General features: G+C 39.6%; 3 protein-coding genes across 5 annotated transcripts; 2 read left to right on the plus strand and 1 right to left on the minus strand.

Annotated features, from left to right (window-relative positions):
* The first annotated feature begins 33,644 nt into the window (after positions 1 to 33,644).
* Positions 33,645 to 143,292, plus strand: cfap36 (cilia and flagella associated protein 36). 2 transcript variants are annotated; one of them, XM_039738314.1, is made up of 11 exons: positions 33,645 to 33,868; positions 56,632 to 56,696; positions 74,488 to 74,589; positions 77,412 to 77,526; positions 80,633 to 80,720; positions 98,114 to 98,282; positions 114,865 to 114,967; positions 119,247 to 119,407; positions 128,648 to 128,788; positions 132,825 to 132,911; positions 142,363 to 143,292. In XM_039738314.1, exons 1-11 carry the CDS (start codon positions 33,766 to 33,768, stop codon positions 142,444 to 142,446), a joined length of 1,218 nt encoding a protein of 405 aa, XP_039594248.1. In that variant the 5' UTR covers positions 33,645 to 33,765; the 3' UTR covers positions 142,447 to 143,292. The 2 variants fall into 2 exon arrangements, with proteins under 2 accessions (XP_039594248.1, XP_039594249.1); XM_039738315.1 differs by lacking the exon at positions 132,825 to 132,911.
* Positions 143,293 to 155,098: 11,806 nt separating this feature from the next.
* zgc:64201 (prolyl-tRNA synthetase associated domain-containing protein 1) lies at positions 155,099 to 165,637 on the minus strand. Its single transcript, XM_039738840.1, has 2 exons — positions 165,449 to 165,637; positions 155,099 to 155,706 (listed from the first exon to the last, which is right to left on the minus strand). Exons 1-2 carry the CDS (start codon positions 165,530 to 165,532, stop codon positions 155,278 to 155,280), a joined length of 513 nt encoding a protein of 170 aa, XP_039594774.1. The 5' UTR covers positions 165,533 to 165,637; the 3' UTR covers positions 155,099 to 155,277.
* An 11,820-nt stretch (positions 165,638 to 177,457) lies between these two features.
* On the plus strand, positions 177,458 to 222,696 carry mtif2 (mitochondrial translational initiation factor 2). 2 transcript variants are annotated; one of them, XM_039739020.1, is made up of 14 exons: positions 177,459 to 177,590; positions 179,560 to 179,789; positions 184,109 to 184,223; positions 186,395 to 186,566; positions 200,755 to 200,915; positions 201,865 to 202,041; positions 202,462 to 202,601; positions 203,768 to 203,892; positions 204,223 to 204,427; positions 205,513 to 205,765; positions 207,590 to 207,730; positions 208,718 to 208,882; positions 215,231 to 215,371; positions 222,226 to 222,696. In XM_039739020.1, the coding sequence occupies exons 2-14, from the start codon at positions 179,565 to 179,567 to the stop codon at positions 222,393 to 222,395; spliced, it is 2,190 nt and encodes a 729-aa protein (XP_039594954.1). In that variant the 5' UTR covers positions 177,459 to 177,590; positions 179,560 to 179,564; the 3' UTR covers positions 222,396 to 222,696. The 2 variants fall into 2 exon arrangements, with proteins under 2 accessions (XP_039594955.1, XP_039594954.1); XM_039739021.1 differs by lacking the exon at positions 208,718 to 208,882 and having other exon boundaries at positions 177,458 to 177,590.
* The last annotated feature ends 3,136 nt before the right edge of the window (positions 222,697 to 225,832 follow it).

Consider the following 225,832-nt stretch of genomic DNA (forward strand, 5'->3'; position numbering starts at 1 on the left):
TGTAATACCTGCCATTCAATCCATAAACACAGGGGGCAGCATGGTACCTTGATCAGGTGGGGGTGGCACAGATCACCACCACAGAAGAACCAGTAAAGACTGCAGAGAATAGTACTGATTAGTAGGGATTTTGCAGAACCCAGAGGAAATGATGGTTCAATGCCCATATAGACTAAGAAGGATACATCTAAAATGTAGCTAAGAAAAAGCTATTTTAAAAAAATAGGTTTTTAGTAGTTTTTTTTAATTGTTGTACAGTATTAGCCTGACAAATTTCTGTTGGTAAAGTATTCCAAATTTTAGGTGCATAACAGCAAAAGGCTGCCTCTCCACTTCTTTTTAGATTGATTCCTGGAATTATAAGCAGAACTTCATTTGAAGATCTGTGGTTACAACTTGGAGTGTAAGGGGACAGGCAGTCCAAAATATAGGACAGGGCAAGATTATTTAAGGCTTTGTAAACCATTTGTAGTAGTTTAAAGTCAGTAATAAATGATACCAGTGTTTTAATTTGGGAAAATGGTTCAAGGGATTAAAGAGTAAGTAGGCAAGAATCAGAGAGAGAAGGTCCGATATTTTAGTAAAATTTACTTATTCAATTATAGCAACATTCAAGTACTTATTCAATTATAGCAACATTCAAATACATATAATGCAGTGACAATAGACATACAGAAACAAGATTATGCTTACAGTAATATCAAAAGACCCAGAGCCATCATCCTAGACCAGTAGACTGAGGGAGCCCACTTGTCAGTCTCGTCAAAGGATCAACTCATGAGCCTAGTCAAATACTGGGCGGTGTGCACTTTCCCCACGGTTGAGCTTCCAAAGAAACTGAGGGCGGAACCTTCCCTTATATACTAATTGAGTGTCCTTGCCCAAAAAGCGGCTTACGTGCAAGCAGTGTATACAGAAGTGATCAGTTTCAGTACACACCCTTCCACGGGACACGGTGTTGTTTTTCCTCTACTTGGCCTTGACCGAGACGGTGCCTAGTACCAGAAGACGCACAATAATAAGCGTTGCATGCAATGAGGCCCCTCGAAGTGAAAAACAACTCCTTACATAGCCTTGGCTGTATCTTTAGAACATTCGTGGCTGTTTTCGAAAAACAAATCCTTGCAGCTGGTTTTGCACTGAAGCGACCAACACCCATCTGCACTCTTTATTCCCCCCTTCCCGTCATAGAGAAAATTACCTTCCATTACAACCAGTGACCAATGAAACAACACTAAAACTAGCGAAATGTGCTTATATTATTATTTTTCTAATAAAGATTCTTGCTGCTGTGCTCTGCAGTAACTGTAACCAATTGATGTCTTCCTTAAGTAGTCCTGTAAGGACTGCATTACACTAATATAGTTGACTGAAACCAAAATCGTGAACTCATTTTTCAAGTTCTTATAAAATTATAAGAGAAGTAACATTAGCTATATTCCATGAGTGAAAAATGTAGTACTAGTAATCTGGTTAATGTGTTATTTAAAATTTAGGCCAGAGTCAATAGTTACCCTTAAATTCTTTACATCCAACTTGACATTTAAGCCTAAAGGATCAAGTTTATTTCTAATATCCTCACTATGTCCATTTTTGCCAATAAGATTTCTGTTTTCTCTTTATTTAATTTCAGAAAGTTACTACTCATCCATTCGGAAATAAAAGAAGGACACAGGATCAGACAGCAAAGAGCATCAGGGTCATCAGGTGCTATAGATAAATAAAGCTGCGTGTCATCTGCATAGCTATGGTAGCTCAGCTTGTGCTTTGAGATAATCTCACCTAATGCAAGCATATAGATCAAAAAGAGCAGTGGACCCAGAATAGATTATGGTACATCATGTAAAATATCATGGGTCTCCGAAGTAAAATCACCACAACTAAATGAATTTTCTACCCATTAAGTAAGACAAACCAATTTAAGACATTACAGGAGTGGCCCACCCATTGATTAAGGCGATTTACTGTGTATGAATAATGTGTGTGAAATGGTGCACTCAAGTTTAAAAGAACAAGAACAGATATAAGGCACCTGTCCACATTAACCCGCAAATCATTTACTGCTTTAACCGTGTGTAATTTTTGCACTGTGATTTGTTCTGAAACCTGACTAAAACTTGTCAAGAATAGAACGTTTATTCAAGTAATCATTTAGCTGCATAATGACTGCCTTTCCAAGAATTTAACTTTAGTACTATCAAGGATGACTACCAGACTCTTAACATGTGAGGAAGGGGAGACAGAGGAATTATCAATAACAAATGAAAAATGATCAGTTTTGGATAATGTTGATTTTGTACCAATGAGGAGAACCTCAGTTTTGTCACTATTTCATTTAAGAAAATCTGAAGAAAACCAAGATTTGATTTCTGCTATGCAATTAATAAGCAAGGAGGGTGGAAAGGAAAAAGTAGGTTTGCTAGTAAATAGAGCGGGGTGTCATCAGCATTAACAGTGGAAGGTTTTAGTTGAGAAATTATTCTACAGAGTTCGGATAGATCTATTCTTGTGAAATAATTTAACTAACTTAAAATGGAATACTGGAATTCAGTTGGATTAACTTTGGAGGAATGTACTATATTATTTCTAATGTCATTAATTTTGTGTTTTAAAAAAAAAAGCAAAAGCCTCAGAAATTTCACTAGTAGTTTTTAGAGGCAGTCCATTGAATGAGCTGGGTTTAGAAGACAATCTATAGATGAGAATAAAATTCTTGGATTGCCAGCATTTTTATTTATAATTTTAGAGAATTTTAATTTACTATAACATTTAATTTAATGAAAGAATAATTTATTTTTATTTCATTTATATTATATAAATGTATTATAATTTTGGAGAATTTTAGAGATTGATCAATCAAATAATCATTTTACTTATGAGTATTACTGTTTATTCTGCACCCTGTGCATTTGTTGAATAATTTCTTTTAATGTATCTGCTGCAAACCAGCCGACCCAATTTACAGTGGTGCTTGAACGTTTGTGAACCCTTTAGAATTTTCTATATTTCTGCATAAATATGAACTAAAACATCAATGGATTTTCACTCACGTCCTAAAAGTAGATAAAGAGAAACCAGTTAAACAAATGAGACAAAAATATTATACTTGGTCATTTATTTATTAAGGAAAATGATCGAATATTACATATTAGTGAGTGGCAAAAGTATGTGAACCTTTGCTTTCAGTATCTGGTGTAATCCCCCCCAATTAACGTTTCCGGTAACTTTTGCTCATTTCTGCACACCGACTTGGAGGACTTTTAGCCCATTCCTCCGTACAGAACAGCTTCAACTCTGGGATGTTGGCGGGTTTCCTCACATGAACTGCTCGCTTCAGGTCCTTCCACAACATTTCGATTGGATTAAGGTCAGGACTTTGACTTGGCCATTCCATAACATTCACTTTATTCTTCTTTAACCATTCTTTGGTAGAACGACTTGTGTGCTTAGGGTCGTTGTCTTGCTGCATGACCCACCTTCTCTTGAGATTCAGTTCATGGACAGATGTCCTGACAATATCCTTTAGAATTCTCTGATATAATTCAGAATTCATTGTTCCATCAATGATGGCAAGCCGTCCTGGCCCAGATGCAGCAAAACAGGCCCAAACCATGATACTACCACCACCATGTTTCACAGATGGGATAAGGTTCTTATACTGGAATGCAGTGTTTTCCTTTCTCCAAACATAACGCTTTTCATTTAAACCAAAAAGTTCTATTTTGGTCTCATCCATCCACAAAACATTCTTCCAATAGCCTTCTGGTTTGTCCACGTGATCTTTAGCAAACTGCAGACGAGCAGCAATGTTTTTGGAGAGCAGTGGCGTTCTCCTTGCAACCCTGCCATGCACACCATTGTTGTTCAGTGTTGTCCTGATGGTGGACTCATGAACATGAACATTAGCCAATGTGAGAGAGGCCTTCAGTTGCTTAGAAGTTACCCTGGGGTCCTTTGTGACCTCGCCGACTATTACACCCCTTGCTCTTGGAGTGATCTTTGTTGGTCGACCACTCCTGGGGAGGGTAACAATGGTCTTGAATTTCCTCCATTTGTACACAATCTGTCTGACTGTGGATTGGTGGAGTCCAAACTTTTTAGAGATGCTTTTGTATCCTTTTCCAGCCTGATGAGCATCAACAACTCTTTTTCTGAGGTCCACAGAAATCTCCTTTGTTTGTGCCATGATACACTTCCACAAACACGTGTTGTGAAGAGCAGACTTTGATAGATCCTGTTCTTTAAATAACACAGAGTGCCCACTCACACCTGATTGGCATCCCATTGATTGAAAACACCTGACATCTGACACCTCACCTTCAAACTAACTGATCAACCGTGAGGTTCACATACTTTTGCCACTCACAAATATGTAATATTCGATCATTTTCCTCAAAAAATAAATGACCAAGTATAATATTTTTGTCTCGTTTGCTTAACTGGTTTCTCTTTATCTACTTTTAGGACTTGAGTCAAAATCTGATGATGTTTTAGGTCATATTTATGCAGAAATATAGAAAATTCAAAAGGGTTCACAAACTTTCAAGCACCACTGTATGTATTTAAAACACACACATCTTCTCTCCTCTCTTACTTAACATTTGCCCAAGAGGAAAAGAATCAACTGATTTTTAGTCTTTGCCTGTATGTTATGGATAAATGTCCCACAGTAAGTAATGTATAGCAGCTCATCCTTGATATTTCTGTCAACCTTGTTATAGCACAGAGACAAGATGTGACCTCATCATATTATTGCATTATATATTTTAAGCAGGTTATTTTTCTTGACTTGACTCCCACGACACACAACATACCCCCACTAGCCTACTACTCCTGTTGATGTCTTCTGTTTAGTGGCATGCAGTGCACAATACATTTTCTACACTTCTAAGTTTATTACATTTCTGTTTCAAGCTTCAAAGTCTCTATTAATTAAATGCTGTATAACTAATGATATTTCATTGTTGTACTAGTGAGGCGTATGGCTGCAACAGTCTCACCAGGCCATACCAAACTTCACTATCTCTACCAGCAGTCATTTTAGAGGTTTCAAAGGTGCTAGCAGACTCACTAGGAGGTATTATTCCTCCATCATATCCATATTCTGTACAAAATGTCCTTCTAGTATGTTTTGCCATGTGTACCTGCAGAGGAAGGTGCTAAGGAGTGCCCTTATTAGGTGACCAAAGGACTTTACCTGGCTTCATTTAATCCAGAGCAGAAGAGTCCCTAATCTGAGGTCCTCCAAGAAGTGGCATAATTTAATTCTGGTTGCTTGTAGTCACAATCAAACTGTTTTGCTCACTAGCCACAATTTGGGATAATGACGTAGAGTAATAAGTGGACCTAATACAATCAGTTTGTCAGTATTATAATCCCTTTTACACTCATTCTTCGGTGAAACTTGTAAGTACTTAAACAACCTCATCCTCTTGCCTCAATATGACTTCAGAAGTGGGTGACATTTTGTCTAGCCTTCTTGGATTGTCAAATAGTTTGCCATGAACAAACTGCAGTCATCCCAAAGTTGTGTCTTGTATCATTTCAGACTTCACCTTGGCCATTACTATAGCTCTGAGTTACATCATCAACTTTAAAAAAAAAGGACAAGTGTGTGTGTGCATCTGTATATCTGTGCATCCATCTGGTTGCTAGGGTTAGGAACAAAAAAATTAAAATAAGCAAAATATGTAGATTTAGAATGATTAAAAAATGAAAAATATATAATAAAAATATCAAATAAGGGTCTAAAAATAAGAATATTGGCAATATACACTGGCAACGGTCGTCTAATAGTGAGTTTCCTGCACCTGCTTAGGCCATGTGAACAAAGTTTACAGCCATAATGCTAATATCTTGTAACTTTGTGTGGTGGGCAATGGATGAATGAAAATAATGACAAATTGACGCGTATGTCAGGAAACCAAAGACCCGACATGACTAGACTTGCATTGCTAAATCAGGACAATGAGGTAGCAACCACCACCATATTTTACCAGCAAAGCACTTCGACTATAACAGAGGTTAGTTCAATGAGCAATGCTAAGAGGAAGAGGAAAAGGAAAAGGCTGCAGTGAGGCAAAAGGGATTGAGTGTGTATTATTATACCAGACCAAATTCACAACCGATATGTCAAATGAAAAACATGAGGTCTGCATTGACTACTTAGATTTAAACCTGTCACTGACAGGCAGCACAGTTAGTGCTAAAATAAAACAGTAAGATATCAATAAGAAATAAGCAATACAACTGAATAAAAATGAGCAAAATCAGATCCAGGCTGCCAAAAACTAAGAATTATAAATCTTTTTTTTAATTGTGCTGTGGTTGTGAGCTATTATTCTTTCAGCTGATTAAGATAAGATGATATGCTATCAATAAAGTATAAGCTTTATAAAAGAATGCTCATTAAGCAGTAATGTTTTAACCCTAATAGAACTGCTAGGTGATTTGACATCATTGAGATTCCAAGACTGTCCAATAAAAAAAATCGAAATTTGTATTTCAAAATATTTACACCAATGAAAATGCATAACCCTATGAATCAAATGCCTGATAACACCACTCACAATTAGGGTTTTGATGGTCTGAAGGAAGATGTGCACAATGTACAATTCTGAATTGAATTAGGTCATCCTTCACATAAATTGAGGAAAAGCGTAACAGACTGATGGCTAATCTAAAAATGTAACTAGCAGTCCCATTCCCAGTGCTGTCATAGTTTATCTACAAATACACTTTTTTGAAAACACTGGCTTAGCTGGAGAATCTTGGTATATCTTTATCAAAGGTAGAAAGTGTAATTTTTACAGTAGATAAAGAGGAACAGTTAAATTGTTGGCTCGTTTTACTTAAGCATAGTTTCTAACTTGCATATAGTAAAAGAAACGTTTATGTGAAAAGTTACAAAATGTATGAGACAAAACGTAAAACATGCAAATACATTGTCAATATGCAGTACAAATCTTTATATTGTATAGTTTAGGGATAAAGGAAATATATAGTTGATTGTAAGTGTGAAATTTACAGTAACATCAAAGCCTTCAAGTTTTTTCTATATTGTTACCATATTACCGTATATACTCACTTATAAGTCGGGTCTTGAAACCCGAAAAATGAATCATAAAATCAGACATTGACTTGTACACCCATTCAAAAATACGAGTTCATTTTTTTCTTACATCTTCTTGCTTCCTCCAATCTCACACCAGTTTCTCAGACACATCGAATTTTGTTGCAGTAGAGCAGTTACCGATTTCTTTCGCCACTTCAATGACTTTTAATTTAAAACCAGCTTCATATTTTCTTCTTAATGAATACACCATCGTAGATAAGGGATGCTCTTATGATAAAGGTGTATGAGGGTATGAGATACAAAAAACACAAAACAGTGCAAACGAAGCTTCGGAATAGTTCAGGTATTACCATGTGGTCACGTAGGCACAATGCATAGAAAAAAAAGGCTTTTTGCTCCGTGTTACTCTCTCAGGTGGGCGTTAGCATATCATAATCTCTTGGACCAATAGTATGAGTTTTCCGCATTCGACTTATACGTCCGACATTATAAAATACTGGAAATTATATGGCAAAATCAAGCCCTGACTTATCCGCGGGAGAACTTAAACACAAGTATATATGGTATACAGTAAGGGGTGAATCTTTGTATTTCTGCATGAATAGTGGGAATTAATTGCAGACAGCAAAGAATACAATGAGGAATTAGTGTAGGATTTTCAATGTAATAGCTAGCTAAGTTTGATACAATTTTTTTCTGATACCTTCCATAATCAGACATACTGTATAAAAGCTGAATATTTGTTTGCTCTTTTTTCTGGTTTTCTGTGGTGGCGATCTGCTCTACCACCACCTGATCAAGGCACCATGGAGTCCCTACATTGATAGATTGAAGGCCAGAGGTCCACATGACCATTATTATCTAATTCCTCCGCCTGAAAACCATAAGGACTGATTGAGATTATTTATGTTAGGTAGAATACCTAGTGGAGGCTGGGCGGTCTTGTGGCTTTGGAACCCCTGCAGATTTTGTTTTTTTTTGTTTCTGTCCTCCTGGCCATCAGACCTTACTTTATTACTTAATATTGTCTAATCATATTTTTATATTTTTTTTCATCTTATAAAGCACTTTGAGCTACATGATTTGTATGAAAATGTCCTATATAAATAAAAGTTGTTGTTGTTTGTCTGATATGCTAATCCACACTGTTGCAAAGATTTCCCATTTGTACAGGGAAAGACAAGAAGGATAAGTTTTGTTCAAAAATTTGACCACACTTGCATTTTTATTAGAGAAGTGCCCCATGGAGACATTTTTGGGACTTGGCAGAGGTATGCAAAGATCCTCCTCACAGTGGGTTTAGTCAGTGAAAGTTCGGTTTGTGACCAAAACGTTCTATTGTCTTGGGAATTTGTTTAGTGATTGCACCTGCACTTTATTCCAACCAGGGCCTGCTAGTCTTGTAATGTTGTCGTGATCAAGCTAGAGATTCAGAGGGCCATGTGGCTAGACAGCTACTGAGCACTATGCTTTCAGAAGAAGCAGTGCGTTATGTGAATGAGACATCTCAACAAACTCAGGAGGGTGGAGAAGAGGAGGTCCCAGAGAAATGGCGGAAGGAGTGTGAGAGACAACACTGTAGAATGCTGACACCTTTATCTGTTAATGTTTATTTGATTAAGTATAAAATTGTAATTTCCATCGTCACAGACAAATATCTCCAAGTCTATCCTACACAAGTCCTTTAAAAATCTGACATCATATGTAATCCATATTCCCACCACTTACATGGCTAAAATAATTCACAGGTGGTCTTAAATGAGGTTTCTGGCAAATGTTTCAATGACCCAAAAGAGTGAGCCAAATGTGACCTAGTTATTCTCATGAAGAGAGAAAAAAATTTGGGCTATGAATGTACTGTAGGTACTGTGGAAATGTGGAAGAAACACTTTGAGAAGCTAAACAAGATGGACAACCCCTCACAGAAGGCAGAACAGGAAGCTAATTTCTAAATCTGAATTCTCAACAATAGTTAAAAAACTTTCTACTGAAAAGGCTGCAGAGATTAATGAGATTCACTTAGAAATGTTCAAAATATTGGACATTGTAGACTGTCAGCTAGAACATGCAGGAGACTGGAAGACTGAAACTGTTTTCCAATTTTCAAAATGTTTCAGTTATAATTGGATCATATCCCTCGTCTTCCCTGGAGAAGTCCTAAGCTGAGGTGCTGAAATCGAAGCCTCAAATCCAGGGTGTGGAAGAGGAATAGGAATTCATGTCCCACTCACGAAACAGTCAACCAGCTCTTCACTGGTCACGTCACGAATGTTTGAGGGGCTGCGGGATTTTTACCAATTTTGTCAAAATGTGTTTTGTAGAGGCAACAGAGGTTTATGACTGCATACCGTTATATCTTTGGAAGGTATTATAATAGTAGGAGTTCCAGGGGTTCTGCTGGAATTTTGTTTGTGTAATTCCATTCCATTCTTCTTGAATGAGGTTGCAATGCACAAATACAATTCTCCTTCTCTGCAATACAACAGAACCTGAGAGTAGAAAAGCTGCTTCTTCAAAATCCACATTTCTTATGCAAGGTAAATTGAGCAAAGCGTCAGGAACCTTGACCAAGTGGGCAGGGGAAGAACCGATCATGCCGGAGCAGCTGACTAGTGCTGTCTCCCGGAGCGATGCGGTTCTGAAGACGCCGCTTTTACAAATCGAAAGGGGTACAAACAGTAAAGGGTCTCTCTTTGACAAATAGAGAGACTCAGACTGTGGGAAAACCCCAGATTAAAAAGGTAATCTCAAATGAGAACTGGGGGCTAGCCGCTAGATGGAGCTTTTCCGGCTGCATGGAGGTGCCCCAAATTCCAGCAGGGCATCATGGACATTGAAATTTTCCTTCACAGCCCTGCTGGATACTGTGGGGGCCGCCAAGGGACGGTGCAGGGAGGCTCAGGGACGTATATTTTCCGTATTACCCAGAAGCACTTCCCAGTCACTAGGGCAAAGGGAACGATGTATTTTTGGGATGAAGAAAAGAAGAAGTTTTTACCTGACCCGGAAGTGTTATAAAGTCATATGGACTGAGAGACAGAAACACTTCCGGGTTCAAGACTTTAAAAGGACTCTGGGAGATCCCAGGAGTGAGCCGAGTTTGGAAGAAAGTGTGACTGAGCTGCTGGGAGGTGTGGAGGATTGTTTATTGTGATTAATTATTGTATGAGTATTGTGGAGTGGAGGGTGCTTTCTGCACATTATTATTGTCCGAAAATAAATTATTGGACTTTTATCTGGTGCGTGGCGTCTGTTTCCGAGGGTTCAAGGGTACGATAGCGCCCCTATCTGTCACACTGCTTACACATGTAAATACACAACACAATGAATATCTGTCACTACTCTTATTCAAAATCTGTGTCCTATAATTACATTTTTGGGGGCAACTTGGGTTATTGAATTCTTTGGGAATATAATTTCCAAAACATCTACACCTTCTCTGTTTGAAGATTGTGAAGGTAAATGGGATAACCAGACTTTCTTGTACCCAGCAACAGTCTGATGGTTTTCTCAGATGTTACAATAGGTGATTTTACAAAATTTCTTCTATGATTCCTGTTACTTAAATAGTTCTTTCTCATCTAGTATAGAGATTTCTAAGGAGTAGGATATGCTTCTGTTATTATTTAAAAGTATCAATTTTATTTTGAAGTAGTGAAAATTATTTCACATTATACTGCAATAAAGATGTCTTTAAGGTACGTTAATTCAGTGGATTGGATGGAGTAGATGTTTCCCTTTCAGGGGTTTCAGCCACACCAATTGTCAATAGGTCCTTAAAATCAAACACATAGCCATGTAATCCTCACTGACAAACACTGGCAGTAGAATGGGTCACAATGAAGGGCTCAGTAACTTTAAACATGCCAGAAGCTAATACATGAAATTGCTGCTCTGTTAGATCTGCTGCAGAGTGGAGCTGCTAAGTGCCGAAGTGCATAGTGCATAAAAATAGACTACAGTTCCAGAACAGAGTTCCAAAGCAGCATCAGCAAAAAAAATGTGCATTTGGAGTTTTATGAATTGTGTTTTCATGACCACACAAGCCTGAGATCACTATGTGCAATGCCAAGCATCGGCTAGACTGGTGTCAAACGTACTGCCAGAAGACTCTGGACCAGTGGGAACATGTTCTCTGCAGTGATGAATCACACTCCCCTATATGGCTGATGTCTAATGGAAGAATCTGGGTTTAGCAGATGTCAGGAGAATGTTACCTTCTATTACTACAAAATGTGGTGGAAGAGGGATACTGGACTGGGCAGTTATTTTAGGGTATTGGCTAGGCCATTTGGCTCCAGTGAAGGGAACTGTTAATTATTCAGCATACAATGACATTTTAGACAACTGTACACTTCCAAATATTTGGCTACAGTTTGGAGAAGGTCCTTTTCTGTTCCAACATGATTATACCCCTGTGTATGGAGCCAGGTTTATAAAAAAATATGGTCTGCCGAGTTTGGTGAGGAAGAAAGAACTCGAGTTGTCTGCACAGAGCCGTGACTTCAACCCTATTGAATACCTTTGGGATGAACTGGTACTCCGACTGTGAGCCAGATCTTCTCGTCCAACATCAGTAGTTTACCTCACAAATGCTGTTTTGGCTGAATTAGTTCAAATTCCCACAAACACACTCCAAAATCTTGTGGAAAGTCTTCCCTGAGAGTGCAGGTTGATATAGCCACAAAGGGGAGATGAATTCCATATTATCGCCCATGGTTTTGAAATGGGATGTCCAACAAGCAAGTTCATATAAGTGTGATGGTCAGGTCAGGTCAGATGGTGTGGCGGAAGTGCTGCCATTCAGGCTTCTCTAATTGTCCGGGCGCCCCCTGGCGGTGGCCACGTTCTCTCAAAATGAGTATTCCAGCTCCGTCCCTGTGGCCCCCAAATAGCCCCGGGTGGCTGCCCTCTCGTGGCCGAGGAGAAGTATTGTCCAACTCTGGGACTATCCAGGCGTCCCGGTCATCTGTGAACTATATATATATATATATATATATATATATATATATATATATATATATACTGTATACACAGTGATCCCTCGCTATATCACGCTTCGACTTTCGCGGCTTCACTCTATCGCGATTTTTTTCTCATACATGCTTACGTTACTATGCATGCGCTTTCTGAGAACTTTTATCTAAGCCCTACGATGGCTCCTAAACGTGCTGCTTTTTTTAAGCCTTCTGACAATAAAACTAAGCGCCGGAGGAAGATGCTTACTATCCAGGAGAAGGTGAAACTCTTGGATATGATTAAAGATGGCAATACCCTACAAAAGCCTCCTCACGCATATGAAAAGACAGCCAGCAACTGCCTATCAAGATGTTCTTCAGCCGCGCACCCAGACACCCACTGCCTACTCCTAGTACTTCTTCACTGTAGACAACAACACACCTGCTGAAGATACTGTACCACCTCTGAAGACTCTCCTACTGAGGTCGTGCCTTCATAGGTTAGTGGTTGTGTGCAATTAAATGTACAGTACAATAATCTACTATATAAAAGCGTTCGGGATTGTCCTTCCGTCCTGTGAGTGCCAAGCGTAGCGGTATTCCGCTTATTACAGACTTACTACTTGTGTCTTTAGGTACGAAGCAACGCGATGTGAGCAGAGTTCTGGTGCTGTCATCGTTCCCTTGCTTTTGTGCGTGATGTGCTGGAAAAATAGACAAAATTATGTCTCTGGAAATAATTCATGTTGATGGAGTACAAATGCCTCACCACATAGTAAATATCAGGGGAGATGGTGCTTGCTTATTCTCATCTATAGCTTATTTAGTGCATGAAACTCCGTCTTTAACGGTACAGATTCGGGCTGACATGTATGACTTTGGACAGGCACTTGAGGGGATAAAAAAAAACTTAGGTTTTCAGGAAATGTTATGAATGGGCACTTTAATGTTCTCATTCCCTACACTTGCATACCTGATGTACACATGGAGCGCACACAAATTGAGGATAAAAGTCGGTCGTCTTAAAAGGCGGGCGAGCCTAGTAATAATATGATATTTGTAACGTCTAATGTGTCTTATTTTCTCTTATTTTGTCTAATATATTGGGTAATACGAGTGTAATGGTGACTAAATGGTGTTATTTCATGTCTAGAGGGCTCTAATAATGTTAAAAAACGTATTTAGAAGGTCGTAAACAGGTTTTCTATACTCTAACTGCGAAAATATTCGATTTATAAATAAAGAATCCTACTTCGCGAAAATTCATTTATCACGGTAGAGTCTGGAACGGATTAACCGCGATAAACGAGGGTTCACTATATATACAGCATCGAAAACCATCCCACTGGTCCTTCCATGCCACCCTAACACTCTGACCATACAGTCTCTGTCCGTAGGCCATCCAACCAAATTTCCAAATTTCCTAATTTTGCTGGCTGATCCTACCATGACAGCCATTTTCCCTAACCCTGTCTTAATGCTATTCAAGCAACCATCTAACATGCACAAAATTACTATTCCACAGCTCATGTCACAGAGCAGAGCCACAGGCAATTTGAGCTGTACAGGGGCCACTGTGTCATTTGTGTATATATCACCAACAATATCTTTATATCTGGTCCTTCTAATAAATTCATTATTAAACAATAGACCTCTTATCAGTCCAAAAATCTAGTTACTGCATTTCTAGCAAGAAAGTGTCCATCCATATATATACTGTAGGTGAAACAGGGAGCACGTTTGAGCTGTTAAGATGAATGTCCTTACAAAGCCCACTATAAAACACTTCACAACCATTGATCACAGCCAAATTGATCTATTTATTTGTGTTCTTTCTGAAGACTTCAAAGACTCTATTCAAAGAAAACTATAAGCTAAGCTCATTTGCAACCTGGGATCACATATTTCTTCAGGTCTTAATAATCAACTACAGTGGTGTGAAAAACTATTTGCCCCCTTCCTGATTTCTTATTCTTTTGCATGTTTGTCACACAAAATGTTTCTGATCATCAAACACATTTAACCATTAGTCAAATATAACACAAGTAAACACAAAATGCAGTTTTTAAATGATGGTTTTATTATTTAGGGAGAAAAAATCCAAACCTTCATGGCCCTGTGTGAAAAAGTAATTGCCCCCTGAACCTAATAACTGGTTGGGCCACCCTTAGCAGAAATAACTGCAATCAAGCGTTTGCGATAACTTGCAATGAGTCTTTTACAGCGCTCTGGAGGAATTTTGGCCCACTCATCTTTGCAGAATTGTTGTAATTCAGCTTTATTTGAGGGTTTTCTAGCATGAACCGCGTTTTTAAGGTCATGCCATAGCATCTTAATTGGATTCAGGTCAGGACTTTGACTAGGCCACTCCAAAGTCTTCATTTTGTTTTTCTTCAGCCATTCAGAGGTGGATTTGCTGGTGTGTTTTGGGTCATTGTCCTGTTGCAGCACCCAAGATCACTTCAGCTTGAGTTGACGAACAGATGGCTGGACATTCTCCTTCAGGATTTTTTGGTAGACAGTAGAATTCATGGTTCCATCTATCACAGCAAGCCTTCCAGGTCCTGAAGCAGCAAAACAACCCCAGACCATCACACTACCACCACCATATTTTACTGTTGGTATGATGTTCTTTTTCTGAAATGCTGTGTTCCTTTTACGCCAGATGTAACGGACATTTGCCTTCCAAAAGTTCAACTTTTGTCTCATCAGTCCACAAGGTATTTTCCCAAAAGTCTTGGCAATCATTGAGATGTTTCTTAGCAAAACTGAGACGAGCCCTAATGTTCTTTTTGCTTAACAGTGGTTTGCGTCTTGGAAATCTGCCATGCAGGACGTTTTTGCCCAGTCTCTTTCTTATGGTGGAGTCGTGAACACTGACCTTAATTGAGGCAAGTGAGGCCTGCAGTTCTTTAGACGTTGTCCTGGGGTCTTTTGTGACCTCTTGGATGTGTCGTCTCTGAGCTCTTGGGGTAATTTTGGTTGGCCGGCCACTCCTGGGAAGGTTCACCACTGCTCCATGTTTTTGCCAATTGTGGATAATGGCTCTCACTGTGGTTCACTGGAGTCCCAAAGCTTTAGAAATGGCTTTATAACCTTTACCAGACTGATAGATCTCAATTACTTCTGTTCTCATTTGTTCCTGAATCTCTTTGGATCTTGGCATGATGTCTAGCTTTTGAGGTGCTTTTGGTCTACTTCTCTGTGTCAGGCAGCTCCTATTTAAGTGATTTCTTGATTGAAACCGGTGTGGCAGTAATCAGGCCTGGGGGTGGCTACGGAAATTGAACTCAGGTGTGATACACCACAGTTAGGTTATTTTTAACAAGGGGGCAATTACTTTTTCACACAGGGCCATGTAGGTTTGGATTTTTTTTCTCCCTAAATAATAAAAACCATCATTTAAATACTGCATTTTGTGTTTACTTGTGTTATATTTGACTAATGGTTAAATGTGTTTGATGATCAGAAACATTTTGTGTGACAAACATGCAAAAGAATAAGAAATCAGGAAGGGGGCAAATAGTTTTTCACACCACTGTAACTTTTAATGTTTCCCTTCATCTTTAATGGCAGCTTTTTTCTCACCTACTCTCCAATTTTCTCTTTTCATCTGCCCTGATTTTGTTTCCTCCTTCTCAGCCCTATATATATTAGCCGTTCTTTCCAATTAATTTGCACAGCTGATGATGGCTATATGGCAAAAACATTATTTCTTCTTTCTTCTTTCCTTTTCAGCGTGGAAATAATCTGTAACTGTTTCTACCTATATATAAACAGGTGCACAAATCTTCTGACTTAGTGCACCCACCTTGCAGTTTAAAAAGTGGTGTATTTCTAACACTCCCCATCTTGCACGGTGTGCAATGGCTTATATGCCAAATACCCATTTCTGTATCAATGTACAGAGTTTTACATATAATAAAGCAATGGGTGGACAGGATTTGAAGCTTAATTAGTTCTTGCAGGAAGGACAGGTAGATTAGCCAACTTCTTTGTCCAGGTAGCTTAGGATGGAAAAGTCTCTGAGCAGGCTGAGGATATATCCAACATTCTTTCTATTTCCAGCACAAGTCAGCTCCTTCTAAGCCAAAAAACATTCTTCATGCAGCACAAGAGGCTTCAAGTCTCCTGGTCTGCCTTGTGTATGAGTGCCTTGGAACAGCTCAGCAAGAAATGAGTGGCATGAAAGCCTATTACTCAGTATGTAGTTCTTGTTCCTGGGGGATCCAGGAGAGTCTGTTTTCCACTAGTGACCAAGCATAGATTACATATTTTGCAAATGTTTGGAACCAAGCCAGAAATATATTATCATGCTTGATTCCTCCTTCTTATATGGGACCTTAACTGGCAAAGTAACAACTCAACCAGGTTGTTGTGAAGTCGCAGTAACTGGTTACAGTTGGTGTTGCCTTGCAGAGCAAAGGTGTGTGCCATTTACAAACACTTTAACTGTCTGAATTTGTTTTGTATTGTAAAATAACAAACAACAATTGAACTAGATCAAAGAGAAAAATCGAAGCCTTAATAAAAGTGTTCAACACAACCAGCAAGCAAACACTGTGCATAAGCAAATATAAAAATATAATGTCAGAACCTGGCATGCTCTGCTGAGGCAAACCATGCAGAAAAAAGGAAACAGTTTAAATAAACAGTAAAAATGGAGTAATTAGCAACAACTATAAACCTATAAAACTATAAAATCACTTACTGTACATTTAAAGTGATATATACAAGTAAGAATGGATAAACGACTGGAACCAGGCTGCCAACCTGGTTACAGGTGTATGTGATTACTAGTGTTAATGAAAAAGTGAAGTAAAAAGCTTAATCCTGTTTGTTTACTTTGTGAATTAAATGTTAAGCACTGTAGGTTTAGCATACACTGTGCCTATAAAAAAGTCTTCACCCATTTGGATGTGTTCACGTTTTATTGCTATACAAAATTGAATCACTGTAAATTTAATGTGACTTTTAGACACTGATCTGCAAAAAAAACCCAAACACTCTAATGTCAAAGTGAAAATAAATCTCTGCAAAGTGATCTAAAATTAATTAGAATTATAATACAAAAATAATTGATCACATAGCTATTCACTCCTTCAGTATCACAAATCTAAATCATCACGGGTGAAGCCAGCTGGTTTTACAAGATACATAATTAGTTAAATTATGTAGTCAAGTGGACTCTATTGACTGAAGTATACATGTGCCTTATCTGAAAGGTGAAACTTGTATTCTGTCAGTATCGTAATCTAACTACACAATGAGGACAAAACAACAACCCAAGCAACTTTGTGAAAAGGTGATTGGAAACGCACAAGGCAGGGGAAGGAAATAAGAAAATATCTCTTGGAAAATAGTTAAAACAATGAATTAGAAAGAGTATGGCAAGGCTATAAATCTGCCGAGAACAGACCATCAACAAAAATTGAGACAAGTGAGGGAGGCCACCAAGTGACCCAGGAGATCTCTGAAGGAGTTACAAGCTACAGTCATTGAGATTGGAAAGACAACAACTGTTGCCCAATGTTTCACCAGTTGCAGCTTTATGGGAGAGTGACAAAGAGATAATATGTATGTAGCCGCCGATGTATAAGGTGAAGTCAGGCACAGGTAAGACGCGTGTCAAAGAAATCTCACAGTCCAAAAGTTCGTTTTAAAATATTTAGTGAAAGTTATAAGCAGGGCGGCACGGTGGCGCAGTGGTAGCGCTGCTGCCTCACAGTTAGGAGACCCGGGTTCGCTTCCTGGGTCCTCCCTGCATGGAGTTTGCATGTTCTCCCCGTGTCTGCGTGGGTTTCCTCCGGGCACTCCGGTTTCCTCCCACAGTCCAAAGACATGCAGGCTAGGTGGATTGGCGATTCTAAATTGGCCCTAGTGTGTTCTTGGTGTTTGTGTGTGTCCTGCGGTGGGTTGGCACCCTGCCCAGGATTGGTTCCTGCCTTGTGCCCTGTGTTGGCTGGGATTGGCTCCAGCAGACCCCCGTGACCCTGTATTTGGATTCAGCGGGTTAGAAAATGGATGGATGGAAGTTATAAGCAAATAATCCACACAAGAATAAAAAGAAAAATAGTTACACACATAGAATAAAGGCAAAAAAAAAGAAAAAATGTATCTTCTATAAACTTAGCTTTTCTTAAGAAGCTTTGGTTATTTCTATACGTAAAGATTATTTATTTCTTCTTCTGTATGCTTTAAACATACGGTTCAATTCTTAAATCTTTTATTTTACGTGTTACTTCACACTCAAAGGCCCGTAGGCCGTTGGCACATAGACATGCGCCCAGGCACATGAGCACAAACAAGGACATGGTTAAAAAACCGTATGCCTCTGTACCTTACACAAGGCAAGGCTGGACACTAACTGGAGAACATTGTTTACTCATAACTATTAAGAAATGACAGGAAAATACCAACTCAATTCTATTCACGGGGGTTATAGGAACCTCCCATATTTTATGCATTATCATCTAATAAATATTCATTCATTTTATAGAACTAGGAAAATACCTCTTACAATGTACATAACATCCCATCTACAGTTTGCCAGAAGGTACATGTGAGACACAGAAATGAGACCACAACTGACTTTTTCAGCCATAAGACTAATTGTCATGTTTGAAGGAAGACAGATGTTACACATTATCAACAACAAACCATGCACAGGGTGAATTAACCGCAGGAAAACACAGGAATATCTTCAGTCTTGCAGTCTGCAAGAAACCAGTGGCTTTATGAGAGGATTTGTTTTTTGACAAGACAACTACCACCAGGATAAAGCCAAAGGTACAAAGGAATGGTTTAAAAACAATAATTATAATGTCCCGGAGCAGCCACGTCTGAATCCAGTTCTCAATCCAACTGAGAACTTGTGGCTGGACTTGAAAAAGGCTGTTCACTTACGGTGCCCATGCAGCTTGACAGAGCTTGAACAGTTTTGCAAAGAAGAATGAAGACAAGTTACAGTGTCCAGATCTGCAAAGCTGATACAGACCTGCTCCAACATACGCAAGGCTGAGATCGCCACCAAAGTTATACCTACTGTGAAATAACAGACACCAAAAGGTCATAAAGGTTTGGGGCACCAAGGTAATCCCTATATATTATGATGTTGGAAAGAAGGTTTTGGACAAAAAATAAATCTCCTTCAGATGATCGTCAGTCTGACTTCTTCAAGACGGTGTTTTAAAGTAATGCAGAGAAAGAGGTGGGTTTGGTAGATGAGAGACTGGAAGTGATGTCATTAAGGGCCAGTCCTTCAATCATTCTTTCTGCAGTGAGAGGTAGAAGACAGGCATTACTGGTACTGTATATTTCGGACCCAGAAAATTCTGTGCCTGCAGTCTTAACAGCACTCACAGAATTTCAAAAGATCTCTGGTCTCAGAATTAATCTGAATAAAAGTGTACTCTTTCCAGTGAATTCTCAAGCATATAATATTAGATTAGACACCCTTCCTTTTATCATTGTAGAACAGTTCAAATACCTCGGGGTAAACATCACAAGTAAACATAAAGCTCTATATCAACAAAATTTTGCCGTCTGCATGGAAAAAATTAAACAAGACTTGCATAGATGGTCAACTCTTCATCTCACACTAGCTGGAAGAATTAACACTGTTAAGATGAATATTCTTCCTAAGCTCCTTTTTTTATTTCAAAACATCCCAATATACATTAATAAATCGTTCTTTAAGCAATTAGATTCAACAATAACCTCATTTATTTGGAATTCAAAACATCCACGCATCAAAAGAGCGACCCTACAAAGACAAAAGGCAGAAGGCGGCATGGCTCTACCTAACTTCCAGTTTTATTACTGGGCTGCAAATATACAGTCGATAAGAACCTGGACACAAATAGAAGAACATACACAGGCATGGACCGCAATAGAAGTAAAATCCTGCAGTACTTCTTTGTATTCCCTGCTCTGTGCTCCAATAAACACACGTTATCGGCAATACACTAATAACCCAATTGTGCTCCACTCACTTAGAATCTGGAACCAATGTAGAAAGCATTTTAAGATGGAGAAGCTTCTATCTGTGGCACCCCTGCAAGAGAACCACCTCTTTCAACCCTCACAAACATATGCAGTTTTTAATATCTGGAAAAAATTTGGAATTAACTTGCTTAGAGATCTTTATATAGACAACGTCTTTGCATCCTATGAACAATTACATTCCAAATTTAACATTCCAGCTACACATTTCTTTCACTATCTTCAAATCAGGAACTTTGTTAAACAGAACCTTCCAGATTTTCCTCATCTTGCACCCTCATCCATGCTGGAAAAAATATTTCTCAATCTCAAGGAATTAGACTCCATCTCTAATATATATAAAATCATTTTACAATCCCTTCCCTTTCAAAGATCCAAGAGGACACTGGGAAAATGACCTCTCAATTAATATATCAGAAAAGGAGTGGAAAGTAGCAATGCAGAGAATTCACTCAAGCTCCATATGTGCAAAGCATACAATTATACAACTCAAAATTATATATCGAGCACATCTGTCTCGACTAAAACTCTCCAAAATGTTTCCAGGGCATGATCCAACCTGTGAACGCTGCAAACTAGTTCCAGCCTCACTGGGTCACATGTTCTGGGCCTGCACCAAATTAACATTATTCTGGACAAAAATTTTTAATTACCTCTCAGACAGTCTTGGACTCACAATCCCTCCTAACCCATTAACAGCTGTGTTTGGGGTTCTTCCAGAGGGTCTTAAAGTGGAGAAGGACAAACAAATTGTGATTGCATTCACTACACTGTTGGCACGCAGACTTATTCTGATAAACTGGAAGAACCCAAACTCTCCTCTTTTAAGTCAGTGGGAAACCGATGTGTTATATTATTTAAAATTGGAAAAAATCAAATACTCAGTTAGAGGATCTGTACAGACTTTTTTCAAAACATGGCAGGATCTAATCAGTAATATTTTAAAATAAGGTCATGAAGCACAAAGAATTTATTAATTTAGGTATGTTTACAAGCCTTAAATTTTACACCGTTTGGCTTGCTGTCTCTCTCAGGGGTTCTTAACTCAATATTTCTTTTTGTAAAAACTTGATTGCTTTGTATGGATTGTAATAAAATTAATAAAAATAAAAATAAAAAAAAAGAAGATAGGCATTACATGACTGTGCTAACACTTGGTTGGGAGGGTAACTAATATCAAACGTGACATGGCCCCTCCCACAGCCCAGACTTGCTGTGTAGGGCAGCCCGAACCAAAAGGTCATAAACCCGAGATAGAACACTGGCATAGAGGGAGCCCTGGTGATATTGGACCATAAACTTGTATGGCTGGAGAGCCATAGTTACATGCAAATTTGACTCTGTGCAATGCAGTCCTTTGAAGGGATGCATAGTCAATAAAAAGAGTGAACTTGTGGCCTATGAGGTAGTATCTCAGCTGATGAATGGCTTATATGATTGCAAAGGGTTCCTGTTCATTTCTACATACCTTGTCTTGCAATCCAACAGTTTGTGGCTCATGAACAATGTGGTGTGTTAACACCATCAATGCTTTGGCTCAACACAGCACCAAGACATGTGTCTAAAGCACTGTCTGAAGAATGAAAAGTAGAGGGAACTCAGGAGCCATTCATATAGGTGACAAAGTCAGGGCATGCAACCCAACCATCACTTTCTCATCCAAAACCACTAAATTGGAAGCCTGCTTCTTTGTCAAATTAGTCAAGGGCATGGCTCTTTCTGAGATACAAGGCACAAACCAGCAGTAGTACCCCACTGACCCCCCAAAAAACTCTACCTGACGCTTAGTTCACGGACAGGGACAACGAAGTATGGCATGAAATTTGGTACACTGTGGACAGACAGAACACCTACCCACCATGTAAGCCTAAATACTTTGCCTCTGTCAACGCGGAATAAAATTTTCTTGAATTGATACATAGACAAGCTTCATATAATGCCAGAAGCACCATTCGAACATGCTGCACATGATCCACCCATATGTCGGAACCATTGATGACGTCATCAAATTACGCAGAACAGCGGGAACTGTGGGGCAGGAACACTCAGATGCTGGAAGGTGGAGAAGTCTGTCCTAGTTTCTCATTTACCACCTCTGGGGCAGACAGGATAACTTCTTTGCGCTCTTGTCATTGTCTGGCCATCAGATTATCACTGAAAATAAAGTTCAATCTGTGAGCAAAGAAAGAATGAGCTTGATCCAAGTAGGGATCAGGATCCCATTCCTTGAATTGTTTCAACAAGTTCACATGATAAACTCATTCAGCTGGATTTGTTTCACCAAATAAATGACCAGTCCTTTTCACTTCTTAATTTTGTGGGGCCCCTGCCAATGGGCCAACAGTTTAGAGTAAGAGGTGGGGATAAGGACCATGACTTGATCTTCAGGTTGGAATTCCCACAGGGTTGTGCCACGGTTATGCAGAAAGGCTTGTGCTAATTGCACTTGCTCTATATTTTTTTTAGAATAGGTCAAATGTTGCCAAATCTATTATATAATTGAGAAATATATTCCGCGATCGTGGCAGGAGGTGCCTCACCTTTCCATACTTCTTTAAGGATATGCAATAACCCACATGGATTTCATCATTACAGTGATCCAAAGCGGAGAAACCTGTTGAGGCTTGGGGGACTTTCTGGTACGGAAACAGGATGAAAGAGGGTAACTGATCCTAGTTCCTTCCATCCTCACTGACCACCTTGTGCAGCATTTGGAGGATCTGACTAAACCAGTCTACTAAACCGTCAGTATGAGGGTGGTCCACTGAGGTTTTTAAGTGATTAATTATGAGTAATTTGGCCACTACCCTGAACTTCTATGAGGTAAAAGGCATCCCCTGGTCAATAAGAACTTCCATATCGATAGCGACACACACAAAGACCCCTACATGTTCCAGTATGATATTTTTTGAAATGGCTTGTCTCATGGGAATAGCCTTAGGACATTGGGTAGTATATAATCCACAAGTACAAGGATGTATTTACCTGTATGCCTTCTGGCAGAGGGCTCGAAGGGGACCGACAATGTCAATGCCGATTCTCTCAAAGAGGACATCAATGAGTGTAATATAAATAATTTGTCATACTTTAACACTGGGTTGCAAAAATGGTGAACCTCCTCATTAATATCCCTGCCAATAAAAATGTAGCTTAATTTGCTCTAGCATTTTCAACCCCTAGGTGGTCGCCTAGGAGGTGGGCATTAGTGAGTTCACAAACATTTGGAACTAATAGCAACAAGCAGATCTGCCCCTTGTGTTTGGCTACTCAATATAACAAATTGCTTTTAAGCACAAACTGGAACCTTGATGGCATGGGTTCAGCCATGCATTTTCCATCTGTTGGGAAAGTGTAAGTGTTAGAATGAGAGAGGATCAGGGGTTACCTCTCTGGACAGAGTTTTGGACTGCACCGTCACATTTCATGCCGCAGTTGAAGTGTCAGACTGCAATGGATCACTCACATCGCATTGGGTAGCTACGTGATCCTTTTTTCAAGCAGGCATGGAACATGACATGGAGACAACCTAAAATGGGGTTTCCTCATCTATAGCTAGGTTCATCAATTTAGGGGTGATGGTTGTATATGTCCGCTGTTACTCTGGGACCAGTTCCTCCCAAGTTTGACCAGGAAGGGGGTAACTGTTTAAAACAGCCAACCTGATGGTGAATGTTTTCCCTAGGAAATTCATCACACGGGATGAGGATATGTACTATATAGTTTTCCTGGGAATACATGTTAGAATAGTGCTTTTGGTTTCCCACTGTGGCAGCAGCACATAACAGCTATCAACTATTGAAATATTACTCCCAGAATCAATAAGCACTGTTACTCTAAACCCATTTCATAAAGTTAAAACACAATATTTCTCTACACATGTCCAGTTGCAGTCCATTGGCTTGTTGAGGTGGGGACAATCTTTAGGGCAGGTTACCAGATCCATGGTGCAGCGGGCAGGTTTTGTTTTGGTGATGCATCCCATCTGGGCCTTGGGGCAATGAACGGGCCATTCTGAGTGCTCAGTTTGCAGAATCGACCACTGAAGTTTGAAGGCTTTAATGAGAATGTCCATGTATTCTCCAGGTCTGCCTCTGATCTTGCAAGGGTGAGTCTGTTGGGGGATTTCATTCACCAGGTATTCCCATGCAGCCATTGTGACTACCTTATTGACATCATTATGTTCTGGTGTCAACCAGCACCCTATTTTTGGTCACAACTTGTATCCTTGGAAGCATGCTAGCTGTGTTGGGTTGAAATGCCACTCCTGGTTTGGTAGACCGAAGACTGGAAGTGATGTCATTGGAGGTCAGTCCATCAATCATTCTTTTTTCAGTGGGAAGTAGAAGAGATGCATTAAATGACAGCTCGAACCCCTGGTATGGAGGGTAACTACTATCAAATGAGCCCTGAAGTTGTCTCCTAATGGCTCGCTTGTGACACTGATTAATTAATTAAATAATTAATTTAACCCTAACCCTAACCCTAATCTTTGCAGAGATCTGTTTTCACTTTGACACTAAAAATCCTTTTTTGATGATTAATGTCAACAAAGCCAAACTAAATCTGCTGTGATCTGATGTTATATAATAATATGAAAACTTTCAAAAGGTGACTTCTTTTTTATAGGTACTTGAGCATTTTAAACTGTAAAGATTTTCCGTTTATTCTGTGTACAAAGATCAAGGGTAAATTGTTGCTGCAAGTTTCTTTATGTCCACTAGCTGTTATCTACTTTACCAACCACTGTCTCCACGCTTCATTACATTATCTTGATTATAATATAGGAATCCTGTCCTACAGGTAATATGAGATGATCTGTCATATTATTGGAAAGTTGCTGCTACTACCACAAAGATTGTTTTGTTTGCATTGTTGACAAGGGAGATGTTGTACCATAGATATTGTGTTGGAGTATACACTATGCGCCAAGTGCCTCATAAAGCTGCCTTTCCAGTTTCTCTATACTACTGCCTTTGAATGCAAAAGCAAAATGTCTCATTGTCTGTGCATATCCACTCCAGTATACTGTATATTGCTTTCAATTATATTAGCAGGAGGAAAGAAAGCCTGATTGGGGGAAGATGATACATTACATATTTTGAACCTTTTGTTTCGAATGCTAATCACTCAGGTCCTTAAATTCATTATATATTTTCAAACATTAAATCCTGAACATCATACGTTTCAATGGAATTACTTACATAAGGAATGTATTATACTGTGTATAAAACTTATTGTTGTGTGTCCTGATGTGGGAGTAAAGTATGAATTGGTTGGATCACTATGTAGTGTTATCAGGGCATTTTCTTTGAAATGGTGTTATGATGTGAGATTTTGCATATAACTTGATAACTGTTTTGTATGTCTTTATTTATAATTTAGGCAAACCAACGTAATTTAGTGTTACTTTGGTGAGAGGTATTCGTGTTTGCCCCCTTCCCCACCCCCATTTTTACAACTGTCTCTTTGTAATTTTATGACAGGATTTGGGGGGATGTCTCTTAAACCAGTTTGATGAGTATTTCTCTGCTAAAGTCTTTCAACCCCCTGCAAGGAAGCCAGGATGTTTAACATATGGTTTTGGGGCAGGAGATGAGATGATCTATTCCACCCATTGGTCTGAGATATGGCTGTCAGGATTGGCTGGAGGGGTTGGACAGCAAACCTATAAATTTGCTGGCTCAACCCCATTCTCTCTCTAACCAACATATGATGAAGAAGCATCTCCCTTGCTAACCTGTGATGATGAAGACAACACAATGAAGAGCACAGCTCAGCAGCCATATTGAACAGACATGTGGCTGAAAGCTGAGCACCAACGATGCCTTAACTAGAGACATTTGAAGTAACTACAAGTCTGTGTGCCACCTGAGCTACACATCACCATTTTATCAGGTTGTATGGTTGCCAATATTCAAATGTACTTTGCATTTTGTTATTATTTATGAATATTATCACTAATACATTATTTAACTTAACTCCTGCTTGTCTTTTTACTACATCTAATTGCCTGAGGTAATAGATATAGAAGGGAAGGTGGGGATAAGTTATATACAGTGGTAAGTGAGATTAGGCATTCTAAGGCTAAATATTAATAATACAATAGGGGAAAATAGAGCAATTTATATATTACTCTACCAAGATAAAACAAATGGTATGTGTCATTCTCACTACCTCATGTGCTTTAGCCCTCCAGTGAATTGCAGAAAAGAGCGAAGAGTCTGCTGAGCTAAAGGTACATCCCAGTAGCCTGAAAGACCCCTCTCACTCTTCAGCATGGGAGTAGTAAAGTCAGTTACATTAATGCAAAGGCTCAACATTAAACATTATTACAGTAATGCAGGTCTCTGAGCATGCTTCTGGCTGAGAAAGGTGGAAAAAAAGAACAGTTTACCAATGGGCATTAGTGATGGTCAGCAGAAGACATCATATATGAGGTAGTTGGAATAATAATGTAGTCATGTATGTACAGAGTACAGTGAAATTCTTATTGCATATCTGACCAACATGCAACGTCATCACTTGCAAGCACCATAATAAACAAAAATGTATTAAAATAAATAACTTCATTTTATTTATCAGAATACAAAAATCATCTCACCTGATGTACTCCCTTACACCTGTTTCCAATCCCTTTTTGTTATACTCTTAGTTTATGAAACCTTTCATAAAGCGTTTTTTTCTTTAGCGGAGTCCGTTAAGGGAACATGCCAATACCCTTTTGTCATGTCAAGAGTAGTTAGGAATCGAGCGTTCCCTAACCGATCAAGTAAATCATCCACTCGCCGCATCGAACTTAGAGACCTGATTTAGCCACGAGCCATCAGGTTTAGAAACTAGGACAATTGGACTAGACCAAGGGCTATAACTTTCTTCAATAACCCCTAGTTCCAGCATTCGTCTAATTTCCAGCTCTACTTCCGCTTTCTTTGCCTCCGGGAGCCTATAAGGTCTCTCTCTGACAATCACTCCAGGATCCTTAATGATGTCATGAACAATCAACACAGTATGTCCGGGTGTCTCGTCCACAACTTTAGGGACAGACAAGATAGCCCGTTCGAGATCTTGTCGTTGTTCAGATGTCAAATCAGGACCAAAATTCATATGTGCACATGACATGAAAAGAGAACTAGGTTGTCCAGAGGAGGGATCAACGTCCCTGTCCTTCCACGGTTTTAGTAGATTTATATGATACACTCTTTCACTCGGTTGACGATTAGGTTGTTTAACCAAATAGTCGACGAATCTTTTTCGTTCCTTTATTTCATAAGGACCTTGCCAGTGTGCCAACAATTTTGAATGGGAGGTTGGGACGAGCACCATTACACGATCACCCAGGACAAACCCCCAAATGGTGGTGTTTCTATTATAATAACGAGACTGCGCTGCTTGTGCTTTTTCTAAGTTGTCTTTTAAAATAGGTCTAATTTTCTCAAGTCTATCGCATAATTGCGCGATATATTCGAGAATATTTGAAGTAGGGAGGACCTCCTCTTCCCATCCTTCTTTTAACATATCCAAAAGCCCTCGGGGTTGTCTTCCATCAATAACTGAGAGAAATAATTGAGAGAAACCTGTAGGGGTCTTTGGGACTTCCCGGTATGCAAACAAAACGAGGGGAAGCAACTGATCCCAGTTTCTTCCATCCTCGCTAACTACCTTACGTAACATCTGTTTTAATGTTTGATTAAAACGCTCCACCAACCCGTCAGTTTGGGGATGATAGACTGACGTTTTCAGATGTTTTCATCCATCCATCCATTGTCTAACCCGCTGAATCCGAACACAGGGTCACGGGGGTCTGCCGGAGCCAATCCCAGCCAACACAGGGCACAAGGCAGGAACCAATCCTGGGCAGAGTGCCAACCCACCGCAGGACACACACAAACACACCCACACACCAAGCACACACTAGGGCCAATTTAGAATCGCCAGTCCACCTAACCTGCATGTCTTTGGATTGTGGGAGGAAACCGAGCACCCGGAGGAAACCCACGCAGACACGGGAGAACATGCAAACTCCACGCAGGGAGGACCCAGGAAGCAAACCCGGGTCTCCTAACTGCGAGGCAGCAGCGCTACCACTGCGCCACCGTGCCGCCCCTCAGATGTTTTATACAGAGTAATTTAGCAATTTTCCTGAACGTCTCCGAAGTGAAAGGAGTCCCTTGGTCTGTTAAAACCTCTTTGGGGATCCCAACACGAGCGAATATCCCTACTAACTCCTGTGCGATGGTTTTTGTATTAGCTGAGCGCAAAGGAACAGCTTCTGGAAAGTGAGTGGCATAATCAACTAATAATAAAATATATTTAAATCCTTTTAACGAGGGTTCTAACGGTCCTACGAGGTCTATTCCGACTCTTTCAAATAGGATATCAATTAGGGGAAGGGGAACGAGAGAAGCTCGAGTCCGTCTGGGAGTCTGGCGAAGTTGACACTCCGGACAAGAAGTGCAAAATCGCCTGACCTCCTCATTAATTCCTGGCCAATAAAATCGGAGCTTTATCCTCTCTAAAGTTTTATCGAAGCCCAAATGGGCTCCCAGAAGGTGAGCATGTGCTAATTCACACACTTTTCGCCGAAAAGTGCGTGGGATTAACAATGATGCTCGCACTTCACCCCCGTGTTCTGCCACTCAGTATAACAAATAATTTTTAATAACAAAGAACGGCGTGGGTGGAATGGGATTCAGAGTTGTATAACCCTCGGTGGACACTATAGCATTCCTAGCAAACTTTAAGGAATCATCGTTCCACTGTTCTCTTTTAAAGGATGAGGGTGTTAGAAGGAATTGGGACGTTAACTCTTGCATTGGGTCTTGCGCAACCTCAATGGGAGGGGCTACTGCCTCCACGTCCTCCACGTTAACTGTATTAGCTCCCGCAGAGGACGATGGGACATCGATTTCTTCGCACTGGGTGCTAGTATCCACCCGTGCTACTGAGGGACATGACGTGGAAGCAGTCGGATCAGTTTGTTCCATCATTACGCCTAAATATTTCTTTGGTACAGTTACGTTTTTACTGCTAATAATTTCATTCCAGTCCCTACCAAGTATAACTGGAAACGGAGGATCCGGTAACACAGCCATGGCCATACTTGTTAGATTTCCATTTACTGTCACAATACATCTGGCTGTTTTATAATACCGGATATCTCTGTGAATACATTTTAGACTGGTTTTTATTTTAGTCCACTGTTGCGGTAAAATGAAACGGGTAGCAACAATAGAAATGTTACTCCCAGAATCAAACATTGCCCTTACCTTTCTGCCATTTATAATAACTGCACCTGTATAGGGGAGAGACAAAGGGTTACTCACGGTGGCACAGTACCTTTCTCCCCTTACCAACGAACAATCCATCGGTTCAAAGGAGCAGCTAGGAGACAGATGTACAACCTCCCCACACTTGTAACAGCGGGGAAGATTGGCTGGTCTGTCCCTTCTACGGACGGCAGGTTTGGGAGCTTGTCGGGGGGGCTCAGGAGCTGCCCTGCGTGCCTGTTGGGTTCGGCGAGAGAACCGTTCTGATCACCCAGATTTGCAAGCCGCCCAATGACACTCTGCGATTTTTATAAGAGAGTCCTCGTAAGTGTGTTTCCGGACTTGCTGGGCTATGTGTTCGGGGAGGGCATGAACAAAGGTCTCACACGCTAGTATTTCGGCCATCTTATGAGAGTCATTGACGTCAGGCCGTAGCCAACGACAGACCTTTTCCCAGGCTTCAAAGCCCTGGGTTCTCAATGGCTTCTCAGGGTCAAATCGCCACTCCCTCCACTCTCTTGCCTGCTGCTCCGGAGATACGCCGTAGCGTTTAAAGACCTCTAGTTTGAGAGCGTCATAATCAGCAGCCTGCTCCTCAGTTAAAGCATAATAGGCCCTCTGCGCCGTTCTCTTCAGGTAGGGAGCCAGTTGGTACGCCCAATCTGACCTCGGCCATGCGTTCCGCTTAGCAGTACACTCGAAGATCAAAAAATATGTTTCGAAGTCATCATATTCAGTGAGAGTTGTCAAAGCAATGGGTGGTGACCGAGCGACCTCCGTCCGTATCCTAGCTGCTGAACGAGCCTCCGATTCTGCCAACTGAGTCCTGGTCTCCCCCATCTGAATTCCGTCCCCATATATTGTCACGCAGACAATACTGAAAAAATGCAGTGATTCAAAGTCCTGAAAGTACAATGAACAATCTTACTGAAACAAAATGGCGGTTTTATAGAACAAAAAACAGGTGACAGGAAATGGTTGGCAAAATGGTGATGTGACAACAGGAACCGGAAGTGACGTCATTTTGAGGAGCCTGGAAGTGAGGTGGTTTGAGGGTGCCGGAAGTGACGTCATCAATATTGGCCGGAAGTGACGTCATTGCGGCCATTTTGAAAACCCAGAGGTTGCGTGATTATTTCTCTTCTTGTTTCCTGTTGGCAAAAGAGAGTTCAGGTAAGTACCACGTGACATCCCCTTATCTCGTGATCTTTTACTCACCTTTAGGCTCTTTGACGGCCTCCTAATCGTACATGTGTGACACAAGCCAACAAATGACCTGTTAATTCAGGGGTCTGAAACAGTCCTGTGGTCAGATTTTTATAACTTATATACGCATACAAAGAGCTCTGAAATGTGCATACCAAACTTTCCATGCAAAAGGTGGGATTTAAAAAATAAAACCTGAAGGCAGAACTTGTGTGTATCTACAGCAGCTTTAATTCATGCTTATGCAACATTTTTAAGAAACTGGAAAATGACAACACTGTTGATCAAGTATGGAAAGGCAGATAAACAAGCTAAATGATGACTCACATGTAAGATAATTCATATCACTGGACTGTTATTATGATGTGCATAGATGTGACAAATATATTAAACCTAAAAAGTGATGTATATGATGTAGAAACTGTATTTTAATTTCCATTTAAAAGGGCCAATGTTGCACTTCAGTTTGCACTGAAGAACTTTATTTGGTCTTTTGTTCGTTTATATAGCCTAATTGTTTGTCACTTCTCAGGGAAATGGTCAGGAGATTAGGAATAGCTAAACCAGGCTTCAGCTCCATCATGCTTGCTGGGATGGAAGCCATGACCCTATTGCCAAGGCACTGCATTCAATTACTGTATAGTGTGGGTGTACAGTACATAAAATGTAACATGTTTTTGCCAAAATAATATATGTAACTTGCAGAAGTGTCCAGTTTTCCAAACGTAATCAGAACAATTGACTGCATGTACAGTATATTGCAATAAGGGCACCTAACAAGAATAAAGCTGCTTTTGTTAACTGTAAGAAGCGACATGGTATTAATGAATAAGTCATCTGTGATGCCAAGATGACTTTGACAAACATTATGGCTTGTTGACCTGGGTCAACCCATGAGTCATTTATTTTGAGACAAAGTAGCTTTGGTAGATGACTTGCTGATGAAACTGTACATTATGGCTGGTATGTTGGTAAGGTAACTGGCTGAACCCTCAGTTTTTCATATGGTCTGTTCTATTAATTTTAATAGCATCATGTCATTACATGTGCCAGATATCTGGGGCTACCTGCTTAGCTGCAGGTTCCTTGTGCCTTTCCTAGAGCACAGCGGAGAGGCGCTATAATGCCATGCATGCTCTTTTGCACTCAGGTATGGAATGCAGCATAGGACTCCTCACAAGCCAATATGTTGTGCAGAATTGTGACTGCATATGTACTGAGTTGATTAGCCTAGTCCATATACTGTATGGTTTCAGGGTGGCAACCAGGTAGTGTTCAAGGTACTTTCACGTATGCACATTTACAAGACAATTGTGATTTATAAAGGGTAAATTCTGCAGAAATGGGCATATGCAATGTTTTATAAATCTGATTTATTTTTGGCATACATGTTTTCCTGTTTTTTTTGTGTATGCATATTTTCATACTTGCATTGATGCAAAGATATACAAATGAGACCAACGGAGGGCCAACACTTTTACTCCGACCAATATCCTACTTAGCTGAAAACTATTATTGTATGCCTTACTACCGTTCCCATTCTACCATATCAATCGTTTCCAAATCTGATGTTCTTTTTCCTGAGATCACCACCTAAATGAGAACATAGGAAGTCTGACACACAGACATTTTACTCCACATGTCCCTCATTTGTTTTCTCAGACGCCTTCATATCTCATCCAGACATTTTGAGATTGTCAAGATTTTTGCTTCAACTACATGACTTAGTATATTTTTCAGATTCCCACAACACTCTGTAGACAACATCACATTTTTTCTTTTCAAATGTTTTATTAAGACAAGTATTGTATAAAAGACAAAGGTGCAAATTGGATCTAAGTTAGTCTAGTCATCTGTTGGCCCACGTTGCATCTCCTTGCTGTTTGGCTCCATGTTAAAAAATAAGAATGTAACAATTAAAATGCAAATTACATAAAAGCAAGACAACATAGTCTCTTCCATTAGCAGTAGTAAATCATTTGCAATGGAGAAAATGGCTGAAATGAAAACCTGCAGCCACTGTGGCCCACTGGGAATCACATTTGACACCCTGCTTTAAAGGTTCAAAAAATGTATGGATGTTTCACACTGCAACTTCAAAATTTGGAGCAATGGAACTGGGAAGAGGTCTAGATTTGACTGGAGGTCTCATTGCTGCCTCGGTGGAATGAACACAACTTCACCCTATATTAGCTTTGTTTTGTGCTGTCCATTCCCCCATCCCTAAAAGACCATTCTGTTAGATTGAGAGTGAATTTAAATTGTGAGCTAGTGCTCCATGCTATGAATTAACTTGCCACTGAAAACCAATTTCTGTACTGGACAAACATCTGGGGTAACAGTGCCTTAGAGTGGAAAAAGTAGATTTAGGAAAGGATTAGGTTTTCAGATTCTCAAGGAAAAACATTATTTTGGAAATGCCAATTTAAAGCAAAAACTAAAGAAATGTCACCACATCGCACATTTAACAGGTTGGAATATTACTGTTATTTATAGTTTTAACTTGTACCCACAATGAGGAACTAACGGTCAAGGCTCTTCATACTTTAAGGGAGTGTGAAGCTAATACACATTACTGAATATTTGTTTTCAGGTCAACTAGAACAATATCTTCAGGGCAGATTACCTGCCAACAGGTAAACTTACCGACGTCAGCAGAAACCGCACGGTATACGTGGAAACCATTCAGTCCATGAGTAGCATGTTACAATTAATATAGCAGATCAAGGTAAACAACGGTACCCAGTTGCGGGATCGAAAAAAGTAAAACTTACCAATGGATATTCCAGAATGTCACGTTCTCGCTTAAAGAGAAGAGCAAAGTGTTTAACAGTAAATGTCCACAATATCAGCCCAGTACTTACTGGTCCTTTGTGTTTCAGCTGCTACAACTTAATGACTATACATAATTGCACAGTATGGATGAAAATTGATTGGCCAAACAAAAAAATATCTTAGTAAACCAAATTTAAATACACCTGGACACCTGCTGAAATACGCGCATGACGCCAACTGGCGCAAGCGCTCTCTTATTCTGACTCTCGGACATTTGATACGGCCTGATGACGTCAGTTGTCATGGGAGCAGATTAGGAGTCACTACATCCGGGTAGGTTGAAAAGTATTTGCGTTTTTTTTTCTCACCCGCGCGTGTCTCTTGCAGACGGCGAAAAGTGAACTGCCGAATACCAACAAATGAGCTGCTCCTCGGGACAGTGGCGCGGTGAGACGTAAGCTAAGCGATTAATACAGCAATCATGGCCGAGGATTCCGAGTGGATAGTGGAGAGCATCGCAGGATATCTCGGTAGCCCGGACTGGGTTATGCCCGTCAGCGAGTTTATTGAACATAACTGCTCAGGTATGAGATTATTGACTTTGACGATACTTCAGGAATCTGTTGTCTAATGTCTTACAATTAGCTGCCAAATGAAGAATCTAATCAAAGTTTTAATATCGGAACATTCTGTGACGTGATCCCCTATTCTCCTTATTAATATTTATGTTTTAAAGATAGCCATTGATGTTTTACGGATGTTTAAAGCGCCCTTGATAATATCACTGCCTTTAAAATGAAATAGTGCTGTTGCAAACAATGAAATAGTGCTGTTGCAAGCACTATCAAACGTAACGAATAAAGCAAACATAAACATCACTCAACGATCCATTGTGCTTGAGATGGTTTCAGTTGACTTGATTTTTATTTTTCGTTCGTAGGTTAATTTTTTTGGAAACTTTTTTGTTTCCCTGTTAAATTGATATATCGCAGGCTGGGCTTATACATTGCAGTTAAAGCAATGTATGTTTGGGGGCGTGGTGTTGTACTGTGCTTCCACTCTTTCTCTTATTCTGACGTCAAAATGCAGACGAGATGAATCTGTTCAAGTTTCCCGAGCTTTATTCAGCCTAGTTACTTCACGAAACAGTTTTTAAATCCTTTCTTTTACTGTATCACGGCTGCGGTCCTGATGGTCTTTTTTTAAAAAAGCGATTCTTGATTTTAGTTGGTGGGGCAGACAATGTTTAAAAGGGTTTCATTAAAAAAAGTACAATATAATAGGTGTTTCTATGTTTTTATTACCAGAACACGCAGATTTTGATTTACGATACGGTACGACTCAGTTACATTTTTCATCATATACCAGACGTTTTATCCAAAGCAACTTGCAATTTGGAATGGTATGAAGAAAAATACACAACAGCGATACAAGTTTTAGGTCTAGCATTAGTTAAATCTAAGCACAGTGAAACTGAAAGGTTTTACTTAAGGAATAAAGTAATGTTTTAACATCAGTAGTGCCGAATAGTAATACTAAGAAGAGGAAGAATGAGTAGTAAATGGGTGATTATATCTCACAATTTACAGGTTGATTTTACTTGGTGGTAAAATAAAGTTCGAAATGGCCGTTTTTTTCTCACTCTTTTTCAAAATTCAAGGACACTTGCTTTTGGATGAACGCAAACTGGGCAACTCAGTGGTACAGTGTTTAGCACAGGTGCCTTACACCTTAAGACTCCAGGATTAATTATGTCTTTGTCGATTTTTTTCACCACATTCTAAAGATGTGCTAGTCAGTTTGATTTTTTTAACTTATTTATTAAAGGTGCATCAACTTTGACAGTTCACTTACTCAATAGTGCAGGTGTGCTTTTAACAATGAACTTTATGTTCTGTCTAGGTTTGTGTACTGACTGTTTGTAGTAGCAGATCAAAACATGAATGGATGAATGAAAACCTCTTTTTCACTTCAACGATTATAAGATAAAGGGATGTGTTTCTGCAGCAAAACTCAAGAATCCTAACTGTCTTATTTAGAATATTGGACGTTATAAACTCATCTTATGAAGGGTGAAGAGCCTTGGTAGGGTACTTGAAGTGCGAGTTTTGAGTCTTACTATTGGGCTGTGTTAAGACCATTCTGCAGCATATATAACATCCAAAGAGTTTTTCCTCCTCTTTTTAGATACAGAAATTCTTTCTTATCAACCATTCTCTGTATTCATGCACAGTATCCTTCTATGGCCTTCCAATTCCAATTTTTGTCAGGATAAATATATTTTTATAATGCTGCCAAGATCACCTTGACCCAGAGTAATTACGGTATTTATATTGTATCTTAGCTACTTTAAAGCCGACTATACTTACTTAGAAGGTTGGCGTCCTTCAACATCTGCAATAAGAGGCTGCAGATGTTCGACCAGACGGTTGTGGCGAGTGCCCTCTTCTACGCGGTGGTGTGCTGGGGAGGCAGCATAAAGATGAAAGACGCCTCACACCTGGACAAACTTGTTAGGAAGGCAGGCTCTATTGTAGGAGTAAAGCTGGAGAGTTTAACATCTGTAGTAGAGCGACGGGCACTAAGCAAACTCCTGTCAATCATGGAGAATCCACTGAACAGGATCATCTCCAGACAGAGGAGTAGCTTCAGTGACAGACTTTTGTCACCATCCTGCTCCACTGACAGACTGAGGAGATCGTTCCTCCCCCACACTCTGCGACTCTTCAGTTCCACCCGGGGGAGTAAACGCTAACATTACTCAAAGTTATTGTCTGTTTTTACATGCATTTTTTAATAACTCTTTAATTTAATATTGTTTTTTGTATCAGTATACTGCTGCTGGATTATGTGAATTTCCCCTTGGGATTAATAAAGTATCTATCTATCTATCTATCTATCTATCTATCTATCGTGGGATGCAAAAGTTTGGGCAACCTTGTTAATAGTCATTATTTTCCTGTATAAATCGTTGGTTGTTACGATACAAAATGTCAGTTAAATATATCATATAGGAGACACACACAGTGATATTTGAGAAGTGAAATGAAGTTTATTGATTTACAGAAAGTGTGCAATAATTGTTCAAACAAAATCAGGCAGGTGCATAAATTTGGGCACCACAAAAAAGAAATGAAATCAATATTTAGTAGATCCGCCTTTTGCAGAAATTACAGCCTCTAAACGCTTCCTGTAGGTTCCAATGAGAGTCTGGATTGTGGTTGAAGGTATTTTGGACCATTCCTCTTACAAAACATCTCTAGTTCATTCAGGTTTGATGGCTTCCGAGCATGGACAGCTCTCTTTAACTCACACCACAGATTTTCAATTATATTCAGGTCTGGGGACTGAGATGGCCATTCCAGAACGTTGTACTTGTTCCTCTGCATGAATGCCTTAGTGGATTTTGAGCAGTGTTTCGGTCGTTGTCTTGTTGAAAGATCCAGCCCGGCGCAGCTTCAGCTTTGTCACTGATTCCTGGACATTGGTCTCCAGAATCTGCTGATACTGAGTGGAATCCATGCGTCCCTCAACTTTGACAAGATTCCCAGTCCCTGCACTGGCCACACAGCCCCACAGCATGATGGAACCACCACCATATTTTACTGTAGGTAGCAGGTGTTTTTCTTGGAATGCTGTGTTCTTTTTCCTCCATGCATAACGCCCTTGTTATGCCCAAATAACTCAATTTTAGTTTCATCAGTCCACAGCACCTTATTCCAAAATGAAGCTGGCTTGTCCAAATGTGCTTGAGCAGACCTCAAGCGGCTCTGTTTGTGCTTCCTCTGCATCACTCTCGCATACAGCATCTCCTTGTGTAAAGTGCGAATGGTTGAACGATGCACAGTGACTCCATCTGCTGCAAGATGATGTTGTAGGTCTTTGGTGCTGGTCTGTGGGTTGACTCTGACTGTTCTCACCATTCGTCGCTTCTGTCTATCCGAAATCTTTCTTGGTCTGCCACTTCGAGCCTTAACTTGAACTGAGCCTGTGGTCTTCCATTTCCTCAATATGTTCCTAACTGTGGAAACAGACAGCTTAAATCTCTGGGACAGCTTTCTGTATCCTTCCCCTAAACCATGATGGTGAACAATCTTTGTCTTCAGGTCATTTGAGAGTTGTTTTGTGACCCCCATGTTGCTACTCTTCAGAGAAAATTAAAGGAGGAGGGAGACTTACAATTGACCCCCTTAAATACTCTTTCTCATTATAGGATTCACCTGTGTATGTAGGTCAGGGGTCACTGAGCTTACCAAGCCAATTTGAGTTCCAATAATTAGTTCTAAAAGTTTTGGAATCAATAAAATGACAACGGTGCCCAAATTTATGCACCTGCCTGATTTTGTTTGAACAATTATTGCACACTTTCTGTAAATCCAATAAACTTCATTTCACTTCTCAAATATCACTGTGTGTGTCTCCTATATGATATATTTAACTGACATTTATTATCATAACAACCAACGATTTATACAGGAAAATAATGACTATTAACAAGGTTGCCCAAACTTTTGCATCCCACTCTATCTATCTATCTATCTATCTAATACACTGCCATGCTGTCAGAAGCAAAATCATAAGTAAAAATTGGTGATTAAATTACAAAACTGTCCGTAATAATGTCTCAGAATACCCATCACAGTGTTTAACTCATTTAAATCCATGGGACATCTACGATCTCTTGATTGTGGTCTTTTTGCTGTTCCAAAGTCTCAGTTTAAAATGCATAATGAATGTTCATTTAGCTTTAAGAATCTAGGAACTCTCCATCTGGTGTATTCAAGATGTTTAATCACTTACAGCATTTAAGTTTTATATACAATATATGTTTATTTTGGGTTGTCGGTTAATAAACCAAATACATTATGCCATTAAAGTGGTGCACAGTTTTATTTTATTCTTTTTGATATATTCATTCCTCTCATTGAATGATATGTCATCCATAGGAAAATCTGATACATTTGTGTGAATGATTCTAGTCGTGGAAAATTGAAGGGTTTGCTTTCTCAAGACATTGGATATTGTATTTATGCATATTGATAAACTGGTAAATACAAATGATAAACTAAAAGTGAAAAAGGTTATTAACTATTCTAGCAAATTGAATACAAGTAGTTGTCGACTTAAAACCACGTTTCTTTCCGGCACACCAGTTGTAAGTCGATCTGTATTCAAACCTGACCGTATGTATAGTACTGTATAATAAGTCCTATGAGTCATATTGCTTGTTTTATATAATTGTTATCATCATTCTTAGCACATTGTTTAGACTTTCAATTATTTTTTTGATTCAATTGTTTTGTTTCATTATTACTGTTGCTTGCATGGGTGCTAAGCCTTGGAACAGCTTCATGAATCCTTTCTTTGTCTGTGTGATGTTACATCATCAGTGTGAGCCTCTCTCAGTGTTCATTGAGTGTAATTGTGTGAGGAGGAATTGTACCGGCGGAGTTTGAGCACTCATATGTTTTCTGTTTTAGCATTTTGACCTGTTAATAATAAACATTAACAGGTAAAGGAGTTCAGTGTGATTTTATTCACCCTTGGTTTCATTGCCGCTTTGTGGGGGTTCGCACAGAGCAGCACTTTGTAAGTCAAAATGCAAAAGTTTCGTCGGTTAACCTGATTCAAAATCAGAGCACAGCAGTGCAACACATGCCTTGAATATCGGTTGCAATGGGATAACTTAAAGTCACATGTAGTCGCGTTCACTTTCTTTTCTCCCTCATACTGCTTGATCACCTTCATCTCTGTGTTGAGATCAATTGGTTTTTTTCCTGTAAATTGTAAGACAAATGTTAACTGAACGTAGTTGAAACCACAGCAGGTAATAAAGTGAGATCAAGATGAATGAGTCATGGCTTATTGAGCAGGCACAGCAAAAAATGGTTGTTTGCCTGTGAGACTGGTAGCAATTGTAAGTCGAAAGGTCATATGACAAATAGGTTGTAAATTGACATCCATCGATCCATTATCCAACCCGCTATATCCTAACTGCAGGGTCACAGGGGGTCTACTGGAGCCAATACCAGCCAACACAGGGCGCAAGGCAGGAAACAAACCCCGGGCAGGGCGCCAGCCCACCATGGCGTAAATTGACAATTACCTGTAATTGGATTACCTATGTTTTGAGCAAAAAAAAAAAAAAAAAGTAAATAATGCACAAGTTTTTAATTTGTGTCAAGCATTGCTTTTATGACCAGTAGAAGGTACCCTTGAGCTCCAGACCCAAAGCACAATCTCACACACGCAGTCCCAGGTTCGAACACAAATATTTATTTTTAACCACCTTTGACTGGTCTCTCTCTTTCTCTAAATATAATACAATACAAGAATGCATTTTCTCTCTTCTCTGCTTCTACCTGCTGAGTGTCATCCTAGTCTGACTCCAACTCCCCCAGCTGAAGCAGAAATGTTTCCTTTATCCAGGCCCCAGGAGTTCTTCCAATTCCATGACACTGCCTCCTCAGAGGCACTTCTGGGTTAGGCGAAAGTCCCATAAAGTAGGGACCATTCATTTTTTTAGTGCCCCCTGGCAACACTTACAGAACCCAGCACTGCTGCCCCACAGGACTACAGTTCCCAACATGCCCTGTTGGTATCTGTAGAGGTACCGTAACCCAGGAACACTGCCATCAAGCGTTTCAGGGGAATAAATAACCCTAGTAAGTTGCCTCCCCGTCCCTCTATTGTACTGGCTGGTTAAGAATCCTTTATCCGGTCCTTCCGGGATGACGGCATATTCATTCCTGTTCATCTCCTGGTTGTGGCAGGAAGCACACTGCTTATTTGGTTTGCTAGCCTCCCATCCAGGTAAGGAATTTTGAACCAGCCAGCCTGGGACACTAGCCCATGCCTGCCATCCATTACATTTTATTGTCAGGCTGCTCAGTTTGTTTGCTTACGTATGGCGCTTTTCCACTGCATAGTACGGCACAGCACGGTTCAGTACAGCTCCTCTTGGTTCGGCTCGGTTTGCGTTTCGACTGCAGTTTAGTACTGCTTTAGAGTGGGCGGGATTATTCACGTGTCGTTATAGTTGCGCCGACCTCCTGAAAAACTTTTTCATTCCGCGTCGCCCCATCCAGCTCTCGCTGGATCCGCTCCTCGGCTACCAACGAGAGGAACGTCTGTACTTCTTCAATAGACCACAAAACAGCCATTTTTGGTTAAAACAAAATGGTGCGTCCGAACCTTCGCTGGCTGTGCTAAAAATTTAGCGGGTCTGTTGTCTCGTGTCGCAAGTTCAGTGACGCAGTAATGACGATTTTCTCCGGCCAATCAGTGACCAGCAGAGTTTACGTGTCACGTTTTGGTAACGGTTCGGCGCGCTTGGAACCCTGGCTGAGGTGGTACTAAAAAAAGGACCAGGTACTGTTCCCAGTGGAAAACCCCCCAAAAGTGAGCTGAACTGAACTGTGTCGTGCCGTACTATGCAGTGGAAAAGCGGCATAACAGTTCTGACTGGACATGCGAATTTAGACAAACTAACTCCAGTTCTTAAATTTCTATATTGACTTTAATTTAATTTAATATTAGAACCATTTTTCAGTCCCCTTTTTAACATGTAGAGGCATCAGTGGCTTAGCTGCCCTTTACCTTACTGAACCTATTAATACCCATACTTCAAAGCATAAAGCTATAGGAGTAAGTTAAAATGTATTAAATCTGTGGTTAATACAGTGGGAAGGAGAACTGTTGAGACAAAGTTGAAGCTACAAGCCTGCTTTGACTGTACTGACTGGGGTGTCTTTGAAGATACTGCTGCTAACTTACATGAAGTGGCAGACACCGTAACATCTTATTTTAGCTTTTGCAAAGATATGTGTGCCTCTACCAAGACCTCAAAAGCTGGTCGTAAAACTGAGCATGTTGGGCCTGAACACCACCCTCTGTAATTGGATCCTGGACTTCTTGACAGAGAGGCCCCAGTCATTTCGGATGGGCTGCAACACTTCCAGCAACATCACACTGAGCACTGGAGTGCTGCAGTGCTGTGTGCTTAGTCCACTGCTCTTCGCCCTGCTGACTCACGACTGCACAGCCACACACAACACCAACCACATCATCAAGTTTGTGGATGATACAATGGTGCTGGGACTGATAAGCAGGGATGATGAAACAGCATACAGAGATGAGGTGGAATGACTGTCTGCATGGTGTGAAGACAATAATCTATCTCTCAATGTCTACAAGACAAAAGAGATAATCGTGGACTACAGAAAATCACATCCTGCCCACACCCCACTCATCATCAACGGTTTAGATGTGGAGACTGTTAGGAGTACCAAGTTCCTTGGTATGCACATAACTGAGGAAGTTACGTGAATGCATAACACCTCATCACTAATCTAGAAAGCCCAGCAGAGACTACACTTCCTGAGGCGGCTGAAGCGAGCACGTCTTCCCCCTTCCATCCTCACCATGTTCTACAGAAGCACCACTGAGAGTGTTCTGACCAGCTGCATCACTGTCTGGTACGGCAACTGTGACATATCCTACCATAAGCGCCTGCAAAGGATAGTAAACACAGCAGAGAACATTATTGGGGTGCCGCTCCCTTCACTACAGGACATATTTTACAAACGCAGTGTCTGCAAGGCCTACAGCATCGTGCAGGACCCCTTACACCCCTCACATGGACTCTTCACACTTCTGCCATCCAAGAGAAGATACTGCAGCATCAAAGCCAGATCTGCCAGGCTGCAGGATAGTTTTTACCCCCAAGCTGTCAGACTCCTTAACACCAAGCTGCCACCTGGGATCTTCTACACTGCCTTTACCACCTCTAAACACAGAACTTTTATACATGCAAGCCACTTTCCTGCAAAGATGAGTGTGCATGTAGAAAAGAACTGAACATCTCATACTGACCTTTAAGTATTTTGACACTCTTGACATCCTCCTGCTATGAAACATTCTGACCTGTCATTGCTTACACGTGTCTTTAAACAACTATTATGATCCGTCCATCCATCCATTATCCAACCTGCTATATCCTAACTACAGGGTCACGGGGGGGTCTGCTGGAGCCAATCTCAGCCAACACAGGGCGCAAGGCAGGAAACAAACCCCGGGCAGGGCACTATTATCAAACACTGATAATTTCTGTATTATCTATACGTATTATTATTATTATTATTATTAAATATATATTGACTATATTTATGTATCTAGATTGCAAATACCATACATTGCATCAATGTTCATATTGCTAACTACACGTCAATATTGCTGCTACTTCTTTGTCTTGTCTTGTTTGTGTTTTAATTTAAATTAAAAATAGAATTAAAATTAAAATTTTATTATTTGCACTTCATGTTGTTATTCTGTGGACCCTGAGCTTCGCAATTTCATCTATCTGTATACTTGCATATGGTTGAGATGGCAAAGTTCACTTTGACTTGACTTTGACTTGGTTCACTGCAAAATTCAAGTGGCTTTATCAAGCTTAGGTAACTGTCTACATAAGTGGGGATAGAACACTGTTTAAATGGGCAAGGAATACACTGACAAAAGAAATCAGTTTGGTTAAGAAGAGTTACGCTGAAAAGCTGAAAAATCAGTTTTTAGCCAATGAGCCTGCATCAGTGTGGAAAGGACTAGCATAATATTAAAAAATACAAGAAACCATCCTCCCACATTGCAGTGACCCAGATGGCTGACAATATGAATGCATTTTACTGCAGGTTTGATAAGCACCAGAATACAAATATTATCTCCAGCCCTCTCAGTGTACAGACTTATACAACTCTTCCCCCACACATTCTTCCATTCAACCTACATTAAATATCTCTGAAGAGGATGTGTGTCTGCTGTTCAAAGGATGCCACACTAGGAAAGCAACAGGTCCTGATTTGGTCTCACCCTTAAAAATCTTTGGTGATCAACTGGCCCCTGTATTTACTTATGCTTTCAACAAATCATTAGTGCTAGGAAAATGAGGCTGGACCTGGCCAGACTCCAAGATCAGGCTGTTTCTGATGAGTCTGAATGCAGTTTGTGTGAGGAACTTATTGAGTTGGGTGTGACTGCCAATCCTAATGTGATGTAGGAGACCTTCATGACCTTGAAGGTTGTGTTGGTGTTTACCAGTATTCTCAGAAGAAGGTGTTTCATCTCACAGGGCACTCTGGATATCATTCAGAGGAGTTACAGTGCACGGCTTGATGGCAACTCCGGTCTGTCCTGAGAACGGAGAAGGGCGCTCTGAGGGAAGATAAGGAGGCGTTTGTTAGAGGAATCTGTGAGCAAGTGACCCACCATCTATGGTCTAGTGAGCCACATCCTGCTTACAGGGGAATCAAAGCATTACATTTATTCAAATCTGTTCCACAGAGAGTCACATTCAGGGTGGCTGATAGAACGGTCCTTATGGGTGACACTGCAGTTGTGACCCGCTGAGATATCTGTGGGTTCACAGTTCTTAAGGCTGATCCTCCAATTAGCTGTGAACCACCCAGTCTCACTGAGATTGCACAGGTGGTGAACAAGCTGAGGGTAGGAAAGGCTGTAAGAATCTGTGGTATCTGGAGTGAACTTCTCCAGGCTGGTGGTAAGGCTGTCCTCCTGGCATTGCAAGCAATCTTTGCTTTCATTTGGGAGACTGGCATCATTCCAACTGACTGGAAAATGGGACTTGATGTCCCTATATGTAAAGGGAAAGGTGTTCGCCTGGATTGTGGCAACTACAGGGAGATAACACTGCTCTCAATGCCAGGTAAAAAGTCCTTGCTAGGGTTGTCCTCAATAGGATCCGTAAACACTTGCTCACCTACTAGTGACCAGAGCAATTTGGTTTTACGCCTAAGAAGTTTACCATCGACCGCACCCTGGCCTTGAGGGTTCTCATGGAGTGAATATGGGCAGAGTTTTTTTGTTGAGTTTCGTAAGGCGTTTGACTTGGTTGATTGAGCTGCCCTGTGGGACATCCTAAGACTTCACGGAATACCCTCAATGTTGCTAGATGTCATGGCTGGCCTGTGCACTGGTACTGTGAGTGCTGTTCAGAGTGGAGGCAAAACCTTTGCATTTTTCCCAGTTGATTCTGGGGTTCTTCAGGGGTGTGTTCTTGCTCCTACTCTGTTTATTGCTTGCATGGACTGGGTGTTGGACAAGGTTGTGGGGTCCAATGGCTATTGGGCATCTGTTGGCAAAGAAAGATTTCTTCGCTGAGTCAATGGAGGCTCTGTTTGGGGCTCTTGAGGGACTGAGTGAGGAGTCTACATGTCTGGGCTTGCAAGTGTCCTGATAAAAACCAAGATCCGGGCCTTTAATGGCCTTTTGGGCACAGCCATTAGCAGTGTGTCTGTTAGTGGAGAGTGTTTTACTTACCTCGGCAGTAACATTCATGTCTTTGGTGACTCTTCCTATGAAGTCAGTAGATGGATTGGGAGAGCAAGGGGGTCATGAGGTTGCTGGAAAGAGGTGCGTGGCACTCCCGATATCTATGCAAAAATACGAAGGTCCAAGTCTTTTGAGTCCTGGTGCTTCCTGTTTTTCTATATGGTTGCGAGACATGGACGCTATCCAATGACCTGAGACAATGACTGGACTCCTTTGGTACTTTGGAGAAACCTTGGGTACTGCAGGTTTTGATTTGTGTCGAATGAACAGTTGCTCATGGAGTCCCAAATGAGGCACATTACCTGCATTGTGAGGGAGCGTCAGTTATGCCACTATGGCCATGTGGCGTGATTCCTCGAGGGTGATCTGGCTTGTGGGATCCTGATTGTTGAGGTCCCGACTGGCTGGACCAGGCCAAGGGGATGCCCACATAACACCTGGCTACAGCAGATAGATGGTAATTTCTGGAGGGTGGGATTGGACCGTGTGTTTGCTGGGGTGTTGCCAACCAGGATCCCGAGATATTTCATTGAGTGGTGGGTGCGGTCCCCAACCTGACCTGAAGTTCCCTTATGATTCAAACAAGTCGCAATCATACCAATCCCCAAAAAATCTAGTATAACAGGACTGAACGACACAGGCGTGTTGCTTTGATATATGTGGTTATGAAGACCTTTGAGAGACTGGTGTTAGACCCCATGCAACTTGCTTATCGAGAGAACCAGTCAGTGGATGATGCAATCAACATCGGTCTGCACTACATCCTGCAGCACCTTGACAACTCAGGGGCATATGCAATGTTTCTGTTTGTCGACTTCAGCTCTTCATTCAGTACAATAGCCACTCAAAACTCACCCAACTTTCCCTCCCTGCCTCCACCTGTTGTCAGTGGATTACCAAAATTTCCTAACCAATGGGAAAACAACTCTTCCTCCTATTCACTAACAACTGCACCTCTAAGAACCCCTCTGTTAAATGTATCAAATATGAGAATGACACAACCATCATGTGCTCATCAGGAATGGTGAAAGGTCTGCAGATGAATGGGAGGTTGAGCAGCTAGCCCTTCAGTGTAGCTAGAACAATCTCAAGTTAAACACTCTCAAAAATGTGGAGATAGCAGTGGACTTTAGGAGAGGTCCCGCAAAACTATCCCCCCTCACCATACTTAATATTGCTGTGACAGTTGTGGAAACCTTCAGGTTACTGGGATTCATATTTACCCGGGACTTGGGAATGGGAGATGAATGCAGGGTCCATCATAAAAAAGCTGCAACAGTCAATGTACTTCCTGTGAGAACTGAGGAAGTTCAGCCTTCCACAGGAGGTGCTGATTGAATTGTACACAATTTTTTACACAATGAATTTTATCATTTAGTATGCTCTCAGGTCATCCATAACAGTGAAGTTCGGATCAGTAACTAATCATGACAAAAACGGGCTACAACGAAGAGTCAGGTCTGCCGAAAATATCATTGGTGCCAGTCTGCCTACCTTATAGGACCTGTACTATTCTAGAATCATGAAACGGGCAGGGAAAATCATTACTGACCCCTCACATCCAGGCCGCAACCTTTTTCATCCTCTTCCATTGGCCAGGCCTAATAGATTAATATACCACAAAACAAGCAGATATAAGAAAAGTTGTTTTTTTTTTTCCTCACAGGCTAACAAGCTCACAAATGGTTAATTCATCTTAATCGGTCCGGGCACCACACCTCCCAGGGTCTTGCAGTACTGTTTACATAATGTTAATGCTTATTTTTCAGTGTTTATTTCAGCATTTCTTGCACTGAGTTGCACTCTGCACTTTGTATGCCCATCTATATTTATAATTCACTAAGTCCATGGCCAACAAGACGCACGCAAGACAGGGCCGCGCCCGCCAAATCACAGAGCCCCGCCCACTAACAATTCACTAAGCGGCCGACCATGGCACGCAAGACAGACCATGGGATATGCACGACAGAGCCCCGTCCACCAACAATTCGAGCGAGAGCGAAAGCATTTGCCAAGAATGTTTTCATTAATCAAGACTCACACACACGCGAGAGACAGAGAGAGACACACACACACACACACACACACACACACACACACACACACACGAGAGACACACACACACGCGCGCACGAGACACACACACAGAGATAGACTTGATACGTTGATAATTTTGCGGTATATGCTACGCCGTGGGTTGGCTAGTATATATTAATAGTTTGTGTATATGTCGCTTATGTAACTTATGCTTGGAGAGTCACCAAAACCTGAGTCAAACTCCTTCTATGCGTGCATACTTGGCCAATAAATGTGATTCTGATTCTGATAAAGTTCATCACTTTTTTAAATTCATCCAAAAGTAAAGTTATGTACTTTCGGAAGTTTAGCCTGTGCTGCAGTGCATTGTTGGAATGACCAGGTAGAGTCTGGATAACTGAGGTCAGATTTTTGTTTGTCTTAGCGTAATGTTTTAATACATTTCAATTTAAAGAATGATATATATATATATATATATATATATATATATATATATATATATATATATATATATATATATATATATATATATATATATATATATATATATATATATATATATATATATATATATATATATATATATATATGTATATGTATATATATATATATATATATATATATATATTTTAAGAAAATTATTTATTCTGTAAATTATTTATAATGTGAAGTTAGGTGGAGAAGGGTGTGGGGTTGTTTTTCAGGATTTGGGGTAGGCCTTTTACGTCCAGTGAAGGGCAGTCTTAATGCTTCAGTATACCAAAACATTTTGGACACTATGCTTCCAACTTTTTGGAAACAATTTTAATATATATATATATATATATATATATATATATATATATATATATATATATATATATATATATATACTCTGATTGAATTGAAATATAGTTAAAAAATATATATATATATATTTTAGTTTCAGTGTATGCATTTGCTCCATCACCTATGTTTTTCGAATGCGACTCACATGTAAAGGGAAGCCATGTGTTCAGTGCTGGCTGTGGTACATTAAAACAAACCTCTTGTTATTATTAAGTAATGTACTTCCCTAAAATGACTTATAAAAGACAAAAACTTGATGTTCGCTCTTTTCAAGACCGTTGGACAAATTAATATGGATTTGTACAACAAAAGGATCGTGCTTTGTTTGTGTTATGCTGTGAAAATGTCCTGTGTAATACATAGAGTGTACAAAGACATTATCAAATTAAACAACAGTCCACATTTAAAAACTCTGATGACAAAAGTGAAGCCATAAAAAGGGCTGTTTCTGGCTTTAAGAAACAAACTACTTATTTTAGTCCAATAATTGAAACCAAAAATAAAGCTTTGCATTAATTGATTAATAGCTCTGATTAGTAATATAGAGGATTAATCATATTAGAATTTTTGATAATTTTTTCTTATTCAAACTATACATTTTGTATTGAAAAATACTTGCAATTTACAATTTGTAATGCAATTTTTAATGTGTTGAAAATTAAAATTTGACAAAACATTTTTTTCACATATGATCCTATGTATTTTAAAACATTGAATGGCCAATAATATAAGATCCAGTTATTATGGACTTCAAAAGTATGCCAATTTTGATAATACCGTATATACGCATGTATAAGTTGGGTCTTGAAACCTGAAAAATCGATCATAAAATCAGACCCCAACTTATACGCCCGTTCAAAAATGCTACACTTCTTCTTGCCTCCTCCAATCTTGCATCAGTTTCTCAGATGCTTCGAATTTTGTTGTAGCAGCCCAGTTACCAATTTCTTTCGCTACTACAACACTGTTTAATTTAAAACCAGCTTCATATTTTATTCTGATCAAATGCTCCATTCTAGATAAGGGATGCTCTTACGATAAAGGTGTATGAGGGTGTGAGATACAAAAAACACAAATCAGGGCAAATGTTACTTTGGAATAGTTCAGGTTTTGACGTGTGGTCATGTAGGCACAATACATAGGAAAAAAAAGGCAGTGTGCTCCATGGTTACTCTCTCACGTGGGTTTTAGCATATCATAATCTCTTGGACCAATAGTGTGGGTTTTCCACATTCGATTTATACAACCAACATTATAAAACACCAGATATTATCTGCGGGAGAACTTTTCCACGAGAATATATACGGCATATATAGCAGAATTAGTAGAATTATGTCAGCACACTGAATAACATTGCAACATAGGTTCGGCACGACACTGCTGAAAGGTTGCTGACCCCTGATATACAGTATATATGTGTGGAAGCGAAGGTCTTTGATACGATTTGCATATTTCTAGCTAGTAATCCACAAAGGGAGAAAATGAATCACATATCTTAAAATAGTTTTTTATTCCTAAGCTTTCGACAACCTAGCAGGTGTCATCATCGAAGGAAAATGATTAGATATACAGGAATCAAAGACAATATATAGCAAACGAGGGGGTGGGGGTGCAATGAGGGTGATCAATAAGGAGAGGTTCTGAGGGTGTTGGTCATAAAGTCTAAAGTGTTTGCAGGTTTATGGGCTACTTTTCGTTACACCACTGTAATAGGGAAGCATGTGCCAAGTAGAACATGAGATCAGGTCAGAGTCGATTGTTTGCTAAGGTGTATGGCACCTCTTATGCAAATACTGTTTGATAAACTTATTGGAGTAGCCATTTGATGTGAACAGATGGAAAAGATGATGTCATTCATTTTCTTTAGTGCTGTTTGTATTGCAGTGGGTGTGAATCCTTCTGAACAAAGTCTTAACACAGCTCCGTTTATGCGATGAGGGGTGATTGCTAGAAAATTTTTTTTTTTTGTCTGCATAACATTCCATGCGATAAACACTTCATCATTACCTCTTTCAATGGAGATACATACAGGAAAGTCCATCAGTATTTGGACAGTGACACAATTTTCATAATTTTGGCTCTGTACACAAACACAGTGGATTTGAAATAAAACGATCATTATGTGATTGAAGTGTAGACTTTCAACTTTAATTTTAGGGGTTTAACAAAGCCATTGTATGAGCTGTTTAGGAATGATAGCCATTTTTCTACATAGCTCCCCCCATTTTCAGGGGTTCAAAAGTATTTGGACATTTGGCTGACAAACTGTTCCATAGCCAGGGGAGAGCGGTTCCTCCATTATTTCATTAATTATTAAGCAGGTAAAAGGTCTGTAATTGATTCCAAGTGTCGAATTTGCATTTGGAAACTGTCACCATGAACTTTACAATATGAGGTACAAAGAGCTGTCCATACAAGTAAAAACTATATGCTGTATATAGTATCTAATAGGGGAACTACTGAGACCCCAAACTCTCAACACAGTCCTGGGTTCAAATAAAGGACTGTATCTTAGGCAATACAGTCAGCCAATAATTACACAGTCACAAGACAAGTTGAATCTTTTCTCTGCTTCTGCCCTCCTGGTGAATGTCACCCACTGCTTCCCAACTCTGACTCTTTGAGGTGAGGCAGCAGTCACCTTTTTACCCTGGGACCCCGACAGGGCTGCACTTCTGGACTCCAACTACCATGCCTCGAGAGGACCACCACCACCTGTTGTATGGAGAATGGAACTGTTTTTGTCCTCTGGCTTCTGTTAGTCTGCCTGTTCTATCCATTCAAGCAAGCAAAAAGTTTTTCTCTCGTCCATCCAGGGTGCCCGTCTGACCTCCATTGCACTTATATATACAGTGGTGCTTGAAAGTTAATGAACCCTTCAGAATTTTCCATATTCCTCCATAAATATGACTTAAAACATCATCCGATTTTCACACAACAGCCAAGAAATATTTTTGGAGATCCCAGCTAAATAAAATGAGACCCAGATATCATACAGTACTTGGTCATTTATTTATTGAGGAAAATCACCCAGTATTACTCATCTTTGAGTGGCAAAGGTATCTAAACACTAGCGTTGCGACTTTAGCTGCAGGTGGAAGTCCCATTTTACTTAAGGCGCCAAGCAGAGTTGCAGTGCGTTGCAGAAGTCTATTAGCCAGCAAAAGTGTTGTGACGAAGCTGTCTGTTGCTACGGTCCTGCCTTTGTCCAGTCTGATAGCGGTCACGGGACATCGTATCTTTGATTGCCAGTACAACAAACAGTTCTGAGCAGGCATCAGCCACAGTGCTGCTCTTCTTACAGTTCTTACCTCTACACCATTGAAGAATACGTTGTGGTTCCCGGCTGGGCTCCTCCAGACCGCGAGGGGGCGTCCGTCCTGGTTATGTTGGGGGCCTCGGGTACAGGGCTTGGAAGCCCAGCCCTGTAGGGACCCGTGGCCACCGCCAGGCGCGCCCGATGCCGGTTTATCCGTGTGGTCCTCGGCCGGGGCTGGAGCCCGGCCGGGACGCCTTGGAGGACCAGAGGAGGGCGTGTGCCTCCTCCAGACCGAGAGAGGGCGTCCGTCCTGGTTATGCAGGAGGCCTCGGGTAGGAGGCTTGGAAGCCCGGCCCTGTAGGGACCCGTGGCCACCGCCAGGCGGCGCCCCAGTGCCTTATCATCCCGGGAGCCCGGCACTTCCGCCACACCAGGAAGTGCCGGGGGGAAGACGACAGGGGACACCCGGACGGCTTCTGGGTGCGCAGCCGGCACTTCTGCCACACAGGGGTGTGGCCAAGACTAATTGCCAGGAAGCAGCTGGAGCCCATCCGGGTTCCTATAAGAGAGCCGCCTCCCTCAAGTCATTGGTGGATGTCGGGAGGAAGCAAGACAGAGCTGGGGAGAGGACTGGAGGCGGCCAGAAGAAAGGCACAGAACTGTGAGCCCTGGACTTTGGGGGAATTGGTGCAAGAGGCACTGGGGTTTTGAGAGCACGGCCATTGTATATAGTGTAAATAAACAGTGTGTTGGGTGAAACTATGTTGTCCGTCTGTCTGTGTCCGGGCCAGCGTTCACAACGTGTAAACTCCCTGTTGATTGACATTTGAGCTTGAGTTTTTAACTCATTGACAGCCACATGTAAATCAGATGCTTTTTTTTTTCTTTGGTTATATTTTTGAATAAAAGTGCACATGTTTATTTTATATTTGGACTAAAGTCTTCACACATTATACACTTCATGTCATTATTAGTATCACATGGAAAAAGTTTCTGCTTTAGGTATGTGTTCAGCATTTCTTGCATTTCTCGCATTTCCTTTCATCCTACACTTACCCAGATGTTTGTAGACATGAAACGCACATGAAATGCATGTATTCAAAATAACAATATACTGTATAATTTACCCTATACAGCTCCAGGCACCTCACATGCAGATAAGGAGCCTTGGCTTGAGCTGGGAGAAGTTTTTGCCCGAGATGAGCTCCGTCAAGGTGAAAGATGGGATAGCAGGCTGTTTGCTGCTTGTGCTGATCAACGCATTTACAAAAGAAAAGATGCTCATGGAGAGGTGTGAAGGGATTTAAGATGGATTGGAATTACAAGTATTTTTGTAGGCTTCAAGAATTATATTATTAAACTTTCTCCATTTCTACACAATCTGTCTGACTGTGAATTGGTGCAGTCCAAACTCTTTAGAGATGGTTTTGTAGCCTTTCCCAATATGATGAGCATCAACATATCTTTTTCTGAGGTCCTCTAAAATGTCCTTTATGCATAGCATGATACACTGATACTGCACAGACGTGATTGAAGATGAATCCATTAATAGAAAACATTGCCCATTCACACCTAATTGTCAACACATTGATTGACGACCATGATATTGATTGACAACACCTGACTCTAATCTCACCGTCAAATTATCTGCTAGGTTCACTTATTTTGCCGCTCACAGAGAATAGTGGTTCACTGGGTGATTTTTCTCAATAAATAAATGAACCAAGTATGATTTTTTTTGTCTCATTTGTTTAGTTCGGTTCTCCATATCTACTTTTAGGACTTGTGTGAAAATCTGATGATGTTTTAAGTCATATGCATGCAGTACTATGGAAGCTTCTGAAGGGGTTTGGTAACTTTCAAGCACTATTTATAATGAAGTATTGTATGTGCTCAACAGTATGTTTTATGACTTCTTATTTTATGGTTTTAACTAAATTTTATTCATTTTCAAACCTGCTTAATCCAGTTCAGAGTCACAGGGGGCCGCAGCAAATCCTGGCCGGAAATAGCCATAGGCAGGGAACCAGTCCATTGTAATTAATCTAACCTTTACTGTATGTCTTTATGTGGGAGGAAAAACAGAGTGCCTGGAGAAAACCACATACAAATGCTGTGATAATGCCTAATTTTTCACTATATTTCTAAATGTATGTAGTGCTTTGGGCTATTAATGTAGTTGCACAAAATAAGAACACACTGTCATTAAAATGAAACAACTTTTGAATATAGAGTTATTAAGTAGTGTGGCATCCAATTCATATTTTGCTTATAGTTTTCTCTGATCAGAATCATTCATTCGTAAGCCTTTCTGAATTGTGTTTTGCTGTGCTGCTATCCAATGATTTAGATAGAACATCCATGATTCTTGTATAAATGGCATATTTGCTTCTGATGCTATGCACTTGGTATAGTGTTTCAATATGAAGAAGAATTTTGATCTCCTTAAATATCATTGTTTCATTACTTTAATATTCTACAGGCATATATGTATTTTGACAGGTTGCTTGCTTGAAAAGGCAATGTCAGGGTTAAAAGGAGCAGAAAGAGGGAAAGAAATAGGTGGCAGAACTGGTATGGTGCAAACTTAGAGTATCTAGAGTACTGATTGTGCTGGTCGGTAGCTGCTACTAGTTTGTGTTAACTCTTGGGAAGTGGTGGGAGGAACTGACAAGTGTAAATGGAAACATTTCTTTAAACCATACAGTCATGCACAGTTCACCTGCTCTAATCTCTTATGGCCTCTGCCTGAAAGTGTTGAGTCAGGCCTACTTTAATCAGCCTGACAGAACTATCATTATATTAGTTGCGTTTAACCCAAAATATTTTGAGTGAAAAATAATTGAGAGTTTTCAATAAAAAAATATTGTGAAACCTCATACTTAAATCAACTGAAGGTAATCCAAAGAAACTTGACAATAGTATCGATCAGCAAATTTCGGCAAAGCATTATTCTTGGCGAATTTGCTGCGTCCTTGTTTGTCAAATTATTTCCCGACAATTCAGCCAATTTCTGAGAATTTTTTTCCTTGCTGCTTCATATTGCTTTGCAAGGCCAGCATGACATCCCCTGGTGCTGTAACAGCGAAAATTGGATGGGACCTCTCCCTGTGTATAACAATGCTGATCATTTGCATTACAGACTCTGTGGAACTTCGTGGTAGAACAGATAAGTAAATAATGCAGGTTCTCAGAATTTTATTTTTATGAAACGTATACAGCATAAATAAGGAGATAACTCTGTCACCAAATATGCAGGTCGATCTTTGAGTTCCACTTCAGTATAAGAGAAGGAGGCAAGTGCCCTATGCATGCATAATTATCCACTTGGAGATAAAAAACGAACCTTGAAGAAGCCTGCCAACCTCCCCCTGCCAAACACAAGAGACACTAAGAATAATAATAACAAAAGATTTATTACTATTTACAAGACGTTTCTATCGTTTTGATAGAAGAAAAAAACATCAGCATAGACAATTTGGAGAGCTTTCTGCCCGAAAAAAAAATAGAACGAGCCAGTGGTTTCAATCATGACACTCCACTTTGAATTTCCTGCCTTTAAAAGACCTACATATTTTTTTCGGATTTGTTGACTACGATTTCGGCATTTCTGCTTTGTTTTGATGAAATATATGATTGCCACAGCTCAGGTCACCTTTTTGGCCACAATTATTGGTCCAGTATTGTTGGCAGATGTTTCGATAGCCCTTAGGGACAGTTTAAAGATGATTGCACCATTATAATCCAGTCAAATCTAGTTTAGCTAGCCCTTCCCTACTGACTTCAATGCGTTTCACAAAGTTTGGAGATATTCGCGAGCACTTCTGTAATATTCAAGCTCATAGCAAAGCAAACACCATTTGCTCATCACTACTTGACAATAATGTATCCATCTGTCCATTTGCCACCATTTACATACCATTTGCACACTAACACAATAACTAACATGATGCCAAAATAGCATTACCAGTTTGCCTAATACACAGTTCTTTGAAAACTTAGGAAACAAATCTGCACAGACGCAGGGATAGCCAATGGAAGAAGTTCAAAAAGAATGTAATGTGACTAAAGTGGAAGATTATAAATCAGACAGGCTGCTTGATCCTGTAAGAGTGAAAGTGATGTAATGGCATCTTGTCATGAAAAAAGTAATTTATCAGAAATATGTGACTGGACCAAAATCTTTGCAGAGAATATGATATGGTCAGTTCTCCAAAAGTTGTAGAGGAGGAATCTGCAGAAGCAAGTAACTAAGGTGACGTACCAGGTGAAAAATGTGTTGTCCACAAAAAAAAAATCTAGATTTTTGACATTCTTAAAACTTCACATATTATTATTATTATTATTAGTCATTCAGTCAGTTAATCAGTCATTATACAACCCACTATATCCTAACACAGGGTCACGGGGGTCTGCTGGAGCCAGTTCCAGTCAGCAAAGGGTGCAAGGCAGAAACAAATCCCCGGGCAGGGCGCCAGCCCACCACAGTTGTTGTTGTTGTTGTTATTATTATTATATTATAATACTATGAAGTTACAGTTGGAAAAAAATATTTGACTTAAATGCTGAAAAGTGTTTAAAGCACATTGATCAAAGTGCATATTGGGTAACATCAGGCAAAATTTTAAGGGAATGTTACTGCCAAGATGGTTCACTCCTTATTTATGTTTATAAGATTTTCCCAGTTTACGGTGTAAAAGATAGCCCGGCCACAGACAGACACGACACCAGAATGTCCAAAACATACACACGTTTTATATTCCCTATTTACAATATTTACAGTGGTTGCTCAATCCTTGCTCCTATTTGGCCGCCTCTGCTCCTCTCTCGCAAGCTCCATCCTCTTCCACCCGACTCTGGCTCCCCGATTGAGGCGGCCCCATTTATCTTGCCCAGGATGTGCTCCAGGTGCACGATGACAACCTTCCGGCAGCACTCCCCAGTGTTGTGGAAGTGCTACCCTTGCACCCGGAAGCACTCTGGGCGTAGACACCATCCCTGGTCCGTCAGCACTTCCTGGTGTACTAGAAGCACTGTCCTACAGGGTTCAAGGACCATCTAGGCACCCAGGAAAGAATAGTGCCACTCTCCTGGTCCGTCCTTCCTCCAGGTGTCCCAGCGGGGTAGGCTTTCTGGCCGTCTATCACAAAGGAAGGTGTTAAAAAAGATATTCTTATTCAAAAGTATTAAGTTATTTTGGTTTAATTTGCTGTTCAGTACTGTGAGTTCAAGTCTCCAAGAACACCCCACTAGTACGTCCGCACAGGCGTCTATGTTCATGTATAAATGCCACAAATCCTTTGTGAGAACAACAAAGAGTTCCCTGGACTGCTTACTGTCTTATCTGCCAGATGTTGCTGCATTTTATTACTACAACTTGCTAAATCAGAAACGTATCATTGGTATACTATAGAAGGAAATCTGAATCCAACAAATAATAACCCATTTACAATAAAATTTGGGCTAAGTTACTCTTTTATTTTTGTTTAGTTAACACCTATTGATGAAAAGCTTTGTGATTTGTAGGACTTATTTTAGTTCTTCACTTTGGGTCTAGTTAGGCACGGTTATTCCTGCCTATTGAGGTTCGTTATAATGATCAGATATACTTAATTATCAGTATTGTAATCTTGTTAACCTTGTAGAACACCTTGCATTGATGCCTGCTATTCATGTTTCTGTATGAAACAGAGATTGACTACAGCATGTTTTATACAATTCCATTGTTTTGGGAATTGGATTTCTATTAGTTTTTTGATAATTGTCTACCTAAAATGATATTAAAATTATACATTTGATTTCACTTACTTATGTTATTTAACTTATTGTTCAGCGTCGTGTGAATATTCTAATTTATCTCAATATTTTTAATCTTAGTGTTTGATGACGAGGAAGAAAATAAACTTTCCTATACTGAAATCCATCAACAGTACAAAGAAATGGTAAGACTTGACAGAGTTTTTCATTCTGCTTTAAAAATTGTGTTTTTACTCAATGTGTTGAACAGCATGCAGTGGTAAACATCTAATGTAAAAGTAAAGTGAATATTAAACTGAAAAGACAATTAAGATATAATACATCATTTGAGAGTTTGCTGTGTTGGCATCCAGGTCTCTTTCTATAGTAGTTGGACATATTTGGTATACATAACAGAGGGCAGTCTTACCAAGATACTTCTCAATTCAAGGCAAACTTACTCCCTTAACAGTGCTCTTCTGTTTATGACCTACCTGCATAACTGGATAGGTGGCACAAGTGTGTGGTGGATAGCATTGCCACTTTTCCTGGGTATGATGCCATTTACGTATGTGGAATTTTCCTGTTCTACTGCACTTTATTTCCTTCCAGTGTTCTAAAGCTGTTTGGCAATTTGCAAACTGTAATTTTCCTGTGTGTAAATAAATGTTGATTTGTATATGTCCTTCAACCCATCCTAGGTTCGTTTTTGCCTTATGCCTTTGTTTGACTGGTTTAACTTCAGCTTACTACAGTCCTTTACATCTTGCCTGAAGAAGGGGCCTGAGTTGCCTCGAAAGCTTGCATATTGTAATCGTTTTAGTTAGCCAATAAAAGGTGTCATTTTGCTTGACTTCTCACTACATTCATAATGGCTAACACAGTACAACACCCTAGTACTACATTCCTTTAGAGGATGATGTTCATCTATCCATCAGTCTATTCAGTACCAGCAATATTTAGATCAGGATTGTGGTAGAGAGTTCCTGTTCTAGGCAGCAACATCATAGAGCACATGTGCAGAATCACTCATACATGTTCAGTTTAGAGACTTCACTCCAACTAACTAATAGGAACATGGGGACAACCTGCAAACTCCACAGAGAGCGTGACCTTGCCAGAGATTTGAACCCAACTACGGAACATGGATGCAGCAGTGCTAACCACAGCTCCACTATGCCAATGAGAACAATACTGCTCCATAATATGGAGGGATGCATAGATGGATAAACAATCAAATGTTTCAGAAAGAAATTCAGACTAATTACCCAATTAGTGACTAATCCCGATCTAGCACAATAAATGAGAGAGTTCATTTTGACCTTATTGTAGAAGTATTCTTCATAGCAAATGACATCGCTAAAAATGAAATGCTTGTTTTATGAGCAATATTTGGGTTAAATCAGCTCTGCAAAATGTTTTTGCTTCTTAGTTTCTAACTTAAAGCAAATAAATGGTCAAATCATCTGGTGGGGTTTCTGTTGTCATTACTAAATCCTGGCACATTACATTTATTTTTTTTTTTAACAACGAACAACAGACAATTCGAGACTTAGAATACCATGTAGAGTGTACTGACACTTTATAAATGATTGCAAAGAGCTTTGTGACATGTTTAAATACATTTGAAGAGGATTTTAATAATGTGATTTGGTTTGTCCTAGACACTGTTAGCTGCTGCTCATTAAATTCTCACTGCTTACTTACTGGTGCTGGCAAAATATTATATAGTCAAGAAATTTCCCTCATTTTAAAATGTTTTGTTACAATTCAGGTGGTGTGTTGAATATTGTTCTGATACATAGGGAACTGACAAAAGAAAACTTATGTACCTGAGTTCTACAAAACCAGATAATTAGCATAGTGCTATGCTGTAGAGCAGCTTGTAGTTGAAAATCAAGCCTTAGGTTCAATCTTTTTGTAGCACTATATATCTTCTTTTTTTCTCTTTTTTTTCTGTCAATGTGTTTAGTTCATATTTCTAAACCTAGTAAGGAATAGACTGAAGTATATACTGTCAATGTTGTGTTATCCTTGTAACGCTCCATTTTAATAACTAAACAGAAGGCAAAACAATTATATGATACCACCCTTAGACCACCAGCAATAATAACCAAAGAAGAGGTGATCAGTATTACTTCCCTACCGATGCTGCACCAGAATAAGGAAAAAAACACATAACAGTAAGTGAAAAAATATAACTGTAGTCTCTGATTTATGGCCAACCAACTTGAGACCATGCGCACTTCCGGCTGAAGGCCTTAGGAAAACAATAGAGTAATAATGTTCTAGGAATTGCCATAACCTTGAATTTATTGATCATGAATATTTGTCACACAGAGATAATATTTCAAACATATAAAATCACGCAGGAACTTGGAAATGATCACTTCAAGATATTATTGGAAAAGGTTTATGCGCAGGCAACTCGAATCATGGTTTGTATTTACTTTTTCACATGTGGCTTCTGTATGTTGACTTATTTTTTTGGTAAGTAAATGAGGATATCGTAAAGCCATTTCATCACCAAAGTCCAGTTTTAACTAGATTTTAAAGACAAGGTGGATATTAATTATGTCATGATATGTAAAACCATTTCATTCAAAGAGATTGCACTTACTTTTACACGAGTTTCATCAATTAAATGGTAGCCTTTATTCCTTCATAATGATGTTCTGATTGTTTTTTACAGAGCTTTTCTTATAAGCAAATTCACCCACGCTTAATACTTTTTTTGGCTGTGTGATGTACACAATAGGCAACTGCAGAAGCACTGCAGGCACTGCTGCAACTAAAAATAAAACTTCTCAGATGTAGATAATAAATATAATAAAACTAAGCAAACTCCTGTCAATCATGAAGAATCTACTGCATCCACTGAACAGTGTCATTTCCAGGCATAGGAGTAGCTTCAGTGACAGACTTTTGTCACCGTCTTGCTCCACTGACAGACTGAGGAGATCGTTCCTCCCCCACACTATGCGACTCTTCAATTCCATCCGGGGGAGTAAATGCTAACATTTTTAAGTTATTGTCTGCTTTTACATGCATTTTTATTACTTTTTAATTTAATATTGTTTTTTGTATCAGTATACTGCTGCTGGATTATGTGAATTTCCCCTTGGGATTAATAAAGTATCTTCTACCTTCCATCTTCCACCTTCCACCTTCCACCTTCTACCTTCCATCTTCCATCTTCCATCTTCCATCTTCCATCTTCCATCTTCCATCTTCCATCTTCCACCTTCCACCTTCCACCTTCCACCTTCCACCTTCCACCTTCCACCTTCCACCTTCCACATGTAGAATGTGAAGATGATATCCATTCAGTCTGTCAGCTAATTTTAAATGTACCTTGTTAGAAGTGTGTTAGATCTTCTCAACTATGACATTACAATGCCTGCTTTATATTGCTTTCTTCACACCCAGGACTAAATATACAGTAAGCGATCCAAAAAACTCTGAGGTAAATTCTCCTCTCTTGTAACTTTTCTGTGTCCACCATCTTCCTAAATGATAAAAGGTTTTATGAAACTGCTTCTCCGTATTACAACCCTTTTACATTTTAGAATCAGGATCCAGTGTTTTAAAAGCGAATCCACTCATGCAGCCATTTTTTTGGCTTAAGAAATGTTTAAAATTTCACTGAAATAAGTTTTTGGACAGTGACACAATTGTCTATCCAAGCATATTGGCACTGAAATGAAACAAAGGATATGAACTTTTATTGCAGACTTTTCTGCATCAAATGAAGGGTACTTGCACAAAAAATAAGTGAATATTATAGAAATTGTAGCACTTCATACATGTAGTCCCTGCATATTTTCAGAAATTAAAAATAATTGGACAAATTAATATATCTTAAGTAAAAAGGTCATATTTAGTACTTGGTTACAAATCTTTTGCAATCATTGACTGCCTGAAGTCTTTGGGATTCTTCCCTGGTGATCTTCTGCCAGGCACATTCTGTAGCCATTTTCATTTCCTGCTTATTTCACTTTCTTGTTGCCTTTAGTTTTGTTTTGAGGGTCCTCAGTTGCCTTGAAAGCTTGCACATTGTAATCACTTCAGTTAGCTTGACTTCTCATTGCATATACAGTACAGGCCAAAAGTTTGGACACATCTCCTCATTCAATGTGTTTTCTTTATTTTCATGACCATTTACATTGGTAGATTCTCACTGAAGGCATCAAAACTATGAATGAACACATGTGGAGTTATGTACTTAACAAAAATGGTTAAAACCATTTCAGGTGACTAACTGTTGAAGCTCATCGAGAGAATGCCAAGAGTGTGCAAAGCAGTAATCAGAGCAAAGGGTGGCTATTTTGAAGAAACTAGAATATAAAACATGTTTTCAGTTATTTCACTTTTTTTTGTTAAGTACATAACTCCACATGTGTTCATTCATAGTTTTGATGTAAATGGTCATGAAAATAAAGAAAACACATTGAATGAGGAGGTGTGTCCAAACTTTTGGCCTGTACTGTATATTGGCTAATACTGCACAACACTCTACTACTATTTTCAGCAAAGGAAATGCATACTAAATTGGATCTATGTCAGGTGATCAAGTCAGCTGTTCAGAAACATTCCACCTTTGGCCTTGAACTCTTTGCTTTGGGGCGTTGTCCTATTTAGGTATAAAGTGCTGTCCAGTGAGGTTTGATGCAATGTGTTGAATCTAATCAGATAAGGAGTCTCTGTAGATTTCAGAATCCAACCTGTTGCTTTAATTAGCAGTCACATCATTAATAAATACAAGAAAAACAGTTACAGTGGCAGCCATGCACACCCAATCCATAACATTACCTGCACCATTTTTACAGGGAAGGTGTTATTGTTAGGATCATGAGCTGTCTCTTTCACTACACCTTTTCTTTTCCATCTGTAGTACAGGTGATTCCTTGTCTCACCTGTCCAGAAGATATTGTTCCAAAACTATACATTTATTAATGTACTGCTTATAAATCTATAACCTGGCATTCTGTTCTTTAGGCTTACCAGTGGTTTGCATCTTGTGGCAAACCCTATTAATTTATCCTCATGTAGTCTTTTCCTGATTTTGGGCTCATCCACTCCAACATCCAGTGGAATGTTTTTAATCTGGCTGTCATTTGAATGTTTCTTAACAAGTATTCTTATGTCATCCATTGCAGTAGTCTTCCTTGGACTACCAGACTGTTTGGTATTCCTGAGCTAACCAGTACATTTTTTAACAATGTGATAAATGGTTGATTTAGTCAAAACTAGTGTTTCTGCTGTGTCTTTGATTTTTTTTCTGAATATTTTGTAGCCTTGTGATTACCTGTTTAACTGGTATTGACACCTCTTTGGTCCTAAAGTTGAATGACAAAAGCAACAGATCAGTGTCAATGCTTAGCAGATCTAAGCTCTCTGGATGGCTGGTGTATAACACACAGTACAGATAAATGGGCAGGAGCACACACATGTAGTGATTTTAAAAAACAGCAGCAAAATGTTAAAATGAATTCTATAGCTAACTGGCAGCCAGTGTAAAGAGGCTAAAATTGGAGATACAGAGGCAAACCTTTTTGCCCCAGCCAAAAAAAATGAGCAGCAGCATTCTGTACCAGCTACAACTTGTTTATCTGAGATTTACTGATCCTAGAATACAATGAGTTCTAGTAATCAAGCCAAGAAAAGGTAAAAGCATGAGTAACTTTTTCAAGATCACTATGAGATAAAAAAAATAAAAAGGCTTTACCTTGGCTAAATGACGAAGTTGGAAAAAGAATCTCTTGACCACAGAATTAATCTGTTTCTCAAAAGAGAGGTTACTGTCAAAAATAACCCAGGATTATGAATTTAAGGTTTGAAGGAGTCCATGAAAGAGCCAAGAAGTTCAAAACCAATTTGAGCTTTAGCCACAGGACCAACTATCAGCACTTCCATTTTATGTTGATTTAGATCAAGGAAATTGTCGCCATCCAGGATCTTAGTTCAACAAGTCATTCACAAATGAGAATACCACACCTAGAATCACTTGTAGACCATTTAAAAGGTTAATTGTACATGACTTAATGATGATGCAGTAACACACAACTAGCCAACAGCTAAGCTGTAAATTGTCTAATTACTTTTGGTTATTTAAAATGGGAAGGGGAGGCTACATATTACAAGTGCGGCGGTTCTTCTAACTTTCACTCACTTCTTTGTATTAATACCTTCAATTTAATTCTGAAACACTACACTAAAAACTCATATCCTTTGTTTCATAACAATAGCAGTATTATTGTGTAGAGAGCCACACTAAATACATTTTGTCATTGACCAGATACTTAGGGACTATGCTGTGTGATTATTCCAATTTATTGCTGTCTGGCATGCGTTTTCAAGTTGTTGACTGAACTGTTTAGCTCAGTTTTTCAAGTGAATATGCATGAAAATCTAAGCTGGCTATGCAAGCCAATTTGCAGCACCTTACATATGGCGCATTCTGAAGCAGCAGCAGGATACCATTACAAAAACCCATCTACTGAAATAGCCATGCGAGTCTGAAGATGCACACAGCATACAATACCCACATTGTTCACTGTAGCTATTACTGGCCCAGGCCTCTATTAAACACTGGACTAAATCTGGGTCACTCCTGGTCTTGGCTAAACTGCAAGTGTAAAATGAATCCTAGTCTTTTTGAAGATTTATTTATAATTCATGTGAAGCTGAACAAAAGAGCAGAATTGCAGAGAAAACAAATACTTGTACATACTTAAGGTACTTCGTACTTTACAAATTGCTATTGATGTCTGTTTAACGTCCACTCCTCTCCTGCAATGACATTTCAACCGAATTTAATAAATCAGTCTTCAGCTTTATATAGATAAATTAATCTAATAAAACCTTAAGCCCTTTTTTGTGTTAAACATTATACATGTGACCAGAAAGGGATACTGCAGTCTCCCAAACCTCTGACACAATAAAACCCAAACATACTTTTTGCTCAAATAAAGGGTTTTTATTGAACCCCAACACCTTCTTCTCAAGAATAACCAACAAAAAACACACCAAGCACAATTCTCCTTCTTCCTCCAAGAGCATAACCCACTGTCTCCAAAATCAAACTCCTCAAACTGAGACAGTGGGCTTTCTTTTAAGCACGACAAGAGAATTGCTTCCAGTCTGTTGTCCTTGTCATCTGGAGCACTTCCGGGTCATGTAGAAACCAGGGCAGTCCTTCCGCAGCAGTGCCCTTTAACGGTTCCCAAAGACCCAAACAAAGGTTACGTTGCCGGACTCCATTTCCCATGCAACCCAGCTGGTTTCCTAAACCTGTTTAGCCCTAAGACACACTGCCACCTGCTATATGGGGAAATGACCTGCTTCTGGTAAGCCCATTCTCCCGGTTCTTCTATTATGGCCTCCTGTTAGGGTATGAAACCTTCCATTTTCCCAGCCAGAATCCCTGCCAATCCTTCTGGACACACACACACGCACACACATTAAATACAAAGATTGTAACATTTGTTTAAAATACCCTTGGTTTTACTTCAGTGTTATAACAATCAGAAAGTGTTTTTAAATATGCTAAGAAAAGTTTATTGAAATTATTCTGCAAAATATATAATTAACTCTTTCAGGGCTGATGTCGACTTTTGTCAAAATTCAGGGGTAGAGGACGGTAATCATTTGTAAGCTGCGAACAAAACTCGCCCTTGTGTTTTAGTTTGACTCTCTTTGCTAGAAGGAACGTTACATAACTTTGTTGATTTGACCTCGATTCCCTACATGTGCATGAGTAGCGAAGACCAAACCCCCTCTAAAATGGCATTGACATCTGGCGAGAGACCAAAACGAATGCGCAAAGCAAAATACTCCATGGGCATTTTATGTAATTTCATTGATTAGGACTCTAACTTGTCAGACTCCGAGTTTGATACAAGTGATCTGGAGATGGATGAAAGTGAGGTACCAGCATCATCTGATCGGTCCCCTGCCGATTGTGGTGCTGAACACTTTCATGTAGATGATACGACTACAGCAGCATTCGCCTGGGAGGACCACCACATATTGCGTTACACTGCGACCACCACCAACCACCCACGTGCTGTGCGAAGACAGCCATGCATTCCTGCTGTGTCCCCATGCAGCCATTGCTGACAGAGATGCCGAAAATGTGCCAACAGCAGCCTTGGCACGTAGCAATAGATGTTGTATGTTGATTTATGTGTGAAACAATTGCTTTGCGTGCTTCTCAGAAAATTGGGATTTTTAGAAAAAATATTCAGCTGTCAAAGAGTTAATAAGCTGTATGTTAATGTGGATCCACTTTATATCGGATTACCAATGCTGGTGATTTTGGGTGCAAGGCAAAAAAAATTATTGACTGGAGTTTACCAAATAATCTTCTTTTACATGACTTTGATGTGTTGGGTATACCCTTGGCCTGTTCCAGCAGCTTGGGTCCTCAAAAATCGGGATGCTGCGGCCCAGATCACCCTCGGAGAATTGCGCCACATGGCCGTTGTGCCATAACTGACACTCCCTCACAATAAAGGTAATGTGCCTCATTTGGGACACCATGAGCAAACCACTCATTCGACACAAGGTCAAACCAGCGGTTCCCAAGGATTCTCTAAAGAGACACAATACCGAAGGAGTCCAGTCTTCATCTTGGGTCACTGGATAGCATCCATGTCTCACAACCATACTGTATAGCAAAAGAAGGAGCTCCAACACTCTAAAGACTTGGACCTTTGTCCTTTTGCAAAGATATTGGGAGCACCACACACCACTTTCCAGTAACCTCATGACCCCTCAATGCACTCCCAAACCATATACTGACTTCATAGGAAGAGTCACCAGAGACATGAATGTCGCTACCAAGGTAAGTAAGGGTGACACTCTCTCCACAGACAGACACACTGCTGATGGCTGTGCCCAAGAAGTCATTAAAGGCCTGGATCTTGGTTTTTATCCTAGACACTCACAAGCCCAGACATTCAGACTCTTTGCTCAGTCTCTAAAGAGCCCTGATTAAAGCCTCCATTGTCTCTGCGAACATCACAGCATCAACAGCAAAGTCAAGATCAATGAATCTCTCTTCACCAACAGATGGCCCACAGCCTCTAGTCCCAACGACTCTGCCCAACAACCCAGTCCATGCAAGCATTGAACAGAGTAGGAGCAAGAACACACCCCTGATGAACTCCAGAATTAACTGGGGAAAAACACAGACCTTCTGCCTCCACTATGCACAGCACTCACAGTACCACTGTACAGGCCAGCCATGATATCCAGCAACTTTGAGGGGATCCCGCAAAGTCTAAGGATGTCCCACAGGGCTCAATCAAAATGTGTTGAAACCTTATGAAAATCGACAAAGCCTGCAAAGAAAGTCTGCCAATATTCACATTTACGCTCCATGAGAACCCTTGGTGCCAGAATGTGGTAGATGGTAGACTTCTTAGGCATAAAACCAGACTGCTCTGGTCACTGGTAGGTGAGCAAGTGATCACAGATCCTATTGAGGATGATCCTAGTAAGTCCCCTGCAGTGAGAGCAGTGTTATCCCCATTTAGTCGCAGCAATCCAGGCAATCACCCTTCCCTTTCCAGATTGGGATGACAAGTTTCATTTTCTAGTCAGTTATGATGACGTCCATCTCCCAAATGGAAGAAAATACTGATCCCCAGCAGGCCTGACCCCATTGGATCTCCGGCGGTTTTGACTCTCCCAGGTATAAGGGTCCAGAGTGCTTTCCACCATTTCCTTCAAAACGAGAGCAACCTTTCTATGGATGGCTACAGCAGAGCTACTCCCATGTAGAGCAGGAAGGAGTCCTGTCTGTCGTCTCAGAGCAGAACTGCGTGAAGATGTTTTATGGTGGCTGGAGTTCCAATCCTGCCACCAACCCCCATGATTTCCCTGCAAGTTGGAGGACCACTTGCAAGGCCAGGTACAGTTTAACATCATATCCACCACAAAATACAGTACAGTATAGTGAACTAGCATGGTTTTTACAATATATTTGGTGATGCGTCAAATACAACTGAATCAGGCTGATATCAATCTGTACCTCCTATATGGCAGGAGCATTTCATTTTGACTACTTGTGGAGTCATATTTGGGTCAAGAACTACTTGTAAGATTGTTTAATTTTAGAAGTAAAATTGTAAAAACACCCTTTGTCCACCTTTTGGTGTGTCGGAACATCAGTGCTGCAAGCAAGTATTCTTTGTGCATTTTGATATTTGATCATCCAGTGACACACATCAGATGTGTAACAGTTATCACTATCATTGTGTTATTTTCAAAATTATGCAGTGCTCATGTTTGAAGTATGCTAATGATTAAAGGAACATATAGTTATAGAACTGTTTAATATATTCTGAAACTAGAAAACACTCAGACCTCTTATCCTCCCAAGATCAAGGTTCCAGTACCAGCAGGTCGCCACACAACGTGCTTTACTGGTGGTTGCTAACAGAGACAACATTCTTCTTCTTCCTATATCGTAATCGGCTACTGCAATTTACTTCATGCTCCGCAGATGTCACTGCTCTTCTAATTGTGACAGTGGCATGGCAGAAAGAAAAAGTTTGCCTATGCAGTCTGCCAGAAGAAAGATGCAAACCTGATAACTTCGCAGATATTGCCACTGGACACACATTTTACTTCCCCACAGCATATTACGGTATAAGCTTTCAATAAAGAAAAAGGTCAAAGCTGTAGCCCCAGTGGATGGATATATATGCTGATGGAATCCTGTTATACCAAATCTGATGGGACCATAAAAATATTTTGTTCTAACAGAAATTTCGTTATAATGAACAAAGGGAAAATATGTATACTACTGCGACCAGGGTCACCATCTTTAACAGCAGTGATGCAAACACAGCTCCGTAGCTGCTCTGCTGCGTCTGGTAAACCGTAAACCAAAGGCAAAGTAATTGGTTTACTCTGTAGGGTCAGGCTTACTGTGTAATGTGCTTGTCGCATGATTTTTACAACATTTAATATCAGGCTTTGAAATTCTTCATCATACTCAACTTATCTCTCTTCTCCAGATCGTGTCTACTACAGCGGTGATTCTGAGCCGCTGGTGTTCTTCTAATCTGAAGATGGAAGCTAAAATAGTACAATTGCCTGTGTCACGGCTCATAACAGCTCCTATTTTGAAAGTCTTGAGACTGTATCTGCCTTCTCTATACAGTAATGAAGTACCTGTATTATCCTTGAAAACCTCGACTCCCCTTCCTGTCTCTCATGCGCTTGACAATACCTGTATAACAAAAACAGTGCTTCTTAAACTGTACAAAATATTTTATTTGAAAATAAGACGTTAGATGAAAATGAAATGTTTAATATATCTTTTTAAAATAGAAATACAGTTATCAATACAGAATGTAAATGAAATGTTAGATGTATCTTCTTTTTATAAGAATAGAGGTATGAAAATAACAAATGAAAACGAGACGTTAGATGAAGGTGAAGGTGCGATTTTTGAATGCTTTCACCATGTAAATCTTCTTCATTCCAGAACCAACTTTTTCTAAGATTGTTAATTTTCCTTTCAGCATAAACTGATACAGTTTCTCAGTTTTTTGTTCATCTCAAAAAAGACTATGAGAAGCTCTATGAAACTCAAACAGTACAGTATCCACACATGACACAACCACCCATTGTGACAGATAGGGGGTGCTATCGCTCCCTTGAACCCTTGTCCAAGTCGCCAGACACCAAGTAAAAGTCCAAATGTTGACTTTATTAACACAGCGCAGTGCACAAAGCACCCTCTCCTCTACAATACTAATTAAACAAACCAATACAATACTCAATAAACAATCCTCCACTCCCAGACACGTTGCCACCCTTCCACCCAGCTCAGCTTGCCATCTGGGAGCTCCCACAGTCCTTTTATATTCCCTGACCCGGAAGTGTTCCAATCCCCAGTCCATGTGATCTCCTATCACTTCCGGGTCAGATAAAAAGTCCTTTTCTTCACCCCGGAAGCATGTAATTTCCCCTTGTCCATGTGATTCGAACGTACTTCCGGGGCATAAGGCAAATAACCATCGTTCCTCCCTGCAGTGTCTCCTAGTGGCCCCCATGGTATCCAGCAGGGCTGTGTATAAAAACTCTAATGTCCATTAAGCCCTGCTGGTCTTCGTGGGACCTCCATACTGCAGGGAGGGGTCCACCTGGCGGCTTGGGGATATTGGCCGGGATGAACGGCCGGCCATACACCACACCATATAGAACTTAGGTGGAGTACTGACTCTGAATTCGTCCATACCTGTGTGATGTTGTGCCTACACTCTCACCGAATCTCACCAAGACTGCTCGAGACCGGAAATTTCACAGCAGACTGTCTCTTTCTTTGTTGCAAAGTTCCCAAGACTCAGTGTGGAAAGTATAGGTGCAGCATTAAGTATTTTTTGCATTGCATTATTATCTTTGGTGGCCATTTTTGGTCAAAAAATATTTGTTATACTGAAATTTACATTTCATTAAAACAAAATTAGTTTGACTTAATGCTCTGTGAACGGTTGTCTTGGCCAACAAAAAGTATTCATTATATAATGGAATTTGAGCTGTGTATACAGTATGTATGTATGTATGTATGTATGTATGTATGTATGTATGTATGTATATATGACTATATATATATATATATATACTGCTCAAAAGAATTAAAGGAACACTTTTTAATCAGAGTATAGCATAAAGTCAATGAAACTTATGGGATATTAATCTGGTCAGTTAAGTAGCAGAGGGGGTTGTTAATCAGTTTCAGCTGCTGTGGTGTTAATGAAATTAACAACAGATGCACTAGAGGGGCAACAATGAGATGACCCCCAAAACAGGAATGGTTTAACAGGTGGAGGCCACTGACATTTTTCCCTCCTCATCTTTTCTGACTGTTTCTTCACTAGTTTCACATTTGGCTACGGTCAGTGTCACTACTGGTACCATGAGGTGATACCTGGACCCTACAGAGGTTGCACAGGTAGTCCAACTTCTCCATAATGGCACATCAATACGTGTCATTGCCAGAAGGTTTGCTGTGTCTCCCTGCACAATCTCAAAGGCATGGAGGAGATTCTAGGAGACAAGCAGTTACTCTAGGAGAGCTGGAGAGGGCCATAGAAGGTCCATAACCCATCAGCAGGACCAGTATCTGCTCCTTTGGGCAAGAAGGAACAGGATGAGCACTGCCAGAGCCCTACAAAATGACCTCCAGCAGGCCACTGGTGTGAATGTCTCTGACCAAACAACCAGAAAGACTTCATGAGGGTGACCCAAGGGCCCCATGTCCTCTAATGGGCCCTGAGCTCACTGCCCAGCAGCATGCAGCTCGATTGGCATTCGCCATAGAATACCAGAATTGGCAGATGCACAACTGGTGCCCTGTGCTTTTTACAGATGAGAGCAGGTTCACCCTGAGCACGTGACAGAAGTGAAAGGGTCTGGAGAAGCCATGGAGAACATTATGCTGCCTGTAACATCATTCAGCATGAGCAGTTTGGTGGTGGGTTAATGATTGTCTGGGGAGGCATATCCATGGAGGGTCACACAGACCGCTACAGGCTTGACAAAGGCACCTTGGCTGCCATTAGGTATCAGGATGAAATCCTTGGACCCATTGTCAGACCCTTTGCTGGTACAGTGGCTCCTGGTACACAACAATTCCTGGCCTCATGTGGTGAGAGTATGCAGGCAGTTCCTGCAGGATGAGGGAATTGATACCATTGACTGGCCACCACACTTTCCTGACCTAAATCCAATAGAACACCTCTGGGACATTATGTTTTGGTCCATCCAATGCCACCAGGTTGCACCTCAGACTGTCCAGGAGCTCAGTGAGGCCCTGGTTGAAATCTGGGAGGAGATCCCCCACAACACCATCTGTCATCTCATTAGAAGCATGCACCGATGTTGTCAGGCATGTATACAAGAACACAAGGGCCATACAAAGTGCTGCGTAAATTTTGAGTTGCTGCAATTAAATTTTGGCAAAATGGACTAGCCTGCCACATAATTTTTTCACTCTGATTTTTGGGGCGTCTTTGAATTCAGGGCTCTGTAGGTTGATCATTTTCATTTCCATCAAACGATGTGGCATCCTTTCGTTCCTAACACATTACCCAGTCTATATCAGTATAGATATCCAGGAGGATTTCTTTTTCCCATTGAGATCTGATGTGTTTTCAAAGTGTTCCTTTAATTTTTTTGAGCAGTTTATATACACACACACACACACATATATATATATATATACACACACTCAGACACAGCTAATGTTTCTTACAGTGCACATCCACAATCACATTTTCAGACTTTGAAGAGAACTCGCATTCACCTTCTGAGTTATTTTTCGATAGAACACGTTTCCTCACATGAAGTCATTGATGAAGGTGATAAGAAGCCAAGGAAACAGTATGGTTACTTGTTGCGCTTCTAACTCTGATGGTAAAGTAGTCCTGGATTAACCATTAAGCAAAATAAACACAATGCTCAGGTCACCAAGGAAGGGAAACTGGGCTGCACAGACTTAAAAAAAATAGAAGAAAACAAGTAGGAAAAAGTTAAACGTACATAACAATAAGCATTATTTTTACATCTTTTAATCCAAGTTTGTCAAAATGCTGTATAACCTCAAAGTTAGAAGCAGTGGAATGAGTTTTGTTTCATATAAATAATGATGATTGTTCATTAATATCTTTTTTTTATTCAATTTAATTTTTTAATTAATTTTTTTTAAATCTACATCAGTTTCTGTATAATGAGGATTTTGAATATCCATCGTGACAATTGTGAAATCTTTCCTTACTAGGCAGGGCTTGGTCTGACAGCATCTGCTAAGGCAGTATTCAGTCAATGTAAATATACATTTTCTTTGGTTTGTCTTTATGAACATGAAGAAAAATTATATAAAGATATTTTGAATTGCATTTGTATCACAAATTGTTATTTGTTATAAAGTTGTTGACTGCACTACTGACTACATCAACTTCTGTATGGACATTGTAGTTCCAGTAAGAACAGTACACTGCTATGTTAACAACAAGCAATGAATTACATGAATGACAAGTGACATCAAGGGCCTTTTGAACCAGAAGAAAAGGGCTTTTAAAGACGGTGATCAGCATGAGCTCAAGCGCGTGCAGAAGGAACTCCGAGTCCAGCTCAGGGCAGCAAAAGAGCAGTACAGGAGAAAACTGGAGCAAAAGTTGCAGAATAACAGCATGAAGGAAGTGTGGGATGGAATGAAGATCATCACTGGCTGCAGCTCGAAGCGGGGTGCCTCCATCGAGAGAGACAGGGAGAAAGCAAACCTGATGAACAACTTTTTTAGCAGGTTTGACCACCCTAACCCACTCTCACCTCAGAGTACTGCATCCTCCACCCATCCTTCTGCTGATACTAGCATAGGCAAGAGTTTCTCCCCACCCACAATTACAGCAGACCAGGCAAGCAGAGAGCTGAGGAGACTTCGTGCCAGCAAAGCAGGAGGTCCAGATGGAGTATCGCCACAACTGTTGAAGGCCTGTGCATTGGAGCTGGGGAGTCCTCTACAGTGCTGGAACAGGGGAGAGTCCTGAGACTTTGGAAGACATCTTGCATCACCCCAGTCCCAAAGGTATCACATCCTGGTGAGCTGAATGACTTCAGGCCTGCCTCCCTGACATCACATGTGATGAAGACCATGGAGCGGCTGCTGCTTCACCACCTGAGGCCACAAGTCCGCCACGCCCTCGACCCTCTGCAGTTCGCATACCAGGAGAAAGTGGGAGCGGAGGATGCTATCATCTACATGCTACACCGATCCCTCTCCCACTTGGACAGAGGCAGTGGTGTAGTAAGAATAATGTTTCTGGACTTCTCTAGCACCTTCAGCACCATCCAACCTCTGCTCCTTAGGGACAAGCTGACAGAGATGGGAGTAGATTCATACCTGGTGGCATGGATCGTGGACTATCTTACAGACAGACCTCGGTATGTGCGTCTTGGGAACTGCAGGTCTAACATTGTGGTCAGCAACACAGGTGCACCGCAAGGGACTGTACTTTCTCCGGTCCTGTTCAGCCTATAGACATCGGACTTCCAATACAACTCGGAGTCCTGCCACGTGCAAAAGTTCGCTGACGACACTGCTATTGTGGGCTTCATCAGGAGTGGGCAGGAGGAGGAGTATAGGAACCTAATCAAGGACCTTGTTAAATAGTGCGACTCAAACCACTTACACCTGAACACCAGCAAGACCAAGGAACTGGTGGTGGATTTTAGGAGACCCAGGCCCCTCCTGGACCCCGTGATTATCAGAGGTGACTGTGTGCACAGGGTACAGACCTATAAATACCTGGGAGTGCAGCTGGATGACAAATTGGACTGGACTGCCAATACTGTTGCTCTGTGTAAGAAAGGTCAGAGCCCACTATACTTCCTTAGAAGGCTGGCATCCTTCAACATCTGCAATAAGATGCTGCAGATGTTCTACCAGATGGTTGTGGCGAGTGCCGTCTTCTACGTGGTGGTGTGCTGGGGAGGCAGCATAAAGAAGAGGGATGCCTCATGCCTGGACAAACTGGTGAGGATGGCAGGCTCTATTGTAGACACAGAGCTGGACAGTTTGACATCTGTGGCAGAGCGACAGGCACTGAGCAGGCTCCTGTCAATCATGGAGAATCCACTGCATTTACTGAACAGGATCATCTCCAGACAGAGGAGCAGCATCAGCGACAAACTGCTGTCACCGTCCTGCTCCACTGACAGACTGAGGAGATCGTTCCTCCCCAACACAATGTGACTCTTCAATTCCACCTTTGTGTAAACATTAATATTATACAAATTTATTGTCTGTTATACCTGCCTTGAACTCTCCACCTTGCATTTTTAACTTGCACTGCATTGTTATCACTCTTTAATTTAATATTGTTTTTATCAGTATGCTGCTGCTGGAGTATGTGAATTTCCCCTTGGGGATTAATAAAGTGTATGCGTGTGTGCACGTATGGATCGGTAGTAATTGTATCTTTGTAGTTTATTTTGGTTTATTCTCTATTATATTTATTAAAAGCTTTGTGTTTCCTGTATTTGTCTTTATTTAGTGTTTTATGCTGATATTATTTTGTGTCTAATGTTGTGTACTTTTTCCTGCTTCTACCTTGTTATTGTTTCTAAAAATTTTGGTATGTGCTTTGATCATGGGAAAATTGCCATATAAATAAAATGTTTTATTTATTTATTTATTTATTTATTTATTTATTTATTACTTCAGTTGATTAAAATGTCCATATGAAAATAAATATAGTAAGCTACCCACTGTCAATCTATAAACTTGGGCCAACAGAAGCACCTAAACTGGATTCAATTTGAAAAGTAAAAGTATATGCACATAGTTTACCATGATATATATCGTAACCATGACAATTTTTAATTATATTGTGATATAATTTTTTTGGCCATATCTCCCACCCCTACTTTGAAAATCATAAATGCAAATTTTCTATGTTTCAAAATCACCTACAAAACCATGAAGAAAAATGTTTTGCAGAGATACAAATTTTAATTGTTCATATATCACAACAATTGGAATAATTGGCCAAGTATGTCAGTGGCTTTTGTAATGGAGAAGAGAGCAAAGTGCACTTGCACTTTATTCCCTGTCTGCTCCATAGGTGCCTAGAAACCACACATAACTTCCTGCATTGACTAAAACTTGCCTGCAGTGGGATTATAAGGGGAAAAAAACACAGTACAGGAAACGGCAGTACATTCTTATTTTATTATTATATAATTTTTGTATTGACCTAACTTACATTTTTAAAATTTCAGAAAACACCTGAACCCGCAAATAAAAGCAAGTCCTGAAATCAGCTGAAACTGCTTTTTTTTTTTTTGGGCAGGTAACCAAAGACTATACACAAGTGCCTATTTATGTTTTAAAGAGTATTTTTTTTTAGTTTTTTCACATTTTACTTATGTGTTGGTCTTACTCGAATGATGCTCCATTATTTTTCTTTCTTGTAGGTAGAAACACTACTGGATAATTACATGAAGGAAGTTGGCATAAGCGAAGAGCAATTTTTACAAGCATGTTCATCTCCGCTAGTGAGATCAAAGACCTTGCAGGTAAAAACATGGTTCTGACATTATGGAACAATTTGCAGCTGCCAGGATAAATATATTTTTATATTGGGCTCAAAATTTTAACAGAAGGTGCCACTTAAACCAGCTATTAATTGAACTGCATGCTTAGTTGAACAATTCATTTTCAACCAATAGATTCTGAATTGATGGCATTTGACACTTAAACGTTTCTATAACATCTGGCATATTTCTTTAATATATGGTCTATTAAGAACATATACTATCACACGGTGTTTTCTAGTACCAAATTCACAAACAGAATAAGGCAATAAATAGCAGGCATAAATAAAAATGGCAAACCTACAGTATATAGATTGATTCCAGAATGAGCTTAAAAATACTTTTGACCTTTTAGATTTACTGCTATGGCAGAAGCTTCAATAAATGAGAGTAACTGGGTTTTTATTAAGTGAATGGTGTTTGCTGCTCTGGACCGCCAGGACTGAGACTGAACTTGCCAGCTTTAGTCTGCCTAAATGGCCATGTCCTAAATCACGGGTGTCAAACTCCAGGCCTGGAGGGCCGCAGTGGGTGAAGGTTTTCTTTCTAACCCTTTTTCTAATCGGTGTCCAGTTTTCACTGCTAATTAACTTCTTTTCTCTCTATTTTAATAGCCCTGTTTTTAAGGATTACGTCTTCTGAATTGGTTCTTTTCTTCATTAAATGACAGCCAAACAGAAATGAGACATGAAGCGAGCCAACAGATGACCAGCTAAACGGGGGCTTCAAACTTCTACCAGTCCCTTAATGAGAAGCTGATTCTTGCTGTTAATTAAACCAGTTATTCAATTCCATGGCTTGTTGCTGCTCTCTTTTTGCCACAGCAGACATTTCCAAAACTGTTGATATTCTGTTTTTTTCTAAGAACTCCTAAAATGTTTTGGTAACCTGAGGGATCAACCTTACTGAGACCTTCATCTTTATTTTCATATTTTGTTTGATGGGTACTGGTGAGCTGGTCATGTCCTGCTTGTTTTATGTCTCATTACTGACTGGCTGCTCATTAAGGAAAAAACAACTAAGGGGCGTGAGTCAAGCTAATTAAAGCTAAGGCTAAAGAAGTTAATTAGCATCAAAAACTGGTCACTAATTAAGAAGATGGTTAGAATGAAAACCTGCAGCCACTGTGGCCCTCCAGGACTGGAGTTCGACTCCCCTGGCCTAAATTGAATAATCTTGGAATAAACAAATCTTGAAATGTAATTTTTAGACTTCAGCTGTTTTTACACTCTGCACTGAAGAAAAAAATGAAAATGCAAATCTTTGGTTAGAATTTTGAAGTACTTTTTTAAACCTTGTTTATCTTCCTTATAAAATCCAACCTTTTAATATCCATCCATCCATCCATCCATCCATCCTCTTCCGCTTATCCGAGGTCGGGTCACGGGGGCAGCAGCTTGAGCAGAGATGCCCAGACTTCCTCTCCTCGGCCACTTCTTCCAGCTCTTCCGGGAGAATCCCAAGGCGTTCCCAGGCCAGCCGGGAGACATAGTCCCTCCAGCATGTCCTGGGTCTTCCCCGGGGCCTCCTCCCGGTTGGACGTGCCCGGAACACCTCACCAGGGAGGCGTCCAGGAGGCATCCTGATCAGATGCCCGAGCCACCTCATCTGACTCCTCTCGATCCGGAGGAGCAGCGGCTCTACTCTGAGCCCCTCCCGGATGACTGAGCTTCTCACCCTATCTTTAAGGGAAAGCCCAGACACCCTGGGAGGAAACTCATTTCAGCCGCTTGTATTCGCGATCTCGTTCTTTCGGTCACTACCCATAGCTCATGACCATAGGTGAGGGTAGGAGCGTAGATCGACTGGTAAATTGAGAGCTTTGCCTTACGGCTCAGCTCCTTTTTCACCACGACAGACCGATGCAGAGCCTGTATCACTGCGGACGCCGCACCGATCCGCCTGTCGATCTCACGCTCCATTCTTCCCTCACTCGTGAACAAGACCCCGAGATACTTGAACTCTTCCACTTGGGGCAGGATCTCTCCCCCAACCCTGAGAGGGCACTCCACCCTTTTCCGGCTGAGGACCATGCTCTCGGATTTGGAGGTGCTGATTCTCATCCCAGCCGCTTCACACTCAGCTGCGAACCGATCCAGAGAGAGCTGAAAATCACGGCCTGATGAAGCAAACAGGACAACATCATCTTTTAATAGTCCCACATATTTTAAATAGCTGGCATTTTACTTTAGATAAGAAGAATGTAACTGTCTTAGAATTATATATTTTCAGTCCTGCTTACTTGAGCAATCACATCCTTCATCCATTTACTAGAAATCAAGATTGTGGGTATCTGGAGCTTCTTCCTGCAGCAGCACATCTTGACGTGATCCAAATATCAATTCACTGAAGGGTATATTCAGTACCTACCCACATATGTATACAGTACCAAATTCCTTACAAAGACCCAGGGAAAAAGTACCATATCCACACAGACATTTCAAATCTCCTCAAGTTGTTACGGAGCAGTTCTAAACACTGTACCACCATGACATCTATCTATTAATTTACCAAAGTAATTTAATACAGTTACAGGGCTACCCTGGGTGTAAGGCATTTACCAGCTCTGGATGGGACAGATATCAATTGCAGGGCAAACTCTAGTTAAACTAACACACATATTTCCTTAAGATGTTGTAAGAAAGCCGAGAACCTACAGATGAAACAGGAGGACAGTGTAAATCTGGCACAAAAATATTATAAAAATTTCCAGAGGGAATGAGCGAGCAGTGATGACCCACTGCCCCACCATGCTGCAACTACTACATAATGTATTTGTTATTTTTCTTTTATTTCTCTTATAGAACATGATTCAGCCGGTAATGGCTGCAGATGACTTTGACATATTTAAGTCCCTAATGATTCAGAAGAACATAGAGCTTCAGCTACAGGCACTCCGTGTAATCCAAGAGCGAAATGGTAAATATGTCAGAATTGGAAACAATAGACAATTAACAGATATGCTGAATTTTCAAACTTGAATCTAAGTTTAAGCCACAATAGTCAATTTGAAACTTGCTTTAATTATGTCTTGTGATAATATTACTGTTTAAGTTAGCAAACAGCTAAAAATGCAGGAAATAGGAAAATACTTTTTTTATTGTGGAAGTTTATATTTCCACATTTTATTTTGCTTTGTTGAAAGGAAGCAACAATACGCATGATGCAAACTCCTCAGGGAGTAAGCACTTCTGGGTTTACCTGTCCTTATTCATGTGAGCTAAAAATAAAACAAAGCTTCTTCTTAAACGTGTCATGTTAAGATTTAAGTACAGCTTGGTGGGGGGGAGCAGTGGTAGTTATTAATATCCGCCTGTTTATAACTGTTCAAACAATTTTTGTGGTTTGTCCTCTTCAAATTTGTTCCATCTAATTAACTGCCGTAATTAGATTTCACGTTTATGGTTGTGTTGTAAGGACTTTAAATAAAGTAGTCGCAGTTAAAGAGAGGAGATTATCATGGTGTAGATGAAACCAGTATTTATGCACTGGTGAATAAAATCTTTATTGGAAGGGCTGAACTTTCATGGGTGTTTTTAATATGATGGATCTTTATTATAAGATATGAGTTTTATTGATATTTAATTTTGTTTGCACTGAGAAAAAGCAAAACTATTACCTTTTGCTGATAATTGTGTAGATTCATCTGTTTTTCATGGGAAGCCTGAGCTTACGGTAGCAGCATCATGTGCAAAGCAGAATTCAACCTTTGATCACACTTGCTCTCCCACATTCAGTTTTTGGCAGAAATCATCCTTACCTGCATATAATTGAAGTGTGGGAGGAAACCCAAGTGCCATGAGAAAACCTGCAGTACACAAGTATCCAAACTCCACACTGACTTTAATCAAAGTATGACTTGGAGATTGAATCTGAGCCTGAAGAACTAAGGCAGCAAACTGACTGATCCCTGAAAATTCTTTGACTTGCTGTGCATAACATAGGGATGCAAAAGGTTGGGCAACCTTGTTAATAGTCATTATTTTCCTGTATAAATCGTTGGTTGTTACGATAAAAAATGTCAGTTAAATATATCATATAGGAGACACACACAGTGATATTTGAGAAGTGAAATGAAGTTTATTGGATTTACAGAAAGTGTGCAATAATTGTTCAAACAAAATCAGGCAGGTGCATAAATTTGGGCACCGTTGTCATTTTATTGATTCCAAAACTTTTAGAACTAATTATTGGAACTCAAATTGGCTTGGTAAGCTCAGTGACCCCTGACCTACATACACAGGTGAATCCGAGTATTTAAGGGGGTCAATTGTCAGTTTCCCTCCTCCTTTAATTTTCTCTGAAGAGTAGCAACATGGGGGTCACAAAACAACTCTCAAATGACCTGAAGACAAAGATTGTTCACCATTATGGTTTAGGGGAAGGATACAGAAAGCTGTCCCAGAGATTTAAGTTGTCTGTTTCCACAGTTAGGAACATATTGAGGAAATGGAAGACCACAGGCTCAGTTCAAGTTAAGGCTCAAGTGGCAGACCAAGAAAGATTTGGATAGACAGAAGCGGCGAATGGTGAGAACAGTCAGAGTCAACCCACAGACCAGCACCAAAGACCTACAACATCATCTTGCAGCAGATGGAGTCACTGTGCATCGTTCAACCATTCGGCGCACTTTACACAAGGAGATGCTGTATGCGAGAGTGATGCAGAGGAAGCACAAACAGAGCCGCTTGAGGTCTGCTCAAGCACATTTGGACAAGCCAGCTTCATTTTGGAATAAGGTGCTGTGGACTGATGAAACTAAAATTGAGTTATTTGGGCATAACAAGGGCGTTATGCATGGAGGAAAAAGAACACAGCATTCCAAGAAAAACACCTGCTACCTACAGTAAAATATGGTGGTGGTTCCATCATGCTGTGGGGCTGTGTGGCCAGTGCAGGGACTGGGAATCTTGTCAAAGTTGAGGGACGCATGGATTCCACTCAGTATCAGCAGATTCTGGAGACCAATGTCCAGGAATCAGTGACAAAGCTGAAGCTGCGCCGGGCTGGATCTTTCAACAAGACAACAACCCGAAACACTGCTCAAAATCCACTAAGGCATTCATGCAGAGGAACAAGTACAACGTTCTGGAATGGCCATCTCAGTCCCCAGACCTGAATATAATTGAAAATCTGTGGTGTGAGTTAAAGAGAGCTGTCCATGCTCAGAAGCCATCAAACCTGAATGAACTAGAGATGTTTTGTAAAGAGGAATGGTCCAAAATACCTTCAACCACAATCCAGACTCTCATTGGAACCTACAGGAAGCGTTTAGAGGCTGTAATTTCTACAAAAGGCGGATCTACTAAATATTGATTTCATTTCTTTTTTGTGGTGCCCAAATTTATGCACCTGCCTGATTTTGTTTGAACAATTATTGCACACTTTCTGTAAATCCAGTAAACTTCATTTCACTTCTCAAATATCACTGTGTGTGTCTCCTATATGATATATTTAACTGATATTTTTTATCGTAAGAACCAGCGATTTATACAGGAAAATAATGACTATTAACAAGGTTTCCCAAACTTTTGCATCCCACTGTATAACATATTTATGAAATATTAACAGATTCTTAGCCTCTCTATTAAATATATATTTAGGAGCTTTGAATTGCTAGTGATAAATCTCAAAAAATAAGTTTTTTCTGGCTTATTACAATTAGTCCATTACAGCTAATTTAGGAGATATTTTGTCAAACTGGAGTTTTGTGCTTTTTCATAATTACTAGTCCTGCAATGAACAATTGAGGGTTTTTTTCTAACTTGTATCAGACACATGAATGGATGTGCATAAATATCATTTATAATATCTAGTCTCTTATGTATATGTAAATGTCCTGTATAATAATATGAAGATTCAACCTGTGGATTGAAAGAAAAAGCCACTATACAGAATGTAAAGGGTTAAGATATTCATTAATGTTCCTTTCCTGTTTTTACAGTTAGAAATGATAAACGTTATTAAATGGTAATATAAATGATGAGTTCTACTATTTTCCTTTGAATTGTCTTTGTAATACTAGGTTCACTACCTGACTGTTTAACAGATGGTTTAGACATGATGTCTGAATTAGAGCAGCAAGAGCTAAGAATACTGAAAGAAGTGCTAAAGTAAGTCAAGAGTTTACTCTCTCTGTTGTATTTCTTATTTGAGTCTCCTGTCTGAAAGGAAGTTGTTCAGTATTTGTTAAACTGAATTCAGCAGTTTTAAGGAATCGGGCTACACTTTAAAAAAATGTTTAACTCTTTCAGCAGCTTAGCAGCAGAATCTGCTGGAAAATTGTGTGGGCTACAGTAAACACTTAGTTTTTACCTTACTTACTTAGTTTGTACATTTTATGTTTTTTTTTTTTTTTATCACAGTACTGCATGCTCTGCATTTTTCCATGTGATGCCATATTTTAATCTTACTAGATTGCCAACATTCCTTATAATGATATATGCTATTATTCTAAATAAAACAAAGATTAATGCTTTTGTTAAAGTATCACATGACTACTGAGCTTGATAAGTAGATGAAAGTCTGGGCATATGCTTGCTTAGTCTATATATGAGATTAAGGTATGCAGTATATCATTTGATACTGTCTAAAAACTTGCTGTTTAATTTTTTGTTTTATAAAAATATAGAATGCATCCACTTTCTGACACACTTATTCAGTTAATGGTGTTGGGAAATTAGGACCAATACTGGAAATAGTCAGTTACACCAATTAACTGTAGGACACACTACAGGGTGCACCTAAACTGTGCCAATTTACAGTTGCCAGTTATCATAGGATGCATGCCTCAATATGGGAGGAATACTGAAGTAATAGTGTATAATATTCAATATAATATTGCAAAATATATCAAGGCACCTTCCTTGTATTGTGTTTTTTTTTATGGTAAGGCCTTTTTTGGTTCATATAATATTTTATTGTTGTTGCTTTACAGGTGAGTATTTTTTAATAAAATATTATGCATATCTAATAATTAGAGACATTTTCCATTTTATATATATATATATATATATATATATATATATATATATATATATATATATATATATATATATCCATCCATCCATTTTCTAACCCGCTGAATCCGAACAGGGTCACGGGGGTCCGCTGGAGCCAATCCCAGCCAACACAGGGCACAAGGCAGGAACCAATCCTGGGCAGGGTGCCAACCCACCACAGGACACACACAAACACACCCACACACCAAGCACACACTAGGGCCAATTTAGAATCGCCAATCCACCTAACCTGCATGTCTTTGGATTGTGGGAGGAAACCGGCGCCGGAGGAAACCCACACAGACACGGGAGAACATGCAAACTCCACACAGGAGGACCCGGAAGCGAACCCGGGTCTCCTAACTGCGAGGCAGCAGCGCTACCACTGCGCCACCGTGCCGCCCCATATATATATATACTGTAAAAACAATTTCAGTGTCTAATTTTACATCTACAATATTTTAAAAGTTCAGCAAAAAGTGTTTAGAAAGACATTTATAGTCAAATGTAAATAGAACTACCTGTAATGCCAATGATGAGTATAGCATGTTATGGGCTGTTTTTTGTTACTGTTTGCAATTTTGGGCAGACATCATTGTGCATGGGTCATGTATCAATGAGTTTGGAATTTAAAAGAACCTCAGACTTTGTTTTTTTTAAAAAACTGAATAATAAAATGTTCTGACAAATCACAAAATGTACATTACACTCGCTATATACAAGACTAACATTGTACAACATTTAGGTTTAGTTTTAGACACAAATTAAACACAACCATCTGACTTCTATGCAAGTTCAGAATAATTTCAAAATTAGAAACAATTTAAGACCAAAATGTAACAATCCATCTTTGTATTGTAGTCTGTGTGAACAGAATAATGTGAATTTTTTTTGTCTGTACAGAAACAGTGAATCACAAGGTGAAAAAAATGGCCGCCTTGACTTTTATCTCCTAATATATGAAAATTAATTGTACTTATGAGATAAAACTTGTGTGAATTAATTTCCTATTTTTACTTTAAAAGATGTAGTGGTAGGGCGGCACGGCGGTGCAGTGGGTAGCACTGCTGCCTCGCAGTTAGGAGACCCGGGTTCGCTTCCTGGGTCCTCCCTGCGTGGAGTTTGCTTGTTCTCCCCGTGTCTGCGTGGGTTTCCTCCCACATTCCAAAGACATGCAGGTTAGGTGGATTGGCGATTCCAAATTGGCCTAGTGTGTGGGTGTGTTTGTGTGTGTCCTGCGGTGGGTTGGCACCCTGCCTGGGTTTGTTTCCTGCCTTGTGCCCTGTGTTGGCTGGGATTGGCTCCAGCAGACCCCCGTGACCCTGTGTTCGGATTCAGTGGGTTGGAAAATGGATGGATTGAAGATGTAGTGGTGAAAACAAAATGTACATTCTAAGGCATTATGTTTGGCCTGCCTTAATGTTCAGTTAGTTGTGCAACATGAACTGTGAGAAAAACAATGGAAAATAGACTAGAGAGCTGTTAGTTGTTTTTTTTTTTTTTCAGATGGACAGATAAAGTAATGAATGAAGGAGTAACAAAGAGAGTACCCTTGAAAATACATTTGATAAGTGAGATAAAGCCTAGACAAAATATTTTTGGAGACATCATCAGAGCTGAAGGCATTGAAAGTGTTGCATTTAGGCTAAAACCAATAGGAAAAGAGCAAGAGAAAGGCAGAGAAACACCATCTCTGGAAATACTGTGAGATGGTTCAGGAACAACATGAATTGCAATGAGTTTTTTCTTATGGCAAGGGAATGATACAGGTGGAAGACCACAATCACCAATGTCCGCATCAGAAATAGCACTTAGAGAGAGAGAGACTTAACATAATTTCTCAACATATAAGATAATATCTGTCATATGTAACATTATGCATCAGTTTAGTAGGCAATTTACTAAGTTTTTTTTTTGTGGCCGGGCAGGTACAGGATTTAAGAATGTTGGAATTGGCCAACTAGTTTAGAATTGTCATTGTTAATAACGCAGGCAAGTGTTTGTGTGTTGTCAGGAAATATCCTGGTAACATGTAACACAGCCAAAGTAACATTTTCGCCCAAGTGACAGAGACAGGCTTTTTAACAATATAAGTGCAACTATCCTGTCTGTCACCTGCTGCCTAAGTTCAAAAGTCACACTAATAGAAAAACATTTGGCTTTTTTTTTCACTATTTGTAATCGCTTCTTTACTTAGTTACACTTGCTCTCTAAGACGCTCTAGATCTGTTTTTCTCTTCCTACAATATACATTATGTATCTGACACGCACACCTCCTCATACATCTTGCTCTCAAGTTCTCTTATTAAACATCCCACCAGAAACCAAATGTTAGATGAACATTGTAGTAGCTTAACAGATATTTAAAGAAAAGAGATACCCAGACTATTCCACTCCAAGAACTGCATTACTCCTGGACAATAGATAGTCAATAGAATCTGTTCTTTTATCTTTGCTGTGCCAGATAATGCAGTACTGCTGTGTGATAAGCCATATTGCAGACATATTGTTGACCATGTAAGATCTGCATGTTGTTGGTAATAAATTTGTGTACTCCTGAAAAAGCTTTAATTGTGCATCGATCTATTCAAGCCTCAATTGCTTTACATTTCTGTTATCTTTGTGCTTTATTATCAGTGACTATCATCCTTTACGTGCTGCTGTTAATAAGAGCATTACAGAATTTTTATTACTGCCCAAATAATAAAATATTAATGAAAAGCCTTGTAGAGGTAGACTTAATGTCTGTGCAAGTCAGCTCCATTATTTTTTATTATTACTAGTAAAACTTGTGGACCCATGGTCCTCAAATAAAGGTGGCATGTATTTCTCTTTTGTTCTTTCGTGAATTCTGTATACTGGATTTTGGCTTACATGTAAGTGGGCCTTCATGTCAAATACTCATCTTAATCACCTTCTGTGATATGCTTAATACTCTCCAAATGTCACTGGTGTTCTTTTTCCTTCTTCCTGTTACAAAGTTTTTCATCACATTCAATGTTCAATAAACACAATACTTAACACTTGATTATGAATTCTGAACCTGTGTGTATCATGTCCCGGGGGAGTATCAATAAATGAGAATGCAGGGACCACACTTTAATTAATTGTAAGCTTTACTGCCCACTAGTCTGATGGCCACATCGTGAATTTTTTGGCATTTCCAGAGCATAGTAGGCTATATTCCTGCTTGACACTCATCATAAGATGGCACTCTTATTCTTCTTTCTATTATGGTGTTCTTCTTCATGTTGTAGTGATCGCAGGACACTCTGATTCATACTGGTGTACTAATGTACCTAGCTTAGACCTAGCTTGCACACTAACTAATAGGGACACGAAAAATCACTGCTCAGATAAGGAATATATTAAGGTTTTAAAAAAAAAAACAACAACAAACAATTCACATGAAAAGTCCCACCAACATTATCCTGACAGCAATAATTATTTAACTAACACAGAAACTAACAAAACTTGTCAAAACACTAGGCAGAAAACAATAAACAGTAAACACTTACGACACAGTCCACAAACAGTCCAGTTCCACAGATGCAAATGATGATGAAGAATGGAATGAAACCCCCTGTGAACAGACTCCTTCAAGTGGAATGCCAATTTATATGTTAAGCCTGGGAGTGCTCCACAGATGGAGATGTTTTTCAGCCTAGATAAAATCGCATGTATATGCAAACACAGGACAAGAACATAAATCCAAAAATACTGTAACCCAAAGGGTGATAGTGTTTTTAATCCAGTTGACGATTGCCTTTCTTTCTGGCATTTTAAGACCCAGTAGTACTGCTACAATGTAATTGACTTTTGCGATTTGCTTGATGCTCAGCAGATGTCAATGCTGTTCTTTTTCTTTCTGCTATGTCACTTTTCTGATCACCTTGTCTTAAGAAGAATACAACTTCAGGTCATCTCTCTGAGTTTGCCTCTACCTCAAATTTCTTGAATTTCCAGAAAGTATTAGGTCATGAGCTTTCTATTAAGTTCAAGATCAGGTTTCTTACTCCAGAAGTTTGTAAGTATTTGTGTGACCTTAGCAGCATTATATATATATGTATGTATATATGTATATATATGTATATGTATGTATGTATGTATATATATGTATGTATATATGTATATATGTATGTATATGTGTGTGTGTGTGTGTATATATATATATATATATATATATATATATATATATATATATATATATATATATATATATATAGATATATAGATATAGATATATGTATATAGATATATATATAAAATATAATTTGGCTGATGCATATATGCATAGTGTCCTGCTACAAAAGAACATGGTGTATATGTTTACATACATTATTTTCAATTGGAGCACAGGCAGGTTAAGTGACATACATGTGAAATAAGAATTTCCCTATTCTGTGTACTACTGCTTATCCTACTAAAGGGAACTGGCAACCATGTGTGGTTTAAAGTCCGTAGGGCCCTGCAAAGGACAGTTGTTTTGTCCAGGCCTGTATCCTGCTTACATTTGATTCTACCAGAATAGACTCTAGAGCCTCCAAAACCCCATTTTGGAAATAGTAGTTTCAGAAAATAAGTTATCATAATCTTTAATCTACAGGAAACTGGATGAAGCTCTCATATAGCTGATGCTTTATTTATTCTCTTCACTCACTTTGTTGAATACAATATTTACATACTGTAAATTTTTGTTGAATTGCTATGCTATGTAGCATACTTTCTCAGGCAAGTAGTACAAATTAACTTTATTCATTTTCCTTAGGTCTTTACCTTGGGAAATCTGTATAGTTGAGAAGGATCTTATAGTTTTCAGTCTAGTTGAATATAAAAATGTATTTAAATATTAAGTTAATTTAAAATATATTAAGGGTTCCTGACTCTCAACCAGTGCAATTTAAGGATATTTAAAATCACTGGAACGAAAAATTCTAAATTCTGTAGACCTTTAGGGCTAAATCATTCAGCAGTGTAAAATCATACATAGTTGTGCATATTCATAGTTACAAGGTATGCAATGTTATGTTCATTTTTTTAATCTCAAGGTTACATCATATTCAAACTTAAACAGTTCTTACATGTACAGTATTACATAATTTCTACCACACAATGGAGGACTGGTTCCAAGTGCATATTGAGCTCAGTAGTAACAGCAATTTTTATAAACAAGACAGCCTCTGATTATAATACTTTAGAAGAGTTTAAGCTAACATTTGCTTGAGCCAGTACATGCTAATGTGCGTCTCTCCAGTTGGATGCAGACAAATATATTGGAATAAACTGAATAAATATTTGCCCTAATGGCACATTATATGGTCAAGAAACATCTTCTTTATGCTCCATTACTGCAATTAAGTTCCTTAAAACAGACAAGAAATATTGGCAATGAAAAAACTGTCTTAATTAGTTTGCATTTGGTGATTGCAAAAAAAAAAAAAAAAAATTTTGGGCAATTTTTCAGGTACAACTAAAGTAAGTTGCTGTCTGTACACTGCACTCCTGTTTCCTTGCACTTGTGAATGCGAGCTCAAATTTGTTTAAACTCGCAAATTAAAGCCATTAGAGAAAACCTTATTGTGTGTATGTGTATATATATATATATATATATATATATATATATATATATATATATATATATATATATATATATATATATATATATATATATATATATATATTGCAGGCACACAAAGCTGGGAATTGTCATTCAAACAAATGTAAATAAAATAAAGGCGTAATGCTGACAATTAGTAACAACGACAACATTAATTTCTACAGCAGATTTTCATACACCGGATGTAGCTCAAAGTACTTTACAAGATGTCAAAGATGTAGTTATAAATAAAGAAATGGAAGTTAGCTAGTAAGCAAATTAAATAAGAATATAAAATAAATAACTTACAAGAACATAATACATACTTACATAAGACATAAAAAGTACTGTCCTTATATATAAAATTGTTTTTGAGTCTCTAAATATGACACCAATGATAAGGTCAAACCTTACTTCATATAGCATCTTTAACAGCATACACCCAATGAGAGCTTTGTTGTTTTTTGTCCATAAGACATGTACTCCCTTTTAGATATTATTAAATATTTACTATTTTCATGTATTTAACCAATGTTTAAATATCATAAGGTTGGAAAATGATGAAAATAGTTTTTTTTTTTTTTTTTATACTTAGTCAAGAATCTCAGCAGTGCTGTCTTTGAGGTGAAAATGACTTTGGTATAAATTTTCAGATGTGTACATATAATGTGTATACAGAAAATTAATACATTAGTAAGTGGTACAGAATCCGTTACCTAGATGATGATGTATCTCCTTAGTCTAGCAGAAAATCCTACTTATTATTGGATCTGACAATGGAAATTAACATGTTTAACTGTGGAAAGAGATTAAAGTTGTTTAGTTGATTCATGTTTTAATGAATTAAGAAGTCCTTACTGTCATCTCAGGAGCATATTGACCGCAATATGGAGCAACTCCTGTGATAAAGTAGCCTAGAAACTTTAGTGAAATTCAATTCTAATGCTAGCTAGTTTATATATATATATATAGGCCTTTAATCTTTTCAATGTCTGAAATGTGACCAGTATCCTTAATGCTATATCTGTACTATTTATGGAAATAAGAAACACAATTCAAATGGACTGGTGCTCCCAAGTTTATTCAGCCCAGCATTATAATGTTTGACTTCTAGACTTCAGATTTTTGCAGTTTTAAATTGAAATAACTAGGTTTAGAAAAATAAAAGATGACTGGTTAGTTAATTGTCTGGCTAATTTAATCTGTCAAGATATAAAAGAGGTATCATTGTTGTATGTACTGTATACTTACAGGCTAACAGATCCAGAGTATGGTGGCCAGATTGTGATGTGAAACCTACAAAAAGACATCATAATTTGGTTTTGGAATATACTTTCTGCAGTCTTTAAATAGACAAAAAGAAAAATAAGTTACACAAGAAAAAAAAATAGAGAAAATGGTAAATATACAAGAATAGGCTTCCCCAGTTTGATGTGCAACCTTGGAACCCTAAAAATGTATTTATATAAGGAGAGTTTAACTGTATAGTGCCTAATTTTTTTTCAATGTATTACTTTTAAAATTTAGTTTTTTGTTTGCTTTATTATGTGTACATGTTAAAAAGCTATGTCAATTTTAAATAGCCTGTCTTTATGGAAATAGCTAGTGTTGTGCCTGTTTGTGTGATTTATCTGCCTGTGCCATGGCTGTGTTCCACATCTCAGTGAGGAATTATATTAGTTTAACTATCAATGCAAAAATGGCTCAGTATCAGAGTTTATGTGCCTTTCAATTAACTGGTGTCCTGTCCTTTAATTCCTGCCCAATAATACAGACATAATCTTGGACTCCATATGGTCTTGTAACAGGAAAAGACTATTCAGAAAAGATGGGTGGCTGGATGAATTTGAAAAATAGTTTGTGGAGGAATTGAGCAAGAAATGTTTTAAAATTTTGCAGAAGCTACATGGCTCCTGTAATGAGATTGGTACTATTCCCGCTAAGCCAGGTCTTATGAGCTGTGTCTATGGTGAGCTAATCTACTTAAGGTTTTGTTAATATTGGTTTGTAGGCTTTGTTCAAACAGGCTACTGAGTAAATTGTATTTTTAGCTCTGGTTGTAATAGGAAAATGACATGGATCTTATTTATCTAATTGTAGAGTGTTTTTTTACCATGCTCTGCATTTAATCTTCATTGTCATGTTTAGTATTTAAAAATCATACATTTTTTCCTTTGGAGTATTTATTTGATATTTATGTTTTCTTCTGTTGCTGAAGTCTAAATCTTTACCAGCTTAGATTGACCATAATTAGCAGGTCAGAGTGACATGGGATTAATAATCCGTTAAAAGAAATGTGCTATGCGAGTTGTTTTAGGGCAACACTTTTTTTTTTTTTTCTTGTCAAGAATTACTTGTCACATTTTTTTCACCATTTTATTTAAAAACAAAATAATATTACATTTTTTTTGTCTATTGTTTTAATATAATTTATCCACTTATGCATGTTTAAACTTTTTGGTGCAGAAACAGAAATGTCTCTCTTAGCAGCAGCCAGATGTGAGAAAGCAGCGACCTCACTAAAGGGTGATCGTTCTCTTGCATTTCTGTCCCATTACCCAGTCAGAGAATTTCTGTCTCATTCTACACTCAAAGCACCACTATAACAGGGAGCAATCACTGCTTATTCTTAATGGGATTTTTTTCAACATTGTTACACATACTCCTAGCTTCTCGTATTTCTTTTGCCAGGTCTTTTTCGGCTATCTTGCCACCTTATCTACTTTTTCTAAAGTCGTTAACAATACCCAACCTTTAACAATACCCAACCTGTCTGACCAGTAGACAAATGTACTTTTTCTTTCTTATTTGCTAACTTTAAGCTAGTTGCCACAGCCACTGGACTTGCTGTCATATTTTGTGGGGAGGTTCAGCTGCAAAAGCTGATCATGCCATAAAACAAAACAACTTAGAAAATATTATTGATACAGGCTGGCATCTGCTGTCTGAGTTCCAGCCTGCAATCACAGCATTGTTGCCACCCGCGAACAACCCCTCCATGACATTAAAGTTATAAAATGTCCACAAAAACGGGCAAGATATGACTGATCTTAACCTACCCCAGAGTTAGTAGAGTCAAACCGTTATCACGTCCTTGGACTGTGTCTCTGATGATTCTGGCGTGGTAGGCAGGGATGAGGAGCCCCAATGGGCCACCCCAAAACCAGTTCTCAGAAAGAGAGAGGTAATGATAGTTGGGGACTCAATCATTAGGGGGATTGAAGCGCAGGTGTGCTCCAGAGACCGAGTCTCACACGGTGTGTTGCCTTCCGGGTGGATAGGCTCTTGGCCAGAGCAGGGGTGGATCCAGTTGTCATTGTGCATGTTGGAACAAATGACATACATAAGGGTTGTCTGTCAGTTCTGCAGTCCAAATTCAAAGAGTTTGGTGCCAAGCTAAAGAGCAGAACTGACAAGGTAGTCTTCTCTGAAGTTTTGCCTGTGCCGCGCCCCAGTCCAGGTAAGATTTAGAAGATTAGAAGGCTTAATGCATGGCTCAAGTCTTGGTGCAGGGTAGAAGGGTATAGGTTTATAGGGCATTGGGACTCCTTTTGGAACAGATGGGACCTGTTTTGCCGTGACGGGTTACATGTGAACTGGAGGGGCACCAATGTATTGGGGAGGCATATGAGTAGGCCAGTCGAGGATTGTTTAAATAAGGGAATGGGGGGGCAGGGAGTTTAGGACAGGCCAGGTTTAGATCTATACAGGGAGGAACAAATAATGCATAGTAATGTAAATTCTAAGCAAACATTTAAATGTAGAAGGAGTAACACATTCAAAATAGCCTGCCTTAATGCTGGAAGTATCAAAAATAATATAAGTGAGTTGGAGCTGTATGTGGTAGAGCATAATTTAGATATTACACCAATAACGGAAACCTGGATAAATAACAAATATGGGGATGAGTGTAACATAGAGGGATACACATTTTTTTATTAAGAATATACAGAACAGAAATGGAGGTGGGGTTGCTGTTTATGCCAAACAGAATTTAAATGTAAGTCCTCGTCAGTTGGAAGATGAGCCCCATCTTAGTGAGAACATGTGGTTTCGCCTGGAAAATATTAGGGAAAGAGGTCTTATTTTAGGAGTGTGTTATATACCACCCAATTCAGACAGTAATTTCAACACACATCTTGTTATTAATATCAACAAGGCAAGTTTACAGGGAGATAATATAGTCATGGGGGACTTGCATTATCCAAATATTGACTGGGATAACCTTATAGATGGAGGAGCACAAGAGTTTTTAGAAGTAATCAATGACTGTTTTTTAACACAGTATGTTAAAGCATCAACACGGGGTGAAGCTTGTCTAGATTTAGTATTTTGTAATAATCAGGATAGAATTGAAAGTGTAGAAGGGATTGAACCACTAGGTTTCAAATGGCCATAATATAATACAATTCTCAGTATTTTGTAAGAGTGCAGATGTAAAGATTAAAATTGTTAAGTTGATCTGTGGTCGGGCAAATTTTGACCAGATCCGACAATGTCTAAGTAGGATAGACTGGGATAAGCTTTCAAGTGTAGAGACATTCGAGGAGCAGTGGAACAGGTTTAAAAATGTTTAAATGTTTTGCATGACAGATATATTCCTAAAATTAGAATTAATTGGAACTTTTTAAAAACTCCACAGTAGATTAATAAAGATTTTAAAAAAGAAACTGCAAAGGAAAAAACTGCTTTAAGGCATATAAGACTAATGACTGCAAAGTGAATCATAAGAGTGTATGAGAACATGAGGGAAACCATTAAGGAGGATATCAGGAAGGCTAAAAGACAGTTGGAGAGGAATATTGCAGATAAAGCAAAAGAAGACCCTAAGGCAGGGGTGGTGAACTCCAGGCCTCGACTGCCACAGTGGCTGCAGGTTTTCATTCTTACCATCTTCTTTTAATTAACTTGACTCAGGCCCCATAGTTGTTTCTTTTTCTTTAATGAGCAGTCAAATAATAATGAGACACATAAGCCACCACATGACCTGCTCCCCTATGCCCATTACACAATATCTGAAATTAAAGAGAGATGATGGTCTTGGTAAGGTTGATCTCTCAGGTCACCAAAACATTTTGACGGTGCTCTTAGAAAGAACAGAAAAACAACAGTTTTTGAAATGTGTGCTGTGGCAGAATGAGAGCAGCAACAAGCCATGGAATTAAGTAACAGGTTTAAATAATAGCAAGAATTGGCTTCTCATTAAGAAAGTGATTGGAGTGAAATTTGTTGGAGTTTGAAGCCCCAGTTTAGCTGGTCATCTGTTAGCTTGTTTCACATCTCATTTTCGCTTGGCTGTCATTTAATGAAGAAATGAATCATTTCAGAGGGCTGAACTCTTCTTACAGGGCTATTAAAGTGATGGGGAAAAAGTTAATTAGCAGTGAAAACTGGTCACTGAATAGGAAAAGGGTTAGAATGAAAACCTGTAGCCACTGTGGCACTCCAGGCCTGGAGTTCGCCACCTCGCCCTAAGGGATTCTTTCAGTATTTTACTAGTAAAAGAACAGACAAGGAGGAGGTCAAGTGCTTCAGAAATAGTAAAGGGGAATTAAAAGATACAGACAATGAAATAGCGAATGCCCTGAACTTTAAATTTTCTAAGTTGTTCACAAGTTAGCAAGTGGATAACCTCCTAGAGGTGAATGGGACTACTAAGGAGGTACTGAGGGATTTGGAAATTGTAAAGGGAGAAGTACTGCTCAGATTAAATAAGCTGAAATCAAACAAATCACCAGGACCAGATAATATTTACCCTCGAGTTCTTGAGGAGGCTTGTAAGTACATATATAAACCCATGACACATATTTTTAGAACATTACTGTGCACTGGAGAGATTCCAAAGGACTGGAAAATGGCAAATATCATCCCATTATATAAAAAGGGTGACAGGGTAGATCCAAGCAACTATAGGCCAGTAAGCTTAACATGCATCACAGGAAAATTAATGGAAGGAATTATTAAGGATAAGATTGAGCAACACATGACAAGGACAGGAGTTATTCTGAACAATCAGCATGGGCTCAGAAGAGGGAGGTCGTGTTTTACTAACATGCTGGAATTCTATGAGGAGGCAACAAAAGGATACGATCAAAGTGGAGCTTATGATATTATTTATCTGGACTTTCAGAAAGCATTTGATAAGGTGCCACATGAGAGGTCTGGCAACAAACTAAAAGAAGTGGTAGTTCAGGGTGATGTTTTTAGATGCGTGCAGAATTGGCTCAGATACAGGAAGCAGAGGGTGATGGTACAAGGAACCTCATCAGAATTGGCCGATGTTAAGAGTGGTGTCCACAGGGGTCAGTGCTAGGGCTGTTGCTATTTTTAATACTGTATATATAAATGATTTAGATAGGTAATATAAGTAACAAGCTGGTTAAGTTTGCAGATGATACCAAGATAGGTGGATTAGCAGATAATTTGGAATCCGTTATATCATTACAGAAGGACTTGGATAGCATACAAAATTGGGCAAATTTGTGGCAGATGAAACTTAATGTCAGTAAATGTAAAGTATTACACATAGGAAGTAAAAATATTAGGTTTGAATACACAATGGGCATTCGGAAAAGCGCGAGTACATCTTATGAGAAGGATTCAGGAGTCATAGTGGTCTCTAAGCTATCGACTTCCAGACAGTGTTCAGAAGCCATTAAGAAGGCAAACAGAATGTTAGGTTATATAGCGCCTTGATGTGTGGAGTACAAGTCACAGGAGGTTCTGCTCAATCTTTATAATGCACTGGTGAGACCTCATCTGGAGTACTTTGTGCATTTTTGGTCACCAGGCTACAAAAAGGACATAGCAGCACTAGAAAAGGTCCAGAGAAGAGCGACTAGGCTGATTCCAGGTCTACAGGCGTTGAATTATGAGGAAAGATTAAAAGAGCTACGCCTTTACAGTTTAAGCAAAAGAAGATTAAGATATGACATGATTGAAGTGTTTAAAATTATGAAGGGAATTAGTACAGTGGATCGAGACTATTATATTAAAATGAGTTCATCAAGAACATGTGGATACTGTTGGAAACTTGTTAAGGGTAAATTTCGCACAAACATTAAGAAGTTTTTTGTTACACAAAGAACGATAGACACTTGGAATAAGCTACCAAGTATTGTGGTAGACAGTAAGACTTTAGAGACTTTCAAAATTTGACTTGATGTTTTTTTTGGAAGAAATAAGTAGAGACTTAATAGGAATGTTTACTCGGTTCATCTTTTCCCACCCTTGAAGATTACCACACTCAGATACTCCTACCCAGACAAAGTGTTGAGTGGCGCTCAATTGCTAGTTACTCTGCAGTATTCCACATAGAATTCTCTTCTCATACATACATATAGAAATCCAAACCAGACATTGTCTTGAGTGACGCCAATTATGCATTATTCTGCATAGGATTCTCCACATAGAGACTTACTATCACCCACACTAACAAACATGTGGATCTCCTTGCAACACATAAAAGCACAATTCTTGTGGTTATTTGCCAGTTACCAACCAAACAGTATCTCACTTTTACTGTGATTGTTCTAACTATTGAATCGCAACCTCAATAGCCTTAATAAACCCTGTGGGCAAGAAGGCATCAATCTTCCCAACACGCAAAAAGACAAAGTATACGAAATATACAAGCAATGTGATAATTATTAACGTATAACAATACCAAACAGAAGAAGATATAATAGAAAATAAAACAGATAGCAAAGTAACAGTCTTGGAACACCTTACTGAAAATCAGAAATGTCAAGGAGTGGATGTTATCCTCAGCAGCTTTTGATTTAATGATCAGTGTTACTCATAGATTACGTTCTCGGACATCCAGATGAAATGGTCACACTTGTCTTGATCTCTAATGTCGCTTCCTCTGTTACCCTTCTGTCATTGCTGTTTGGTCCGTCAGACACCATTAGAGAATTTAAGGTTATAACTTGCAATGGAGGAGGATAGGAACTCTAAAATACTGTATAGAAAGGAGCAAGATTATTTAAAGCTTTATATTATTAGTAGTAGAGTCAAACTTTTTTTTCCTTTTTTCTGAAAAAAATTAAATGTTATGTGTAACAGAAACATGTAAATATCAAAATGTCAACAGAAGAACAGCAGAAAAGGTATGTCCAGTGTCCACTACTGTACTGAGGCTGATTTTGTACACTTTTTCATGTGACCTGTTTTGAAACAGTCACCAATGCACAGCCCAACATCTCAAACAGGACTGTAGAAACATGTTTCTTTGCACACTTTTCTTATTTTTAGAGTGACAATGATCCATACTATAAGCATAGCTCCTTTTGCTATAGTAGGCTACAACAGCGCAAGCCTTAATGACTTTCATATCTCCCCTGACATAAACTACAGATGCTGCACTGTGAGCAAAGCTTAGGGGGCTCACGTTATTCTTGTCTTTGTACTTGATAGCAATCATTTTGTGAAGCTTCAGGTGACTGAATTCACCAGACATATCGCGGTGGTTCGGTTGAAAAGTGCCGCCTGCATCAATTTCCGTGTCAATGTGTTGTGACCAATTCCCATTGTCATCACTATTTCTTGATTCAACTAATAGCTCTGTTTTGCTTTGTTCTAAAACTGGCTGTATAGCTTCTTGTTTACACACCATTGTGTTATGGTTGAGGGGCTCCATCCCACTCCTAAATATTGCTGCGTTGCCTTAAAATGGCAAAACACATAGAAATATTCACCATAATGTTACTTTATCTATTAATTGGCAGCAGAATATTTTTCTGAGAGTTATTTGGTCATTACATTGTAAAGCTGGTAATTAAATGTCACCCACTGTTTGATTCAGGCTTAACCATAATTACATAGAATCCTGAGCTTCAGTCACACTTGGAGTTAATACCAAGGAGGTTAAAGTCAACTCTAAAGGACATGAGTAACCAGTGTAATGATGCTAAGAATGGTGAGATGTGCTCACATTTTCTTTTTCTGATTAGGATTCTTTCTGCTGCATTTTGAACTAACAGCAACCAATTGATATCTTTAGTAGGTAGTCCAGATATGAGTGCCATATAGTAATCTAGTCAACTAAAAGCAGAAGCGTGAATTAATTTCTCAGAATAATCAGTTGTTGTAAGAGGCCTTTTAATGTCCCCCAAATTAAAAAAATGCAGGCCTAGTGATATGGGTAATGTGTGATTAAAGTTTAGGTCAGAGTCAATGATTGTACCTAAATTCTTTATTCCACTTTGAATTTTAATGTCAAGGGGTCAAGTTTATTTCTAAGACCCTCATTATTTCAGTTTTTAACAACAACTAAGATTACAGCTTTAGTTCCTTATTTAGCTTGAGGAAATTACTACTCATACATTCAAAAATAAAAGTAAGACATTGGACCAGAGAGTCAGGGTCATCAGGTGTTATACGTAAGCAAAACTGCTTGTCATCTGCATAGCTGTGGTAGTTCAATATATTCTAGCCTAATGGGAGCATGTAGTTTGATTGAAGTAACCAATCATGAGACATGCAGACATAGTGAAGAATTTTAACTGTTATTCAACCAAACATTAAGATTTTGAAAAATATTAGTTCCAGATGGGGTGTTCCCAAAATTTCAGAAACAAAATTCCTGGTATTTTTGGGATTTTACACACACTAGAGTCTGTAAAGTTTACATTGAATAGTGCCAGCCAGCCAGCCATTTTCCAACCCACTGAATCCGAACACAGGGTCACGGGGGTCTGCTGGAGCCAATCCCAGCCAACACAGGGCACAAGGCAGGAACCTATCCCGGGCAGGGTGCCAACCCACCGAAGGACACACACAAACACACCCACACACCAAGCACACACTATTTAGAATCGCCAATCCACCTAACCGGCATGTCTTTGGACTGTGGGAGGAAGCCCACGCAGACACGGGGAGAACATGCAAACTCCACGCAGGGAGGACCCGGGAAGCGAACTGCGCCACCGTGCCGCCCATTGAATAGTGCAATAAACAAAAACAATATCTCACTGAGTGTCAGCTCTGCTAATGGTAGAGGTTGCAGGACTGCCATATATGTTTTCATTTACTTTTTTCCCCTGTCTTGTGTATTTTGTGACAGCTGTGCTTTCTAAAATGTGGAATCTGCTAATCTGGACTGTGCCAGCACAAAGTAACTAGATAGTGATCTCTTTTAAGCCAGTGAGGCATCTGTAGCTCCTGGAGGGCAATTAAATCATCTAGTTTAAATACTGGGAGAGTCCCTATCATTGACATTGATTAAAATAGCCATAGTTTATGGACAATGTTGTTAAAGGTAATGATGATTTAGTTTCTGAACAGATTTGTTTTATTGCTCCAACATGTGATTCCAGGGTTATTGTTTAAAAATTCTAGTGAACTTGTCAAAAAATTGTTACCTTTATTAATGGGACACTCGCTATGTCTTAAAACTTCTGTTTGCCAGCATGTTTAACTTGCAGTAAAAAACATTAACTATGTTTTTATATATTTATTTTTTAACATTGATGACTTTCTGTGGCAATGTGAGAAAAGTTTGTTCTTTTGTCAATATTGTTTTTTGTTATATGTGTGCTATTCTATGTGCTTGTAGATTTAAACTGTTTTAGGGGCTGGTTTTTTATACACACTTTTTTCTTTTGTTTCTGATTTTTATTACTGACTTGTTACCTCGCTTGATTAGTGTTTCTTAGAAGGGTACAACTGTTACTTAGACCAAGAGGACCATTAGTGTTGGTTATTAATTAAAGAAGACTATAAAAACAATTACACTTTGACCAGTTCACAAGACTTTGCAAGCAAATATCTAGAATAGTTTATTTTACTGAAGAAAGTAAATATTTGCTGGAGATACCGTTATTTTATAACTTATGTTTTATGTGATAATTTGCATACTCAGCACCTAAGCTTTTATATTAATATGCTTTTTCTTCTTTTTTGACAGGAGATCAAAAGAAGAATATGACCAGGAACTGGCTAAAAAAAACTGCTATGGAGAGGAAGCTGGGTCAGCTTCAAACAGTAGCAAAGGCAGGATGAGACCGGCTAGTGTCTGTCAGCAGGAAGTCAATCTTAAAAAACAGCTTGATAAAGAGACACAACCCACACAAAAGGTAATACTGCTAAGTCTAGTTATAATCAAAGTGTTAATTGCACCACTGAACAGATTTACATGTAGTTTTGCTATCTGTCATTAAATTAAATATATAATGAATTATTGTCTCTGTAATTCTGAATCTTTCCTTTCACATCCAAGTAACGCGGAAAATTTCACTTGCCATTATCAAAAATTCTATGGTAAACTCCTATAATTTCTGACCAAGTCCAGTTTCTGAGTAATAAATCAACAGATTTTTTGCCCAAACACTTTTCCAAGCTCTAGAAGTTATTAATTGATTTGTGCATGACTAAATGTTGCAAATACCTTTAATACCTTGATCGCCGTAATCTGAAATTTAAGCATTTGACAAAAATCAGCCAGGAGTTAGAAAATGTACAAAAACAAAAGTCAGTAGAGATCTTCACACTACAAAATTGAGTCTGGACTGAAGTGTAAATGCTGTTAAGGGCCAGTCTGATGTCTAATGTGCTTACATTTGATCTAATCTCAGAATACAATGGAACTATATCCACAATTATGTACTGTATCTGAAACAAATCTGTCCTGCATTAAAGTAAAAGTGCTACATATATCATGCAAGGAATACATTCATGTGTACATTGTATTGAAATATCCCTACATTACTCCTGTGTTGCCCCTAACATATACAGTACAGTGATCTTAGTTTTTTTCTTATAATCATACAACCCCAATTCCAATGAAGTTGGGACGTTGTGTAAAACATAAATAAAAACAGAATACAATGATTTGCAAATCCTTTTCAACCTACAGTAATCCTTCGCTGAATCACACTTTGACTTTCGCGGCTTCAATCTATCGCAGATTTTATATGTAAGCATCTAAATATATAATGCGGATTTTTCGCTGCTTCACGGGTTTCTGCGGACAATGGGTCTTTTTATTTCTGGTACGTGCTTCCTCAGTTGGTTTGCCCAGTTAATTTCATACAAGGAACGCTATTGGTGGATGGCTGAGAAGCTACCCAATCAGAGTGCGCAATTAAGTTCCTGTGTGCTGATTGGCTTAGCGATGGAGCGCCAAATTCGATTCCACTGCGTTAACCAGGAAGTCTCGTCTCGCTCATTCAGCATCAACGTGTTTCGTTGTGTAAAGAGTTAACTTTTGTGCTCTTTTGTGTTTATCTTTGTGCATAGTCAAGCCCTTCGTTAACGGCTCCAAAACGATCTGCTCTTGCTACTGCTTCTGCTTCAGGGGCCATGCCCAAGTGCCAACGGAAGATGCTAACGATTGCAGAAAAGGCAAAAGTTTTGGATATGTTGAAGGAAGGCAACAGCTACACCGCTGCAGGATGTCATTACGGCATCAATGAGTCCACGATTCTTTTTATTTAAAAAGGAGGAAAAGAATATTAGATATACGGGCCGCAATGTCCTTTTAACCAGGCCACAAAACGAGTTGTAAGTAGATGTAATAAGGAGGTAGTCTGCTTTAATTTCAATTTGGATTGAAGACTGCCGGAAGAAGAACAACGGCAGTGCTACACAATCGCCTGAAGAGGCTCCTTTAGAAGAACTGTAACGCTCTCCTTTGTTGTGCAGTAAAATTAAACTCATCGTTATCGGAGAAGTCACCGTGTCATTGTTGGTGAGTAACCATAATTAATTTTCTATGTACAGTACATGTACGTACGTTTAGTGTCACTGTACACATTTTACTGTATACAATTTTTCTTGCATTGTACGTATTTATTGCTGGTGGCTTGTCTGTAGTAATGGCTGTAACATGTGATATCGAAGATGCTTGATCTCTTTAGAATAATATTTAGGTTTTACTGTATATAAACAGTGTGTTTACATACATAATTTCAACGAATCTTACTTAATATCTAAGAGAATACAAAGGGTTTATGCTGTATAAATGTGCGGGAAATGTTTATAATAGTGTGGGAGGGTATATAAGGGCTTAAAATATATAAAAAATAACCATATGAACATATGGTTTTTACTTCGGATTTTCACCTTTCGTGGGGGGTTCTGGAATGCAACCCCCGCGATCAAGGAGGGATTACTGTATATTCAATTGAATACACTACAAAGACAAGATATCGAATGTTCACACTTATAAACTTTATTGTGGTTTTGCAAATCTTCACTCATTTTGAATTTGATGCCTGTAACACGTTCCAAAAAAGCTGGGACAGGGGCATGTTTACCACTCTGTTATATCACACTTTTCCACTTTGCATCAGTCCATCTCAGATGAGCTCGAGCCCAGAGAAGCCGGCGACGTTTCTGGGTGTTGTTGATATATGGCTTTCGCTTATATAAAAGCTATGGCTTTTAACTTGCACTTGTAGATGTAGCAACGAACTGTGTTAACTGACAATGGTTTTCTGAAGTATTCCTGAGCCCACGTGGTAATATCCTTTAGAGAATGATGTCGGTTTTTAATGCAGTGCCGCCTGAGGGATCGAAGGTTACGGGCATCCAGTGCTGGTATTCAGCCTTGCCGCTTACGTGCAGAGATTTCTCCGATTCCCTGAATCTTTTGATGATATTACGGACAGTAGATGATGAAATCCCAAGATTCCTTGCAATTGTACGTTGAGAAACGTTGTTCTTAAACTGCTGGACTATTTGCCCACGCAGTTGTTCACAAAGTGGTGAACCTCGCCCCATCCTTGCTTGTGAATGACTGAGCCTTCTGGAGATGCTCCTTTTATACCCAATCATGACAAACATCTGTTTCCAATTAACCTGTTCACCTGTGGAATGTTCAAAACAGGTGTTTTTTTTTTTAAACATTCCTCAACTTTCCCAGTCTTTTGCTGCCCCTGTTCCAGCTTTTTTGGAACGTGTTGCAGGCATCAAATTCAAAATGAGTGAAGATTTGCAGAACAACAATAAAGTTTCAGTTTGAACATTAGATATCTTGTCTTCATAGAGTATTCAATTGAATATAGGTTGAAAAGGATTTGCAAATCATTGTATTCTGTTGTTATTTACGTTTTACACAACGTCCCAATTTCATTGGAATTGGGGTTGTATAAGTGACCAGTGTTTATTTTTGTATACTAATTATGCATTATTATTCTTAACTACCGGTAATTTTAATTTGTTTTTCTGTGCATATAACTACTTCTTTGACATCTTGTAAAGCACATTCAGCAACATTGTTGGTAAGAAAATGTACTATAGAATTAAATGCTGTTGTTTTGGTTGCTGTATACATCAATTGCTTCAAATGCAAATGCATATCAGTAGCTTTAAATACCTGGCTATGCTATTATTTTCTAGTCAGCTCCACAAGCAAGGCTACAACAGTGGTAAACCATGCATCTTTAGTGAGTCTAGCTCAGCTTGCATTAGAAGACATAGTTGGCCGGTGAGTTCTACAAATGCGAAGATTCACATGGTTAGTGAGATTTAGCAAGAGTTTGGGAAGAGTGTATTTCACCTTCTCTGTCCATGAAGTGTATGGTTGCACAATACAGAGCAAGTGTAATGCATATACATTCATCTTGAATTGCCAGTGAGTGAGAGTATAAGAGGCATCTTGCTGTTTGTCACACATCAGTTTAAGAGGTCAAAATTACAGGATGTACATGATTAGCTCTTTCCTGTGTCACAATATAATACAGTGTATAAGGCATTGTGAGTTCATGAGAAGCCCCATAAAAGTAAACATGTGCCATACTCATTTTAATTTTTGCATTAATTTTTTTTTTATATTCCACTTTCTTTTTTCCTAAAGTAAAATATGAATAAGCTGAGGTTTTGGCATGTTTTTATATTGTGATGGGAAAGGCCAAAAATGATGTAATTATTAGGGAAGTTTCCAATGAATGTATGAAGGCATTGCTTGGTGGCGTGGCTAGACAAACATACAGAAACACTTTACTTTTCACTCTTTCACATTCTCTCTCTCACTCTCTTTTACACTTTCTCCTTTTGAAATGTGACCTCTCTTCTTTCTCCCAGTTTAGCCTTTTCCCCAGCTGATTTTCTGTCTCTAGAACCAGTTATAATTTGATCTGGTAATGTCAAACCACCTACTGGGCATAATCTGGCCAAGTCCCAGCACCACTTTAACCCCACACATGACTCGGGCTCAGAATTCTATACAGTAATCCCTCCTCGATCGCGGGGGTTGCGTTCCAGACCCCCCCGCGATAGGTGAAAATCCGCGAAGTAGAAACCATATGTTTGTATGGTTATTTTTATATATTTTAAGCCCTTATAAACTCTCCCACACTGTTAACATTATTAGAGCCCTCTAGACATGAAATAACACCCTTTAGTCAAACGTTTAAACTGTGCTCCATTACAAGACCGAGATGACAGTTCTTTCTCACAATTAAAAGAAAGCAAACATATCTTCTCTTTAATGGAGCGCCGTCAGGAGCAGAGAATGTCAGAGAGAGCGCTCGCAAAGAAAAGCAAACAATCAAAAAATCAATACGTGCTTTTAAGTATACAGAAGCACCGCGATAAAGCGGCATTTTGTAGAGGAGCGTCCGTGTCCTCTGTGCAAACAGCCCCTCTGCTCACACCCCCTCCGTCAGGCAGAGAGAGCGAGAAAGATAGAGGGAAGCAAACAAGCGCCACGCGGGAAGCATATCTTATAGCATTGAGGAGTTTTAGTTAATATGTAATACATGCTCTGATTGGGTAGCTTTTAAGCCAACCGCCAATAGCATCCCTTGTATGAAATCAACTGGGCAATCAAACGGAGGAAGCATGTAACCTAAATTAAAAGACCCATTGTCCGCAGAAAGCGGCTAACCAGTGAAAAATCCATGATATATATTTAGATATGCTTACATTTAAAATCCGCGATAGAGTGAAACCGCGAAAGTCAAAGCGCGATATAGCAAGGGATTACTGTATACCGTATTTACTTGTGTACCACACACCCTAATTTTTACAAAGAAAATCGCAAAAAAAGTTTTGCCCCATGTACGACGCGCGTTGTGATTGTATAGGAAGCGTTCAGAGAGAGAGAGAGAGAGCGCGCTGTTGAGCTAGAGGGAGCGTGAGTGAATGAGCGAGCGAGAGAGAGAGCGCGAGTGGGCAAGCAAGCAAGCGCGAGTGGACGAGCGAGAGAGAGATAGCGAGAGGGCGAGCAAGCGAGCGAGAGTGGGCGAGCAAGTGAGCGAGAGAGAGAGAGCGCGAGTGGGTGAGCAAGCGAGCGAGAGAGAGAGTGCGAGTGGGCGAGAGAGAGAGAGAGCGAGCAAGTGAGCCCAAGCAGAACAAGTAAACATTACATAATTGCATTTCCTCGTGTATGACGCACACCTGAATTTCTAATGCTAATTTTTGGAAAAAAATGTGCGCGTTTTACAAGTGTAAATACGGTAATAACTGTTAACCACGATTCACATTTAACTTGTAATGATAATTTTTAAGCCTAAGTAACACTTCGGTTAGTATTCTACTGCCATTCAGTTCCTGAAATAACATCATGCTACAAAAAACATGACTATTTATATGTGTTTTTCCACTTTAAGGTAACTCAACAATATTCATGAGTGGGGAGGGGCATCCGTAAAGGCAGTTTTAGGATGAACTGAAACAGAACCATTGCTCAAATTTAGCAACAGTGAAGATGATAATGATGTGAATTGGTCTTCAGATGTTGACATAGATAGTGAAACTGATGCATGATATGACACTGTACAACCAAATCACTGTGATATGACCAGTACGTTCAGTTGTGTGAAGCTTCAGTGTGATTCGACAGCAGCTACTTGACAAAAAAGCAAAATAATTGCAATCAAGCACAAGGACAAGAAATATAATTAGCCCCCTTAAGCACTGTTCACAATGCAGCAACTATCCATGTTCACGTCAGAAGAGATGTGGAAGTCAACAAGCCTTGTGCTGTAGTAGCACTCAATAACATAAAAGGTGCACTAATCGTGCAGGTCAGACACTGACATTCTACCCTTTCATGTGCAAGCAACAGAAAAAGTATAGGAAAAGTGCACAAAGAAACAGACTTATAATATCCTGACTGTAACATCAGGCTATGTGCTGGTGATGGTCTCAAAACATATGACACAAAGGATGTGTACTAAATCAGCATCAGTACAGCAGTAGACACTTGACATACCTTTTCTACTGCATGTATGTTGATATTTTGGTATTTGCATGTTTCATTTACACATTTTTTTCTTGTTGAAAAAAATTCAGCATTTTTGGTTCATTTTCCTTCTGTAAACTTAACACAGAAGATGCTATGGGTCAGAGCTGTCGATACTTTTGCTTGTGGTCCTGTGTGTCTCTGGTTAACCTTAATGGTCTGGGTCTCTGAGGGCATCCTGTAAACATCCTGTTCCTTGTTAGGAGCAATGATTTGCTAACTGCCTCAAACTACTCAAGTTCTACATTGTTTCAAGAGTGCAACAAGTAGGCTTTCAAAATTTAAAGAATATTTTTAGAGTTACTTATAAAACAAGCTAAGGAAGCAAGCTTAAGTTCCCTGTCATTTTTTCTTTTTGTTCAGACTCTGGTCCTTTTTAGACTTTGCTGAAATATTGGAATTGTCATATGCTAGTATGCCCATTAGGTATATCTTTTAAAAATTATTTGCGCATGTTTAAGATTTATAGTCAATTGTACCTCTACCATTGTTTTAATACTTTCCACATTTAAACAAAAAATGTTGTAGAAAGAAGTAAACAGACACTTGAGAAAAAAAGAAACAGTGAAAAAAATCTTTGGAGTTTTTAAAAATACTTTGCAAAAGTAACAGTCTCTGTGCCTACTGTAGAAGAGCAGAAATGACTGGATGTGGTGAACTGATGATTCACGTAATTGCCCTATTTGTGCTCTGGTTACCATGTGCCACAATCATTCTATATGAGTGAAGCTGGGAAACATTGCTGTGTGATAACATTGTGTTATAAGTATAAATTAAATTTTACTTACTCTTTCTACAATCTTAATGAACTACTACTATTTCTGTTTTTACGTTCGCTAATTAAATATTGCCTTTCAGCCCTATGAAGGCATTGAAGTGAAGGCTTCTGTTTACTAGCTTGCATTTTTATTTTTTAAAAGTTATAAAATTCTGAGGCAATGAGTAACATTCTTCTGCAATAAATGCTTAGGAGGAAACTGGAAAACCAAGACATTGGAATTCTGTAAGCTGCTCAAACAAGATTCAAGATGTAACGCATAGAATTGCTGTGGCAATGGCAATGCATTGCATACTTAACACTAGAATTCCTGAAGCCTATGAAAAAACGTTTAATCCTGGCCCACCTTAAACCCCTTCACACCTCTCCATCAGCGTCTTTTGTTTTGTAAATGTGCCGATCAGCACAAACAGCAAACAACCTGCTACCCCATGCGTGTAAGGTTCTGGAGTTGTATAGGGTAAATCATACAGTATATCGTTATTTGGAATACATGCATTTCATTTGTGTTCTGTGTCTACAAAGATATGGGTAAGTGTAGGATGCAAGAAATGCAGAGGACATACTTAAACAGAAACTTTTTCCTTGTTATACTAATAATGACGAGATGTGTATAATGTGTGAAGACTTTAGCTCAAATAACAAATAAACACATACACTTTTAATCAAGAATATAACCAAAGAAAATGAAAAAGCAATTGATTTACATGTGTAAACACCTGTAAATGTTGGCTACTTGTTAAAGTTAGCGCTTGTTTTTTTATTATTCAGGTTTATTCTCTCAGTGATGTTCACGTGGTATAACGAACTTGCCTCTCCCTCTATGAGTTGATGCCGTTTGGTTCCATTCTTTTCACAAGAGCAGCACTGTGGCTGATGCCTGCTCAGAACTGTTTGTTGTACTGGCGATCAAAGATACGATGTCCCATGACCTCTATCAGACTGGACAAAGGCAGGACCGTAGCAACAGACAGCTTCTTCACAGCACTTTTGCTGGCTAATAGACTGCTGCACCGCAACTCTTCTTGGCACCATAAGTAAAATGGGACTTCCACCTGCAGCTAAAGATAGATAGATAGATAGATACCACCAGCTCCTTGGTCTTGCTGGTGTTAAGGTGTAAGTGGTTTGAGTCGCACCATTTAACAAAGTCTTTGATTAACTTTCTGTACTCCTCCTCCTGCCCACTCCTGATGCTGCCCACAATAGTAGTGTCATCAGCGAACTTTTGCACGTGGCAGGACTCCGAGTCATATTGGAAGTCTGATGTATATAGACTGAACAGGACCGGAGAAAGTACAGTCCCCTGCGGCGCCCTGTATTGCTGCACACGATGTCAGACCTGCAGTTCCCAAGACGCACATATTGAGGTCTGTCTGTAAGATAGTCCACAATCCATGCCACAAGGTGTGAATCTACTCCCATCTCAGTCAGCTTATCCCTAAGGAGCAGAGGTTGGATGGTGTTGAAGGCGCTAGAGAAGTCCAAAAACATAATTCTTACAGCACCACTGCCTCTGCCCAGGTGGGAGAGGGATCGATGAAGCATATAGATGATGGCATCCTCCGCTCCCACCTTCTCCTCGTATGCGAACTGCAGAGGGTCTAGGGCGTGACGGACCTGTGGCCTCAGGTGGTGAAGCAGCAGCCGCTCCATGGTCTTCATCAGATGTGACGTCAGAGCAACAGGCCGGAAGTCATTCAGCTCACTAGGACGTGATACCTTTGGGACAGGAGTGATACAAGATGTTTTTCAAAGCCTCGGGACTCTCCCCTGTTCCAGGCTCAGGTTGAAGATGCGCTGTAGAGGTTCACTTCAGTACGCGAGCAATTCGCCATGCTAGTGTTTAGATCTGACAGCGCCGTGCTGACAGTGTTTGCACCCCAAAAGAAGAAGCCTTTGATTTCAGTCTATAACGGCCATTGCAAAGTTTGGGCACATACACCATCAGCACCTTGCTACAATAATTTCTCGCAAGTGTAGCAATGGGTTCTGAAAAATGTATGATGCAATAATGTGATTTTCTTACTGTTTTGATATTTTAGGCTTCCGTTGGGTTAATAAGGAGGTTACAGAAGAACTAAGTAACACTGGATTTTGCACCTTAGATAATTTATCGTTAAAACATCTGCAAGCAGTCAATATCTATTGATGCTTAAGATAAGAACTGTTTAAATATCTTGACGCAAGGTCACTAAAGGGACAAGTGGGAAGGATGAACTGATTAAACAGCAGGTCTTTTTGGCCAAGAAAAGAAACATTTTGGCCAATCTGTGATGTCTTGATAGTTTTTATTAATGGTGGACCTTTTTTTTTTTTGCAATTAATTTCAAGCAGCAAAAGGGTATGATCAAAGTGGATCATAGATAGATACTTTATTAATCCCAAGGGGAAATTCACATAATCCAGCAGCAGTATATTGATACAAAGAAACAATATTAAATTAAATAGTAATAAAAATAAAAATAAAAAAAAATTTAAAAAAAATGAAAATAAAATTAATGTTTGCATTTACTCCCCCGGGTGGAATTGAAGAGTCGCATAGTGTGGGGGAGGAACGATCTCCTCAGTCTGTCAGTGGAGCAGGACAGTGACAAAAGTCTGTCACTGAAGCTACTCCTCTGTCTGGAGATGATCCTGTTCAGTGGATGCAGTGGATTCTCCATGATTGACAGGAGTTTGCTTAGTGCCCGTCGCTCTGCCACAGATGTTAAACTGTCCAGCTTTACTCCTACAATAGAGCCTGCCTTCTTAACAAGTTTGTCCAGGCGTGAGGCGTCTTTCATCTGTATGCTGTCACCCCAGCACACCACCGCATAGAAGAGGGCACTCGCCACAACCGTCTGGTAGAACATCTGCAGGATCTTATTGCAGATGTTGAAGGATGCCAACCTTCTCAGAAAGTATAGTCTGCTCTGACCTTTCTTATCATATGATATTGGCGCAGTGGTAGTGTAGTAAGGAGACTGTGAAAGATTGTGGGTTCGCTTCTCGGTTCCTCCCTGTGTGGTTAGCGCTTTGAGTACTGAGAAAAGCGCTATATAAATGTAATGAATTATTATTAATTATTTATCTTTACTTTCAAAAAGCATTTGATAAGGTGTGCCACATGAAAGGTTGGGCATTACACTAAAAGAAGTGGGAGTTAAGGGTGATGTTTGTAGATGGGTGCAAAATTGGCTCAGACATAGGAAGAAGAGGGGTATGGTGTGAGAAACCCTGTCATAATTGACTGAGGTTAAAAGTAGAGTTCCACAGGGAAAAGTGCTAGGGCCGCTGCTATTTTTAATATATATAAATGATTGGGATAGGAATATAAGTAAGCAGCTGGTTAAGTTTGCAGATGATACCAAGATAGGTGGATTGGCAGATAATCTGGAATCCGTTGAATCATTACTGAGGGACTTGGACACGGCATACAGGCTTGGGCAAATTTGTGGCAGAGTAAAAATGTTAAGCTTGATTACACAATGAGAAGTCTGAAAATCGAAAGTACATTTAAAGAATGATTTAGGAGTCATAGTGAACTCGACATTATCAACTGCCAGACAGTGTTCGGAGGCCATTGAGAAGGCTAACAGAATCTTAAATTATAAAGTACAATGTGTAGCTTACAAGTCCATGGAGGTTATGCTCAAGCTTTATAACACACTGGTGAGGTCTCATCTGGAGTACCAGGCTACAAACAGGACATAGCAACACTAGAAAAAGTCCAGAGAAGAGCATCCAGGCTCATTCCAGGACTACAGGGGATGAGTATTGAGGGAAGATTAAAAGAGCTGAGTCTTCTAAGCTTAAGTGAAAGGAGATTAAGAGGAGACATGATTGAAGCATTTAAAATTATGAACGGAATTAGTACAATGGATCGATACTTTTATTTTGGAATAGTTCATCAAGAACGCTGGGACACATTTGGAAACTTGTTAAGGATAAATTTCGCAGAAACATTAGGAAGTGTTTTTTTAAACAGAGACCCACAGACACTTGGAATAACTTGCTAAGTAATGTGGTTAAAAAGTAGGACTTTAGGGACTTCCAAAACTAGACTTGATGTTATTTTAGAAGAATTAAGTGGATAGGACTGGCAAGCTTTATTGGGCAATCTAGATTGTTCTAATAAATAGTCATTATCTATAATAAATTATATACCACAAATAATACCACATACTGTAAAGTATAATGGAAACAGGCAACCTTTTTACAATATTACATTTTATTCAAACCTGTCCAGAAAGAATTCAGTAAAGAGTAGATCAAAATCAAACAAACAGAAATATTCAGTAAAAAAAAAAAAAAATCTTTTGTTGTCATATTGATTCCTAGTGGTAAAGATTTTTCTCTCCAAGAACATAAAGTAAAATGTATGTTCAGAGAGCCATCTACAGAAACAAATGTGCAATAGATACCTTTAAGGCAGAAGTACTGGTCAGAGCATTTAGCAGTGTCACAAAATAACATGCTTTGCATCCATGATTGGCACTGACTCACACTTGGTGCATTCGGTAATGGTTGTGTCTCTCATACAGTACAGGCCAAAAGTTTGGACACACCTCCTCATTCAATGTGTTTTCTTTATTTTCATGACCATTTACAGCACTCCATCACTCTCCTTCTTGGTCAAATAGCCCTTACACAGCCTGGAGGTGCGTTTGAGGTCATTGTCCTGTTGAAAAATAAATGATCGTCCAACTAACCTGACTTCTGCACAACACAACTGCTGGTCCCAACCCCATTGATAAAGCAAGAAATTCCACTAAATAACCCTGATAAGGCACACCTGTGAAGTGAAAACCATTTCAGGTGACTACCTGTTGAAGCTCATCGAGAGAATGCCAAGAGTGTGTAAAGCAGTGATCAGAGCAAAGGGTGGCTATTTTGAAGAAACTAGAATATAAAACATGTTTTCAGTTATTTCACCTTTTTTTGTTAAGTACATAACTCCACATGTGTTCATTCATAGTTTTGATGTAAATGGTCATGAAAATAAAGAAAACACATTGAATGAGGAGGTGTGTCCAAACTTTTGGCCTGTACTGTAACTCTAAAGTGCATTATGGAGGTTCAATAAGGATGGATAGAATTCTGGCCAGTAGCCATTCTGCAGGTTCAGTACTACAGTAGATTAGAGAATTTGTGATCTAATGTCAATTATTGTTTGTTATGCAAATAGTTTATATAGTCTACCAACAGATTTTCTAAAAGTATGAGTCTGTGGTCCTTACTCTACTCTTTTAACCAGCAGTGGATGTGATAAGTTTTTAATTATCATTTAATCAATTTTAATAATATGTTGAACATTACAGATCATCAGTGTCAGGTTCTGGGTCCTCCAGTAGAGGGGGCTGCAGTAGCTTCACTGTCAGTCCTACTTCCTGGATCTGTCATTATGGAGTATTGTAGGGTTCAAATGCAGCAAAAACTATTGGTACCCTTCCACAATTTAAAAAAAAATAAATTACAATTTTCTGTAAACTAAGTTGAAACTTACACAAAATGAACTGGCATCCACCATTGTTTATTCAGTAGAGCAGACACTTTGATTTAGAACATATTATTTTAAAGGGCCACACGGTGGCACTGGTAGTGCTGCTGTGTCACAGTAAAGAGACCAGGGTTTGCATCCTGGGTTCTCCCTGTGTGGATTTTACATGTTCTCCCAGTGTCTGTCTGAGTTTCCCCCCACAGTGCAAAGACATGCAGGTTAGGAGGATTGGTAATACTAAGTTGGCCCTAGTGTGTGGTTGATGTGTGTGTGTGTGTGTGTGTGTGTGGTTGATGTGTGTGTGTTTACCCTGTGATGGACTGGCGTTCTGTCCAGGGTTTGTTTATGCCTTGCGCCCTGTGCTAAATGAGAGTGACCCTGTTCAGGACAAAGTGGGTTAGAAAATGATGTTATGTAACATATTATTTTAAAAAATATTCAATGGACAAAATTTATTGGGACCTCTAACCTAACATTCTTTCTGAGACAGTAACTACAACCAAGCAGTTTCCGTAGCTCTGAATACTGTAAGACTTCTGTACCTCTCAACTGGCAATTTGGACCACTCTTCTTGAACAAACTGCTCCAATTGCCTTAGGTTTGATGGGCTTCTCCCAACTGTGAATTTCAGCTTTCTTTAGATGTTCAATTGGATTTAAACCAGAACTCATAGCAGGCCACTTTAGACTGTTCCAATGTTTTCTTTACAACAGTTCTTGGGTGCTCTTAGATGCATGTTTAGGTCATTATCCTGCTGGAGAACCCATGACTTGCAACCGAGACAGAGCTTTCTGACAATGGGCTGTATGTTAATCTTCTGATTTCATTGTGCCTTCCACAGAGTTAAGGCACCCGGTGCCAAAGGTAGCATACCAGCATAGCAACTCCAGATCATTAATGGGCCTCCTCCATTTTTCACATTAGGCTTTTGATTATTTTTGGTTGTAAGCATTGTTTTGTCTTCTGTAAACATGGAGGTGCTATAATTTACCAAACAGTTCTAATTTAGTTTCATTTGTCCCAACTCCTGTTGAGCTGTTTTGTGTCTGTCTTTCAGATCTGGGTTTTCCTGGGTCTTCTATCATGGAGCCCACTTTTAGTCAGACTGCGACAAATGATGCAACATCATACTTTTGTGCTTGTCTCCTGGAGGTCAGCTTTAATCTGTCTCGATATTTTCCTTGGTTTTTTTTTTTTTCACCATTCTAACTATCCTTCAAACTATTCAATTGGGTTATTTTTTGTCTTGTGGCCATGTCTAGGAAAGTTGGCTATGGTGTCTTGGACCTTAAACTCCTTGATAATATTAGGTGCTGTGGTCACAGGAACATGAAGCTGTTTGGAGATGGTCTTGTCTGTTACTTTCTTCCTTTCCTCCTCAGACAACTCTCTTCTTCTCCATATTCAGTGTGATGTACAAAGTGACACAACACTGGTGAGTGAGGACTTTGCTCCATTTATACAGGCTGAGTGACCGATTACAAGATTGAAGACACCTGCGATATGAATTAGAGTAATTATATTTCTTGAGATACTACTACAATCCAATTTTTGACTTTAATTTCTAAGGGGTCCCAATAATTTTGCCAATACCATTTTAATTTGTTTCATTAAAAAAACAATGTTAAGTCCGAAATCAAAAGCAGAGTCTACTCTATAGGATATGGAATAAAGAATTGTGGATTCCCATTACTTTTGTCAGTTTCAACTTATCTTTTTTTTTTTTTTAAATGGTGGAAGGGTACTAATACTTTTGGCCGTATCCATATTATATAGGAATCAAATTAACCTGTCAATGCTTCCTTTTAATTTGTTAGCACAATTGTTTACCCTTGAAATGTATAATTAATAATTTCATAAAAAATGAAGAACTGTACATGTGGAAGGGTTGCAAAGAAAATGTAGGAATACAGTACTATTAATCTGTTAATTCTATGCAATTGTATTTATCACTCTCCACAATCATCTAGGAGGACATGGAGCCTATTGAAAAAAACGTGAAATCCATGGTCAAGACTCAGGATGCTAAAAAAGATACATTGGCGGTAATGGAAGTAAATTAGAACATTATCATAGTTTGTTATTGTACACATAGATGTAGTAAATCTAGCATAGAACTTTAGTATTTGCAGTGCCTTGTTAGCACCTCCTTATAAACGTATCTGAAAAATGGACAGATCTTATAACTCATGCTGCTCAGGTTGAAAACATTTTGTTAGCTGTATGTATGACATTACTAAATGCATCACTACAATGAACTTTTTCTTTACTACAAACTACTGGAGTTCATAATACAGAAAATGGAGAATCCACTCTGCCTCAGAATGTTTCCTATGGAATGATATGGTTACTTTTATGATATGTTTTCTTTGCTTTACTGTGTCTGGTGGAAAACAAGTTTACTTTTCTTTCATTCACCATTAAATTTTACTTCAGCTCATGAAACGTCTTGCTGAACCAGACATATTAGACACATATAAACAAAAGGAGTGTGAGTGTGAGAAGTTCAGACTGCTCCATACACACAACCACAGCCATGGGAGTTGGTGTGAATTCTATGGGAGAAATAGAAGTTTCTACAAGAGTGACTTGCACTTGGTGAGAAGGTACATGGATGCACTTTTAACTTTTTTTGGTGCCGCACCTCACTTCTCATTCAACCCAAGCAGACAAACTCAGCTTTGTGGTACATGCACATTGTACGTTCACACAATGAACTAACATAAGTTTGCCCGAGATGGGTTTCAGCCTGTTCTGCTCAGTTTGTGCCACAGCTGCACTCGACTACACGTCCATCTCATACAAGATATGACCTGTCCCGGACCACTTAGCTGACGCCTCTGCAAGTTCGCCAATATACTGTATTAAAACTGCTAGAGAGTCTTTGTGTTATTTTTTTGTCCTGATGGCCACACGCAGCTAGTAAATGTGGCAACAACCCTGAGAGAATTTTAATTAAAAGCGGGTGCAAACAGTTAGACAGCTCACTGAGTGTCACATTTCTAAACCAATCCAATGCCTTGTGAATGTGGTGCTCAAAGTATTGGCGCTAATTTTCTTACTGCAAAATGCAGCTGTGATTTCATTAACCTGGTCCTACAGATAGCAAGCCTCTGATTACAATAAACTATCTATAGCCGAACAGTCTCCTAAAAAGGCCTCTGTTAAGCATATTAATATGTGTTGCATGTATGGAGAGCACACTGCATGTGTCAAAAATAAACATAACCTGTTACAAAAGAGAAACCTTCCTGTAACATCAGATTATACAAGGCATTCAAAGACATCAGTGGCCTAATGGTAAATGTGAACAATACATTGTCGCAGGACAATGCTTTCTGTTGTTCACTTACAATAACAGTGTTGGGGTTGATGCGAGTTTGAAAGATATGGCAGCTATGTTTGTGAAAATATGAATTGCAAGATATGCATTTGAAGTAAGCATTGAGTCACACCCTGTCACGAGACATGTCATTTAGAAAGATGATAACAAAGAGCCAGGGAAGATGCAGAGTTTAGTACTCAAAACCCCTGTATCAAGAAATCTGCCTATTGATACCAGTACAGGCACAAACGAGGAGGATACACTACATCCACCTTCTAAATGCTCAACTAAACAAAAGTAAGTTAGCATTACTGTGTAATTGGAAATGCAAACATGCCATGTCAGAATAGAGCCACCACATTTTAATACATACTATATCCATAGACCACTACTGTACACTGTATTTGCTATTGTTATGCCGTACAGTAATGCAATGGCCAAAATGAGAGAAAGATATTGTAGCAGACAGAAGCACTTCTTAAATGTATGGAGCCAAGTAGCTCCGGGGGTCTGTGTGTGTCTGCGTCCTCTGCCACATTACTCATCACAACTTACAAATTAATTATTAAGCTTCAGTTACCTTGTTTTACTGAGTTCCTGAATGTATAACTGGCCATTTTAGCTTTTTATTTTCTCTCAGCATCAAGTCTTTTCGGTTTCTTTTTGTTCACTCCCTGAAAGTCCTTTGGTTTAAAGTGCACAGACTAGAGAAATTGGGAATGGATATTTTAGGAAGAAGCCTTGTGGGCATAGCCTTTTGACTCGGTGGATTTCAACGCTGTTCACCACAAACTTTTTAACGGGTTCTCATTTCAGAATCGCATCTTGTCTCGCGAGACCAGCTCATAGATAGAAAAATTATGCTGAATTTTTATCCTTTTCAGATCAATTCCTCTCTGAAGCCAGTTGATAAAGGGCTAGCTGTTTGTACCTCCAAGACAAAGGAGACAGAGAAATCGAACCCTTCCAATGACACCGTGCCATCAGGTGAGATGTTAGGAATATTTAGTTTTACTTATTATTTCAATATTCACTGTAAAGCAGTTCATGCTTAGATTAATTACGGAATGATTTGAAATTGTCTGTATTTTTTAACAAATTGGCGTTTGACAAAATTCTCCAAGATAACTATGATTGGGTAGTTTGGATTAACAATATGTTTCTGCCATACCTGTCAGACCTGGAAATATACCACCATCTTCCTACTACCATCCACTTTTTGAATCCACGTTACTCGGTTTCTGGAAGTTAAAGGATGGAATCCACTCTGAATGAGAAACCAGTGCATTGAGTTGACAGTTTATTATGTACACCCCCACTAGTTCTGCCTTCCAACATGTCATACTTCACTTGTAGAATATCATCACAGATTATACCACTTACTGGACTGTGTCTCAAATGGGCCATTTAAGATGTCACTGAAAATCAAGAAAACACATTTCCAGTGGATCCAGAAGCATTAAAATTGGATTGTTGAGGAGTTGAAAAGGATTGCTTGGTCAGATGAAAACTGCATCCCTTTGTATTATGCTATTGGAAAGATAAGAACTTGTCACAAGCAACATGGGTTCATGTAACCATTTGGTGTGAACAGTATAGGCTAATAGTGGCATTGTGATGGTGTGAGGAATGGTTTTACAGACACAAATTAGGACCCTGATACCCACTGAAAAACACATGAATGGGAATCCATATCTGAACATCATTGCTGACCAAGTTCATGGCTTCAATTTATTATTCAGCTAGATGATTTCAACATAGCAATGCACCATGTTACAGGACATGTATTGTCACTGAATGTTCCCAGGAACATAACAGTGACTTTTCATTGCTTCAGTGGCATACACCAGTTCCCAACTCAATCATTTTTGGAATGAGTTGGCTGTTCACGGCAAGACTGTGCAGCTGTCCAGTTTGCAGCAACTACAAAATGAGTCATTTTTGCATGATAGCACAGTCATGAGCAACATATCTAGAATCTTGTAGAATAAATGGCCATACCTGTACATACATACATGCTATTGTGATGACCAAAGAAGGCCTTGCATGCTATCGTACTCTCTTACATCAAATCAGTTAAGATTCTCCACATAGCATACTCATCTTGTAACACATAGTTGGAAACTGGAATATCCAAAGAAAACCTATATGAATATGGGAAAAACATGTACTCTCCTCACAGGCAATGACCAAGTTCAAAATCAGACCCAACTTTCTGGATCTTTGAGGCAGAAGTAATTACTGCACTGCATCACCTTCACAAGCATATACTTGAAACTTTATTTTAGAGTGTGTGGTAGAAGCAAATATAATAAAACAGTAATTAAATTCTTAGCTGTTTTACATGTAATGATTAATAGTAATAATCGCTGCTTTCCTTAGAGTGTGGTTGTATTTGTAGCACGTTCACTCACAAGTAGTTTGTTCTTTATCAGCTAAGATATGGTAGTGTTAAAATGCTGACAGAACAATTTTCATAAAGGACTGGAGTAAACTAAATTTTTTAATTTTAATTTTAATTTAGCAGGGGTGTAAAATCTGAAATGAAAATGATTGGTTTGTACCACAAAGACAAATGAATGGTGCCCAAAAAGCTGAAAACTAATATCTCTTTGAAATCTAAATTCCAAGACTGGGCCTCAAATGGGAACAGAATGCCACATGGTCTAGCATATATAGATTTTCCCCTGGGTCTTCTCCAAATGGACTAAGCCCTTTGCTATTTTTACTACATTTCTGAACGGGTTCATCTGGCACTTCTCAGTCAGGTGAAGCACTTGGTTCTGCTCCATTGTTCTTCCATACTGTTGAACTCTTTACTCTGTCTTGCAAAGTAAGGTTGAAAACCCTACATGTAAACCTCTTTTCAGCTACTTGTAACTCCAATCCCATTCTTTCAGTCACTGCACAGAATTTTAGATACAAGGTCTGGGATTCAATTGACTGGTTATTTAAAAGTATTTAAGACAACTTAGTTTCCACTGCTTTCAAATGGTGTCACACGAAACTCCAACCCCCACGGCTTTCAAGCTCAACTCCATTACAGTATATGGAGAAATATACCTTCCAGTTATGACCATTACGCGTAGAATTTCGAAATGAAACCTGCCCAACTTTTGTAAGGAAGCTGTAAGGAATGAGCCTGCCAAATTTCAGCCTTCTACCTACACGGGAAGTTGGAGAATTAGTGATGAGTCAGTCAGTCAGTGAGGGCTTTCCCTTTTATTAGTATAGATTCCCCATATATGTTCTTGCTCCCTGCTTCTCCTATACATGCCTGTCTCTCTGTCTCTTTCTCTCTTTTTTCCTTTCCAGGTTAAAACCCCTTTTGGGAACCATCTTTTCTATGCTACATCTTACCCTTAACATGTTAAATGTGAGGTACGAGTTAAGTCATAACTCACTGAGCCAGTTAAAATACAACACACAAGAGAACTCGATTGTCAGTATATAGCCACTATTGACACAGCCAGCTTTGCACACACTTTTCAGTTACCTACTATAATACCTCCATCTAGTGGATAGCCATAGAATTTTTTTTTTTTGGAGGCAACAGCTTGCAGAAAATAGTGCTATAGACAGTCCGTAGTTATGTTGTCACAAAAATGGTATAAACCTGCTGAAATTTTGAAACAACTAGATTTATTGCAGAAGTAATATTTTGATTATAGTAACAGTAATCGAGATAGTGACAATCAATTGGATGTTGTGGAACCTGTAGGCACTGGTACAGATACAGATAGCCGATCCATAGCTGTTTCTTCATCATAATGCGCCTGACTATAAGGACAGCTGTACATGGACATTCTGCCACCTGCTACTGACTGCAAACAGTCACCAAGTACCAAATGAGTTGTGTGCATCAAGTGTGGACAGTGCAACAGAACGTGTTGCATTTGTGGCAATGTTCTTCTAAACCTGCAATCTGTGTGGTGCCATGCTTCTAAGTCTGTCAGTCAAATAGAGACTTTTATTCACGATGCTGATGAACATAAAGTAATTAATAGTTTCTTTACATTTTGACAGAGTTACTTTTGGTAATAAAACCTATTTCTATATTTTTTTTATGAGTTTTGGTAGAGTTTAATATTTATCATATATCCCTATACCTATACTACAGCATCCTGGTAATTGATGGCTCAGCAGTCAACGTTTTAAAGGCACAGATGCTTGTTTTTTGGGATGCAAACCCACACCAACCCGAGTTACAAGGTATACATTTAAGGAGTGCAAAACTAACCTAAGGATTACAACGTTTGTGGCATACATGCTACAAAGTAACTGTTGTGTATTGAGAAAATGTGTGCTTTGTGACATGCTGTATCAGTTGCAAGTATCCACTTAAACAGTGGAGCTTATGGACAAAAAGGGGTGTACATGGTCATCAACTATCCTTAGTTATGCTATGACAGTCAAATGATGCTCAGTTGGTGTTACGATGTCAAATGTGTGAAAAGAGCATATTTGCCACACCCCTGCATTACCTTAACAAGTATATACTTTTGACGCATGGCAGGAATTGATTTTTGGTTTAACACTTTATTGGAAATTCTGATTACACTACCTGCATATTGGTACAGACATTGAGATTCATCAGACAAGCGGACATTTTCAGTTCTACATTTGTCTACATTTTGTGATCACATGCCCAATGTAATGTCACATTCCTGTTCTTAGCTGGCAGGAGTGGATGATGATGATGATGATGATGATCTGCTGCTGCTGTAGCAAGTCAAAGTCTGACACATTGTGCATTCAAAGAAGCTTTTCTGGACAACAGGGTTGTAAAGTACTGTTATTTAAGAATCGGTGCATTTTGTTAGCCTCAAAAAATCTGGCTATTCTCCTTTGACTTGCCTAATTAACAAGGTGTTTTCTTCTACAGAACTGCTGCTCAATAGATGATTTTTGTTTCTGACAATATTCTTTATAAGCATCTTGAAATCAGAGGAGGGATGCCATTTTTTAAGACACTGGAACCAACAGTCATACCACAGTGAAAGTTATTGAGATCACTCATCCTGCCAGTTCTAATGTTTAGTCAAACAACAACTAAGACCTCTGACAATGTCTGCATGCTGTATTTAATAAGATGAAGTCATGTGGTTTTCTGTTTGGAGGAGCAGGCTATTTGTGTTAAAAATAGGTGACCTAATAAAGTAACCACAGAATGTATAGTCTATCATATACTTACATAAGAATCATAACATTTCAGTGAGTCTGCTGGCATGAACCTTCACTGATTTTGCCTTTTTTTCATTCCCAGGACGAAGTAAATGCAGTAATAACAAAGTTCTTGCACCAGTCCGAGTGCCAGTGAAAGGATCTGAGCCACTTCCAGAACCTAAGGAGAAGAGCAGTCTTGAAGCTGCTGAAGCCTGGTTAGAGGAGGCCAGAAAGGAGGCTGGCATAAGTAGACCTCTTACTGTAAGCTCACTTGTGCAGCTTTGACTGTTAATTCTTTGTCTTCTTATCCATTTTAAAAATGTATCCATGAGTCAGTGGAGTCATGTAATCAGTCGCATACAGTATAATATAAAGTGGTTTGAAAATGTAAGTCAACCCCCTTTCAATTTTATGGTTTTACATGTCAGGTGTGATATATTGGGGGATTCTCGTACACCACCTAGGCTAAAACAGAATTATACAAAACCATAATGACCAAAACAGTAATGTCTTTATTAGACAAATACAGTTCTATAAAACCACTTCTTCCTCAGAAATCTTATCTTTTCTTTGTTTCATGCTAGGTGAGTGCAATTAATAGGAATTCTCAACCATATAAAAGAATATGTGTCATCCACTAGACATATTCGAGGAGCAATGAGTCTGAGCGAAAAACAGACACTGAAGGATAATGTTCCACCTACAAAAGTATTTAGTATGCAACAAATTGTCCTTTAAAAAAATAAAATATTTAAATGTTTCCAAGCACATCAATGGCGCAACAGTTCCAAAAACATGGTACAGTCAATGCAGTGCTTAGACTCCAGTGCTGTTAATCAAGTGCACTTGATTAGTCAATGATCAGGAATTGCAGCCACTTTAATATAAAAACGGAACCTTTGGCTGTTCACTAAAGCATTCAGGTTTGTGTTGACACCAGACATCTGCAGTGATCTCACAACAGCAAATGTTATTGCTCGTCAGTTTGATAATGCCATTTATAAAGCCATTTTGAATACAATTTGAAGTCCATCATTCTACAGTGAAAATTATTATTTACAAATGGAGGACATTTAGGATAGCTGCCAGTCTTCTCATCAATCCCATCCAAAGCTTAGACTCTGATCCTCTGAGAATTTGCAAAGAACCCAAAAGTTGCATTCAGTAACCTACAAGTCCAGACATAGTAATTGTTAAAGATTCATTAGGCTACCATCAGAACAAAAACTGAAGAATATGGCCTCCTTTGAAGGAGAGGTTGTTGAAAACTTCTCTCCTAGATGAATATGGTAGCTCTACAAAATTGAATCTAAAAAAACATCTGACATCTGGAATAATGTTCCCTGGGCAGATGAGATCATGGTGGACTTGTTTGGTTGTTAGACACAATGCCACATTTGCAGAAAACCAAACATAATTTATAATCACCAGAAACTTGCAACTGCCCTTGGGCACTTGGAGTCCCGCTATTAAAAACAGAACTTTATTTATTTTAAATGGGGAAGCCAGAACATTCTCCAGCCTGATCTGATCTGCACCCCTGCCACAGAGACCCACCACACTGAGGTGAGAATGTCCAAAAGAATATATTAAATAAAAACTATTTACAAAGACAAAGTCTAAATTAGCATAAGCCACCCACTTTCAGGGAGTTCATTGAAGAAACTTAATGATTTACTTCATTTGGTATTAATACATAATAAACAATAATAGTTGTTTCAAATACAGTGGTATCTCGGTATACGTCCTTAATCCGTTCCAGGTCCTTGGATTTATACCAAACAGGACGTATATCAAACTAATTTTTCCCATAAGAAATAATGGGAAAATGATTAATCCGTTCCCATGAAAAAAAATCCTATTGTAATTGGCATATTATACATTGATTGGGTTGTATAAAATAATTTAAACACTGCTTAATACTAAAATACATAAATACAAAAGCAATTAGATGAAATAAATGAAAATTTTACCTCACTTTACTCTTTAATAACGTCCGTTTTTCACAATCGTAGATACCGTCATTCTCGGCAAACGGTATGCAACGGCCATGTCCCGGATACGCATGCCACCAACATACTTTTCAACAATCAATTCAAATTTACGTGAAAAAACACAAAATCACGTTGTGATGATGCGGGTTTGCTGTATGCCCCCATCTACTGTCGGGGAGCCCTTGAACCCTACACCGTCGGTAATGTGCCTCGCTGCTAACTTCATTGGTAACAACAAAGCAAGGGGATGGTGAAAAAGTGCAAAGTGCTTTTATTAAAACAATCAACAAAACAAGGTGTTCAAATTAAAGTGCAGTCTCCAAAGTTCCAATAAATAATCCATAAAATCAGAAGTGAAACGTGGAGGTTAAAAACAATAGAAAAAAGTCTTCTTAAAAACAACGAGGTTAAAATACAGCAAGAAGCCCCCCTGCTAGGGGAGTCGCCCTACTTGCAGCTGACCTTGACTCTGCCTACTTCAGCTACTTCATGCGCGCGCTCTCTCTCTCTCTCTCTCAACCTCCTGTCCGTTCTTTCTTTTTCCTCCCCTTCTAGCCGACTCGCGCTTCTGTTTATCAAGATAAGCAGCCCCCAGGAACAATCACGAATGTGGATGGTCTCTCACCTGTGCACTTGTGCCACATCGCGAATCGCCCTGAGAACATTCAGCCACACAACCACCACGCCCCCTCACCAAGCCACGAGCGCGGTGTTTATTTATTTTAAAACTGGCCTTTGACAGGAGCTGTGGACCCGCTAGTTATAGCGCGGGTTGTTCACTGAATGCTAGCAACTGGCGCCCTGACGCTCGAGGGCAGTCGTGGCTTTGTCTCGAGAGATGTAACCAAAGGTAGCGCGCGAGTCGTATTCCAAACAAAGGTCGTATACCAAGCAAAATTTTGCGTGTCCAAACAGGACGTATACCAAGTTGGACTTATTCCAAAGCAGACGTATACCAAGGTATCACTGTATTTGAAATATTTAAACATTTAAATTGTAGCACACATTTCAAGTCCCAATATTGTTTCATTTTTCACCCTCTAATAGAGCTCCATATATGTCTAAATCCCTAGTAAAGTATCAAAAAACTAAAATAACATTACTGACCTTGAAATAGTCTAAAATGAAACCCTACATGCTTATCTCTGAATTCAGTTATTTGGCGAGGGCTAGGACCACCAGTTAAAAATCAAATATCAAATTATTGTCATAAATCTCAAAATACTGTAGCATAAAATGACATTCCGCATGCCTATATCACGGATACACATATTTTTTTTTAAGTTTTATGAAAAGAGCAACTTGTGTCTCATTACAGGGTTGAACCCCTGGGGTCAGTTAATGTGGCATGCATAATTCCAAGTCTTTCTGATCATCTTTGCTGAAGGCACCTAGTGCTTTATTCTTTATTATAAGGGTATAATTTCCTGCACCAAATATCATCCAGAATGGATTAAAAATTAGGTTTTTTTTGAGTCTACAGGACCAAAAATTTGGTGACCCCCAAAAAGCTTGACGATTTGCATAACTTGACATCAAATTAAGTCAATTGGTATAACATTTGTGGGGGTTTTCTTGTACCGATGAGTCAGGTGTCAGACAAAAAAAAAAAACTGAAGTAATTTCAAAGCATTCATAAGTAATTTTTATAACCATGATATATAACAAATAAATATAAGCTATTTGCATAATCCACCCCAATTATAGGGACCACTGTTGTTTGTCTGCAATTTCCTGTCATACCTGTAGTTAAGTAGTGTGATGCGTGTTGCTTGGCCAATTATAATTTCAATCATGGCGATTGCAATCTAAAATATGCATCACAGAGACAATATTGAGTACATTCTTCCAAGGTGCCTGGAATTGGGTGTTTTCAGCTTCATCTGCTGGAAACAGGAAAGGGTATTTTCTTAGGAACAGCAAGGGGATGCCTTCCTATTTTGTGTGTTGTCCTATATAAAAAACACTAATATGCATAAGGGTTTATTTTCATTTATCTGTACGTAGAGGATGTGCAGCGTATCAAATTTTTTAAAACTGCACTACTCTCCTCCGTGGTGATGTGAACAGGGGCTATAGTTTATAAATAGTGCTATTGGTGTACTGTGGGCTACCTGTGTTATGCGACTGTGGAAATAATGCAAGGAAAGGCAGAAGTGTGAATGAAGCCAAATATTTATCCAGAGTAATTCACTCACAATAAAGATCTTATTTAGAACAGCATGATACAAATGTGCAGTGTTTAGTGGGAAAAACATGCCATCTTATACAGTGCTTAACACCCAATCTACTTGGTGTTTCCAAAAGTATTCTGTCCTCCACCATGGCGTTTGGTATTTTTTTGCTTCACCTTAATAGAATGGGAGTTTGTCGCCAATATAGAAGTCTCTTTTTGTTTGATGTGCTCTGAATAAATGGCAAAGGTTAGGGCTAAGCCTTAGTTGATCTAAGAGCACTTTGCTATCAATATTACCCTGCTGTGATATCTTGCTACAGAGGCAAATTTTATGATTTAGTATATATCTCCTCCTACAAATATAATGCATAATTTTTCCCAGGATGTGTGGATTTTCCTTGTATATTTTAAAGATATGTTGGGTATGTTGCATTGTGACTGTCATTTGGCGCAGTGGGTGTGCATTGTGGTGGACTAGCATCCCATCTGGGGCGACTTTCCTTTTTTTGACCAAGTACTGCGGTGATCCCATGAGCCTGAGATGATAAGCAGGTTACAAAATTGATAAATGGTTATTATAAAAGAACTAGCTGTAAATTCCTAAGACAGTGGGCCTTGGTTATAGTGCTGTTACTCAGATGTATCAGAAGTAATATGTAACTAACTGAGTACTTTTCTGTATACGATATCTGTTATTTTTTATTAGGGTTAATATTAATTCAGTGGAGCTCATTACACTTGAATATGCAATATATAATTGCCCATGAGTAAAACATATGTGCTTTAGATCAATTCTTGCTTTGCTGAATAACTGAACTTGGCTTTTGTTGATAGTAATTGGAAAACACAATTTCACAGAAAACTGTATTATTTTTAATTCAAACAGGTAGTTTGTAAGAATTATTAGAATATTGGGTATGAATATAATTATACCCTGTAGCACATTCTGTAGAAATAGTAGCTTCAATTGGATTTGAACGTAACACTTTGTTTAGGTCAAAAGCATTGAATTGTAGTTTACTCTAACTTATTACATACATCATTGATGTTAATGGGCTGTGCATTTACATAACCTATTCAGTAAATTGAACATTTTAAGCATTTGTACTATTGTGGAAATTTGCCTTAATATAGCTAGCTGCTTTATAGTACCCCACATGTACAGCATTATCTGCAGCTGGACATCTGCTTTAAGCAAAGAGACTTATTTACTCAGCGCAAGCAGACCAAAATAGGTGCCCGCTGATCACGATTTTATTGGGGGCATTACTCCTGCCCCCCTCCAGCTGCTAACCCTTGTGGGAATATGGTGATCATCAGCAGCAAGTGCTCTTTTCACTGTACCTTGAATATATCACCATGGAAATTCGTGCGTTTGTTATTTTGGTTCATCTACGCTATAGTTACCTTTAACTGTATTGTTTATATGAGTGTTTGCTATATCTACTTATATCACTTACTTACCCACGTGTACAGCCTTACCTGGATGTGGACAGCTGCCTCACGCAGTAGACCAAATGCTTGTCTTCAGACTTATGCTATACCCGTGCCAAACACCAAAGCAGGTGTCTACTCACTGTGCTGCTTTCTACTGAAGACGTCTCCTCTCTGCTACTAACCCCTGTGGGAATGTGGCAATCACCCACACCACAACAATATACATTGACCCAATCAAGCAATATAAAATCTATATTATTATTATAAAGCAAAATTTATAAAAACACGGTAAAACCGATGGTAGCAAAAATAATCTTAAAAGGTTAGCAAATGTATTTGAAAAAGAGTTTTATTTAAAAAATGCTTATGTAGAAAATACAGATGATGGGAGATGAGTCTTTCCAAGTCTAGGTGCAGAGCTGCTTTCGAATTTCTTCAGTCTGCAGAGGTCTTGCCAGTTTCTTACAGTTCTTCTTTATTTTGTTATTCCCTGCTCTGCTCTCCCTCTCCTGTGCAGCATGCATCCTAAAGTTAAAGGCCATAAAGAGTGATCTAAAAGATACAAGGTTCAACTCCGTAAAAATACAGAGTTTAAAATCAGTCAGTAGCAATCGTTTAAAAAGTTTTTCTATAGTGAGATTTAGAGTCCACAGTTTAAATGTTTACAGAGGCTCTGCTGAAGTAAAGAAGAAGGTGTAGGTTTTTAGTTTCTGGCTGTTCACTCAGGTGTCCAAATTGCTGGCAGGTTAATCAATATTACCTCACACAGTTCCAATTTTGAATTGCTTGCAGTGTAAGCTCCTGTTTCATATATTGCTATTTCATATTTCAGTATTGTGAGTTTTAAACATTTTTTCTTTATATAGTCTATTTCTATTCCCATACAGCATTGTACAATAAAGAACAGATGAAATGAAGTAATACTGTGAAATTTTGTATGTCCACCTCCTCTGTGTTCTGTACATGAGGGACTGTTTTACTGAGCTGTGCAAGCTTTTGAACTGACAAAGACATCATGTCGCTCCTTGCTTGTGTTGTACCCAGGGTTTCAAGTGTTTCTGCTTTTTGAACTAGTGCGGCGTGGCATATCACAGCCTGACCAGCAAGGAGACACACCGGTTCCCTGCAATATTGCATTCATTTCACCACTAAGGGCCTCCCTGTCCCTCACACCATTCTTCAAAATAAAACATGAGGAAGATGTACTGTGTGTAAGCTTGCTTGACAATCCAAGTGAGAGAATATCGCCCCACTCCACTGAATTTGTGCATTTTTTTTATTTTTTTTATTTTTATTGTGCATTTCGAGGAGTAAAGCCTTATTTATACTTAACTGCATGAAGCCAGCATTCAGACCACAACACAAAGCTCACGTGCACTCTGTCAGCAACCATAACATATTTACAGTATACTTGTTATGGCCCGTTCAATCTTTCCCCAAGTCAGTAGGTGACAGTTTGGTCAATGTTATGTACCTAACAATGTCACAGCCAAGGCAATGTTGACTCTGCTGATGGATAACGAGTTGTGCCTGCTATTACTTACTCTAAGAGGGAGAAGGTGGAATGTCAGACTCATTAACTAAAGTGATGAAAAATGGGCGAGCATAATATTCTTGTGAGTGGGGTAACGTACATGGCGAACAGATGTATTTCAAATAATTTTGCATGCCTCTCTTACATTTTAATGATCTGCTGCATCATATTCTGGCCACCATTGATCATTCTGGCATTCACGTGACCAGCCTCTCTTTGAAACTCACCACTTTGGATACATGGTGCCACATCCACATTGCCGCATGGGCGCGCCTCTGTGTCTGCCATTATTTTCGCCACATATCAAGTATAAACCAGGCTGAAGAAGCCAACAGAATGTGGAGTGCTGCATATGCCCAATGACGCAATTTGCTAAACATGTCTTCTATGAGCTTCACTGAAGTTTCGTCCTCCCTGTTTGCTTCGGGTATTGGTCTTCATTTGTATAAAGTGGCAGCCTCATTTCTCTACACAATTCCTTGTATTTCTTCTCAGCACTCACCTGAACAAGAACATGCTGCCTAAGATGGTTCGTCCTGCTTCCACTTCAAAACTGGTCCCGCCCACACGCAGCCGACATGGCATTTCTCGATTCCTATTCGTCCTCTTCCAAACCCTTCCTTACGCTGCCTGCAGCTCCTCTTCAAAACCGGTCCCGCCCACACGCAGCCGACATGGCATTTCTCGATTCCTATTCATCCTCTTCCAAACCCTTCCCCACGCTGCCTGCGTTCTCCCATAAACCTTGCAATTTTCATTATACTGCGACGGTTGTTTCCTAAGCCTTTGTTATAAAATGATCGACAGTATCTTCTATGTCAACGGGTTTTTGTATAACGACATCTCTATTCCAGGATCCGGCAACTGCCTCTCTTATATATACTTCTCTTCTGGTTCGTCCTGCTTCCTCTTCAAAACTGGTCCCGCCCACACGCAGCTGACACGGCATTTCTCAAATCCTATTCGTCCTCTTCCAAACCATTCCCCATGCTGCCTGCAGCCTCCCATACACCTTGCTATTTTCGTTATACTGCGACGGTTGTTTCCTAAGCCTTTGTTATAAAATGAACGACAGTATCTTCTCTGTCGATGGGTTTTTGTACAACGTCATCTCTATTCCGGGATCCGGCAACTGCCTGTTCCTTTCAGTGGGTTATTTCTTGACACAAACGGTTCACAAAGGCAATGCACCGTTTTCTGTTACAAATCTTACACCACCGTATGCTATGGCGGGTGTCGGCTATCTAGTGACAAATCTTGACAAATTAAAAAAAAAGCATGGGGTGGATAATTTTCTTTTTTATAACAGCACCACATTTCAAACAAATCAGTCAATGTGTTTTTCAGCTTTTGGGGTATTTAGTTTTTCTATTGTGAGCTGATTACCCCTAAATATTGATATATCGAAATATCCTTTTATTAGCAAACAGCTACTGCCCCAGATGTACCATCCTGCCAAATATCAGCTTTTTAACTAAATAGGAAATAGTGTTTTTTTTTTTGATGGATGAATGAGTGAATTAGTCAGTCAACTTTTTTTTGATAAGTGACTCTAGTGGTACTGCTGTCTTGCTGTGTTAGATCTAACTGCAGCATTTGATACGGTTGATTGTGATGTCCTTATCACCCGTATACAAGGAACTGCTTTGGATTGATTAATCAGTCATCCCTTGCTCATCTTCAGCTAGTCCAGAACACTGCTGCCAGGCTTCTAACAGGCACAAAAAAACAGAATCACATCACACTAGTCTTAGCTTCTCTTTACTGGCTTCCTGTTCGCTACAGGATTGAGTTAAAAATTTTACTGTTTGTTTTTAAGTTGCTGGATGGTTTAGCCTCCTTTTAACTGATCTCTTAAAACCTTACACTTCTCAACAATCACTGAGGCCCTCTGACCAGAAGTTATTGGTTACGCAGAGTTGTATGTAGACTTAAGCTTAGAGGGGACTGTGCTTTTGCAGTAACTGCCTGCCCATATGGGTTGGAATAGTCTAGTTAAATAGACAGATGAACAATGTCATTATCAAAACAATTGAAAATAATGCAGTTATAATAATGGGTTCTTCCATTCATTTATATGTGAACAAATTTGTGTTGAAATAAAGTGTTTTATTTTATATACTCAAATTTAGTATTTAAGGATATTATTGTAAAATGAAATATTACTTGTACCAACTGAGACAATGCAAAAGTAAAACTAACACAACTACAATCCTGGAAATACTCTGCAGAATGCTATATTTATGCACCTCATCAATCCTTCCTCAACTATGTTTTATATACTTTTGTCACCTTTTTAAACCAACAGAAAATAAAACACTTTTATCAAGTAATTACAATTTTCAATTCTTTTTCTGTAGGATCTGACAGCATCTCAGATGGAACAGCTGCAGCAGAGGGCCGAGTATCTAAAACAGCAACGTGACAGGCTGTTAGCTATGAAAAAAGACCAGAAACCCAAAGAGACAACAGAAAGTCTACCATTGACTGAGACTAAGCAGGTGAGAAACTGCATAAAGATAATAAATCCAAATTTTGTCATCACATCTTTGAATTAGGTGGGTTAGTGAAGTATCTAATTTTTGTTTGGTCCCGTTTCTTAACAGAGTTCAGTCTCTGGCTATTCTCTTAAAACAGGCTAACAATGGATGAGATTAGGTGCCAAATTCTGGCATAGGTCACTGCCTTTTTTAAGTGGTAGACCGGGCTTACTATTTCATTTGTAGGATGTTTAAAGAAGTTTTGTGTAAAAAAAAAGAAAAATTAAAAATGTATTTTCTGTGCATTAATGTCATTTTCCATGAAGCTAAAGACTTCTATGTTTATTTTTTTATCATTACATTTTGCTTATGCAATAAAATTTTTTCATACAGTAAAGTATTTATAATCGTCGGGCACAATATTTATATTTTAACACATATCCATTCACTTTCCAAAGCCCATAAAGATGTGGCAAGAACCTGCAAAGTGACGCGTATTCATAGGTACACAAACTAACTGACCAAACGTGTACATGTTTAAAAAGAGAAGAAAAAACAGAGTAGAGACTGTAGATGTTGGGAGAACATGCAACCTCCATGCCATGACCAGCAAATGTGTGATTGTTATTGATTCAAGAATTTAATACACACATAAAGAAGAATATTTGAACAAGCAAAAAACTATAATACCCCAAATGATGCCCCCCCCCACCACCAAAATACTAGCAGCAAGCAAAACCAATGCCCAATGAACCTAAGTGTGCTGTAAGTGTAACTGTGTAAGATTATTAATAAGCAAAATGAAAACCTTTGTGTTAATCGCCAAGCCATCAGCACATATATTAAAAATACATTTATTCATTGAAATTAATTAAAACATTAAATTCATATATTCTGTACAATACTCTTATGTACTGGGGAAGTGAAGTCGAAATTGTTCTTTATATTAAGCTTTATATGTCAAGATAAGTAGAGGGTGAGGTGAAAGCATTGATTGCCATTGTTTGTTTCTGGGTAGCACAATCATCCTTTCTTATGCTCATTAATGTCTTTTTCCTACCACATTGTTTTTACTTAAAAGGGTCATAGATATCTAGTTAAAGTACACGACTTTGGGCGTGAAAGCATAAGATAGCATCTGAATCTGAGAACATTAAGAAAAGATTAACAAAGTGGAAGCTAAAATTCACCCATTGCCAATAATACTTTAATATTTGATTATTTGGGGATGGATTAGCATGCGTGTGGATCAAGCCTTACCTTCTTCATCAGACATTTTCTGCCAAATGCAGTTGACCCATTTGAACCTCACTTGAGATGGACATAGCATTTGCTTACCTGACTGAGAAATTCTAATTACATGCATAGTAATTGGTGGTCATAATGTAAAAACTGATGAAACCAACTTCTTAATGGGAATGAGGCTGTCAGGTGCTGGTTTATTCAACTTCAACCAATTGGCACAGTTCCTTTACTTGACAGATGTCTAGAATTGCATTGCACTATTTAAAAATAAGACATTATTGTGAAATTACAACCTATTACAGGCAGATGTTAAAGTGTAGGATTATAATGGCTACACCATAAGATTCAAATCACTCAACGGGACCAGTAACAGAGTGGTTTGGTTAAAGAGCTTCCAAGAAAGAAAACAACCCAAAATAATTAATATTTTGTAACAAAGATTTATGAAGAAGAATAGGCCAAGACAAATCTTTGCTTAAGTGATGACAGGAAGACAACTTAAAGCATATAAAGAGTTGATAGCAGGCCATAGCATACTTACCAAGGAGTAGATCATGGTGGATGTAATGTCACATTTTAGCATTTGTTGTGTGTCTTCCCCGGAACTACCCGAAGCAAACATATTGCCAGTATAATGGCAACATCTGGGGTAAATTCAGAGTTGTTCAGCAGATCTGTCTTTTATCAAAAGACGGCTAGGCCGGTCCATTAATTATATATTGAAGAGCAAAAAATGGTATCATCGTTGTATCTAGTCATGCACCCAGTCCTGCTGGGATGGGCTCTGGCTCCTTGTTGATGTGAAACTGAAAAGGTAGTTTTGAAAATGGATGAATTGATAAACAGACTGGGGGAAATGAAATGTACACCCTTAAAATAAAGAAGGATGCTCAAACACAAAAGGTTCTAATACTCCTGAATGAAAAATGATAAATCATTCCTTTTCTTTTACGTGTACAGCAGAAACAACAATTCAGACTTGCCTTCCCCAGTACATCATGCAAGTACTGAATAGCTCACTGTGTGTGGCTGAACAATCCAATCACGCACATCATAAATTTACTTATGAGTCTTGGACTGAGAATGTAGATGAAACAAAGACCAGCAGATTCTGAGGATTCCAAACAGAAGAATCCCTGCACTATGGCAACTCCACTAAAAATAATTAAAAGGAAAATCGGCCAAATGAAATAATTACTGACAGAAATTAAAGAGGAAAAATCCCAAATGCAATTTTTATAGTATCTCTGCACAGTCCAATTGAGTCTTGTGTTTATTTTTTGGAAGATCTTTACTGTGGTGCATTATTTTACACTTCTGCCTCATAGCTTACTTTCTTTTAGTACTCTAGTTTTCATCCCACATTCCAAAAAAGTTAAGTATACAGTAGGTTCATTTTTTTTTTTTGTGATTGAATTTCCATTGGACTTTATTATGAAAAAGCAACAGTCTTGAAAAATACAGCAATGAAAGCAAACAACAACACGAGGGATGAGATAAAGGTAATATTAAGTGTAGCTTTCCACAAGATCAGACGTCATGTTGTCAGGTCTTGTATATATTCCCTACACTATGGACTCTTCAGTTCTACCCGGGGGAGTAAATGCTAACATTATTCAAAGTTATTGTCTGTTTTTACATGCATTTTTATTACCCTTTAATTTTTTTGGTATCAGTATACTGCTGCTGGATTATATGAATTTCCCCTTGGGATTAATAAAGTCTCTCTATCTATCTATCTATCTATATATATATATATATATCTATATATCTATATATATATATATATCTATATATCTATATATATATATATATATATATATATATATATATATATATCTATATCTATATATATATATATATATGGAAGAGAAGGTCTGTGATACGGTTTGCATATTAGCAGTTGGAGATCCACAAAGGGAGAAAATGAATCACGATCATAAAGTAGTTTTTATTCCTGAGCTTTCAACCTACCAGGGTCTTCATCAGAGGATAATGCTTAGACATACAAGAATCAAAGGCAATATATAGCAATACCTCACAGGGGGAGGAGGGGGTGGCTAGGTCGGGGCGGGTGAGGTTGTTGGGAGTAAAGTCTTGTTTATTATGGGACGATGTACAAGTAAAATTTAAAGCCAATAATAAAAGTGCTAGAGAGCTGGCTGAATCCTGGTTATCAAATGAGAACGCTATCAACAGACACTTGGACATAAATCCAGCGTATACAAACTTAAGAACTTCTTATTCTTAATAAACAAGACTTTACTCCCAACAACCTCAGCCCCCAACACCCCCACGGACCTATATATATATATATATATATATATATATATATATCTCTTCCCAGCCCACTCAATGAGGCTGTTGACGACCTATTACTTATTATTATTATAAAGGCAGACACCTTTTGTAGACTCTCATATACTGTAAGGATTCTGCTTGCTTAAAGTTTGGCAATAACAAGCAGAAGAAGTTATAAAGGGGCAGGAAAGGACATGCAGTGGATATCGAGAATCTTTTTGTTTAAGGGCTGATCAGAGTTAAACATAGAAAAAGAAAGATACAAGCTGACCTTGTCTGTGAGAGTGGGCACTATGATAGAATGGCACCCTGTCTGAACGATTGCACCTGATAACTTCCTGGATATCTCCAGTTTTTGTGCCACTGATTTCGATTAATCAGGTTTGAAAATGGGTGGATTTATGGATGAAAAATGTTTATCAGCTTTGTTTCTGACAATAGTTGTGGTTGGTAGTTTACTCCTGCACGTTTTTTGTGTCAAATTTTAAATGTTTTCTTTTCACTTATGCAGAACATCAATTCTTCACTTAAGCTCTACGTATGCAATTCAGAAAAAAAGAAGGAATTACTATACAAATCTGGTACAACATGTGAACCGGTAAACTGCCTTGCATGACTGTGTTTGATTTTATTTTTTATTTATTTTTTTAAACTCTGCATGATCAGTTTTTGAAATTAGCCACTATATGTCAAAGGTGTTTATGATACTTCACGGTTATAGCAGTCTAGTTTGATTCTGACCAACTAAGACTTGTGAAGTGCAGTGGTTCCTAATCTATTTAGTTTTAGTGGTGAGTAACTCTTAATGCCCAACTGCCCAATTTTTCCCAGAAGAAAATTCAGAACAGTTCAAACTTAAAGAAATTAAATTAAATGCAATGATGCTTGTGATTTATAGCAAAGAGGAATGACACATTAAACCCTAACCATATACCATAACACCCACAACTACATGCACCACAATCTCAGCGTCAGCAAAACTACCAGTTCACCATTTTGGTACTGACTGCAAGATACCCAAAGTGTCCTGGTGTCAGGCCCAAAACAACTTTCTGCTACTAATACATACATTTGCAGGCCCTTTGGTAATGTTTTCTCACCAGTTATGGCATCCATTGCGTTAATTTTAAACTGATTTGTGTTTTGTATCACGTATGTATTTTAATACTGCAATGGACTGGTGCCCTGTCCACGGTTTGTTTCACCCTTGCACCCTATGCTAGGTGGAATAGGGAACATCCCTCTGTCCCCAAACAGCCCAGATCTGAAAAAAGCGGGTTACAAAATGACATGATATGACATTTATTTTAATACATTCTTGTTCACCGTGGTACTGGAGAGTGGCAGTCTGTTTTATGATGGAGAATCACTCCTCCACTCTCTCAAACCATCCAACCTGACATAGCAAAGGTTGAACTTGAATTTACAATGTTGGGATTACCACGTTGCCAGTTCTACCTCTGCACTAAAGGGAAATCTCCACTTAGCCTGTGACACATCTTTGTCCTGTACATTGGTCCTCTCTCAGCAACTGCTGCACGTTCTGCCAGCCACAGTCAGACATGCACAAGTGACAATGCTACTAATACTAGTACTGTAATCCACCAAAAGCTAGAAAACTGTAAATCCATAAATACTCCTTGCTGTTCTTTTTTCTTCTCATCTTACAGTGCCGCTACATTTCAAACTGGGAGCCTGCTTTTACTTTCATGTACTGTTGTAAAAAAAGTATAGCAGGCCTCAGTGATACAGTGCTAGAGGTACAGCACACCATGCAGAACGAACAAAACCTGCTAATTATGTGGTGTTCTACATGGTAGTCATGATATTTCACTTGCTCAGTGTGTAGCTTTTTTTTTTTTTTTTGTAAATGAGTAATTTGAATTGATACTCGACCAATTTTCACCCTAAATGACTAAATTAGTAATTGGTAAATGAGCTCACCTCAAAAAGCAATTTCTTTAGAATCTGCTTCTCAAAGCTTTATGGTACTTTAGTTTTATTGCTTCTTTATGCAAAATATTATACTTGAGGAATCACGTGTCAGTTTAACAGGGAGCGGAGAAAGTAAAGACTGGAACATTGGCTTTTACATTAAAGAAAATTAAGTGATAAACTGAGAGAAGATAATATAAGAAGTTGCCCTGTGTATAGGGAGGAATGGCTGAGTACAAAAAAAATGTGAAGAAGAGTGGTGCATCTTTGGTAGAAATTTAAAAGAGAATGACTTCAGACCTTTTCATTTTGTCCTGCAATTAAAATGGACAGCCCTTGTGTTATTGTGGATGGTGAGTTAGCTTTTGTTTAGTACAGCAGCTCCTGTCTTTTAATTAGAAAAATAATGCATAAAGAAGAATTAGGCAGCACTGCTTCGTAAGCAGCAGGCTTGTTAGCTTAAGAGGCAAATGTGTCGATTCTATGTATAAACTTGTTAGACATGTTAACCTCGTATCTTAAACATGAACATTTTATTAGTATTGTAGATTGTACGTATGACAAGCATTTTATCTTCATTTATGGCATTTGTATTATAAATACTTTGTGTATATACAGTGGTGTGAAAAACTATTTGCCCCCTTCCTGATTTCTTATTGTTTTGCATGTTTGTCACACAAAATGTTTCTGATCATCAAACACATTTAACCATTAGTCAAATATAACACAAGTAAACACAAAGTGCAGTTTTTAAATGATGGTTTTTATTATTTAGGAAGAAAAAAAATCCAAACCTACATGGCCCTGTGTGAAAAAGTAATTGCCCCCTGAACCTAATAACTGGTTGGGCCACCCTTAGCAGCAATAACTGCAATCAAGCGTTTGCGATAACTTGCAATGAGTCTTTTACAGCGCTCTGGAGGAATTTTGGCCCACTCATCTTTGCAGAATAATTGTAATTCAGCTTTATTTGAGGGTTTTCTAGCATGAACCACCTTTTTAAGGTCATGCCATAGCATCTCAATTGGATTCAGATCAGGACTTTGACTAGGCCACTCCAAAGTCTTCATTTTGTTTTTCTTCAGCCATTCAGAGGTGGATTTGCTGGTGTGTTTGGGTCATTGTCCTGTTGCAGCACCCAAGATCGCTTCAGCTCGAGTTGACGAACAGATGGCTGGACATTCTCCTTCAGGATTTTTTGGTAGACAGTAGAATTCATGGTTCCATCTATCACAGCAAGCCGTCCAGGTCCTGAAACAGCAAAACAACCCCAGACCATCACATTACCACCACCATATTTTACTGTTGGTATGATGTTCTTTTTCTGAAATGCTGTGTTCCTTTTACGCCAGATGTAACGGGACATTTGCCTCCCAAAAAGTTCAACTTTTGTCATCAGTCCACAAGGTATTTTCCCAAAAGTCTTGTCAGTCATTGAGATGTTTCTTAGCAAAATTGAGACGAGTCCTAATGTTATTTTTGCTTAACAGTGGTTTGTGTCTTGGAAATCTGCCATGCAGGCCGTTTTTGCCCAGTCTCTTTCTTATGGTGGAGTCGTGAACACTGACCTTAATTGAGGCAAGTGAGGCCTGCAGTTCTTTAGACGTTGTCCTGGGGTCTTTTGTGACCTCTCAGATGAGTCGTCTCTGCGCTCTTGGGGTAATTTTGGTCCAGCGGCCACTCCTGGGAAGGTTCACCACTGTTCCATGTTTTTGCCATTTGTGGATAATGGCTCTCACTGTGGTTCGCTGGAGTCCCAAAGCTTTAGAAATGACTTTATAACCTTTACCAGACTGATAGATCTCAATTACTTCTGTTCTCATTTGTTCCTGAATTTCTTTGGATCTTGGCATGATGTCTAGCTTTTGAGGTGCTTTTGGTCTACTTCTCTGTGTCAGGCAGCTCCTATTAAAGTGATTTCTTGATTGAAACAGGTGTGGCAGTAATCAGGCCTGGGGTGGCTACGAAATTGAACTCAGGTGTGATACACCACAGTTAGGTTATTTTTAACAAGGGGCAATTACTTTTCACACAGGGCCATGTAGGTTTGGATTTTTTTCTCCCTAAATAATAAAACCATCATTTAAAAACTGCATTTTGTGTTTACTTGTGTTATATTTGACTAATGGTTAAATGTGTTTGATGATCAGAAACATTTTGTGTGACAAACATGCAAACGAATAAGAAATCCAGAAGGGGGCAAATAGTTTTTCACACCACTGTATTTTATTAGTTTTAAAAAGCATGTTTTAAGGAGATTTTTTATTACAGTCACTGAACAATGAACCTACAGAAATTCATTTTGGTAATACAAAATAAACAGTTAACACCTGTGGTTTGTAATTTAATTGTAAAAAACATGACTTTAATATAGAACAGTAGACTTCTACGTGGCTGGCTAAGGAGGAGCTTAAAGAAAATAAAATTTTAAAATTTAAAAAGATAAAGAAAACGAATCAGACAACTTAATAATATTGGGTGGAGTGGTGGCTCTGAGTCTAAGGATCTGTGCTGGTATCCCGAAGGTTGCCGGTTTGAATCCCCGTCACTGCCAAAAGAGATCCTACTCTGCTGGGCCTTTGAGCAAGGCCCTTAACCTGCAATTACTCCAGGGGCGCTGTACAATGGCTGACCCTGTGCTCTGACCCCAAGGGGTATGTGAAAACTAATAAATTCTTAATACAAGAAATTGTATAAGGCAAAATAAAGGGAAAAAAATATGAAATCGAGATTAGTATCAGCCTTAAAAAAACAAAACACAATTGGAGCATCATTAGTAATCATCAATTCAAATGTTCTTTGCCAACTACTGTGACAGAGTATGATTCTATGGCTGTCATGAAGGATTTACTTTTGAGGATCTGACAAATGATTTTAAGTCACTGGCAGTGAAGCCTTTGGCAACAATGCTAAAGCAGAGCACAGAAAGCACTCGTTGACTTTAATGACTTCATGCACAGCTACGGGGGTCTAAAAATAAAAAGACATACTAAAGCCTCTAATCTTACCCCTCAACTTCCAATGATTCTTAAAAGGCCAATTGCAAACAAGGCCGGGAGGCACTTGTGAGATAAGAACAACTGTTGGGCTGCTCATAAATGAAGTCATTATCTTTAGAGTTCCATTCTGGTATTAAAGTACAGCCATAGCAGGAATGAACTGAATCTCAACAAGTAAGAGACATTCAGGATGGTCATGTAAATGTTTGTTGGGTTGTTTGGACTTGTGTGCTCTGCATGCAGATTGCAGTTGTCATTTCTCACACTCTTGTGCTAGTTTGCAGTGCTCCTTTGTTTTTTAAAAGCCACTTGCTCTTAAATCCTGTTTTTGCTCACTGGCAAGGGAATTGTGTGGATTTATTTTTCATTAGCTGCATAGGAGTAAAGTTTCAATGTGTGATGTGTTCAGGCACTTTATATTAAACTTACAAATGTTAAATATTTCTACGGTAGGTTGGCACCCTGCCCAGGATTGGTTCCTGCCTTGTGCCCTGTGTTGGCTGGGATTGGCTCCAGCTGACCCCCGTGACCCTGTGTTCGGATTCAGCGGGTTGGAAAATGGATGGATGGATGGATGTTAAATATTTTCAGTTAAAAGGCTCTCATCAAACCACTTGTGTTATATGAAGAGAGATCATTCGTAGACCCAAATTTGGCATTGTTTAAGTGAGACTGACTTAAATAAGCAGGAAAACAAGTATTTTGATGATTGCCTTAGTTACTGGAGGACTTTGTCTGTGTCACTGGTGAGAAATCGCTCCAGGTCCTGTCTCACATCCTGACACGGAGAACTGGTGCCTCTAAGAGAGTAAGCAGCAGCTTTCTCTGAGCTATTTTGTTCCTCTTCCCACTTCTGAACTGGACGTTTATCCTATGACAATGAGTCAAGCTCACTCTCACTGCATCCCTACAATCTATGAGCAGTGAAGTTCTCCAGCCCCTTAAAGTTCATATTTACTGACTTGTCACAAGGAATTCAAGAGGCTGGCTCAAACACAAATGACCACGTTTTGAGCAGGAACACAGCTCTCATATGCCTGGATTGAGAGGAGGGACACAGACGTTCCAACCACACACACATCATAACAAAAAGAAAAGCTGATAAGTGGTAGAATGAGTAAGAGAGGCTTAAACTGTAAGAACAATTCAAGGAAAAACCTCGGAAATTTGAACAAAAAATGAGACTTGAAAGAGGAGATGAGTCCTAACCCAGTAGAGACACTTCTTAAAAACATTACAGATTAGCCAGTGAATTATTGACCTTGGGACTGATGAACTCACTAAATAATAAAATAAAGGAACGTCATAGGGATCCTGGGATAATTCTCAGCAGGCATGCCACAGGACTGGGAGTACACAGTTGGCTCATAGGTCTCTCTTCAAGGGCTTTTGGTTTAACCCTAAAGTCCGAAATCAGGCAGCTTAATTACTAATTTCAGAATGACCTGGCATGGATAACTAACTGACACCTAGTTCAGATAGGTGATAGGTGCTAGCTCCTCACAGCCCAGTCAAGGAAAAGCAGGGCCATTTTAACACAAAGATAAATATGTAGTATTTTTTTACACTTTTATCAGAGAGTCAAGACAATTCTGATGTGATAATTCAGAATTCTCAATATTGTAAAAAAAAAAAAAATTGACAAAAGAGAGGAACCCATTCAGTCCTTCGGGCTCATTCATTTGACTAATAGCCAAGCGTTCCCAATATCTCATTCAGATACTTATCAAGGTTTCTGATTCATCTACATGGCTCGGTAGTTTTTCCCAGATTCCCACACCTGTTTTTGCAGCGAAGTACTTTCTGGCTTCAGTCCGAAATGCCCTTCCAATTAATTTCCACTGCTGTCTTTGGTATGTGATTTGCCATTAAGTTGAAAGAATTCTACTGGATCTACTTTATCAATCAATGCCTTTGATAATTTTGAAGGCCTGGAACAGGTCCCCATGCAGTCTCCATTGCTTGAGACTAAGCAGGTTCAATTCTCTGACCCTGTCAGAGTAGGTCATGTCCTTAAGTCTGGGATGCACTTGGCTGCTGTGCACAGCGTCAAGTGCTGCTATGTCTTCCTTATAGTGTGGTGATCAGAATCAGAGTATCACAAGTACTCTGCATGCGGTCTCAATAGTAAGCCTTATATGATTTGTATTCATCAGTTTTTATTATATAAGATTTTATTTGCCTTTTTAGCTCCTTCTGCACATTACTTAGATGATGAAAATGTTGTCAACGTAAACCCCTAAATCCTTTTCAGAGGTTGCTTCCTATAGCAGGCATGTCAAACACGTGGCCCCCAGGAAATCTGTGCGGCCCGCATGACAGATCCTAGTTAGCGCTGAACTTGTACAAAATGATTACTATCGTTTGTGATTGAATCATTCTGCATCTTCGGCGTTACTTATTGACTTTTCTTACTTCTGCCTTCTGACAAAAGCGTGTGTTCCCATAGCATTACGGTACAAGAAACAACAACATTTATTTATATAGCACATTTTCATACAAAAAATAGCTCAAAGTGCTTTACATAATGAAGAATAGAAAAATAAAAGACACAGTAAGAAAATAAAATAAGTCAACATTAATTAACGTTGAATAAGAGTAAGGTCCAATGGCCAGGGGGGACAGAAAAAACAAAAAAAAAAACTCCAGACGGCTGGAGAAAAAAAATAAAATCTGCAGGGATTCCAGACCATTAGACTGCCCAGTCCCATCTGCTAGTCATCTGCTAGTATAGCCACAAGCCTTGACCAAAGTTAATGAGCTGTAGCGTCTCAACTGAAGTGCTAGGCTGCAGCAGGGGCGGCCTTAGGCATGTGCAAACTGTGCACTTGCACAGGACCGCCACGCCAATATATATTGAATATAAAATAGAAAGAGAAAATAACGACACAGCTGACGGCAATGTGGCCGAAAAACATTGTGTTTCTTGTTAGTTAGTACTCTGTATTTACTAATGTCGCTAGAGTCGGAGCAGTAAGCTATATGTAGTATTATAACGTTCTGCTGTAATGAGAATATCATGGGCCGCCACTTGGTTTTCAAGTTACGGACACGCGCATATAGCAGCGTGTCATGAGCACCAGGCGGCTATGTAGTGTCCGCAACGGACGTGGCCATCTGCTGTGCATAAGATACCATATTGACATTGGCGGGCGAAGGGGCCACCGATTCTTTCTCTGCCCCTTCTAGGGTGCACTACTGGCTGGGCTGCTGAGACTGGCCACTGGGCATAACTGACCATCACGAGTAGTAATTTATGTAATTTTGTGCTAGTGTTGTAACAAACAGTTAGTGCAGACTACAGCTGAAGATCTGAAGTGGACGCGAGAAGTTGGTGAGTTGTTAACATATTTTTGTGATTCTGAGTTTGTAAAATTAGTGTAGGTCAGGTGGCTTTTTGCATATCGGCTTATTTTACAATATAAACTTTGAAGTAACTGATTTTTGGAGGATTTGCTTTCCAACTTGAATTACTGAGCAATGAATTTAGTGAGCGTTTTCGTGATTTCAGTTCACACGAACAGGACTTTGCGCTGTTCTCTTACAACGTTAAGAATGCGCCTGAGAATATCCAAATGGAATTGATTGAACTGCAGTCAGATTCTGTTCTGAAGGCAAAATACAACGAATTTGGTGTGCCAGGCTTATATGCTTACCTGCCACCCTCGTATGTGCAGATCCATAAGTTGGCATCGAGAGTACTGTCTATGTTTGGAAGCACTTACCTTTGTGAGCAATTTGTTAATGAAAGCTACCAAAACCCCACAACGCTCAAGACTTACTGTCGAGCACATTTCATCCCTCATAAAAGTTGCAGCTGCACAAGGTTTCAAGCCTGATATTGACGAACTTGTTACCAACAAGAGATGCCAAGTGTCGGGACAAAAGAAATAGATCTCACACTGTAAGACTCCTATATAAGTAATGAATATAATATAATAACATAAGGACCTAGCTAAGAGGCTAAGACTCTAAATGTACGCTGATGTACGGAGAGTGTATGGCAATAAATTGCTTTTCTTTAAACTTTAAGTGTAACATTTTTTAAAGTTTTCAGTATTGGAAAGAAAGCTACAGTAACTTTGTATAATAGTATTTGTTACAGTGTGGCCCGCTGACACATGCATGGCAGTCAAAGCGGCCCACCAATAGTCGTGAGTTTGACATGCCTGTCCTATAAGACAGTGTCTCCCATCTTGTATATAACTGCTGTTCTTTTTGCCTACACATAGAACTTTGCACTTTTCTATATTAAACTACATCTTCCAAGTGTTTGCTCAGTTCTGCAGCATGCCCAAAACTTTCAGAATTGTTTTTGTTGCCTCCTCAACGTCTGCCATTTCCCCAATTCTTGTATCATCTGTGAATTTCACAAGTTTACTAACCGTACAGAAACCTGTGTCATTAATATACTGTAAATTAAAGAAAGTAACTGAGGGACTCCGCTGATGACCTCCCTCCACGTGGAGCAGTCACCTCTTCGCCAACTTGAGATTCAATTCTATGCGTTACTTCTAATGCCAGCATTTCTAGTTTTAGGTTTAGTCTTGTGTTATCTTATCAGAGAGCCCTTAGGAGAGACAAACGTTCTGATGTTATAAGACAGAATTCTGAATACTGTAAAAAGGGAAATGAATAGTTAGAAGTCAGCCTTAGTGGTATTTGTCAATGGGAACCAGTGAAATGAAAGCAAAATAATGAATGTTAAAGTGGGGGGAATAGTGGTGTAGTTATTCCTTCTTACTACTTAGCACTGTCACCTCACAGCTCCAAAGAGCTGAATTCTGCTGCCAGCCTGGCCAGTGTCTGTAAATGGTCTACATTGTGCATCTACATTTTCCTCCCTCCTAATAACGATGTGCCAGTTAGGATGACTGGACACTACACAGACCCTCTAGCGTTGGTCCCTGCCTTGTGCCTAACAATGCTAGTATAGGTCATGGCAACCCACTTAACTTTTCTTTTTTTTTTTAATAAATAACTGAATGAATAAAATATGACCTGGCACACTTTGCATAGGTAGCAAGTAGCATAAGCAGTTCAAATGAGGAAAAAAAATGGATGAGAGCAATAATGTATAATTGTCATTAACACAAATGTTTCTTCTGTTTAAAGGAAATGTCAGAAGAAGAAAGGAAGAAAATTGAGAAACGGAAACACTTGGCTGAAAAACTGAAACAGGAAGTAATCAAAAAATAACATCACGGAACATTTTTCTTACATCCTAAGAAATATTCCTTATCGCTGATGTCCATGATGGCAACCAGCAAACATAAGATTATCTGGAGTTGAACTGCAGAGTCTGCACCAGAGGAGCAGCCCTAAGCACTGCATCCATGTTGTATTTTAACTGCTTTTATGCGACTGATAAATTTACTGCGCTGCGGATTCCTTTACCAGCTTCAGATTTTGACACTTCTTGTTTTAGCAGTGTGCTTATTGCTGAAGACGAGGGCCTCATGGCCTTGTTAGCATACGGTACCCTTCAAAGGTAAGAATTTCTTTGGTCCTCCACATTAAAAAAGCAGTGACAATGAAATCTTATTAAATAAATGGAAAACAAAAACACGGCAGCATTTATTCCAGCCATTCGTATTTACTGGTTTATTGAGTCTTCATGGATGAAGAAATACAGTGTTTTTTTTTTTCCTTTTTTGATTTTCTTGAGTTTAATCACTTTTTTTAAATTAATACACTTCCCTTAAGATACACAGTATATACTCTAAACTCATTATTTAAAAAATTGCCACGGTGTTGGGACTATTTTGACAAAAGCAAATGGCAGCCAGGTGGTGGTGTGGATCTGAAATACAGTTGAAGTGCACACAAGCAATAGACACCCGTGCTCATGTTGAGCAGGACTCGCACACTGCAGAAAGCTACATGGAGAAGTGTGATTGGTAATGGCCTCATTGAAAAGGGATGTTTGAGAAGAAGTACAACGTTGTAACTTAGTGCAACAGTGGGGGGCATTCACAAAGGCCATCCACTTATTACTCCTGTAATTTCATTCTATTTTTAAATAAATAAATATTCAAATCAGTGTGTGAATCGTTCTCTCGTGTTCTGTGTTGCAAGGTGCCCGTGACTTTTATCTGTTGGTATCTGCATGCAAATGATTTTCCGAATTTGCTTTGTGTTAGGTGAGTGCACGTTCTTAGCTGCTCTCATGATTGCTTTCTCATGTCTGTCTCTGTTCCACGATTAGATTCTTGTACAAAAGGGAACACTATTCACAGGTAATCCAGCATTTTTAATTTTAAATTTGTATTATTAAACCATTATTCTATCTGTAGCCTATAAAACTGATGTAACAGTTTTAGACTGGAAATTTGTTTTGTGCTGCTGCCAGCCTTCACCTTGTAAGGATAATTCAACAGCTGGGTGTGAGAAACGTTTTTAGTAAGAAGCTTAATAATTACTAAATACAGTGGGATGCAAAAGTTTGGGCAACCTTGTTAATAGTCATTATTTTCCTGTATAAATCGTTGGTTGTTATGATAATAAATGTCAGTTAAATATATCATATAGGAGACACACACAGTGATATTTGAGAAGTGAAATGAAGTTTATTGGATTTACAGAAAGTGTGCAATAATTGTTCAAACAAAATCAGGCAGGTGCATAAATTTGGGCACCGTTGTCATTTTATTGATTCCAAAACGTTTAGAACTAATTATTGGAACTCAGATTGGCTTGGTAAGCTCAGTGACCCCTGACCTACATACACAGGTGAATCCTATAATGAGAAAGAGTATTTAAGGGGGTCAATTGTAAGTTTCCCTCCTCCTTTAATTTTCTCTGAAGAGTAGCAACATGGGGGTCACAAAACAACTCTCAAATGACCTGAAGACAAAGATTGTTCACCATCATGGTTTAGGGGAAGGATACAGAAAGCTGTCCCAGAGATTTAAGCTGTCAGTTTCCACAGTTAGGAACATATTGAGGAAATGGAAGACCACAGGCTCAGTTCAAGTTAAGGCTCGAAGTGGCAGACCAAGAAAGATTTCGGATAGACAGAAGTGACGAATGGTGAGAACAGTCAGAGTCAACCCAAAGACCAGCACCAAAGACCTACAACATCATCTTGCAGCAGATGGAGTCACTGTGCATCGTTCAACCATTCGCTACTTTACACAAGGAGATGCTGTATGCGAGAGTGATGCAGAGGAAGCACAAACAGAGCCGCTTGAGGTCTGCTCAAGCACATTTGGACAAGCCAGCTTCATTTTGGAATAAGGTGCTGTGGACTGATGAAACTAAAATGGAGTTATTTGAGCATAACAAGGGCGTTATGCATGGAGGAAAAAGAACACAGCATTCCAAGAAAAACACCTGCTACCTACAGTCAAATATGGTGGTGGTTCCATCATGCTGTGGGGCTGTGTGGCCAGTGCAGGGACTGGGAATCTTGTCAAAGTTGAGGGACGCATGGATTCCACTCAGTATCAGCAGATTCTGGAGACCAATGTCCAGGAATCAGTGACAAAGCTGAAGCTGCACCGGGCTGGATCTTTCAACAAGACAACGACCCGAAACACTGCTCAAAATCCACTAAGGCATTCATGCAGAGGAACAAGTACAACGTTCTGGAATGGCCATCTCAGTCCCCAGACCTGAATATAATTGAAAATCTGTGGTGTGAGTTAAAGAGAGCTGTCCATGCTCAGAAGCCATCAAACCTGAATGAACTAGAGATGTTTTGTAAAGAGGAATGGTCCAAAATACCTTCAACCACAATCCAGACTCTCATTGGAACCTACAGGAAGTGTTTAGAGGCTGTAATTTCTGCAAAAGGCGGATCTACTAAATATTGATTTCATTTCTTTTTTGTGGTGCCCAAATTTATGCACCTGCCTGATTTTGTTTGAACAATTATTGCACACTTTCTGTAAATCCAATAAACTTCATTTCACTTCTCAAATATCATTGTGTGTGTCTCCTATATGATATATTTAACTGATATTTTTTATCGTAACAACCAACGATTTATACAGAAAAATAATGACTATTAACAAGGTTGCCCAAACTTTTGCATCCCACTGTAATTAAAACACTAAGGCATGTGTATCTCTCTGTCTGTCTGTCCCTCAGAGCAATCTAATTGGTCAGTTTGGCTTTGGTGATGCGATCAAAACAAGAAATGTGAGTGTGAAACACACAAGGAGAAGTAAAGGCATAGGAGGCACGCCAAGAGTCACCTTGAAAGATAGGAAGTATAAAAGCACACAGGACACAAGCATGGCGTCTCAAAAATAATGTCTTGAGAAGCAGGCTTTATGGACGAAGTTCAGACACACATGGATACCAAGGAAAGGCACAGAGGGCACAAGTAAAGCTCTTGTTTAATTTTATGGCTGTGGTGGCATTTTCATCTGCCCAGGTCCTTCTATTTTATGAGATGTACAAAATGGTAACATCAGGCAGAACAGCTTCAGCATGAAAAACTGGCAACAAAGTGATGAAAACCCTGCGGCCTTCCAATGTGCAACAGGTTTGCCATCTAAACAGTTCTGCAGTTTCTTACTTTCCAGGGAGGTAAACTGGTGGAGGTACTTACAAGACATCCAGACGTGGACTTACGTACCGCTTGTGTTGTGACCCTCAGTTCACTGTGCACATTTGAAAGACATGCGCTTCAGTGACCTATAAAGGAATCCCTCTGCACTACAATCTGTGGCAATGATGATCAGCGGTAATTCTGCAAGGGGGATGGATCTCCTGGATGGTGCTTCTGCGGCCATTGTGGGTCACAATAACACACAAAAGGCAAAATTGGGTTTAAGACCCACTGCTCTGAATGGCTTAGTGAGATATGTAGACAAATGACCAGAACTTTGCTGGTTAGTGTCATTGTCATCAGGCAGATTTTTGTGAATTTGTAGTCCCGTTCAGATAAAGAACCTAAGAAAATCCTAAATTTACCATCCCGGGAATTTACTGAAATTCATACGTTCACAGACTTGACTGTCAGGAAAGGAAGAAACATAAGAATGAAAGACAGTTGACAAACGAGGAGACCATGCAGACTATACGGATACAATTCAAAAGAACATGATAGAAACGTACAGTTGTGCTTGAAAGTTTGTGAACCCTTTAGAATTTTCTATATTAATGCATAAATATGACCTAAAACATCATCAGATTTTCACTCAAGTCCTAAAAGTAGATAAAGAGAAACCAGTTAAACAAATGAGACAAAAATATTATACTTGGTCATTTATTAGAAAAAGGGAGCCCAAAATGAGTATATACAGTATTTACAGTGCTTCCTGAGTCCCAAAAGAAAAAGAATACTGCACACAAACTAGTATAATCCATATATATATATATATATATATATTTACACACAAAAGCAAAATGTGAAGCTGTCTTCCTCCACAGTGATCCAACTCAGGAAGTTGCTCCTCCAAACAGTGTATAATACAGTATTCGCCCAAAAATATACAAAATACAGAAAAAAAAGTGCATATACAAAAATAAACAGTGCACCACTAACCACAACCCAATAAATACCTCCACTAAAGTTAATCGAGAGATATTTATATGAAAAAATATTTACAAAAACAAAGCACAAACCTTAATGCTTGGTAACTTCTAAAACGCAGATCTACCAAGTACAGTACTATACCTTCCTCCAAGACGAACTAGTCAGAAAAGACCCCCTCTAGAGGCCATGATTCCCTTTTGTATCCGGCGCCAGTGCGCCGACCAATTAAACAGCCGTACGTCATCCCTCTCGGGGTACGCGATGACGTGAACACGTTTGCGAAAAGCGGCGTCTACTATCCCACATAATTACTATAAAAATCGAGAAGCCGGCGCGCGCGCATAGCTGTGCCGGCTTTTCAGACGCAGACTGCGCTTTTTCCTTTAGTGAACTTAAGCGCTTTCCATTCTTTTCTTCCTTCCCCTGAGCTACAACTCAAACAACTACGAACACGGCATCCCTATGCTATGCCGGGTTAATTAATATTGAGGCGCTTCGAACTTTCTTTTGCTCCTTTAGAGTTATGATGTCGCGGGAGGCACACGCAAGAGTGGAGGACCGACAATGCCATCCCGGCCGGTCAATGGCAAGGCTGGCTCTCCCGTCTACATGAGACCCGCCCCGACACTCCCCAAAAGACGCTAATATGGTCAGTGAAGTCGTCTGTCTGCACTTATATAAAGGAAAAAGGCACTTTTCCTTTCTTTATTCATTTTTGTCCTAACAAATGCCTCTCTTAACACTACAGAGAGGACGCTAAACAAATTTTCTTTAATTACTGGTAATGCCAGTAAGGCACATTACCACACTCCCCAGCACACCACCGAGTAGAAGAGGGCGCTCGCCACAACCGTCTGATTGAACATCAGCATCTTATTGCAGAATCACCGATTCTGTTCATAACTTTTATGGACAGAATTTCTAGGCGCAGCCAGGGTGTTGAAGGGGTCCGGTTTGGTGGACTCAGGATTGGGTCACTGCTTTTTGCAGATGATGTCCTGTTTGCTTCATCAGGCCGTGATCTTCAGCTCTCTCTGGATCGGTTCGCAGCTGAGTGTGAAGCGGCTGGGATGAGAATCATCACCTCCAAATCCGAGACCATAGTCCTCAGCCGGATAAGGGTGGAGTGCCCTCTCAGGGTTGGGGGAGAGATCCTGCCCCAAGTGGAGGAGTTCAAGTATCTCTGGGTTTTGTTCACGAATGAGGGAAGAATGGAGCGTGAGATCGACAGGCGGATCGGTGCGGCATCCGCAGTGATGCGGGCTCTGCATCTGTCTGTCGTGGTGAAAAAGGAGCTGAGCCGTAAGGCAAAGCTCTCAATTTACCAGTCGATCTACGTGCGTACCCTCACCTATGGTCATGAGCTATGGGTAGTGACCGAAAGAACGAGATCGCGAATACAAGCGGCTGAAATGAGTTTCCTCCGCAGGGTGTCTGGCTTTCCCTTAAAGATAGGGTGAGAAGCTCAGTCATCCGGGAGGGGCTCAGAGTAGAGCCGCTGCTTCTCCGGATCGAGAGGAGTCAGATGAGGTGGCTCGGGCATCTGATCAGGATGCCTCCTGGACGCCTCCCTGGTGAGGTGTTCCGGGCACGTCCAACCGGGAGGAGGCCCCGGGGAGGACCCAGGAAACGCTGGAGGGACTATGTCTCCCGGCTGGCCTGGGAACGCCTTGGGATTCTCCCGGAAGAGCTGGAAGAAGTGGCCGGGGAGAGGGAAGTCTGGGATTCTCTACTTAAGCTGCTGCCCCCGCGACCCGACCTCGGATAAGCGGAAGAGGATGGATGGATCTTATTGCAGATGTTGAAGGACGCCAGCCTTCTAAGGAAGTATAGTCGGCTCTGTCCTCTCTTACACAGAGCATCAGTATTGGCAGTCCAGTCCAATTTATCATCCAGCTGCACTCCCAGGTATTGAAACATTTTGAACCCAGAGCCATGAAAAATATCACCAAGGATAATGAGACTGGGTTACCTCCTATACCGAGATGGGGGTTATTAAAAAAATAGGGTAATCAAATACAGATTTGTGGAGTGATCCGTATCTTTATCTGCTTTGCAATAAACTGTGAGTGCACAAAAGTTCAATGGATTTAAGGGATTGCTCTTTTAAATTCATGAAAATAAAGCAATGAAGTGAGAGATCTGGGGCTGACCAGGGTAGATTCAATTCAAACCTAGAAGGGTGAACCTTCCAGGAGATTTCAACTAGTATCAAATAGATCTTAAGATAAATGCCCAATGGCATCATACCAAATCAGGTAGAGCCACTTCACCAAAAAACCCGGAGATTCTTTAGCCATCCCACAGGATTCGAGGCAGGAGAGATCCAATGTCTTGCTAATATGAAGCAAAGAAGCAGCTGTTGATCTCTAGGTACTTAATTCAGTTTGCACACAGAACAGCCAGTGAGAAAGAAGATTCATTTTCAGACGGCTTGAAAGGGAGCAGAGCAGGTTTAGTCCATTGAATTTTATACCTAGACAGAGCATTAAGAAAATTAAATAAGCTAAAGACTTGAGCAAAACCAGAGAGGGTAATTCACAGAAATCGCAAAATATCATCAGCATAGAGAGGGAAAGAGATAAAGTATGCGAACGAGAGAGACGGGAAGAGAAATAAAGAAAAAGAGAAGGCAAAGAAAGTAAAGTGTGCTGTACTTATTGGTGCTGCTGTGGGAAGTGAAAGAGAACGCTTTACCACTAAAATAAACGTGCATTGTGCTGGAACTTGAGCCTGGTGTCTGTCTGTGTTGGGATTGGGTGGCTGGTGCGCCCCCTGCAGGCCACAACACACAAGGAATAATTAAAAAGGAAAGGCAACTTGCCCTTTAACACAGCCGTTCATGAATCCAGATCTGCACCGCTACCTGAACCTCATCATCAGAAGTTCGGTCTTTAGGTGGACCGAAGAGGAGACATTGATGGAGCAGCAAAACTATTTTTGACAGCATTCCTCTACTTTTGCTGTGAATTGCAGGTTTAAGCTTCTGTCTAAGCATAGCTCAGTATGTTTCACTGGTCACTGATTGTCAGTGTCCCTGAAAATGTGCCAGAATAGGACCCATCGTGTTCCAAAAGGAAATTATCAGGATTTTCATGGTGGTGGGCTGTTGTTTCAATTTCATCTTTACTGGTGAAGGTGAGTGTTTCCATTGTATGGTTGTATGGTTAGTCTTTCTATTTTTGGCTCACAATGAACCCTTGTCTCATCTCCTGTGACAATCTGCACCAAAACACTCCAATCTTCCTCAGAAGAGGCGTTTTTAATAGTGTTAGCTTTTGTCCATTGCAGTTACAGCATCATTCTCAAATTGCCTTTACTTTTTGATTTACCCTTGTATATATGATTATGTATGTGCCTCCAAAAGCTGGTACTTTTGAAGCCCGGATATTTGGGGAGGACTGGCAAAAAGAAAGGCATCTGGCCATAAAGACCATGTGCCAAAAACTCTATTGGAGACTCTTTTCTGACAGTGTTTCTACCATAGACATAGAATTACTAGACGCCGCATGACCAGCAGCATCGTACGTCAACTTCGCCGCCATATTGCGAGTGGCACTGCTGTGGAGGGAAGTAATGAATAATGTGTTGTTTGGGATTTTACAAACCGCTGTACGCTCCAAACCAGATCCCGGGGGATTACATTTCATATAGGTAAGGCTGAACAATTGTTTTGGTTATATTTGACCATTAGAAAATCCCGTTTTATAATCTTAGCACTCAAGGTCACCTTACAATAAAATTAAACAACATTAGTAAAATTAAAAATAGAGAATGGTAAATAAAAAAAAGCAATAATTAGCAAACAAACAAAGATAACTGGCAGTAACAGTGCAAAATTGACAATTGGTATTTCGGTTTGGAAAGATAAGTTTTGAGGGTCGTTTTAAAATGTGTTATTGAATCGAGCTGATGTATATGAGAGGGAAGAGAATTCCCGAGTTGAGGAGCACTATGAGAGACACTCGAGCTCCCATAGCACAGAGTTTGATGTGTGGTAAAGAAAATACAGCGGCAGATGAGAATCTGAGTGAGCGAAACGAGTGTCAGTCTGTAGGAGATCAGTGAGGTTGTGGAGAGCTTTAAATGTTAAGAGCGGTATATAGTATTGTATTCTGTAGTTAACAGGGAGCCAGTGAAGTTGAGAGAGAATAGGTGTAGTATGTTCAGTGGATTTAGAACAGCAGGTTATTATCCTGACAGCAGAATTTTAAAGAAGTTGTAAGCGATGGATACGTGTTTGTGGGATGATAGATAGTATTACAGTAATCTATACGTGAGGTGACTCGGGCATTAACCAATACTTCAGTACTCTGTTGCGTTAGAACAGAACGAAGTCTAGAAATGTTTCGGAGATGGAAGAAGGCAGTCCGAGAAATGTTACTTATACGTGAGGAATTATTTAATAATATTGCCATTATTAGTGTATAAATTGTATTAAACGATTCGCCAAAATCTATTGTATGTAAATTATACTGTTTTAAACGTTATTGTTTTTTCATCAGAAAACCCGGTTTCCACGTCTACCTGTATTAGTTTAAATGGCACTTTTACCACTCGCAATAGGGCGGACGCGCTGACGTATCGTGTCGACTGGGCAACACAGTGAATGCGGCGTCTATCCATATATGTCTCTGGTTTCTACACCGAAACTCAGTGAAAGTCTCTGATTGGCCAGTACTTGTGGGTTCAAGCGCATTCACCATATTGCGAGTGGCAAAAGTGCCATTTAAAATAATACAGGTAGACGTGGAAACCGTGTTTTCTGATGAAAAAACAATAACGTTTTAAACAGTATCGTTTACATACAACAGATAAAGGCGAATCGTTTAAATGCAGTTATTCATATCCACTTATACACTAATAATCGCAATTATTAACTAATAATAATATTATTATTAAATAATTCCTCCCATATAAGTAACATTTCTCTAACTGCTTTCTTCCATCTCCAAAACATTTCTAGACTTCGTCCTGTTCTCACGCAACACAGTACTGAAGTATTGGTTAATGTCCGTGTCCCCTCACGTATAGATTACTGTAATGCTATTCTATGTGGAATCCCACAAAAACGTATCCATCGCTTACAACTTCTTCAAAATTCTGCTGCCAGGATAATAACCTGCTGTTCTAAATCCACTGAACATATTACACCTATTCTCTCTCAACTTGGCTCCCTGTTAACTACAGAATAGAATACAAAATACCGCTCTTAACATTTAAAGCTCCCCACAACCTCACTGATCTCCAGCCTTACACTCCCTCTCACTCACTCAGATCCTGTAATTTGAGAGTATTCAGTCTGGCAATGTGGTGCAGCCTTAGTTTGTGGAAGACAGACACAACTAAAGACAAGAGCATAAAATGAAGGTTGTCAATTTCAAACTGTGTTTCCTCAATGTGCTCCTTGAGAAAAAACATCGTCAAGTTTGAGAAATGTTAACAGCTAACAACAATCTACATAGTTAGTGACTAAATACGTTTAGCCAAAACGTTGTTTAGAGGCTCACTTGAGCACATAAATGCATAGCTTTGCTATCTTAACCTGGTGTAGCTAAAGTAAAGATTATAAAACGGAAATTTCAAATGGCCAAATATAACCAAAACAATTGTTCAGCCTTACCTATGAAACGTAATCTCCCGGGATCTGGTTTCTATTTCTGATTCTATGTCTATGAGTTCGAGTTGGTCGGGTTTAAGCATGAAGACTGATATTGCTCAAAGTGAAGGCAAGAATGTCAGCCAATCACAGGCAGAGTAGGGCGGGTCTTCACTGAATAGAGGAGCGGAAAACCTTCATTCTGAGTGAAAACAGCTGGCACTCTTGTGGCCTATGGAGGAATATTTCGGACAAAATGAAATAAATAAATAAATGCGTAAATAAATAAAAGTACTGTGAAATGTGAGCATAAATAAATAAATGTGTCATGAAATGAGAGCCTTAATAAACAAATATGTCATGAAATGACAGCATAAATAAATAAATGTGTCACAAAATGTTTTTCGTTGCTTATTTATTTATTTCATTTTGTCCGTAACATTCCTGCAAACCGTCATGAAATACGGCTTGAAATAAAACTGTCACTTTCACTCGTCAAAGTTGAGAGGGTGGGCTCTAACACGCCCTCTAGTTACTGATTGGTGAATCGATAGCACACGGACTAATTAGAAAAATGCTTACTACTGCCGATGAAATGGATTCTGCCGAAGATATTACGTATTTCAGAGAGAGAATTGAAGATTTATCGGAAGAAATTACAATGTTGGCGGCCCTTTTAGACTCCGATATAGATGAAACTATTTTTGAAATTATCGAAGAACAAGTGGAACGGACTCGACTACACTCCAGTTGAGGTGATGCAGTTCCCTGCTCTGGACGTCCATCCTTTGACATTCCAGCTGAGTCAATAGAACACCTTCTGTTATGCGGTTTAAAAGTACGACAGATTGCAGATCTAAATGGTGTATCGGAGAAGACGATCACAAGGCGAATGAGCCAGTTTGATATACGGTAAGCTGCAACGGCCCTATTAGTGCAGGTACTTTGACATGGAATGCCCAAAGCAGCTCCAACTAATATTTTGAACTGAACAATTTTACAACTGATCAGAGCTGTACAGTTGTTTGAAAAAGTAGCTGCGAATATGCAACTGACTTTATACTCGTAAAACAAGGGTCAAATACTCAGTTCTAAAAGGGCCGCCAACATTGTCATTTCTTCCGATAAATCTTCAATTCTCTCTTTAAAATACGTAATATCTTCGGCAGAATCCATTTCATCGGCAGTAGTAAGCATTTTTCTAATTAATTCTTGTGCTATCGATTCACCAATCAGTAACTAGAGGGCGTGTTAGGGACCGCCCTCTCAACTTTGACGAGTGAAAGTGACAGTTTTATTTCAAGTCGTATTTCATGACGGTTTGCAGGAATGTTACGACAAATGAAATAAATAAATAAGCAACGAAAAACATATTTCGTGACACATTTATTTATTTATGCTCTCATTTCATGACACATTTATTTACTTATGCACACATTTCACAGTACTTTTATTTATTTACGCATTTATTTATTTATTTCATTTTGTCCGAAATATTCCTCCATAGTGGCCGCGGCAGTGAAATGGAGAGAAAAATATACAGGAGTGAGAAGACAAGAGAGGGAAAAGCGACGAAATAGTCAATGTGCCATGGCTTTTGCTAAACGGCGGAAGCTTGACACTGAAAACAGGGCTTTTAATCCGGAATAACGTTTTGTGTTCATACTTCCCGTAGGAAGCTTGAAACTGCTGTGTCTCATCTGCTCTGAGACGGTGGCAGTGCTTAAAAGCGGAAATGTGAAACACTACTATGAAACTAAGCACAAAATGACATTTGAGAAAAGTTACCCACTAAATTCACCAGTTAGGCTACAGAAAACAAGCGATCTTAAAGCCAACTAACAATCGGTCAACGAGGATTTTAACACATTCATTTAATGGCCAACAACTCGCTAGCGAGTCTTCCCTCAGAGATGCGTGGATTTTGGGACGTCGCAAAAAAACATTCAGCGATGGCAATCTTCACACATGCATGAGGATGGCACTGACGCCATTCCAGCCCAGATTTAAAATCCTGGCCGACCAAGCAAGAGCTCCCTTCTCTCGCTGAACAAGAGAAAGTAGGCAGTGGGATACGAGGGGAAGATACGTTCAGTTATTTAAAGTGGTTCAGATTAACTGTGAAACTGGTTATGCCTGTTCTTGTGCACATATTAAAAACTCTTATATTTTATTGTTATATGTGGCCAAGTCTTTTTTATTTTTGTTGAAACGTTAAAACTTATTATTATTATGAAAGTACTTATATCTAATTCTCAGTTGAATGTCAAAGTTACCTTGCTTTTACTGTTATTTATTTTTTCTTATTTTATTGTATGTAGCCCTCCAGAGTCCAGAGTTGCACTGAAAATAAATATTGTTGAAATGGCTTTGAACTTTCTTCGTTTCATTTGAGTCACTGACTTCACACAGTGCAGATGTTGATACAATGGCAGTGCTACTTCAAAATATATAAATTAATTGTAATGTAAAAATTATAATGCAACTTAAACATGATGATGCTGCGGACCTGTACACATGAGGAAATTTTCTCTATCCGGACCTCCTTAAATAATAATTGACTACTCCTGTCCTAAAGGTTAAACTACACCCTACTGGAATACTCTTAAAGACAAAATCAGTATGCCAATAACTGACAAAGACGATTATTCCATACCTTGCATTATCAAACCAAATATGTACAGTATGTATTATTAGCTGATGAAATAACAGTGTTTGGCAACAATCACTCTACTTTAAAATACAAAAAGAAATCAATTCCATAAATGATAAATCCAAGATTTTTTTTTAATAGATTCATCAAGAATAGTTTCCAACTATAATCAGTCTTCTTTTTAAATCATAAAAAAGCAAGCTGGACTAAACAAGATGGAGACGTGAAGGAGAAAATGAAGCCAGCTCAGGAGGACACAAACTGACGAGTACTCCCAGGAGGGCTGACTTACTCAAAGCTCTGCAGTATGGGTTCATGCCCAGTTTCCTTTAAAAACTTCATAAAGTCTCCAGGTCTTAACCCCGTTGACGCGGAATTAGTCATTGGATGAAAATAAATTAGTTCATAGTCTCCGTTAACCAAGCTGCTGTCTAAGACGAATCTGACATCCTTCTGTTTGTCAAAAAGCAGAGCAAGCGGAGTGGCACAGCCCTGGCCAACCTGCAGCTTCTCCAGCATGGCTGCTTCTTCGGCAAATCTTAGGTTTCCACTTCCCACTCCGAGTTTTTTTGCCAGGTCATTAAGATTGACTTGTCTGTCATGCCGGGCTGTGACGAGCCAAAGGCCTTTCTTTTTTTTGTCTTTGAGAAAAAGATTTTTGCTGACAGTGCCACTTACGTGCTGCAAATGGGGCATCATTTCTTCAACAGTAAATACCTAAAATACAAAAAATGTTCATTTTCCTTTAAAATAACTATAAAAACCATATACATATATCGTTTAGCAGGTTGAGGTTCACAAAATGTATTGTGCTGTGTTAATCTTACCATTCAGCTATGCAAACAGTTTAGCACCAGTTTGCAAACATTTTTCATTTTATGCAATAATTGCAATGTCCACCGGTTTGGAAAAGAGAAAGAAGAGAAAAGACCCCGTTGACACATCTGCAATACGAGCAACCTGTTTAAACAATAAGGGCTGAACACAGGGGTGTAAAATAAAGAGAAGAGGACAAAGGAAATGTGGTCTGCTCATCCATCGTCCTACAAGAGACCGGTGATTTGAAGCTTTTCAACAACAAGTTCAATATCCAGGTAGAGTGCACTACTTGCTGACAATTCCAAGGTTAACGTCATTGTGACATTCATAAGCCGTATACTAATTTTAACAAATGCATTTCATATAACGGTTGGCATAATGAATAGCAGGAAACACTGGTCTGTTCCTGCCTTGCAGGCTGTGTTAGCTGGGATTGGCTCCAGTGCCCCCCTGTTACCGTGTTCAGGACTAAGCAGGTGCTGACAATGGATAGCAACTGGCATCGCCGACTCACAGATCGGGCACCCTGGGTGTACATTCTGTGTTTTGATTTTCCATCGGAGTACATACACTACATTCTCCGCATTTCTGTCAAGTACTCCGGTGTGTACAGGTGGGAGCCCTACAACCAGTGCTGCCAAAGGAGACCCTGAATCAGATTAAGTGGGCTTCAGAACTGTATTTTATGAGTGTCTCAATGCACGCTCAATAATCCAGGTAAGGAAATTCTAGAAAGCTGATTCTGTTCATCTGGACATTAGTTTCCCCCCCCGATACATTTCATCACTCATCCAACTGACTTCCTCAGTCTCAGTTGACTCTAAACAATCCAGAAGAGAGGAAGGACAACCGCTGCCTAAGCGAGAACCTTTGGTGATCCCTTATGTGTCAGGAGCATCGGAACAGCTGAGACGCATTTTTTCAAAACACCAGGGGCCTCATGCATAACGCTATTCGTAGAATTCACACTATAACATGGCATACGGACAAAAGCAGAAATGTGCTTACGTACAAAAAAATCCAGATGCATAAATCTGTGCGAACGCCAACTTCCACATTCTTCCGCTCCATAAATCCCGGTCAGTGTGTAAAGCAACGCACGTGCACACGCCTGCTGCCCCACTCCAACTCAACAGCCTTCTGTGAAAAGGCAATGGCAAAAGCATGGGGGAAAATAGAAGAATTTCAGTGAATACCAAGTGGAGGCAAGGAAAAACGTACTATTTGTTGGTTTAAACAGTGTTATAAGCAACAAAAGGAAGTCGATCGAGTGACACAGAGTGTCGGAGAAACTCGAAAGCTCAAGTTCACAAAGTCGCACAGTGCCCAAAATTAAAAGGAAGTTGTCAGATATCAAAGTCGCCGTGAAAAGGCGAGTCGTAGCCCACCGTCTGAGTGTCATATGAAACCTTATTACGGTACTTAGAAAAAAAATCGTAGTGGGCAAAAAGCACGAAATGTCAACTTCAATCTCGAAATTTCCACTTTAATCACGTAGTTTATTTTGTCATTAAAGTAGAACATCATACACTTAATCTTAAAATCATTTAATTTACTAGTTTCTCAAATCCCATCATAACTAAAGTAACACGTTAAATGTTTTGTTTTGTATTTGATCTTCTGTGTGCTCTATGTGTGTGAATCACTATGTGCTTCCGGGCTCCTCCGACTGGACACAGAATCCATTATATTTGTGATATTACAGCACTGAATAGTTAAAATACTGAGATGTATACTTGATATCATTTTCATGATGATAGGAGTTAAAGCACGTTATTAAACATGGGAACATGGTGGCACAGTGATTGTTCCTGCCTCACGCAAGATCCTTGCTGCGGAGTGCGTGGCCTTCGATGAAATATTTTATTATAGCAGTACTGTCTCTTTTAAATGTACTAACCTCCAATTCCTGTCCTTCCTTTTCTTTCTCCAAATACCCAATCGCCACACAATCAGCTCTGTAATAGATGTTAAGCCATCTGAGCTTAGAACGCAGATTTTTCAAAACTTTTAAGGAACATTGAAATATCTTCGTAGTACGTGTTTAATTATTCTATCCATCTATCCTTCCAGTGTCATGCCAGCCCAGCAAGAAAACAGTGCGAGGCAGGAACAAACCGTGAACAAAGCTCAAGTTCCTCGCTAGCGCTGTGGCACCGTGTCCTGATGTTTAATTATTAACAATTTAGATTATTTAAATGAAGTTAAAGTTTTATCTGTATAATATAATAAACATATTTTGCTGCATTTCACCTTAAAAATGATATCGTCATCATATGTAAATACATGCTTTATAAGGTGGCTCAGGTTGTACAATATTATAACTGTAGTGCAAGTTTACAGTGAGGTGATTGTACTTATAAGTACAAACAGTTCTACAAGGAGCACTTGATGGACTGATTGAGTACATTTATAGTTCTTGTGATGAAACTGTTTCTGAACTCCGAGGAAAGGCTCTGAAGCGTTTGCCGTGTGAGAGCATTCAAATAGCGAATGGCTGAGGCAGCGTGTGCTTGATGCTGTATACCGATAATTCTCTTTCCGATCAGCAGCTGTACATCTGTGATTCACACTCGGATACAGTGATATAAATACTCTGAGTGGTGCAGTGAGAGTAATATGGAAAAAGATGATCCGATGTGGCAACCCGTAACGAGAGAAGCTGAAAGAAGCCATTGTATTTAGAATAGTTTGACCATTCTGTGAACCATTATATTGTTACAGGTTAATTACAATCCGATGCTTTGAACTAACAAACAATATGAGGTTAATTTCAGTGTATTTATAAAGCCACGTCAGGGATGTGGATCTAAACAAGACAGGGGAAACCACACAGGAACAGTAGCACTGCTTTGACGCTGGGTGCCACCAGTCTGCAAAACCGAGCGGAGAACTTGCGTACGACAAGGTATGAGCTACTGTGAAAATGTGTGTGGCTTTACGCCAAGTTTAGTTGTTATACATCGAGATTTGAGCATGGAAACGTTCGTACGCAACATTTTTGTGCGTTCGCCCCGTTTATTCAAACCCCAAAACACGATACGGCAAAAATTGGTTCACCCCAAGGATCGGGTGCCCCGGCACAGACAGAGTAATATAGTTTACACAGTTAAGTGCCAAGAGGATTGCCATGAATCATACATCGGGGAAACCAAACACCCACTGACGAAGCGGATGGCACAACACAGAAGAGCTACCTCGTCAGGCCAGGACTCCGCAGTCTATTTACATCTACAGGACAGTGGTCACTCATTCAGTGATGAAGATGTGCACATCCTGGACAGGGAGGAACGCTAGTTTGAGCGAGGAGTGAAAGAGGCTGAACCGAGGAGGGGGCCTTAGGGTACATCTTTCACCATCTTACAATGTGGTGATTGCAGCCATTCCCCAACTCTCTGTGAATGCTACTCATGGCCATTGATCAATGGACAATTTGCATATCATTGATCACACGACCCACTGTTAGTCAATGGTGCTAGTTTGGTCATTAGGCCAAGGTACTGTTTATAAGGTTGGAGAAACCTGCAGTCAACTGAGACTGAGGAAGTCACTTGGATGTGTATTTTATGAGTATTTACTGTACTTCCTATAAAGCTGAGCAATACAACAGTGCATAAATATCTATACTAATAAAAGGCAAAGCCCTCACTCACTCACTCACTCACTCACTCATTCATCACCAATTCTCCAACTTCCCGTGTGGGTGGAAGGCTGAAATTTGGCAGGTTGATTCCTTACAGCTTCCTTACAAAAGTTGGGCAGGTTTTATATCGAAATTCTACGCGTAATGGTCATAACTGGAAGCAGTTTTTCTCCATTTACTGTAATGGAGATGAGCTTCAACGCCGTGGGGGGGAGTTTCGTGTGACATCATCACGCCTCCCACGTAATCACGCAGTACATAGAAAACCAGGAAGACCTCAAAAATGCGCTCAAGAAAACATGCATTATATAATTGAGAAGGCAGCGAAACAATAAGAAGCGAGTTCTGCTACTTCGGAAACAAAGCACGATGTAAACCTACACTTTAAATTAAGTTCATAGACAGGCTGCCGCTGGCGTTTGTAATTTAGTGCCTGCCCATAGAAGGCCGTCCGTCAGCGGCAATCCAATAGCAAACTGCCACGGGTAAATATTCACGGGTGAAGGACTGTGCTTATGGAGAGGAAGATGAGATGGTCAGGGTGGTGTTTGACACAAACTCAGCGAAACTGCGAGAGAAAGTTTTAAGTGCCAGGACTAAGGTAACATTAAATACAGCTATGGACATAGCACGAGATGGCACCAGCACAGCTGGGAACCTTCGATGCAAGTACACCGAGTGGCTCACGGAACTGACGCAGTGCACAGATAAAAGCAACAGTTCCAAAGAGCTGAACAAAACCGAATTACACAATTGAAAAGGCAGCAAAAATATGAAGCGCCTGATAAGCATATTCATAAATGCAGCTACTGTGGAAACAAAGCACACGGTGGAAAAAGTCAATGTCCCGCTAAAGGAAGACAGTGTAAAAAACCTGTGCATGCAGTGTGTCAGGTCTCAGATAAAGAAGAAGACGAGCTGTTTATTGATGCAGTAAGAAACTAATCGATGAATGAAACCTGTCATCTTTACAACGATTGACAAACACGGAATGTAACTTGAACACAACACATCGTACAAATACGACCTGATTGAAAGAAATAATGATAATCAAATCCTTGATGACAGCAACATTCAATAACACTCACAAAACAATTACTGTATATTGACAATCATGTTACGTTATTTTTAAAATGTTCCCTTTTCTTTTTCATAACTTCTACTTCTCCACTGCGATACGCGGGTATATATTTAAATGTATATATATATCCCTATCTACAGTACATACTCTGATAGACAAGCCACATGCTGTGGCTCAATTGTAGAGTCTTAAGCCTCTAATGCCGACATTCGAGGTTCGATTCCCGAGAGGGATGTACTGACTATGTACGCTACTGATTCATTTTACCTTCGCATCTCCTTGGTTTGGGACGTATGGAAAAATATTCGGTTAACGCAGAATCATGTTACGTTATTTTTAAAATGTTTCCCTTTATTAGCACAAGCACAGCTGAGAAGCTTCGATGCATGTACTCCATAACGCGTTAAAAAAAAAGCATTTAATCACACTTTCAATTCCAAGCAAACGGAACTTTTGTCAATGCATCATTTCCTGGTACATCCATTACACTGATGCACACATCACAGCTACAAAAATGTTAGAGTCGGAATAAAGCGCGTTCCTACGACTGATCATTTCGACTACCCGAGCTAAGCCTTGATAAAAGCATGGTTTTGTGCACACTGAAAAGCAAGCAAAATTAGATGCATTACAGAAAGCGGACTTTGTGGCTCTTACTGGGGATCATTGGACTTCCGTGACCGTTAGTAATTCTAATTACATCTAATTACAAAATGTTCAATGATCACACTGTTTTAGCCTAATGTACAAAATAATTTTGGCTAAGGTTACTCAGAGTTTAAAGATTAAGTTGGTCAAATTACCTTTTATGTTTCTGACTTATTTTTTAAGAAGAAAAACTGCACTTTATGTTGAAATTTTGGTTATTATTATTTAAAGACAATACTATTCTGAAAATCTACTTAAAGTACTTAAACTACCACTTTATTTTTAAGTCTGCCCAATTTTAACCAGGGATGATATTTTTGTTTCTGTTTTGAATTCAAATGCAGTTTAAAGGCTTTTTTTCAGAAATTAAAACAGCTTCAGTTTACAATATTCATGTACATGTCTATTATTTGATTCTGTCGCCCACTAAAACCTTTTAAATTAAAAAAAAACATTTGCGATTTGGGGCAAATTTACGTGCGATTACATACGATTAATCAAGATTAATTCTTACACAGCCTCTAATTAATTGGATTAATTTTTTAATCGAGTCCCACCCTAATATATATATATATATGTGGATATATATATGTAGATTTGTATATATAAATGTGTATATACAGTATATATGTAGATATGTATATGTGTATATACAGTATGTATATATACAGTATGTGTGTATATGTATATATATATAACTGTGTATATATATCTGTATAGATGTATATATATATATATATATTTATATATATATGCCAGCAACACTCATGACAATGACAAAACAATTACATTGTCAATCATGTTACGTTATTATTAAAATGTTTCCTTTTCTTTTTACTTCTCTCTGCCAATCGCAGGTATTTTGCTATATATATATATATATATATATATATACAGATATATACAGATATATATATATACAGATATATATAAATAGATAGATATGACAACAACACTCATATCAATGACAAAACAATTACATTAACAATCATCTTACGTTATTTTTAAAATGTTTGCTTTTCTTTTTCATAACTTCTTTAACACACTGCTTCTCCGCTGCGAAGCTCGGGTATTCTGCTATATATATATATGTATAAATATGTATATATATATATATGTATAAATATGTATATATGTATAAATAGTTAAGTAAACATTCCACTTGAATATCTGGAAATCTTTCTTATGTCCAATTTATTGTGCAATACTCTATGGTTTTGTTGGAAAGTATTAACCAAGTACAGAATTTAATGGCTTACTGTCTGTGATGAGAATTTCACATTTACTTTAGGATGCTCTGAAATATGAACAAAAATTATGACCAAACTATATTTTTGCTTTAACAGTAATATTGTGTACCCACTTAGATCAAAATAATAGTGAGAAGTCAAGCAAAATTACATTTTTCTTATTGGCCAACTAAAAAGATTACAATATGCAAGCATTCGAGGCAACTCAGGCCCCTTCTTCAGGTAAATTGTAATAAAAGGTGTCATTTTGCTTGACTTCTTACTACATTCATAATGGCTAACACGGTACAACACCCTAGTACTACAAGACAAAATGATAAAAATGTACATTACTTTTATTTTGAAACAGTCATAAGCTTTTGAAATGTAAAGCTTCCAAGTTGACCGCATTCACCATGTGATCAAGCATACAAGTATATCTTCAGTGCTGAACCTTATGGCCACCAGGGGGCATACAGCCCCCCAAACCCCAGACACAACAGACACTGAGCCAAAGTCCAACACACAACACGCCTTTATTCCACTATTTGCTTTAAGTGTTCATCTGAAGAGGATTGAAAATGTGTTGAATTTCCACACATCAGTCTTTCTTCTTCTGCACACGCTAAACATGAAGGATGATCCTACTCCTGCAAGTCTGCATCCCTTATATGTAGCTGGGACCCTTGAGCAGTTAATCTTTTACACACTTAGTTACAAAAGTAGTATAAATTGCTACTGGAGCTGTGTATCCTCATTGATTATGTCATTATAAGAGCACAAATAATGTAACCAGATTACCATCTCTAAAGCAAGTCATACCTTTACTTCTGAAAATGTATCACTGCCAAACCGAGCCATTGCTTGTTTCCAAAAAATAAAACCAATTAATTTTTGATAAGACTTAATGTCGTCATGATATTTTAATGTGTAAGTAAGATACCAAACTTTTATTTACCAGTAAAACACATGGACTGGTTGGTTCTAAAATAAAATGCAAAAAAATAAAATGAGGCCTCTTTCTCATTCTTGCATCCTGGACCCTGGACATGGCTTTGCAAGGCAATCAGCCGTCATGTTTGCTGCTCAACTGCTCCATATTAAGGATTACTTCTTGCTTGTCAATGTGATTCGGAGTCTTGCGTTACTGTTTCTTCGTCACTTAATTACCTTTTTCAATTTGCTTGATGCTCACTTACGTCACCTCTCTCTCACTTTCTGCCATTATGGCAGTTATCACTTGGTTTTACAATCACTTTACTGTTCTTTATATTTAATAAGGCTCATTGTTCAATAAACACAATACTAACACTTGATAATGAATTCTGAACATGGGGACGGTGGTTCTTATAGTGATGTTTTCTGGCCATCAGTAAAGTGGCCATTTTTACAATCTCCAGAACATTTCACGTTGTATCCATGATTACTGCTTGCTTGTCTATGTGGTTCAGTGTCTTGTCTGCTTATTCTTTCTACTTCTTTGTCACCTAATCACCTTCTTCGACATGCTTGATGCTCAGCAGATGTCACTGCTGTTCTTTTTCTTTCTGTCATTTTGATGGTTATTACTTGGTTTGTCAATCACTTTTCTGTAATCACATAACCACAAGTATTGGCTACAACTAAATTTCCAGAATTTACCACAGCATAAGCTTTCGATTAAGACCAAGATCAATGTTCTAGCCCTAGTAGTTAATGAGTAATCGTGAAACAGACAGATGGACCAAAAAAAAAAAAAGTCATTTCACTTCATGTTGTACCTGTATAACTGTATGTGACGAATAAACTCTTCAATCAGACCTTAAGCATTTTGGACAGATAAGACATGTAGAACATTCAAACATTGTGACCTAGTTACTTAACACTGTTCTGTGGAATTTGAGATGTACTTGATCTTACCTTTCTAAATTGTCCCTAGTGTGTGGTTGGTGTGTGGCTGTGTGTGTGCCCTGCCTGGGGTTTGTTTCCTGCCTTGTGCCCTGTGTAGGCTGGGATTGGCTCCAGCAGACCCCCCGTAACCCTGTAGTTTGGATATGGCGGGTTGGATAATGGATGGATGGATGGATGGATGATCTTACCGGTTGTCAAAGCTGAAGAGGTGCCCCATTATTCAATGTCAATTTCATTGGAGAAAAGCCAACATATTAGATAGCTTCTTATTATTTATTTACTGAAGCTGTTACCATCAGCTTAGCTATTAGTTACAACTGCTTTACAAAAAAATATACCAAGTAGTTTGTAAAGCTGCCTTTCGAAATTCAGACATATATCAAGATTAAAGAAATATAAACATTGTGACAGTCAGTTGAGAAATACGAATGTCGCAGCTAATTTTAACAGGAGAACTCGGACTCTTTTAATACATGTATTTATCTTGACCGCCCCAATATGGCGGACACGTAGACGTATCGCAGCCAGCGTCTTTGTGCGTATTAGTGACTGCCCCGCCCACTCCTGCGAACTTTATTAACACGAATCCTGACTATTACCTGTACTCATATAAAAATTACACTCTCTTTCGAAACGGTGAGATTTGTTTTAATAACAGGTGGAGTTTTTACATAGTTCTTTTTGTATATTGTAAAACAAGGAATTATAAGGCTGAAACCTAATTCTCGACATTGCAGGAGTCAGTACTTTGTGCTTCAGATCCCTGTTTGGAGTGGGTTTAACTCGGTAGTGTAAGTTACATGTACGTTGTCGATCTACGTTGTTTTTCACGCTTATCAAGGTTTCCGGATTATATGCAATGTGTTCATAAACATGTGCAAGAACTCTCATTCAAAACATGTAAGTAATTTATACCAATTCGTTTTACGTAATGAATTTGAACGCCTATCCTCCCTTTTTACTTCGATTGTCTGGCCAATACTGGGCACTAAAAATGCACGAGTGTAGCCAGCTGGCACTCCGCCTGTTAAACGCATTCATTCTTTAAATGTTAAAATGCATTTTTTTATATGCACGCATTACAAACTCGCGTTCTGGGATACGCCGTCGCCATGTTGCCCCCACCCTTCAAAACTGTGTGTTCAATACCTCGGGATGTTCCACGCAAGTGGTTTCGATGTCAAGGCTTTTCAGATATTCCTCCAGCTCTCTTCGTAATTCTACCGAAGACATGGTGAACTGTCGAGGCGGCCTCCCCCAGCGCGTGTCTGTGCAGTGGCTTCCTGATTGCTACCCCCGCCTCGTGGCGAGGTTGCGACGTGGCAGTTGTGCATGCAGATGCCCTATTTGGAATAACGGAGTGGCTAAAATTACCCGAGGGTGACACGGGGGCGCAGTGGGTAGCGCTGCTGATTCACGGCTCCAGTAGCCATTTATTCGTGGGAGGCTGTCCATTCTCCCCGTGTGTACGTGTTTTTCTCCTACATCCCCAAAGGTGTTGATTGGCGATTAAAGATTAGCGGTGGACTTGACAAGAAGCCTTTTTAACAAGATTTAAGAATGCTGATTTTGTTTGTCACGTGTACACACAAAGGTGTACAGTATATTGTGAAATGCATCTCCGTGAACAACCTCCGTGCACTATGCAAATAAATAAAAAAATGTACATAAAAATACAAATTAAAAGGCTAAGATTAAAATAATTACAATTACACAAGTAATTGTGTAACACGTATACAAATAATAGGTGTAATAATTGTTAAACAATAACTAATAGTTAAACAAATAAATAACTTTTTTTTACAATTTCGAGGAATGCCTGCCAAGATGACCTTTGGTTGTTGTTATCACCTGGGAAGTGCAGAACTTTCTCAGTCTTTGTGTTCTTGAGTTGAGACAACACAGACACCTACCAGTTCTTAACCATTTAAACTGGTTGTACAAACAGTGAAAGGAGTCCTTCATGATCTTGGCTACCTTGGTAGGGCACGTTTTTGTACATATGGTCCGTAAGGATGGCACTGATACCCCCATGCTGTGCCCAGCCAAGCGCACAGCTCTCAGCAGTGTGTGGTCCTTTTTTGAGCTGTTTCCATACCAGACTGTGATGCATCCCGCCAGTGTGTTTTCAACAGCTGTGCGATAGAAGAATTTCAGAACTCTCTTTGACCCTTTGAATTTCTTACGTTGTCTAAGATGCCAAAGGCGCTGCCTTGTCTTTCTCACCAGAACGCCTATGTTTGAGGACCATATTAAGTCACCCTGATGTTGATTCCCAGGTATCTGAAGCACTCGACCCTCTCCACTCCGGTACTGTTCATGAAAAGAGTCGCGCATGCAGTTCATCATTTCTTATTCTCCTGCTGCCAGGTTAAACTGTGTCTCTTATGAACCTGAATTGCATTAAGAAGGTTTGAAAAATACTATTTGTCAAAATATGCATAATATTCATTATTTAAGAAATGTGTTCACAAGGGAAGACTGAACTATACATAGAGTTACACTGAAAATAAAACTATAACCTTTTTATGTTAACATTCAATTTCAAATACATCCATCCATCCATCCATCCATCCATTCTCTTCCGCTTATCCGAGGTCGGGTCGCGGGGCAGCAGCTAAGCAGAGAGGCCCAGACTTCCCTCTCCCCGGCCACTTCTTCCAGCTCTTCCGGGAGAATCCCAAGGCGTTCCCAGGCCAGCCGGGAGACATAGTCCCTCCAGCGTGTCCTGGGTCTTCCCCGGGGCCTCCTCCCGGTTGGACGTGCCCGAACACCTCACCAGGGAGGCGTCCAGGAGGCATCCTGATCAGATGCCCGAGCCACCTCATCTGACTCCTCTCGATCCGGAGAAGCAGCGGCTCTACTCTGAGCCCCTCCCGGATGACTGAGCTTCTCACCCTATCTTTAAGGGAAAGCCCAGACACCCTGCGGAGGAAACTCATTTCAGCCGCTTGTATTCGCGATCTCGTTCTTTCGGTCACTACCCATAGCTCATGACCATAGGTGAGGGTAGGAAGGTAGATCGACTGGTAAATTGAGAGCTTTGCCTTACGGCTCAGCTCCTTTTTCACCACGACAGACCGATGCAGAGCCCGCATCACTGCGGATGCCGCACCGATCCGCCTGTCGATCTCACGCTCCATTCTTCCCTCACTCGTGAACAAGACCCCGAGATACTTGAACTCCTCCACTTGGGGCAGGATCTCTCCCCCAACCCTGAGAGGGCACTCCACCCTTTTCCGGCTGAGGACCATGGTCTCGGATTTGGAGGTGCTGATTCTCATCCCAGCCGCTTCACACTCAGCTGCGAACCGATCCAGAGAGAGCTGAAGATCACGGCCTGATGAAGCAAACAGGACAACATCATCTGCAAAAAGCAGTGACCCAATCCTGAGTCCACCAAACCGGACCCCTTCAACACCCTGGCTGCGCCTAGAAATTCTGTCCATAAAAGTTATGAACAGAATCGGTGACAAAGGGCAGCCCTGGCGGAGTCCAACTCTCACTGGAAACGGGCTCGACTTACTGCCGGCAATGCGGACCAAGCTCTGACACCGGTTGTACAGAGACCGAACAGCTCTTATCAGGGGGTCCGGTACCCCATACTCCCGGAGCACCCCCCACAGGATTCCCCGAGGGACACGGTCGAATGCCTTTTCCAAGTCCACAAAACACATGTAGACCGGTCGGGCAAACTCCCTCCTTGAACCGTCACCTTATCGTGGTGGAGGGGTTTGCGTGTCCCAATGATCCTAGGAGCTATGTTGTCCGGGGCTTTATGCCCCTGGTAGGGCCACCCAAGGCAAACTGGTCCTGGGTGAGGGATGAGACAAAGAGCGGTTCAATAAACCTCCAATGAAAAATAAAAACTGTGGACGACGTTTTCCCTTGCCCGGACGCGGGTCACCGGGGCCCCCCTCTGGAGCCAGGCCTGGAGGTGGGGCTCGATGGCGAGCGCCTGGTGGCCGGGCCTGCACCCATGGGGCTCGGCCGGGCACAGCCCGAAGAGGTAACGTGGGTCCTCCTCCCCATGGGCTCACCACCTATGGGAGGGGCCAAGGAGGTTGGGTGCAATGTGAGTTGGGTGGTGGCCGAAGGCGGGGACCTTGGCGGTCTGATCCAATTTCAAATACTCTTTCCAAATTTGTGTATTTTTTTTAATGGTGGGGGGCACGGTTGTTCTGTGGTTAATGCCGCTGCCTTACAGATCCAGTGTCATGGATTCAAATCCCATACCCAGTCATTGCCACTGAGTGTATGTGCATGGGACCTGTTGAGATTCCCTACCTGGGTTGCTTTCCCTACTTTGTATGCAGTCCTGAAATTATGAAATAATTTGATTAAACTGGCTTGATATTCATTTACTAAACCCTTTTACCCAGAGAAGACGTTCAGGGCAAAAACAATCTCTGGACAGGGTGCCAGCCCATTGTAAGTGAACACACACACACACACACTTGATATTGTTAGGTTTATTTTTATTTGTACATATATCCAACATGGGATAAGTAGAAGTGAAGGTGATGGTGCTTGACGTGGGCAAGGTTGAAAAATGGTTGGTGGGGGGGGATTTGAAAAAATTGTAATGGCAGACCCCTTACCCAGCCGGCAGCTACACTACCAAGACCTTTGGCCTGGATAAATTACTGAGGCTAACCTACATATACCAAGCCGTACCTCTAACAAGTAATATTTTCCCCTCAATCGATGGTTTAAACACAAGCACACAAAACAGATATGTAAAATAGATGTGTAAACGTATTAAACACAATAACAAAAAAATGCAAATTTCACACGTAGAAAATATATATACTTGTATATCCCTCCACCAAAGCAGCAATGTGAAAACACCATATATAGAATAACAAACCCTCCCTTGCCCATGTAACATATAACAAATACAAATAACAATAATGAATTAATACTGTAATGAAAATGATCGTGAATTTGAGTCCGGGTATATTACTGTCCTGAATACGGATGACTGATCAACAAAGAATGGATGCATTTGAATCTCCCGGAAAAATGGAACAATTCCTCGGCGTGTGGTGGATAATGAAGTCCAACCCCGGTGTCTCTGGCGATGATTGAACTGAAGTCAATTGAATCCGGCAAAATGAAAAACAAACTGGTGTGGAAGGCGGCCCGGACACAGACAGGCGGACGCATTAATGTCACCCAACACACGTTTATTCATAACTATTCACAAGTTGAAGTGCACACAAACCCCAAAGTCCTGGCCAACAACAACGCCGCCTCTTTCTTTCTTCAGGCTGCCTCCTCCAGAGGCCTCGTTCACTACACTCCCGACTCTAGTGATGGGTCGTTCTTGAACGATTCGTTCATTTTGAACGAATCTTTAATGTGACTCGGGAAGAACGAGTCGTTTCGTGGGGGTGATTCGTTCAGTCGCGCATGTGCATTTGCGCAACTTCCTATAGTTTCTGTATTGGAATAAGCTTAAGCAACTCAGTCTGAGCCGGAAACAGAATTGATTAGTTCATCTCTCGAGTCTTCGGGTTCGAGTTGTTCGTTCATCACGTGACAGCCCCATAAGCTTAACCTAGTATGCAGTCTGAGCCGGAAACAAAATTGATCAGTTCATTCCTCGAGTCTTTCGAGTCGTTCGTTCTTTTGTCACGTGACAACTTACCGGCTCAGTACCTCAGTCAAATACTAACGTAAAATTCCATTTGTTGTATGTTGGATCATATTTAGAAATGATCGTAAAATTATCAAAAATATCTAAAACGCATTTTCTTATAAATAAAAAAGGTCTGTCAATTTCTGTCACTATGAATTTGTTACTGTTTCTTGAGGATCTGTGGGTGTGTTATTTTATAAATAAATAATCCTGTTACAAAAAATTATTGTGATCAACATTTGTGTAAACAGTAGATGTGTTAGGGAGGTAACATTTTAATTATATTTTGCTAAAATGAACGAAATAACTCAAAAAAGGATTCGTTCATTCTGCTGAACGAGACTCAAAGGTCCAAGTCGGTAAAATGATCCAAACTTCTCACCACTACCCGATCGCCATCGTATGAAGGCGGCCCCTTTTATACACACCCGGATGTGCTCCAGGTACTTCTCGACAATCTCCCACCGACGCCCCCGTGTGGCGGAAGTGCCGACTGCGTACCTGGGAAGCACTCCGGGTGTCCCCAGTCTTCTTCCCCCCGGCCCTTCCAGGTGTGACGGAAGTGCCGAGGTCCAGGGCTCCAAAGGCACGGGGGCGGTCGCCCCCACACGGTCTGAGGAAGGCGTGAGCCCTCCTCCGGTCTTTCTAGGCATCCCGACCAGGTCGCCACTCCAGCCATCTCCGACAATGGATACAAAGCGCGATGTGAAAAATAGCAGAATATGGTGGTTTGTTGTCCGTCTTTCTGTCTCCTCTTCTTTCCCTCCTGGTCGTTTAAATAGTAAACTGATTGTGAACAGTTGGGGCTGCGGTCTCTCTCCCTCATCCATCCATTCACTGACGTACACATAACGAATAGTAAACGTCACGATGGAAATAAACACACACTCAGCACATACATCGAATACACTAATGCTATGTAGCCCCGCTTCAAAATCTCTTGGCAATAGTCTTGTCTCAAGGTTTTCTTTTATAATAGAGAGATGTAGATAATCAACTTAATAATTTCCAACAGGTATAAGAAAACGCGGAGAACTGGGTCAGTATCACGCTACATTAGTGCCAGGGTTTGGATAAGGCACACTGATAGGTTTAACTTTGCAAATGAGAATATCAGACTTGTTTTGAAGACAGTTGCCAAATGCAGTAAAAAAAAAGCAATGATTATTTTAGTTTCTTATTCATTTCCTTTCACTTTACACTAGAGTGATGCAGCGGTCAGAACTGCTAACTCACTTATGAATAGTCCTGGATTCTAATCTTGCAGTCTACGTGCAGTTTACATGTTCTCCCTGTGTCTGTGTACGTTTTTTCTCCACATAACCTAAGGGTTCCTTTAAATTGCACAGTCTATAGTCTTTTACATTGACAGTAGAAATTTGCTAATCATTAAGAAAAGTGGCTGCTGCACTCCAGGATCCTAATTTGATGCCCCTATTTCTAGAATGTTCTACTTTCACTATCCCAGCCCCAGTCTCTCAAATCACACATCAGTGGGAGTAAGTGCCATTGCTCAGTAGTCATTGACACAGTAAAGTTTGGTTTTCTTCGGCATCGGGTCCATTTAATTGCCTTTTAAAGCAGGCCAGTGTTTTAAGTGAGATATTAAAGATATTTTACAGGTATTTAAAAGATGCTAATCAATTCCATCTGAACTTAGATGCCTTATCAACATTGACTTGTTTAAAAACCCTGCTTACATCGGCCATACAAAGAATGGTGAAACACACAGTGCTGTAGGCAGTCTCATGCAAGGTTGTTTTTTATTGCAATTGCAATTAGATAAATAGCAAACAGAGATGTACCTGATCTGTAGTGACCCTCATATAGCCTGTGGCATCCAAACACTGATCTGTTTGTTTCAAGGTACACAAGACGTGCTGTAAAGCCTTTTCCTATGGTCACCAATTCCCCCATGACATAACATGTATACTAGCTACCTGGTACTTGAGGAGGGGTCTTTATAAGCCAACAGACTGTGTATGTAGTCAGACAGTCTCATAACACTTTAAGTGGAATAACTCAGATGAGAATGGTGGAATCATTTGTTGATCTTGAACAATAATTAATTACACAGGTGCTGTTGGAAGGACAGCCCTTGAGCACAGACAGACATTGAATGTCCCAAAACACACACGTTTATTATTCTACATAATAAATAGTACCACAATGCCTAAATCAACCAGTCTCAGTCCCTTCTTTTCTTCTTCTTCCTCCTCCTCCTCTCAGCACCTCTGCTGCCTTTACTCCTCTCCTCCCAAGCTCCGTCTTCTTCCTCCCGACTCCGGCTCGTCTACTGAAGGGAGGCGGCCTCTTTTATAACAACCTGGATGTGCTCCAGGTGCTCTGTGACGATCTTCCAGCGGCGCTTCCTGGGGCTGCAGAAGTGCTACATGAGCACCCGGAGGAACTCCAGGTGTCTCTGTAATTCCTTCCGGCAGCACTTGCGGTTGTGGCGGAAGTGCTGCCATCATCCAGAGCTCCACAATCCTCTGGGTGCTCTCTTGTGGTGGCCACGAGCCCCATTAGGGTCGAGCTTCCATGCTCGGATCCCGTGGCCCTCTGTGACGATGTGGGTTCTGGCTCCACACTCCCTTTGATGTTTGGAAGTACTTGAACCCAACACTGTTGATAACGTAATCGAGTGAGCTAGTCAGTGAAGGCAAATAAACACTTGAGCAAGGGGTGGTGCAAAAAGTGAATAGTGCTTTTATTTAAAATCCAACAAAACAGGTGTTCAAATAAATAGTGCAGTTCAAACGTTCTTCATTAAATAAACAATCCATAAAAACCAGAGGTTAAAATCTTCTCATGGAAGCAGTCTTAAAAACAACAACAAATCCGGTGCATCGTTTCTATTAGCGTCTCACCTGCTTATCCCGTTTGGGCTTAGCAGCAGGCAAGACGCTCTCTGCAGCTGCCCTCCTCTACATACTCGAGACTGGAGACCTCCCGGTCCCTGGCTCCGGTATGGCACTCATCCCAGTCCCCGAGACTTGATTACCCCAATGGCCAGGACGCACACAATGGGGACTCCACCACCAAGTCTCCCGACTTCCGCTGCCTTTCCGCGGCCTTCTGTGGCTCATCGCTTTCACCAGGTCACTCCCGCTACATGGGCGCTCAGCGGGAGCAACATCCACTCAAACACCCGGGTGACGGCCTTACACCCAGCTTCCTCACAGCTGCCCTCGATCGCACGCTTACCACACGCACGCACCGCCTGCTTCCTCACTCCCTGTAACCTCCGTCCTCTCCTTTCCTTTCTTTCCTGATCTCATTCTTTTTTTTTCATCCTTTTTTTCCTCATCTCGTTCTTTTTTCCCTCCTCTCTTCTTTTTTCCATTTTTCCCTCTCACAACCGACTCGCGCTTCTTTTTAAATGACGAGGGCCACAGCAGCTGCAGCATTAGCCATGAGACAATCACGAATGTGGGCAGTTCCTCACCTGTGCACTCGGTGAGAAACGCCCACACCCTACGGATCGCCCCACGGCTCGCTATGGCCCAACGTCCCCTCGCTAAGCCGCGATCATTTATTTAAAACGAATGGCTTTTGCACAATGAGCTGTGGACCCGCTACACCACACCCTCATGCAGACCAGGGCGGCTGCCCTCTCGTGGCCCAAGGCAGATATGGTCTCTCTCCCGGCTGTGCATAACCCCCAGCCGTCCACCACCGTGCCATGCTAACTCAAAGGCTGAATGTTATGACTGCTAAATTATAAAAAGTTGAAACACCTGGATTTTTCCATAATCCAAAATGGGAAACTTAAAACTGCATCAAGACTGGTAAAACAGGAGAATATATCCAAACATGAGCAATCTACAGGAATCCTAAAAACATTAAAACAGCGTGTAACAACAACTCTGAATTAAAGATTTCTACAAGGTGAAAGCACTTAATGCTAACTCAGAAACTTGCTTCTTATAACCTGGCCAATCCTCTTGCTTGATTGCCACAAATAAAGCCATTGTCATGTTATGTGACTACCAGTAATGGCGCACTGCATGATAACGTGCAGTGAATACACCTGACTTGAGCATTCCTAGTTTTTATCCTCTTTCTTTCTCTGTACGTTTATCATTCGTTTGCTCAGAGGTTGATGCGCTTGCTGCTTCCTGAGCAGCTCTTCTTCTCTCCACCTTAGTGACCCACTTCTTCTTTTCTTTTGTCGACGTCTCTTCACATTAAAACTGATTAAGGTAGTGTTTGTGTTGCAATTACTTAAATACGTTTTCTTTAATTTTTCAGTTAAGCTGGCACTTAAATCTTCAGCCTGCCTCAAGAATGATTTAAGATAAAAAAAGAGGTAGAGGAAGTGATGGCGAAGTGATGAGAATGCCGCCCATACGCATGCACCGCACGGCCGCCCTGCTGGCTGCTGCCGAGAGTTGATTCAACAATAAAATAAAATAAAAATAAAAAGAGGAATAACCTTGGAGGTCAATCATCACCCCGAATGCAGATAGTAGATATCACGTAGTATATGTGTACCAAATTTCAGGTCAATAGGTCAAGCGGTTTGCGAGCTACAGATGATTTAAAATCCTGGACAGACAAACGAACAGCCACGGTAGCGTATTTTATAGAAAGACTATTTGTGGGGCATGTCAAACTTACTGACTGCGGTTGCTGATCTGCTCACTGAATAATGTCAATTTAAAAGAATGAAAATCTCTGGGCATGTCAAGTTTAGTGACTATATGGCAAATTTTTACCAGTTGTGCTCTCCGCATTAACTGACAGCCAATAGCATGCTGCCTGATAAAGCAGGTGCTGTGGGAATCGCTAACAGGTAGGGTGGGTTCAGATACAATCTTGGCCCTTTTTTTCCTGTTTCGTTGTGGTACATAAAATATGAGACATCAGTCAGTGAGCCTTTCTTCTGTTTGTGAGGTCCTAAACAACTGCATTCTATGGCTGTACTTCTGGATGAACATTTATTGGTTGTCAGCTCTGCTCCTATCCCCACGACTAATGACAAATCCGACCTGTTTGATTCGGTTGAAACAAGTCGTGGACTAGTTGGAGTGAGTCACTGGGTATGTTAAGTTATGTGACTGGCGATCACGTGAGCACTCTGCAACTGCTCACAGCTTGTTAAGATGATGGAAATGAAGGCTATGACTGAACATTGCTGGAAAAGTTGTCTGTGAATTACCCTTAACAGCCGAAGATGGGAGCAGCCAGAGGCAGGCAGCATGTAGGAGGAGAGGCCAGGGGAGAAGTTCAGAAGAACAGGTCCTGTCATTTGAGGGTTTAAGCAGGTAGCGTTTTTTCAATCCTTTATTGTCCAATATTGTCCACAAACATTGCAGCCTCCTCATGTATGAATATAGGATCATGTTCTGTCCTTCTGGACCTCCTATAGTCCACAATGAACTCTTTGGTCTTGCTGGTGTTCAAGATGAGGTTGTTGGCTGAGCACCATAGTTCTAGGTGTTGTATCTCCTCTCTGTAGTGAGTCTCATCATTGTCTGATATGAGACCCACCACGGTCGTATCATCCGCAAACTTCACAACCATATTTGTGGCATGGATGACAGAGCAATTGTGTGTAAATAACGTGAAGAGTGCTGGGCTGAGCACACAACCCTGTGGCGTGCCTGTGTTCAGAACCAGTGTGGCTGATGTACAATCTCCAATTCTAACCACCTGAGGCCTGTTGGTGAGAAAGTCCCTGATCCAGAGACACAACAATGTGGACAGACCCAGATTATGAAGCTTTTGTACCAGCTTGTTTGGGATTACAGTGTTAAACGCTGAACTAAAATCGCCGAATAGCATCCTAACATAAGTGTTAGGGCACTGCAGATGAGTCAGGGCTGTGTGAAGTGCTATTGAGACAGCATCCTCTGTCGATCTGTTCCTCCTGTAGGTGAACTGATGGTTGTCAAATCCAGCAGGGATGGCATCCTTGATGTACTTTAGGAGGATTCTCTCAATGTACTTCATTATTACTGGGGTCAGAGCCACAGGGCAGTAATCATTAAGGCAGGTGGCCGCTGATTTTTTAGGCACTGGCACAATAGTGGAGGATTTGAGGTAGACAGGGACCATTGCAAGTTGTAGAGAAAGGTTGAAAATGTCCAGAAAGACTGCTGCCAATTGATCAGCACATATTTTCAGTGTCTTACCCAACACCTTATCCGGTCCTGCAGCTCTGTTGGTGTTGGTCCTCCTCAGGGTGGACCTCACTTGGTGTAGTTGCAGGACTAGTGGCTGATGCTGCTCCTCCAGCCAAGGGAGAAGCACAGTCTCTCTGCTGCTAGATGCATCAAAGCGTGCAAAGAAACCGTTCAAGCTGTCGGGGAGACTAGGGTCATGGCTGACCTGCTGATTGCTGTGCTTATAATCCGTTATGGTCTTTAAGCCTCTCCACATATTCCAAGGGTTGGTGTTATCAAAATACTCCTTGATATGCTGTTTGTATCTGTATTTTGCCAGGTTTATTCCTTTTTTTAGTTATTTTCGGGCTTTGCTATATGCCAGCCTGTCGCCTAACCTATACGCCATGTTCCGGGCTTTAAGCAGATACCTCACTGTACTCTCCAGCCATGGTATCTGATTTGGAAAAATATAAATTCTGACAAGCATGAAAGTCTTCTAATGAATATGGAGGTAACATCATTGGTTGGGATCAAAAAGCCTCCGCCTATTAGCAATAAAGTTAGCACATTTAAGTTAGGTGAAATTAAAGTAAAGTAAAATGTTTAAGTAACACCAATCACTGTTTAAAGTACTGAGGAACAGATCTAGAGGAGAGATCTAAAGATACATCCACAATGCTGTTGAGAAATACAGCATGGAAGAAACTGTTAGCGTCTTTCAGTGCTCACTTTCCGAGTCAAAAAGGGCTCGTCTGTTAAGAAAGAAAGCACGCTTCACCAACCTGCCAGGTGCTGTTGACTAAACTACACCAAAACAAGCAGCAGATATAAGAGGGGTTTCTTCCCACAGGTCATCAAACTCACAAATGGTCAGTTTGGCTGTCCTTGATTAATCAGTCTGGGCACCCCTATATTTTGCCATATTCTTACACATAGTTAATGCTTAATTCATGCAAATGTTTACATTCTTTATCTTGGATTTATCTCAGTTGTGTATTTATCAATTGTGTGTATGTCTGTTTTACTGACTCTAGTTAGAGAGCTATAAATAAAACCCGGAGTAAAACTCCTTGTATGTGAGCATATTTGGCAAACAAATCGGATTCTGCCCCAGATTAAGTTGAGTGAATTTAGCTAAACCCCCTAAACCTCAATCAATATATATTAATTAATTAATTATTAATCAGTATTAACACAGCGAGGAGTAGAGTGAGCCGAGAGAGAATCTGATTAAGACTGGCAGTGGCACTAGGGGATCTTGTTAACAGATGAGTCAAGTAGCATGAAATGGGCTGCGGTTGAAATGTCAAAAAAGCGCACCACACAGAGCCCGAACGCCGCCCTGCAGCTATCTCATCGTCACTATGTCCTGGAAACACGCATGCGCGCCGCTTCCGCCGTGAATTCGCAATGCGCCGTGGGATTGAATCATGGCAGCGCCCTTGGATGGGGCTGTGATGAAGTTGTGGAGATTTATCTTTAACAGTGAGAGGATAGAGATCAGCAGAACAGAGGTTTATTAAGTAAAAATCAGGTAAACGACTCCACTGCCGTCGTTATTTTTGTTTGCTTGTCATAAATGTCAAACTGGACTTCTGTTTTGTTTTGGTTATAGGACAATTTTAACTTCTGTCATCTCTTTGTAAGACTGAAAATATACCTGAACTTTATGACAAATACACCAGACAGGTGCTGCATTAAGCGTTTACACAGTACTCGCGCCCCCTTCTTTCCAATTATGCGGATAGTGCACAGTGCGGAGCAAAATGTCATAGTGCACGGAGAGAGAGGATTAATGTGGACAAGAGACAGGGGCAGAGGCACGGTTAATTAAAAACCTAAGTAACGTGTACAGATTGAAAGAAATCACACCAGCGTGTACTAACATATGGTAAATAAAAGGAATCACAGTAGGCCTACAGTCCGAATGGTCAAGACCGAATTCATGAGTTCCAGCAGCGGCCGCAGTAGTCCGTTAATCCCGCAAGTTTTCGTTCGTTATTATGTTGTCAGCCTTGATGACTCATCCACTGTTGGGATCGGCATTGTTTACGGTGGAAATACTTACATAAATTACTGAAAACGTGCGAGTAAAACTTAAACATAAGATTAGATTAATGCTATACTAAAATGAGTTTTAAAGGAATATCACAAGGACCGGTGAACATGTATGTTCTAGTGCTTACGGAGTCTGGTGAATGCATGTACTGTATAAACATAAATGACACATATATTTGAAAGTTACTGCACACTGGGGACATTCCTAAATACTGGAGACTAGCAGATGTTATCCCATTGCATAAAAAGGGCAGATCCAAGTTACTATCGGCCAGTAAGTTTAACGTGCATCACAGGTAAATTCATGGAAGCAGCTATTAGGAAAATCGAGCAGCACGTGACAAGAACAAGAGTTTTACTTTGCACTCCGCATGGGATCAGACGAAGTGTTATACTAACGTGCTGAAATTCAATGAGGAAACAACAAAGGGGTTAAGAATGGTGCATGTGATATTATCTTGACTTTCAGAAAGCACTTGATAAGGTACCACATGAGAGTTTTGGCAACAAACTGAAAGTATAGGTAGTTGTGGGTGTGGTGTGCAGAATTGTCTAAAACACAGGAAGCAGAAGGTTCTTATGGTGCGTTAGGTGATGTTAAAAGTGATGTCGCCCAGGATTGGCAACCGATATAAAGCTAATTCCAGCAGCCATACCACATGCACTTCAGAACCGGTCGTCCGCCTGAAGCTAAGCATTTTCGGGCTCAGCCAGTACTTGGATGGGAGTCCAATCTGGAAAGGCTTGGGTTACTGCTGCAAGAGGGGGCAGTTACCCTGAGGTCTGAATGTGGCTACCAATTCACCAGTACAGTGCTGTAAAAATGGCGCCGTTCTTCAAATGAGACGTAAAATCAAGGTACTGACTCTCTGTGGTTATAAAGAGCAGGGGGTAATTCTGGACCCTTAATCCTCCCCTGTCTCTAATTGGCTAACTATTTCTCACCCCTTCACCACCTAACGGTTAATGTGTGATGAGCGTATTGGCGCAGAATGCCTACCAACATATCATCCCACTGAATGCTGCAAATTCGTGGCAGACAAAGTGGCTCCCCACACTGTAAAGCTCTTTGAGTAGCAAAAAAAAAAGCTATATAAATGTTAACGTAAAGAATTGTTATTAATGTTGATGCTGCTAGCAAAACCTCCTTTTGAGTGGGTTTAAATGTCTTATTTTGCTGATGGGGTCTCTGAAGATGTTATGTTATAGGAAATTGAAATGTTTATTTGGGATAGGGTTCACAGGATCATCACTGTTATTAGTTAGTTATTAGATAGCTAAAAATGAAAAACATCTACAGTATTTCAGATGTTCAATATTCTTCAGATTATTTTATCATGAAGAACAGAGAAGATCCCTCCTCTCACTTTTCTGATGTATGCACAGTATACTGTATCCATTGTACTTTTTAAAATTGGAAATTTTCTGTATTTATTTTTTTGCAGTCAATATGAGTGGAAAGCTCCTTTCCAAGTTAAAGCAGCTGATGTGGTACACCACTGCATGCAGACAGCTCCAGGCACTATACTGTGAAAAAATTTCAAAGACATCACCTGCAGTGCTTATCTTGCCAAGCAGTTGTAGAAAATCTCCAAACTTCCAGAACTCTTCTTACACCACCAATGCATTTGCATCTTGTGCTTTTAATCAGACGAGGACATTTTCCATGAAGCAGGTGAGCATATTCTTTATATATGTTTTCTTTTTCCCCCAGTTGATGTGCCTTCTTTATGAAGTCTGCATGAATTCCCAGCAGGGATTTTTTTTCAGGTTTTGCGTTTCCTTCCATATTCAGAAAATGTACGTGGCTGGGTGTAAGCAGCTCTTCCGACCTTTATGCTTGCATTCTGTCCTGCACCATTGTGACATCTCGGACCAGTATCTGCCTTTGCCTGATGGTCAATGGACAATCTGTACACACTTCAGCTCAGGTTCAGAAAAGAATGGATGTTTAATGTTTCTACTTTAAGTCATTATGGAGCAATTTCTAGGCTCATTACCTGCTTCAATTCGTTTATATCTATTAGGCATGTCCTGGTGTTTTATTTCATGAGGCTTTCTGTTTAACAAATTAGTCATTTATAATGTAGATAATTAAGTGTGTCTTTGGCTTTGGAGAATGTTTGTGGACCTACTTGTATTGCTGCCTGCCTTAATTAACATTTTTGGGACCAAAGCAACTCTTTCTTGTAAAAGCCTTGAATTTTTTTTTGGTAGTATTGGGGGATTTTAACATAGGATATATTAAACCATAATATCACCATCATGGATGACCTGTTTTGTCTAAACCTGTGCATGTACAAATTTTTTCCCTTACGTTTTCTTTTCTGTAAGTCAAAAGTAAATACTGCTTAAAATCAATTATAATAAACCAGTAACAGCGCGCTGCACGATGACGTGCAGTGAATACACTTGACTTGAGTATTCATAGTTTTTTCATCCTCTTTCTCTGTACGTTTAGCATTTATTTGCTCAGAGGCTGATGCGCTTGCTGCATCCTGAGCAGCTCTTCTTTTCTCCAACCTAGTGGCCCGCTTCTTCTCTTCTTTCGTCAGCATCTTTTCGCGTTAAAACTGATTAAGTCTGTGTTTTGTGTTGCAATTACTTTGTACATTTTCATTAATTTTTCACTTAACCTGGCACTTAAGTCTTCAATCTGCCTCAAGAATGATTTAAGATAAGACGTAGGGGAAGTGACGGCGAAGGTGGTAGGGATGAGAACAGTGCCTGCACGCATGCACTGCACTGTCACCTTGCTGGCTACTGCAGTAAGTTGATTCTACAATAAAATAAAAAGAGAAATAACCTAGGAAGTCAATCATCACCCCAAAAGCAGATAGAAGATGTCATGTAATATATGTCTACCACATTTCAGGTCAATAGTTCAAACAGTCTGTGAGCTACAGATGATTTAAAATCCTGGAGAGACAAATGGGCAGCCATGGTAGCAAAAAAATCTTGGGGAGGCAGAGTAGGGAGACGAGACGTGATCTTGTCAAAAGACAATTTGAAGTCCTGCAAGAGACACTTTAACTTGCTTCCAGCTCGTAAAACACGTAGCTTGCAGCAGATGATCCGACCACTTCTCCTTGCGTGCATTCAGCCACCCTAACCTCCTCCCACCCCTTCACAACGCGAGCAGCAGAGACACGAAGTGGGAAAAAGGACAGCGGCTGTACAGACTTTAAAATGATCGACGGGCAGCTGCCCCCTTCACAACGCGAGCAGCATTATACATCCTGTGAGAAAAAGATTTAACCACGCCCAGGGCCGGAAATAAAGGACAAGTATTGTTTTTACAACGTCACGTGAGACAAGGCAGTGAGGCAACGTTTAAAACAAGTCCACGGACGTCTAACCTAGCAGTTGCTGGATTGGTTTTGGCAGACACACTTCATGTGCTCCCAGCTCTTAAAATAACGACAAGCAGAACAGGCAGCTCGCCAGCAGGAGAAAGACCGCAGATGATCCAACGGCATCTCCTTAGCATGCGTTCAGCCGCCGTCCCCTTCAGAACGCGAGCAGCGTTATACGTTGCTGCAAGACAGAGTTGTAACCACGCCCAGGGCTGGAAATAAAGGACAAGTATTGCTTTTACAAAAGTTTTTAAAGTAAAAGTGAAAATAATGCATATGTAACAATTCCCATGAAAATAACAATCTCTTTAAATTGTATATCCGGTAAACCAAACACGGGAGTGGGCGAGCAAAGCGAGTTATATATCTTCTTGTATAATACGCTACCGTGGCGTATTGTTCGTCTGTCCGGGATTTAAAATCATCTGTAGCTCACAGACCATTTGAACTATTGACCTTAAATTTGGTACACCTATACTACGTGACGTCTACTATCTGCTTTCGGGGTGATGATTTTTATTACTGTTTTTATTGTGGAATCAACTCTCGGCAGGGTGGCCGTGCGGCGCATGTGTATGGGTGCCGTTTTCATTCCCTACCACCTTCGCTAATCATTCTTGAGGCAGATTGAAGACTTAAGTGCCAGCTTAAGAGAAAAACTAAAGAAAACGTACTACGTAATTGCAACACAAAAACTAACTTAATCAGTTTTAACGCGAAAAGATGCTGACGAAAGAAGAGAAGCAGCGGGCCGCTAGGGTGGAGAAAAGAGCTGCTCAGAAAGCAGCAAGCGCATCAACCTCTGAGCAAACGAATGCTAAACGTACAGAGAAAGAGGATGAAAACTAGGAATGGTCAAGTCAAGTGTATTCACTGCACGTTATTGTGCAGTACGCCATTACTGGTAGTTATATATAAAGATAAAAATGCAGTCCCTTATCATGTGAATATCAAGGTACTTCATTATTCTTTAAATGAGGAACTATTTAAAGCAACTTTTATATCAATAGACTTATGTTTGCCAGAAAATTGTTTTATGTTGGTGACAAAGGGTATTGCAAGCTCTATGTTTAAATCATTCGCTGATTAATAACACTTAATGAAGGATAATATTTAACAGACAAATCAAATTAATTCAACTATCATGTTACACAAACTCCTGAAATTTAAATACTCCCTAACCTTAAAGGAATGGTGCACTCAAAATATTTTTTATGTTACTTGCCCTATGAACTTTATAGTGGTGACAAAAAAAAATTAATCTCATGTTTAGTGCTGAATGAAGAGCGAGAAATTTATGAAATAATGGAAGGCAGTAGAGATCAGTGTTGTACGATGACAAACAATTTGAGAAACATCCATGGGGGAAATAAAACGGCAAAACTCTCACGTTACACATGTTGCCTGATCCGCATGTCTGTTCTCCAGCCATATGCTCAAAACATGCAAAACATGCTTTTTTCCATAAAATATTTACTTCCTGATTTATCGGCACTTGCATAAACAGTAAACCTAAAGCCACATGTAAAGGAATTTTTTAATTGAAGACTGGGGCTTTTCACCAGCAAACGAGGGGCAGGTAATTGCATCACTGATGGAGGCTAGCCACAGGTACAAAGATGGCCACTTTGTTTGAAACTTGTCTGGATTTTTATTCCGACTTCAGCTGTAGCTGACACTATCTTAGTGGTGTGTCCTTCAAATCATTTTTTTTTTCTCGTCCTTTGCAAAGGCCTGCAGCTTATCTTCTTTCAGTAAGTGTGGAATTTTACAAGGATGGCACCCTGTCCACGATCAGCTCCTCCTCACACCATGTAGAACTGATATGAACAGGCTGATTAGAAAATTGATAAATGATTGAAGGGACAACGGTAACCAAGTTTATTACAGCCGGGGGATGAATGCAAAGCCTTTGTTCTCTATTAGGGATATTCATTGTGCTGTTTAAAAAACATTTCATCTCACCATCATTTTAGTTACCTCACTTAAAAGCATGACAGTACAAGTTGAAATGACTGCAACTCATAGCTGATTGGTCTCCTCACTGCACTTCCAAAGAATGCACAAATCATATAATTTTATTTATAAAGTAAATCTGTTATGAGAAGCAATTCAATTAAAAAAAGCAATTATGAAGCAGTTAAGTTAACTGTGCAGGATTTTCCAATAATAAACACACTTACCACCATCCAGCAATTCCTAGGGTGTTGTACCGTGTTAGCCATTATGGATGTAGTGAGAAGTCGGGCAACACGACACCTTTTATTGGCTAACTAAAAAGATTACAATATGCAAGCTTTTGAGGCAACTCTGGCCCCTTCTTCAGGCAAGGCTTGCATAGTGTAATCTTTTTAGTTAGCCAATAAAATGTGTCATGTTGCTTGACTTCTCACACCATCCAGCAATGAAATTCAAGCCATTTTAAAGAAGGTTGTTATTTGACGCTAGTCTAGATTTAGAAGTGGTTTTAAAAGCAGTAAAAAAAAAAGCCTTCTTTTAGCTTTTTGAAGTTCTATAATGTACCTTTTGAAAATGAATAGGTTTGCTAGCTAGAGACACTTTGGCTATGTGTCTGTGTTATCACAGCATGTTGAGTTACAGTATTATGAAATGAAACTGCTTTGTTTTTATCTTTTAGACCAAGAATATGGGAAAACCGAAGATTCCAAATGTAAAACAAGCAAAATTTGAAGTAGAAATCAAGCAGGTGATGACAGTTGCCGAACTCGCTCAAGCTATGAATAAAGATATTGGTATGTGAATGTAATTACATTGTTTTATGCATTCCATGGTATACAGGGGTTCCTACCGGAAAAAGTGTATGACAAGGTTATATTACAGATGTCAATACAACGAAGAAAGGCCCAGTGTAGCATGGAGAGGTGCATTGCAGCAGAGCAGAGAGAAGTAAAGTAGTGCTTGTTGTTGAGTTGCCAATGGAGAAGATCAGTAATCATTATTGTTCATGTGCCTTTTATTAGAATTCAAAGAAAAAAGTATTTATGAAAACCTTAGCTCGCAGTGAATATATCAGTTTTTTTTAATATTACTCTAATTGAAGGTTTTGGGAGGCATAAACTATCACAAGGTAAGAGCCACCTCTGGATGAGCTGCCAGTCCAGCATTACATTCTCCCATTCAATCTGAAGTACATAATATGTGAGAGGAAAGACACAGTGCACAAAGAAAACCTTATACTGAGAGCAGAGCAAGAAAACATTAACATCTAGGGATCTGCACTGGCAATCGGAAGGTTGCCGGTTTGAATCCCGTAAATGCCAATAGTGACTCTGCTCTGTTGGGCCCTTGAGCAAGGCCCTTAACCTGCAATTGCTGAGCGCTTTGAGTAGTGAGAAAAGCGCTATATAAATGCAAAAAATTATTATCTAACATGAGACAAGGGCTTTTAAGACATCATCAACAATAAAGTTATAGTTTATAAAAGAGCATATTAATAGGATGAATTATTTAATGGTATCTAGTTTTCTGCATGCAGTGTGTTTTCTGTGTGTGTGTTCTTTGTGCACAGCTTTTTTTTTTACCTTTGTTATGCAGATACTCTGCTTCTCACTGCAAGTTTTTGACATATGTTCATTTTGGGGTCCAGTAAGTGGCATGAAATTTTGCAGTGTGAAACTACACCAGACAGATCGCAATAGTAGTTCAATGGTTAGTACGCTTTCTTTCATGCCGAGGACAGCAGGGAATTCAGATTTGATTCCTGTCCAATCTGTTAAGCTTTTTTTTTTTGTTTTATGTAATCTTTAACATTTTAGTATTGGTTGCAATCTGCTCTGGTCAGGCCACAATGTGTCTGAAGTTATTTATTGCAATTTGGAGCCGCTAACCTAACCACTCACCAATACACCATGATTGCATCTTGCCTGGCTGCTGCTTCTATTTTGTATTTGAAGTTGTTCTCTGCTCACGTGTGGGGTTAAAAATGCTAGTTACACCGAGAGCAGCTGAACGACAGAGCGAGTGGCTACAGCCTAATGAAGAAGTGATAAAGGAGAATCCATATTTCAGTTGTATTTGGGAGGCTTCTTTTTTTTTGCAGCCAGACATCCCTGGTCAAGCTGCTTTTCTTATGAGCAAAAGTATGTTGATTGCTCAGATGAATGTAAAGTTAAATTTCCATCAGAGATTTGAATTAATGCCCAGGCAACGGTATCATATCTATAAACGGCAACATCCTCATATCTGTTATATAACAGCAATATCTATATAAATAAAGCTGAGCTGGCATCTGAAAGATTTTGCCATCAGATTAGATAACCCCAGGACAGACTCCACTCCACCTCAGTTGGCTGAGGTCTGTAGGGTTTTGCCAGTTATAACTGACCGTGGACCCCCAGGGGTTTATTTTCTCCAGAGACGCTGCTGACTGGAGTTTTTATTTTCCTCTTCTCCATTGTCAACTGTTCGTAGTTCAACAATTAACGGACAGTTGTTGGTTTTTATTTATGTTAATCAGTCTCTGCTTTGTTTTCTGTGTATGAAAATAAATATGTGCTTTTATATGTACTAATACTTTATTTAATAATTTATTAATTTACCTCTCCCTTGGGGAAGATTGCAATACAAAAATAAACTGAATTAAATTGAATTGAATTGAATCTGCTTATTTGTATGTAATTATGTCCAGTAAGTGTTTTTGCCTGTTTTTTCTGGTGTAGGTCAAAAACTCCTGTATAAATTTAATGAAGATTGTAGCAATATGTGGTATTTGAGTTATCCCCCAAAACTACCACAAACAAAATGATAAAGTATACAATCTACTCAACCTGAAATATGCAGCCTTTCAACAATTGCTACATATTTTATAGATTTGCCTCAGCATATTTTTGGATTGTTATTTGGAATTTTAAATTAGCTTTAAAAGCAAAATCTTTTCAATCTGCTAATTTTCATTTCTTAACAGATCATGTTTATGAAGCACTGTTGCACACTTCTCTAGATCTTGATTCACTTGAACCTGACTCCATTCTAAATGAGGAATGGATTAAAGAGGCAATAAAAAAATCAGGAATGAAATACAAATGGGCAAAGCTGACAGAAAGTAAAGTGAAGGAGAACAAGGATGCACAAAAGAGGTGCTTTTAAGTTTTTTCTTTTTGTTGTATGAGACCAAAAATGTATGTTGCTTAATATTTTATTTTAGCATCCTTGTAAACTAAATGTTTTTTTTTTTCTGAAAGGAACAGTTTGTTCATATTTTGTAGCAGAGGTGGCACAATAAATTAAAAATTAATCACAGCTAAATGCTTCCATTGGCAAAGTTTTTCTGTTGTGCTGTAACCTCATAGCTTCAGGGACCCTTTTTAATTTCTACTTAACCAATGTATGTGTCAAATTTGCACACTCATATGATGTTATGCTGTATTTTTTATTTGAAAGGGAAATTGCCATCACTGGGGGTAGGCAATTGCATGATGCTTGTAAATGACAGAGGCAGGTCAGTGTGCTTAATAGGCCTGTACAAAAGCACAACTAAGTGCATGAACACCCCAAAAGAGTGAGATGTACCATTTGGTTGACACAGGAACCAGTAGAAGTGAGAGATGACATAGATGGAATGCAACAGCAATATTAATCTATACTAATAAAAGGCAAAGCCCTCACTCACTCACTCACTCACTCATCACTAATTCTCCAACTTCCCATGTAGGTAGAAAGCTGAAATTGGGCAGGCTTATTCCTTACAGCTTACTTACAAAAGTTAAGCAGGTTTCATTTCGAAATTCTACACGTAACGGTCATAATGGTCAATAACGGTCGACAACATCCGCCATGTTGAACTTTCTTATTTATGGCCCCATCTTCACGAAATTTGGTAGGTGGCTTCCCTGCGCTAACCAAAACCGATGTACGTACTTATTTCGGTGGTATGATGCTGCTGTCGGCCGCCATATTGAACTTTTAACGGAAACCGATGTCTGTACTTATTTCGTTGGTATGACACCACTGTCGGCCGCCATATTGAACTTTCCAACGTCACTAATTCTCCAACTTCCCGTGTAGGTAGAAGGTTGAAATTTGGCAGGCTCATTCCTTACAGCTTACTTACAAAAGTTAAGCAGGTTTTATTTCGAAATTCTACGCCTAATGGTCATAACGGTCAACAACGTCCGCCATGTTGAACTTTCTTATTTATGGCCCCATCTTCCGAAATTTGGTAGGCGGCTTCCTGCACTAACGAAACCAATGTACGTACTGTACTTATTTCGGTGGTATGATGCCACTGTCGGCCGCCATATTGAACTTTTCAACAGTCTTTGTTACTTATGGGCCCATCTTCAAGAAATTTGGTACACGGGTTCCCAACGCTAACTGAATCCTACTTACGTACATATATACGTCCATAGCCTGCACCTCGGTCACCGTGTGAGGTGGCGTTGGGTCCCCCATCCCAACGCCTCCCACATTGTTGGCTGCCTGCCTATATAAGACCGTTCGTCACTCCGGTCTCTACATTCCCTTCCTTGCTTCGCCACGGGATTCACGTCTCCCTACTGATAACTACAGCCTTTTTGTTTATTCCACGGCTTCTCGGCTGTTTTATTATTTGTTTATTACAATTATAGTTATTGTATAGGTATTTTACACTTACTTTACATTGCTCAGGTACCCATTTCCTTTATCATTCCAACCCCCATTACCATGTCTATTGAGGTGATCACTATCGATCAAAGAACTGTCACTTACCAAGTGGTTTCCATACCCGGAGATACTGTACCACCTACCTTTTCCATTCTCTTTGTTACGTATTTCACGGCCATATCAGGCTCACTCTTGATATCCGGAGGAACATTCTGTCTTATGTATTGAATGACTGGGACGGGTTCAAGGTGTGGACTGATGACGGTACATGAGATAATTAGACTACACAGGAGCACTAGAAGAGTGAAATGCTTAAGCCCTTCACCTATTGTTCTGAATGTGAGTTGATGGCTGCCGCTGAATTGTTCAGTTGTCGCTTTCAAGTGTACCGAAATGGCCAAATATTTTACACCTTTCGACAACCGCCGATGCCTCTTAAACATCTTAGATTTACAGGTGACGATTTCAATAGTGGACACTTTGATGTTTATGAATGTTTAAACTCTTAAAAGCTGGATGTGATTTTATCGATGAAACCGGTTGTGTGCTTACAACGCTTGACAGATGCCGAATGTCACTTCAACACAACAAATCCTGCAAATACTGTTGTAATTGAAACAAACCATGAAACTCAAACCGATTATGACAGCAGCAATCCAAGCTGTGAGATTTGAGACAAGATTACTGTTCACATGGCCAACTGTAAGTTATATGCTCAAGAGTAAGCTCAGCGCACAGCTTGGTCATGTTACAACCGGAGGGCCGAACTGACAACATGGTATACAAAGAGATCCTTAACAAATAATTATTGGCATATCTTCCTCAGTTTAAAAGGTTTCATTTTTTCTTAATAAAAATTTTAATGCAGTACTTCGCCGCTGCGAAGCGCGGGTATTTTGCTAGTCTATACTAATAAAAGGCAAAGCCCTCACAGACTGACTGATTGACTGACTGACTCATAAATAATTCTCCAACTTCCTGAAGGCTGAAATTTGGCAGTCTTATTCCTTACAGCTTAATTACAAAAGTTAAGCAGGTTTCATTTCGAAATTTTACACGTAACGGTAGATAACAGTCATAATGGTCGACAACGTCCGCCATATTGAACTTTCTTATTTATGGCCCCATCTTCAGGAAATTTGGTAGGCGGCTTCCCTGCCCTAACCGAAACTGATGTACGCACTTATTTCGGTGGTATGATGCCACTGTCGGCCGCCATATTGAACTTTTCAATGGTCTTTGTTACTTATGGGCCCATCTTCAAGAAATTTGGTACGCGGGTTCCCAACGCTAACTGAGTCCTACTTATGTACATATATACGTCCATAGCCTGCAGCTTGGTCGCTTTGTGAGGCGCTGTTGGGTCCCCCATCCCAACGCCTCCCACGTTGTTGGCTGCATGCCTATATAAGGCCGTCCATTCACTCCTTTCTCTTCATTTCCTTCCTTGCTTTGCCACGGGATTCACGTCTCCCTGCTGATAGCTGCAGCCTTTTTATTTAATCCACGGCTTCTCCGCTGTTTTATTGTTCGTTTATTACGATTATAGTTATTGTGTAGGTATTTTAGACTTACTTTACATTGTTCAGGTACCCATTTCCTTTATCATTCCAACCGTACCCCCATTAACATGTTTATCGAGGTGATCACCATCGATCAAAGAACTGTCACTTACTGAGTGGTTTCCATGCCCGGAGATGGCACCTACCTTTTCCATTCTCTTTGTTACATATTGCACGGCCATATCAGGCTCACTCTTGATATCTGGAGGAACATTGTGTCTTATGTATTGAATGACTGGGACAGGTTCAAGGTGTGGACTGATGACGGTACAGGAGATAATTATACTACACAGGAGCACTAGAAGAGTGAAATGCTTAAGCCCTTCACCTATGGTTCTGCATGTGAGTTGATGGCTGCCGCTGAATTGTTCGGTTGTCGCTTTCAAGTGTACCGAAATGGCCAAATATTTTACACCTTTGGACAACCGCCAAAGCCTCTTAAACATCTTAGATTAACAGGTGACGATTTCAGTAGTGGACACTTTGATGTTTATGAATGTTTAAACTCTTAAATGCTGGATGTGAAGTTATCGATGAAACCGGTTGTATGCTTACAACGCTTGAAAGATGCCGAATGTCACTTCAACACAAGTCCTGCAAATACTGTCGTAATTGAAACAAACCATGAAACTCAAACCGATTATGACAGCAGTAATCCAAGCTGTGAGATTTGAAATAAGATTACTTTTCACATGGCCAAATGTATGTTGCACGCTCAAGAGTAAGCTCAGCGCACAGCTTGGTCATATTACAACCGGAGGGCCGAACTGACAACATGGTATACAAAGAGATCCTTAACAAATAATTATTGATATAGTTTCCCTCAGTTTAAAAAGGTTTACTTTTCTTCTTAATAAAAATTTTAAGGCAGTACTTCACCACTGCGAAGTGCGGGCATTTTGCTAGTCTTTATATATATATATATATATATATATATATATACATACACTAGCAGAATACCAGCCTTGCGAGAAGTAGTGTGTTAAAGAAGCAATGAAAAGAAAAGGAAACATTTTGAAAATAACGTAACCTGATTGTCAATGTAATTGTTTTGTCACTGTTGTGAGTGATGAGTGTTGTTGTCATATATATATATATATATATATATATATATATATATATATATATATATATATATATATATATATATATATATATATATATATATATATATATATATATATATATATATATATACACACACAGCTATTTCAGATCAGTGCAATACGCTGTTTGTTAAAACGGTTGACTCCCGCTCTTACGTGCAATAACAAATCAAATCATTCAGTTGTCTTTGCTCATATGTCATTTTAGAGCTGGACGCCTGGAATCTTTTTTTGGCCACAAGTTCGTTTCTGTTAGGTGTGAGGTTCTGTGTTGTGGAGATTCTCAGGATGGATTGCAGGTGCTCATCAGTGAGGCGACTCCTGTGTGCTGTTTTGTTAGTCTTTATCACTGAGAAGAGCTTCTCACACAGATATGTGCTACCAAACATGCACAAGGTTCGAGCCGCATGTAGACGGACTTTTTTTGTTCTTCAAAGTCACCAAAGCGCCGTGCAAACTCAGTGCGCAATAACTCTAGCTTCGCAATAACTTGCCACATCATAAGGTAGACTTGATTAACGCAGTAAGTGTTCGGCAAGGCAGCTGAACCGCTGCATTATGGGATCTGTAGTTTATTGTGTTACCAGCGCTTCATATACTCGGGCTTTAATAACAATAATACAGTATATAAAATTATCTCGCGGGCCTGATATAATTACCGCCGGGCGGATGTGGCCCGCGGCCCTTGAGTTTGACACATATGGACTAAATAGAACTTGAAAAGATATATTTTTTCAAATGTGATCGCACAATTCAGATAGAGTTGACGCGCACTACAGCCTGCATGCCTCAATAAGTCATCCTCCCCTCGCTCTTACTTTTTTACCGTTCATCTAATGAATACACTGAGTATGGCTTTACCAAAACAATCATTGATGGCGAATAAAGTATCCATTATTCGAGTATGTAGAACGGGATATATATATATACATATATATATATATACCCGTGTATCGCAGTGGAGAAGTAGTGTGTTAAACAAGGTAGAAAAAGAAAAGGGAACATTTTAAAAATAACGTAACATGACTGTCAATATACAGTATTTGTTTTGTGAGTGTTACTGAGTGTTGCTGTCATCAAGGATTTGATTATCATTATTTCTTTCAATCAGGTTCGTATTTGTAGGATGTGTTGTGTTCAAGTTACATTCCGTGTTTGTCAATCGTTGTAAAGATGACAGGTTTCATTCATCGATTCGTTTCTTACTGCATCAATAAACAGCTCGTCTTCTTCTTTATCTGAGACCTGACACACTGCATGGACGGGTTTTTACACTGTCTTCCTTTAGCGGGACATTGACTTTTTCCACCGTGTGCTTTGTTTCCACAGTAGCTGGATTTATGAATATGCTTATCAGACGCTTCATATTTTTTGCTGCCTTTTCAATTGTGTAATTGGTTTTGTTCAGCTCTTTGGAACTGTTGCTTTTATCTGTGCACTGCGTCAGTTCACGTGAGCCGCTCGGTGTACATGCATCGAAGGTTCCCAGCTGTGCTGGTGCCATCTCGTGCTATGTCCATAGCTTTATTTAATGTTACCTTAGTCCTGGCACTTAAAACTTTCTCTCGCAGTTTCGCTGAGTTTGTGTCAAACACCACCCTGACCATCTCATCTTCCTCTCCATAAGCACAGACAGTCCTTCACCCGTGAATATTTACCCGTGGCAGTTTGCTATTGGATTGCCGCTGACGGACGGCCTTATATGGGCAGGCACTAAATTACAAGCGCCAGCGCAGCCTGTCTATGAACTTAATTTAAAGTGTAGGTTTACATCGTGCTTTGTTTCCGAAGTAGCAGAACTCATGAATATAGTTGTATATGTCACTCGCTCGCTTCTTATTGTTTCGCTGCCTTCTCAATTATATAATGCATGTTTTCTTGAGCGCTTTTTTGAGGTCTTCCTGGTTTTCTATGTACTGCGTGATTACGTGGGAGGCGTGATGATGTCACACGAAACTCCGCCCCCACGGCGTTGAAGCTCATCTCAATTACAGTAAATGGAGAAAACTGCTTCCAGTTATGACCATTACGCGTAGAATTTCGATATAAAACCTGCCCAACTTTTGTAAGGAAGCTGTAAGGAATGAACCTGCCAAATTTCAGCCTTCCACCCACACAGGAAGTTGGAGAATTAGTGATGAGTCAGTGAGTGAGTGAGTGAGGGCTTTGCCTTTTATTAGTATAGATATACAGAATATTTCCAGCAGTGGAAAATTTCCAAATAATTTATGCTGATTACAAAGTAATAAATAGTAGCAACAACCAAATGGCTGTACACAGAGTACAGAGGAGCAAACGGGAAGAAAGCAGATACGTTAGCTCAGCTCAAGTAGTATACCCTGATTTGTTACTACTGTTACACAAGTGATGTGCTGAAATGTCCGTTTGTGCTGAGTAGCTCTCCAGCCATGTATCGTTCTCATTTTTGCACATAATTAACCAGTAACGGTGTACTGCTCGATAACATGCAGTGAATACACTTTGCTTTTAGTTTTCATCCTCTTTCTCTGTACATTTTAGAATTCATTTGCTCAGAGGTTGATGTGCCTGCTGCTTCCTGAGCAGCTCTTCTTTTCTCTACCCTGGCGGCCTGATTCTTCTCTTCTTCCGTTGGCATCTTTTCACGTTAAAACTGTTTTAAGTCAGTGTTTTTGTTGCAATTACTTAGTACATTTTTCTTAATTTTTCACTTAAACTGGCACTTAAGTCTTCAATCTGCCTCAAGAATGATTTAAGATATGAAAAGTTAGGGGAAGTGACGGCAAAGGTGGTAGGGATGAGAACGGCGCCCATACACATGCGCCGCATGGCTGCTGTCAAGAGTGGATTCTATAATAAAATAAAGATAGGAATAACCATGGAGGTCAATCATCACCCCGAAAGAGGATAGTAGATGTCATGTAGTTTGTGTACCAAATTTCAGGTCAAAAGTTGAAACGATTTGTGAGCTACAGGTGATTTAATATTCTTGACAGACAAATGGACAGCCAAAGTAGCGTATTGTATAAGAAGATGGAACATTTGCAGCTAGCTGTTGGAATATGTTCTAAAGATGTGAGTTTCCTTAGCAGTGCCGTCAGATCAGTCCCGTTTGTTGTTCATGGGAACCCTCTGGTACTTGTAGCTCTGCACCGCTTCCATGTCTTCCCCCTGACTGGCCTCAGGGGCTTCTTGCCTCAACAGAGGTCCACCACCAGCTTTGCTGATGTTGAATTGCAGGATGTTGTCACTGCACCAAAAGACAAAGTTCTCCACAACCTTCCTGTATTTTGGCTTGTCTTCATTATTAATGCCACCTGTGATGGAGGATTCATCTGAAAATTTCTGTAGATGACGAGCGTTGGTATTGTGCTGGAAGTCTGCTGTGTAGAGTGTGAACAGGAAAGGAGACAGGACAGTTCCCGGAGGCGCTTCAGTACTGCACACACCACCATTTCGGACACCTAGTCCCTCAGCTTCACAAACCTCTTATTAAAGCAAATAAAAAATCCTAAGTACTAAAACATGAAAATATCAATCATATTTCTAAATACAGTATTTTTTTTTAATCGTAATATCCCACAGTGTAACATCTATATGAAGGACCGCGATTAGTTGAATGTACACTCTTTATTTTACAAATCCAGCATAAAAAAGAACAAATTACTGACCTTTATAATGGTTCTGACATCATCGCTCATTTTTCTCCTCCCCTTCTTTATTCCTGCCACCTTTCTTTTACTTCCACCAATAAACTGCCATCTCCCTTTTTATTAAAATGGACACTATTTTTTGCAATATGCAATACCAGCAATAAACTTTGGAGGACATGACCTAAAAATCATAAAGCTCTTCCAAAACGTTTCTCCAGTGTTTATAGGTGCACTTTTCCATTTAAATTAACAGATTCAACAAAATGCAAATTAGAAGTATTTGCATTTTATATTACAGTATATACAAAGAGATGAATAAAACATTTTGAATAATGAGTAGGTAAAATAAAATACACTTCTAACTAGAAGTGATACTCGGTTCATTTGGTGTTATTTTTTATTTATTTATTTTTTTTGCCATGCCAGAGGAAAACATGAAATGTGCCTACTCAGCTGCATTGAGTAACTAACAAATACAAATACTGAGAAAGATGGGGTAACTTTACATAAAAATTCAGAAATATTTACATCTTACTTTGCTAATGAATTCCAGTAGTTTTACATTTTTTTTTTATCTAAAATAGTTACATGATACATATAAAAAGCACTACACTCATAGATTTTTTTTTTATCTCTGATATTCCTTACTGAAACGAGGAAATAAGGACAGCTATGAAGAGGATGAAGAATGGAAAAGCCGTTGGTCCAGATGACATACCTGTGGAAGCATGGAGGTGTTTAGGAGAGATGGCAGTGGAGTTTTTAACCAGATTGTTTAATGGAATCTTGGGAAGTGAGAGAATGCCTGAGGAGTGGAGAAGAAGTGTACTGGTGCAAATTTTTAAATAAGGGGAATGTGCAAGACTGTAGTAACTACAAGGGGATACAATTGATGAGCCACAGCATGAAATTATGGGAAAGACTAGTGGAAGCTAGGTTAAGAAGTGAGGTGATGATTAGTAAGCAGCAGGATAGTTTCATGTCAAGAAAGAACACCACAGATGCGATATTTGCTATGAGGATGTTGATGGAGAAGTTTAGAGAAGGCCAGAAGGAGTTGCATTGCTTCTTTGTGGACCTGGAGAAAGCATATGACAGGGTGCCTCGAGAGGAGCTGTGGTATTGTATGAGTAAGCCAGGAGTGGCAGAGAAGTATGTAAGAGTTGTACAGGATATGTGCGAGGGAAGTGTGACCATGGTGAGGTCTGCAGTAGGAGCGACGGATGCATTCAAGGTGGAGATAGGATTGCATCATGGATTGGCTCTGAGCCCTTTTGTTATTTTCTTACAGTGATGGACAGGTTGACAGATAAGATTAGACAGGAGTCCCAGTGGACTATGATGTTTGCTGATGACATTGTGATCTGTAGCGATAGTAGGGAGCAGGTTGAGGAGACCCAGGAGAGGTGGAGTTATGCTCTAGAGAGGAGTTTAATGAAGGTCAGTAGGAACAAGACCGAATACATGTGTGTGAATGAGAAGGAGGTCAGTGGAATGGTGAGGATGCAGGGAGTAGAGTTGGCGAAGGTGGATGAGTTTAAATACTTGGGATCAACAGTGCAAAGTAATCGGGATTGTGGAAGAGAGGTGGAAAAGAGAGTGCAGGCAGGGTGGAATGGGTGGAGAAGAGTGTCAGGAGTGATTTGTGACAGACGGGTATCAGCAAGAATGAAAGGGAAGGTCTACAGGACGGTATTTAGACCAGCTATGTTATATGGGTTGGAGACGGTGGCACTGACCAGAAAGCAGGAGACAGAGCTGGAGGTGGCAGAGTTAAATATGCTAAGATTTACATTGGGTGGGATGAGGATGGATAGGATTAGAAATGAGCACATTTGAGGGTCAGCTCAAGTTGGACAGTTGGGAGAAAAAGTCAGAGAGATGAGATTGTGTTGGTTTGGACATTTGCAGAGGAGCAATGCTGGGTATATTGGGAGAAGGATGCTAAGGACAGAGCTGCCAGGGGAGAGAAAAAAGGAAGGCATAAGTAAAGGTTTATGGATGTGATGAGAGAGGACATGCAGGTGATGAGTGTAACAGAGCAAGATGCAGAGGACAGAAAGATATGGAAGAAGATGATCTGCTGTGGCGACCCCTAACTGGAGCAGCCGAAAAAAGAAGATATTCCTTAATGAAAAGCCATATTGCACTGGGAAGACATTTGGGTCTTTTAAAGTGCCTATCCTCCTTGATTTACTGATGTTTTACATGTAATGGGTGTCTGTCATCAGCTGAGATGATTTCTTTAACATTTCCCTGACACGCGCTTAGTGATGGCAACTTGCTGGAGTTTTTTTTTATATTTCGATTTGTCAGACCACTAAACCAAGTTATTAAACTCAAAGTGACGGCAGACTGTGTCACACTGCAGAAAAAGGACACTAATTCCCTTTTCACTTTAAATAGTTTTTAAAGAAGAGAAATAAGCACCAATTTAATTTAAAATAGAGATTTTTTTTGTGTTAATGTTCAATTTTAGATTGTCATCTAGATGTGTCCCTATGTGATTATATCCACTCACTCATTTTACCTGTACTCCCAGAACAATGAGAGGTTAACATACAGATTTCTAACTCTTAAAATCATATATAATTTCTTTAGTCATTTTGACATTCAGAGTACGATATTTATTGCACCAATTTACTGAACAGTCCACTTTGCTGAAATGATGTCGATAATCCTCCCCAAATATGTGTCCTATCCCCATAGTGCCATCAGTATACTAGATAATGGAACAGTAGTTATTGTTCTGTCTCACGTCACTGTTATAGAGCATAAAAAGTACAGTAAGTGAGATAGAATGCAAACCTTGAGGAGTGCATGCGTTTTGGCTATCTGCAAATGATTTTTAAAAAAGTCCTGAATCCATAACATAATAAACGCGTTAACATTTGTACTGTTCAATTTATAAATCAGCATGTGAGGCTGAATGATATTTTAATGCTGAAGAAATAGTGCCCTGATACTTTATGTCCAGCAGGTTTATCAAGAACAAAACAAGATAACCATTAGAGCATCTTCTACACTTCTGTTTACACAGCAAGCAAATCGGCGGATAACTTGAGAGGACGTAGCTTCTGTCATTTAAAATGTTTTCATCACGTTAGGAATGGATGTGTTTTCTACTGGTCTATAGTCATTCAGACTGCTTCGCCTAGAAATGCAGACACCCAAGGTTACAATGGACTGTTCCCAAAGTCCAGGGACCAGTTAAAAAGCAAATTAAATGAGCAAACGCCTGAAAACTTTCTCATATGACATCTGGTTCCACAGTACTGTTGGTCTTGACTTGCTGCAAAGATTTTTCCTCTTCAGTTACACTGAATTCCATGCTAGCAACATTTCTTTCAGTTCTACAAAACACATCCTTTACTTGTGCATTATGGATACTGAAATCATTGTTTACAAATGTACCTCATTAGGTAAGAACTTGTGGTCTTTGTCTATTGGAAAAGTCACACTTTTTTTGTTTAGTACCCAATCCATGTGATGGTTCTTAGACTATTGCAAACCTGCTTTGGATTGTTATCATTGCATATTCAGTCAGAGTTCTATGCTACTCATGGATGGTTCCTAATAAACTTCAGTTCATGTACAAGGTTTTCGTAACAGGTCTCGCTGTGGGTGGAGTGGTGGCTCTGAGGCTAGGGATTTGCACTGGTGATCGGACAGTTGCCGGTTCAATTCCTGTAAAATGCCAAAAGTGACTCTACTTTGTTGGGCTCTTGAGCAAGGCCCTTAACCTGCAATTACTCTGTCCTGGGTATGGCATTAATCTGCATCCAGCCCTGTATGTAGGCCCTCCAACCTGCAGGGAAAAACCTGGGGGTTAGTGGCAAAATTGGCACTCCAGCCACTGTAAAAAAAAAACAAAAAAAAAAACCTTGCACTGTTCCACTCCATCTGAACTAGTATGGTGATGAGGTGTCACCTGTCGCATGGCTGGCGCTCGGGTCCTAATCCGAGTTGGTTTGTCATGTGGAGCAATGTGCTGTATCAGCGTGTGCTCCTAACCTCTCTCATCTTACTGTCATTGCCCATGTGAGTGTTAAAGTCATTCTTGGAACAATAGGGTCCTCAGTAAGAGAGCCTCAAGCACTTCCCCAAAGGTCTCCAAGAGCGCCAGATACTCTCCTAATTGTCAGTGCATAAGCACACATTCTGGAATTTTGATTCAAGAGCCAGTGCTGAATGTTGACGTAAGCCAGAGTATACCTAGCCACCCAAGCCACAGTGCATCAGACCCTTACAGCTCCACCTGCAGGTGGAGGGCCTACTGGAGGACAGAAATATTGCTCTTTCAGCATTGGCCTGACCAGGTCCCATGGGTTAAAGGCCCAGCAACCAGACATTCACTGACAAGCAATCCTCAAGGCCTGGCTGAAAGGCAGGTCCCCAGTTTCCCTTTTCCAGATGAGGATACTTGATCCTTGTTAATTTTTTCCCATGAAAGTCAAGAATCACACATCATCTGGTTTCACACCTAGGGCCAGTTTGCTTTGGGTGACCCTAACATGGGCATTTGCCCCAAACAACACATTTCCTAGAATCATTGGGACATGGAAATCCCTACACCATGATCTGGTGATGAATCATGGAGAGGAAGATGTGACTACTCGGCTGCAATTGTCGTATATTGTAGTGACGCACGTTTGAGTGACTTGAAATAATAGTGAGATTATAAGCTCTTTAATAAAGCATCATCCATAGCCCAAATAAAGGAATAAAGGCTTTGCATTCTTCAACATGTTTGTTATGAACATATCTATAGTTGTCTGTCCTGCTTATCTATTTTCTAACCAGTTTATACAGTTCAGGGTCACTGGGAGCCAGCGGTTACATTAGGCACAAAATAGAATCCAACTTTTGGAGGAACACTGCTCTCCTACACATCTACATATTAACCTACAACTGTGAGAAAATTACCTTTACCAGATGTTCATTCCAAAATAAAACACTTTTAGCTAGTATTGGAAAACTCTCACATAGGCCTGATATTCCTGTGGCTCAGCACCTAATGCTTTGAAGCAGGATCAAAATATCTCCAGTTACTTCATTGCTGAAAACTAATTTGCAAACCCTAAATTTATTCCATTAATTGATCTTTTAAAGTCAAAGTAACGTTTATTAGTATAACAACTAAATTGCAGCTAACATAGTGAAAGAGTTAAAGTTAAGAGTAATTACTACACATTCAGTCTAATTCAAGATTAGTAAACAGGCAATAACAAAGTATGATCTATGTGAAGTAGCTTAAAAACAGCAGAACAAAAGCTGTTGTGCAGGAATTCTGAAATAATAATTATCTTGAGTTGACAAGGTTGATTAGCCTTAAAGTTGGGACAACTCTAAAAAATGAATGAGTGATTTGAACAATAAAAGCACCAGGTGTTTGTGACATTTGAAATATTAATTAATTTGACTTGTCCTGCAATTATTACTTTGTGAGCATCATTAATCAGTTGATTTCCTCTCCATATATGGATGCAGGCATAAATCCCACAATAGCAAATGTCACAAAGTGATTTTCTGACCATCCTGGTTTGATAATGTGTTATTATAGATAGGTTTGTGGAAATAAATAAGTACTGAATTATCTTGGGTTTCAGTAATGCACGTGGAAATGATATTTATAATGTTTACATTTTTATTTTTAGTATTGATTTTGAGCAGTATATTTAACCCCAATTGGGTGCAGTTAAGTTTATTTCAGTTGTTAGAGTTCTGGAAAGCCAGTGTGCAGAGTTTGCTCATGTGTACCCATTCATGAAAAATAGATTGAACTAACTCCTATAGTGTCTGAAATCTCATGTGTCATTACTGTTCAATTCTCAATTGCAAATCACTCAACTGTTGGAATATATTTTCCTGCATCAATGTCAAACTCTTGAGAGATATTGATTCATGTTCAAGAGACATCTCGCCATGTTGGAATTCTGCAGCCCATTCCTTTAATGTGGTACATAAAGAAAGCTGGTCTTGGTACAATTTGTTTCCTCAAAAATGAATCCCCAAAGGCATATTGTTCTCCTGAATTAGAACTTTGGTGATTAGCAAAATGCTTTTGTTTTTGTAGTTTTGGGCATAAATGTTGACTTTCCTCTGAAACAAGCAATACATGTTCTGTAAAATACAAGCTGTGACCCTTCATGGACTGGTGTGATAAACCTGTTTTTAGACTTGAGTTAACAACCTAGAGCCTCCAGAGTGAAGTAAATGTTGATTATGCAAGTATTTCTATTTCAGTTATAGTGTTTGTGTACCTTTACTTCCGGTTTTCCTTTACAAATTATGGAGTAGGCATACTGATATAAGAAATAGTATTTCCTGATTTAGTAAACACACCAAAATTCAGAATAATGTATGTTTTTCTTTAATCAGGCCACCTGCTGATCCTTCACAGCTTGTTTTACGACCACCAGTTGTTACTATTATGGGCCATGTTGATCATGGAAAAACTACTTTGCTGGACAGTTTAAGAAAAACACAAGTGGCAGCAATGGAGGCAGGGGGCATTACCCAGCATATTGGTGCTTTTCTTGGTGAGTTTTTCTCTGCAAGGATGATGTCTTTTTGTTAAAAGCATTTTAAAATGGTTTGCACTTACTCAGCTTTGTTTTATTTGTGGTAAATTATTATTAATTTGTCTCTTGTGAACAACTTCTTTCTAAATTAAAAAGTATTACAGTATTTTGTACAGGTACATTTTTTGTTGATTTTGAATGAATATGCCTGTAGTATTATTGTTTTGTTTCTGTTGAAACTTAAGAATGAACTTTTCTTACATGTAAGGTGGTTTGGTTAGAGTGCCCTGGAAAAATACTATAAACCCTTGATATATTAGCTGTATTACCTTTTAAAAAAGAAAAATTTAATTTATGTATGACCAGAGAATTTAAAGACAATTTTTAGAGACCGTAGATGCTGGAGGTGCTTTGCACAAACGTGGTCAGAAAAGTTTAAAGGTGAGAAGATTAAAAAAAAAAAAAAAAGAAAGAAGGAAGGATAAAGTCAAGTATACAGAGTACCTTGGTTAAAAGTTCAAATTAATATAGAAGACAAGAAGAAGTGACAGTATACAAGATTCAGGAACAGTATTACACAATGAATCATTTGAACACCTGGACAATATTTAACCTCAGTCTGAGAATTAGATTCAGTTTTGTTGTTTCCTTCCAATAGACGTGTCTTTGACCTAATGTAAAATGACACAAAATGAAAGATTATTCTCCCTGTACCAGGAGCGATAAAGTTTTGGATAGTAGACTTGAAGGATCTTTAATCCAAACAGTACTGGTATGCCTCTGAAGCAGAAGTACAATGCATCCTGCCTGTATTGCCATTGTAAATGGAAGGAACCCTTTTAAAGCCAATGTAAAATGTGATTACTTGGTATTTTGTGAGTATTTGGTGTTTTATCAGTGACATGATTTACTGCTACCCAAATAAAGTAATTTGAATAACGAAAATGCAGTTTAATTTGTACTCCAGTTCAGCTGCCATCAGGAGAAAAGATTACATTCCTTGACACCCCTGGACATGCAGCGTTTTCGGCCATGAGAGCCAGAGGAGCTCATGTGACAGATATTGTTGTACTGGTTGTTGCTGCTGACGATGGGGTGATGAAGCAAACTATAGAGTCTATAAATCATGCAAAGACTGCAAATGGTAAGTAGCCTTCTGTTACACATGTTATGTGCTTCCATTTCCAGTTATTGTACTTCTTTCTATCAGTAGTAAAGAGAAACATTCCTTTTAAAGTTGATCATTTTCCTTAAAGTATAAGTAGGTTAGGTGTTGCCATATTGGCGCGTGTATGTGTGTGTGTGTTTGTGTTCAACCTGTGATGGACTGACACCCCCTCCAGGAGTTGTTCCTGCCTTGTGTGTGATGATTGCTAGGATAAACTCCAGCTGCCCTGTGACCCTGCCTTGGATAAGTGGGTTTTGGTAATGGATGGGTTTTTTTCTTAGTTTGTTGTCATTAGTCTATTTATTAAAATGGACATAAATAGGATAGTCTGAGAGTTAGAACTTTCAATTAAAAAGAAATAATAATAAAATGTATAAATTATGATCTTTGTTGTAGTTCCTATTATCCTAGCTATAAATAAATGTGATAAGCATGAAGCCAATCCAGAGCGGGTGAAGAAGGAGCTCCTGTCCTACGGTGTGGTGTGCGAGGAATATGGCGGAGACGTGCAAGCTGTTCATATATCCGCAGTCAAGGTTAGAAGTTAAACAGAAGATTTATTAACATGTTTCACTTTATGAATTATGTGACTTTTTTTTTTTCCTTTCAAAACATTTGTTGTGTTGATTGCCTATTTTAATGTTAAGCCTAAATACTTAGTAATTGAAATTTAGTATTTACTTTACGTCAGGAACTGAAAGTTTTGTTAGAGTTTCTGTATTTGCAGAATAGATACAATACGTAGTAACCATTTTTTTGGTTGTAATTTAGACATATTTTTACATTTCATGGTGTAAATACCATTAAAGTAACAAGCTCAATTCCCTGTTTCCATGTAGTCTTTCTGTTTTCTTTAAAAAAAAAAAAAAAAACATAAATAAATAAAAGTAATTATTTTGCAGCTAGCTGACAAGTATATTTTCCTGTTCTTCTTCAGCCTTCCATTGGGCCCCATTTCCTACACGCCCATCTGGGTGTCCTTTTCATCTAATCATCCTCTGTCATTTGCTCCACATGCACAAACCACCTCAGACTGTTTCTCCTCAGCACAGCACCTATTGTCTCAACATCTCTGTCTTAATTCTTTAATTTCATTAATCTTCCTCTCACTCTGTGACACTCCACGTATCCTCCTGACTATTCTCATCTCTTTTTTTTCAGCTTTGCTTCATGTTCAGCCATTTATGTGCCATGTCTCACTCCAGTAGAGCATACTACCCCTCATGCAGTTTCGAAAACTTTCCCCCTCAATATTAGAGAGGCTCCTTTAGAAGTCATAATGGGGGACAGCTCCCAGAATTTCTTCCACGCACCTTTTGCCCTCACTAGTACTACTGTGCCTGAATCCCTTTATCCAAAACAACTCAATTTACATTTACTACATCAGAACTCAGCCCTCAACATGCACACTTTCTACAAAGGTCACGATTGCCACTTACAGACAACCCTACATGCTACCAATTCTTTGTGCACCTACTATCAGGAACCTGTGCATTTTATAGAACTACTCCCAGCTCCTCTACCACACACACACACACACACACACACACACAGCACTGTCATGTATCTCAGTCACATGAGAGACAGTGGAGATGTGGTTTCTTGCAAATGCAGTTTTCCACAGTCCTCTAGAAGTGTATGCAATGCAGTTCTGACCTTGCAAATGATCATATTCTTGTATTTTCAATATTTACTTTTACAGGGAGAAAATATAATGGCTTTGGCAGAAGCCACAGTTGCCCTTGCAGAAATGCTGGAGCTAAAGGCAGATCCAATGGGAATGGTAGAAGGAATTGTCATTGAGAGTCGAACAGACAAAGGCAAGGGGTAAGAGCTGGGCTGTATTTTGTAATGTTACAGGATTGAAATTACACAGGAGGTAGATGTATTGTGTGTTTTTGAGTTTTCTTTAGAAACTTATATTTCAGTTCCTTTGCACTAAATTTAAAATTAGGTAGACATGTCCTGTATAGCACACATTTTATATTTATATATGTATATTTCCTTGCTATTTCAAGTCTGAAAATAAATATGAACACCTTTGCATCTTTTCGTATTGTAAACTGTGCTGTAATGAATGATTTTGTCATGGTTTCTCAACCTGCTTGTCTCCTAGTCAACTTTCAGGTTATTCTTGAATTTGTCTCTTTCACTCAGGCCTATAACAACTGCTATTATTCAGAGAGGTACATTGAAGAAAGGTTGTGTTCTGGTAGCTGGTAAGGCATGGGCTAAGGTGCGTTTAATGTATGATGAAAATAACAAAGGAATAGCACAGGCTGGGCCAAGCACACCTGTGGAGATTGTTGGCTGGAAAAACTTGCCATCTGCTGGAGATGAAATCCTAGAAGTAGAATCTGAGGTGAGAAGTCTGTTTGTTCATTCACATTACAAGCATTAGAAAATGTCTGGGTAAAGTTCCATCTATCCATCCATTATCCAACCCACTATATCCAAACTGCAGGGTCACGGGGGGTCTGCCGGAGCCAATCCCAGCCAACGGTAAAGTTCCAGTACCAGAGATATTTTAACTTAAGGCTAGATAGCCCAAGATTCCATTTTATTAATTTTCTGAACCCACTTATTCCAGTTTAGGGTCACAGGATGCTTTTTTCTGTCCCAGCAGCATCTGGTTCATGGCAGGGACCAAATCATAGGCCACAACTATAGACTTTCATTCACACCAGTGAGTTTAGAGTTTTTAATCAAGCCAACCTGCACTGAAAGGTTGAAATATACTGTGTGTGTGCATGTGTGTGCGTCTGTTCCTGGTCGATGGCCACACGTGCCTCTGCCCGGGCCCGGTCACGCTGCGTCTTGTATTCTCCCATCTGGACCTTCATGCACTGTAGTTCCATTGCCAACTCTATCAAGACATAGGAAAGGTCTTGCTGCTCCATCATCTCAACAGATCCTGCCAACTATACCACTGTAACAAAAAGATGAGATGCATGAAAGGTTTTGGGGGATCCACCCCATATACTTGAAACAAGAATAAATGATTTGCAAAAAAACAAAGTAGTCAATCACGACCTAGTCCAACATGGGATAGCCTGAGAACTGAAGGAGTTGGGGTTTAGATAGATAGATAGATAGATAGATACTTTATTAATCCCAAGGGGAAATGGGTAGGAGGGAGGAAGAGGTGTTTTCTTCTGAGCTTGCCAGAAGTGATGTCAGAGGAGGGGTTGGGATTATGTCCAGTAGTGGAATCTGTGGAGAAACCAGATGCGGAGTTATAGTTGCTTCCCTTTTGGGGATCTATTGAGGAGGGAGAAAGAGCATTAGTGCACCCAGTCAACCATAATTTCAGCATATGACATACGGTTAAGCCCATTGACTGTCCCCATGCATGTGTATGTGTCTATGTAATCTAATAATAGATCAGTAGTTTAAAAGGGGTAATATTTACTTATGTGTGTGTTATTTTTTACTTTGTTTCCCTAGCATAGAGCTCGTGAAGTGGTTGAGTTCAGGAATTATGTGGAAGGACAGGAGAAAATGCAGGAGGATCAGCAGATAATAGATGCCAAGCAGAAAGAACACCGGGACGTTTACAAGAAGGAACGTGAAAGTTTGAGTCATCTTACCTGGAGGCAGAGAAGAGCTGCTATGTACAAGGCAAATAAGCATCTTTTGGCATGCAGACCCAAAGAAAAGGCTGAGAAGGACCAGCTTACTTTGCCAATTGTCATCAAAGGTGATTCTTTATTATATCATGTTGTTCTGCTTTTATTTTACAGGTAGAGGAAAAAGAACAGAGCTAACATCTAACCTCTAAACTGCTGTTGACTTAGAAAAATTTTGCACCTTTGCAAAACATATGCTCATTCATAACACCCGAATAAAACTGAAAACTTGTTCCCTATAGGCTATATTTAATTTAAACGTAATCTATGTTGGGGAACTTTGATTGTCCATCAAGTGCTTAATTTGGTAGCTTAAATGTCATGCACTTTTCACTTGAGGGGCCAGGTCTATATGAAAGTGTTTAATTATAGGTCATTTGGTGAAACTCAGTCTGTAATCTGAAATAATGTGAAGTATAAGAAAAAAATCAGGGATGGTTAGTATCAAAGTGATTAGAATTAAAAAAAGAGAATGAGGCTTCTTTTACTTGTTTGCCTTTTTGAACCTTTTTTTTCTCTTTAGGCCAAACTAAAACCGAAAAGTTCCTCCATAGTATCTGCTTCAGAGATATAGAGAGTTAGACAGAACTGGAAAGAGAATACATGTAGCTTGCACTCCTGCATACAATAACTGAAGGAAGCCCATAGTAACATTTTCTTTTTATGTTTCAGTGGGTGTGACACTTGCTGGGACAGGCTGCAACATTTCTGTCACCCTGTTCTGGACAAGCAGGTTTGGAAATTTAATGGATGAATTGTTATCACCCCGCACTGAAAGATCCCATCACATGGCTCAATTTGGGGGAAACTGGAAGTGTTTTCCTAAGAATGAGAAGCAGTGAGAGGGCAGTGTCAGCAATTTTGTACAATTTTGTATTATTTATATATTTCAATGTTACAAAAGTAACAAAACAAATTTAAAAAAAAATGGAGGATAAATAAAACTTCTAAATATGTAGAATAATTCTGTATCATTAATATCTCAATCCTTAAGCAGGTAAATGCTATTCTCCTACTCCCCCTTGATCACAAGCAAGCACATGCCATTCACCTCCCCAGCAGCCTTGGCCATGCCCAGAATATGCCAGCAAAATAAAACTTTGATGGCTAGCAGAATAGCAGATGCCCCTGCTTTCCAATGACAGTCCCTTTTTCTGTTCCATTAATTTTTTGCTCACTTGGTAAAGAGTACACTGTGTGATTAACTCAGGCTGATTAAAATGATTATTTCGTAAGTGCCTTCAGGTGGAGGTCTGTACACATATACTGTATATATGATCTCTGATAAAGCATTTTTGAATTGTAAAAACTACAATTTAATATTAAGGATCTGAAGTCTGACAACCATTCATGAATGTTGCTTGTAGAGCTAGTCTTGGTTTGCTAGAAAAATCCAAACATTTTCAAGAATGTAAATGTAAATGGCTCCTTGCTGATCATGCATTACCGTTTAGAATATACACAGTTTCACCTAGCTATTATATTTCTGCATAAATTAACAAAGTGGAATGCTAGCCGACATGAATTCTATTTTAAGATGGTAAAGGAACAACTGGAAGTAAAGAGTTAGAGGAAAGTTCTGATTTATGGTATGAAGTTGAAATGAAATGCCTGTTCCAAATATATTGTCATTCTAGTTATGGATGACTAGGCTTGAATACTGAAGAACATAAGCTTATTAATATTATAACATTGGCACTGTTTTCTCTCAAGAGTGTGTGTTGTATTTTAGACAGTTTACATGGCTTTGGATGGTATGGTTAAAGGATGCAAGTTAAAATTATATGGACTGTTTGCCATGAATTAAGTGAACTGCAGTCTGAATAATTTTACTAGGAAAGTCATTCATATAAGTGTGGGTTGTCCCTGATCAGTATGTTCTTTATTTAACTCAGGTGATGTTGATGGATCAGTGGAGGCGATAATGGATATTTTGGACACGTATGATGCAGATGAGGAGTGTGAGCTCGACGTTGTATATGTTGCAGTTGGAGACATAAGTGAAAATGATGTTAACCTTGCGGAAACCTTCTCAGGTATTGTGCAAAACAATACTACTCTGTGTAACTGAGGAAAAAAGAACAGAACTAGATTAGTTATTTTACTGCTTATACTTATTTCTCAGCCTAAAGTAAAAAAATGCATTTTTTAAATTTAAAAATATTATTCTAAAAGCTTAATCTATTGATGCCGATAGAAAATGCTGAATTTCAATGTTTTATTTTTCCTTATTTCACATTTTAGCAAATATGGTGGATAATAAATGAATACAAATTAACACCTTTAGGCCTTCATTATTAATAGACCATGTAAGATACAAAACTAAACATGTCACTTGTTTTTCTTTATTATTTTTTTAATAATAAAGAAGTTGAGTAAAACAAGCTACATCTTTAGACACCCAAATACTGTGATAAAAATGAATATTTATGCTAGGATGAAGCCTCTTAAGGCATTTAAACAAACAAGTATAACTAATATCCAAAAAAACTCAAAAACTTTTCAATAAAAGAATTAGGTAAATATAACAACACTGTTGTTAGTGCTATTATCTCATGAGTTTTGATCCAACACCTAATGAGTTTATACTTTCTACCCACGCCTGTGTAGGTTTTCCTCTGGGTGCTTCACTTGCAACCTCAAGAAGTTCAGGTTAAGTTAATTGACAACTCCACATTGGCCCTGTGGGTGTGTAAATTTGAGTGTGTGTGTGTGTGTGTGCAGGTGGGCCCTGTGTTTGGCTGGTTCCTACCTTGTGCTGCTAGGATAGGTCCTGAGCCCTGGCGACCATCACTTGGATTAAGCAGGTTTAAGAATGTTATGTTAGTAAGGATTTGAAAGGTGAGTTAATACAGTAGATACATGGTGAAGAGAGTTTTCTTATTGACTTTATATCTTATCAAGTGTTCACAGTCCACAGGTACTGTAGCTTTTGGAAGGAAGAGATATTTAAAAGATATTTACATTGATCTCTCAAGTCTAACATTGTGAAAGTTTTCATTTTTGCTTTCTCCTCATATTAGGCATTGTGTACGGGTTTAATGTGGATGTCAGCAAAGCTGTACAACAGATAGCTGCAAAAAAAGGAATACAAATTAAACTGCACAAGGTCATCTACAAACTCATTGACGATCTTAAAGAAGAACTGTGTAACAAATTGCCCCCAACAGTAGAAGAAAATGAAATAGGCAAGTGTGTTTTATATTCAACTTAATTATTTAGGTGTTTATGCTGACATATCATGGTCATGTTGCAGGTATTCTAGAAGGCTAACAAAATGCAAGGTTACATCATAAAAATAAATTTGAGGATATTATGTTCAGTCTTTTTAAGGCAGTAGCACAATCTCAGTTGTATTCAGTTCATGTTACCATAATATACAAAACACATGAGGACACTGGAAGCTGAGCAGAGATGAGTGCATTTGAACTAATGATTACATGGAATGTAATTATTATACGGATTTAGGTTTTTTTTTTTTCTCTCTTACTGGCTGATTAGTGATCTTCCTTTAGAAAGATACTGCACCAAGGCAGATATCCTTACTTTAAAATAGATTTTGTATCACTCAATCAAACAAAATGGAAGATCTGATTGCTCACAAACATATTTTATGATGCTTGATTTTCCTCCCCTATAAATAGAAGCCTTTTAATGTCAAATTCAAGCCAGGCTGCACCTCCTTTTCAACACAAGCATTCTTTTGACAATAAAGCATTGGGCAAGTTGTTTATAGTCAAACGAACAATGAGGGTAAACATACTTTTTATGTTTTCCTCATTATCATGGCAAGACAAATAATAATTAAAGGTTTAAGAAGTTTGTTCATTAAATACTAGCCATCCCCCGCAGCTCCACCCACGTAGTAGTGAAACAGGATACACTTTAAACATCAATAAACAAGCGGGTGTCACTAGCTAAGCGGAGCCAAGGTACACTCCAAATCGCAGAGGTAGAGCGACTCGAACGGAGGGTGGCGCGTGAGTGAGGAGGGCCCCGCCCGGATCCCCACTCCTGATGTCACGCTTCCCCTTCCCCTCTGTCTGCAGCCTCTGTCTCAGAATAGCACAAATATATCGCTCCTGCAAGCAAACTATGATTCGTAGCACGATGAGAGAAGTCGCAAAATCAACCAGAATGTGCAAGCAAATGATAGAAAAAACCTGATTTAAATCTATTAAGTAGTTCTCTCATTCGCTAGATAAGCGGAGGTAAGATACACCCTGAGGCTGGCACGTGAGTGAGAAGGGCCCCGCCACCCCCTCCATTCCCTTGGCCCACTGCATGTCTCTCGGATTTGCGTAAATAAATCAGTACCGCAAGCAAACTGTGATACTTAGTGCGATGAGAGAAGTTTGCAAAATCAACCAGAATGTTCAAGCAAATTATAGAAAAAAACCCAATGTAAATCTGTTAAGTAGTTCTCTCGTGAAAAGCGGACAGACATACAGACAGATAGACGTTGGATTTTATATCTATACTAATAAAAGGCAAAGCCCTCACTCACTCACTCACTCACTCACTCACTCACTCATCACTAATTCTCCGAGTTCCCGTATGGGTAGAAGGTTGAAATTTGGCAGGCTCATTCCTTACAGCTTACTTACAAAAGTTGGGCAGGTTTCATTTCGAAATTCTACGTGTAATGGTCATAACTGGAAGGTATTTTCTCCATTTACTGTAATGGAGTTGAGCTCGAAAGCCGTGGGGGAGTTTAGGTGTGACATCATCACGCCTCCCACGTAATCACGTGAACTGACTGTCAACGCAGTGCGTAGGAAACCAGGAAGACCTCCAAAAAGCGCTGAAGAAAACATGCATTATACAATTGAGAAGGCAGCGAAACAATAAGAAGTGAGCGAGTGACATATACTACCATATTCATGAGTGCTGCTACCTCGGAAAGAAAGCAAGGTGTAAACCTAAACTTTAAATTAAGTTCATAGACAGGCTGCCGCTGGCGTTTCTCATGCCCACGGGTAATGGGGATACAAGTTTAATGAGAGGACACAGGATATAAACGAGAGTTTTGATCACTTTGTAACTAAGTTAAAATTGTAGGTGAAGGGGTGTGCTTATGCAAATTCCGAGAGACTGTGTTTGTGGGGGATTGACAGTCAAGGCGGGTGGGGGCGTCACGTCATCATCTCCCCTCTCATTTACCTCATTTTGCTCTGAGCTGCGCTCCGTGGCTAACGCGGTCTTGCGGAAGCAACTTCGTCACACTGCCACCAAATACTCACAGAAAACTCCACAAGTTAATACACACGCTGTCTCTAGAGTTTCTCCACACTGAATCCTCCAGGCACTACTTACAAAAGGTTACATTGACAATGCGTGTTACGTTATTTTTAAAATCTTTCCTTTTCTTAGCACAGGCACAGCTGAGAAGCTTGATGCATGTGCTCCATAAGCGTTAAAAATAATGCATTTAATCACACTTTGCATTACAAGCAAAGGGGAACTTTTGTCAATGCATGATTTCCTGGTACACCGATTACTTTGATCAGCGCAACCCTATTCATTTTACTCTCGCACCACCTTAGTTTGAGAAGAAGTATGAAAAAATATGAGGTTAACACAGAAAAACAGATCACCATTACAAGCTTTATGAATAATTGATTTGCCATCAATAATTGTTTTGGTAAAGCCATACTCAGTGTAATCCTCGTTCCATTTTATAATTTTTCCGCCACTAGCCATGATTAAATGAGCGGTAAAAAGTAAGAGCGAAGCGTGACTTATTTAGGCAGGCATATATATGACAGCAACACTCATGACACTGTCAATCATGTTACGTTATTATTACAATGTTTCCTTTTCTTTTTCATTACTTCTTTAACACACTACTTCTCCGCTGCGAGGCGCGGTTATTTTGATATATATATATATATATATATATATATATATATATATATATATATATATATATATATATATATATATATATATATATATATATATAAACTGCTCAAAAAATTAAAGGAACACTTTGAAAACACATCAGATCTCAATGGGAAAAAGAAATCCTCCTGGATATCTATACTGATATAAACTGGGTAATGTGTTAGGAGCGAAAGGATGCCACATCGTTTGATGGAAATGAAAATGATCAATCTACAGAGCCCTGAATTCAAAGGCGCCCCAAAAATCAGAGTGAAAAAATTATGTGGCAGGCTAGTCCATTTTGCCAAAATTTAATTGCAGCAACTCAAAATTATACGCAGCACTTTGTATGGCCCCTGTGTTCTTGTATACATGCCTGACAACATCGGTGCATGCTTCTAATGAGATGACAGATGGTGTTGTGGGGGATCTCCTCCCAGATCTGGACCAGGGCCTCACTGAGCTCCTGGAGAGTCTGAGGTGCAACCTGGTGGCATTGGATGGACCAAAACATAATGTCCCAGAGGTGTTCTATTGGATTTAGGTCAGGAAAGTGTGGTGGCCAGTCAATGATATCAATTCCTTCATCCTCCAGGAACTGCCTGCATACTCTCACCACATGAGGCCAGGAATTGTCGTGCACCAGGAGCCACTGTACCAGCATAGGGTCTGACAATGGGTCCAAGGATTTCATCCTGATACCTAATGGCAGCCAAGGTGCCTTTGTCAAGCCTGTAGCGGTCTGTGTGACCCTCCATGGATATGCCTCCCCAGACAATCATTAACCCACCACCAAACTGCTCATGCTGAATGATGTTACAGGCAGCATAATGTTCTCCATGGCTTCTCCAGACCCTTTCACTTCTGTCACGTGCTCAGGGTGAACCTGCTTTCATCTGTAAAAAGCACAGGGCACCAGTGGTGCATCTGCCAATTCTGGTATTCTATGGCGAATGCCAATCAAGCTGCATGCTGCTGGGCAGTGAGCTCAGGGCCCATTAGAGGACATGGGGCCCTTGGGTCACCCTCATGAAGTCTTTCTGGTTGTTTGGTCAGAGACATTCACACCAGTGGCCTGCTGGAGGTCATTTTGTAGGGCTCTGGCAGTGCTCATCCTGTTCCTCCTTGCCCAAAGGAGCAGATACTGGTCCTGCTGATGGGTTATGGACCTTCTATGGCCCTCTCCAGCTCTTCTAGAGTAACTGCTTGTCTCCTAGAATCTTTTCCATGCCCTTGAGACTGTGCAGGGAGAAACAGCAAACCTTCTGGCAATGACGCGTATTGATGTGCCATCCTGGAGAAGTTGGACTACCTGTGCAACCTCTGTAGGGTCCAGGTATCGCCTCATGCTACCAGTAGTGACACTGACTGTAGCCAAATGCAAAACTAGTGAAGAAACAGTCAGAAAAGATGAGGAGGGAAAAATGTCAGTGGCCTCCACCTGTTAAACCATTCCTGTTTTGGGGGTCATCTCATTGTTGCCCCTCTAGTGCATCTGTTGTTAATTTCATTAACACCACAGCAGCTGAAACTGATTAACAACCCCCTCTGCTACTTAACTGACCAGATTAATATCCCATAAGTTTTATTGACTTAATGCTATACTCTGATTATAAAGTGTTCCTTTAATTCTTTTGTGCAGTGTGTGTGTGTGTGTATATATAATATATATTATATTTTTTATATTATATATTGTCTATCCATCCATTATCCAACCCGCTATATCCTAACACAGGGTCATGGGGGCTGCTGGAGCCAATCCCAGCCAACACAGGGCGCAAGGCAGGAACAAACCCCAGGCAGGGCACCAGCCCACTGCAGAAATATATATAGATATATATAAATATATATATATATATATATATATATATATATATATATATATATATATGTATATGTATATGTATATGTATATATATGTATATGTATATATATATATATATATGTGTATATATATATATGTGTATATATATGTGTATATATAGATATGCTATATGTATGTATGTGTATGTATGTATATATGTATATATATGTATATGTGTGTGTGTAGATAGATAGATATTGTCCTATACTAAAAGTTGCAGTTTGAATAGTGCATTTCCTGGGATAAATGTATGTTTATTGGCAACACAGTAGCTGATAGGTGCTAACGGTGATGTGGTGGGCAAAAACGCTACTACAACCAACAGCCTTTCTCATAATTTATTTTTCTGTTTTGTTCTAACAGTTTATTACTTATGCTGAATTTAAATAATCTTTGGAGTAAACTGTATATAGCAGAGTTTGCACATGTCTGAGTCATCTTGTACATTTGTCCCTTCATATCCACAACCACGGATCAAAACTGATCAGTAGGCATACCCTTATTCAACTGTAGTTGCCTACTTTATAAAAGGAAAGTTTTTTTCTCACTCAGCTATTCTCCCTCTTCTTCAATTGCCAAGTTGGGAAATGGTTTTCATTGCTACACCTTCTTCCATTCTGTAGCTCTTAAACAAAACGCAAAAGACCTATACACATATTCCAAAAAACAAAAACACTTAAACAAAGACGACTAAATCACTTAAACGGAAAAAAGCTGATATTGAACTTCTTAAACCGTTACTTCCCCACAAGCCAAGCAAAGTGAGTCCATCTATCAGGACACCTGCTTTAAACTTGGGTATGGTCATCCTTACGCGGCACACATGTGCACAAAAAGCTGTGCAGGCTTGAAACAGTTTGGGACTGCTTGTGAGATACCATTGATTCCAATGGCCAGCGGTCACTTCTTATTATAAATTCCATATTACATTTACCTGTTTTTCTTGAGTACATGTATTTATATAAAAAATGGGGACATCCAAATCCAACACTGCTAGATTTACTTTTCAAAGCAAATTTTTCTTAATCTCTGCTTGGGTATATTTGGAATTTTTAAGTCAATTTAAGTCCCGTAAGACATTCAGGGTAGTTTAAATTGTCCTCCTCTGACTGTGAATGGACTGTTCCCTGCCATGTAGCTAGTGCAGATTCGGATTAAAGGAATACTGCAACCAAATTTTTTTTTTTTTCTCATATGTTACTGACCCCATGTAGTTTTGTAGTGATGGCTGAGAATAAATGTTTAATTCTGTGTTTTCATACATATTGGAGAAAAAAAAAGTATAGAATTCAAGCCCATAGTGACAAATTTCATTATATATACAGTATTCATTATATATTTTATTATAGACTTTTTTCTCTCAAAGCTTTTTTCTCTACCATCCAAATAAACAACATGGGGTAAGTAACTAATTTAAAAAATATCATTTTTGGGTGGAGTATTGTTTTAAGAAGGTTTGTGAATGTTCCTGTATGTCTCTGGGCTCATCTCATCTCATCTTCTTCTCTGTTTGACATAATTTTGAAACTCTAAATCGTTTATATTTAAACCGAGTATTCATATACTAAAGTCAGATAATATATATTTTACAGAAATGTTGTTATATTGTAAATCATGAAAAGCATGTTTTTAAAAATTTCATTTTGGACTCATTATGGTGGCTGCTGCATTTATTTTTCTTGTTATGTTTAGTGACTGCACAGCATGTGTAAACCTCACTTGGTCAAGGACATTTCCCAGCATTCTACACTCCCATTCTAACCCTTGTGTCTTGCATCACTCACAGGAAAAGCTTCAGTTCTGGCAATTTTCAATGTAACTGTGGGGAAGAAAAAAGTGCAAGTGGCAGGCTGTCGAGTACAGAAGGGTCATCTAGAAAGGAAGATGAAGTTTAAACTGCTGCGAAGTGGAGATGAAATATGGAAAGGTAACCGAGTGTGTTCATAATGGGGTGTGTGTGTTGGGGGGTGGTGGGGGTTTTTACTTTAACTATGACATCTGCCGCTATTAAAGTCTTGTTAGTACATAAACATTGTAGCTTCAAATAAAACGCCATCAGGTCTATTTCAAACATTCTTTCAAAATGTTTCTGTTCCGTAAAACCTAATAAAGCCAAGATAACTTCCTAACTTATCACAACCCAAGAGTTTTAAAAAAAATATAAAGCTTTTTACAACAATATACGGCAATAGTAATCATTTGAAATGATCGGTTTTCTGTTCTGAACTTTAAATTTAGGAACAGGCTTTTTATATAACATCATTTTAAATTGGTTTTATTATCCTATCACTAACAATTACTATTATTATTTAATAATAATAAAAATAATTATAATATTATTAATTTGTCTCTTCTACATCAAGAAAAGTCTTAGTTACATTTTCCTAACGTTGCCATCAGAATACTAATCCATGAAATTCTACCTGCACAGGGCCATTTTTGTGAGAAGATGCCTGCAATATGATTGCTACTAAAGTAAATCAGTGCATATTTTCGCATAAATAGGGTGGCACAATGGTTAATGCTGCCCCCCCACAGACCAAGAGTCCTAGGCTTGACTCCTGCAGCTAATCATTGTCTGTGTGGAGTTTGCATGTTCCCCTCATGTCTGCTTGAATTTATTTCCGGCGACTCTGGTTTTTCCATCTGCGATTCAAAAGACTTGCAGGTTAGGCTAATTAAGGCAATTTTTTCAGATTGTCACTGTGTGTGGGCGAGCGTGAGAGGGCCCTGCAATTTCTAGGTTGGCTCCAGCTTTGTTTCTGATGTTGCCAGGATAGGCTCAGGCCCTCAACATACAACTGACAAACTTTTTTATGACAAAAATCAACTGTTTCTTTACATTTATTTTATTGATACCGTATATACTCACCTTTAAGTTCTCCCGTGGATAAGTTGGGACTTAATTTTGCTGTGTAATTTCCGGTATTTTATAATGTCGGTCATATAAGTTGAATGCGGAAAACACGCATTGGTACAATAGATGATGATATGCTAACACCCACCTGAGAGAGTAACCACGGAGCACACGGCCTTTTTTTTTTTTTCTTTCTATGTATTGTGCCTACATGACCACACTATAATACCCAAACTATTCCGAAGTGACGTTTGTACTGTTTTGTGTTTTTTGTATCTCACACTCTCATACACCTTTATCATCAGAGCATCCCTTATCTACGATGGAGCATTCGATCAAAAGAAAATATGAAGCTGGTTTTAAATTATAAGTCAGGGTCTGATTTAATGATCGATATTTCGGATTTCAAGACCCGACTTATACACAAGTACAGTATATACGGTAATAATGTGGAGAGCTCATGTCAAGCCTGCAGTGTAAAAAGACCAAAGCTTTTTTTTGAACTGTTGCGACGATATAAATGGTGGCCGTCAGGTAGGCACATTCAGACATGAAATGACGATCACAAAGACATTTATTTTATGATCTGTCTCAAAAATGTATACATTTTATCTATATCTGACTGTCATTTTGGGGCAAAATTGATTTGATGCTATGAAGAAATAACGGGATTAAAAAAAAAAAAAAATCCAAGGGTCAAATTCTTCTTTTCTATCTGTAGATAATGCGTATTACATTTCCATTCATATGTATTTTAACTTTTAGGAAAAAGTTTGTTTGTTGTTTATGACGATATTTGAATGTACACTACTATATATATACACTGCTCACAAAAATTAAAAGAACACTTTTTTTTATTGGGCCTGGCATGAAATCAATTAAACCTGTCTGATAATTTTCTGGTTGGTTAAGCAGCTGAGGTCATTGTTAATCACTTTCAGCTGTATTGGTGTTCATGGACTTAACGACAGGTGCACTAAAGTGGCAACAATTAGAAAACCCTCAAAACAGGACTGGTTTTACATGTGGAGGTCATTTCAAGTTTCTCCCTCTTGATTTTTTTTGGCTGGTTTTCCACTCGTGCTAGTTTTGGCTTGAGTAATTATCTCTACTGGCAGTATGAGGCGATTCCTTAACCCTACAGAAGTTGCACAGGTTGTCCAACTTCTCCAGGATGGCACATCCACACGTGCTGCAGCAAGAAGGTTTAATGTGTCTCCCAGCACAATCTCCAGAACATGGAGGAGATTTCAGGAGACTGGCTGTTATTCTCGGAGAGCTGGACAGGGCCGTAGAAGGTCCTCAACCCATCAGCAGGACCGATACCTGCTCCTTTGTGCAAGGCGGAACAGGCTGAGCACTGCTCGTGCCCTACAGAATGACCTCCAGAGGGCCACTGGTGTGAATGTCTCTACCCAAACAATCAGGAACAGACTTCATGAAGATGGCCTGAGGGCCCGGCGTCCTGTAGTGGGCCCTGTGCTCACTGCCCAGCACCGTGGACGCTCGACTGGCATTTGCTCAAGAACACCAGAATTGGCAAGTCCGCCACTGGCCCTGTACTTTTACAGACGAGAGCAGGTTCACCCTGAGCAGCTGTGATAGGCGTGAAAGAGTCTGGAGAAGACAAGGAGAGCGATATGCTGCCTGCAGCGTCGTTCAACATGACAGGTTTGGTGGTGGGTCAGTGATGGTCTGGGGAGGCATATCCATGGAGGGACGCACAGACATCTACTGCGTAGGAAATGGTGCTCTGACTGCCATAAGGTATCGAGATGAAATCCTTGAACCCATTGTCAGACCCTACGCTGGTGCAGTAGGTCCTGGTTTCCTCCTAATGCACGACAATGCCCGGCCTCATGTGGCAAGAGTATGCAGGCAGTACCTGGAGGATGAAGGAATTGAAACAATTGAATGGCCTTCACGATCCCCTGACTTAAACCCAATAGAACATCTGTGGGACATTATGTTTCGGTCCATTAGGCGCCGCCAGGTTGCTCCTCAGACTGTACAACAGCTCAGGGATGCCCTCATACAGATCTGGGAGGAAATGCCACAAGACACCATCCGTCGTCTCATTAGGAGCATGCCCGACGTTGTCAAGCATGCATACAAGCTTGTGGGGGCCACACAAGATACTGAAAAGCATTTTGAGTAGCAGAAATTAAGTTTTTGAAAAAATGGACTAGCCTGCCACATCTTCATTTCACTCTGATTTTAGGGTGTCTACACAATTGAGCCCTCTGTAGGCAGAAAACTTTTATTTCCATTAAAAGACTTGGCATCCTTTTGTTCCTAAGACATTGCCCTGTCGTTATTTGTATAGATATCCAACTTCATATTGAGATCTGATGTATCTAATGTGTTTCTTTAAAGTGTTCCTTTAATTTTTGTGAGCAGTGTATATATAATATTGTAACAAGGTGCTATATGAGCACCGACACAGACTGACACCGGAGGCACACGTAAAATAAATAAACTTCTTATTTTTATTCATCTGTAGGCTACGTCTTCCCCGTACCCACAAACACACAAAAGCACAAGCACAAATGTTCTCCTTTAAATCCTCCACTCCTCCCTGGCAGCTTTGTCTCCCTCCTCCAGACTCTGGCTTCTTTTATAAGGCACCCAGAAGTGCTCTCGGTGCTTGAGGACTCATTTCCGGCTGCACTGCCCTTAAGGGCTCAGAAGCTCCTGCTGCAGCACCCTCTGTCGGCACCTGCGGATCCCAACAGGGCTGCACCAAACTGCAACACCCATGAAGCCCTGTGGGAGTCCGAGGCACCGCTGTAATCTAGGGTGGGTTGCCATCTAACGTCCCGGGGGGGGGGCATATACTGAAGGGGCATCCCGGCCGAGCACGGGCCCCAGCCATCCGCCACAATATATATAGTGTTTACATAAAACTACATGTGCCAAGTTGACTGACGAGACATTCCTGGCTATGTGCAGGCACCTTAAAGACTAACCGTTTTCAGGAATGGACCAGTCACATGGCCCCAAGGCACACAAAAAAGTGGACGGACTACCTGTGGAAACCTCAAAGACAGCCATGGTGATGTTTCACATTTCACAGTGCTTGTCTACAGCAGTGCAAAATACACTGCATGTCAGAAGCATCGTGGCTCAAGTCCCAGCTATATCCGTTTTTTAAGTTTAATTGTATTACTTTTTCTTATATATGGATATGTGCAGGAAAATAATGATTATGAACAAGTTCTATGTGATTTTTAAGCAAAATTGAATTGCTTATTACTATAATATTATACTATTGTTTTATCAGAAAAAAATGTCCCACATTGTTCTAGAAATTATACGATATTCATTCGGTCTTTTTACTTCTATCCATTTCTTATTTTATTGTCTGGAAGTTGAATGACATCCTCATGATTCCTGGTGTATTTTCCTCTGACGTCTTATGTAATTTTAAAATGGTGGCATTTGCTAAAATCCTGTGAAGCAACAGAAGCATCGCTGTCTCTCAAGACCCTCCATTGTTCTTTATCAGTTCAAATGTCTCACCTGCTCCGATCTCTCCAGTCCAGAAGCACCTCCTTGGCGTCTCTGCTCTAACTGAATAAACAGTCTAGCAGGAAATCGAAATGGCCTTTAGAGCTGGAGGTAACGCTTTAGTTTAGGTATTGCAAAAACACCTCGCTTACTCGCATGCCTGCAGATTGTTATGCAACAAGACGTGAATAAAGGTTTTTTGTTTTGGTGTATTTGAACTTATAAAGCATAAGTAAAGTGTTCATTCATCTTTGCAATGTGGCCTACTAAAAAAAAAAATGTCAGTTTAGAGCAGTCCGAAGTTGCTTACATGAGACCAATCTCATTTGATATTGGATACTTCAGTAGTCGACCTGCTAATCCTTCATATTCATATCAAATGCACTTAATAGGCCATGCCATTTTACTGATGCATTATAAGCATAATTAACACCAAACATTGTGTTACACAAGAGTAGTGGAGTAATAGATACATTTTTGCAGTACCTAAAGTGTTACCGATTTGCATAATTACAAATAGTGTGTGTGTTTATGCATTTTTCTAATTACAGTGCAACTGGAAAGTATTCACAGCGCATCACTTTTTCCACATTTTGTTATGTTACAGCCTTATTCCAAAATGGATTAAATTAATTTTTTTCCTCAGAACTCTACACACAACACCCCATAATGACAACAAGAAAAAAGTTTACTTGAGGTTTCTGCAAATTTATTAAAAATAAAAAACTGAGAAGTCACATGTACATAAGTATTCACAGCCTTTGCTCAATACTTTGTCGATGCACCTTTGGCAGCAATTACAGCCTCAAGTCTTTTTGAATATGATGCCACAAGCTTGGCACACCTATCCTTGGCCAGTTTTGCCCATTCCTCTTTGCAGCACCTCTCAAGCTCCATCAGGTTGGATGGGAAGCGTCGGTGCACAGCCATTTTAAGATCTCTCCAGAGATGTTCAATCGGATTCAAGTCTGGGCCACTCAAATACATTCACAGAGTTGTCCTGAAGCCACTCCTTTGATATCTTGGCTGTGTGCTTAGGGTTGTTGTCCTGCTGAAAGATGAACCGTCGCCCCAGTCTGAGGTCAAGAGCGCTCTGGAGCAGGTTTTCATCCAGGATGTCTCTGTACATTGCTGCATTCATCTTTCCCTTTTTCCTGACTAGTCTCCCAGTTCCTGCTGCTGAAAAACATCCCCACAGCATGATGCTGCCACCACCCTGCTTCACTGTAGGGATGGTATTGGCCTGGTGATGAGCGGTGCCTGGTTTCCTCCAAACGTGACGCCTGGCATTCACACCAAAGAGTTCAATCTTTGTCTCATCAGACCAGAGGATTTTGTTTCTCATGGTCTGAGAGTCCTTGAGGTGCCTTTTGGCAAACTCCATGTAGGCTGCCATGTGCCTTTTACTAAGGAGTGGCTTTCGTCTGGCCACTCTACCATACAGGCCTGATTGGTGGATTGCTGCAGAGATGGTTGTCCTTCTGGAAGGTTCTCCACTCTCCACAGAGGACCTCTGGAGCTCTGACAGAGTGACCATCGGGTTCCTGGTCACCTCCCTGACTAAGGCCCTTCTCCCCCGATCACTCAGTTTAGATGGCCGGCCTGCTCTAGGAAGAGTCCTGGTGGTTTCGAACTTCTTCCACTTACGGATGATGGAGGCCACTGTGCTCATTAGGACCTTCAAAGCAGCAAAAAGTTTTCTGTAACCTTCCCCAGATTTGTGCCTCGAGACAATCCTGTCTCGGAGGTCTACAGACAATTCCTTTGACTTCATGCTTGGTTTGTGCTCTGACATGAACTGTTAACTGTGGGACCTTCTATAGACAGGTGTGTGCCTTTCCATATCATGTCCTATCAGCTGAATTTACCACACGTGGACTCCAATTAAACATCTCAAGGATGATCAGGGGAAACAGGATGCACCTGAGCTCAATTTGGAGCTTCATGGTAAAGGCTGTGAATACTTATGTACATGTGCTTTCTCAATTTTTTTATTTTTAATAAATTTGCAAAAATCTCAAGTAAACTTTTTTCACGTTGTCATTATGGGGTGTTGTGTGTAGAATTCTGAGGACAAAAATGAATTTAATCCATTTTTAAATAAGGCTGTAACATAACAAAATGTGGAAAAAGTGATGTGCTGTGAATACTCTCCAGATGCACTGTATGTACACAGACGCTGGTTTGTAGTGTATACTTGTGTACGTAGACCTGTAGGAGAAATTGAGCTGATTTTGTACTGGCCTGGACTGGTTACCAGTGCACTGTGCTGTTATTTATTTGTGCATAATAACAGATGCCTCTCAGCACTGCTGATCATACAGAAGTTCTACATGAGGACAAGAAAAATGAATATTGTTGTTGGCTTTTTTTTTTTTTTAAATCCGTTTCATACACGTACTGTTCCATTCCAGGCTCTCTTACAACACTAAAGCATCACAAGGATGATGTGCAGTCAGTGAAGACCGGCATGGACTGTGGTGTGAGTCTGGACGGCGACATCGACTTTGAGCCTGGAGATGAGTTGGTGTGCTTCAAAGAAGTGGAAAAGCAGCAAGTGATCTCTTGGGATCCGGGGTTTTAAAATGACTGAAAAGGTGTTACAAGATGTATTAAGGGCATCTGCAACATTTCTGTAGTTTTCATAAAAAAATACCTTATTTTAATTTGAAAACCGTTTTTGTTTTGTTTAAACTAAGTACTCCAAGCACACGCTACCCTTTGTGTTCAGTTTATTTATGGCCAAGCCAGAAGTAATAACAAATACTTAACACCATTGAAGGTTGTTTCCTCCTGCAGTGGTCTCGTTTTAATAGATGCACTATAAAGGCGTATTCAATACAAGCTGGGTAGATTACAACTTACAATAAACAGCATATGATTTACTGTGTCCTCCATGATGTTTGGGACAAAGACACGTTTCTCCTTGATTTAGCCCTCCACAGTTTAATCCAACAATTCAGAGGTGCAGACTTTCACTTAAGGGTATTTGCATTCATTTCGGTGACACTACGTAGAAATGACAACACTTTTTCTACATGGATCACCCCGACCCATTTTTCAGGGCACCATAATGTTCAGGACATAACAATGGTAGGTGGATTCAGGCAGCCATAATTAAGACTCTGTTGCATATCCCTTGCAGTGACTGCTTGAGGTCTGCAATTTATAGACCTCACAGGGTGCTGAGGAGCTTCGCTGGTGATGCTCTGTCATCTTCAGCTCCTGCTTGTCCCCTCAAGTTACCTCTTCATCATATGGAAGGCTAACTCAGTTGGATTGAAATCGGGTGAGTATCTTGGCTATTCAAGAATTTTCCGTTTTTGGCCTTTAAAAACCTCTTGCATTGCTTTAGCAGTCAGTATATCTGGGATTATTACCACGTTGTAGGATGAAGCACTGTCCAATGGTTTGAAGGCGTTGACTGGAAGTTGAGCAGGTAAGATGTTTCTGTACACCTCAGAATCCATAGCACCACTGTCGGTACATGAGAGAAACAATCCGTTTATCAATGCCTGCAATGTTCAGGGCCTGACCCTATGATTAGTTTACGGTCACAGCAAAGCAGACATTTAAAAGAAAACAGTTACTGGGAATCAGAGGGATTTTTGGGATGAAACAATTTCATGGGTTCTGTCACTTGCATTACAGATCTGCAGAAGGCACAATACTTGAAAATAAATTAAAAAAGGAAACACAAGGATCAGATCATAGAATTTACTCCCCAGAATGTGAAGGGCAATGCATACCCTCAATAAAAATGTTTTAACTGTCGAAGTCTGTGAGTTAGCAGCCAGGGGGCAGTACCGAGTCAATGAGTAAGTACACTGGGCTACCTTTTAATGTACTGTATTGCTAAACTTTTGTGACAATCTGTTTGTATGTAACCTTGATTTGGGACTCAGAATGTAAGAAGATTTCTCAAGGAAACAAAAGAATTAGCCCTATAATCTGACCAGAGGCAAAATGAATTCACACACCAAATTTAATGTAAATTGGTTGGCATGTTCAGAAGTGATGCCTGAAAAGGCCGCCAGACCCTCTTCATTTTATTTCTACGAATTACACTGAAGATCTATTCTTCTACATTCCAGTTGAAATTTGGAATTGCTCTGCTGCTTTTCAGTGTTTTCCGTTATTAGTAGTAAAATGGGGTACCACGTCATCTCTGTCAGTCAGCCAGGCTGACCAAAAAATTAACTTTATTCCAAGTGCTATCACAAGGTGTAACCTCAAACATCCCAAAATTCAACAGAAGTTACTCTTAAGAGAATGACAGCCATGTCCCATTAGATGGCTTTTCCAGTTGTAGCCTTCACTTATATCGTCTTAGCAAGTCAGCAGTGTGCTCCTGTGATGATCAGTAAGTGTGTGACACGCTCAGCTCCTCACTCCAACAATATCAAGCAAGTCTGAGTTTGTCTTCAGTCATGGGGGGGTGTGCTCTGTCCAGGAGAACTAACCACCAATGCAGCAAGAATGAATGATGCATGCAGGTGTTTTGGACCTCACAAACAAGAGACACACATCTGTCTGAGGTCTCGTTTTACAAATCACAACAGAATGAATAAGAAAACTTGCAGCGACTGCAGCTGAACACTCCCTGCTTGTTGACCCTTTGTACACCACCAGCTCCATCAGGCAGGCACGGCTGTGCTACAAGGTTTTTTTAACTCGGTTACTAAACTCAATGTACCCACGTAAACTGACATGGCCTGCCCAGGACTAAGTTGTGGGCTACGACAGCACCTTGAGAAAATAATTCACTATTTAAAAAAAAAAAAAAGAAAAATCCAATCTGTGGCTGGATAAAAAAATGCTGTTTGTGAATAAAAGTATGAGAGCATTTTCCAACTACTTTGTACTGTGGTTCCCACATCACTGGGAAGGAGTGGTTTGGCCCACTATGAGCAGAATGACCTCAAGTCACCTGATCTTAAGCGTTGTTCAGTTTGTTTTACAGTACATGACAGGCAGTTCCACTGGCTCTAAAACTCAAGAGGTTACCTGTAAAACCTTAGGCCCAGAAATGCACAGCAGTGCAGCGAGGTCCATGGGAGAAATCCCAGGAGTTGTCGCTCAGTGCCATCTTCTGAAAGGGCCTCTCTGGCATTGAAGAAGGCTGCAGGAAGGGCAGTTTGCTCTGTGAATGTGAAACATGGTCAATATGGGAGTTAAATGAATCACAGCTGGAAATAGCAGAGGATGATCAACTGAATATGTGAAGTAACAATGCAGAAAAAGACCACAGCAGAGTGAAAGGCTGACTGGGAAAAGAGGTGCACCCAATCTATAGCAGAGAGGCCTAATTAGAAGGCCAAAGAAAATGTAGTAAAGGAAACACGGGGTCACAACCCACTTGCCTGTTAAATTTATAACTGAAGATATTAAAACAATGCAGAAAAGCAGTAGGGATGTCACAAGTTGACAACTAAATTCCAAAAAATGTAACAGTATTCATTTTACAGTAATGGCAGTACTGCACTCTCACACCACTTACTCCGCAAGACACATGAATACTTGAGACAAAACTACATATGAAAATGGCACCCAACAATGCAACAGCAGCGGTTGTGTCTGGAAATGCTGTCTGTTCAAGGCAGGAGAGTTTCAATGCTCGACTGCAGAATTTTTTTTTTAAATTAAGGATTATTACTTAAATAATAACACACACCACCTTTAATTACTGCCACTTTCATCCCAATAAAGAATTAGTTAAGAAATAGATTCATAGGTGCTTTCAGGAGCACATTGATGCGACAGATGTGTTCAGTCTGATTGATTTGTTTTACAAATGTCACAGACTCCTGGTGCTTTAACTTTACCAGTTATAACATTTGTTGAAATGCAAGGCTTACGGTGTAAATAAAATAAGTTACTAATTTTACATTAATCCATTGTTTCAGAACTGACCTAAAACACCCACCCTTGTGCTTTTTTAGTAGTTTAGATGACTTTGGTATTACATTAGCATTATTAGTTACTGGAATGAAAATGTCAAAAAGAGTATGAATTTGGAAT

The sequence above is a fragment of the Polypterus senegalus genome, chromosome 16, assembly GCF_016835505.1.
Source record: "Polypterus senegalus isolate Bchr_013 chromosome 16, ASM1683550v1, whole genome shotgun sequence".
Classification (NCBI taxonomy): Eukaryota; Metazoa; Chordata; class Cladistia; order Polypteriformes; family Polypteridae; genus Polypterus; species Polypterus senegalus.

What these genes read in the sequence shown, in the direction of transcription:
- cfap36 (XM_039738314.1), top strand. Translation starts at nt 33,766, where the DNA reads ATGGCCGAGGATTCCGAGTGGATAGTGGAGAGCATCGCAGGATATCTC. An exon ending in ATCAACAGTACAAAGAAATG is followed by an intron (nt 56,697 to 74,487) that starts GTAAGACTTGAC and finishes TCTTTCTTGTAG; the next exon opens with GTAGAAACACTACTGGATAA. An exon ending in TGAGATCAAAGACCTTGCAG is followed by an intron (nt 74,590 to 77,411) that starts GTAAAAACATGG and finishes TTTCTCTTATAG; the next exon opens with AACATGATTCAGCCGGTAAT.
- zgc:64201 (XM_039738840.1), bottom strand. Translation starts at nt 165,532, where the DNA reads ATGTCTTCGGTAGAATTACGAAGAGAGCTGGAGGAATATCTGAAAAGC. An exon ending in CTTGCGTGGAACATCCCGAG is followed by an intron (nt 155,707 to 165,448) that starts GTATTGAACACA and finishes TTTGTATTTTAG; the next exon opens with GTATTTACTGTTGAAGAAAT.
- mtif2 (XM_039739020.1), top strand. Translation starts at nt 179,565, where the DNA reads ATGAGTGGAAAGCTCCTTTCCAAGTTAAAGCAGCTGATGTGGTACACC. An exon ending in AGCTATGAATAAAGATATTG is followed by an intron (nt 184,224 to 186,394) that starts GTATGTGAATGT and finishes ATTTCTTAACAG; the next exon opens with ATCATGTTTATGAAGCACTG. An exon ending in CCTTGCGGAAACCTTCTCAG is followed by an intron (nt 207,731 to 208,717) that starts GTATTGTGCAAA and finishes TCCTCATATTAG; the next exon opens with GCATTGTGTACGGGTTTAAT.